This window comes from Pyrus communis, chromosome 1 (genome assembly GCF_041283825.1).
Source record: "Pyrus communis isolate YQ-2024b chromosome 1, ASM4128382v1, whole genome shotgun sequence".
Lineage (NCBI taxonomy): Eukaryota > Viridiplantae > Streptophyta > Magnoliopsida > Rosales > Rosaceae > Pyrus > Pyrus communis.
Window position 1 is genome coordinate 4,215,786 of NC_142565.1, and position 229,483 is coordinate 4,445,268.

Below are 229,483 nucleotides of genomic sequence, written 5' to 3' on the forward strand. Positions count from 1 at the left end.
AAAAACATGTATAAAAAAATAGTGTTACGAGTCTGTCTCCTAAACAAAATTGGTAAATGCTTCAGTTCTATATAGAAAAATATTAAACTCTTTATATATATAAGTCGTTCTTTCTTCTTTTTTTGTCGAATATATAAGTCGTTCTTCATTGCACACAAACTAGAATTGCCATGTTTTTTTTTTTTTTTTTTTTTTTTTTGCTTCAATAAAATATTTATAATGTGATTTACAATTAAGAAAGAAATAAATACATCTTTACTTGTATGGAGCTAAGCAACTGTGGTAATAATTTTTTGTTAGACAATTAGCATATTTTATAATATTCAAAATAAATATAAGTATATTTACTTCAATAATTCAAAATGACAAACGTTTGATAAGAACATTTCTGCTGGTTCATAGCCTATATATATCATCACTCTAGCTAGCTACAACTGAAACTGAGAGAGAGAGAGAGAGAGATGGAGGTGTCTCTTCTGTTGAGAATAATTTCTTCCATGGCTGTCGTGGGACTGGTTGGCTTCTTCCTCCACCTCTACAGCACTGTCTGGCTAAAATCCGAGAGGGTCAGAAGGAAGCTCCGACTGCAAGGCATCAAAGGCCCTGCACCTTCTTTTCTGTATGGGAATCTTCCCGAGATGCAGAAAATCCAACAACTGCAAGAGTTGAAGCCTCCAAACCTGCTGGCTGCTGAGTTTGTAGCCCATGACTACACCTCCACTCTCTTCCCATACTTCGAACACTGGAGAAAACAATACGGTATTCATTAATCCTTCTCTGCTTGTTATAATTAGTCCCATCAAATCCCATCCGATCCAATGTTTGTTCTTTAAGCATTTATCTGTGGCCTGCTATATATGTTATATATATGAATTTTTTTACGTAACACAAAGGCTATGACTCCTACATATTTCTGTAAATTTATTTTTTATTAAACATGAAAACAGATAATTTAATTATTAGGGAAATAAATCCAAACAAATGAATGGATATAATAAAGCTAGAAGAAAATAGAGTTCATAAGAATTTGATTTTTGCTGGGATATGTCGAATATTTTGGACATTGGAGAGGGGAGTCAAGGGTCCCGCTCAATCAAACGGGATTTGGCGGAATCTGGCCTATGCAAACCATTTTTAAGATGCTTGGATTCCATACACACCTGTCATGTTTGACTAGTGCATGTCAAAGCTAAACCATGTTAGAGTTGTGGATATGTTTTTTCTAGAAATATTAGAGAAATCAAAATTTTAAATCAAATTTTATGAATATATTGTTGTCTGTGATTATTCTCTGTTTTCGAAAAGATGAACTGTCATGGCAGAAGCTACTATTTAGTTCCCTTAAAAAAATAATGTGGTTGTTGATACTTATTTAATATTGGTGATACATCATTTAATTTGTAAATTTAATTCAAATTTTGATCTACCTTACATTTACCCTTTAGCCAATTAGTATGAACAATGTGTCTTTTCAATTCATGTTTTAATCTTATATAAGTTAAAATAGATAAAAATATCGTGCGTTTTTTTTCCGACAAGAAGCGATAGAGAGATTTGTTAATACATAACAAGTACACGATGCCGAATGAGTACAGCTTTTTCAATGGTCAATTTCTGGATTTGAAGTGAATAACACACACTTAACAATGAAGGTAAAAAGAAAATATCATAGTCTGCAAATGCTTAAGCGAATGTTTATACAATGTATTCATTCTTCTGTATTTATGTTCAAATTTCATTTCTTTTGCTAATAAATAAACATCATGTCAATTTCTCGGGCCCTAGAACTAATGAATAAAATCCAAGGTGTACAAATAGAGAAATATTAAATCTTGTTACTTTCAAATTATATTCTCTTTATTTTAAGATACAATTAAATATGGGATGTCAACTTCTTAAACTAAGTAAAATAATAATATTTTTTTTATATTTTTAATGCATATGATATTATCTACACAAATGAGCGGGAGAGTTAGTTAAGTCTCACAATGGACTAGCCATAATGATCTAGTTGAATTTTTCTTTAGTGAGAATCAGTTTAAGACCTCTCACTTACAAATATAGATAAATATCTTTATATCGTAGTTTTAAGTGACCACTTTGTTTAAAATTTTAACGCAATATTCTAGAATTTTACTGTTTTATTTAGGATGATTGGAACATGGGAGGGCCACGTCTAATATATAGTATTAGATTATAAAAATACTTATTCTCAAAATTATCAACCAAAATTGTTGATGTGGCATGATTGATAATATAACAAAAAATAAAAGTTACTTAATAAAAGTTTGAAGATTTAGATGAAGGTTTATGAGTATTAAGTAATGATTAAAATGGTTGTACCATGAGAGGCCCATATCTGAAGTACTCGAATGATCAAAATTGGCTTCATTTCTGTTCTTTATTACCTTTTTCAATTCCTTTGGTAAGTGGGCATATCCTCCAAATCATGTATTAATATGCTCATGATCAATTCATAACTATTTTTTCAAATGACTAAAAACGCTTGAACATAACTATAAACGCTCTAACATGATTTGGTTAGAAAAAGTTAAAATTCAAAAATGTTTTGTCAGGAATGATGGGAAGAAATTTCAGATTTTTAATGAATTTTCCGATGTGCCTCTAATAATAGTGTGTTCAGTAATAACACTTAAAAGCAAAACTGTTTCCTTCATAAATATTCTCAAAGAAGCTCTTATCTTACTGTGCTTCTCTTTCGAACGTTGAAAGATGTTCCAAGTTATAATCTCTCTTTTATCTGTTGGTAAGAAAAGTAGTGACATGAAGTATGAAATGCTTGCAGGTCCAGTGTACACATATTCCACAGGAATGAGGCAACATTTGTATGTGAACAACCCAGAGATAGTGAAGGAGATGAACCAGTGTATGAATTTGGATTTAGGCAAGCCTTCTTATGTAAGCAAGAGACTTGCACCCATGCTTGGCAATGGCATTTTGAGGTCCAATGGTATTGTTTGGTCACAGCAAAGGAAGATTGTTGCCCCCGAGTTCTTCTCAGACAAAGTCAAGGTAATTAAACGCAGTTTCGAATCAAAATTTCGAAAGATGAAAAATTGTTTTATTCCATGACTAATATGTAAACTAAGACTTATCATTGAGATAATGTGGCAGGGCATGGTGTGGCTGATGATGGAGTCTGGACAGACATTGCTTAGAAAATGGGAGGACTCCATTGAAGCACAAGGCGGTGTGAGAGCGGAGATTCAGGTGGATGAGGATTTGAGAGATTTCTCTGCAGATGTTATATCAAGAGCTTGTTTTGGAAGCTCTTACGTAAAGGGCAAAGAGATTTTCAAAAAACTTAGAAGTCTTCAAGAAGTGATATCCAAGCAAAACTTCCTCTTTAGTAATTTGGGGTACGTAAACTTTCCATTATTTAACAATGTACACTAAACTGCAGATCTGAGCGTAGCCAAATTGGCAGTTTAGATTACATTAGATTGTCACTACACGAAAAAATAATTCATAAATGTTGAACAATGCAGTGGATTGAAGAAGACAAACGAGATAGGCTGTTTGGAGAGGGAGATTGAGTCTTTGATCTGGGAGGCAGTGGAAGAAAGAGAAGGCTCATGTGACCAAAAAGATTTGTTGCAGACAATACTAGAGGGAGCCATCAATGACCAAACCCTAGGGAAATGTTCATCCAAGCGCTTCATAGTTGACAACTGCAAGAACATATATTTTGCAGGCCATGAATCCACAGCTGTTGCTGCCTCTTGGTGTTTGATGCTTCTCGCTTTACATCCCGAGTGGCAAGCCCGAATCAGGACGGAGTTGGTTCAAGCTTGCCCGGATGGCCTGCCGGACGCAAACTCCCTCCCTCAGTTGAAAACGGTACGGGTGTTTACATTGCTCGTTATGTTACTTAATTATGTTCAATGTTGAGTAATGTTTTGATACCATACTATGTTGTCACTATACATTCAAACAAAGTCTTACTAAGTTGACGATCCAGATTGACAGTGTGACAATACAACTACGTATTGTCTCCACATTGAAACAATAGTCCACCTGAAAACATAACATGTTAGATTGTTTGACCATGCAGATGGCCATGGTGATTCAAGAAGTCATGCGTCTATATCCGCCAGCCGCATTTGTGTCGAGAGAGGCACTCGAAGACACTCAAGTGGGAAACATGACCGTTCCAAAAGGCGTATGCTTATGGACATTGATCCCAACATTGCACAGAGACACAGAAATTTGGGGACCAGATGCAAATGAGTTCAAACCAGAGAGGTTCACTGATGGAGTCTCAAAGGCATGCAAGTTTCCCCAAGCTTATATCCCATTCGGGTTGGGGCCTAGGACATGTTTGGGCAAAAACTTAGCCATGGTTGAACTGAAGGTTGTGCTCTCACTGGTTATCTCCAAGTTTTCTTTCTCTCTATCTCCAAAATACAAGCATTCCCCTGCCTACAAAATGATTGTGGGGCCAGGAAATGGTGTACATATTATTCTCCAGAAAATCTGTTGACAGATTGAAAAATAAGCCAAAATGATTCAAGCAGATGGAAGAGGATCTTCTCCGGATTGATTTTGTAGGGATTTTAGGGATCTCCACATCTTAGCCGTTCATCATACATCATGCGGTCAGTTTTCATCAAGTAGTATTTGTGTTTAATTTTAAATAAAAAGGTCAAATAATTTCTGACCACACAATGTACGATGAATAACTAAGATGTGAAAATCCCTAGGATCTTCACAATTTGGTCACAATTTGGATCCGGATGGGATCCAAATCCCAAGCAGATAGCTAGGTGTTTGTTGATCGGAATTATATAGATAAGATATGTCATGTTTGCAAAATGTGGGATGGTGGAATGTAGATGAACGTTTTCTTATATAATTTATTGTTCTTTTTAAAATTTCGTTGCTCGATTACTATCTAGTATTTATATACATATGTCAAGTTTTGATTTACTTGTAATAAAAACTGACTCGTTATTTATTAGGAGTTGAAATTTCTTCATTTCATCTCACTTGAAGGTGTTAACAACATTTACTCATGAAATCAATAGTAATTGTTTCATAACCAAATAAACAATACAAAAAGCAAATTCAGACATAACTTAGTGAATTTACATCGTCATTCCAATAGCCCGATAATATGCATTCGAATGAAATTCGCAAATTTACATCGTCATTATAATCGACCGATCTATGGATCTAAAAGAAATATGTACATTACATTCGGATAAGAGGAATGCACTCAAACAAAGTCATCATGAACTTCTCTCTAATAAACCAAATAAGAGAAAAATAAGTGCATGATAAGGTGTCACGGAGTTAATAACAATCTTCTTATAAAATCATGGAATCACATACAACATAAAAGAATGCACAACAATTTTTGGTAATGCTATCTACACATCTTTTTTCACGTCTCATAACATTCTTTATTAATTTTTTTTTATTCTCATTAATGTATTCGATCTAATGATTAAAAATTGATAGAAGTATGTGAAATATAAAAAAGAATGTGTGAATAATCCAACCCTAATTTAAAATTTCTTTTTTGTATTGTCGACAAAAATTCCTTGGTGTAACCCTAGAAAATTGATGTAATGTAAGAATATGTGCGTGATTAATGTAATTTCACGAAAAATAAAAAAATTGTAGGAAAGGAAAACTTGAAGAAGTCGTAGTGTCGTACCAAATTTATGAGAAACATGATTGAATTGGCGCCTATGTTGTTTCTGTTGCAATTTTGTAACTTGCATTGAAACCATCACGAGATTTTTTAGACGCTTTGCAAATTGCAATTCCATACAAGCGTATCGAACTCCTCCTCCTCCACCGTGTTTCCTGAAATTCACAGAGACCAAAGAAGCAGCATCGATTCAGCACCGCCTTCTTTTACTTCAATGGCGATAATGGTGTCAGATTCCGACCCAGAAGAAGGAGGTCAGTGCAACCCATCAAAGTTATGGACTTTTGGGCTCTCAATCCTCCCTTCATATGAAGAACCACTGAAATTACCCCAAAAGATCACAACTTTGAGTGCTCCAGCTGCTTGGAAAATCTTCAGACTCTCAGAGTGTGCAAGAACACCTGATCATTCATCTGGGTCCAACAATTCTGGGGCTTTCATCATTGCTTACAAATTTGAGAGTGAGTATTTGTAAGAAAACCCATAATTTTTATTCTACTCTGTCTTTCTCTCTTAGGGTTTTGTTAATTTTCAGCATAGGCAGTTTATGCAATTATTGAATTGATTTTGCAGTGAGAGTAGATATTGCAAGAATCTTCTTTAGTACTTGGGATTGGTTCAAACCACCATAAGTCGGTTTCCAATGCTTGCCGAGATGGATACTGGTATGCCCGCCTCTGCATTTTCCTGTTTATTTAAGTGCCGTTTTTAACAAAAATTTAACATAATTGACTTGATTTTTAGCTTCATGAATGGTTACTTACTTTTTTCGTTGTAGTATGTACCATATGAACAAGCCTTATCACATAATTGATTCGTGTTCGAAAGCATTGAGCTCAAGGCATTGATCAATAAATAGATGTAGAAACTAATGTGGTTTAATCAAGAGCTTCTAAAAGTCCAATAGTGTATTAGCTCTAGTCTTTAACGAATGAAGTATATTTGGGAAACACACAAGGAGTTTGTAGGCATTATCAGGTGCTTCATTTACTGATTTAGTTCAAAAGTTCTATAACGGATGATGCATTTTTCAGAAATCATATCTAAGCTAGATATATGTTTTTCTTTTTTGTTCATTCATCAAGAGAGTTACTTAGAAATTGCCATAATAGTGAAGATTTGGTTTGTAAAGGCTTCTGAGGAATGAATTCAAAATCACACATGGAAATGAAACAAAGTAATAATTTGTAACTCCTCATTTTATTTTCATTTACATGACTTTTGAAAAAAATAAAGCTCTTGTTCATTTTAATCGCTTTTATCACCGCAGTTTAGAGGAGTACATCTGAGTTTAACTGCTAAGTTTTGTTTTTGAACCATGCATTATTCTCACTATCAGTGTTTTGCCAGATGTGACAAATGCCACTGCGCTTGTTCAGCAGAACGCATTTGTCAGGTAAAGTGCTTCATGCACCGGGTGTCCCGTGCTAGTCATTATTCGTTCATATCCAATAAAATCCACCTAGCTTACCTTAAATGGGGGTGGTATTTATTGAGGCACTTTATAAAATGGCCTTCTTAGGGTTTGTTTGAGCAATGAGGATTGACGTTATCGCGGTGCAGGTCTTGTAAATTCTTTCTCTGGTCGGTTTCTTGAAGAGGAGCAATTGGTAACTATCGCTTTTCTTTTTTGAATGAAAGTCTTGCATTTTGTCTTCAGTTGTGTTTTGATGGCCGTAGGAGAGTCTACGAAGAACAATTGCAGATCCTGATTGCTCTTTGATAATCTTTCTATGTTTTTGTATTTTCACTAATCATTTTTGCTGCCATGATCAGGATATAAAGGGATTGAAGGTTTAGGTGAATTGTTTTGAGTAGATCAGTTGCACGGATATCAGATTTACAATAATCAAGGTAATCTGCCGGTAGGTGAGTCCTGCTAGAAAGGAAGAGTATTTCTGATAATCATAAATATAAGAGTGAATTTTTTTTTTTTTAGCCCTTCCCAAAGGGCTTTGTACCTTGTTGATTCTTTAACTGTTTTTGTATCAAGTGGTGTTTTGGGCTTAATTGGATTCAATCCTATCATTTATGTTGTGGTTGTCATCAATTTATGATATTGATGTGTTAAGATTTTGCCTCTTAGAGAAGCTCTGATGCCGAAAATGTTGTGATTGGTAAGAATTGATGGATTTGGAGTAGTCCTGGAACTTCATTGATGTAAAAATTGTTGCGGCTGGTACAAAAAATGATAGATTTGGAGTAGGCTTGGAACCAGTTGCTTTGGCATCAGATCTTCAAGCACACTAGCTTGATATAAAGCTAAACCCAGAGTCATATTATTTTTGGCATCTGAGCTTAGTTCCAACTTCCGACACCTGATTGCTTATCAGATTGTTAAACAGTTCATACCCAAGGGGGAGAAGTCAAATGGATGGAGGAAAAGAAAACTTTGTATACTCTAGTTTGGTTATAAATTAGAATGTCAAAGGATCATAGGGTTCTGCCATGTCCCTAATTCGAATCCAAGTCCAGAATGCAGGTTGAGGGATTTCTAGGTGCAAAAGACAGAAAATTTCCTCATAGAAAAAACAGGGCCATCAAATTAGCAATATAATGAAGAAACAAATAAATAAGGAAAAAGCACATTTGCTTTGTTCATTATGTAGCCTGTCATTCAGTATGTATTTTTTTTTTTTCATGCGTCTTCTTTTGTGGAAAATGCCAAAATATGGTGGTGGTAGTACTCATTGATGCAGAAACAGGCTGCCTGTTGTTCTTTTGGAATACGTATTCTACTAGAATTGGACTAGAAAATTCCCTGAAGTGTCCTTTTAGGAGATTGAACTGCGAATAAGAAATTTAGCTTAAGAAAGTTAACATAATTACTCATTTTTCACTGTGAATAAGAAATTTAGCTTATGAAAGTTAACATAATTACTCATATTTCATTCTTCAGAATAAAAGACGATTGTGGATTTGCTTTTTTTGGTTTGCATTTATTGTAAAACTTGCAATGTTTCAGTTGAGTAATACCTGAATTTGTGTTCCATCACTAAATCTAAGATCAGGTGGGATCAGTTCATTCAATTTTTTCCGATTTTTCTTTTATAATGCAAATCAGTTTTTTAAATGAGATGAAAAGGGGGTCCAATCTAAAAAAAGCCTGAAAGAAATGATGGTTTCCTATCTAAGAGGATGTGAGAGAATATGAAAGTTCAGTGAGTTTTCTAACTATGCTCTTAAGTGAGTTTTGTAGTAAGAAGAGCACCTATCAACTTGGTTTTGTGAAGTCTGAGAACCTCCCCACAAATTAGTTTAGGAACAAATATATCCGATGTAACCCTTACCCTTCTACTAAAACTAAACTTTTTGTGGAATCACAAGGAATTTCAGTGCCTTCAATTTTTCTGATACTTATACTTTTCCAAAATTGAATATATAACATGAATATCTAATAGTCTTCTTGAAATTACCATGCTTCATCCCTAATATTTATCACTTGATTTATGGATCAGGAGACTGGAAAATAACAAATAGCAGTAGCAATGATGTCGAATGGGGAAAGAAGAAGAAGTGCGAGATTGGTGGAACTTGAATCAAGGGCGGAAAGTAAGGGCACAGTAATATGTTATGCAGAAGAGGATGTGTCTTCTGAAGAAGATGATTCCTGCCAGAAACGGAGAAGAAAAAGGGTTAAGAGTAGACCTGTCCAAGATCTGGCTGCAAGTAGAAATGAGCATCCATTGATAACAGAGGTGTGTCTTAGTAATGCTATGAAAACTGGAACAGTTATTGAACAAGAGGTGGAAATGTTGAAGTGTGTTAACGTAATATGTATTTATGTATGCATACCTGATATAAAATAAATATATCAGACTATATGACGATTAATTTATTGTTTTGAGTTTTTTTAATCAAGCATAATTTCTTAGTAATAAAATCTGATAGGCACTCTGCATTATTTTCTAAATACTTGTATTTATTTACGTTATTTTATTTTGAATGGAAGGACAAGTTTATTTATTGTGGATTTTGCACAGGTGTCATTGTTTTTTATTCTTTTTTCTTTTGTTCATAAATTGTAGTTTGGTAATTCGAGCAACAACAATAGTACAAATGCCGGTGGTGGTACGTACTTCTTCTTCTTTTAAGATTTAAATTGCAACTTGATATATATATATATGCTATGATGGAAAAGACTCACTAATTCATTTTTCTTGTATTTAATCAAATAGCTGTGCCATCGGAGACGCCTCTACCAGAATCAGGGAAGCTTGAACTGCTTCTTAGTGTTCTGCAAAAGTAAACACTGGGTTATGACATCTTTTCTTAATGAGTATTTATAGTTAGCCATGCTATAATATTTATGATGTGAATTTTTTTTTCTTTTGCTCGTATAAGTGATTAGCCCCTTCTTCAGTGAATTCCTCATCAAGAAAGTTAATGCCTTTATCTTGCTTCAACTTTAACTACAGGAAAGACTTGTACAATATGTTTGCAAAACCAGTAAACCCACAAGAGGTTTGCCTTCTTTATTTATGGTCTTTCCAAGTGTACATACTTGTGTAGTTGCTAATATATGGTTCTTGATGTGAAAGGTTAAGGGGTACAATGATATCATTAAAGAGCCAATGGATTTCGGCACGATTTCAGAAAAACTCAGTGGAGGAACCTACAGAACACTGGAAGAATTTCAGGTGTGATTCTATACTCCTTAGTTCTCTACTTGTTTTTCCTTTCAGTAAGGCTCGGAAGAGAGAACTGGTTTTTGAGTTTCTGTATTTAATCTGCTCTCCCTTTCTGTATTTGCTGAAAAATTTGAGTCAGCATGTGTGTACACATTTGTTTCGGCGTAAACAGGTCGGCTGGGTTTGGTTCATAAGTTTCCTTATCAAATTTAGTTTTTGTTCTACTTTATGGTGGTAGGATTAAAACAAACTGTGTTCCATCACATTTGTGATTGTAACCTTAATAGTGAATTATTTGTTAATACTGATACACAAATCTGGTGCTTTAGTTTTGATGTTCATTTGGTTGATGTACAGCATGATGTGTTTCTGGTATTCAGTAATGCAATGTCATACAACGCTCCCTCTTCCATTTTTAATCGAAAGGTCAGTCCAGTGAGCACTGTTGTTATCGTCAAGGTTGACCAACATTTTATGCTCTTGAAATCTCCATTTTCTCCTTAACTATATTCAATTTATGGTTGTCCAGGCTTGTGATATGAAAAATCTAGCGGTGGAGTTGTTTGAAGCCCTAGAGAAAGATTATAAAAGTTTTGAAAGTGCATGTTCCTCGAAAATATCTCGAGCTGGTAAGAGGAGCAAGAACATCATGAACAGTTCTGCTGATAGGTCAACTAATGGGATGCCTTTAAGGGGTCAGTGTAAGTACAAACTACGCATGCCCTAAGTTCAACTTTGAAATTTTCATTTTGGCTACAGTAATTATAAAGTACTTGACTACTCTTATTTCATATGAGATATTGATCAAAGACTTAATTCAGTATTCTGCATTTTCTTGTAACAGCGCAAGGGGTTGCCGAGCAGAAGTTACAAAAAGCCGGAGTTCTTAATCCTTGTAGTTCAACTTCAAACTTTCAGTTTAGTGATCTAGATCTTAATGTGGCATTATTTCAGAATGGCATCATAAATACTCAACCTTCAAATATCCTTCGGAGTTCCACCCCACCTCTATACTCCGGTGCTCAAACAAACATTGAGCACCATAATGGTCAGTTTATTGGGACTGCACCCTCAATCAATGCCTTGTTTAACAACAGCATTGGGAATGATGTTGGTAGGGGTAGGAATCCTTTTATAGCTGATCTGCCTGCTTCAGATCTAAAGGGGGACTGTGAAAAGGTTTATGGCCAGTCACTGTCTTCTTCCATATGGTGGCGTTGCCCTCCAATTATTTCTAATTCAAGTCGGAGCCCAGCCTTTGGCTCCACACATGGGCTGAACTCAAATTGTTTTGGAGGTGGACAGCATCAATTTCAACCTATGGGTGGTAGTGGAAGCACACCGTATGGAAGTAATAGTTTCGAGCAGGCGAGCCAAGGTCTGAACGGGTTGAGGCAAGCGGAGATTGGACCACAAATATCTGACTTTAAACCATTCCAGCAGCAAGGGCAAGGCTCGGGCACACCAGCCTCTGGAATCAGCATGAGGCCTATAAATTTGTCAGACATAGATCAATGGTTTGGGCATGGTCGGAGTGGAGGGGGATCAAACACTGGAGCTCCTCCTGGAAGCTCACAAGGGCTAGGTGCCGCGGAAACAAACATGTTTCCTTGTGACTTTCAGCACTCAGGGGGATCAAATGCTGGAGCTCTTCCTGCAAGCTCTGAGGGATGTGATTGGAACCCGTGGAACTTTCGGCCATGAAGGTTTGATGAATATGTTGCATGACTAAACATGTCAGTGTGCCCTCAGTTCTATTTTATCGTACCTTTTCCATTTCGTGAGAACATAAGAGTTTGAAGTTATGCTTTGTTGTTTTTATGAAAATGCTGAGATGAACTCAACTTTTGGTTTTGGTTTTTCCTAGACAATTACAATCCATCTCCTGCTTGTTGCTTTCAATTGCCAACTTTTTTATTAATAACATTAGCTTGACTAAGATCGGAGCATCGTTGATAACCATCCACATTGGTTCAAAGGCTTGTAGTTAAAAAGGTTAACATTTGCTTCTGTCTCGAAGGTTGTAAGTTCAAATTTCCTCTCTCATTATCACTTGTATATATATAGTTGTACACGGGTTGGATTTACTAAGCTCGCCGCCTTAGCCGGCCTGTGGACAACTGAAGGAAGGCACGACATTTGAAAATTTGATGAAACCAAGTATGTCCCCGGCTGCAAAAAGGGGCAATTTTCGAACAAGAAAACAGAGCTATCTTGGGATCAAAGTCAAATCGTGATACATAATATGTTTATTTAGTATAAATAATAAAAGACTAGTTCTTTGAAATTACGATGACAAAAAATTTGAATTTTGATCGACCTTGGACTGGAAGCATGCACTTCCACTTTCAGACTCCGGTTGTGTGCTGGTCAATCACTGAACCATTCAAAGTTTGAAGGTCTAAATATTCCAACCTAACCTTATTATTTTCCAGTTATTTATCATGTTTTTATTTCTTTATTTTTATGTATCTAATATCAAGCATTACCTAAAAACTGCTTCTACTCCATATTAAATATTATATGATTACAATTCACAAGTGCTTTTGTTTCATCATTCAAACAGAAAAACTCCTCTCTCTCCTCTCATGTGTTAATATTTTTCTATTCACATTACCACTTTTCACTACTACAGCACAATTTTGTAACGATAAAATTATGATACGTTATTATTTGAAATCATCCTCATTATGATATGAGTGTAAACCATGCTATACTAAAATTTTGCTAGTTATTTTTTGGGTTGCCGCCACTAGAAGAATTTCTAGCTCCGTCCTTTATGAAATGGGGTGAACTGACTCGTGAAGAATAAGGACAGGGCTTTGTTTTGGTGGTAAAAGTCAAAATACTCGTACGTTTTCTTACTGCCTCAGGGTGAAAAAGACCATCTCTATTTAGTCTTATTCATGAATTGACCCCAAATATAACACACACATGTATGTATTGTATAAATACACATAAGTTTGTATACTAATTCAATAATTTGAGTGTTCCAGGATTCTGTCATATTTTTCACCACAAGTTTTGTAAACACATACTTTCTTTCTGACAATATGTATATTTTGTTTGCAATGTAACATATGTATAAACACTATTCTTTAACACATATTTTCAATACTTTCTACACCTTAGACAATATTTTTAATCTCACAATTGGATATTGATAGTCTAGTTCACTGTTCATGCTTGAACGTGAAACGTTGAAATTTCAAATCTTGAAATATTTCAACCTTATTTCCTAGTTTCTATGATTTATTATTATTGACTAGATTTTTAATTTATGCGCATAAACTAAATATCTTGTCAATAATAATAAATCATAGAAACTAGGAAATAAGGTTGAAATATTTCAACCTTTGACGTTCAAGATATGAAATCTAGTTAATAAAGATTATATAACTTCTTTTAAGAAATTTATTGTGGAAATTGTTTATCTAGAAATATGTGTGTGTGTGTGTGTGTGTACCCTCATTGCTCATACTTGATTCATATAACTCAACTTTATGGAGAGCCCCATGAGAGCTGGTTTACCTTTGATGATCAGGTTTCTAACTATTGCAACCATTATTCCATTTTTCAGTGTCGGTTTACGCAGTGGAAGTCCGGGTGTGCCTTGCAAAGAAGGTCAGAAGCGAGCGCTTCTGATGTTCAAGAATGATCTTAAGGATCCTTCAAATCGGCTCTCGTCATGGACTAGTGATGGACACTGCTGCAATTGGACTGGAGTTGTCTGTGATCACTTAACTGTTCATGTTCGCGAGATCCGCCTCACTAATCCCAATTCCCATCAGGACATCCATGAGTCTTTTGGAGATAACTACTACAGTAATACTTAGTTGGGTGGCAAGGTAAATCCTTCCTTGCTCCATTTGAAGCATCTTAAGTACTTGGACTCGAGTTACAACAAGTTTCAAGGATTTCAGAGTGCTAGCTTCTTTGGTTCTCTTAAAACCTTAAGATATCTTAACATCTCAGAAGCTGGTTTCCAAGGATGAATTCCTCCTCAACTGGGAAACCTCACAAATCTACGATATCTTGGCCTCCGTGATGACACACTGAAGGCTGAGAATCTCGAATGGATTTCTGGTCATCCCCACTTGAAACACCTAGATATGAGTTTTGTTAATCTTAGCAAAGCATCTAATTGTTGGAATATGTGGCCAAGTGGCCAACTCACATCCATTTTCGGCTAATAAAATAATAAGGTGGACAAAATCATTGTTGCTTTCCTTGTTTTGAGGAGAAAAGGAAAAGACTAGCAAGTAGCCTTATTATTTTTTTGTATTTGGTTGTTTTTAAAGGGAATGAAGGGTGCAGCGAGAGATGAGAAAAAAGAAGGAAGGGCACCATTTGTTTTTGAGCATTCCTTTTGTGAGAGCATCCAAAGAGATGGTGAGAGCATTTGGCTCTACCATGGGCACGGGTGAGAGAAATCAAGAGAGTTAGAGTGAAAGATCTCTTGTGAAAGAACTCTTGGGGTAGAGTGAGGCTCTTGGGAAAATTCTGTGAGTGGGTGTACAAGGGATATGGGATTGGGTTATGTCGATTTAACTCATGTGTAACTTGTACTGTTTTTCTCATAGTGAAGAGCAATATCTCTCCGAGGACGTAGGCAGTTTTTTGCCGAACCTCGTAAATTTCTCGGTGTCTTTATTTCTTGTATTTTAAACTATTCAACTGTGGGTTTGTATGTTGGTGAAGATAATCAGCCAAGGCACAACAATTGGTATCAGAGCATCGTTGGGGGCTTTGGTTCGTTGGAGGTCCAGATTTGTTGTTCACCATGGAATTTTCAGTTGAGCAGTTTAAAGGGAGAGGCGGTTGCTCTTGGTAAAGGAAAGTAATGGAAGCCTGAAGAAATGGAAGCCGTGTTTAGGGATGCTTGGATCAACTGCGAAAGTTGATGTTGAGGAAGAAGACAAAGGCCTCTTTCTTCTTACCTCACTTTCAGATTTGTACGAGAACCTTGTGAAACTTTACTGCAAGGAAAGAAACAGTAAGTTTGGAGCAGGTGCAAGCTTCTTTGGTGTGGAATGATACACACAAGAGACCATGGATGATGGTGGGCACAAGACTGCTTAAGCTATTCAAGGTTGAAATCGTGGAAGAAAATTGGAAAGAGAATCTGAGAGAGACAGCAGGTTCGGATCCGGTTCCGAAGGCAAGGGTCCACAGTGCTACGGGGTGCAAGGCCGGGTTAGCAAGTTTGTGGTGGAAGACTTTGAGTATGCCCTCTAGGTACTCGAAGCAACACTTCTCCTGGTGATGTTTAGTCTCAAGTGTTGCAGGGGTTTTGCAGCAGGTGGAGCTATGGGATTCACAGGTGATGAGAAGGTCCTGAGGTAGGAGGAAGTGTGGGAATTTTGTCTGGCTCGACGGGTGTTGCTGGAAATGGGTGCACTGACAAGTTTCCAAGTTGCAGACAATGAAGAGGAGGAAAACCTGCTGGAGGAGACGAGGATGTGTCGAGATCCTGTCTAAAGCTAAATGTTTTTTTTGCTTGCAGCAGCTGCACATGCATTGGCAGTGACTGAATCGGAACAGGACCAACGAGGTTGATTCAGAGTGTGCATGCTGGTATGTAAGGCCAATGGATTTTGGAACTTGGCCAAGGTGGAGATTGTTGGAATATGTGGCCAAGTGGCCAACTCACATCCATTTTCGGCTAATAAAATAATAAGGTGGACAAAATCATTGTTGCTTTCCTTGTTTTGAGGAGAAAAGGAAAAGGCTAGCAAGTAGCCTTATTATTTTTTTGTATTTGGTTGTTTTTAAAGGGAATGAAGGGTGCAGCGAGAGATGAGAAAAAAGAAGGAAGGGCACCATTTGTTTTTGAGCATTCCTTTTGTGAGAGCATCCAAAGAGATGGTGAGAGCATTTGGCTCTACTATGGGCACAGGTGAGAGAAATCAAGAGAGCTAGAGTGAAAGATCTCTTGTGAAAGAACTCTTGGGGTAGAGTGAGGCTCTTGGGAAAATTCTGTGAGTGGGTGTACAAGGGATATGGGATTGGGTTATGTCGATTTAACTCATGTGTAACTTGTACTGTTTTTCTCATAGTGAAGAGCAATATCTCTCCGAGGACGTAGGCAGTTTTTTGCCGAACCTCGTAAATTTCTCGGTGTCTTTATTTCTTGTATTTTAAACTATTCAACTGTGGGTTTGTATGTTGGTGAAGATAATCAGCCAAGGCACAACACTAATTGGTTGAGACCAGTAAACATGCTCCCCTCTTTGGTAGTGTTACGTATGGTCATTTGTCAACTCGATCACATTCCACTTATTCTACCTGCCATAAATTTTACTTTGCTGTCCATCCTTGATCTTTCCGAGAACAGATTTAATTCTTTGATGCCTAGGTGGGCTTTCAGTCTTACAAATCTTGTCTCTCTTTCTCTCAAAGGTTGTGATTTCCAAGGTTCTGTTTCGACCCATCCCTCCACAAATACCACTACTTCTCTCAAGGGAACTTTGCGGAGCTCCACTGGACAAGAATTGCAGTGCAGATAGGATGGTGCCGCCAACAGTTGAGCAAGACAGAGGAGGAGGATACCGTTTACTTGAAGATAAGTGGTTCTACCTGAGCTTGGGACTAGGATTCTTCTTCGGTTGTTGGAGCGTGCTTGGTTCTTTGCTGGTAAACATGCCATGGAGCATTCTTCTTTCTGGATTCCTGAATAGCATTGTATTTAAACTTCACGATGTAGTTTTTCAATACATGGAGCTACTTTTATAGATTGCAAGACTTGGTTTTTACCCGTTGAATATAAAAGTTTGTATTTCGACTACATTTCTCATGTGATTGTTCTATATAACTTGTATTCACGAGTGAGCTGCCACTTGTAAACTTTTTTATTAATACTAGTATTGGCTGATTGTTTGACACCACCGACCACTCAATTTGGTCAGAGAGCACCACTTCGAGATTTCCTGTGTTCCGATGGAACGCTGATCCGTCACTTTTCAAGAAAACGAAGGCTGGTGACTTTGCCTTCCATTAATTTCGGGGGAAGATGAAAGTCCAAAAAAAGAAAAAGAAAAATCAAAGCTTTGATTATTTCTGTATGAATTTTCAACCTTTCAACATTGTCAAAGGTTCAACAAGTCTGACTGTCTGCCATTGTGTATGTATATATATATACGGGCGCGCACATCACCTACTTCATAAACTAAAACTTTATGGACATAACCATGAGAGTTGTTTTTCTTCTAATCAGGGCTCTAGCTATTGCAACCATTTCAATTAGTTTTGGTTCCTGCAATGAAAATCTGGGCTGGACTTCGCTTTGCAAAGAAAGCGAAAAGCAAGCCCTTTTGATGTTCAAGCAAGATCTCAAGGACCCTGCAAATCGGCTTTCTTCGTGGGTTGATGAAGAAGATTCCAACTGTTGTACTTGGACCGGAGTTATCTGCGATGACTTAACTGGTCACATCCACAAGCTTCATCTGGGTAATTCCAACCCTTCATTGAATTTCAACTCTTCCTTGGGTGGCAAGGTAAGTCATTCTTTGCTCAATTTAAAGCATCTCAACTACTTGGACTTAAGCAACAATGATTTTCAAGAAGCACAGGTTCCAAAGTTCTTTGGTTCTCTTAGAAGTTTAAGATATCTTAACCTCTCAAAAGCAGGATTCGCTGGAATGATTCCTCATCAGTTGGGAAATCTCTCGAGTCTACGCTAGGTGCCGCGGAAACAAACATGTTTCCTTGTGACTTTCAGCACTCAGGGGGATCAAATGCTGGAGCTCTTCCTGCAAGCTCTGAGGGATGTGATTGGAACCCGTGGAACTTTCGGCCATGAAGGTTGGATGAATATGTTGCGTGACTAAACATGTCAGTGTGCCCGCAGTTCTATCTTATCGTACCTTTTCCATTTCGTGAGAACATAAGAGTTTGAAGTTATGCTTTGTTGTTTTTATGAAAATGCTGAGATGAACTCAACTTTTGGTTTTGGTTTTTCCTAGACAATTACAATCCATCTCCTGCTTGTTGCTTTCAATTGCCAACTTTTTGATTGATAACATTAGCTTGACTAAGATCGAAGCATCGTTGATAATCATCCACATTGGTTCAAAGGCTTGTAGTTAAAAAGGTTAACATTTGCTTCTGTCTCGAAGGTTGTAAGTTCAAATTTCCTCTCTCATTATCGCTTGTATATATATAGTTGTACACGGGTTGGATTTACTAAGCTCGCCACCTTAACCGGCCTGTGGACGACCGAAGGAAGGTACGACATTTGAAAATTTGATGAAACCAAGTATGTCCCCGGCTGCAAAAATGGGCAATTTTCGAACAAGAAAACAGAGCTATCTTGGGATCAAAGTCAAATCGTGATACATAATATGTTTATTTAAGCTAGTATAAATAAATAAAAGACTAATTCTTTGAAATTACGATGACAAAAAATTTGAATTTCGATCGACCTGGGACTGGAAGCATGCACTGTTGTCAATTCCACTTTCAGACTCCGGTCGTGTGCTGGTCAATCACTGAACCATTCAAAGTTTGAAGGTCTAAATATTCCAACCTAACCTTATTATTTTCCAGTTATTTATCATGTTTTTATTTCTTTATTTTTATGTATCTAATATCAAGCATTACCTAAAAACTGCTTCTACTCCATATTAAATATTATATGATTACAATTCACAAGTGCTTTTGTTTCATCATTCAAACAGAAAAACTCCTCTCTCTCCTCTCATGTGTTAATATTTTTCTATTCACATTACCACTTTTCACTACTACAGCGCAATTTTGTAACGATAAAATTATGACACGTTATTATTTGAAATCATCCTCATTATGATATGAGTGTAAACCATGCTATACTAAAATTTTGCTAGTTATTTTTTGGGTTGCCGCCACTAGACGAATTTCTAGCTCCGTCCTTTATGAAATGGGGTGAACTGACTCGTGAAGAATCAGGACAGGGCTTTGTTTTGGTGGTAAAAGTCAAAATACTCGTACGTTTTCTTACTGCCTCAGGGTGAAAAAGACCATCTCTATTTAGTCTTATTCATGAATTGACCCCAAATATAACACACACATGTATGTATTGTATAAATACACATAAGTTTGTATACTAATTCAATAATTTGAGTGTTCCAGGATTCTGTCATATTTTTCACCACAAATTTTGTAAACACATACTTTCTTTCTGACAATATGTATATTTTGTTTGCAATGTAACATATGTATAAACACTATTCTTTAACACATATTTTCAATACTTTCTACACCTTAGACAATATTTTTAATCTCACAATTGGATATTGATAGTCTAGTTCACTGTTCATGCTTGAACGTGAAACGTTGAAATTTCAAATCTTGAAATATTTCAACCTTATTTCCTAGTTTCTATGATTTATTATTATTGACTAGATTTTTAGTTTATGCGCATAAACTAAATATCTTGTCAATAATAATAAATCATAGAAACTAGGAAATAAGGTTGAAATATTTCAACCTTTGACGTTCAAGATTTGAAATCTAGTCAATAATGTGGACTAAAAATAAGTTTATATTCCTTTAATAAAGATTATATAACTTCTTTTAAGAAATTTATTGTGGAAATTATTTATCTAGAAATATGTGTGTGTGTGTGTACCCTCATTGCTCATACTTGATTCATATAACTCAACTTTACGGAGAGCCCCATGAGCGCTGGTTTGCCTTTGATGATCAGGTTTCTAACTATTGCAACCATTATTCCATTCTTCAGTGTCGGTTTACGCAGTGGAAGTCCGGGTGTGCCTTGCAAAGAAGGTCAGAAGCGAGCGCTTCTGATGTTCAAGAGTGATCTTAAGGATCCTTCAAATCGGCTCTCGTCATGGACTAGTGATGGAGACTGCTGCAATTGGACTGGAGTTGTCTGTGATCACTTAACTGGTCATGTTCGCGAGATCCGCCTCACTAATCCCAATTCCCATCAGGACATCCATGAGTCTTTTGGAGATAACTACTACAGTAATACTTGGTTGGGTGGCAAGGTAAATCCTTCCTTGCTCCATTTGAAGCATCTTAAGTACTTGGACTCGGGTTACAACAAGTTTCAAGGATTGCAGATTCCTAGCTTCTTTGGTTCTCTTGAAACTTTAAGATATCTTAACATCTCAGAAGCTGGTTTCCAAGGATTAATTCCTCCTCAACTGGGAAACCTCACAAATCTACGATATCTTGGCCTCCGTGATGACACACTGAAGGCTGAGAATCTCGAATGGATTTCTGGTCATCCCCACTTGAAACACCTAGATATGAGTTTTGTTCATCTTAGCAAAGCATCTAATTGGTTGAGACCGGTAAACATGCTCCCCTCTTTGGTAGTGTTACGTATGGTCATTTGTCAACTCGATCACATTCCACTTATTCTACCTGCCATAAATTTCACTTTGCTTTCCATCCTTGATCTTTCCGAGAACAGATTTAATTCTTTGATGCCCAGGTGGGCTTTCAGTCTTACAAATCTTGTCTCTCTTTCTCTCAAAGGTTGTGATTTCCAAGGTTCTGTTTCGACCCATCCCTCCACAAATACCACTACTTCTCTCAAGGGAACTTTGCGGAGCTCCACTGGACAAGAATTGCAGTGCAGATAGGATGGTGCCTCCAACAGTTGAGCAAGACAGAGGAGGAGGATACCGTTTACTTGAAGATAAGTGGTTCTACCTGAGCTTGGGACTAGGATTCTTCTTCGGTTTTTGGAGCGTGCTTGGTTCTTTGCTGGTAAACATGCCATGGAGCATTCTTCTTTCTGGATTCCTGAATAGCATTGTATTTAAACTTCACGATGTAGTTTTTCAATACATGGAGCTACTTTTATAGATTGCAAGACTTGGTTTTTACCCGTTGAATATAAAAGTTTGTATTTCGACTACATTTCTCATGTGATTGTTCTATAAAACTTGTATTCACGAGTGAGCTGCCACTTGTGAACTTTTTTATTAATACTAGTATTGGCTGATTGTTCGACACCACCGACCACTCAATTTGGTCAGAGAGCACCACTTCGAGATTTCCTGTGTTCCGATGGGACGCTGATCCGTCACTTTTCAAGAAAACGAAGGCTGGTGACTTTGCCTTCCATTAATTTCGGGGGAAGATGAAAGTCCAAAAAAAGAAAAAGAAAAATCAAAGCTTTGATTATTTCTGTATGAATTTTCAACCTTTCAACATTGTCAAAGGTTCAACAAGTCTGACTGTCTGCCATTGTGTATGTATATATATATACGGGCGCGCACATCACCTACTTCATAAACTAAAACTTTATGGACATAACCATGAGAGTTGTTTTTCTTCTAATCAGGGCTCTAGCTATTGCAACCATTTCAATTAGTTTTGGTTCCTGCAATGAAAATCTGGGCTGGACTTCGCTTTGCAAAGAAAGCGAAAAGCAAGCCCTTTTGATGTTCAAGCAAGATCTCAAGGACCCTGCAAATCGGCTTTCTTCGTGGGTTGATGAAGAAGATTCCAACTGTTGTACTTGGACCGGAGTTATCTGCGATGACTTAACTGGTCACATCCACAAGCTTCATCTGGGTAATTCCAACCCTTCATTGAATTTCAACTCTTCCTTGGGTGGCAAGGTAAGTCATTCTTTGCTCAATTTAAAGCATCTCAACTACTTGGACTTAAGCAACAATGATTTTCAAGAAGCACAGGTTCCAAAGTTCTTTGGTTCTCTTAGAAGTTTAAGATATCTTAACCTCTCAAAAGCAGGATTCGCTGGAATGATTCCTCATCAGTTGGGAAATCTCTCGAGTCTACGCTGCCTCTCTCTCAGTGATTACAAGCTTAAGGCTGAGAACCTTCAATGGATTTCTGGTCTCTCTAATTTGGAACACCTGGACATGAACTCTGTTGATCTTAGCAAAGCGTCCGACTGGTTGCAAGTCACAAACATGCTCTACTCCTTGAAAGAGTTGCATATGTTCGACTGCAGACTTGATCGCATTCCACCTCTGCCTTCAATCAATTTTACTTCACTTGCCATTCTCGATCTTTCTGCAAACATGTTTGCTTCTTCGATTCCCAAATGGGTTTTCAGTCTTGAAAATCTAGTTTCTCTTTCCCTCGGTAACTGTGGTTTCCAGGGTCCAATCCCAAACTATCCACAAAACATCAGCTCTCTCAGGGAAATTGATTTCTCGTTGAACAATCTCAGTCTTCCGATACCCAAATGGCTGTTCAACCATAAAGACCTTGCTTCTTTGAATCTAGGATACAATTCTCTTGAAGGACCAATTCCACATGGTATTCTAAACATGACTGGTCTTAAAGTTCTTAATCTCGAGTCGAACCTCTTCAATTGTACTATACCTGAATGGCTGTACAGTTTTAGCAATCTCGAGTCCTTGTTTCTTTCTAGCAATCACTTGCAGGGTGAAATTTCAAGCTCTGTTGGAAAATTGACATCCATTGTTGGTCTTCGGTTGGATAATAATCAGCTGGAAGGGAAAATCCCAAGGTCATTGGAAAAGCTTTGTAAGTTGATGGATCTTGATCTGTCAATGAACAACTTCACAGTTGGAAAGGTATCAGAAATCATCGACAGTTTGTCCGGTGCGTGTGCTTCAGCTAAAATGAAGTCTTTGTCGTTGAGTTATTGCAATCTTTCTGGTCATTTGACAGAGAAGATAGGAGATTTTAAAAATTTAAGCAACCTTGATCTTTCTGGTAATTCAATATCAGGTCCCATTCCAGCGTCACTAAGGAACTTGTCATTCTTATTAAACCTAGACATCTCTGACAATCAATTCAATGGGACTCTTCCAGAAATTATTGGTCAGCTCGAATTTCTTACGAATTTGGACGTGTCATATAATTCATTAGAAGGCGTGGTGTCTGAAGTCCATTTTACTAGGCTCACAAGACTGCTGGAGTTCAATGCAAAAGGAAACTCATTAATTCTGAATACTAGTAAAAACTGGCTTCCTCCTTTTCAACTTCACCAGTTATACTTAGATTCTTGGCATTTGGGGCCTGAATTGCCTAACTGGCTTCGATCACAAACTCAAGTTTGGTCTCTAAGCTTGTCGAATACAGGGCTTTCGGGCGCAATTCCAACTTGGTTTTGGAACTTATCTTCCCAATTACTTTATTTGAATATCTCTCACAATCAATTGTGTGGAGAGGTTCAAGATATGGTGGTTGGCCCTTCGCTAGTGATCGACATGGGTTCTAACCGGTTCAATGGTTCATTACCTTTGGTTCCCTCCACAGTTTATATGCTAGATCTTTCCAATTCATCCTTTTCTGGATCTGTCTCCCGCTTCTTTTGTGATAGTGTGGACGAACCAAAAGAACTCTATCTTCTCAATCTTGGAAAAAATCTTCTCACCGGAAAAATTCCTGATTGTTGGATGAATTGGCAAAACTTGGCGGTCTTAAATTTGGAAAGCAACAATTTAACCGGATACATTCCAAGCTCCATTGGATACTTGTTCAACCTCAAATCATTGCAGTTGCTCAATAATCAGCTATCCGGAGAAGTACCTCTGTCCCTACAGAACTGTACCGAGTTGTCTGTTGTTGACCTTGGTGGGAATAAGTTTATCGGAAGCTTACCAATGTGGATAGGGAAAAGCCTCTCAAATTTGATGCTTCTGAACTTCCGTTCGAACAAGCTTCATGGAGACATTCCTCATGAACTCTGTAATCTCATAAATCTCCAAATCTTGGACCTCGCGGATAACGATCTTTCAGGGACAATACCAAGATGCTTCCACAATTTTAGTGCCATGGCCACCTTGTCAAATTCGAACAGTCCGAATATTTTGTTGTTTGACATTTTTTCTTATGGGAGGTACCTAGTGGAAGCAATCTTGGTGACCAAGGGTAGAAAAGTGGAATATCGCGAAATTCTTGGATTGGTAACTAGCATGGACCTTTCGAACAACATTATATCCGGAGAGATCCCTGAGGAACTGACCAGCTTACTCCATTTACGTACACTGAACTTATCAAAAAATCTTTTGACTGGAGGAATCCCTTCAAAGATTGGAAACATGAGACGAATTGAATCTCTTGACTTTTCGATGAACCAGCTTGATGGAGAAATTCCTCAAAGCATGAGGAGTTTGACATTCTTGAGTCACTTAAACTTGTCCGACAACAATTTGACGGGACAGATTCCAGAAAGCACTCAGCTCCAGAGCCTTGATCCATCCAGCTTTATCGGCAATGAACTCTGTGGTGCTCCACTCGACGATTGCAGTGCAACAGGGGTGATACCGGCAGCAGTTGAGCAAGACAGAGAATACAATTTGCTTGAAGACAAGTGGTTCTATGTTAGCTTGGGATTGGGATTCGTGTTCGGTTTTTGGAGTTTACTTGGTTTGTTGCTGGTAGACACGCCATTGAGCAATGTTATCTTAAGGTTCCTAAATAGTATAGTAGGAAAAATTTATGGTGTAATTGTTGAATAATTTTGACACAATGCTGTTCTTTTGCTTGGTTGTAATTTTGTCGCAAATGTTACAATGAGAATTACAATAACACAATCTTTTCACTTTGATATGACCTGAAAGTATTGTTTTCAAATTTTCGTTGCACCAAGTTTCCGTTTGAACATCGATATAGAGATGTCTCATGATTCATCCCCATCACGTACTTTATTCATTTAAAGTTATATAACACAACTTCATGGCGATGCTGATTAGAGCTGTTACACACACACACACACTACTGATGATCAGGTTTCTAACTTTGCAACCATTCCTGAATTTTGAGTGTTGGTTTATGCAATGGAAATCTGCGCGTGCGTTGGTGAAAAACAAGCACTTATGATGTTCAAACAAGCACTTCTATTGTTATTTGCCAGTTCCCAGCCAGAACGCAGAAGATTAATTTGGTGATTATCCACTTTTATGATGATAAAAGTAAAATTTGATTAAGCTGAAAGCCTTGTTTTCACCTCTAATGGTGTTCAATTAGTGAACCATTCAAATCTTCATTGCTGACCACAGCTTGATTGGTTCAGGGAGAAATTCCACAAAGCATGAGGAGTTTGACATTTCTGAGTCCTACAACATTTTGACTGGAGAAATTCTAATAAGCACTCGGTTTCAAAGTCTTGATTTGTCTGGCTTTATCGGAAATGAACTTTGAGGACCACCATTGAACAAGAATTTTAGTGCAAATAGGATGGTACTGCGAATAGTTGAGCAAGATGGAGGAGGATACCATTTACTTGACTTTGAAAGCTAGTCGAGATTGGATTCCTCCTTTTCAACTTCGGCGTTTATTGGCATCCAGGGCCTGAATTTCCTATGTGGAATCAAACAAACGCAATTGGTGGTTCTAATCCTACTTGGTTTTGGAACATATCTTTGCAGTTGCATACTGTAAACCTCTCTCACAATGAATTTCCTATGTGGATTAGAAAATCGCTCGAATAAGAAAAAAGCTTTCCATTACTTGTTGCAGAATACTCACAAGTAGAGACATCTATGACATAGCAGCCCTTTGCTCCGAAGATGAGAGGTAACAAATTATACCAATCTCGTTTGAATGCCGAAAAGCTTTCCATTACTTGTTTCAGGTCATTCTTCTTCTAAGGGTGTGGCTTTGGGGATGTCATTTTGGCATCCATTGCAATGATGTATATATGTAGTGTTCCAACTAATCCTGAAGGCAATCAACAGATGAATAAACGTGCCGGTCGAAAGCTATTGCAAGCTCCACCCCTTTTAAATACCTTAGAATGCAAGAAGACTAAGAAATCATCAACCCCAGCCTCGATATACCCTTGGCTGAAGCATCGACATTCGAGACCCAAAATGGACTCTTTTCTTGAAGGAGGGAGGGAGTAAGCTAGTCTAGCTGTAAGCTTAATAGTCTCATTGTTACAGATAGCCTTCAAAGTCATATTTGTTGGATTTTTTAGGATATGGGCTAGAGTGGGGCAATCCGTCAGGTGTGGAATTTTATCACAAAATACCTCGATATTAGTTAGAGTGAGGCAATCATATTTAAACCCATTATTTTCCTTTGCACCCACCGATGTGGGATTCCAACACTCCCCTCACGTGTAACCCCATTTAGTGGTTCACACGTGAAGATCCACACAGGTCGGCTCTATGTTAAGAGTCTAGACTTGTTTTCAATGAAACTCAAAGGCCGATTCTCTGTTAAGAGTCATAACTCGTTTCCCTCTTGGTGACAAGCTCATTGGCTTGCACAGGCTCGAACTTGGCTCTGATACCATGTTGGATATTTGGATCAGCAGGTCTGTTGGGTCCTACTCTAACAACACCAATATTGTCTCTAACTTTACTACATGTCTAATCCGTTAAATTCTGCGTTTTTTTTTTTTTTGAGTTAAGCGATATTGTGCGTTTTGGATTGTTAATTGATAATTACCGATTCCTGCCCATCTGTGAAGCACTTTTGGCTGGGAAAAGAAGTTTGACAAAAGGGGTTACCGTTACCCCACAATGTCGGTACGGTATAAATGTTATCTCCCCTCCAAAGTCAAGTAGCAGTTTAGATAATGCTAAACAGCTTCCCTTCTTTTTCTTCAAGAAAGTTGTCTCTCAGCTCCTCGCTTTCCTTCAACTAGCCTCGCATGGGGAAACTCTGGGTTGAAGTGTGCCTGATATCCGCCCGAGGGCTTAAGCGTTCGTCTTCGTTGTGGAAGCTCCAGTGGTATGCTGTTGGGTGGACTAATCCGAATAACAAGTACTGCACCAAGATCGATGCGTCTGGAAATGAGAATCCGGTGTGGAGAACCAAGTTTGCTACCTTGATTGAGGGCTCGGAGGCGGACTTGCAGGATCTGGCGCTGCAGGTTGAGGTGTACAGCAGAGAGCCTATCTTCCTCCGGGAAAAGCTTCAGGGGACGGCAACTATTGTCCTGAGAGAGTTTCTGGCTAAGCATAACAAGAACTCTGAGGCTCCGAGGCATGGAGCTGAAGAAGTTGGGAGCTACCAGTTGCGGAAAAAGAATTCCAACAAACCTCAAGGGTTCGTCGATGTCTCAATACGTATTTCTGAGGATATGGAAGCTCGAAGCTCGTACACAGGTATTCATAATTCATTGAAAAACTTCCAAAGATCTTGTATAAATTGAGTTTCGAATGTGATGTGATTATCGACTGCAATTCTGTTTTTAGGCAGTGAAGGAGGACCTATGGATAACAGCATTACTATCACCTTTGCTACCGGAGACGGATCTGCACCAGCGATACGACCTGTAGCTCGACAACCAAGGCCGGAAGATCAATTCCGTATCAACTCCCTAAATGCACAACCAATGCCTTTCCTTCCAAACTATTCCAATCCATCTGCAGTCGGACCAAGCCACCCACCAGCCAGCGCAACAAGTTACCCGCCGGCAGGCGGACCAAACTACCTGCCAGCAAACAGACCAAGCTACCCCCCAGCAGGGGGGCCAAGCTACCCACCAGCAGGCGGGCCGATCTATCAGCCGCCTAGAACTCCATCACCGCCTCCCCCACCTTCTAATGTTGGCTACATACCTACTTTTATCCCGAGAACAGATCGAATGCAGGAGACGTATATCAATATGCCATCATCTGGAGCACCGCCTGGTCGTAGAGGAGCAGCTGGTGTTGGAATGGGAATCGGTGCTGGAGCGCTGGCGGCAGGTGCTGTGATCTTTGGTGATGACTTCATGTCAGGATTCGATGTTCCTTCTGGCTTACAGGATGCTAGTCTTACCATATCAACTGATCCTCCTTTCTGACCATGTTTGTAATTAGCATCAGATTATGAAATGAAAATCTGTTGGTTGCTTTTTAATTACAACTATTAAACATCCAAACAGAGATTTGTAATGGAAAGGGTTTTACAGATATTGTAATAATTCTTTAATATACAAGTATTTCCCATACGACCATTGTACTGGACTAATAGACTTTTCAAGCCAGAACTTGGAACATTTGGACAAAATGCACGATCAAGATTGTTCGAGAAACCAGATTGTTTCGGTTTCAATGTTTTGCACCGTTTCTGAAGCTGAATCCTAGCAATTTACGGGACAGGTTTTGCTTCTGGCAATGTAGCTATAAAGATTGCTTTATTTTACGAGATGCTGTGAAAAGCAACATAACACTTCCAAATATTTACATCCAACAGAGATTCCGTATCAATATTTTACACAGGATGAAAGAATGTATAGTTGCATGAATCATTCGAAAGTCTATCTTGGCCTGCTTTCGGTTTTTAGAAAGCGTACATATTCCTGCTGCACCATATCACCTCCATTCACTGGATCAAAACTGCATTTGTAGAAACTGATAAACCAGAAGAAGAAAAAAAAATCAGCGAAGCAGGGGTGGGAGACAAATGAATGGGTAAAAAAGAAGGGGGCAACTTAAGGGGGATCGATTTTAAGTAAACTTCATTACGAAACAAAACTACTTATAATTTCAATCATGGACCTAGATGAACTGTTGAGGAATAACTTGTAATTTCAATCATGGACCTAGATGAACCGTTGAGGAATAATTACTCGAATATTTCAACTATTTTAGGCTAGCGGAAAATGCAAGGACAAATAGAAACACATACAAAGAGGGAGCATACCTCCCATCCATGCCAACAATGATGACACTGTTTTGAGAACCAAATGCGGTAATGAATTGAGTGTCTTCTGGCAAGTGGAACTGAGCAAATGACCATTCGGAGCTAAAATATTTTGGTAAAACCCCTGCAATTGTCCAAGAGATTATTTTTAGAAGAAAACACTTAAAACCATTCAAGGGCAAGAAGTTACGGAGAAATCCAAACCAAAGTCCCTTGAACACTTTAACAAATAGACACGAAGTATCCAAGCAGATGACACATAGTAGTCTTGAAAAGAAATTTTGAGCACAATTTTATTACCTCTCATGAAAGACAATGACGAACTAGAATTGGCACCGGTGTCTGGAGAAATAAGAGGATCCAGGGAATTTGAAGAGTTCTGCTGAAACATTGCTGGCCCTTGAGCAGAATTATGAGCAGATAAATCCTCCCCAAGTACTCTAACTCTGAGGCTGAATATATGCACAGTACCTTTGTCACTCGATGCTGCCAACCACTGGACATTTGGAGAGAGAGCAATACTGTAAATTTCGGCTCTATCCACTCCTCTGCGTACCTACAGAAAGGCAATAGATTAATATATAAATACAAATGAACTTTGTTCTTCTATTCAGTAATTCACAGCATGCTAGTTTAAAAAATTCATTTTGTCATACGGAATCTGAAGCCATTCATCATAAACTTGAAGAACAACCATAACATATTACTAAAAGTTCACATGCAATATGCTACCTCTTGTAAATGAGTCCCATCCATTGTGTTGAATATTCTTATCAAAGTACCCTTATTACTAGCAGTTGCAAGAAGCAGCCCGTCCATTGTCAGGGTGAAGCATGCAATATGAGAATCATGAGCATTGATTAACTTTGTCACGTTCAGCCCAAAATGTTCAATTCGAACTTGTCCTCGTTGAAGGCCTGGGCAAGCCAGCACAGATGTATTTGGATGGTGTGAAAGGCAGCACAATCCCCTAGGATTTGCTACAGTCTCAATCTGATGCAGCAGCTTCAGATCCATAAAGTTATAAGCATATATCTTGTGCTCAAGAACAACTACTATGCGATCGCGCTTTAACTTTACTGCACGAACCTCAGACCTGAATGAAAATTCACCAATACATCGGCTCTGATGATCATCCCAAATCATAACCTTGTGAGGCGGATATTGCGAATTGTCCCAGCTACCAACAAGTACAAGAATGTTGCATCGGAATAGCATCTCCACAATTTTGAATCCCCCACTTTTCAAATCACGTCTAAAAGTTTCTTTGAAAGGCTCGCAGTTGTAGATGCGAAATCCATTGCTTGTGCCTGCAGAGAAGCAACCGTTGTCTTGATTCCAAAACACAGAGAGCAACTCCGTTTCACTGTCATTAATGTCTGGTTCAAGCAGGCTAAAAGAACCAGAAGCCCCAGAATCCGGTGATTCATGCCTGGCAAGCCTTGCGGGTGAATGTATTCCTCGAGATGTTGACACTGTTGAACTCATGTCAGAATCAGGCTCACTTACAAGTTACAACCCATTTCCACAATCAATAATCATGTGACACGAGAGATAACCCGGAATCAAAGATGGATAACCACAAGATCAACTCTGCCATTCCAATAAAAAAAAAACAAAAAATCAATGCTAAATTCTTCAAATACAAGAAAAGCAGTTTATATCAGTTACTAAAGCTGAGAGGAGATGACCAATTACTCATCAGGAGCAACAATGTCAAACAGAAAGTATAAAAACTGAATAACAATATCAAATCAACCTTGTGAAGAATGCTAAATCCAACTAATTCGAAACAAAAAGTAACCCGAAAGAGATAAAACTTAAAAATTCTATATAAATTATCATCCTTTAGAGAAAATCTCCAATACCCATTATCAAATTAAACTAATTGGATTTAAAACCTAGCAAATCACCATTAAATTAAGCACATTTCGCAATAAATTATCCATCTTTTCACAGTACAAGCAATGAGAAGATCATGATCAAGTAAATCTGGACAGCTTGATTTTCAGATACGATCATATTCCAGCAATCAATAACCATAATTACGAATTTTCACAAACTTACAGTTGCTACATCGCCAGTGATCAGCAAAAAATTGAATCTTTCTTGGAGCCGCAGATGTTCTATCAGAAAAAAAAAAATGATTAATCGAATTAATTAATTATATTCATGGGAGAAAGAGAGAGGAGGGGAGTGGAGGAGAACAGCAGGAAGGAGACGAAATTAGATTCAGAGTTTGAGAGTCGATTGCTGAATTTCGATCTGAAACTGGCCATCAGCACCAGACGAGGCGAGAGGAGACGACAAGGAGACGTCTGTTTTTCCCTTTTTTATTTTATTTTCGATTTTCTCTTTTTATTTCCTTTCCCCTCTCTATTTAGTTTTAATTTTTTAAGGTTTGTTTTAACCGAAATATTCTTGAGATTGTTATAACTCTTTACTTAGGTCATTGAGATTTAAAATCAATAAATATGATCATGAGATTGTTTATCGTCAATTATTTTGGTTCTTTTGTGAAAAATCTTAGTTAAATTGAAAAAATCATCAGTTCAAGTGAAAATGTTGATTTGACAAAAATACCCTCAATTGAATAGAGATTTTTCACAGAATGAGTAAAATAGTTGACGGTTGGCAATCTCAAGAACCAAAGTGAAGAGTTATGACAATCTCATGAACCATTTTAAATTAAAAAAAAAAAACTTTTTTTTTATTGAAAATTAGCCCAATTAGGCGTTTTGGTCTTTAAACTGATATTTATAAGGTTCCTTCTCGTCTCAATTAGTCACAATATTTATATGTATTTTGTATCCAAATGGCAGGAGTAGGATTTTCTCTTTTTTTTTATTATATTCTTTTTTCTTATTTGAACAGTTACGATTAAATTATATTAATATCTTATATCAATTTTTTATAAATAAATCAAGATAAAATGAAAAATGTAAGAGGAGGAGAAGAAATGCGAAGGGAATAAGAAGAGAAGAAATCTTACTCCCAATCGGCGATTCGGTAGCCAACCCAGGGGTAATTATCAAGATTGAACAAGGATGGATGAGAGGCTAAAATGAGTATTTATTCTTTCCCTTTCCTTTTTGTTAAAAGCTGTATTGGAGGAGTGAAAACTGATCATCTAATGCAAACGATGTATAAAAATGATAGCAACCTTGTACTAACCTTTTCAAATTGCAAGTCTATTTTTTATTTATTTATTTAAACAAATGATATTGTCCTCACTAAGACCATCTTCAATGGTTGGGCTAAAAGCCAAATTTTTTAGTCCGAAAAATTTAGCTTTTAACCCAGAAATAGCTTTTCTGCTCCAACCGTTCTAGCCTAAAATTTTAGTCTGAGATTATTAAAGAATGAATTTAGGCTCTTTTTTTTGTTAAATTAATTTTTTTTTAAATAAATATGTAGACTATCGTAAATTAATTTTATGAACATTTTAATCTAAAAAAATTTAAATTCTGATAAATATTGAGTAGAGTCCACTTTGATTTCTGGGCTAAATTTTGAGGAGAATTTGACATTGGTTTAGCATTTAGCATTTAGTCCAAAATTTCCCCTTGGATTGGAGTGGGTTTGGAGGAAAATTTTGGGGGATAATTTGGCTTTTAACCCACCATTGGAGTTAGTCTAAGAGGGAGGAGATGTAGTTAGCCTCTAAATAAATAGACAAGCAATACTGTTGTTAAAATTATATTTTCTATTTTCATCATTTAATATTCTTTCTAAACACCAAAACCTAAAAATTCTATGTTCTTAACAACTGCTTTATAATTGAATTACCACCAGCAAATATTGGTCATTTATCATTACTCAAAAAAAAAAAAAAAAAAACACACACACACACACACACAAAAAGAATGGTGTAAACGGTGAAAATAATAAGAGTTTTGATTATTTTTCAAACCAAATTTGTAAACCATATTATAAGTCACAAATATAAAATAAGCATGTTAATCAAAACTTAAGTAATAATTCAATCATCAACAACCACATCATATGATTTGCAAAATGACTATTGTTAAGGAGACTCTAAATTGACGCTCTACCAACTCATATTTTGAGCACAATATTTTATAATGTTACCACGAAATTAATATTATATTATAAGATTACGAAGAGTCCATGAAGTATTTCACTATTGAAAAAAATCTCCTTAACATTTCTTACAAAACTTAAATTATAGTCAATAATAAAACAATAAATTTGAACTTGATCCTAATGAAGTACGGTACTGGAGCTGCATCAACCACATTGGAACTTGAAACTCCTGAAAAGAAAAATAAATAATAAAGGGATCACAATGATAAAACAACCTAGTTCAGTCTGCAGCACATTCTACAGATACTAGTGGACGCACTCCAAGCTTGTCTCTGCAATTTTCCTTAAAACGAATGCTGATTTCCAAAAGAGGACTTAAGGAATGAACTCCATTCGTTCCAAATATGGAAATATACAGTCATCACATCGCCACATAATCAAACTTTAAACACCACTCACCGTCCAGTTCCAGAAATAACTAAAAAAAACAGACCCAACTCCAAGAAAGCTTTGATTCGAATATATAAAATGCCGGCTTTAATTTCCTTACTTGTTCCACAAATATGGCAATTATTTTTAAAGTATCTGGTTAAGTACGGATTAAGCATCTGATATTACTAGATAAATCGCTGTAATTAAAAAGTAATAATAAATCATCAAAAGACAAGACAGCATAGAAGACCGGACAGCTCAACTCCAGATGAAGTTAAAAATGTGACAAAAGGTACGCCTTTCGATGAACACATGCAATGCAAGAATGAGAACCGAGGCCTTCTGCCTCAAATATACATATATATATATAAAATACGTATATACCTACACACAGAGAGACACAAATAAGCAGAGCAATGCTTGGCCAATATTGCAGAAAACGCAGTTTCTTGTAACCTTAGAAAAAGAGCACAGTTTCATGGAAAATTTTCAGTGAAATGTTATGAATGGTGAGTGCAAGCATGGTACTTGATGCTGCTGCATGTTACTGGCACGGCATGCACATGATTTGAACTTTGAAGTACATGAGGAAAAGGGAAAAGTTACTGACTGAAAACATTATCTAGAAAAATGGGAAGGTAAAAAGAGATGAAAGCACCTGACCAAGATTTTCTTGTCGGGTGAAAAAAGTAGAGGAAATGAAGGGGACTGGGTAAACTGATTACAGGAGGACAATGGGAAAGCTGTGATCAACTCAATGGACAAGAGAAGGCACTCGACGTAGGTCCCTTCTTCGTATGCATGGTCATTAGTCCTAGCTAGAGTACACCTACTAGAAAGTAGAACCCATGAAGTTCAGTAACTGGGATCGTCTCCGGATCTTACCCTCCAAAGCAAACTAAGCAAAACATCTCATTCTTTCATTTTTGATACTATGGCCAAAAATAAATTTAAATATTTAAAAATTCTCACGCAAAACAAAGCAAGATAAAAATGAAAGGATAGGATGCTTTGCTTAGTTTGCTCTAAAAGCTGGGATTAGGTGATCCCAGTCCAAAATTCAGGACGGGCTTTTTACTATTGAAACAAAACAAGTGCATGTATACATGGAGGCAGATTCTCTACCTTCTCATTTTTCATGTGCTCCTATTTTGTGTGGTTACGGTTAAACTATGTCAACATTTTATATTATTTTTTTATAGAGATAATAAGATAAAAATAAATAGTAATATAAAATGTTGACGTGGTTTAACCGTGACCACACAAATAGAAAGCACAGGAGGGCACGGAAAGTAAGAAGGCAGAGAATCTGCCTCCTGCATACATCCAACAATTTACTTGCCAAAGTATAAATTTGAACTACAACACTTTTCAACAAGAGACCACCTAATCTACGGGTCAGATTGACAGTTGCTAACAGTGTTTCTTGCGAGAGAATATCAAATGGTTAATCATCACTTAACTTAAGCACGTAAGATATGGGAAAGAATGACGATGATAATGATCAACTCTTTTAACTGATATATAAGCATATGAAACTAAATAAAATTTTGGCAGCTAAACCTTAACTAAAGTATGGAGAAAAGTGGAGAGAATGGAAAGGAGGAGCTCCCTTCAGTCCAAGCGCAGAGAAAGAGGGATGTAAAATATCTCCCGCATCATTCACACAACCACAGTAGCAAATTGTCTGATGATTTCGGAAAGGCACAAGTCCCACATCCGATGACGGTCCATCTGCAGTCGCTTCTAGTCCGGTCCGGAAGTGCCACATCTGAGAGCAACATATGTATGTGCAGCAGGAATGAAGGAAAGTAATAAGACAAGCCGGATACTCCTTTAATCTCTACTGAGTGCTTGAGTGAATGAGTCGGCAGCTACTTCGACAACCCTATCAAATCCTATCCATGTGTGGACTGAGGAAAGCTCTCTCTCACCATTTCTTCATTATTCACCATGTAACTTTAGACCTAATTGATGTATTGCATAGTAATTTTGTATCAATTAATAAAGCAAAACCCACCATGCAACATTTTAATTTCTACTGGCCTACACATTCACTCCTTCAATCCGTCGTACGGTAAGTTGCTTTCTGACATTCATAGAAACCAATAAATTAAGCTCATGGAAATTAAACCCACCATGTAACTGCAACTAGTGCTACTGTGCACCACTTTCACTACGAAGCACTCAAATCAATGAAACCAACATCAGCATCTGCAAATTAAAAACAAACACATATTGAATTCTTAGTCCAAAAAAGAGATTTGAGTTCGTTTAGTCAAATTTTCATATGGAAGATGGCTAGCTTGCTATTTCATTATATCGAGAGCTGTTTCCATTAAAAAAATGCCCAAGGCTTAGCTTAATTAAGAGCAACCCTAATCCTTTCCATGGATTCTTAGGGGGAAAAGGGAAGATCTAAATAGGTAAAGATATATAGACTTAGAAAGTGCGAATTCTTTTCTCATTCCCAAATATGGCTATTTATCACTACCCACAAAATTTTCTAATTCATTGAGTAGGTCAAACACGCACAATTTAAAGTTATGTTTGTCTCAGATTCTCATGAATCCCAGACGGCTAAAATAAATTAAGACTGTCTATTTCAGAAATCTAGAGTAGTTTACTGATAAGAACCCAAGTTTCATCACGAGCATATAAATTTACAGTTACAAAATAACTCGTTAAGTGAATTTAAATAAAAGATGGCATATTTTTTTACAGTTGAAAAAAAAATTGGTTCTTTGAGGAGGCTAAGCTAACAAGTGAATCTTTAGCAAACTGAAATACAAAGAGGCCTAATCATACGAGAACACTATATCGCTTAAAAGAAGAGGCTAATAGTAATATAAACAGACTTAAATCTTACAAATAAAACCCATTTTCTGCTTCAGACTAAATCAATTTAAACAAAATTCAAATGACCAAATACAAAATCAGACCAAAGTACTGCAGCTAGAAGAGAGAGTAAAACCCCCCCAATCCCAATAAAAACTACATAAGTACCAATATATAGAGAGAGAGGAAAGAAACCATTGACTTGTGATGAAACTTCCAAGCAGCTAGTAGTATTCCATATATGCAGAATATAGGATCCACAAACAGTGCACAAAATAGTGGAAGAGACTACTACGAAACCCTAGAATCTAAGTAATTAGAGGCGTTGTTCAAAACCCTAATCCATATTTATTTTCCTGGCAGGTGAAGAAGAAAAGGGATTTGCAGAGAAGAGAGAGAGAGAGAGTTTTAATATGTCCAAGGCAAAAGCAAATGATGGGTCATTGTCGCCATGGCCATATGAGAGTCAGACACAGGAAAGCGACTCAAGATCTAAGCAAATCTAACGCAGGCGAGAGAGGAGAGAGGGTGGTCACCTTTCTTCTTTCAGGAGATTTTTCACCATAAGATAATCACGAAGATAACCAAGAAAGGATTTGTGAGAGATAATACTAAGCAGTCTCTCCTCTCTCTCATTCTCTCTCTCTCTCTCTCAAACGCACACACGGTCACACTCACCCACCCCAACACGCACATGTAAACAACACTTTGGCTGACGCAAACAAAGGAGAATAATACACACACACACACACACACACACATATATACATGGATTAGATATGAGTTTGGGGTTGGTACTGTAGCATTTTGTCATCATGGTACATAACATACATCAATCCTAATTTGACCCAAAAAATCAACACAAATGTGATTTCCACTACATATACATAGAAGGAGATCATCTTCGGATCTTTCCTTCCAAAATTCAGCGATCAAGTGATCTGGATCTTTATCAAACGGTTAAAAACAGAGAAGTTAGCAAAAACTTTTAAAAGCTATAATAATTTTTGGCAGTGGAATCAAATTTTAAAGATCCAGATCACTTGATCCTTGAGCTTTGGAGGGAAAAATCCGGAAATGATCTTTTTCCCATATACATTTACTTTCCACCACTGCAGTAAAGCTTCATCTTATACAAAGCAATTTATTTGAGGAAAGACAATAAAATATGGTAAAAATAGGGTTAACTATATGTTACACATTTGGATGTCGTTTGCAAAATGAAACACGTGGTTTTAATTTTTACATTATATCACACTACGTGGTTTCTGAATTGCACTAATTTAACATCTCCGTCAATTTCACAAACTAATCAGACGTTAAATGCTAGTATGACATAGACTTAGCTCACATTTAAAGCACACGTTAACTATCAATTTCATAAAATGATTAAAAGAGTAAAGTACTAAACACTAAAATTGATGGTCAACACCTGCTTAAAATGTGCATTAAGTCTATGCTACATTAACACTTAAAGTTTAATTAGACGGTAAAATTGACAAAAAGGTTAAATTAAATTATGCAAAAATTGAAAACCCGTAGCGGATTTTACAAATGACTCCCAAACTTCTTGTGTAAAATACAATTAACCCAAAAAAATGTTATGGAATGTGGACAACCGACAACCCACGTCTCTCTCTGAGAGCCTACTGCGTGCACACTATCACAGTCCCACTCCCACTGTAGCTACCACTTGGGGTTTTCTTTTCAAAGCCTCTGCGAGCAATCAATGAAGGATGTAAATTGTTCTGTTTCTAAACAGTAAACACCACAGTGGCAGTAGTAGCCAGTAGGGGGGCATCCTTTCAGTTTTAGGGTTGGTATGTACGCACAAAAGACACAAACAAATTCATAAGTCACGTCCATGTCCTTTATATCGTTTTCTACCGAGACAGGTTTACTATCATCCTGTTTCACGTGATGTACGAGAAACGCTATCATTGTTAACAATTTTTTCACCATTGTTAACAATTTTTTCACCATAGGTACTGTTTCTTTGGGATGAAATTTTTTGAAAAAAATGGACAAATTTACATGACAGCCATAGCCCTTGCCTAGCACAGCTATTCCGTCATCGAGTTCGGACCTAGCTATAGCTACAGTTCCAGATTCTGATTGTATTGGGTGTTAAGGAGGGAATGCACAAATTCAGTCGGTTCTCTGATTGTGGAAACCAGACGGGCATCTGTGCATTTTTTTAGCCAGTCTTGTTTGCCATCATCATATTGTATACAATGTCTGAGCCTCTGAGAGACTGCAATATTCCGATTTTTCACCATGGCATAAAATCTACACACACTCGTTGCTCAATGGGGAAGTGCGCAAGAATCAAATCAATTGCTGAACGACTGTCAGTCCTGCGTTATCGTAGCCACCACCAAAAGACCAGATGGTCTCAATTTTCAGTCTGGTTTTAGTGTCATGGCCAACTAGAAATCAAATTACAACGAGAATGTTTGCGGGTGCTGATGTTTTAGGGTTTTGTTAGAATCGGTTTTATTAGAAACATATTGAAACTTTTGTAAGAAACACTGTGTTTCACATAAAAGCATTGTACTTTTCTATATCAAACGCTATTATATATAAAAGTGTTTTTGATATCCAAAAAGCACTTTTGATTTTTTAGAAGCACAAGAGTCTATGACTATTTTATGTAGAAAGCACTTTTGTTCAAAAACGTTTATGCTAAAAGTGTTTAAAATTTGAACATGTTTAAGTCTAGCTAGTGTTTTTCTAGAAAACGCTTCTACAAACTATAGCTCTTTAAGTTTTATGTTAGATGTAATCAGAAGTGTTTTTAATTAGTTGTAAAAGAAAAAACTTTTAATCCTTTCAGAAGCAATTTCAAACACATCATTAACCATTCTAAAAAAACTCTCAAGTAGGCCTATCAAGTTACATGTACAATAAGGAAATAGATGCTTATTAGTAAAGATGTTGGGGAAACCCTAGCCTGCTGGTCCAAAGATTCTTCGAAGGCTCTATTGCTGGTAAACATGAAGGGGAAATATTGTAATAAACTGATAGCAGTCAGAAACTTCCAATGCCCAAGAAGCCAAAAAAATAACCAATTGATGCAAATTATAGGAGTCAACTCCTCAGCCAAAGATCCATTATGCAAAAACAAATAAAGGGTTTTGCCAAATTGTGGTCCCAAAAGACTGAAACTATTTGAGTAGCATAAGGAAAGTGAACAAGTAAAATATTGGATTATTGACCAAATGTGTGAATGCATGAGCCGTTTTTGTATTACTTTTTTCAGCACTTAAAAATGACATGAAGATTGGACCGATGACGACGATGGTACTACTTTGATTCCACAATTCTGGAGCCATATAGTGTGGGGAGCAGCAACAGCAAGCCAGGTTATGTCATTGGACCACCAACAATTCTGGATCCTGCATTATCCTTGTTAGATTCATGTCACTCATAAAATAAAAAAATAAAAAATAAAAAAAACCACCTTAAAAAGTTTATTTACTTTGAATGTAAAAGCTAATGGATCACTTAGGCTTCTTATATATTGCATTTCGTGGCATGCAGCTACGTCATGAAGTGTAATGGCATGTTTGGATCAGGAATTTTCAAATAGCAAGGCAATTGGACAATAGTTAGAAATGAGCCTTACAGATAATTAAATGGAGGGTTTTGAAAGGATTATGCAATATCATGTTCACTTACGTGAAATGATATCGGTCGTTCTGATTCTTGATTTTTCCTCATTTACTAAAACATGAGTATTATAATTATTTCACGTTCTAATTATCTTAAATTTACTAACATATGGAATATATAAAAAGGGTGTGGATTTCTGCTACAAATCCACTTCAAATCCATATTCCAATGCAATATAAATAAAAGATCATATTAACTGGGAGGCTTCTTGATCTTATTCTCATTTCTTCTTTTGCGGATTCATAACTTCACCCATTCAAAGTATGTAAACATATGAAGGGATTAGTAACTCTTTTATTTATGCCCTTGTAAAGGTTATGTAAGGAGTGCATTTCATACTCCAATAATTTTTGTTTTCCCTTTTTTGTCAAGCAACATTCTTTTAGATTATTTCTAACTCATTTAACCTTGATCTTTTGTTACTTGCTAATCTCACATCGGAAATAGGGCAAGTGCCTCGGCTGTTCATCACTTCACCTTTGTATAAAACCCCTAATCAGTTTCTCGTAACAGGAAGAATTCTTTAGTCCGCAGTTACGGGAAACAGGAGTCGAGTGCGACCAAAATACAAGGTAGGTGAGGTATTTTGTGTTCGCGATTAGACAGTCGAGTTGTTTTTGCACCCAAAATCCTCTCCACTTAGAGAAGAGAGATGCATGAGAATGACTTGTAATTATTAGTGAAGAGAGAGGAGAGTTGTATCTGTACAAAGGAGATAACACATGAAAAGAGGTCCCCTGGTTATCAGAGGTCACGGTTTTGCATCTACTGTTTTTCATCATCCATTCGGATCATGGATGACCTCATGATTGCAACATATTGACATAATATCGATCCGCATCTCGTCTCCTCTAGTTATACCTTCCATCTGATTACCTGGAGGCAACCTAATGATGATAAAATGCTATCAGACATACTTTCATTTTTGCCTATATAACAAAACCAAAGCGAGACCGTCTCAAGAATGCTGCTCATATATCTACGCTCCACACGTAGAACACTCGGAGTTCAGAAAAACTGGAAAAATAAACTCGTTGATCCGTCCCCAAATGTTCGCAAATCTGCAGGTTTTACTACTGACCTGCATAGCGGGCAAGTTCTTTCTCTCTCAAACCTGAAGAAAGGTAAGTAGTTGTTAGTTAGTTGAAAGGGTTAAAAGGTGAACATAAGCGAAGCACTACGACATTGTAAAACAGTTGAAACATAAAAAATATCAAGCCGCAGCCAGTAGTGACCTAGTAGGATTCTAGTTTAATTACAAAGCAACAACATCCACAAAAAGTGTCATGCAGTTGACCCAACTAGCAAATAGATGGGTCCCTACTACTTGGCGCGAAGCAAAACTTGCCGCAGGCAGAATTTTGTTCCAAGGCCATGACCATTTTAAAGAGAGTTATTTGGCTCATCATTAATACTTATAAACAACAGGCACGAATCATTACAAGACAAACCATAAGAAACTCACATTCCAATATTTCTGATATACTATCGCGATCATTGATTTTAAAACTTGATGAGAAACATAAGGAAAATAAGCTAACCATTCAGAGACACAATCCTCGCAGAAAATATGTTTACAGCGCAACAGAATCGGAGCATGCATCTTCTCCTGGCAAATGGCGCAAAGGTCTCCCGCTGTATTTACCTGATTCAATACACGTGTGAGCTAGAATGCGTAAGTAACAGCCTAGGCAGAAAAACAATAACAGTATTCACTACGTAACACTAAACATGCTTTAATGCATGCAGAAGCAAGGGAGGAACCAGACTTGAAACTACGGACCTAGGGAGAAAACAACTCCCAAGTTCTAACCAAAGTGTCTCCTAGGGGACGAGAACAATTACCCACCTTTCTAGGTGACAAATGTTAAGCTATAACTGGCCATTCCATAGACATGCTTGCATGCATAAAAACATATGTGCACATACATGGAAAATCATCATCATTGCTTGTTAGATGAACTCTTAGCATGAAAAGAGATATCAATGTTTTGATTTGAGCTAGGAAAGAAGCCTCAAAGTTGTTCCAGTAAACAAGTTAACCAAGAAACTTAAGGATAAGGCACACCACTCCCAAAAGGCAGGAAGATGTTACTTATAAATAAAAGATTAGAACTTATAAAAACTTCAAAATTTATGTTACTAACAAGATTCTACTTTGGTATCAGGACAATACAAACCAAGAGTAGTATGTCAAAGATTAACATTAAACAAGGATACATAAAGGATGGGTAGAGCTTGTTTTTCCTTGGGTAATGAAGGATAATAACTTGAGGCTAAACTCGTCAAGGAAAAAAAAAAGTGATCTCAACCCTTTCCAGAATCCAAAGTAAATCAAATAATTCAGTTCGATGTCATACCTCTTCTAATGTTGCATGAGACCCATAATGGATATCCTTTCGTGACAATGCTCTTATGGAAGCAAAAAAGGATTGGACCTAAAAGGCAATATAACAAAATATAACTAATAGATTGAATTCAAGTGCCACAGAGTATATAATTATCTTCCAGTACAACAGCTTACTATTTATAGGCTTACCTTCTCAACAACAGATGTTAGCTTAAAAGTTAAATATAATCCCGTCGTAAGTGAGGAGAAGAGGCTCCCATTGTCTTTGTTGAGGAAAAATCTGTACCAAACAGGTGTTGGTAACAAGGCCCGGTACAGCAACAGTGAATACTCAACTACAGTTAACATTTGACCCTTCAAAATGAGATAGCAACGTTCAGAGAGTAATTCCAAATTATGAGATACTTGAAGATGATATGATTATGGAAATTCATAGTCTCAGCATCATATCACCTGCCGACGATAATTATGGCCTCTGCCATTCTTGTAGTATATAAGCAACAAACACTTGAAGGCCATCCCTGCCTGCCTCACCATGGTATCTGAAAGTAATAGAATTTAGAGAAACTCTCCCACAAATTCAAAGAATGGCAAGCATTGCACTACAATAGCAGTGGGCCAGTGGCATAGCGCAAATAAACAGCAACATTAAAGGGGCAAACAGAGGACAGAAGCATGAATTCTATATAGAACCAGAAAAAGCAACTGCTCAACCCCACATTAACAGATAGGTTCTAAGTTAACAAGTTGATGATTTCAATACAAAACTTAAAACATATTGTCATTCTATCCCAACATCCACTACATCCTCTTCTTACGGTTGCAACAGATCAGCCGTCTTCTCTACATCTAATATATCAGTAAAACAATTGTATTCACAAAATAATTATAGCAAAAAAGACCGTTTCCTTACCATTTACCAAAATGGTGAATATGGCATGCCAGAAAGGTGGTATGGCTTTTGGAGGAAGCATTGCCAATGGGTACAGAAGATCATCACTTCGATACCACCAGTAAACACCAACTACATGAAGCATAAAAGCACCAGCAATACTTATAAGAACTGAGATTTTTCTATCTCCCTGCAGAAACCAATGATTGTTTAAGATATTTGATCTGGCATTTGAGCATATCTTAGAGCCGAAGAATCTACAAAAAATCTCATAGAATTAAAGATGTATTAAATCACCTTTAGAGCAGTCTGCTTCTTAACAACATCATTTGACCTATACATGACAGCTGACACCCATATAGTGACAAAGAAACCTGCAAGTTCACAACCCAATAAACAAATGAATACAGCACTGCAGTAATAAAAAAAAAGTGTAGTGCTATTCAGTATCCACACACCCATTTTAACTTCTCACACACTCTTCTCAGTTTCGGTCATCGGATCAAATGAATTGAAGAAGATCGATAGCCAAAAATTAACAAGGGTGTGAGAGAAGTAACAATGGGTGTGTGAATAATTTTAGCCTAAAAAACATGCAAGAGAAATGCATTAAAACCATTTAGGTGAAAAAGTGATCGCCATTCATTTGCATAGATAATGCCATTGACAGCTTAATCACACTATTATGAGAAAGGATATTTTTTAGCACCCGACAAGCTTAATATTCAGACTTAGTTATTCTTAGGACTGAAAACTATTAAGCGAAAAAAAAACTTGCTATCAAGATTTCAAGTGTTCGTGTACGATGGTACAGTCTCTCACATTGGCATCTCTATGATAGTTGATAATAAGAACAAAGCACTGAGCTCCCTAAAGCTAGTATTTCTATTTTATGTCACCGACTATTAGAAACAGTTTCTTATCTTTAACATCAACTGTTAACGTTACCAAAGAACATGGATGTGACTCAACTCCAAATGGGCCAAGAAAATCCTAGCTCCATCCAAACTGCAAAACAAAGATACACTAGAGAATGCAAAGCATAGGCCCTCTAAAGTAACATAAACAGAACCGAAAACACTACAGCTGCACACTTACAGAGCAAAGGCCGAGTTTTTCGTTACACATTAAGTTGATTCAGACGTAAAGCTAAAGCCAAAATCCTAGCAAATTATAGCTGATTGCAAATTAAGAACAACTAGAATAACCCACAATAGGCACTTAAAATTTGAAGTTAGTAAGCAAGTGGTGAAAGTCTGTACCTTGCAAATGCTGACGAATGAAGACGACGAGCAAGAGCAACGAAAAGGGAAGAATCTGCTCAATCCACCTAGCTATCTGCTGAATATCATATCTCTGGTAAGCAGAATCCCTAGAACTATCCTCCGCGCCATTCCCAGTATCCCCAGCGTGTTCCGGAGACGACGGAGCCACCAAGGGGACTCTCTCGTCCGACCCGACTCCATTGACCGTACCCGCCTGATTATCCAACGAATGAAGCCTACCCAGCGACCCACCATTCTCCTCCCCTTGAACCGGCACCGTCGCACCCCCGTTCCCACGGTCCACCTGCTCGCCGGCGCCGATAATCCGAATTGAAACCTCCCTGGTGTTGCTCGACCCGGAGGTGCAGGCCGTAGGGGAGTGTGGCCGAGAATCGGCAGCGACTCCAGCGTTGACCACGGGAGCATCGGAATCGCGGCGGGAAGAGCTGGGAGAGAGTATTCCGGAGTAATCCAATACGAATGAGAGCGGCGACTGGAAGAACCGGAGGGCGGGGAATTGCCTAGACCCAAACGACGACGTATTGCTGTTACTGTTGCCGTTATTCCCAGTGGCTCCCCCACTGGCGGGACTACTACTTCCGGAAGAAACCTCCATGAAAACCGAAAACCCTAAAAATAATCTCTTTGGGGTTTCAGAAGAACCAACCTTTCGGTTTTGTACCGACGAAACGGCGACGGATTCAGAGACGACCGACCGTTGAAGAAGAAACGGTCAAAAATCGACAGATCAGACTGAATAGAACGGGGCCGCCCTATTTACTGAGAGAGCTGCGACTGGAAATTCCAAAGCTTGAACCAAAATTTGGGGATCAAAGCTTTCGTTTTCTTGCTCGAGTAAGATGAACGGTAAGCTACGCATCGTCGGCTTCCTCGTTGGTCCCTCCTCTCCCCTCTTTTTTCTGTCTTGCTTTTTGTTTATTTATTTTATTTTATTTATTTGTTTATTTATTTATTCATCGTCATTGCATTGGCCATTGTTTTGGCCGTTAGCAGTAACGTGTTGACTTTGCTCCACCTTCGGCGTGGTACCAATCCGGTCGAACTAACCGAACCGGTCAGTTCAAACGGATTGACCGGTCTATCAGGTTGGCTAATTTGATTTGGTTTTGATAAAATGTCTAAAGAGTATTTAACCGAATCAAATCAATTAGCCTCAGTTAAACTAAATTACTCGGTCACGTATTAATCTTTAAATTATTCTGGTTTGCACGTGCAGTATATTCATTGGTTTGTGATTAGATAACAACTAGTTATTTATACCCGCGCGTTGCTGCGGGTTTTAAAGCAGAATGAAATGCTATATTAAAGACTTGAAAAATGAATTTGCAAATCAATGATAACATTAATAACAAAGAAAATGGAAAAGTTAGAGAAAAGCTTGAATTGTGAGAAGGTAGGGATAAACATGAAAGTTTATGATTAGATCACAACACTTATAAGTGTTTTTGGATTAGGATGATCATACTTACAAACAAAATATTAGCAGATACTTTCATACAGGGATACAAAAAATATTAGAGCTATATATTCTACTTTAGCTGTTCTTTGTGCTCTAAAAACTAAACCAGCTTCTGTACACAAAAAATTAAGAAATGCTGGTATACGGAGATGCAAAAAATATTGTCGAGTTTTGTGCAAAAAGTGGTATTTACAAACCACCAAAGATATAGGACAATGTTTAATACAGAGTAGCAAAAGATGCAAAATATATTGTAGCAGAGGAGGAAACGTCTTATAGCAGGACCATTATCAATGTTGACATTGAGAAACCAACCTGTATAGAGAAAAATAATGCAAGGCATTTAGATAGTGATTAAGTTCGCAGCTGAGCAGTTTTGAAGCAAAGAATTTAGCAAAATGGAACCATACTGACCCAGTTAATTTTTGGAGGTACTATCTGTTTTTGCAGAAGCTGGAGGTGGATTTTTTTTCAGCAATTTGATAGGTATTTCATCAAATTCTTTTGGGTCAACTTCTGAAATTTCTTCTGCTTCACTGTTTTAAATGACCATGAGTGATGAGCACATTTTATTGGATAAAACATAGAAAATGTTGTCTAACTATAATTCGTGTCTCTTTACTCAAATTGTGTCTTTAAAAAAAAAAAAAAAAAAATGGATTCTTGACAGGTATATATTAAGCAAAGCAAGATAGCCAGAACATATGAATATTTGAACACAGGGAAGTAAAATAAAAGTATCAGATTTTATGATACTATGGAGTTTGAATCTATACCTCTGTTCACTGTCAGTAAAAAGAGCTTTCCTCACATACTCCCTCTTTTGTTTATGTGATTCTCCGCTTGTTTCAGGTGGTGAGGTCAAGGATAATACAGTAATGGAAGATATTGTGACTCCTCTTGGTAAGATTTGTGGAGTTATTGGTTCTATAGCTGTATCATTAGACACATTGTAAACCAACACGTCACTTGAGTTGAAACTATTTTTTCTATTTCCGAATTGCAAGTGGAAAATCTTCTTTTGTCCAATCAGTCGCAAAAACTCATTTGGCAGTTGTTGTTGGTCAATAGATCTCTGATTCATGACCAAATCTTTGCAGGGCATACCAAAGAGTTTTTCTCCACCTTTGCCAATTATCAAAGCACTAATTTCATTAGTGTTGTCTTCAAGAATCAAATTAACTTTGTACCTATATTTAAAAATTGAATTCCATGAGTTTTTTTTTATGGTTTATAACTCATTGTTAACAATCAGAGCAAAGAAGTTTAAAGAACAGAGGTTACAGATTTGAAGTCATTTTTTAGTTGGAAAGAAACAGCATGGAATTGAAAATCGTAGAAAAAGTAAAAAAAGACAAAATAACAAACTTGCATATTGAATGTTACCATGGTATTGGAATTTGGTTGGGGTGTTTCTGACAGATGAGTTGTCCAGTCGACGGGTCCTTATGCATTTGTTTGGCACAGCTAGGGCAAGCATTGTACCACCAATCATAACGTGTGTCAAAACGTTTGATAGATGCTTTACATAGGAATGTATCATTCTGTCACATGTTTTATGACACGTGTGTCATAAAAGAGCAACAACAAAATTAGTTTCTGTTCAATATGTAAAAATGAAGGTAAATGTTTAAAAAAAAAAAAAAAAAAAAAGATAGAAAAGCATAAATCATTTGTATACCTTATACAAATCAGGATCCAAAAAGGCCAGCTCATCTATTGTTACTCTTCTTGCTGTACGCAGAATTTCAGCTTCATTTGCCTGCCTTGAAGAAGGAGGCAATATTTTTACAGGGACTTTACAAGTTGAGAACCTGCAAGTTTAAAAAGAAAATAAGAAATTTTGAAAAATTAGCATGTTTAGAGGTTTGAACAGGAATGACGATTTTAGAAGTGCACTGACATTGATTTATATGAGTTAACCTCCGGGATGTCTGGGTCGATGAAAAAAAGGGAGGAGCCAGTACTATTCAAGACGATGTTCTCTGTCGATGGTAAAAAATAATAACATAATTGTAAAACAAATATTAGCAAATATGATAGATGAGTAAATGTTTTTAATTGGATGATAGATGTTTAAATGTGAGGAAAATATTGTAATGGATGCATATAAAAATGTGGTAAAATAATTTGAACATGTAATGCTAGAAACAAAATACAAACTGTAACAAACAGGTTCTAACAGTTTATAAATAAGAAAGAAACAAAATAAGACATCAAAATTCTGTCCTAAAGAGTAACAATCAAATACACTAAAATTCCATAATGATAAAATAGTGGAACAGTTTACAGCAAGAAATGTAAGAACATATCTAAATAAAGACAGAAAAAATGGGTATTAGTTAGATGAGCTTACCTAGGTAAATCTTGACTTTTAAACTTGTAAATACAACAATAATCGGCAAAGACAACTTGTGGATTGATAAAGAACAAAAAGCTTCTGCAATATCTGCCCACAATGTAACAGATAATTCTTCATTTCTGTGCACAAAACAAATGAGAAACAAACACTAAATTTTCTTCCCAGCCTAACAGAGAAAATGATATTAACAAATTGGAATTGCAACAGTTAAAGAAAAGAACAACCTGATATTCTCAATGTGTATATCACACTTCTGCACTATTCTTTGATTAATCTGTTTTGATTCCAATTGCTGGACCGCAGTTATATGGCCAATCACATCTTACAATTTAAAAAGTTAATACAAAAATAATGTCAAAACTCATTTCAGTGAAAAAATAACAGAAATGTTTTTAATTGATGAACATGTAGATACACACACACACACACACACACACACACACACACACACATATATATATAGACAAATACACACGTATTGATGTTACCTGTAAGAATATCATCTATGTTCAGACGCGGATAGAGCATGTTGAAATCTAGTAGGAAAAACCTATGTCGAGGGATGGGTGGAAAGACGGTAGACAGTTTTTTAAACAATGTTGTACCAGTGAATTTAACCTGGGTTTCATGCGGCACCACTTTATACTATCCTTTGATGTTGATCGTGCGAAAATTCATGATTTCGTAACAACTACCAGCATCAATCTTTGAGGCTACCAGTTCACAATCAATGTCTGACGCAGATGTTTCAACCGCATTGTTCTTTGTAATTGATCACATGCCATATTAAGAAAAAAAACAAAAAAACAAAAGAATAATAACATAATTAAAAGACTTATGAGTAAGTAAATAGTGAAAAACATTATATTTTGGTACAGAGAGATTGAATGAGCACAGTGGGTAAATAAACTAACTGAAAATATGTCAACTATCATAACCAAGATTTACAAAACACTTTAGACATGTTAAAAAATGAAACTGTTAAAAAAAAAAAATATATATATATATATATATATAAACATAAATATAAATTAACAAACTAACAATGAAAAATAAAAAAAAAAACTTACTACATAACTATAACTGTTAAAGTACTTAATTTGAATTATGAGAATGATGGCTTACTGTTTCATCAACCAAGATACATTGTAGTGTAACGTATTTGCGAACAGTTGCAGAAATGCTAGATTTCCATATCCTACAGACACGAATCTTTATTTTCTCCGCTTTAGTGTAAGGACGCAATTTTACAATAGGGGTGACATCAATTGTTTCCATTGAATCTGTTAAAAGAGAGATAAATTTTATAAAGATAAGAATCAGTATAACACAAATCTGTAAACAAATATGAAAGAAAGGATTGATTTCTTTCATTCCTAATTAAATAAATAGTTAAAATAATTTTAACATAACTATTACAAAACCGATAACCACTACATAAACTCGAAATTCCAAAAATAAAAAGGACTCAGAAAAGAAACAAGCCAACCAAAAGTAATTAAAGAACTAAATTTGACAACAAAAAAAAAACATTTCATATTAGGATAGTAAAACAAATGATCAGAAATTAACATATGACAAAAAATAACTATTATAAAATACCTAACACATTATGAAAGCAGTAAAACAATAGTTGGAAAAAGCTAACTAAAGAGGAAACCAAATAATCAATTCACAAAAGTACAACAAAATTTGAAGCACTTGTCCCAAAAGGGAAAAGCAGGGTTAAGCAGATATAATCAATTACTTTCCCACACTGCAAATGCATAAACCAAAAAGAAAAACACTTACTAAGTTAGTTTTAATAAGTTAAGAAATAAATAAAAAACAACTATGTCTGTCAGGTGGCATGGATGTAAACTGTTGTTTTTTTTTCCTTCCATAAATATAACTTTACATTAATGTGAAGCGGAAATAAACACAAATTTGAAACAATCAGGTATCCATGGTACTCATCTAAATTTCAAAGCATTGACAACAAATTTAATATTCTATAGTCCCAAATGATCACCAGACATTTAACCAACTAATTAATAAAGCATTTGAGGATCACATGATTGAAAACCTAAATCTCAAACTTTATATATCGATGTGCACGGAAGACAACTAACTTGGCAACAAACAATATTAATGCAAATCTATAGATAAAGAAAGAAATCCAAAACGTTTGAACACAATTGTAGAACAAAACACATTGCATTGTGATATTGAATTGAACCCCCACTAACAATCTAATACTGTGAACTTATTTAAGTTCAAAAATAATATAAGATGTTAAACCTGAATTAACATTATTATCAAATAGGGAACGTTTGATAAAAGCAGCAAAGCAATGATTCAAAGGGGAAGACTCAAAAAGAAACCACATATTACAAAGAACAAACATCACTTACCAAAAGCGGAACAAAACGTCAAACACGTGTGCAGGCAGTAAACTGTAGAGTTAAGGAGATAATAAGAATTTTCCCACACTGCAAACAGACAAATTAAAAATATAAACACTTAGCAAATCATGTTTAATAAGCTGAAAAGGAGAAAAAAAGACTAATTTTCTTAGATGTCATAGTTAGAAACTACATTTTTAATGCAGAAACCAAACCCATCCATTAGGAATGGACAGCTAGCCTGGGCTAATTAAAAAGCTCAACAAAAAACAAAACCAAAGAGTTACCCATCAATGCAGAAGTAAAGGATTGACATAAAGAATAAAACAGTGAATCATAAAAAGCAAGACCGCAAGTCACAATTCTAGAAGAGGAAAACAGAATGCTCACAACTCAAGCAACAGTATCAATATTGTTCTACTAAATTATATGTTATATGATGAGCATTATTTTGATTGAGATATCTCACATGTCAAAAAGTGAAGAAGTTCCAACGAAGGTGACAACCGCATTATATAAAGAAGAAACCTAGACCTAGTTGAACATGTATAATTTGTGAAAAATCAGAGGTTGTATAAGGAAGATTTTGAAATATGCATTTGAAAATAGATACCATCTAATTATGTTGCTTCACAAACAATGCTACCGATGAACTTATCTTTCTCCCTTATGCTGGATTCGAATGATATAAACTAAGAAAACCCCATATTAAAAATCAATAGCCAAATACTAAACATACCATCTAATTCACCAATTGCATCCTCTGCATCTGTACCGTGATCCAAGTGAACAAAAGCATAACCCAGTGGTCTCCGAGCAACCCACACGTTGCGAAATTAACAATACAAAAAGATTAATAACCATCCTCCATAAAAATAACACCACTTTATGAATATGTGGGTAAATGACTACAAACATTACAAAAGTTGTTGTTCTCTTTGCCGATAAACTGCGGGATTCATCAACATCCGTCAAACTCCCACTTTAATTTTACAAAAGCAACACAGAAAAAATAAAAAAACAAAAAACAAAGTTTGACAAAGGGGCACAGAGACAGCAAAGTTGCAACAAATCGAGGAAAAATGTTGAATGAAACCATTGGATAACATCTTCTCACGCACCCAAAAAAAACCCACAAACTCAAAACCACAAAAATCCAGTCTAAAACATCGAATCATATACTCAGATGCACAAAAGATAAACTAACAAATTCAAAATGAAATAAAAATAATTAACAATAAGCAAGCACACTATCCTTCAAATTAAAAGCACATAATTTCAAAACTCGTCACCTTAAACACAGATGTCTTCGTAGGGTGTAAATAAAAACCTTATATTGATTTCGTATTTTCCGAGCAACCACAGGCAGTAAAATCTCACAAAACACCGACTGAAAGCAACAACACGAAAATTTGAGGGAAACAAAACGGGTGAAAGCGATAGTGAAGCAAAGTTGAAAATGAGAGGAAACAAAACGGAACAAAACAAAACCCAAACAAAGTACCATGCGATGACCAACACGTGGGCCTGACAAAACTGTGTTGCAGCTGTAGCAAATACAAACACAACCACAAAAAAAAAAAAGTGAAATGCAGTCCAATTCCGTCAAAGACAACCAACAAAGAGCACTGGTGTAATTTTATTGTGCAAAAAGCTAACAACAACATCAAAGCACCACGCGATGATCAACACGTGGGCTTGACAAAACTGTGCTGCAACTGCAGCAAAAACAAACATAGCCCATTAAAAAAAAAAATGAAATAAAGTCCAAACAAAGCATAAGCAGCAGATAGGACCAAATGAGGGCAAAGCTGTAAATTCACTGTTCTAAGCAGGGAAAAAAGCCTCAGACTGAGCAGCAACGAAGGGCAATTACGTCAAAACACTGTTATAGAACAGTACCACCCGGTTTGGGTTTTAGTATATATAAATTTTGAAGTGCAATAAATTAGAAAGGGATCCTCTCTGGATCCCTTCCACCAAGTCCACCCATCAAGGTTATTGAAATTTAATCAAACGGCTATAAATAGGAAGCTCCTTTAAATGTTATTATAATTTAGCCGTTGAATCAAATTTCAATGATTCGGATATGTGGACTTGGTGGAAGGGATCTGGAAGAGAGGATCCCTTTCCTAAGAAATTGTTAAATGTTGAAGTTTGAAGTTTGCTCACTGGTTAAATTTTAGGACGATTTACTAAACAAATGAAAATTGTAGAACACTACTAAAAAAAGTTTAAAAATGCAAAAGAAAAAAATTATTAGGTTGAAGGCAAACATCGCCTAAATCTAACTGTCTAACATATCTTCAGTTTGGTTCGATTTCTTCATTTTTTTTGTTAAACCTAAATCAAACGATTCTATTGTAATTGATACATCCTCAATTTTAGGGTGAAAATGATTCAACTGTACAACATTTCTTCAGTTTGGTTCTATTTCTTCAATTATTTGTTAAAACTAAACCAAACGATTCTATCGTAGTTGACATGTTCTCAATTTTAGGATGAAACCGATTCAATCCCGATCCGGAGTTTGGACAATGCAATCGACCAACAACTCCACTAATTATTCCTCTTTTTTTAATTGCATTTCCTAGGTGCCATATGCTTTTATTTAATTTCTTTAATGAGGGTCATTTTCTATAAAAGAAAATTCATAATTTGGATTTGAATTACGAGATTACTTGTAGGTAGGGATGGGTAAATACTCATTGGTTATAGGTAACCGTGGTTATCCGCTTATTTAAATTTGACGGTTACGGTTATGGGTAATCATTTAGATAAATAAACAGTTATTGACACACCCCGACCGAGATCAGGGCATGCTGGCCGTCACGCGAAGGTGACGTAGCCATGTGCGCGTGCGGAAGCTAAAGGTATAGTAATATAAAAGTACGAATCATTAAAAAACCTAATAGCATACAAAGTACTAGTGTATGTGAGACACAATTCAGAGCAAGTCTACAGCAGTCGAAAAAGGAAAGATACGACATATGTACACCCGAAGGTGACCCTACAATGGTGAGTGTCTGTCAGAAATGCCGGGACGCCCTCTGGGATAGACCACCGAACTTGCTAGACCACTAGAACCTGGAGGGGCGCAAAAACAAAAGCGTGAGTGGGCAAAAACAAAGTTCTTTGAAAACTCTTTAGCAAAACACATTCTAACCCCTCGCCGTAAAACCTGTATACTTCCCGAAAATGAACATATATACGTATGTATAGATATGTCAATCATGCTCCACATATGCCATTCATGCTCACAATATGCCATTCATGCTTTGCAATATGCCATTCATGCTTGAGAATATGCCATTACAGAATATCATAATCAATTATAGATGCTCAAGCGTAATTCACATCGAATATATATAATCTGGCAGCCGGGAGTCACCTAACGTGACCTGTACGGCTGCATATAGAGCTTCAATCTCAACTCAATATCTGAATCTGCACACGAGTCGGAACCACCTAACGTGGTCTGTACGACAAGACTGGGTGTAATATATACGCTCTAGTGCTACGATCACGTGAAGACTGTGCGAATAATCGCGGGTCACCTACGAGTCGGAACCACCTAATGTGGTCTGTACGACAAGGCTTGCACCTAACTTGGATCCAAGGCGAGCGTGTGGTGCTGGTGAACATCACGTGAAGGACTGTGCCCTGGCCCTGGGCGGGAGCACTAACACCGGGGGTGCAGATTATGAGCTCTCTAAGCATTTCAAACTACTATTGCATAATAAACAGGAATGCATAACCACATGAATACCGCTTACCTGGCACTTACCTGTGCGTCCACAGCACCAAATACACCTTTATATATGTATGCCAACTACCAACGCACGTGATGATGCGTAAACAATATTCAAATGATGCATGGCATAAAACATATAACCTTTTCTATTTAATTTCTGGGAATTAATATGTATATAGGTATATACGGAAAACAAAAGCCCACTCACTGATAATTAGAAGGGTCGTAGCCCCCCTGCCTCGAGTGCGTACGCTCGTCCTCGGAAAACGAATCACCTATACGCGACAAAGTTACGAAAACATTAATTTAAAAGCACCTAAGCAACTTCTCGTAATAACTTCTCATACATTGCTCAAATTGGACAAATGAATATACCAACGTGACCTACACAACCTCAGGATCACGCCCATATTTTTAGAAAAATTTTTGGACCACGCACGCGCCCCCACGCGCCTGAACACGCACGGACCTACGCGCCCCCACGCGCGGCCCACGTGCACTGCACACTGACGGCGTCAGTTGACGCCGTCAGGAATATTCCGTTAACTGACGGAATATTCCGTCAAATCTAACCGGATTCTGTCACTGCCGTTAGGAATATTCCGTTAGACTTAACGGAATATTCTCCTTTCTTCTCCGGCGAGACGCCGGCGCCGGCGACGGCGCCGGAAAACTGGGTAAATTTCAAACTAAGTTTTCTCCTTCGTTTTTTCAACCATTTTTCACGTTCTTTATACCAAAATGAAGCTTAGGACTAGTAGAATCACGTTAGACTAGTTTTAAGGCCTAAAAATTGCTAGATCATACCTGTCTTCAACTTCAAGAATCGGCCAACTTCGTACAGGACGATCCCGACGTCCAAATTCACCCAACGAACTACTCCGAGGCTCCTTGGGACCTCACAAGCACAACTACAAGCTTAGAAATTCCAAAAACAAGCTAGTTTAGGTTTGCATGAACAGTGTTCAAATCGGACCTCGTGATATCGACGTGAAAATGGTGTTTGCCTTACCTGAAAATGGCACCTTTGAACTCCTCTCAGCTCCACGAACACGATGGTGGTCTTGGTTTCTTGTTTGGTGAAGATTTGATTAGGTTTGTATGTGTGTCCGTGTGTAGAGGAAGAAGAAGAAGAAGAAGGTGAACTCGGGGAGGAAGAGAGAGAGAGAGAGAGAGAGACTGAGAGAAGAGACAGAGTGAGGGAATGAGGGAGGGAATCCCGGGAAGAAAAAGAAAATGTATGATTGTGTGTGGTCCTACCACACCACACAACACAAAAATACACGTAAAATAACAGCTAGGGGGTAAAATTGTAAATTCACACGTACGTTTCGTTAGTTTCGGGACGGGATGTTACAACCTACCCACCTTAATAGAATTTCGTCCCGAAATTCAAACTAACTAATTACACCCCTAACGGTCAAAGAATAATCTTGGATACAAATCCCTCATCCTATTTTCTGTCTCCCATGTCGCTTCTTCAACCGAGTGATTCCTCCACAAGACTTTCACCAAATTCACCGTTTTGTTCCTCAGAACCTTCTCTTTCCAATCTAAGATCGTTAACGGTTCCTCGTCGTACGTCAAATCTGGATTTATCTCTAACGGTTGAGGAGGGATCACATGCAATGGATCAGCAACGTAATGTCGGAGCATAGACACGTGAAAAACGTTATGCACTTTAGCCAACTCCGGAGGCAACTCCAACCTATAAGCTACCTCACCAACTTTTTCTGTGACTATGTACGGTCCGATATACCTGGGACTCAACTTCCCTTTCTTTCCAAACCGCACAACACCTCTCCACGGTGAAAGCTTCAGAAATACCCAATCTCCGACCTCATACGTTCTGTCCGTAGCATGTCGATCTGCTAAACTTTTCTGCCTGTCCTGAGCTGCTTTCAGGTTAGACCTAATTACCTGAACATTTTGAGTAGTCTCCTCAACAATCTCCGGACCTACTAAAACTCTTTCGCCAACCTCCGACCAACATAACGGAGTGCGACAAGATCTACCATACAAAGCCTCAAATGGCGCCATGCCAATGCTCGAATGGAAACTGTTGTTGTAAGCAAATTCCATCAAATCTAACCGCTGGTGCCAAGCATCACTGAACTGTAACACTGATGCTCGCAGCATATCTTCCAAGGTCTGAATAGTTCTCTCAGACTGTCTGTCCGTTTGTGGATGATATGCCGTACTGTAAAGTAGTCTCGTACCCAAAGCTTCCTGAAAGGCTACCCAAAACTTTGATGTGAATCGTGGATCACGATCCGAGACAATACTTACAGGGACACCATGGTACTTCACAACCTTTGAAATAAACAGCTCTGCTAACCGGCTCAAAGAGTACTTCTCTCTTACTGGAATGAAATGTGCCGACTTAGTGAGCCGATCAACGATCACCCAAATGCCATCAAAGCCATTATGTGTACGCGGCAACTTGTACACAAAATCCATAGTGATATTTTCCCACTTCCACTCTGGAACGGGAAGCGGCTGTAACAATCCAAACGGCTTCTTTCTTTCTGCTTTAACCTGCTGACAAACAGTACAACTGCTCACATACTCAGCTATCTCCCTTTTCATACCCGGCCAATAGTAAAATGGTCGAATGGTATGATACATTTTGGTTGCCCCTGGGTGCATGGCATAAGCCGAGATATGTGCTTCATCAAGAATTTCCTTCTTCAAGTCCACATTACTAGGCACGAACATTCTACCCTCTAACATCAACATGCCATCAGAATCACGAACTCTGAGATCTCGCCTCCTTCCTTGATCTCGAGCTCGAATTAGTTCTTGAATCTGTTCATCAGCTACCTGAGCTTCAAGCACCCGATCAACTAAGATTGGCCTAACTTGAAAATTAGCAAGTAATGCCACTTCTCGATCTTCTGCTTCTAACCTTACTCCCGTAGCACGCAAGTCCACCAAAAGAGGAATACGACTAGCGTACAACGCATTGATACGGCCATGTGACTTCCTGCTAAGTGCGTCGGCTACTACGTTCGCACGACCAGGGTGATAATCAATCGTGCAATCGTAATCGCTGAGCAACTCCAACCACCTCCGTTGACGAAGATTAAGTTCCTTCTGGGTAAAGAGATACTGAAGACTCTTGTGATCTGTGAAGATCCTACACTTTTCTCCATAAAGATAGTGTCTCCACAACTTCAACGCAAAGATGATAGCAGCCAATTCCAAATCATGTGTAGGGTAATTCATCTCATGGGTTTTCAACTGCCGCGAAGCATAAGCAATCACCCTACCATGCTGCATCAATACACATCCCAGACCATTCAAGGAAGCATCGCTATAAACCTCGAAATCACCACTATCGTCTGGAAGTGCCAAAACAGGTGCATTAGTAAGACAATGCTTCAACTGCTGGAAACTTTGCTCACACTTATCATTCCACTCAAACTTAACATCTTTCCTTGTTAACCTCGTCAGTGGCAAAGCAATTACCGAAAAATCCTTAACGAATCTCCGATAATATCCCGCCAAACCAATGAAACTTCTCACCTCAGTGACGGTTCGTGGTTGCTCCCAACTCTCCACAGCTGCAACCTTCTGAGGATCAACCAGAATACCTTGAGCAGAAATGATGTGCCCCAAAAACGCGACTTGATCTAACCAGAACTGGCACTTACTAAACTTAGCATACAATTGGTGTTCTCTCAACCTTTTCAACACCAAAGTAAGATGTCGGACATGTTCCGCTTTGGACTTAGAATACACCAGAATATCGTCAATGAAGACAATGACAAATCTATCCAGGTAAGGCTGAAATACCCGGTTCATTAAATCCATAAAAGCTGCTGGTGCATTCGTCAACCCAAATGGCATAACTAGAAACTCGTAATGACCGTAACGAGTCCTGAACGCCGTCTTAGGAACATCATCCCTACTAATCTTCAGCTGATAGTACCCAGACCTCAAGTCTATCTTAGAAAATACACAAGCACCTCTCAGCTGATCAAACAAATCGTCGATACGAGGCAATGGATAACGGTTTTTAATCGTCACCCGATTCAATTGTCTGTAGTCGATACACAGCCTCAAAGTCCCATCTTTCTTTCTCACAAACAACACTGGAGCGCCCCAAGGTGAAATACTAGGCTGAATGAATCCCTTATCCACTAATTCCTGTAATTGCACTTTCAATTCCCTTAACTCAGCAGGAGCCATTCGATAAGGAGTTAATGAAATAGGATTAGTACCTGGAAGCAACTCAATAGTGAAATCCACATCTCGATCTGGGGGTAAACCAGGTAAATCTTCAGGAAAAACATCAGGGAAGTGTCTAACCACTCTCACATCCTCAATTCTGCTAGGAACGGCCTCCTCTAGCACCACATGAGCTAGATACCCCTGACAACCTTTAGACAACAACTTCTTCGCTCGCAAAGTCGAAATAACACCATGTCTTACCCCACTCTGCTCACCCACAAAAGTAACCTCAGGTAATCCAGGACGGTGAAAAGTAACTACTTTCCCGTAACAATCAATGTTGGCACGATAGAAGTGCAACCAATCATTGCCCAAAATCACATCAAAATCGACAATATCTAACGGAATAAGATCCGCGGGCATAACTACACCCTCTACTATCACTGGACATCCTGGGTACACACAATCTACAACACATCTCTCTCCTCTAGGCATAGCGAACTCTAAATCGTACCCTAGAGGTGTGGGGCGAGGTTGCGTTACTTGAGCAAATGTATGAGAAATAACGGAATGTGTAGCTCCACAATCAATTAAGACTCTAGCAAAATAACCAAGAATGTTTAACGTACCCATTATCAAGTCCGGGTTGTTCTGAGCATCCTGCAGGGAAATATTGTGAATACGCCCCTGGCCCTGCTGTCGTCCTCCACGACCTCTGCTCGCTTGAACACCGCGACCTTGAGCTCCACGCCCCTGACTGGGCTGACCCATCTGCCTCGAAGACCCTGCACTACTAGTGGCATTCTCACCCTGCTGATACTGTCCTCCTTGGTACCACTGAGAACCACTTGTTGGAGCTGGAGGATACGGCATGTAGTTGCTGGGATACGGGGGATAACCACCTTGTGAATACGGGTCCTGGGGGTACTGATACGGTCCCGGGGCATAGGGAACAGCATCACCCTGATAGTGATAGGCACCACCTCTACCTGTTTGACCATAATTACTCGGACCTTGGATTTGCCGAATCGGTGCAGGTGGCGGCATAAAGGTCTGCTGCGGCTTCTGTTGCTGACCCTGGGGACAATTCACCGCTCTATGTCCCATCTGCCCACACGTGAAACAAGCACCGTTGCCACGCCTACACTCGCCGAAATGTCGATTATTACATCTACGGCAAAATGGGAGTCGGTTTCGGCCACCATCATCTTGTCTCTGGCCTCGAGCACCTCCATAAAACCTACCTCCACGTCCTTGTCCAGAGGCACTGAAACCACCACTAGACGAACTTGAACTTGCACCACCCCTTTTAAAGTTCTGAGTTTGGCGAGGCCCCAACGATGTTTGACCTTTTCCTTTGTCGTCTTTCTTCTGATTGCCGTTTTTCTCTTCGTCACTATCACTTGACATATTCTCAGAGTCCTCTACCCTCAACAATATCTCATAGAACTCCTGATATGACTCACAGTGAGTAGTAGTTACCATAGAACGCCATTTCTTCTTAGTGCCCAAGCGAAAACGACGAAGCATCTCCGCCTGATTACCAGCGACATCGGGATAGTAACGAGACAAATCAGTGAACTTACGATAGTACTCGTTAGCCGTCATCTTTCGCTGTTTCAATTCAGTGAATTCCTGTTTCTTACGGTCGATATACTCAGGGGGTACAAATCTCCTTTGAAACACGTCTTTGAAAACATTCCAATCGGTCCTCTGAGCTGGAGTCAACCTACGAAGTTCTTGCTCCCACCAAGCTGCAGACTCCATCTCCAGAAACCAAGAGGTTGTCTCAACCCACCTTTCCATAGGAAGGTTCCCCTGGTTATGCAACACACGGAAAGTCTTCTCTATGTGTTCCAACCAACGTTCTGCGCCTTCGTGACCCTCGTTACCTTTAAACTTATCCAACTTCAAGTTATACATAGTCTCCAGAGGAGTCCTCTGGGGAGGGCGCATCACTGTTTGAAGGGCTGTAGCAATCACTTCCCCCAACTGAGTAAGATCAGGAAAACTAAACTCATCTGAGCGACGTGGTTCCCGACGAGGCGGCATGATTCTGACATAAGACACCAACTATTAGAATACTCACAAAGACACAGGACTGCCAAACCTAGGCTCTGATACCAAGCTGACACACCCCGACCGAGATCAGGGCATGCTGGCCGTCACGCGAAGGTGACGTAGCCATGTGCGCGTGCGGAAGCTAAAGGTATAGTAATATAAAAGTACGAATCATTAAAAAACCTAATAGCATACAAAGTACTAGTGTATGTGAGACACAATTCAGAGCAAGTCTACAGCAGTCGAAAAAGGAAAGATACGACATATGTACACCCGAAGGTGACCCTACAATGGTGAGTGTCTGTCAGAAATGCCGGGACGCCCTCTGGGATAGACCACCGAACTTGCTAGACCACTAGAACCTGGAGGGGCGCAAAAACAAAAGCGTGAGTGGGCAAAAACAAAGTTCTTTGAAAACTCTTTAGCAAAACACATTCTAACCCCTCGCCGTAAAACCTGTATACTTCCCAGAAAATGAACATATATACGTATGTATAGATATGTCAATCATGCTCCACATATGCCATTCATGCTCACAATATGCCATTCATGCTTTGCAATATGCCATTCATGCTTGAGAATATGCCATTACAGAATATCATAATCAATTATAGATGCTCAAGCGTAATTCACATCGAATATATATAATTTGGCAGCCGGGAGTCACCTAACGTGACCTGTACGGCTGCATATAGAGCTTCAATCTCAACTCAATATCTGAATCTGCACACGAGTCGGAACCACCTAACGTGGTCTGTACGACAAGACTGGGTGTAATATATACGCTCTAGTGCTACGATCACGTGAAGACTGTGCGAATAATCGCGGGTCACCTACGAGTCGGAACCACCTAATGTGGTCTGTACGACAAGGCTTGCACCTAACTTGGATCCAAGGCGAGCGTGTGGTGCTGGTGAACATCACGTGAAGGACTGTGCCCTGGCCCTGGGCGGGAGCACTAACACCGGGGGTGCAGATTATGAGCTCTCTAAGCATTTCAAACTACTATTGCATAATAAACAGGAATGCATAACCACATGAATACCGCTTACCTGGCACTTACCTGTGCGTCCACAGCACCAAATACACCTTTATATATGTATGCCAACTACCAACGCACGTGATGATGCGTAAACAATATTCAAATGATGCATGGCATAAAACATATAACCTTTTCTATTTAATTTCTGGGAATTAATATGTATATAGGTATATACGGAAAACAAAAGCCCACTCACTGATAATTAGAAGGGTCGTAGCCCCCCTGCCTCGAGTGCGTACGCTCGTCCTCGGAAAACGAATCACCTATACGCGACAAAGTTACGAAAACATTAATTTAAAAGCACCTAAGCAACTTCTCGTAATAACTTCTCATACATTGCTCAAATTGGACAAATGAATATACCAACGTGACCTACACAACCTCAGGATCACGCCCATATTTTTAGAAAAATTTTTGGACCACGCACGCGCCCCCACGCGCCTGAACACGCACGGACCTACGCGCCCCCACGCGCGGCCCACGTGCACTGCACACTGACGGCGTCAGTTGACGCCGTCAGGAATATTCCGTTAACTGACGGAATATTCCGTCAAATCTAACCGGATTCTGTCACTGCCGTTAGGAATATTCCGTTAGACTTAACGGAATATTCTCCTTTCTTCTCCGGCGAGACGCCGGCGCCGGCGACGGCGCCGGAAAACTGGGTAAATTTCAAACTAAGTTTTCTCCTTCGTTTTTTTTCAACCATTTTTCACGTTCTTTATACCAAAATGAAGCTTAGGACTAGTAGAATCACGTTAGACTAGTTTTAAGGCCTAAAAATTGCTAGATCATACCTGTCTTCAACTTCAAGAATCGGCCAACTTCGTACAGGACGATCCCGACGTCCAAATTCACCCAACGAACTACTCCGAGGCTCCTTGGGACCTCACAAGCACAACTACAAGCTTAGAAATTCCAAAAACAAGCTAGTTTAGGTTTGCATGAACAGTGTTCAAATCGGACCTCGTGATATCGACGTGAAAATGGTGTTTGCCTTACCTGAAAATGGCACCTTTGAACTCCTCTCAGCTCCACGAACACGATGGTGGTCTTGGTTTCTTGTTTGGTGAAGATTTGATTAGGTTTGTATGTGTGTCCGTGTGTAGAGGAAGAAGAAGAAGAAGAAGGTGAACTCGGGGAGGAAGAGAGAGAGAGAGAGAGAGAGACTGAGAGAAGAGACAGAGTGAGGGAATGAGGGAGGGAATCCCGGGAAGAAAAAGAAAATGTATGATTGTGTGTGGTCCTACCACACCACACAACACAAAAATACACGTAAAATAACAGCTAGGGGGGTAAAATTGTAAATTCACACGTACGTTTCGTTAGTTTCGGGACGGGATGTTACAGTTATGCGTATAACCATTTACCTGTGAAATTTAAATGGACGGTTATGGGTATTACCTGCGGTTATAAACGGGTACCCATTTAACCGTTTATTTTAATATTTGTAAAACTAAAATTAAAAAAATAATAAAAAAATTAGTTTCTAACTAGGTTTAGTATCCTAAGATATAATTGGTTATAAAAGGCCATATAGTATGTATGTGTGTGTGTGTATATATATGCCTCACTTGAGAGAAAAATATAGTTGATAGAACGGGCTAATATTTAATATATATGATTGAATATGCCAAAGCATTAGAGTGTTCGACAGTTTTGTTTTGGAGTCTTTTGAAGCTTTAACGAATTCAACATAATGATTACCTTCAGCATTTAGAAACATGTTATTATCAGATGATGCGTACCTATATATATTATCATAGTTGTTAGAGATTGAAGTGAAATGAGAGCTATGTATTATTCTGTTTATTTTCTTCACTAGTATCAGATAAGAGAAATGAATGTAAAGAGTGACAAATGAGGAAAACATGATTATTACTTTCTGCTTTTCATCTTTTTGTATTACCCATACGATACAAGCATACGTCTCTTTTAATGCATGTAAAAGGCTTACACACCAAAACAATAAAAACCAAACTTCTACTATTTAAGCAATATTATTTTGACTTATATTCTTCCACTTTCCACCTTTAGCCATATGTGGGCATTCAAACCAATTTCACAACAAAAATCATTACTTGAGTATTTATAGTCTCAACAACTACTAATGTTAGTGAGAAACAATTCAATAATTAATTACAAAAAAACAAAAAGGCATAACTTTGTATTACTTGTAAGGCAAGTAACCCCATTATTTTTCTTAAAAAATGCACAAGGTAAGGAGAAATATCATCACAATAATTACCAAGCCTATATTTTCTCTTTATGCAACTGCACCCCTCTCTCTCTCCTTCAGTTAAATTTAGGCCACAACACATTGTTAAACACGCTCTTGACACTTAGGTAAGGAACTAAATGCTTGTTTACTACAAAGTTGTTCACAATATTCATCAAGCAATCCAAGTAATCTATAAAACATGGTTTCAATTTCAATATTTTTTTCAGCAATGATTGCATAAAACATTTATCATGAAGCATGAACTCTAATTTTACGTTTTTTTTTTTTCTTTTCAAATTATAGATTCAGCTTAATTTCGAGTCACCAAGTCATTCCTGCTCCAAAACTCTAAGGTCCAAAACAAAACCATTTTGCATCACCTTTCTTACAAACCTAGGTTGCCTGCAGTCGACTCGCAACTCAATTGGGCATATGCACCAAACCGTCCCACTTGTTTTTTTTTTTTTGGGCCTTATTTTATTTTTTGCTTGCATGAAATAACAAGCCCATGGGTTGGGCCTTGTTTTCCACTTTTCCTTCTTCGCCCAATAGTTGGATATATAATCTGTTAATCCATTTACTTCTCATTTGTTGACTAGCCACCCAACAACCACTCTTTTGGGCCTATAAGCCACGACAGCCCCATAATTTGGGTCATCACTCATTCTTTTCACACATAGGTCCCGAAGTTATTCATGTTCACTACATATGTATATTGTATTTGTTTGTAGATATCATGAACATAAAGTTCGTACTTAAACTCGAGCTTGAAATTTTGAAAATAAGTGTCATAGAAATTCGAAGTTTCATAAAACAATACACCCGTAAAAATCTGGAGTTCTTGTAGGTGATTTGTTAGGATTACATGTAGATGATGCTTTTAAAAACAACTGTAAAATTTAGTTTGTGCAAATTACTTTATTGTCCATAATTTTATTTTGTGATACAAGATAAAAATGTTTTTTCACCCTCTTATAGTTGACAAAAAGAGTTTCATTAATATGTGGTTTAAATTAACTTATTGCTTACAAATATGTTATGTGTAAATAAACTAACTTGCAATAGGTCCAATTTAATGGAAAGAGATCCCCTTCGGATTCCTTCCATCAAATCCACCCAATCAATCAATACATGCCCTTGAAATTTGATCCAACGGCTACAAACAGGGGGGCCCTTTAAAAGTTGTAATAACTTTAACTGTTGGACTAAATATCAAGGATCCGAATTAGGTGATTGGGTATTTAGTAGAAGAGATCCGGAAATGATCCATTTCCCAATTTTATGCCCTAACAATTAGATTAGTCCAATTTTTAGTTATTTTTTCATTTAGGTCCATGACTAGGACTCCATGTGTTAGCACTTTTTGTTGTTAATTTGATACTTTGTATTGTGATTACTATTTTACTCTACTATAGCTATTCAATGGAAAAAAAAAAAAAAAAAAAAAAGAAGAAATGAAACGATCGGTACTTTTATAGCGACTATTATTGAGGATAATCGGTATAAAGCTAGTGACTGATTCCAGCAAAAGTCGCTATCTTCATACCGATCCATCCTTTTTCAATTTTTTTTTCCCGTGTGTTTGTTTGTTTTTGTTTTTTAATATTTTGTTCATGTTTCCTTTATTTCTCTTACCATAACAACAAACTATCATCTTCGTGTTTTTCAAAATATATTTTTTATGTGCAAAATATATTATAATTCATTTTTAAACACTTGTAATCAATGATTTAAAACCCAAATTTAAGGATATTTTTCTATTTTCTCACTTTAAGAATCAATAAAAAATAGTTTTAAGACCTAATAATCGGTAGAATCACATCCAAAGGTTTTACAATATTTTCCTTAACTCCAACGCAAAATATTTCTTAAAGCTAAAAATTTCAAATTTTTTTGTTTCACAAAATAACTGTGTGCTATAACTTAAAGTTAGAGTCATTCGATTCGCATCACATATTTTCTAAAATTAATTTAGGACATTTCCAAAATTGTGAACACCTATAAATCTCTTTTTTTTTGGGGGGGAGGGGGGGGGAGCTCGCCATTAGTTATATTACCTTTCTTTTTTTTTTTAACTCAGGTACCCTATTAGTCGGCATAAATCCAGATTTCAGCTGATCTTTTACAATCTAAACTACCTATCATATAAGTACTTTTACAGTCTAAGTACATGTCATATAAGTACTTGTACAAGTTAAAGTACCTATCATATTATAATATTAGTCGGCATAAACTTAGATTTCAACTGATCGTTTATAATCTAAACTACTTATTATATAAGTACTTTTACAGTCTGAATTACCTGCCATATAAGTACTTGTACAAGCTAAACTACCTATCATGGTGGAATATGTAATTTTACATGATTCTAACAGTAAGGTGTAGTCCTCCATCTTGGTAATGTTAAAAGCCCCCGAAGCTAACACAATCAATGTCAAAAGCCTCTTGAGCAATTACTTACATAAGACAATCAATGTATAATGTTCACGAATCATGTAGACTAGAATCCTGTAACAAATACTACAAAAAATGAAGCTTACTGTAAAATTTAGTTTGTGCAAATTACTTTATTGTCCATAATTTTATTTTGTGATACAAGACAAAAATGTTTTTTCCCCCTCTTATAGTTGACAAAAAGAATTTCATTAATATGTGGTTTAAATTAACTTATTCCTTACAAATATGTTTTGTGTAAATAAACTAACTTTAAATAGGTCCAATTTTATGGAAAGAGATCCCCTTCGGATTCCTTCCATCAAATCCACCCAATCAATCAATCAATCCAGACCCTTGAAATTTGATCCAACGGCTACAAACAGGGGGCCCCTTTAAAAGTTGTAATAACTTTAACTGTTGGACTAAATTTCAAGGATCCGAATTAGGTGATTGGGTATTTAGTAGAAGGGATCCGGAAATGATCCATTTCCCAATTTTATGCCCTAACAATTAGATTAGTCCAATTTTTAGTTATTTTTTTATTTAGGTCCATGACTAGGACTCCATGTGTTTGCACTTTTTGTTGTTAATTTGATACTTTGTATTGTGATTACCATTTTACTCTACTATAGCTATTCAATGGGAAAAACAAAAAATGAAACTAAACGATCGGTACTATGTTAGCTACTATGTTTGAGGATAATCGCTAAAAAGCTAGTGACTAATGCAGTTCAAAGTCGCTATCTTCATACCGATCCATCCTTTTTCAATTTTGTTTCCAGTGTGTTTGTTTGTTTTTGTTTTTGTTTTTTTTTTTTTTTAATATTTTGTTAATGTTTCTTTTATTTCTCTTACCATAACAATAAACTATTATCTTCGGGTTTTTCAAAATATATTTTTTATCTGCAAAATATATTATAATTCATTTTTAAACACTTGTAATCAATGATTTAAAACCCAAATTTAAGGATATTTTTCTATTTTCTCACTTTAAGAATCAATAAAAAATAGTTTTAGGACCTAATAATCGGTAGAATCACATCTAAAGGTTTTACAATATTTTCCTTCACTCCAACGCAAAATATTTCTTAAAGCTAAAAATTTCAAATTTTTTTGTTTCACAAAAAAACTGTGTGCTATAACTTAAAGTTAGAGTCATCTGATTCGCACCACATATTTTCTAAAATTAATTTAGGACATTTCCAAAATTGTGAACACCTATAAATCTCTTTTTTTTGGGGGGAGGGGGGGACAGCTCGCTATTAGTTATATTATTTTTCTATTTTTTTTTTAACTTAGGTAGCCTATTAGTCGGCATAAACTCAGATTTCAGCTGATCTTTTACAATCTAAACTACCTATCATATAAGTACTTTTACAGTCTAAAGTACATGTCATAAAAGTACTTGTACAAGTTAAAGTACCTATCATATTATAATATTAGTCGACATAAACTTAGATTTCAACTGATCGTTTATAATCTAAACTACCTATTATATAAGTACTTTTACAGTTTGAACTACCTGCCATATAAGTATTTGTACAAGCTAAACTACCTATCTTATTGTAACTACCTATCATGGTGCAATATGTAATTTTACATGATTCTAACAGTAAGGTGTAGTCCTCCATCTTGGTAATGTTAAAAGCCCTCGAAGCTAACACAATCAATGTCAAAAGCCTCTTGAGCAATTACTTACACAAGACAATCAATGTATAATGCTCGCGAATCATGTAGACTAGAATCCTGTAACAAATACTATAAAAAATGAAGCTTACTGTAAAATTTAGTTTGTGCAAATTACTTTATTGTCCATAATTTTATTTTGTGATACAAGACAAAAATGTTTTTTCACCTCTTATAGTTGACAAAAAGAGTTTCATTAATATGTGGTTTAAATTAACTTATTCCTTACAAATATGTTATGTGTAAATAAACTAACTTTAAATAGGTCCAATTTTATGGAAAGAGATCCCCTTCGGATTCCTTCCATCAAATCCACCCAATCAATCAATCCAGACCCTTGAAATTTGATCCAACGGCTACAAACAGGGGGCCCCTTTAAAAGTTGTAATAACTTTAACTGTTGGACTAAATATCAAGGATCCGAATTAGGTGATTGGGTATTTAGTAGAAGAGATCCGGAAATGATCCATTTCCCAATTTTATGCCCTAACAATTAGATTAGTCCAATTTTTAGTTATTTTTTTATTTAGGTCCATGACTAGGACTCCATGTGTTAGCACTTTTTGTTGTTAATTTGATACTTTGTATTGTGATTACTATTTTACTCTACTATAGCTATTCAATGGAAAAAAAATAAAAATGAAATGAAACGATCGGTACTTTGCTAGCTACTATCTTTGAGGATAATCGCTATTCCAATAAAAGTCGCTATCTTCATACCGATCCATCCTTTTTCAATTTTTTTTTCCAGTGTGTTTGTTTGTTTTTGTTTTTGTTTTTGTTTTTTTTTTTAATATTTTGTTAATGTTTCTGACACACCCCGACCGAGATCAGGGCATGCTGGCCGTCACGCGAAGGTGACGTAGCCATGTGCGCGTGCGGAAGCTAAAGGTATAGTAATATAAAAGTACGAATCATTAAAAACCTAATAGCATACAAAGTACTAGTGTATGAGAGACACAATTCAGAGCAAGTCTACAGCAGTCGAAAAAGGAAAGATACGACATATGTACACCCGAAGGTGACCCTACAATGGTGAGTGTCTGTCAGAAATGCCGGGACGCCCTCTGGGATAGACCACCGAACTTGCTAGACCACTAGAACCTGGAGGGGCGCAAAAACAAAAGCGTGAGTGGGCAAAAACAAAGTTCTTTGAAAACTCTTTAGCAAAACACATTCTAACCCCTCGCCGTAAAACCTGTATACTTCCCGAAAATGAACATATATACGTATGTATAGATATGTCAATCATGCTCCACATATGCCATTCATGCTCACAATATGCCATTCATGCTTTGCAATATGCCATTCATGCTTGAGAATATGCCATTACAGAATATCATAATCAATTATAAATGCTCAAGTGTAATTCACATCGAATATATATAATCTGGCAGCCGGGAGTCACCTAACGTGACCTGTACGGCTGCATATAGAGCTTCAATCTCAACTCAATATCTGAATCTGCACACGAGTCGGAACCACCTAACGTGGTCTGTACGACAAGACTGGGTGTAATATATACGCTCTAGTGCTACGATCACGTGAAGACTGTGCGAATAATCGCGGGTCACCTACGAGTCGGAACCACCTAATGTGGTCTGTACGACAAGGCTTGCACCTAACTTGGATCCAAGGCGAGCGTGTGGTGCTGGTGAACATCACGTGAAGGACTGTGCCCTGGCCCTGGGCGGGAGCACTAACACCGGGGGTGCAGATTATGAGCTCTCTAAGCATTTCAAACTACTATTGCATAATAAACAGGAATGCATAACCACATGAATACCGCTTACCTGGCACTTACCTGTGCGTCCACAGCACCAAATACACATTTATATATGTATGCCAACTACCAACGCACGTGATGATGCGTAAACAATATTCAAATGATGCATGGCATAAAACATATAACCTTTTCTATTTAATTTCTGGGAATTAATATGTATATAGGTATATACGGAAAACAAAAGCCCACTCACTGATAATTAGAAGGGTCGTAGCCCCCCTGCCTCGAGTGCGTACGCTCGTCCTCGGAAAACGAATCACCTATACGCGACAAAGTTACGAAAACATTAATTTAAAAGCACCTAAGCAACTTCTCGTAATAACTTCTCATACATTGCTCAAATTGGACAAATGAATATACCAACGTGACCTACACAACCTCAGGATCACGCCCATATTTTTAGAAAAAATTTTGGACCACGCACGCGCCCCCACGCGCCTGAACACGCACGGACCTACGCGCCCCCACGCGCGGCCCACGTGCACTGCACACTGACGGCGTCAGTTGACGCCGTCAGGAATATTCCGTTAACTGACGGAATATTCCGTCAAATCTAACCGGATTCTGTCACTGCCGTTAGGAATATTCCGTTAGACTTAACGGAATATTCTCCTTTCTTCTCCGGCGAGACGCCGGCGCCGGCGACGGCGCCGGAAAACTGGGTAATTTTCAAACTAAGTTTTCTCCTTCGTTTTTCAACCATTTTTCACGTTCTTTATACCAAAATGAAGCTTAGGACTAGTAGAATCACGTTAGACTAGTTTTAAGGCCTAAAAATTGCTAGATCATACCTGTCTTCAACTTCAAGAATCGGCCAACTTCGTACAGGACGATCCCGACGTCCAAATTCACCCAACGAACTACTCCGAGGCTCCTTGGGACCTCACAAGCACAACTACAAGCTTAGAAATTCCAAAAACAAGCTAGTTTAGGTTTGCATGAACAGTGTTCAAATCGGACCTCGTGATATCGACGTGAAAATGGTGTTTTCCTTACCTGAAAATGGCACCTTTGAACTCCTCTCAGCTCCACGAACACGATGGTGGTCTTGGTTTCTTGTTTGGTGAAGATTTGATTAGGTTTGTATGTGTGTCCGTGTGTAGAGGAAGAAGAAGAAGAAGAAGGTGAACTCGGGGAGGAAGAGAGAGAGAGAGAGAGACTGAGAGAAGAGACAGAGTGAGGGAATGAGGGAGGGAATCCCGGGAAGAAAAAGAAAATGTATGATTGTGTGTGGTCCTACCACACCACACAACACAAAAATACACGTAAAATAACAGCTAGGGGGGTAAAATTGTAAATTCACACGTACGTTTCGTTAGTTTCGGGACGGGATGTTACAACCTACCCACCTTAATAGAATTTCGTCCCGAAATTCAAACTAACTAATTACACCCCTAACGGTCAAAGAATAATCTTGGATACAAATCCCTCATCCTATTTTCTGTCTCCCATGTCGCTTCTTCAACCGAGTGATTCCTCCACAAGACTTTCACCAAATTCACCGTTTTGTTCCTCAGAACCTTCTCTTTCCAATCTAAGATCGTTAACGGTTCCTCGTCGTACGTCAAATCTGGATTTATCTCTAACGGTTGAGGAGGTATCACATGCAATGGATCAGCAACGTAATGTCGGAGCATAGACACGTGAAAAACGTTATGCACTTTAGCCAACTCCGGAGGCAACTCCAACCTATAAGCTACCTCACCAACTTTTTCTGTGACTATGTACGGTCCGATATACCTGGGACTCAACTTCCCTTTCTTTCCAAACCGCACAACACCTCTCCACGGTGAAAGCTTCAGAAATACCCAATCTCCGACCTCATACGTTCTGTCCGTAGCACGTCGATCTGCTAAACTTTTCTGTCTGTCCTGAGCTGCTTTCAGGTTAGACCTAATTACCTGAACATTTTGAGTAGTCTCCTCGACAATCTCCGGACCTACCAAGACTCTTTCGCCAACCTCCGACCAACATAACGGAGTGCGACAAGATCTACCATACAAAGCTTCAAATGGCGCCATGCCAATGCTCGAATGGAAACTGTTGTTGTAAGCAAATTCCATCAAATCTAACCGCTGGTGCCAAGCATCATTGAACTGTAACACTGATGCTCGCAGCATATCTTCCAAGGTCTGAATAGTTCTCTCAGACTGTCCGTCCGTTTGTGGATGATATGCCGTACTGTAAAGTAGTCTCGTACCCAAAGCTTCCTGAAAGGCTACCCAAAACTTTGATGTGAATCGTGGATCACGATCCGAGACAATACTTACAGGGACACCATGGTACTTCACAACCTTTGAAATAAACAGCTCTGCTAACCGGCTCAAAGAGTACTTCTCTCTTACTGGAATGAAATGTGCCGACTTAGTGAGCCGATCAACGATCACCCAAATGCCATCAAAGCCATTATGTGTACGCGGCAACTTGTACACAAAATCCATAGTGATATTTTCCCACTTCCACTCTGGAACGGGAAGCGGCTGTAACAATCCAAACGGCTTCTTTCTTTCTGCTTTAACCTGCTGACAAACAGCACAACTGCTCACATACTCAGCTATCTCCCTTTTCATACCCGGCCAATAGTAAAATGGTCGAATGGTATGATACATTTTGGTTGCCCCTGGGTGCATGGCATAAGCCGAGATATGTGCTTCATCAAGAATTTCCTTCTTCAAGTCCACATTACTAGGCACGAACATTCTACCCTCTAACATCAACATGCCATCAGAATCACGAACTCTGAGATCTCGCCTCCTTCCTTGATCTCGAGCTTGAATTAGTTCTTGAATCTGTTCATCAGCTACCTGAGCTTCAAGCACCCGATCAACTAAGATTGGCCTAACTTGAAAATTAGCAAGTAATGCCACTTCTCGATCTTCTGCTTCTAACCTTACTCCCGTAGCACGCAAGTCCACCAAAAGAGGAATACGACTAGCGTACAACGCATTGATACGGCCATGTGACTTCCTGCTAAGTGCATCGGCTACTACGTTCGCACGACCAGGGTGATAATCAATCGTGCAATCGTAATCGCTGAGCAACTCCAACCACCTCCGTTGACGAAGATTAAGTTCCTTCTGGGTAAAGAGATACTGAAGACTCTTGTGATCTGTGAAGATCCTACACTTTTCTCCATAAAGATAGTGTCTCCACAACTTCAATGCAAAGATAATAGCAGCCAACTCCAAATCATGTGTAGGGTAATTCATCTCATGGGTTTTCAACTGCCGCGAAGCATAAGCAATCACCCTACCATGCTGCATCAATACACATCCCAGACCATTCAAGGAAGCATCGCTATAAACCTCGAAATCACCACTATCGTCTGGAAGTGCCAAAACAGGTGCATTAGTAAGACAATGCTTCAACTGCTGGAAACTTTGCTCACACTTATCATTCCACTCAAACTTAACATCTTTCCTTGTTAACCTCGTCAGTGGCAAAGCAATTACCGAAAAATCCTTAACGAATCTCCGATAATATCCCGCCAAACCAATGAAACTTCTCACCTCAGTGACGGTTCGTGGTTGCTCCCAACTCTCCACAGCTGCAACCTTCTGAGTATCAACCAGAATACCTTGAGCAGAAATGATGTGCCCCAAAAACGCGACTTGATCTAACCAGAACTGGCACTTACTAAACTTAGCATACAATTGGTGTTCTCTCAACCTTTTCAACACCAAAGTAAGATGTCGGACATGTTCCGCTTTGGACTTAGAATACACCAGAATATCGTCAATGAAGACAATGACAAATCTATCCAGGTAAGGCTGAAATACCCGGTTCATTAAATCCATAAAAGCTGCTGGTGCAATCGTCAACCCAAATGGCATAACCAGAAACTCGTAATGACCGTAACGAGTCCTGAACGCCGTCTTAGGAACATCATCCCTACTAATCTTCAGCTGATAGTACCCAGACCTCAAGTCTATCTTAGAAAATACACAAGCACCTCTCAGCTGATCAAACAAATCGTCGATACGAGGCAATGGATAACGGTTTTTAATCGTCACCCGATTCAATTGTCTGTAGTCGATACACAGCCTCAAAGTCCCATCTTTCTTTTTCACAAACAACACTGGAGCGCCCCAAGGTGAAATACTAGGCTGAATGAATCCCTTATCCACTAATTCCTGTAATTGCACTTTCAATTCCCTTAACTCAGCGGGAGCCATACGATAAGGAGTTAATGAAATAGGATTGGTACCTGGAAGCAACTCAACAGTGAAATCCACATCTCGATCTGGGGGTAAACCAGGTAAATCTTCAGGAAAAACATCAGGGAAGTGTCTAACTACTCTCACATCCTCAATTCTGCTTGGAACGGCCTCCTCTAGCACCACATGAGCTAGATACCCCTGACAACCTTTAGACAACAACTTCTTTGCTCGCAAAGCTGAAATAACGCCGTGTCTTACTCCACTCTGCTTACCCACAAAAGTAACCTCAGGTAATCCAGGACGGTGAAACGTAACTACTTTCCCGTAACAATCAATGTTGGCACGATAGAAGTGCAACCAATCATTGCCCAAAATCACATCAAAATCGACAATATCTAACGGAATAAGATCCGCGGGCATAACTACACCCTCTACTATCACTGGACATCCTGGGTACACACAATCTACAACACATCTCTCTCCTCTAGGCATAGCGAACTCTAAATCGTACCCTAGAGGTGTGGGGCGAGGTTGCGTTACTTGAGCAAATGTATGAGAAATAACGGAATGTGTAGCTCCACAATCAATTAAGACTCTAGCAAAATAACCAAGAATGTTTAACGTACCCATTATTAAGTCCGGGTTGTTCTGAGCATCCTGCAGGGAAATATTGTGAATACGCCCCTGGCCCTGCTGTCGTCCTCCACGACCTCTGCTCGCTTGAACACCGCGACCTTGAGCTCCACGCCCCTGACTGGGCTGACCCATCTGCCTCGAAGACCCTGCACTACTAGTGGCATTCTCACCCTGCTGATACTGTCCTCCTTGGTACCACTGAGAACCACTTGTTGGAGCTGGAGGATACGGCATGTAGTTGCTGGGATACGGGGGATAACCACCTTGTGAATACGGGTCCTGGGGGTACTGATACGGTCCCGGGGCATAGGGAACAGCATCACCCTGATAGTGATAGGCACCACCTCTACCTGTTTGACCATAATTACTCGGACCTTGGATTTGCCGAATCGGTGCAGGTGGCGGCATAAAGGTCTGCTGCGGCTTCTGTTGCTGACCCTGGGGACAATTCACTGCTCTATGTCCCATCTGCCCACACGTGAAACAAGCACTGTTGCCACGCCTACACTCGCCGAAATGTCGATTATTACATCTACGGCAAAATGGGAGTCGGTTTCGGCCACCATCATCTTGTCTCTGGCCTCGAGCACCTCCATAAAACCTACCTCCACGTCCTTGTCCAGAGGCACTGAAACCACCACTAGACGAACTTGAACTTGCACCACCCCTTTTAAAGTTCTGAGTTTGGCGAGGCCCCAACGATGTTTGACCTTTTCCTTTGTCGTCTTTCTTCTGATTGCCGTTTTTCTCTTCGTCACTATCACTTGACATATTCTCAGAGTCCTCTACCCTCAACAATATCTCATAGAACTCCTGATATGACTCACAGTGAGTAGTAGTTACCATAGAACGCCATTTCTTCTTAGTGCCCAAGCGAAAACGACGAAGCATCTCCGCCTGATTACCAGCGACATCGGGATAGTAACGAGACAAATCAGTGAACTTACGATAGTACTCGTTAGCCGTCATCTTTCGCTGTTTCAATTCAGTGAATTCCTGTTTCTTACGGTCGATATACTCAGGGGGTACAAATCTCCTTTGAAACACGTCTTTGAAAACATTCCAATCGGTCCTCTGAGCTGGAGTCAACCTACGAAGTTCTTGCTCCCACCAAGCTGCAGACTCCATCTCCAGAAACCAAGAGGTTGTCTCAACCCACCTTTCCATAGGAAGGTTCCCCTGGTTATGCAACACACGGAAAGTCTTCTCTATGTGTTCCAACCAACGTTCTGCGCCTTCGTGACCCTCGTTACCTTTAAACTTATCCAACTTCAAGTTATACATAGTCTCCAGAGGAGTCCTCTGGGGAGGGCGCATCACTGTTTGAAGGGCTGTAGCAATCACTTCCCCCAACTGAGTAAGATCAGGAAAACTAGACTCATCTGAGCGACGTGGTTCCCGACGAGGCGGCATGATTCTGACATAAGACACCAACTATTAGAATACTCACAAAGACACAGGACTGCCAAACCTAGGCTCTGATACCAAGCTGACACACCCCGACCGAGATCAGGGCATGCTGGCCGTCACGCGAAGGTGACGTAGCCATGTGCGCGTGCGGAAGCTAAAGGTATAGTAATATAAAAGTACGAATCATTAAAAACCTAATAGCATACAAAGTACTAGTGTATGAGAGACACAATTCAGAGCAAGTCTACAGCAGTCGAAAAAGGAAAGATACGATATATGTACACCCGAAGGTGACCCTACAATGGTGAGTGTCTGTCAGAAATGCCGGGACGCCCTCTGGGATAGACCACCGAACTTGCTAGACCACTAGAACCTGGAGGGGCGCAAAAACAAAAGCGTGAGTGGGCAAAAACAAAGTTCTTTGAAAACTCTTTAGCAAAACACATTCTAACCCCTCGCCGTAAAACCTGTATACTTCCCAGAAAATGAACATATATACGTATGTATAGATATGTCAATCATGCTCCACATATGCCATTCATGCTCACAATATGCCATTCATGCTTTGCAATATGCCATTCATGCTTGAGAATATGCCATTACAGAATATCATAATCAATTATAAATGCTCAAGTGTAATTCACATCGAATATATATAATCTGGCAGCCGGGAGTCACCTAACGTGACCTGTACGGCTGCATATAGAGCTTCAATCTCAACTCAATATCTGAATCTGCACACGAGTCGGAACCACCTAACGTGGTCTGTACGACAAGACTGGGTGTAATATATACGCTCTAGTGCTACGATCACGTGAAGACTGTGCGAATAATCGCGGGTCACCTACGAGTCGGAACCACCTAATGTGGTCTGTACGACAAGGCTTGCACCTAACTTGGATCCAAGGCGAGCGTGTGGTGCTGGTGAACATCACGTGAAGGACTGTGCCCTGGCCCTGGGCGGGAGCACTAACACCGGGGGTGCAGATTATGAGCTCTCTAAGCATTTCAAACTACTATTGCATAATAAACAGGAATGCATAACCACATGAATACCGCTTACCTGGCACTTACCTGTGCGTCCACAGCACCAAATACACATTTATATATGTATGCCAACTACCAACGCACGTGATGATGCGTAAACAATATTCAAATGATGCATGGCATAAAACATATAACCTTTTCTATTTAATTTCTGGGAATTAATATGTATATAGGTATATACGGAAAACAAAAGCCCACTCACTGATAATTAGAAGGGTCGTAGCCCCCCTGCCTCGAGTGCGTACGCTCGTCCTCGGAAAACGAATCACCTATACGCGACAAAGTTACGAAAACATTAATTTAAAAGCACCTAAGCAACTTCTCGTAATAACTTCTCATACATTGCTCAAATTGGACAAATGAATATACCAACGTGACCTACACAACCTCAGGATCACGCCCATATTTTTAGAAAAAATTTTGGACCACGCACGCGCCCCCACGCGCCTGAACACGCACGGACCTACGCGCCCCCACGCGCGGCCCACGTGCACTGCACACTGACGGCGTCAGTTGACGCCGTCAGGAATATTCCGTTAACTGACGGAATATTCCGTCAAATCTAACCGGATTCTGTCACTGCCGTTAGGAATATTCCGTTAGACTTAACGGAATATTCTCCTTTCTTCTCCGGCGAGACGCCGGCGCCGGCGACGGCGCCGGAAAACTGGGTAATTTTCAAACTAAGTTTTCTCCTTCGTTTTTCAACCATTTTTCACGTTCTTTATACCAAAATGAAGCTTAGGACTAGTAGAATCACGTTAGACTAGTTTTAAGGCCTAAAAATTGCTAGATCATACCTGTCTTCAACTTCAAGAATCGGCCAACTTCGTACAGGACGATCCCGACGTCCAAATTCACCCAACGAACTACTCCGAGGCTCCTTGGGACCTCACAAGCACAACTACAAGCTTAGAAATTCCAAAAACAAGCTAGTTTAGGTTTGCATGAACAGTGTTCAAATCGGACCTCGTGATATCGACGTGAAAATGGTGTTTTCCTTACCTGAAAATGGCACCTTTGAACTCCTCTCAGCTCCACGAACACGATGGTGGTCTTGGTTTCTTGTTTGGTGAAGATTTGATTAGGTTTGTATGTGTGTCCGTGTGTAGAGGAAGAAGAAGAAGAAGAAGGTGAACTCGGGGAGGAAGAGAGAGAGAGAGAGAGACTGAGAGAAGAGACAGAGTGAGGGAATGAGGGAGGGAATCCCGGGAAGAAAAAGAAAATGTATGATTGTGTGTGGTCCTACCACACCACACAACACAAAAATACACGTAAAATAACAGCTAGGGGGGTAAAATTGTAAATTCACACGTACGTTTCGTTAGTTTCGGGACGGGATGTTACAGTTTCTTTTATTTCTCTTACCATAACAACAAACTATCATCTTCGTATTTTTCAAAATATATTTTTTATCTGCAAAATATATTATAATTCATTTTTAAACACTTGTAATCAATGATTTAAAACCAAAATTTAAGGATATTTTTCTATTTTCTCACTTTAAGAATCAATAACAAATAGTTTTAGGACATAATAATCAGTAGAATCACATCCAAAGGTTTTACAATATTTTCCTTCACTCCAACGCAAAATATTTCTTAAAGCTAAAAATTTCAAATTTTTTTGTTTCACAAAAAAACTGTGTGCTATAACTTAAAGTTAGAGTCATCCGATTCGCACCACATATTTTCTAAAATTAATTTAGGACATTTCCAAAATTGTGAACACCTATAAATCTCTTCTTTTTTTTTGGGGAGGGGGGGGGCAGCTCGCTATTAGTTATATTATTTTTCTATTTTTTTTTTAACTCAGGTACCCTATTAGTCGGCATAAACCCAGATTTCAACTGATCTTTTATAATCTAAACTACCTATCATATAAGTACTTTTACAGTCTAAAGTACATGTCATATAAGTACTTGTACAAGTTAAAGTACCTATCATATTATAATATTAGTCGGCATAAACTTAGATTTCAACTGATCGTTTATAATCTAAACTACCTATTATATAAGTACTTTTACAGTCTGAACTACCTGCCATAGAAGTACTTGTACAAGCTAAACTACCTATCGTATTGTAACTACCTATCATGGTGGAATAAGTAATTTTACATGATTCTAACAGTAAGGTGTAGTCCTCCATCCTGGTAATGTTAAAAGCCCCCGAAGCTAACACAATCAATGTCAAAAGCTTCTTGAGCAATTACTTACAGAAGACAATCAATGTATAATGCTCGCGAATCATGTAGACTACAATCCTGTAACAAATACTATAAAAAATGAAGCTTACTATAAAATTTAGTTTGTGCAAATTACTTTATTATCCATAATTTTATTTTGTGATACAAGATAAAAATGTTTTTTCCCCCTCTTATTGTTGACAAAAAGAGTTTCATTAATATGTGGTTTAAATTAACTTATTCCTTACAAATATGTTATGTGTAAATAAACTAACTTTAAATAGGTCCAATTTTATGGAAAGAGATCCCCTCTGGATTCCTCCCATCAAATCCACCCAATCAATCAATACAGGCCCTTGAAATTTGATCTAATGACTACAAACAGGGGGCCCCTTTAAAAGTTGTAATAACTTTAACTGTTGGACTAAATTTCAAGGATCCGAATTAGGTGATTGGGTATTTAGTAGAAGAGATCCGGAAATGATCCATTTCCCAATTTTATGCCCTAACAATTAGATTAGTCCAATTTTTAGTTATTTTTTTATTTAGGTCCATGACTAGGACTCCATGTGTTAGCACTTTTTGTTGTTAATTTGATACTTTGTATTGTGATTACTATTTTACTCTACTATAGCTATTCAATGGAAAAAAAAAAAAATTGAAATGAAACGATCGGTACTATGCTAGCTACTATGTTTGAAGATAATCGCTAGAACGCTAGTGACTAATTCCGAAAAGAGTCGCTATGTATATACCGATCCATCCTTTTTCAAATTTTTTTTCCTGTGTGTTTGTTTGTTTTTGTTTATTTATTTATTTTTTTAATATTTTGTTAATGTTTCTTTTATTTCTCTTACCATAACAACAAACTATCATCTTCGTGTTTTTCAAAATATATTTTTTATCTGCAAAATATATTATAATTCATTTTTAAACACTTGTAATCAATGATTTAAAACCCAAATTTAAGGATATTTTTCTATTTTCTCACTTTAAGAATCAATAAAAAATAGTTTTAGGACCTAATAATCAGTAGAATCACATCCAAAGGTTTTACAATATTTTCCTTAACTCCAATGCAAAATGTTTCTTAAAGCTAAAAATTTCAAATTTTTTTGTTTCACAAAAAAACTGTGTGCTATAACTTAAAGTTAGAGTCATCCGATTCGCACCACATATTTTCTAAAATTAATTTAGGACATTTCCAAAATTGTGAACACCTATAAATCTCTTTTTTTTTGGGGGAGGGGGGGGCAGCTCGCTATTAGTTTTATTATTTTTTTATCTTTTTTTTTAACTCAGGTAGCCTATTAGTCGGCATAAACTCAAATTTCAGCTAATCTTTTACAATCTAAATTACCTATCATATAAGTACTTTTACAGTCTAAAGTACATGTCATATAAGTACTTGTACAAGTTAAAGTACCTATCATATTATAATATTAGTCGGCATAAACTTAGATTTCAACTGATCGTTTATAATCTAAACTACCTATTATATAAGTACTTTTACAGTCTGAACTACCTGCCATAGAAGTACTTGTACAAGCTAAACTACCTATCGCATTGTAACTACCTATCATGGTGGAATAAGTAATTTTACATGATTCTAACAGTAAGGTGTAGTCCTCCATCTTGGTAATGTTAAAAGCCCCCGAAGCTAACACAATCAATGTCAAAAGCCTCTTGAGCAATTACTTACATAAGACAATCAATGTATAATGCTCGCGAATCATGTAGACTAGAATCCTGTAACAAATACTATAAAAAATGAAGCTTACTGTAAAATTTAGTTTGTACAAATTACTTTATTGTCCATAATTTTATTTTGTGATACAAGATAAAAATATTTTTTCCCCTTCTTATAGTTGACAAAAAAGAGTTTCATTAATATGTGGTTTAAATTAACTTATTCCTTACAAATATGTTATGTGTAAATAAACTAACTTTAAATAGGTCCAATTTTATGGAAAGAGATCCCCTCCGGATTCCTTCCATCAAATCCACCCAATCAATCAATCAAGACCCTTGAAATTTGATCCAACGACTACAAACAGGGGGCCCCTTTAAAAGTTGTAATAACTTTAACTGTTGGACTAAATTTCAAGGATCCGAATTAGGTGATTGAGTATTTAGTAGAAGAGATCCGGAAATGATCCATTTCCCAATTTTATGCCCTAACAATTAGATTAGTCCAATTTTTAGTTATTTTTTTATTTAGGTCCATGACTAGGACTCCATGTGTTAGCACTTTTTGTTGTTAATTTGATACTTTGTATTGTGATTACTATTTTACTCTACTATAGCTATTCAATGGGAAAAAAAAAAAAAAAAAAAAAGAAATGAAACGATCGGTACTTTGCTAGCGACTAACGGTGAGGATAATCGCTAGAAAGTTAGTGACTAATTCAATTAAAAGTCGCTATTTTCATACCGATCTATCCTTTTTCAATTTTTTTTTCCAGTGTGTTTGTTTGTTTTTGTTTTGTTTTGTTTTTTTTTTTTTTTTTTTTTTAATATTTTGTTAATGTTTCTTTTATTTCTCTTACCATAACAACAAACTATCATCTTCGTGTTTTTCAAAATATATTTTTTATCTGCAAAATATATTATAATTCATTTTTAAACACTTGTAATCAATGATTTAAAACTGAAATTTAAGGATATTTTTCTATTTTCTCACTTTAAGAATCAATAAAAATAGTTTTAGGACCTAATAATCGGTAGAATCACATCCAAAGGTTTTACAATATTTTCCTTAACTCCAACGCAAAATATTTCTTAAAGCTAAAAATTTCAAATTTTTTTGTTTCACAAAAAAACTGTGTGCTATAACTTAAAGTTAGAGTCATTCGATTCGCACCACATATTTTCTAAAATTAATTTAGGACATTTCCAAAATTGTGAACACCTATAAATCTCTTTTTTTTTTGGGGGAGCGGGGGCGTCTCGCTATTAGTTATATTATTTTTCTATTTTTTTTTAACTCATGTACCCTATTAGTCGGCATAAACCCAGATTTCAGCTGATCTTTTACAATCTAAACTACCTATCATATAAATACTTTTACAGTCTAAAGTACATGTCATATAAGTACTTGTACAAGTTAAAGTACCTATCACATTATAATATTAGTCGGCATAAACTTAGATTTCAACTGATCTTTTATAATCTAAACTACCTATTATATAAGTACTTTTATAGTCTGAACTACCTGCCATATAAGTACTTGTACAAGCTAAACTACCTATCGTATTGTAACTACCTATCATGGTGGAATAAGTAATTTTACATGATTTTAACAGTAAGGTGTAGTCCTCCATCTTGGTAATGTTAAAAGCCCCCGAAGCTAACACAATCAATGTCGAAAGCCTCTTGAGCAATTACTTACATAAGACAATCAATGTATAATGCTCGCGAATCATGTAGACTAGAATCCTGTAACAAATACTATAAAAAATGAAGCTGATTGTTGTAAACGACTCAACGAAAACATGTAAAATTACATGTAGTCCTCATAGCTTCATGCGAATTCAAATTCAAATTTGGATACTAATATGCATGAATCGCGAGGAAAATTCAAAACAAGAGCCGGATAGAGTTTTTGATGAAACGACGAGATTTGATGAGTAACTTTTATTTTTATTTTTAATACAACGATATATTTTACACTAAAAAAGATGAGAATTTTTTATGAAATGATGAGATTTGATGTGTAACTTAAAGTTCCATGTTAATTCTGGAAGAGTCATGATAAAACATTCAACGACAATCGGTGCAATTTTGTTTTCAAACTTTAATTGCTTTACTTATTAGACCCTACCTATGACTGTGCAATAAATTAGATCCATATCAAAACATGCGGATCAGGATCCTCTTCTAAGCAAAGGGTGAGGATCCTCTTGACCAAGCCCATCGGACGGTTGAAATTTTATCCAATGGCTACAAACAGGGGGCTCCTCTAAAAGTTATAATAATTGTAGCCGTTGAATAAAATTTCAACGGCCCGATGGGCTTGGTCAGGAGATCCTCACTAGGGATGGGTAACCGCAGTTATCCGCCCATTTAAATTTGACGGTTATGGTTATGGGTAACTGTTTAGATAAATAAATGATAAATAAATGGTTATGGGTATAACCATTTACCCGTGAAATTTAAATGAGGGATTATGGGTATTACCTGCGGTTATAAACGGGTACCTATTTAACCGTTTATTTTTAATATATGTAAAACTAAAAATAAAAAAAAATTAGTTTCTAACTAGGTTTAGTATCCCGAGACATATTTGGTTATAAAGGGCCATATAATATACATATATATATTTATTTATTTATGCTTCATTTAAGAGAAAAATATAGTTGATAATGTTTAATATATGTGATTGAATGTGCTTAAGTATTAGTGTTCGACAGTTTTGTTTTGGAGTCTTTTGGAGTTTTGACTAATTCAAGATAATGATTATCTTGAACATTTAAAAATATGTTATTATTAGATGATGTGTACCTCTCTCTCTCTCTCTCTCTCTCTCTCTCTCTCTCTCTCTCTCTCTCTCTCTCTCTCTCTCTCTCTCTCTCTCTCTCTCTCTATTTAATTGGCCTCGAGTTTTCAATAAATATTTGACCCCAAAATTAGAAATCGATTAAATGGCGTGGATCGATGAACATATGTTTCTAGATAAAAATCCAAATATTTATCAAATTAGCCTTTTAGCAGACTGATGCGTATTTACATACATATATACATATATATATATATATGTATACAAAAATATTAATTAATCTATAACTATGCATGATTCTTGTAATAAATTGACGGTCAAATAATTGGGAGACATTGTATAAATTCATAAATAATATTGCCGTTAATATAAAAATACATGTTAACTGTACTTATAATGGTGTTTAATAGTTAGAAAAAAGTAAATTATGACAAATTTGTTTTTAATTTTCAAGTTGTTAAAAAAATAGGTAGACATGTAAAAATAAAAAAGTAAACGGGTACGCAGTTATAGGTAAATGGGTATGCAGTTATAGATATGGTTAACCGTTTATAAACAGTTATAGATATAGGTATACCCGTTTATGTAAATACCCAACCGGTAAACGATTATGTGGGTAAAAGCTTAAACGGTTATAGGTAAATAACTGCAGTTACCTGCCCACCATAACCGTTGCCCATCCCTACTTGTCGGAGAAGAAAAGGCCCCACCAAGCTTTTCGAACAAATAATATTATCTACATCTCATAATGAACCGGTAATAATGTGTTTCAAACTCATTTTTAACGAGAAACAAACTGACCGTATTATTAAGTGGCGCCACTAAGTTATATTTTAATAAAAAAAATTCAGAGAGACCAGAAATCAAACAATAATCAACTTACCTGCCCACTCTCATGGGGTAGGTTGGCCGAAACCAACAATAATAAAGCCACTAATTATACATCAAAAGGAAAGGAACCGTTTTAGGTGTCGACTGTCGACATATGTTTTACAGACATTCATGGTCCAACCAACAAGTAACAATAACAAAAGACATTGTCTTTACATATATAAGGTCCGATTTCTGTTGAAACGAAAAACCGAAAGAAAGATGACATGTACGGAGTGTCAATTAGCCCCTCCAATTGTCCTTCCGCTGCCTTATCTCCCGAAGAGCTTCAACGGCAGTTTTGCAACCGACCCTTTCCTGTAAAACAAGTAAATATTTCTTCATAAGGAAGCATTGTATGGCACAACTTGGCGATAAAATGCGTGCTGTTGGACAACACTTCGGGTTCAGTTACAAACTGTGATATCAGTTTCCATAAGATTTCATCTGTTATTTTATTCCAATTGCGAACCATGAAATGGTAGGAGAATAAGCAAACCTGAAGCTCTGGTAGATCGGCACGGATAAAAGGGTTTGTCTCCATCTCTTCCTCGATGGTTGAAGGAACTGTGGGAAGGCCTGCTTCACGCTGCTGCTGTGCCCATGATAGCTTCTGCTTTATCTTCGCATTGTCCGGTTCAACCGTTTGAGCAAATTGCAAGTTCTTCACAGTGTACTGGAAAAATACAAAACATATCATTAAGTTTCTGATCCGAATACAACTTCTAATAGTATTGACTATGTCACTATAACCAGAGTCTTCTTTTACCTCGTGGCCACAGTAAACTCGGGTTGGCTTTGGCAATGAAGCCAAAGTTACGCATAGTGACTGATGCATCTGCTCTGCGGTTCCTTCGAAAAATTTCCCGCAACCAGCAATGAACTACACACAGGACAGTCAGAACATGTCTAATGGTAAAGGCAAGGGCTAAAGATAAAATCTAGCCGCCCGCCCCCCACACAAAACTGACACCATTCATGAAATCTAGCTTTTAAAACTATTTGGAAATCCATGACAGATGAGATATTGACTTCATTATGCAAGGCAATAACTCATATATTTTGCACAGTGCATTCAGATAATAACTTAGACTAAGGAACTCAAGTATGCAAACTTACCAGTGTGTCTCCAGTAAAAACAGCTGGGTCCTCTCCCTCTTTGCCAGTCACATAATAACTTATGTGACCTTTAGTGTGGCTGGTGAAAGCAAGACCGAAATTATAAACATCGAAAAGGTTTTGGCACATACATTGAAAAGGTTAAATCATCCACTAAATAAACCATCAAGCTTAATGGGCAAATGTAGAATTACAATTTGCTAAGATAGCATGGAAGCAACAAATCAATTGATCAGCTGGTTCTACGACTCAAATATATTTTTAGATTGCTTCTTATTCTCTATCACAACTATATGCACCCATGCTTCGATCCCAAACAAATGCAGAACTTGAAAAAAATCGTGTACCCGTAAGGCACTGATACGCTGTTGCTACTTTCAAAGCACAGAGTCCAAAAATAGGAAAGGAATTAGTGCAGAGACTAATACATTGTCATCACATGGCAGATTTATGAAAATTAGATACTGATGAACGAAATATCTATATCTATAGGAAGGCGTATACCAAGGTGTGTGAAGACACAATATATGAACATCAGCCCCGAGCGAAATCTTATCACCATTTTCCACCTTATTGGTGCAGCCCTTCACATTATCAATAGAACCGCCATACACCTTAATCACCGGCACCAACAGCTTTATCTTTTCATTCCCACCAGCGTGGTCCCTATCACATACGTTCAGTATCAGCACAACAGCAAACACAATTAAACCATATCATTTACCCGGCTGCATTTTTGCTCACCACCATCAAGTTGTGGTAACGTTCACCACCATATTTATCACCGTTAGATGAGTTTAAATTTTGAGATTCATGTCTATCAATTGCACATATCTCAAAAATTAAACTCATCTAACAGTGATAAACATGATGTTGAGCTTCACCATCACTTGGAGAACTTTTTTAGTGTGCTGGTAACACGGCCCAATACAACAAGTGTCATAACACTAGTAGTTGAATTTTTTTTCCAGGCATCATGACGTGTACCCGGCCGTGTTTCCACACACTAAAAATTCTCTCCACTTGAGGGGTGGTGAGCAAAAATATTCAATCATCCACCCAACTAAGATATATATCCCCAAAATCCATTTCTGGAAAGTATTAAATACCCAAAACAAATATGGTATGAATATGAGGGATTGAATGGTAAATTGGATGATGAAGTCTAAACAAACCAGTGGTGGTGAGTGGTAAGGACGAGCTTGATATCGACGCCGTGTTCTTGGGCTGCTTTCAGAACCTTCTCAGGCTCAACTGGATCCACAACCGCCGCTTCTTTTGTACTCTCGTCAATAATTCTAATCACAAAGAACAATTGATTTTAGAACCGAGCAATAATTAAGCATAATTAATCGATAAAACCCTAATTAGGAAAATCAGAAATTGAGATGAAAAGGGGGGAATCGGGCTTACAGGTATGAGTAGTTGTCCTCCAAGCAAGCTACGTGATGGATTTTCATCGTCCCTTTTTTGGAGATTTTCTGGAATCCTCCGGGTCTGTGGTCAACGGTTCAGGCAGGAGCTAGCAGCTAAAGAAATGAAAAAAAAAAAGAAATACACAAGAAGTCAGCAGGGAGGGCCACGTCGGTACTAACTTACACGTGTCGCTAGGCTATGTAAGTCATGCGGCGAGAAGTGTAAGCTAATACCAACTACTAGGGCCGGATCCTTTTTCTAGGGATCATGTGATCTCATCTGATCATCGTATATTTTACGGTTAGTTTTTGTTAGGTATTATTCATATTTAATTTCTGACCGCACGGTGTGCGATGAATGAGTGAGATCACTGGATCCCTAAAATCCCTCGGATCCTTTTCCAACTACTAGTAGGTCTGGCAAACGGATGTGTTTGTCATGTTCATTTCTTTTTTGTATCATATCCGTATCTTAACGAATCGAGTCGTGTTAAATTGGTTATCGTAATAGGTTCTTTATAGTTGATTTTATAACGACAATATTCCTTAAAGGTCGTATCATTTTGTATCGAATTAGCAGATAAGAAATTGTCATTTCTATTGTCTACCTTTGATAAACGATGTGTTATCGAGTTCTTAACAGTGATCAGATAACGATTCAACATGTTTATAGATTTTTAACAAGTTATCCGAACAAATTGATCTAAAATCCTTTATTTTGTATCGAGTTAACGGATCATATAAGAAATTATCGGGCAGACAGGCGGACCAACCAGGGGGCTGAAGAATGAAATACATAACAGGCAGCAAGCAGGCAATCCGACGCACAACAGTTCAGAGCCCGGTTGACCCGAATTAAAAATATTTTGGGCCTCTAATTGGGCCTTTGTGATGAAAACACTTGGGCCGGAGTAGGGTTTTCGCGGGGAGCGGAGTATAAAATGCCCGCGATAAGGTTTGTGAGGTGAGTTCCTCCCTGAAGCGTAAACAGGAGGAGGAGAATCGAAGAGCTCGCCATGGGGAGGAGTGAGTCCTTCTTTCTTGCTTTTATCTTATTTTTCCTATTATTATTTCTTCCTTCTTCGCACATCGATGTATTATACATGTATCTATCGAATTTTGTATGTTAAGATCCAATCGAGTTTACCATTTTGTTAGTGCTGGATGGATTTTGATGTCGATCTAACCTTATGTGCTTGTAATCGAACCGATTTTGGTAATTTTTCTCTGAATTTTGTGTTCTTAATCTGGAAGTTTATGTTTCTAAACGATTTTTACGTGGATTTCAGTTTTTTAACACAGAAATGGGATTATTTTGTACGTGATTAATTTGTTAATACTGAGATTATCTGTTATTAAGATGCTGTGATTTCGGTTTAGTATGATTAATTTCTGTGTAAACTTTGCAATTTCTTTGTTGCGTGAGAAGATCGTATGTTTGTTTAATTGGATTTGTATAAATGCGATTCGTTTAGATTGGATATTTGTAAAGTCTTTTGTGCGGTAATCATGTTTTGGTGATAATGTGGTTCTGGTTGGTAATGTTGTAGGGCCTGCGAGGTGCTATAGGCAGATTAAGAACAAGCCATACCCGAAATCGCGTTTCTGTCGCGGTGTCCCTGATCCCAAGATCAGAATTTATGATGTTGGAATGAAGAAGAGGGGTGTTGATGAGTTCCCCTTCTGTGTCCATCTTGTGAGTTGGGAGAAGGAGAATGTCTCGAGTGAGGCGCTTGAGGCAGCTCGCATCGCTTGCAACAAGTACATGACAAAGTATGCTGGGAAAGATACTTTCCATTTGAGAGTGAGGGTGCATCCGTTCCATGTTCTGCGCATCAACAAGATGCTTTCATGCGCTGGAGCTGATAGGCTCCAGACTGGAATGAGAGGTGCGTTTGGCAAGCCACTGGGAACATGTGCTCGAGTTGCTATCGGGCAAGTCCTCTTGTCTGTTCGCTGCAGGGATAGCAACAGTCAACATGCACAGGAGGCCCTCCGCCGCGCAAAGTTCAAGTTTCCTGGTCGCCAGAAGATTATTGTCAGCAGGAAGTGGTATGCTTTTGTTATTTTGCCTTTTTATGTTTCTGCCTTGCATGGTCAAGCCTTGATGCAATTTGATTTTTTCGAGATGGTATGCTTCTTACGGAATTTGGTATCAATGTGCCATAGGCTTTAAATTTTATTGGAAATAAGTAGATTTCTAGGTGGAACCTTAAAGTAATTATCTACCAGAACTCAGAGTTGCAATTAGTTGTTAGGGACATTGTTCACGAAAGAATCTTTCAGTTTTTATTGCTGATGCTTCTTGATATCCTTTCTCTCAGGGGTTTCACTAAGTTTAGCCGTGCTGATTATGTGAATTACAAGAAGGAAGGCCGAATCCAGCCAGATGGTGTTAACGCTAAGGTAACACACGATTTTTCATTCTATTGTACATTCTATTATTTGTTATGCAAGTTATCAAGAATGGAAAGGTTGGATGCCGATTTCTGTGTTGTCATCTTACTTTAGTGTCCGAAAGGTTTACATGTATGAGCAGCCCTTCGTACCTAATGATTCTTAATATTTGATTGTGCAGCTTCTCGGATGCCATGGTCCTCTGGCCAATCGTCAACCCGGAAAAGCATTCCTCACTCAACCTTCCTCATCGACTGCTTGAAATATGATATTGTTTTTGTCGTAGCATCTATGTAGAACTCATGCTGAGTATTTCTTTTGGGGTTCGTCTGGATCGAATCAAACGAATATGGTATTTGGTATTTGCGATTTGTGAACGCCGGTTAGACTTATCTAAAGATGCAGTATCATTTCACTGAATGTTTGGTTTATCATTTTGTTGTGCATTCTTTGGAGGTATTTTGCCACTCGTTGCATCCTGACCACTGTCGGTCTACTATTCTGTGAACGATTTCGACTCCCGACCACCGTCGGACTGGCAACACGGTTGCTCGAGTTAACCTTGTATCAAGGGCTTGATTTTTTGGTACAAATAGTGTGCAATTTATCATGACTTGGGATCCAAGATTCATCTCCTCGTGCATTGATTCTCCTAAACAGTTCTAGTTACTTATGCCTTATTTTTTAAAGGAAGTTTTAACGAAATACTTATGGTATTGTTTATTTTTAACGAAAAATCATATTTTTATCTTTTTTTTGGTACTATTTACTACACTTTTATTTGTTTTTTTTACATTAAAAATAAATTTTTTTTGAACTTTTCGTTAGATTTAATTTTTGTAAAAGGAAGAATCATAATTTGATCCCGATTTGATTGAGCACGTAGATTGATTAGTATATAATTAGCAAGTAGTGAAGTCACATATACACTTAATTTCTGACCTTTTTGATTCATTGTTGACGAGCATGTCTGTTGTATGGAAATTGACAATAGTACAATTATCTAGCTCAAAATAGTTAGAAAAATTACAGTACCACGATGTATTTAATAAAGCATATAAATAAACGAATCGAAATCCTCTTCAAATCTTGTAGTTTGAAATTAAGAAACCGAATGAGTCGGACGACTCATCTCAAATTTTACGATTATTGCTAATCCATCTCAATGATCCACCTTACAAAAATCAAGAGTCAGAATTTCTCTCCTCTCTCGATTACGCAGTCTGTCGGCTTTGGACGAGATTCGTAGGGGATCAGAATTCAAAATAAACGGGGTGAGAATTGTAGCCAAGTCCCGTATGTCGCAGCTTCTCACACTAATGCTAAGACTTTGACCAAACTCCCAATTGAGCTAAGGTCCATTTGCAGGGTTTTTCATTTTCCATTGGAAACAACGGTTACCTACCAGAATCCATGGCGGCTTCCCAAAAATGACCGCGCGCTTACGAGTCTTCACGCAAGAGTGCAAAGAAAATTACCAATTTTTAACGGTGGGAAATGCGGGCAGGGGAAAAAAGCCGTTGAATTTGGTAAATCGAAATCCGACTGGAGTCTCTGCATTTTGGTGAGGCTGAATCCGAATCCCTAATCGAATCCCCAAATCACACGCACGCCCAAAATTCAAATGTCAAAACCCTCGTCTGGGATCATCCAAGGCCTGCTTAGATTCCACCGCAATCAAATCTCAAAACCCTCGTCTCCGTCTCCGCCTCCGTTCTCCACCGCCAGGAGGAGCTACCACTCCACCAATGGGCCTCCTCCCCAATTCCCCTCTCACCCAAAACCAGTTCCCGGCGGCGGTGGCGGAAGCTACTCCGGGCCGGGACTCGGTTACGGCCTGGGCATGAGGTTCTTCTCCGTCAAGCCATCGAATTTCAGCAAAATCGATGCAAAGAAGGTGTTTGATAAGCCGCTCTCCGCGGTGTCATCGGCTTTCTCGCGGTATCAGGGGGCCATTGGGTTGCAGATTGAGGCGTTCTGGAAGAGGAACAATCTGGTGCTGTTGGGAATTGGCGCAGTGTTGGTGTGTGCTCTGCTGTGGCGGCTCATGTTTGGGATTGCTAGCACCTTCATTGGACTCTCTGAAGGCATGGCCAAGTATGGCTTCCTCGCCCTTTCTACCGCCATTGTCGCATTCGCTGTAAGTTCCTCTGAATCCCTAGCTGATCTTGTAATGACATAGAAGTAGCTGAGAATGCACAAATTGCTAGTCAATTTAATGATTTATAAGTAGCTAAGAATGCACAAATTGCTACTCAAGTTAATGATTTAGAACTATAGTTTACAAGCTCTAGTGGTGGATTTGTAATGAAGTTATTCAGATTCTTTTCCAATGGGTTTAGTTTTACTGTTTTTCGGAGTCTATGTATGATCAAAAGTTGAAGCCTTTACATATAGGATAGCATGAACTGAAATCGTGATATTTTCTTATTCAGTGTATTTGTTTTCCTGGTAGAGGACAATCTTGCTTTTCGTTATAGATTACTACTTGAGAGTTATGTGCTCTTTTTTACTACTCTTAGGGCCTTCACATCCGCTCGAGATTCACAATCAATCCTGATAAAGTTTATAGAATTGCCATGAGGAAGCTTAATACATCTGCTGGGATTCTCGAGGTTATGGGTGCTCCTCTCTCTGGATCAGATCTAAGAGCCTATGTAATGTCTGGAGGTGGGGTTACACTGAAGAAGTTCAAGCCAACTTTTAGGAGCAAGCGGTGTTTCCTCATTTTCCCTGTGCGAGGTTCTGAGAGGAAGGGTCTGGTTAGTGTAGAAGTAAAGAAGAAAAAAGGCCAGGTTTGTATTTGTGCTATGCTGGATACTCCCAAATTTCTCTTCATAAACATGCGTTTTTATTTCAATTTTCTTCCTTGATCTCCTTGTGTGCTTGCAAGTAGAAGTTGAAACTAAACTAATTTCATGCACTGGTTGATGGTGTGTAAATGTACATTGCGAGAATGTATCTTGGTAAAATTATACTGCAGTGTGTGCTGTGATTCTTCTGGTAAAAAGTTTCCTCGTTGAACAACAGATTGAGTGCCTGTCAAACAGAGCAGATTGAGTGCATGCTCTGGGACATGACTAATCAAATGATGCTTTGCATTAGTTAGTTAGTTAGTAGATGGGGGTGTTGAAAAGCCGTATATTTTGATCTTATGACTTGAAGGGTACTTGGATGGCCAAGTTTTTCTCATTGAAGGGTGTCATCTTCTTATGCAGTATGATATGAAGCTACTGGCAGTTGACATTCCCATGGCATCAGGACCTGACCAGCGTTTGTTCCTGATTGGCGATGAAGAAGAGTACAAAGTTGGCGGTGGACTTATAGCTGAGCTTAGAGATCCGGTTGTGAAAGCAATGGCTGCAATAAAGGAATTCGATAATCTTGACCAGATTGAAGAAGAGGAGGATGCTGAAAAAGCGCTTCAGGAGGCCGAAAGAAAGCACCATGAAGAAATTGAAAAGCTTGAAAAGACCCCGTCACCGTGATTGTTTTTCTAGATTTTGTTCATGCCCCTTCCAAATACAGGAGTTTGTAAATAATGCGCAAGTCTTCGGCCATCATATCAGATTGTTGGTGTCGGCTACCCTTGCATTGTTTTGCAGAGTTGAGTTTTTCTGGTTGAAGTTACCTTGTACCACAAACAGCCAGCTTTGGAAATTTCGAAGTTAAGATGGCCCCAAAGAGGCAAATAAAAATGACAGACTAACAGCTGAAGCAAAAAGAATGGCTTTGATTCTTTGTTTCTCTGATTTGTAATATTCATCCTCTTTCGAAACTTTGTGATCTTACTTCCGATTGTTTTGACTGTTTTTTATGTGGATGAAGGGTGAAGGGTCTTGTAATTTTCCAGCACTTTCGATTCAAGCTCTTGCTTGGTCTTCAAACATAGTTAATTCGATTCTTCTTTTCAAGTGAGTGTCCCTTCCATTTGGGAAGGGCTTACATACACTGCTGTAGCGTCCGCTCCATGTAGATTGCTCACCCATTTGGGACTGCAGAAAACACCTAAAGCTGTTGGGAGAAGCCATGAAGCACTTTTAATTTTACGTTATAAGATGTAATATTTAAGCCATATTCTTAGGAGGTATGCGAGCATTTGTGATTGAAACTTTCAATTTCTCCATGAAATTAACAAACAAGTTCTTGAACCGGCCCATGATCTTATAAAGTTCGCTCTTAAATCTGCTTCAGTTCTCAAAGCTCCTATTGAACCATAATCCATGAAACTGCAAAGACTAATATGCGAAGTCGGAGAAAAACTTCAGTATGGGCTTCCAAACCACATAGCCCATGTGCCGGAACACACAAACCAGTAGGGGTGGACACGGTTTGGTTTGGTGCGGTTTTGAGTGAAACCGAAATCGAAACCGAATTTTTTTGCGGTTCAGTTCGGTGCGGTTTCAAATGGTTTTGGGTTGGTTTTTAAGAAAAAATGTACAATTTGCAATTTAACATATTAATAAGCATTTCCCAATAGCAATGGGAAAAAGACATAAGCATTTCCCAATAGCAATAAGAAAAAGACATTTGTTATGTAAACAATTAGCATGTTGCATGCAGTTGTGATGTTAAAACATGTTTGTGCAACAAAAGGATGTCCCTAACAATGTTTATCATAAAACAAGTTGAATAAATTTGAATTCATTAAATGTGAGCGAAACTTTCATATTAGAATATGTGATATCATGCTTCAAATGAGTGGACTTCATTAGATCATTGTTCGACTGTTGATAACAATATTAGTCCACCCTTATACATATATGTGTGTGTGATGGTATAAAATAACAAAGGTCCTTCGTTAATGAACGAAAGAAAGTGATGAATGATGATATTCTAGTGTGGTTAAGTCCGTACTAAGTGTATAGATTCTAACAAACAACCAATTAAAACATGAAATCTAATATGGACATTTAATTAAATATTTATTAATATTTGCGGTGCGGTTCGGTTTCGGTGTGGTTTTCAAAAGCCAAAACCGAAATCAAACCGTTTTCTATGTTGCGGTTAGGTTTCAAAACTGCAAAATCAAACTGTTCGATGCGGTTCGATTTGGTTCGTGTTTCGGTTCTAAGTGCCCACCCCTACAAACCAGCCCTCTTCTTCTTGAGAGCAATTTACATATAACAGGTTCATCGTCATGTAATGTCTAATCCAATAATATAAGTGTTAAAAACTATTACACCGAATTCCGTATTATTAGAATGAAAACCCTAATTCTATCTCACTCACTGTTGTCCGTAGTGCGCAACCCTACAAAATAGTCCCTTGCAACTGCAAGTGAAAGAACTGTCACACGACGTGAGTTTGTCCGTCCATCACACTGCAGTGGTTGTCTAAATAGCATCAGCTTGATAACATCACCAGAGAAAGGATATCAAATACAGACGGATCCCTTTCCACCAAATCTACCTAATCAATAATCTGAACTCTTGAAATTTGATCTAATGGCTAAAGTTATTATAACTTTTAAAGGGGCCTCCTATTTTTAGCCTTTGGATAGGGCTCATATTTATTGATTTGGTGGAAGAGATCTGGAGATGATCCCTTTCCATCAAATACAAGAATAGCAACAACAAACTACTCATACAATAAGGTTAGTCTTAGTCACTGACATCAATTTCAGATCAAATCTCTTTGCTCGTCTTTAGTTCATATACTATATTTTCTTGTCACTCAATGTGGCTCAATTAAATGTCAAATTCAATACTTGATTATGGATGACGCATTTGATATAATTCATATGATGTCTTCTCTTCATTGATGAGTGAAATGTATACAATTTAACTTATTTAACTGACGAGTTTAATACTTAATTATGAATGACAAATTTAATATTATTCTTTTGCTTTTTTTGTTTTTCACTTGATAAATTAAACGTATAAAGCTGAAAGCACTTTTAATAAAAAGTTAATACTTGATTATGAATCACGAGTTCGGTATTCCAGTTTTCCTGGCAGTACTAGTACTGAAGTTGTTGGGAATTACCAACTCTCGGAAGAGACAAATTACCGTGATATGGTTCTGTTGAGGGACCATGTTTTCCATCAGAAAAGTTTCAGAAATTAGACCCTTTTACTTTATAGAGGACCCTACCATGTGAGAGTTGACGACTTCTTTTTATTTAATTAGGGTTCTGAACTTCGAGGCAGATTCTCTGCTCTCTTACTTTTCATATTCTTTTATTTTGTGTGGTTAAGTCACGTTAACATTTTATATTAGTTTCTTTTATATAGATAATAAGATAAAAACAAATAGTAATATAAAATGTTAACGTGACTTTATCGTGACCACACAAATCGAAAAGCACGAAAAGTGGGAGGACACAGAATCCGCCTCCTTTGAACTCTGATGGTGTAAAGTGCTGGGTTTGAAGCCAAATCAAGGATAATTATAATGGAAATGTATCCTCTACATATCATTTTCATCAAATCCACCTTATCAATTAATTTGATTTCTTAAAATTTAATTAAACGATTAAAGTTATTATAACTTTGATTTAAGATGGTAACTAAAGGTGTGTAACTCTTAAAAAAAGTAACAAAGGTTTTTGTTTCTGGACAAGCCCTTATACTAGAGAAAGAATTGGTCTCATAGCATCATATATATAACACGTCTCAAAATCGTATACAAGGCATCTCCCAAAAAGCATGAGAAATCATGTATTCTGGTCACATTTAAGTTAACCCTCCCACCAATCCACTTGGGATGGCCCAAATTTCAAATCTGGTTTCAATACTACAAAGAAAGGAGGGTAGAATTGGAATTTTGAAAAATTCATTTTAAATGTTATTGTTCACCCGTGTCATGAGATGAAAAAATTGATTTAAGATATTTACCAAACAATTAAAAGGCATCAACTTTTTTTAAAAATTTCAGCAATACCAAATTAATACTTAATGTGAAAATTACTCTAATCCACAGTCCTACCAAAATTTATCTCTTCATACAGTATGCGAGTTTTGTGGCAAGAATTGTGCAATAATGATTTGTCCCAACTCCTAACCAATACCAAATAAAATGACAAGTAAGATGCAGGATAATGACATGGGAGCAGTTTGCTCTCCAGTTCTTGTTCCAACTCTCTAGAGGTAGATTGTTTGCCCTCCTGTTTGTGTAATCACGATTAAGCCACATTAACATTTTATATTCTTATTATTTTTCATTTTATTGTTTTTATAAAAATTTAATATAAAATATTAACATAACTTAACTGAGCACACATCACATCAACAATCCACCTCCCGCCTCATTCATTACTTTGACTGAAGCATGCCTTCATGGATTCTGTTCCCTATCGCACTATATTTATTCATTTTATATTAAAGCAGCTTTTAGCTTTTCTGGCTGAGAAATGTTCTGTTGCAATTCCTGTATACATAAGAGAGATTATATTCACATTCCAAATTACTTTTTCCACTTTTTTTTAATTTTTTAATATTTTTCTATCAAATGTTAATGGTGTGTAGAAAATATTAAAAAATTAAAAAAATGTGGAAGAAGTAATTTGAGGTTTATGAATATAATCTCTTTATGTATAATTGCCGACGTTACTCTTGAAGAATAAGTTGAGCGCTCTATTTAATTATATCAATTATACTCCATAACTGACATTTTTACCTCATAACTCCTCAAATCCAATCATCAATACGTTAACCACGACCCTAGAATGATTCAGTGGTTGAAACGAATTTTAGGTCCGTGTTTCACACGTCTCGTTCTAAGTTCTATTTCTAACGATAGTGAATCATAAGATGATGATTAGGAACTGAAAAGCCATTGCGAATCATCCCGACTCTCAAAAAAAAAAGATTGTCTTAGCTTCATCATCAGCTAATCCTCTTTTTATAACGAAAAGACAACCACCAATTCATCAAATAATTTTGTTTCTCTATCAGTTATGGTATATTTATTTTATTTTCGTACGAGAAAATAAAAATTATATTCCCGTTTTATTCAAATAATTAGTTCATTTTCCTTTGGTTTTAGGCCTAGTTGGTATAAAAAAAAGCTAGGAGCTGTTTTTGTATTTGGTAAACATTCAGCTTCAACTTTTTTTTCACAGTTTTGAGTGAAAAAAAGCCAAAAACAAGAAGCTACAAAACCTAGCTTTGAAAAACTGACTTTTTTCACATTTGTTTTACATATAAGTTTACCAAACACTATAATATTGCTTCTTTTTTTTTCAAAAGCATTTTTACAAAAAAGTTTACCAAACACTCTGCTGCTTTATTTCACAATTGCTTATTCTCACAGCACAGCAGAAGCAACTTTTTTTCAAAATAGAGCAATACCAAACCAGCCCTTAGTCCTCAGAAAAGTAGGTGCAAGAAGCTGGTCTCACCGTCTTCAGCCTTTTATACTATGCTTATTTTCACACACCTTGATTTCCAAGTAGCACAGAAATCTGTGACAAATTGATCAGATTTTCAGGTAGATTCTTTCTGAGCCTCATGGGATTAAATTTTAGATATAAGTTCTTATTTTCCACAGTTGTATAGCGCATCAGTGTATTTGTATATTTCTGAGTTCATATTTCTGGCACTGTTACTTTTATTTTGTAAGATCTGCAGCAACACTTTGGCTCAAAATGCATGAATGATCATCGCAAGTCAAATTACGTCGTGGAAATTACTTGGCTCCTTACATGTAAGAATTCGGGATTGTTCAATTTACAGTTTCGCAGCAGTAACTTTTCTTTTCGTGCTTCTTCAATTATGTATATGTATCAGCAAGTGATTGACAATTTAAAATGAATGACTCGTTACAGGTAAAGAGTGAAGTAACCTTCTTTTTTTTTTTAGCAAACCTGCAACAAAAGGCAAACAAATCATGTGAAATTCTGCACAATACCAAGGGAAACCTGTAGCACACAACAAACCTTCCATCTTTCACAGAATATTGAGCTTTTCCCTTTTTCTTTAGGAAGATTATCTTCTTGGATTCCATCTTAGTCACCACTTTGCTTTGTACATTTGATTGCTTTTCCCACTTGTTTTAAACTTTGAAGTGCATAATTTTTTTCTTTTAGGGGAAAAGGTTCACTGTAGCTTATATTTTGGTGATGATCAAGCTCTCTTTTCTTTTGTTCTTTTTCTTTTGGCTAAAGATGGTGCACTTTGCTTTTTCCGAATTTACAAAAGTTGGTAGAGAGATGCCATTCCTTTTTCCTCTATATGTTTGAACCATGAAATTTTGCAGTTAATTTAAACCCATGATTAATCCGTCTAAATATGAGATTACTCATCACTAATCCATGTTTTTGTTTTTAATCTTCTGTGCTTTCCTAGTAGGTAAAAATCGATGCAACGCGTCAACAACCACTGTAATTTTTTGAAAGAAATTCAATAAATTTCTTATGTTAATCATAAGAATTAAGACAGGTTAGCTAGCATGTTTATTTTTCGGAGAATTTTTTTTTTTTTTTTTTTTGGAGAAAGTAGCTAGCTTGTTTATTTGTCCCTAATGGAATCTGTCTCAAGTTATGTGACCTTTGATGCTGAGTTGAGTGGGTTTTCTTTTATCACCTTTTTGTTTGGGTTGTGTTTGATTTGATCCGAAGTTTGAAATCACTAAGGCATAAAGCGAGGCGTTTTATCTAGCACAACGCTTTTCAAACACAGTTGTGATCAATCCTCTGGGATTTTCCCAAGTCATTGAGTGGTTCTTTGCCACTCTTTGCCATCCTAACCCCGAAATGTAGACGAATTTTCGCTGCTATCTGTATCCCTTTTGCATGATTCGTTAACTTTGTTTTCGAAGTTTTCTAATTGTATCATTTTCTTTCTGAGCAGAAAATCATGAAGCTTCAGGTCTCCTTTTGCACGCTTATCTTCCTTTTCCTTATTCCGCCTTTCCCTTCCTCGGTTTTTTCTGACCTGAACTCCGACAGACAAGCCCTCCTCAACTTTGCTGCCACCGTTGTCCACATCAAAAAGCTCAACTGGAATGCTTCCACACCAGTTTGCACGTCTTGGGTTGGAATCACTTGCAGTCTAAACAAAACGAGTGTGACTGCCATCCATCTTCCGGCGATTGGACTTTTCGGTTCCATCCCTTCCAACAGTATAGGGAAGCTTCATGCCCTTCAAGTCCTCAGCCTCCGCTCCAACTTCCTGTATGGAAGTCTGCCTTCTGATATCCTATCCATTCCTTCCTTGGAGTACCTTTACCTCCAACACAATAATTTCTCCGGCGTGCTTCCTGCCTCTTTGCCTCCTAACCTCGTTGTCTTGGACTTCTCCTTCAACTCCTTTTCCGGAAGCATTCCAACCAAAATCCAGAATCTTACACGCCTCACTACGTTGTACCTCCAAAACAATTTCATCTCTGGAGCCATCCCCAATCTGAAACTCCCCGCACTTAAGCTTTTGAATTTGAGCTACAATAACTTGAATGGCTCGGTTCCATATTCCCTCGAAAAATATTCGAACTCTTCATTTGTTGGGAATCCTCAGTTATGTGGAGAACCTCTCAACAATTGTTCTAAAACCACCTCCTCTACCCCATCTGCATACCCTGCTTTCTTGCCACCCTCGCCAACCATTCTGAAAAATCACCATGCTACACTCATAAAAAAACTCAGTCCGGGATCCATTATTGCCATGGCATTTGGGTGCTCTGCAGTGTTTATTCTTCTAGTCCTGGTGGTTGGCATATGCTGCTGGAAACGGACTAACAAAGTAGGTGGCGGGATGTTGAAGGGGAAAGCAGCGGGTGATGGAAAGGGTGAGATGCCTAAGGATTTCGGGAGTGGAGTGCAAGAAGCTGAGAAGAACAAGCTGTTCTTCTTTGAAGGTTGCTATTACAATTTTGATCTTGAGGATCTACTGAGAGCGTCAGCTGAAGTTCTGGGCAAAGGAAGTTTCGGAACAACTTACAAAGCTGTGTTGGATGAGGAAACAACGGTTGTGGTGAAGCGGTTGAGGGAAGTTGTGGTGGGGAAGAGGGAGTTTGAGCAGCATATGGAGCTGGTGGAGAAGGTCGGGAAGCACCCGAATGTCCTGCCTCCTCACGCTTATTATTTTTCCAAAGATGAGAAGCTTTTGGTGTACAACTACATTCCAACAGGAAGCTTGTTTGCACACTTGCATGGTATGATGCCTAATCCAAATCCTAATGTCTAATTATAGTTACTTTAATTTATTTCGTTGTTTCAATGGATAAGGCTTTGTTGTTGTTGTTGTCGTTGTTGTTGTTCCAATGGATTTGTAGGAAGCAGTGATGCGGGGAGGTCTCCACTAGACTGGGATTCAAGAGTAAAGATTTCGCTCGGGATTGCCAAGGGACTTGCCCACATTCATTCCGAGGGTGCAAAATCTAGCCATGGCAATATAAAGTCCACAAACGTCCTCCTCACCCAAGAACTCGAGGCTTGCATCTCGGACGTAGGGTTGAGTCCTCTAATGAACTTCCCTCCAGCCATGTCCCGGGCCATGGGATATCGCGCTCCAGAGGCAATTGACATGCGGAAAATCACTCACAAATCTGATGTCTATAGCTTTGGTGTGCTCCTCTTAGAAATGCTGACAGGCAAAACCACGCTTCAATATCCGAGTTATGATTGCGTGGTTGACCTCCCGCGTTGGGTTAAGTCTGTTGTGCGTGAGGAGTGGACAGCTGAGGTTTTTGATTTGGAACTTCTAAAACAGCAACACAGTGAAGAAGAGATGGTGCAGATGCTGCAGATTGCTCTGGCATGCGTAACAAAAGTGCCCGAAACACGCCCCAACATGGAGGAAGTAGTCAGAATGATAGAGGAACTCCGGCAATCCGACACGAAAACTAGGCAATCCTCCGAGTCGGAATTTAATGTGCAAACCCCATGAAAAAACTCTAGTACTCTTTCTTTTCTTTTTTTTTTTTCTTTTCTTTTTCTGTTTAAGCATTGTCATCTTGTTTTTGGAATGCAATTGGAAATTTGGAAATAATGTTCAATGCTATTGTGTTTTCAGCATCACAATCTCCAATATTACTTCTATAAAACTAATCACGCTTGTAATACCGTTTGAAGAAGGGGCTCTTTAAAGCACTTAAATTTTTATGAAAAATTTGACGTGTTTCTAATAAAAGATAAGCACTTGTGCTTCTTAAAAAAACATTTGAAATGGTAACTAAAGGTGTGTGAATCTTAAAATTTTTTAAAGGTTTTATCTTGGACAAGCCCTTCTACTAGAGAAAAAAATTGGTCTGCACGTCATATGTAGGATGCCTCTCAAAATCATATATAAGGGACCTCCCAAAAATAAATAAGAATTAATGTATTTTGGTCACACTTGACCCTCTCACTAATCCACTTAGGATGCTCCAAATTTCTGATCTGGTTCGAGATTGATAGCGTATAGAGAAAGGAGGGCAGAATTGTAATCTTGAAAAATTCATTTCAAATGTTACTGTTCATCCGTTTATGAGATGAAAATGACTGTTTTCTAAAACTGTCTTTACAGTTTCAGCTTTTTGGTTTTTTTTTTTTTTTACCTAAATTTGTGAAGAAAAAAAACGATTTAAAATGTTTACAAAACACATAAACGCATGCTAGTTTTGTTTAAAATTTCAACAATACAAAGCTGGTACTTAATGTGAGAACTACCCCAATCCTACAGTCCTAACAAAATTTATCTATTCGCACATTATGCGAGTTTTGTGGCAAGAATTGTGCAACAATGATTTGTCCCAACTCCTAACCAATACCAAATAAAATGACGAGTAAGAGGCAGGACAATGACATGGGAGCAGTTTGCTCTCCAGTCCCTATTCCAACTCTCCTCGGTCCTTACTCTGAGTAAAGCATGCTTCCATGGATTCTGTTCCCCATTGCACTATATTTATTTATTTATTTTATATTAAAGCTGCATTTAGCTTTTCTGTTTGTTATTCCTATATATAATTGCCGACGTTACTGTTGAAGAATAAATTGATCCCTCTATTTAATAATATTTTAATTATTTCCTTTATACTCCATACCTCACATTCTTACCCTCCAATCACCAATTCATTAATTACTACGTAGTGATTCAGTGGTTGGAGCGAATTCTATGCCTGATTTTATACAACTTGTTCTGAGTTCGATTTTTTACGCTAATAATCTACAAGATGGTGGTCAAGAGAGGTTAAAATGTTTTGTGAGCCTTCACAACTCCTAAAATAATAGATTGTTATAACTTCGGCACCTGCTTATCCCCTTTTTTAAATGAAAAAAAAAATCACCAATTTATCAAAAAATTTCGTTTCTCTATCAATTATGATATATTTATTATTATTATTTTCATTAAACTAAGGGGGAAAAAAATTATATTCCCGTTTTATTTAAATAATAAGTTCATTTTCCATTGGTTTTCGTCCTGAGAAAAGCAAGTGCAAGAACCTGGTGTCTCACTCACTCTCAGCCTCTTCAAATATTTTCACACCCCTTGACTTTCAAGTAGCACAGAAATCTGTGACAGATTGATGAGATTTTCAGGTAGAATTTTTTTCTGAGCCTCATATGATTAAATTTTAGATATAAGTTCTTCTTTTCCACGGTTGTATAAAGCATCAGTATATTTGTATATTTCTGAGTTGATATTTCTGGCATTGTTCTTTACTGAGTTTACTTTTGTTTTGTAAGATCTGCAGGAACACTTTGGCTTAAAATGCATGAATGATCATCCCAAGTCAAATTACGTCATGGAAATTACTTGGCTTCTTACCTGTAAGAATTCGGGATTGTTCGATTTACAGTTTAGCAGCAGTAACTTTTCTTTTCGTGCTTCTCCAATTGTGTGTATGTAACAGCAAATGATTGACAGTTTAAAATGAATGACTCATTATAGGTAAAGAGCCAAGTAATGTTCTTTTTTTAGCAAACCTGCAACAAAAGGCAACTAAATCATGTGAAATTCGGGAGTTTTAACGAAACACTTATGGTACTGTTCACGTTTAATGAAAATGACATTTTTACTCTAAAAGTCACTCATGATATTATTTACTTACAACATCTTTTTGTCCTTTTGATTTTTTGTCCTTTTGATTAAAATTCAAAGTTTCCAAATATTTTTCATTAGTTTTTCTTTTCCTTTTTTTTAGGAAGATTGTCTTCTTGGATTCCATCTTTGTCACCACTTTGCTTTGTATATTTGATTGCCTTTCCCACTTGTTTTAAACTTTGAAGTGCATAATTTTTTTCTTTTAGGGGAAAAGGTGCACTGTAGCTTATATTTTGGTGATGATCAAGCTCTCTTTTCTTTTCTTTTCTTTTTTTCTTTTTCTTTTGGCTAAAGATGGTGCACTTTGCTTTTTCCCAATTTACAAAAGTCGGTAGAGATGCCATTCCTTTTTCCTCTATATGTTTGAACCTTGAAATTTTCCAGTTAATTAAAACCCATGATTAATGAGGAGGAACACCGTTAGTGTTCTACCTGTAAAGTTTTGTATCTTGTTGAGAATTTTATTTATTGGTCAAGAAAGATGTCAACTGCCGAAGACGAAAGCGCTGCAGCACAAGTCCTAAAGGAAATGATGGAGAAGCTGGACGCAGTCAAGCAAGGCCAGGTTTCGTATCCTCAGATAACTCTAGCGCCTGATGTATCAAGTCCTTTATTCAACTGGCAAGATCAAGACCCGGTTCCTCCTAATACAACAGCCCCTGGCAGTGCTCCGCCCCTGCCACCAACCACTCCTCCGGTGGTAACCACTCCTCAGATTGGGCAGCCCACTTCAAGCTCTGCAACTGCGGATCGCCCTGTCTCGTCAACCAGCCAGTTTCCAGCCAACATGTATGGGATACCTGTCAACAATCCTATAGAGGGTCAAGTCACACTGACACCTCCTGCGGCCTTTCCATACCAGTCAGACTTACCTCCTACCGACCCAAAGGGAATTGCTTTTGACATCTTTGGACAACCGCGAGATCCAGATCCCACCTACAACTACAAGAAGACCCCATCAAAGTGGAATAAAGGAGAATTTGAGACAATGGTTCTCAACATGTCCACTGAGAAAGGAGTCATGCTGGACCATCTGCATATCCAGAACATGTGGACTCTCAACTGTGCAAGTCCTACAGATTGGGGTCAATCCGAGGTATCGATATACCTGTCAGCTGTCCTTCTCGCAAACCAATTGTCTGCTGCAAACAAACTTGAGGGAATTGTTAACACCCTCACCCAGACAGTCAAGCGCCTTAATGTTCAAATTACATCAGAGCGAGAAATCTCAAAACAACTGCTGGACAGATTCAACAATCTCAGCGTGCTAGTTCCTAGAGAGATAGCAGCACTAAGATCTTTGATCTCCAAGGAGTCCGCAGAGACACGCAAATCTATCAATGCGCATGTAGAGAGTCTTGGGAAAGCCTTAATGGTAGCACCGATCCACCATGGGGCAAGCACATCTCAATCTGCCCCACAGAAGGCTCCAGAGCAAGAAGCTCCCAATCCTCAAGGAAGCGATGGGATCAGAAGGATGAGCTTGCGGTGCAACTGGCACACAAGTATGCTAATATTCCAATGGCGGACTACAATGCAGCTTGCTCGGTGACAAGCAAAGATGGGCTGAAGTTGGTGTTGGCAGAATGGAAGAAGAAATTTGGTTGAAATCATGTTTGTGGTTTGTGGAGGTTTGATATCATGGTTTTTTTTTTCTTTTTTTTTCTTTCTTAAATCTAATTATTACACACATAATTAAGCTAATGACATTATAGAGGACACACCAATATGAACTTTATTTGTTCATTAATTAATACCAAAGCCATTAATACTTATAAAGTCAATACACTAGAATTTTCTTTGAAAGAAAATTCTAGTGTAATGACTTTATAAGTATTAATGAACAAATAAAGTTGATATTGGTGTGTAATAATTAGATTTGAGAAAAAAAAAAAGAAAAAAAAATCCATGATTAATCCGTCTAAATATAGAGATTACTTTTCACTAGTCCATGTTTTTGTTTTTAATCTTCTGTGCTTTCCTAGTAGGTAAAAATTGATGCAACGCGTTGAATTTGTATTTGAACAGCCAATTGAAAGAAATTCAATCAATTTCTTATGTTAATCATAAGAATTAAGACAGGCTAGCTAGCATATTTATTTGTCCCTAATGTAATCTGTCTCAAGTTATGTGACCTTTGATGCTGAGTGGAGTGGGTTTTCTTTTATCACCTTTTTGTTTGAGTTGTGTTTGATCCGAAGTTTGAAATCGCTGAGGCATAAGGCGAGGCGTTTTATCTAGCACAACACTTTTCAAACACAGTTGTGATCAATCCTCTGGGATTTTCCCAAGTCATTGAGTGGTTCTTTGCCACTCTTTGCCATCCTAAACCGGAAATGTAGACGAATTTTCGCTGCTATCTGTATCCCTTCTGCATGATTCGTTAACTTTGTTTTCGGAGTTTTCTAATTGTATCATTTTCTTTTCGAGCAGAAAATCATGAAGCTTCAGGTCTCCGTTTGCACGCTTATCTTCCTTATCCTTATTCCGCCTTTCCCTTCATCGCTTTTTTCTTACCTGAACTCGGATAGACAAGCCCTCCTCAACTTTGCTGCCACCGTTGTCCACATCCGAAAACTCAACTGGAATGCTTCCACACCAGTTTGCACGTCTTGGGTTGGAATCACTTGCAATCTGAACAAAACGAGCGTGACTGCCATCCATCTTCCGGGGATTGGACTTTTCGGTTCCATCCCTTCCAACAGTATAGGGAAGCTTCACGCTCTTCGAGTCCTCAGCCTCCGCTCCAACTTCCTCTATGGAAGTCTGCCTTCTGATATCCCATCCATTCCTTCCTTGGAGTACCTTTACATCGAACACAATAATTTCTCTGGCGTGCTTCCTACCTCCCTGCCTCCCAACCTCGTTGTCTTGGACTTCTCCTTCAACTCCTTTTCCGGAAGCATTCCAACAGAAGTCCAGAACCTTACACGCCTCACTACGCTGCACCTCCAAACAATTTCATCACTGGAGACATCCCCAATCTGAACCTCCCCGCACTTAAGCTTTTGAATTTGAGCTACAACAACTTGAATGGCTCGGTTCCATATTCCCTCGAAAAATATTCGAACTCTTCATTTGTTGAGAATCCTCAGTTATGATGGAGTGCAAGGGTGAGATGCCTAAGGATTTCGGGGGTGGAGTGCAAGAGGCTGAGAAGAACAAGCTGTTCTTCTTTGAAGGTTGCTATTACAATTTTGATCTTGAGGATCTGCTGAGAGCGTCAGCTTAAGTTCTCGGCAAAGGAAGTTTCGGAACAACTTACAAAGCTGTATTGGATGAGGAAACAACGGTTGTGGTGAAGCGGTTGAGGGAAGTTGTGGTGGGGAAGAGGTAGTTTGAGCAGCATATGGAGGTGGTGGAGAGGGTAGGGAAGCACCCGAATGTCCTGCCTCCTCGCGCTTATTATTTCTCCAAAGATGAGAAGCTTTTGGTGTACAACTACGTGCCAACAGGAAGCTTGTTTGCACCCTTGCATGGTATGATGCCTAATCTAAATCCTAATGTATAATTATAGTTACTTTAATTTATTTTTGTTGTTTCAATGGACAAGGCTTTGATGTTGTTGTTTTTCCGATGGATTTGTAGGAAGCAGTGATGCTGGGAGGTCTCCACTAGACTGGGATTCAAAAGTAAAGATTTCGCTCGGGATTGCCAAGGGACTTGCCCACATTCATTCCGAGGGTGCAAAATCTAGCCATAACAATATAAAGTCCACAAACGTCCTCCTCACCCAAGAACTCGAGGCTTGCATCTCGGACGTAGGGTTGAGTCCTCTAATGAACTTCCCTCCAACCATGTCCCGGGCCATGGGATATCGCGCTCCAGAGGCAATTGACATGCGGAAAATCACTCACAAATCTGATGTCTATAGCTTTGGTGTGCTCCTCTTAGAAATGCTGACAGGCAAAACCACGCTTCAATATCCGAGTTATGATTGCGTGGTTGACCTCCCGCGTTGGGTTAAGTCTGTTGTGCGTGAGGAGTGGACAGCTGAGGTTTTTGATTTGGAACTTCTAAAACAGCAACACAGTGAAGAAGAGATGGTGCAGATTGCTTTGGCATGCGTAACAAAATTGCCCGAAACACGCCCCAACATGCTTTGGCATGCGTAACAAAATTGCCCGAAACACGCCCCAACATGGATGCAGTAGTCAGAATGATAGAGGAATTCCGGCAATCCGACATGAAAACTAGGCAAGTCTGAATTTGATGTGCAAACCCCATAAAAAAAACTCTAGTACTCTTTTTTTTTTTTTTTTAAGCATTGTCATCTTGTTTTTGGAATGCAATTGGAAATTTGGAAATAATGTTCAATGCTATTGTGCTTTCAGCATCACAATCTCCAACATTATTTTAGAACTTGCATTGAGCAAGAATATCAGTTACAACTCCGTAAGTCTGTAATAGGTTTTTCTCGCAACAAGCGATATTAAGGATGAGAGTACCGAATACAGAATTTCGGTGCAAGGTCTAACTCAATCCCCAAAAAATGGTATAGTCATAGTTAGGTATGTAAAGTCAAACGATTCAATTTGAAATTACTTCTAAATAATATGACAACTAATTTTCCGTAACAAACATTAACAATTTATTTTTGCAAACAATTGGACGTACTAGGTTTTTTCCACCATTTATCAATCAAAGACAAAATCAAAACATTTTCCCTCATTATATTTCAGTTCGGATTTTTACAACTCATAACTTCTGTTTAGAAACTTGAAGGCGTTAATAAAAATGCAAGTAATTATGGAAAAACACTTAAAAGTATTTTTTATAAGGCTACAAGAAGGGCATAACTAGTGTTTCTTGCAAGAAGCATTTCGAGTGCCTTTGTAACTCATTAACTTTTCTCTAAACACGCTTTCAGTCATTTAGAAACATCTTTCAAACGAACCCTTAATATTACTTCATATTGTCATATTATTTGTGTTTAGTCCAAATAAAAACTCCAAATATCTGATTATTTGTGTTAATTACACCTTATATGGCAAGCCAGCTCTGCTGTCGTTTGAGCAATATATAATTTTCCCATTTTTCTTGAATCGACGTCCACAAATTCAACCTTCCTATCATAATCCCTTTCTTCCACCTTCTTAATCCCAATTTCTGGGGTTTTTTTTCCTTTATCCTTGGTTGCGGATTAAGCTTTAATCACCATGAAGATTAAAGCTTGTCAAAGGTAAATCTTCTAATTAATCCAAACTCATCTCTTTGTTTACATAATGCCGTTGTTTTGATCAAACATTTCCCTTCATCCTCCATAATTTGGATATTTTTTCATGTAATTAATAAAATTTCACATGAGCATTCCACCATTGAAATTATTGTTTCATGAAATTAACATCAATTAGCCTTGTATTGTCTATCTTTTTTACTTGGCATTGAAATTCGAAAGCTCAAATTAATACGAAAAATGAGGGTGTTCAGGTTTGTTTGCTCTTCATTTCAAATGTAACACTGCCTGTAAATTTCCACGGAGAAAAGTTGGAGGAATGAAGAACGGGACCCTTTTTCGGAGGGTTTTTTCTTCATTTTATGCTAAGCGAATGTCTCTAGACCAAATTGACACGATAAGTCACAATAGCATGTATTGGTTGCCTGACAAGGTTTTCATTTTTACTTTGATAGATGTTTCTGGTAAATATATTCCTAGTTCATCTGTGCACACTCAATGGGAATTTGCTGCTCTATGGTAAGTTTCTTTGTATGCAAATAGAAGCCTCTCAGGTAAATGACATTTTTCTGCATATCTTCTGACAAAATGCTTCAATTCTTGCAGTGTTCCGGACACAATATCGATGAGGTTCATCAAGAGGGTCATCATCTTGCCGGCAGAAATGTGCACCTTATAAAGACCATGGAAAGTTGGGAGGAAAAGTTATCAGAAGCAATCAAGGATGGAAAAATTGTAAGTTTGCAGCGCTCTTAACTTCCTGATTTCGTGAATTCGCATAATGTACCATTTCTTAACTTCCTGATAATGTACCATTTCTTATTGTGAGTTTGCGTAATGTAATGACCTGTTCACATCACGATAAACAAGCAAACCTTCGTGCACCAAATGTAACCAAAATCGGGCTCATAAGAGATGATGTGTAACCCTAAAGCCGAATTTTCTCTCTCACAAGATCTTCTCTATTGAAAACTGTCCAACAGGTTGTTGCAAATTTCAGTGCATCTTGGTGTAGGCCCTGTATTATGATTGCACCAGCCTACTGTGAGCTTGCAGATAAATATCCTTCTCTCTTATTTCTAACCTTGGATGTTGATGTTCTCGCTGTAAGTGCGAATGATTTCTTATTTTATTGCATGATTTGAGTAGACCAGATTTATAGAATTGCAGCTGCCAATGAAATGTTCCTTCCATTTAATCTGGGGTTGCAGGAGTTGAGTACTTCATGGGATATAAAGGCCACTCCAACATTCGTTTTTCTCAAAGATGGAAGACAAGTGGACAAACTCGTTGGAGGAAACAAGCCTGAGCTCCAGAAGAAGACAGCAGCCGTCGTGGCTCAATTAGCAACCCAGTCTCCAAGATACCTCTTGTGATGAATTTTTTCGTTTTTCATTTCTTCTGGATATTCTCATGAAAATCAATCCGGCCTCAGCGTGTAGAATGATGTCCATATGAACTAGTTACATAATCAAATCAGAGATTTTTTAGATCTTCTCTTCCATAAATATATCTTTGTTGCTTGCAGCACAAGGTTTCTGGAGCTGAAGGAAACTGAATGCTATTTTAGTAACCCTACATAGACAAGGTAACTGCAGTGCAAGGTTCTGTTAAAGCCCTACATAGACAAACTCTTGACACCGATACTCCCACACTCACAAACAGCTCATATAAAAGTTGATATTAAATTCAATTTGCATCCTAATGAAAAATGATAAGAAGACCACATTTGGACAAAATTCAGAATTATTTGAGAGGAAATCTCTATGAAAATGAAGAAAAAAACCAATTTTACATACATCCGAATACGTTTCTTGTATGTCAAGCTTTCTCAAACTATGTACTGGTTCAGCATTGGCAATTTGTATACCAGACAAGAAGGGACAGAGAGAGACAGACATAGATATAGAAAATTGTCCCAGACATTAGTGTCCTTTTGGTACTAACGGCTTTTCAAACAAATTAATCGTTAATCACAGTGCAAATTTCTCGAAATATAGTAGAGGAAAATCAAAATCTGTCAAAGTTCCAAAATCAAAAACAAAACAGAGGAATCTCCGCCCCATTGATCTTCTTAAATCATCACTTATATCTTTAGCAAACCCTTTCCGGATCCGTCACTCAGTCGCCAAAAATACAACTTTCTGCCATGGCAGGTGGAAAAAAAAAACCATATTTTCGTCTCTCAACAATGCCAAGACTCAACTCTACCATTACAAGGCGATTGTCATTGCCGGCATGGGATTTTTCACCGATGCTTATGACCTCTTCTGCATCACTGCCGTCACAAAACTCATTGGCCGCCTTTACCACTACGACCCTTCAAAGAACAAGCCCCGCGCTCTGCCTAACCACATCAACAATGCCATAACAGGGGTTGCTTTGTTCGGGACTAGCTGGGAAACTCTTCTTTGGCTGGCTTGGAGACAAACTCGGTAGAAAAAAAGTTTATGGAATCACATTAGTCACAATAGTGTGATGTGCTCTGGCCTCCGGCCTTTCCTTTGGCCACAGTACTCAAGGCGTAGTCACAACTCTCTGTTTCTTCCGATTTTGGCTCGGATTTGGAATTAGAGGGGACTACCCCCTCTCGGCTGTGATCTTGTCCGAATACACCAACCCAAAAACCCAAGGTGGGTTCGTTGCAGCTGTGTCTGCAATGCAAGGAATCGGCATTTTGGTTGCAGGAGCCGTGGCCATGTTCTTGTCCAAACTATACTTGCTAGCCTATCGGGCTGATGATTTTTGGACTAATCCTGTCCTCTCGACTCGGCCAGAAGACGATTTTGTGTGGCGAATCGATGCAGTCCCCGCAGTTCTGACCTTCTATTGGAGACTAAAAATGCCCGAGACTGAAAGGTACACTGCCTTGGTTGCGGGAGATCATGACAAGGCCAATGCAGACATGGCCAAAGTCCTCGAAAGGGACATACCGGTCGGAGAATCTGGTACCAAACCCCTAGTTGATCCAAATTCCACATATGAATTGTTTACTGGGGAGTTTCTTATGCGGCACGGCAACCACCTGGTTCTTGCTAGACATTGCATTTTACAGCCTCCAGCTCACTCAGAAAGATATTTACCCTTCAAGTGGACTTTTACCTAGGCCTTCGACAATGAATGCAACTGAAGAAGTCTACAAGCTCTCCAGAGCAATGCTGCTAGTAGCACTTTTTGCCACGGTTCCCGGTTACTGGTTTACTGTGTTCACGATTGAGAAGCTTGGAAGAAAACCGATCCAGCTCGGTGGGTTTGTACTGATGTCGATTTTCATGGGAGTTCTAGGGTTTCAGAACGGAAATCTTAGGGGAGAGGAGTGTGAGGATAAAAACTCCACCTTTGAGTTCTGCAAGGGTCACACCAAATTGTTCACTTTGTTATATGGGCTGACATTTTTTTTCGCAAACTTTGGACCCAACAGCACGACTTTCATCGTGCCGGGCGAGCTTTTCCCGGCTAAATTTCAGTCCACATGCCACGAGGTGTCAGCGGCCGCAGGCAAAGCGGGGGCTATACTTGCTGCATTTGTGCTGCGGAGTTAAACTCATAAGGTTGAAGGGGTGCAAAAGGCATCCAGGCGCTTGGTGTGATTAATTTGATCGGATTCTTCTTAATTTCTTGGTGCCAGAGACGAAGGGCCGGTCGCTTGAGGAGGTTTCGGGGGAGGACAATGATTTTGGAGGCAATGGTGTGACGGCCGTTAGTGCAGATGAGAAGGCAGTTGAAACTAGTGCTGCCATTGTTAGCAAAGATAAAGTTCCAGAAGCTGAAATAGTACTAGTTCAGAGATATATTTCGTGCGATTTGTGTATCCTAAAAAGGTCTCCTTTTCAATAAGGTTTATAGTTTGCATGTTAGATCACATTTTTCTCACTGTCTTTCTGATTTATCGAAAAAGGAGATGTCAAAGTGACGTTATTTCAAATTATTTCCTTAAAATTTTAGATGAACAATTTTGATTGTGGATGATTTTTAATAGAGATAAATCTTCAAGAATTTCCCAAATTATATACAATTTTTATTGTTTAACTGCATCATAGGATGCGTGCATTTTTTTTAGTACAACCTAAAGCCACCAAAAACTAAAACAACTAATCAAATTTTGATCTAGTACCCCATAAATCTCCCTGAACCAAACCACCAACACCATCGGGAGGAGCCTCAAAAATATGACAACCATACTCCAAAGAAGGATCAATTCCTGCTAATTAATTTATCCTCAACATAGTTCCTTTCCCAAGTGTGTTGAATCCTACCACCATGAATTAAAGATTTACAAGAAGCCACCAAGTTAAAGAGAGGATGCAAAGGATCACAAGCACCAAACATATCTCCTGTAATTTTAAAATCATACTTAATAAAAAGAGGAAATCAATTATGTAGAGAAGCCACTCTTAATCCATGTAAAATCGTTCCTAACTCAGCTTGCAACATAAAACCACGATCAAGATAGAAAAACTCGATGATATTAATTAGCAGATAGTTTACTCATACTCATTTCTCAACTTTAAATGACCAACAAAAACAAAAGCAATTATATGGAAATGTCTCACACTCCAAAGATGTAACCAAACAATTCATATACTAATTGTACCCAAAATAAAAAACATAAATTCATGTTTACCATGCACAATCATTTTATTACAACTATGTTCCCACACATCCAATTGGTGAAATTTAAATGTTCTTATTCCCCAATGTTATTTAAAAAAAAAAAAAAAAAGGAAAAAAAAAGCCAATTAAATATGAAAAATCCAGGCTCCTAGTCCTAGCTACTATTTAAGTCCACCAAAAGAAGCCGCTGCTCTTACAAGGAAGCCAAACAGCAAAAATGGGGTGGAGAACATGGGGCTGTGATCACTATCCAAAACATAGACCTCCGACGGTGGCCACCTCTTTACCATCGCTTCTTGTTGCCCTGGTTTTACGACATGGTCATGCAGCGTTCTAAAGTAAACTCGCGGCACTTTGTCAACGACGCTGTCCTCTGCGAAACGGGCTGACGTTATTGCCAAGAGCGGTCCTGGCCTCAAAAGCATAGCAGCTAGCGTCGAATCCTGTGTGAAAATCGGGATGATATTATTATTAACATGCGTGCATGAGCTGCATATGCTACCGACAGTCCATGCTTTGACGGTTAATCGTAGTAGGACTCTCGTTTTATCAACAACAAGAAATCAACACGAGTGCATGGACGATTGATAGGAAAATCCTAACATGTTTGTGTTATACTAATTAAGATGAACTAAAACTTGAATGCAAGTACATCAATCATGTGAAGGGCGGTTTTGTGCATGACGTATTATCTCTTAGGAATGTGGAATAAACTAAAAACTAACCTAGCTAAACCCAAAAGAATTAACCATACTAGAAACCTAAAGTAATCTAAGCTCTTCATGATGATTCTACATGTTAAGAATTTACCATGTCAATAAATTAGACAAAATTAACAACAACAAAAGATCGAATAAAAGAAATTTTCTCAACACGTCAGTCTATAAAAAAAATAATTAAAAAAAAAAAGTAATTCATGCACATATTGGAATTCATCATGTGAAGGATGCTGATGCACAAGTTCAAGACCATCCAATTTGCTTCAAAAGCAAAGCAAAGGACTAACACAAATTGCCAAGAGCCCACCACTAAAAGAAGAAAGAAGAAAGAAAAGGCTGGCACAACCTATTATTCAATCCACTTGTGATAGAATTATTGGTTTATATTATTTATACCTCTTGAGGACTCAATTGGTATGAGATTTTGCGTTGGAATTCTTTCTTGACAATGGCGCTTGTTGGAGGTTTATCAGATCCCAATCCAAACCCTAACTCATACACATCACCAAACTCAGATAAATCTGGCACCCCCTGTTTCACACAAACATTATAATCAATAAATAAATTAATTAATTATAAAGACTTGGAACTTAGTTAACTAATTAAGAGTATTCATCGTTGAAATTGAACTTCAGAATTCGATTTTTCTACCTCTGCTATTGCTTGTAAAAATAAAATAAAATAAAATAAAGAGAGAGGTAATTGGCCCCATCTCATTCATTTGGGCTCGATTGGAAACATGATGCCTTAATTTGAATATATGATTGCTATGCATTGTGATAGAATAAAAAATTTTGAAAAGCTACTAATGACTTTGTAATCAAAATTTAATCAGTTTCCACAATACCAACTTTGGGTTTGTTTCTTCACCAAATGTGCTTCAAAGACTAATGGTGTAATTAATTATTTAATTATTTCTTAGGAGATAATTAAGGCCGAACAACCATTTTGTTTTTTATTGCAGTTGGCAGCCATTACCAACATTGGGATCTTACAAACTACAGCAGACCTGACTAATTAGTAATTTCCAATCAAAATTGTATTCAACCTGTCATGCATGACTGCCTACTCACAGTTTAATTCCCATGTTAAATTCAAATTAAATCATAATAAAAATATAGTTTAATTAAAAAAGGAATTAAGTAGGAATTAAAAAAATATATTACATCTTTAAAATCTTGATCACTGGAGAACCCAAGTTTGAGCATTGTGGCTGCAACATAGACTGCTAAGAGAATTTTCTTTGGGAACTTGAGAGTGGCCTGAGTTACATTCAGCCCTCCAGCACTGTGTCCCACCAGAATTACCTGCACAGAAAATATTAATCAAGTAGACAAAACAATCCCCCAATCATGTTTCCAATAATTAAACATGGAAAAAAAAATCATGATTAGTGAACCAAATAAAAGACCTTTTCATTCTCAGGGAGAGCAGACAACAAGTCCAGGAGTGGCTTGTTGTAATCATCAAAAGATAGGACTGAATTTGCATCGGATTGATCGACGCCGGCGCTCTTCAGATCGACACACGAAACTTTGTAGCCGGAACTCTCCATGAGACACCGGATTTTGTACCAACACCATGCCCCGTGACTTATGCCATGGACCAGCACAAAGTGAGTGGTAGCCCCCAAGGGTTCTTCTGATAGTTCCTTGTCCTCATCTACCACGGTTTCTTCCGTAGCCTTCTCCTCTACCATGCTTTCTGCTTCCCAAAAGCCACTGCTCTCCAAAGCTCTTTTATTTTCCTCTTTCCCGGAGCCCGTCTCTCTATATATACATGCAGTTGAAATAGTTTAATTTTCTGCACTTGTCATGAGTTTTGCTTTTATTCTAATCATGCGCATAGTCAAATATTAATTAAGGTAAAGGATATACAGCTTGATGATGTAGAATGTGAATCATTTATTACCAGGGATAATGAGTTACCTAAGATAATAAGATAACGATTTACATAAAACGAAAACACCAAGATAACAATGCCCCAAACTAATCATACGATGCCAAATGAAACATAGTGTCCCTTATCTCCATTCTCAACTCTTACTTTATGCAGGTCAACTACATTGCCAAGCAACAAGCATCACCAATGAATCAAATTGGATCAAAGTCGTATGCCACTTGGCACCATGTGGAGTCACTTCAACGCAGCTTTTCGTATGCTGCACTCATATGCTAGACATGTTAGAAATAAACAATATGGCAGTCCTAACAAAACGATATCTTTGAAATGGAGGCTCTGTCATCGCATACAGCCTCCTTCTACGGTTTATAAAAATAAAAATAAAATAGTCGGTTATTAAATATCATTTCCTTGTTGTATTATCCATATATTGCAGGCCAACAATATGCTGGGACTTTTCTATTTGTCAATGATTATCTGACTCAAATTAATAAGCCAGTTGTTTGCCCTTAATTATTATTCTTTTTCCTTCTTTCCGAATTGACTTGGATACACTTGGCAAAAAAAAATTTCTCAACCGTGTAATGAGGAAAATTAAAGTACGTGGAATTTGAATCCTCTTTGGATGTTTATTTTTAAAGCCGGACAATAAAGAAATTTAACCTTTAGTTTATATATGAAAGAGAGATTAGGGCTCTTAATTTGTGTCAAGTGAGCTACTGTAATAAATTAACGGTGATCATCAAATTCAATTGAGTAATTCAGATTGCTTGTCTTTAGAGTCTGGATGGTAAAATTCGGAGAGAATCTTGATCCGAAATTTACTGTTTACCTCATTTATCTATATATTCTTGCATCCTCGATTGCACTCAAAATTTTACCGAATTTTACCAAAAGCATAATTGGTGTGAAAAAACTATACCCAAGGGAAATAATCATAGTGAATAGTGAATGACCCAGTTGACTGTTTGAGCCTCCAGAAAGTTAGGAATTTTTAGGGAAAGAAAAAGATTGGCTAAAAAAAGTCTAAAAGATGGATCATGATTGGGCAATTACAATAGTGTCTTTCCAGTTTTCATCCTTCTTTTTTTTTCTGAAAAGTTGAGACGGTGAGCAGAGCATCTACCTCTCTCTTTCTTCTGATCTTTTATCTTTGGAAAAGGGAGCCTTGGTGATGGGAGCATATAACTGCCAGCCGAGCGATGTCAACTACAAGTTGATCAGAAAAATTGAGTCCCATTTGAGCTATTTAAGTAGTAAAAAGACAGTCTCTTTACAATGCAATGCATAGAAAATAATGCTAAATACAAGTGGAAGGGACATGAAAAAAAGTCATGGAAGCAAGGGAGAGATATTTTAATTAAGTGTAGCTGTCAGATATACATATTGTACACAAAAGACTTTTATTGTGACAATTTAGGGTTTAAGTCGTTCAACTCTTTTCCAATTGCACTAATATCGATCTCCAACTTTACCGTTCATGTCTATATGTGACTAGCTCCATGCACGGACGCATTAGGTCAAAAGGTACTGGTGCAATTGGACACTACTAGAATCAATTTTTTGAATGAGTCATTTCACTTTGATATTAATTTATGGACAATCTCATCTCTAACGTGCGACAATTATATCTGATTCACAATACCTAAGTAACAATTGCTTCTTAATGATAGTCTTTGAATATCAGAATTGGTGGCGGTTTAAGTTGATATGGGACTGGCAATATAGGTGTACTTGGAAGACATTAATCATATCACAGGACCAACAGGATCCTCTTCGGATCCTTTTGGTGAGGATCCTGAAGATCCATGAATCGTGTCGACCCGTTCATCGTACATCGTGCAATAAGTTTTTGTTAAGTACTGTTTGTGTTTAATTTTAAATAAAAATATTTAAAATAATTTGTGATCACACGATGTACGATAAACGAATAAGATTGACGGATCTTTGGAATCCTCGCAAAGAGGATCCGGATTCATCACAAGAAGTGAAGTTTTGTTGGGCAGTTTTTATCTTTGATTTGATATGCCTCCTAATTGTCCCTTCTAAATTAGAAACTGACAAGAAGTATCAGCTAAAGTCCATTGGCATTTTTATTATTTCCACTTACTTGTTTGTTGAGAAGACCACTTCCACTTTGAAGAATATTGAGACAATGAAAACGTCTAAATTAGTGCCATTATTTTATCTTTGATTTTAATTTAAGTACTGGAAACACGGTTTCTGTATTATATATCACAGACAACATTGTTTTTGCTTCTCCATTTTCTGAAGCAAACATTTACATCGTTTGTATTGGCCTCTTGCAAATCCAGGTTGTGATTATTTGTTGAAGCAAGAGTTTTGCGTTTTTGTGACAGCCCGTTCCGGGAATATTGAAACGTACGCGTGAAAAGACTATTTTACCCCCAGTTTGTTTCCTTTACATTTTGTGTTACGTTTTTGTGTTTTGTTGGCATGTTTGGAGCCACACACACCTTCCCACACTCCACCACCTTTCCTCCTGTTTCCTGCACCTGTCCCGAGTCCCCATTCCCTTCCCATTTCCTTTGAAACGTACGGACACACCCACACACCCATCAAACCTTCACAGATCGTGGAATCCAAGCACATATTCGAGCTCGTGAGGCTTGTAGGAGTCCAACCATACCTTTTTCAGGTAAGAACATCTTCGTTTTCACGTCGAATCCACGATGCCCGATTTCGAGTACTGTTCATGCACACGTGATTTCTCACGTTTTAGGAATTTTCAAGCTTGTAGGAAGCTTGGTGAGGTCCCTAGGAGGCTCGGGGTGGTTCGTTTGAAGGTTTTGGACGTCGGGATCACGAGTTTCGAGGTTGGGCGGAGTTGGGGTGATTTTCCAGGTGAGATTTCGTGGTTTTTAGCACTTGAAAGTGGTATGATTGTGTTCCTCTCGTTGTAAGCTTCATTTTGGTACCAATTTTGTGAAATTTGGATGAAAAACGAAGAAGATATTGAAGTTTGAATTTTTCCCGATTTTCCGGCGTCGACGACGGCGCCGGAGAAGACGACGGAATATTCCGTCAAGTCTGACGGAATAATCCTGACGCCGTTGATAGAAACCGTTAGGGATAACAGAATATTCCCTTACGGCGTCAGTTGACGCCGTCAGCGTGCCAGGCACGTGCCTGCGCGTGGCCAGCGCGTGTGGCCGTGCCTTGGCCGGCACGTGAGGGCGCGTGCGGTGGTGAAAAATTATTTTAAAAATATGGGGATATTCCTGAGGTTGAGTAGATCACGTTGGTGTATTCATACACCCCATTTGAGCATTGTATGAGAAGTTATTTCAAAAGGTTGGTTATGTGCTTTAAAATTAACGTTTTTGTAGTTGTTTCGCATATAGGTGATACCTATCCCGAGGACGAGCGTGGTCACTCGAGGCAGGGGGGCTACAACCCTTCCACATACCAGTGAGTGGGCTTTTCGTTTTCCGTATATACCTATATACTTATATTTTCCCAGAAATTGATTTGAATTGTCATTTGCCATATGCCATGCATTATATTATCGTTGTTTGTGCATCATTAGTCGCATTATTAGTTGCATATATATACATATGCATATTGGGTGCTGTGGACGCACAAGTAAGTGCCAGGTAAGTGTTATTCATGTTTACATTCAGTAGCGATTCGAGATGCTTAGAGAGCTCATAACCTGCACCCCCGGTGTTTGTGCTCCCGCCCAGAGTAGGGCACAGTCCTTCACGTGATGTTCACCTCCCGCACCACACGCTCAGCTTGGATCCAAGTTAGGTGCACAGTCCTGTCGTACAGACCACTTTAGGTGGTTCCGACTCGTAGGTGACCCGCGATTATTCGCCCAGCCTTCACGTGATCGTAGCACTCGAGCATATATACATGTTACACCCAGGCCTGTCGTACATACCACTTTAGGTGGTTCCGACTCGTGGACAGGTTTAGTTATTGAGATTGAGATTTGAGCTCTAGATTCAGCTGTACAGGTCACGTTAGGTGACTCCGGCTGCCAGATTATATGTTATTGATATGATTTATACCTGAGCACTTGCATTTCATTCTGAGGTTCCGACATGGCATATTCTTGAGCATGATTGGTATATCTATATATATGTACATATGTTTATTTTCTGGGAAGTATACAGGTTTTACGACGAGGGGTTAGAACTTATTTGTTAAATGGTTTTCGAAAAAGCTTTGTTTTTGCCCACTCACGCTTTTGTTTTGCGCCCCTCCAGGTTCTAGTTGTCTAGCAGGTTCGGTGGTTTCCCAGAGGGCTTTCCCGGCATTTCTGACAGACGATCACCAGCATAGGGCCACCTTCGGGTGTACTGTTGTTGCGTCATTTTCGTTTGGACTGCTTTAGACGTTATGCTCTGAACTTGTGTCACACTTACGTTTGCACCTATTATCATTTCATGTAAACCAGTTTTTATTTATTCGTATTACTATTTCCATTATTGTTTTATTAGCTTCCGCACTGTGCACATGGTTACGTCACCTCCGCGTGACGGCCAGCACGCCCTGATCTAGGTCGGGGTGTGTCAGTTTTCATAGTAAAACAGTTTTTTGAGTAGGAAATGATTTCCGCATTTATTTTTCTTCTTCTAGCCTGCACTCTTTTCTTTTATTCTAAACTATTGGATTGAACAAATTAGAGAAGAACCAATGAACAAAATGAAAGAATAAATAAATGGAAGTGCAAAAAACATCTCCTATTATCATCTTTAATTTGAAATTTCACCATTTAAAATTAGAGAAATGTTCAGGAGACTCTCTTAAAAGTGGAATTCTCTATAAACTTTGTACCACGTCATGTTTTTGGCATACTATTTTATAGGGTAAATTACACTTTACCACCTTAGGTTTGGGGTTGATTTCAATTCCTTACAACATCTTTAAAACATTTCAATTTCATACCTCAACTACTATTTTATTTCAATATAATACATCTGTTACATTTTCCATCCATTAATCCGTTAAGAACTGACGTGGCTGCCACATTTATGCCATGTGGCAAATTTTTTTTTTAATTTAAAAAAAAAACTGAATCTTCTAAAAAAAGAAAAAAAAAACCAAGAAACCCAGAATCCCATCCCTTCCCCGCAAACACCTCCCCCCCCCCCCCCGACGCATCTCCTCCACTCTCTTCACCTCCCCCGACCCCAAAACCCAACCCATTTGAGCTACTCCACATCATCTCTTCCCTTCTCTCTCTGGCTTTTCAATTCCAGAAAATCCATTCCAGAAATCAAAGGGCAATGGAATCAAAAACAAAAACCCACAAAAGTGCAAGAAACCTAGAAGAAAGAATGGTCCTTGCAGGACTTCGAGATCGGAAAACCCATCTCCTCCACTCTCTTCTTCTTCCGCTTCTTCTTCCCTCTCAACCCACCTAGCGATGCTGCGAAGAGGCCCGTCTTGAATATGACTTTCCACGACAAAGTCGACAGCGAGGAAGAAGGTTTTGTCGATGGGGATCTAGGTCGAAGATCCGAGACCAAAATGTGGCGGCGGCAAGGCGGTGGGTTTGTGGGGATGGAGACGTCAGTGGGCGAGGATGGAAAAGTAAAGGGTTGGTGGGTTGGAGAAGAAGGAGAGAGATGGGGGAGGTGGGGGTTGGGTTCTGCGTTTTTCGTTTGTTTTTTTTTTTAAAAGAAGATTTAGGTTTTTTTTTAAAAAAAATTAAAAAATTATTTTTTCGCCACATGGCACAGCCGCGTAAGCTCTTAACGGATCAATTGATGGAAAATGTAACGGATGTATTATATTGAAATAAAATAGTACTTGAGGTATGAAATTAAAATGTTTTAAAGATATTGTAAGAAATTGAAATCGATCCTAAACATGATGGTAAAGTGTAATTTACCTTATTTTATAATATTGGCACAATATTAACAATAAATTATGAAATGACAAAAAATCTGTGAAAAGTCATCTTTTTAATAATCTTCTTGGCATTTCTCTTAAATTATCCAAAGTCACATTATTTTATATATTTTATAAGATTCGATATGCGCAACTTTGATCTTCCACAACACCATGTGTTTGAAACCAATGATTTGTATATTGCCATTACCAAAGCTAATTATTAGCAGAAGCTGAAGAGGACGACGAAGTAAAGGCTAATACTCTATTACTAATAGGATTCTTCCTTGACTACATCCACTACTACAAGTCAAGAACTGCAATTTGCAAAAAGTGGGTTATTCAGTCAAGAACTGCAATTTGCAAAAAGTGGATTAATAATTTAATCTGCTTCTTTTGCTACAGTCAGTGGTACGTGACGTTGTGACAGCTTCCACAGTTAGTGATCTTATTCAAAAGACATGTAGTCCCACACTGGAGAAGTAAATTGACTCATCAAATTCCAAGATCACAAAAGCCATTTCGAAAAAGAAAGGATGTGTATCTGTTAATTATTAAGGAACAGAAAAGAATGAGATAAAAAATTGCAACATGACAAATACAAAAAATTGCAGAGAACTGCAGCCTGACAGCTGAATTTTGTAATAATTAAACCAAGACTCGGGTAATTTTTAGGAAAATAGTTGTTTGGTTCATGGATGGGTTATATACGTACATGCATGTATTGAAGCAGCTGCATCCTGCATGGATGCATATACAAAAAGCCTGTCGTTCTTTTGGGCACGCAAAGTTCTCGATTAAAAAGTAAATAGTGCTGCAGAGTCCCCGGTACGTCCAATGTGGTTCTGGTGCTGTACTGGTCGCTATGGATGGATGAGAATATGCATCTATATATATGTTATATATATAGGGTTAAGTCCACGTTTGGTTGTCTCTCCACCACGAATTGAGATTGTCTTCGGATCTCTGTATTCGGAGTAGACGAATCCAGAGATTCGGATTACTCATTTTAAATCCTATGCCCTATTAGTCTATTCACTAACTCATTTTACACAAACTAAGAGTTTTGATCTCTCTCCCTCCCTTAAATGATTCGAATTTCTGAATCCACTAACTACAAACTTCGAGATTTGAAGAGGATATCGATTCCTTCACCACACGTTTGGTAGTCTCCACCAAACAATACACACACACACACACAAGTTTCTTCCAAATAAGATATCGAAGTGGTAAGTCCACGTTTGGTTGTCTCCCCCACGAGTGCCGGACTGCATTTTCCATCTCTTCCATTTGCGTTGAGGGAAATGACATATGCAAATTCTTGTTTTATTCTACTAAATCACAATTACATTAGACTGTGTTTGGTGTGCTTAATTGTTATCAATACTTATTACGGATCCAAAATAAAGAAAAACTCAGGTTACCCAAACATAACATAAACCTAAACCTAACCCTAAATTTTGCAAGGTCTCGTAAAACTGAGTAAAAGCAGCAGGAATGAAAATCGGAAAAGTCAATACTGTCCTTATTGTTTCTGTAACCTATCAGGGTAAAATAGATTATATATTTCCTAGATTCACTAATTAACCCTAGAGTTCTTTGTCGTACTTGGCTGTATTTATACAATGATTAGTGATTTTTACTTTTTTTTTTTTTTTTTCCTGCACTCGTCACCTTGCAAGTGATGAAATGTCCTAACGGTTGGAAATTTATTTTATTTTATTTTTTTTTCAATCTTTGCATCTTGAGTTCGAACTCTACTTATCACTTATAAATTATAACAAAAAAAAAACTAGATAGAAAGCGTTTGACAAAAAAAAATAAAATAAATAAATGCTAAATAAAAAGGAAGAAACTAGTCCGAAAGCAAAGGATGACAAGGTTGCTAGGGCGGTAAGGCCCTTGAAGAAAGCAAAGCATGGCTCCATCCCACTTCATTTTTTTATTCTGTTTTTGGGTCAAGAACTAAAAGCCCATATCTTCAACAAGTTTAATGAGTTAAAACTATTGACATGAAAAAATAAATGAAATCAAATTTGGGTGCGTAAAAGGGAGCACATTTGTTCTATACGATGTTCCTACGATCAATGTAGATTAAAAATTGAAAACTCTAAGTAATACGAGCTTCAAATATGAGTGTATATTGAGAAAAAAAATAAGGTTGGTTAAAGATGAAAACTTAAAATAACAAATAATTAGCACAAGTAACATGCATTTTGAACGTCAATCGAAACTAAATTATAGAGATAGACAACAAGTCTAACAAGAAAAAGACTAAAATTATAAAGTTAGAATATGCAGTTAGATAAAATATGGGGTCGTATGTTCTGAATAAAGAATGTGATAAAATTCTAAAAGAAATAACTTTGTTTAGCCTATGTGTTGTGGGTTCCCACCTTGATGAAAATAATGGAAAACAAAAGGAGATAATCTTATAAATTTGAAATATCAAAATTAGATAAAATTGCCAAAATTATTTAAATAATCTACCACAAATTCAACTCTAGTTATTTTGTTGAATAAAAGTTGCTTAGACTTGTGACATTCTTATGTAATTTTTATTTTTTCGAGTTTTGTGTTTGAAAAAAATATGAGATTTCACTATAAAATTAATTAGCAATATAGAAGAGGTGATGTGGAGTGTGTGTGCCTGTTAGACTTCACACGTGACACAATTTGACTTTGATACCATGACGCGAGATTCATTTTCAACAATGTTAACAAAAAAAAATTATTTACTCACATCCCCTAGTAAGAGTAGATAAGATATGTTTTGCAAATAGAAATAAAATAAAATCAGATTTTTTATTCAAGTTTGGAATGTTTTCCCGCCATAAATCTTTGGCTGTTCCGCTGGCAGTGACGGGACGCCGCTGGTCCATCATGCGTTACGGCCCTACTTCTGAGGGTTTAATTATTGGCGTAGTTGGTTAAGTTACGAAAATACCCATCGACACAAATTACGACACTGAAAAGAAATGGTGGGTGGGAGGGCATTTTGGGCACATAGAAATCCGTGACAGAATGCGCGGGCAACAAATTTTTCTCGTTGTCCCCAACCGAATGTATCCATTTTGAATTTTGAAAAAAGCCGCTTTTAGCTCAAAACGCAAAAGCACCGATTAATCGCTTCGGTTATCCTTCTGATTCGGGCAGGTATTGGATCTGGAGCTCTATCTCTCGCTGAGTCCCTTCACCTCTGTTGCAGCAAAAAGTGAGTGACATTTTGCTCACTCTTCTAGTTGATCTGTCAATTCACCTTTTCGGCTTTTGAGTTTATAGAATCGATTGCGTACAGATTATGCTTTTTTCAGAATCGCTTTTTGTTTTAATTCTTGCATGTGGTTTGGTGACTTGTCAGCTGCAATGGCTTATTCGATGTTTTCGTTTAAATTACTAATTAGAAATGTATAGGAATTCTTATCTCGGATCTGATTCGAGATTTGATTTGATTTGATTTTGCATCTTTCTCATGTTAATATGTGTTTAAAAGAGTACTTAATTGCCTAATAGAGAATTAAACTAGCAACTCTTGGTCGCTCTGAGTGATTAAGAGCGTTTATCCTTTCACATGAGGTTTTGTGTTTGAATCCCTTCCCAAATATCGCTCGTATATAAATAAGGAGAATGCTAGCTACCTTTCCCGATCACCTCTTCCACAGAACTTCCTGTTGTCATCCGAATCGGAGTCAAAATTTAGATATCTACTAATTTTTCCTGTTTTTTCTGAGGATTTATGTGGTGTGTTTTTCATCATTTGACGCCAATAGATGGTTGATATGGAGAGAACAGAACTGAAGGAGTCAGATTCAATAGAACTGGACAATGGTATCACCCCAGATCGTTCTACTTCTATGTGGCTGGTAGAAAATCTTGAAGGTAAGTGGCTATTTTCGAGCCCGTCTGGTTTGTTGTTCTCTGTCTTGCTGATTATATATTGTTCCTTACCGTAATGTTTCTGTGCTGATTTGTCCCATTAAGTGTTTAAAATGTTGGTTCTTACAGAGGTGGGCCAAAGGATTAAGCAAATGTTGAAGCTGATCAAAGAAGATGGCGTTTCTTTGCCAATGAATGACGAAACGTTTTCTCAGAAGAAGTCTGAATTGGTTGAGGAATTTCACAGAATGTATCGATCGCTGGCTGGATGCTATGAACACTTGACCAAAGAAGCGCATAAGGGGTTTGGGGATCCTGAATATGGTTTCGACCAACGCTCTCCTCTGCTGACTCCGGATGCTAAACATGGTCTGCAGAAATCCGGCCATCAAGTTGTTGGGTTAGATATATCACCAAGCTCAGATGGTTCTAGTCCAGCTCTTTCTTTAAAGAATGGCAGTGAATCATCTTCCTCATCATCATCGGGATCCGAGTCAGAATCTCTTAACTCCTTCGTCAGCAATTACTTGGTTCCACCTCCGAACGATGATTTTAACAGCCAGGGATGGCAGCAGAAGATTACTGAGCTTGAAACCGAACTTTCTAGCTTGAGAGAGAAGCTCCAAATGAGGGAGGCTGATCTTAAAATGGACAAAATGCGGGTGTTTGAGCTGCAAAATCAGATAGTTGAGTTGAAGAGTCTGGCATCAGACAGAGAAAATGAGATTGGGAGATTGGTGGGAGACTTGGAAGTGACTAAGGAAAGGCTTAAGGGGTTGGACGATGAGATTGTAAAGTTGAAGGATGAACATGCCCATAGAATTTCCGAAGGCACTTATCAAATGCAAGGTCTGGAAGCCCAACTTGACTTGGAGAGAAAGCATGTTTCGGAGCTGGAGGAGAGGATAGTGAGGTACAATGCTGATATACACAGCCGTGATCTTGAGGTGATGCAGCTGAAGAGTGCATTGCACGATGCACAGGAACAATTTTCTCTTGAGAAAGCAAACCTGCAGGCTGACATTTCAAGTTCTTCAGAGAAACAAATCCTTTTGCATACAAGAGTCGAAGAATTGAGCTTCAGAAGCAAGAGTTTAGAAGACGAAATAAGGCAATGTGAAACGGATAAGATGGAAATGGAAAGGCTGCATGTTGTCCGCGAGATGGCATTGCAAGATGAAATAAGCCGCTTGAAAGTAGAAGTTGCTGACAGAAATGGACATGTGGAAGCTGTAAATAAAGACTTCGACAGGTTTAAACTGAAATATGATATGCTGATGGCAGAGAAAGATGAGCTCAATGCTAGGACTCAAACGCTTATGGCGAATGTGAGTTCCCGCGACAATCAGATTCAGGAAATGGCGGGACAACTTAGTCTGTTACGAACAGAACACGAGGGTGTGATTGTTGGATCCGAATGTGCACATAGACTGGTAGATGAGTTGAAATCGAGAGTGGAGGAGTTGCAGCAAGAGGTGAAAAGGCAGAGTGTTGTGATCTCGGATGGGGCTGAGGAGAAAAGAGAGGTGATCCGGCAGCTTTGCTTCTCGCTGGAGCACTACAGGAGCGGATACCAAGAGCTTCGTCAAGCATTTACCGGGCACAGGCGGCGGGCGGTTGCAGCTGCGTAAACTCGGTTTCTTCTATGGAATGCTCTAGTATGTTTCCGAGGCTCACTTGATGTCTCTTGCATGATGTGTTGTGTTTTTGTTTAGGGTCAAAAGGTCAATTCAGGTGGGATGTTATATCAATGTTTAGTTAATTATGATAATAAATGCTCTAGATTTTGAATGTTAAAGAACAAAAATGGCATGAAAAAGCTTTGCTAATTGTTGATTAAGGTGTTAAACTCAGTCTTCTCATTTGTTTAGGGGATAAAATGGTCAAAACATTACAATTGAAAGAGGTTTAATAACCTATTGTCTCTGCCAGTGAACAAACAAGGCAAAAATAATACTAATAATAATGTACTCGATTACGCATTAAGGGTGTCTTTGATGTGGTCAGGCTGCCAAAGGGGAGATTTTGTCATGCCAGCATTGCTCAATTTTGTGAGCTCCTACAAAACTTATTTCACCTCACATGGCCTCCATATGCACAAGTGACTTCAAAGTTCAATCTGAAAACAGATTTTTCAGTGTGTTCGGAATACGGAAGGATACAAGTGGAGGAAACTTTTTTTTTTAAATGTTTTTTCAGTTGTATAAAGACATAGAGTATTCTTCCGTGTTCTGAGCATATTGAAAAATCTATTCTAAAAAAGGAGGTAAAAGTTAGAGAGATCTCATAGGCCAATCCATTATCCAATAGGTCTTAATTGGATTCATTACACAATTTGATCTCATGATAAAAGCCGTTCATTCTTGAAGTACTTACTATAAATCTTCCTTACCCATTGAACAATTGATCAAATATTTTATTAATAACATTGTTTGTCTATTTGTGGTCATAATTAGATTGTTAATATTTTTTAATTTGAGGTCTCCAATATGTTTTGTTCAAATCATAATAATTATTTTGGACGTGCTTATGTTAGTAAAAAAATATTACATTAACTTACTAACTAGTTAGCATTTTTGCTACTAATGACATATCTATGATATCGGCTATATATTCAATAATATGTAACCTAGATTTCGCTACTAATGACATATCTATGATATCGGCTATATATTCAATAATATGTAACCTAGATTTTGCTTACTATTGTAATTGTAATTACCTTAATAATTTTTTTTTCTTTTTTTTTTTTAGAAAAAAAAAGGACCAGCTAGTGATCGAGTCACGATAATCTATACTTTTTGGGTTGTAAAGATTTACAGAAGTATCTTAGTCACTATGGTGTGATTCGACAGTGTTATGAATCAAATCTTGAACAAGTCATGTGAAATACAAATTTGAAATTTGTCTCAACCATGATGCCAACCCCTTGGTGGTTAATTAACCTAATAATTTAATTTGACTTGTTTTAGTCAAAATTTGGACCCACACAGAAAACATACCCACTCTCCTCTGTCCTCTCCCAAAGGGGAGATAATCCTCTCCGCATCCACTTTGTAAAAATTTTAGAAATTCTCACATTTCAGTTTATCATACATCGTACGATCAGTTTTCATCATATACTGTTTATGTTTAATTTTAAATAAAAAAATAAAATAAATTTTTTATCGCACGATAAATATTAAATAATTAAGATGCGAGAATCTTTGGATTTCCACACTTTGAAATCCAAATCCCTCCTAAAGTGCCAGACCTACGAATGCCACGTATGAGAGACAGCTCGTACACTTCTAGAAGTTTGACTTTGCAAGCCAATGAGGATTTTTTTAAGAGAGTTTTAATGAAAAACTTACGGTACTGTTTACTTCAACAAAAAATCATATTTTTACACTAAAAAGTCAATTATAGTACTATTTACTTTACCCTTTATTTTTTCCTTATTATTAAAACTCAAAGTTTTCAAATCATTTTCATTAGTTTTTCTTTTTTTAAGAGTGAAAACTGTTCTGGGATTTCCCCGCAAAAACCCAGAAACAGGGTTGGGAGGAGGCTGAGTGGCTGAGGCAGTTGACTTTCACTTGGAGACTTGGAGTTTAGTAAAATACCAAAAATACCCTACTTCTATAACGGTCATGCCAACAAGGTAAAGAGTGGTTCGTTATTATCTCTACTAATTAATGAAATCTTTTTTTGTCAATTAAAAGATGGTGAAAAGACAAATTAATCTTTTATCACATAAAAAAAAATTTGATGGGCAATAATGTAATTTCACATGTTCAAATTTTACTGTTTTTTATTGAAACCTCACCTACAAGTGAGGTTAAAATACCTCCAATATTAAAAAAAAAAAAAATAAATAAAACAAAAAACAAAAAACAAAAACCTCTCACTCCCCCACCAAAAGGGAAAGGACCCAAATTAAAAGGCTAGAGTGGAGGGGAGTTGGTATGGAAGGGTCTAGCACCACTCTATAACGTTACCATAACATCTTAAATTAATAACATAAATTATTTCTCTCACAAAAACGCTTCATGATTAATTCGATGTATCATCACTTTATGTCGATCTAAAAACAATGTTATCCATGCTTCCACTCACAACCAAACACATGGCTTTGTGTTTCGTTGCTGAAAGTAAGATGGTGGTAGACCCTATTACACATGAGATGTTCTCAGGTAATCAAAGACACCATAAATGAACAATATTAAATAGTTGCTTTACTTTTGAAAATATATGACAAATATTTATCGGTCAGATGACACTACTTGGACTATGTTTTAGTTGCAAGAAATAGTCTTTGGTAAATTATAGGGGTTTCACTATTTTTTTGTGTGGGCATAAGGATAACATAGTTTTCCGTCTGAACACAAGAATTTCTCGTAAGCTAATCACGAAGTTATTTCTCTCTCTTCTCTGTAAGTCTTTGAGCTTGGGCGTGTCTCTGACGGTCAGCAGTGGTCCGACCCGATAGAAGCTTCTTCACCACGGAAAATAAGGCCAATTCCAAATCCTCTATCATCAATTCCTCTGTTTGGAAATCAAAGACTTACCCCTTTCCACACTCCCAAAGACTTTGAGGAGCTTTTCCATTATTTTATTTTTATTTTTATTTTTATTTTTCAACATTTTTGCCAACAGCTTCCTTTGCCTTCTTCACCCATTTCATGAAAACCAAACACACCAACAAATCCATTGCCTTTTTCTGTCTGTCTCTCTCTCTCTCTCGGATCTCTCTGAGGTTTCACTTCTGTTTTGTTCAGGTACCGCTTCCTTAATTTCTTCAAATTCTGGCTCAGAATTTCCTGTTTTTATATCTTTTTGTTGTTCTTGTTGTTATTTCATGGATGTAATATTTTTTTTTTTTGGGAGAATCAGCTTTTGTTCTGATGCCATAAACATGTTGTGATTGCATTGCAGATGGTGTTTGGAGTTCAATAAGTTCAAAGTTTGAGACTTTTTTGTTGGAACTGGAAACCTGTTGTTTGTGTTGGACAAAGATGTCTTCTGAATTGACAACAAAAGCTCGACTGGTTCGATGTCCGAAATGCCGGCTGCTTCTTGCGGAGTTGCCCGAAATTCCGGTCTACAAGTGTGGCGGATGTGGCGTCACTCTCCAAGGTATTCAAAATCAAATCATCCCACTAATTTAATCTGCTATCCACTTTCTCGTCTAATTCATTTCTCACTGTAAACAATGGCATATACTATTGAGGTTTTCTACGGTATTTTTATTGATAACGCGATATTCTGTTCCAAACTACTACAATTTATGAGGCCAGAGATTCAAACTCGGGTGCAGGGGACCTGGCCAACTGGCCTAACCGCCCCACCCCCCCCCCCCCCCCCCCCCGCGCGTCAGCGACAGCGAGATTTTCCGCAAGATTAAGATAAAAAGAATTCTTAAGTGCTAATAGATTAAACGACTAAATTATCTTCTCGGATTGCTTAATCTGTTTAATATACGAAATTGCATGTTGGACCGATTTCATTTCTGTCTATTGATTCAACGTTCTGAGAAATTGAGCTCCGTCTTTTTTCATCTGCGCCGTTTTATGGATGATAACTTCCGCATGTTGCTACTCAGTTTTTTAGTTTATGGTTCGGATTAGTTTCCTAAACCATCTTTCTGAATGCAGCGAAAAGTCGAATAAATGGACTGAGAAGCAAGAGCGCTAGCGTAAACGACACTGAGGCAGCTCAGAGTATTGGTTTGGATCGCGCTTCTGAAGATGGAAAATCCAGAAGCTCAGGTCGTATTGCAGCTCTTTCCGAATCCGGAGAATGCTTTTCAGACCAAGACAATGAGCGGGATCAGATTATGTCTTCCGAAGTCAATGAGTCTGGAAATTGGTTTTATGATGCGTTGTGTTTTTATGTTAGAAGTTTTTGTTTAGGGTCATATGGTCAAATCAGTACTTATTAGAGAGTGCCAGTTAACAACGGAAAATAATAGACACTTAGTATTATGGTCTGGTGATATTTTTCTTCATTTCGAAGTGAGAGGTCTTAAGTTCGAATTTTGTGGATGACGAATTCGATACCAAATTAGGTTGCATTGTGTGGTTTAGCCGAACTTTCTTTCCCTTAGAGTAAAAATATCAATTTACTAAAAAAAAAAAAAAGGAAAATAATAACAATAATGTACTCAATTAGGCATAAAGGGTGTCTTTGTAAATGTATACAATTTATTTTATATTATACATGCCTTTGTAGGATTAAGTAGCACAAGTCATAAATTCTCACATGAGTGATTGTATGCAGTTGATGAGTTGTGATTATAAACACCCTGACTCGCTATAGTAACATCATGAACAACTATGATGACATTGCTCGATTTTGTGAATTCTACCCATCAATGATCTACAATATAGATGACCATGCTAGCATGAGAAAATCAAAAGATTTTTTAATGTGATTGAAACACGGAGTGATACATCATGTATCATCATATCAATGGTGGAATATGTGTGTTAAAAAGTTAATAACTTAAAAAATACAATTTCTCACCACTTATAAAAAAAACACTCGATGTATCATCCATATTCCTATTACAATAAAAAATTTCTCAAAAAAATTCCAAATAGGACAGCCTGATCATGTCTTCGGTGAGATAACTCACACAAACAAACAAGACTGCTTGCATTCTTCCACCAAACCCCACAATTTCCCCACCCCAGCCAACACCTACACCCGCTTCGTACACTTAATGGAGCTACAATGCATATGACGTGGTCACAAATTAGAGTTTTTCATGCTAGCATTGCTCAATTTAGTGAGCCCCTATAAAACTTAGGAAAACTTATTTTCACCTCACATGGCCTCCAATTGCACAGGAGACTTCAATCTGTTTGTTTGGTGGATGTAGAAACTAAAAAAAGGTAAAAACATGCGGACATTTCAATAATTATGTCGAGTGTTGAGATGCTATAAAAAGAGGTAAAAGCTAATGAGTTCTCATAGGCCAATCCATTATCCCATACGTTTTGTTTATTGGCATTCGAGTGTAAATTTATGAGTGTGTCGGAAAAACGGTCTAATACATCAAATGTACTAATACAATTAGTTAGAACTTGAAAAATAAAAAAATTCCAACCAATTGTACCAAAAGAAATATTAAGAAGATTCTCTAATCTGTGTGACTTTGTATAGACTATGGACTATCTATCACATCATGTTTTGTGTACAATGTTTTATAATATTAGTACAAAAATTGACGTTAAATAGTAAGGTAGCAGAGAGTTCATAGAGAGTCTCACTTTAAGAAAGTCTTCTTAGCATTTATCTTATACTAATTACATTTAGTGTACCTGATCGTGTTCCTGTACATTAAAATATCTTTCCAAATTGTTTTTTGGGTTACCGAGAAGGACGACAAGGCATGCAAATGCAAAGCAAACTACTTGGGAACACAAACAAGAATAAAACAGGAATAAAGAGAACAACGGAGAAATGTTTGATAAAAAAAATGACTTATGTAGGGGTTGAAATGTCAGTCAAGTCCCCGCATGGAAACATTCATGCGCGTCAGGACGTCGAAATCAAGTCGTCACATGGAGAAACGCTGAAACCTTCTTTCCCTTGTGAATGCAAAGCCATGTTTCGAAGCACGAGCAGCCGCGTCTTTTTCCAAGAGACACCCTTGCTTAGAGGAAATCTTTCGTTTTATACTTGAGATTTATCAACTCACTTATAATTGCGCTCAAACGCTAACTAATTAATAAGTTAATACGATATTAACTACTTAATTGGATTCGTTTCACAATTTAATATCAAGATCAAAATCATTCATCCTTTAGGTATTCACTAGAAAAATCTTTCTTGCAAAATTTCACTCAAATAAAACATCGTTAAGTCATTGAAAATTTGACAAACATTTCATTGATTATTTAGTACTTTGTGTTTGTCTATTTGTGGTCATAATTAGATTGTTAAACACTTTTTAATTTAAGGTCACCAATATGATTGGTTTAAATCGTCATATATATTGTGAAATGTGCTTATACCTGTAAAAAAAAATATTGCATTAACTTACTAACTAGTCAGCATTTTTCCTACTAATCACATAGCTATTATATCGTTTATACATTCAACAATATATAATCCAACTTCCACTTACTATTGTAATTGTAATTAACCTAATAATTTTTATTTTTTTCATTTTGCATAAAAATGGATTAGCTGGTGGCATAGTTCGAGGCATTTCAATCACCCCATAGCACTATCATGTGATTCACTAACGCTAAAAATCATACTCAGAACAAACCGTGTAAAATACAAGCCTAAAATTCGCAGCAATCATTGAATCACCTCGTAGTGGTTAATTAACCTAATATTTTGATTTGACTTGTTTTATGTGTTGATCCCCTATTGTCAAAATTTGGACCCAACCAAAAATCATACCCACTCTCCTCTCCTATAGTGCCAGACTTACGAATGCATGTATGAGAGACAGCTCATACACTTCCCGAAGTTTTGACTTTGCAACCCTTTCTCTGTTTTTTCCGGGATTCTTAGTAGCCAATGCGGATTTTAGAAAACTGAAAACTCCCCTGGCATTTCCCATCAAAAACCCAGAAACAGGATTTGGAGGAGGCTGAGTGGCCGAGGAAGTTGACTTTGACCTAGAGACATTGGAGTTTAGGAAAATAACAAAAATACCTACTTATAACGGTCGTGCCAGCAAGGGAAAGAGTAGTTGGCTATTATGGCCAAATGGTAACCACCAAAAGCGAAGGACTCAAATTAAAAGGCTATAGAACCACGACAAGTGGTCTAGTTGAAAATTGCGGACATCAATTTTCTAAAGAAAATAATAAAAGGTCTTAGGTTTGATATTTTGTAAGTTGCGAATCTGCTTCATTGTGATCACATGTAATGAGCAATTCTCAACTAATCATCTGAATCCGAAATAGGTGAATAATTATGATTGGTTGTTAGTTGTTCTCCTTTAAAAAATAAAAAATTAAAAGGCTATAATATTTTGCTTTACATTGATTGATTTGAATTATGAGGGGGAAGGGAGTTAGTATAAAAGGGCCTACCTACGCTCTATAACGTTGCCCTAACATTTTTGAATTGATAACATAAATTATTTGTCTCACAAAATCGCTCTATGATTAGTTGAGATATCGTCACTTTAGAAACTTATCCATGCTCCCACTCACAGCCAAACCGATTGTTTTGTGCTTGGTTGGTTAAAGTGGGATGGTGATGGATAGACTCATGTAATCAAGGACGCCGAGTATCAACAATGTTAAATAGTTGTTGTACTTTTTGAACACGTGAGAAACATTTATTGGTCAAGTAACTCCACTTAAACTGTATTTTAATTTCAAAAGAGAATCTTTGATAAATTACAGGGTTCTCACTAGTTTTGTCTACGAGTATAACAATAACTTAGTTTTATGCCTGAACACAAGAATTTCTCATAACTTTGACGATTCCGATTCCCTATTTTAATCTCAGAGTTAGCAATAGGATGACACGTCAACAGTGACGCTTTAAATATGGTCGGCGGAGATATAATTCATCTCTCTCTCTCTCTCTCTCTCTTCTTTGTAAGTCTTTGAGCTTGGCCGTGTTTCTGACGGTAAGCCTTGGTCTGAACAGATAGAAGCTTCTTCGCCACGGAAAAAAAGACCAATTCCAAATCCTCCATAATCAAATTCCTCTGTTTGGAAATCAAAGACTTACACTTTTCCACACTCCCAAAGACTTTGAGGAGCTTTGCCATTATTTTTTCAACATTTTTGCCAATTAACTCCCTTTGCCTTTGCCTTTGCCTTCTTCACCCATTTCTCGAAAACCAAACACACCAACAAATCCATTGCCTCTCTCTCTCTCTCTCTCTCTCTCTCGGATCTCTCTGAAGTTTCACTTCTGTTTCGTTCAGGTACCGCTTCCTTAATTTCTTCAAATTCTAGTTCAGAATTTCATGGATCTAATTTTGTTTTTTTGGAGAGTTAGTTTTTGTTCTGATGCCAGAAACATGTTTTGATTGCATTCAGATGGTGTTTGGAGTTCAATAAGTTCAAAGTTCGAGACTTTTTTGTTGGAACTGTAAGCCCTTTTGTTTGTGCTGGACAAAGATGTCTCCTGAATTGACAACAAAAGTTCGACTGGTTCGATGTCCGAAATGCCGGCTGCTTCTTGCGGAGTTGCCCGAAATTCTGGTCTACAAGTGTGGCGGATGTGGCGTCACTCTCCAGGGTATTAAATCAAATCATCCCACTAATTTAATTTGCTATCCACTTTCTTGTCTAATTCATTTCTCACTGTAAACAATGCCATACTACTGAGGTTTTCTGCGATATTTTAATTGATAACGCGATAATCTGTTCTAAACTACTACAGTTTATGGGCCGGGGGATTCAAACTCGGGTGCAAGGCCTGGCTAACTGGCCTGACCCCGTAAGCGAGATTTTCTGCAGGATTAAGATAAAAAAAAATTCTGAATTGCTAATAGATTAAAAGACTTAGTTGTGTTCTTGGATTGCTTAATTTGTTTAGTATATGAAATTGCATGTTCTGTCTGTTGATTCTCGTTGTGAGTAATTGAGTTCCTCCTTTTTTCATATGTGCCGTTTTATAGATTTGGATTTTTGGTTTATGATTCGGATTAGTTTCCTAAACTATCCTTCTGAATGCAGCGAAAAGTCGAATAAATGGATTGAAAAGCAAGAGCGCTAGCGTAAATGACACTGAGGCAGCTCAGAGGATTCGTTTGGATCATGGTTCGGAAGATAAATCCAGAAGCTCAGGTTGCAATGCAACTCTTCCTGAATCTGGAGAATGCTCTTCAGACCAAGACAATGAGAGGGATCAGAGTAAGTCTTCCGAAGGCAACGAGTCTAGCACCTCAAGTACTCCTAAGGCTGCTTATCCTGAATCAGGAAATTGCTTTTCGAAACAAAACAACGAGAAGAATGAAGACAAGCCTTCCGAAGAACAGAAATCTAGCATCTCAAGTCAGAATGCAGCTTTTCCATACCAAAACAATGAGAGGCACGAGAGTAAATCTTCAGAAGGCAACGAATCTATCAGCTCAAGTACTCGTACAGTTACTTTTGTTGACTCAGAAAAAAGCTTTTCGGACCAAAACAACGAGAAGAGAAAAGATGCGGCTTTCGAGGACAAAGAGTCTAGCATCTCAACTCATAATGCAAGTCTCTCGAACCCAGGAGAGTCCCTTTCAGACCAAAACAATGAGAAGAGTGAAGATAAGTCTTCCGAAGACAAAGAATCGAGCTCTTCAAGTAATAATGCAAGTCTTTTGATGTCAGGAGAATCCTCTTCAGACCAAAACAATGAGAGGGGCCAGAGTAAATCTTCGGAAGGTTATGAATCTAGCAGCCTAAGTCCTAAGGCTACTTTTCCAGGAGAATGTTTATCGGACGACCAAAACAATGAGAAGGATCAGATTAAGTCTTCAGAAGGCAACAGATTTAGCAGTTCAAGTCCAAAAGCTACTTATCCTGACTCGGGAGAATGTCTACCGGACCAAAACAACGAGAGCAATATGATTGAGTCTTCAGCAGGCAACGAGTTTAGCAGCTCAAGTCCTGAGGCAACTTTTCCTGACTCGGGAAAATGCTTCTCAGAACAAGACAATAACAAGAGTGAAATCAAGTCCTCTGAATACCAAGAATTTGGCAGCTCAAGTCATGGGGCTACTCTTCAAGATTCAGGAGAGTGCACATCAGATCAAACCAGTATGAAGGATCCTGATAAGTCTTCTGAAAATTCTGATCGTGAACAAGTTGGAGATATAAATTTACCAAATGAAGACCAATATAATCAGAGTGATCGAAATGATTCTCGTGATTTTGATAGTGAGCAACTTGAAGTTTCCAATGAATTTTGTTCATCGACAGAGTTTGCACGTGATGAAGTTAAGGAGACATTACCAAAAACACGAAAAGGTGCAGAAGTTTTAACAAATGATGGGAGCTCACCTTTAGGAGAAACAAATGTGGAGGCAGACATCAACAAGGAGATTGATTCTGATTTCCAGAACTCAAATACTGTAAATCCAGGAGATGCGAGGGGAAGTAGTTCAATTGTTACTGCTCATACAGCCGTACGGGAAAGCATTTCATCGGATTCCTTTGAATCTTCTCCTAATGGACGACAGGAGGAACCTCAGAATAGTGTTCCCAATGGCTTTGATCATGTAAGGTCTTCTGATGCATTTGAAAAGAGAGTTACTGTTCATATGCCGGCAAGGGAAAGCGTTTCATTGGATTCCCTGACATCTTCTCCTGATGGACAACTGGAGGAACCTCAGAATAGTGCTTTTTCCAATGGCTTTGATCATGTAAGGTCTCCTGATGTATTTGAAAATACGGAGTTCTTCCCCAGCATTGAGCGTAGCGGTGCACCAAGAGATCTGTCAAAGTCCCCAGCAAATATAAGTCATCATGCTTATGATGCCAGTGTTTCTTCTTATGATGGCATGGATGATCAGTACCTCAACCGAACTGCACGTTCAAATATTTTTCATTCTGAAGAACGAACCAGACGGGATAAATTCATGGCAAGTAGCATGATGAATAAAGATTCAGGATTGCAACATCAACCAAGGGATCCCTGGTCAAATTTGCCCATGAAGAATGATCGTGCCATGAGATACAGAAAGCGGGATCAAGATGCATCACTGACGCCTAGAAGACAAGGTCATCCAAGCAGAGATTGGAACAGATTGCAAAGTGATGAATCTATGTATAGGATGGCTTTCCCTCGAAGAGTTTCCCAAGGTGGATACGAAAATGGAGGCCCTACAAGTCAACTCCATAATGAGTACCAGCACAATTCAGGCTACCAATCATCTGAAATGTCTGTGGAGGCTGAACAGGACAAGATGACACTATTGAGAATGGTTTATGAACTGCAGGATCAAGTTAACAGTTTGAATGGAAAGGCGAGTGGAAGGGTTGCCGGAGGAGCCACTTGGAAGGAGAAGAGCATGCCCCAGTACCGTAGCTATGAGGCATTCGAGAAGGAACTCTATCATGATCCAAACTATCAGAGGTATCTGAGAAGACACAGGCCAGGCAGCCTCTATCCCCCCCAGCACCACCGCAAAAACATGCGCATACCTTTCTCAAGTGAGGCAACAACCAGCAGGCACCAAACTGATTCTTCATATTTGCATTATGGCCCCCAAGACTGGCAGTGCTCAGCACCATTATCTCAACCCGTTCGTTGCAGCAACAACAGGTTATGTAGGGTTCACCCTGGTCACAGTTGCTGGACATCCTATGACAAGTCTCGTCCTTCAACTCCCGAACGGTATATGGGAACTCCCGAACGGTATATGGGATCTGATTCTCCTCTGTGGGGCCATGAAACAATGTCTGATGATCTGAGGCACCAAAGGCATGATGCGAAGAAGCTTTACAGAGAGAAACAACGTTTGGCTAAACGGCATTTCCGCCCCATAGCAGGTGGAGCCCCAATCATAACTTGTTACAACTGCTCAGAACTGCTGCAGATACCTGCAGATTTTCTCCTTTTCAAAAGGAGATACCATAGACTTCGATGTGGGGCTTGTTCGGAGGTGCTCAAGTTTTCGCTCCAAAAGAGAGCTCATGTTGTCCCCTACGAACAGAATGCTATAGCCCCTCTGAGTGAAGTTGGCGACTATAATGCTGCCGCTAATGGCAGTAACTTGGCTCACCATGCGGATCCTGTTTCATGCTCTGATGATTATGGTTATGGACCCTCTTACTACCATAGTTACTCTTCTGACGGTGATCCTAGAGCTTTTGCACCCTCCAACTCTCCCCAAGGTGATTCAGAGGACCAAAATATGTCACATAATTCATTGGATCCAATGAGAGAGAGGAAGAAGCTTGCTTTGAGAGAGCCTCAGAACAAAGATAAGAATCCAATTGTAACATTTGTGTCAGCAAGACCGTCGTTATCCTCAGAAATCGAAGAGCTGCCAGCAAAGTCGAGTTCACCACTTCATCAACTCATGGGCTACGCTTCGCCAAGCCTAGTGATTAGAGGGTCTGCAACATCTCGGACAGGGAGAAGCTCATACCCATTGCACAGATAACTTTGAAACCAAGTAACTAACAGATTCCTCAGAGTATGATTATATGAAGCTCCCGAGGGTTTTCCTCAAACGGAAGAGCTTCTTCGTCTCACTCACCGGACCCTGAAGCATTGCAATGTTGGATAAAGTGGATAGAGCCCTGACGGAAGCAAAGGTTTCCCGGAAGTGATTCGACGACAGACACTGCTTTGTTTTTGCCATATCTACATGTTAGGACTTGGAATTTTTTCACGAACGGACTTCCCTTTCGTTGTTTCTGATATAGTATCCCACAAGTGAGTATATGTTATATGTTGAAATCAAGCTTTCGATTGTTGTGTGTACATGTTTACCAGACTACTATTTGATTTATTTGTTCATATGCAACATATCCTTTGCAATTTGACAAAAAAAATAACACATCTTGTGCAATTATATGGTTCCTTGTTTGCTTCTAGTAGCAGTTATCAAAGAGGAGAAGGATCCGATAAGATCAATTCCTACGTAAAACCATACATGCTTTGCTTTCGTAAAGTATTAGATTACAATCTGTTTCTTGTTCTCGACGTTGTTTCTATTGAATGTAACCCCAAATGCAGGAGTACTTTTTATTTATATTTACACAACTTACCAGAAGCTGCATCTGCACTTACTAGGTTCATCTGAAACCGTTCCTGTAGTTGGTTCTCCGATTAGAAGCGATGGAAATCCTTTGGTCTTGGAGCATATTCAAGTCCGGGGCCAACAAACGGGTGTACCGGTCAAAATACAAAAGCTGCTTCAGGAGAAGTGCAAACTCTCGAGGAAATTTCAATCCATATGATTCACTAACCCGAATCTGAAATAAAAGCATGCAAGCAGCTCATGACATCGGAACAATTAGTTAAAAAAATGATGGCATATGCTGCGGTGGTACTGATATATAATGCTGGCATGTAAACCTAAAAGGGAGTCAACGGCTTACCACATCGAGAAAAAGTGCATTCATTTGTCTCTCATCAACAACTAGATTTGCTGAGACAGCAGTTGCATTTGTAGATGGCTCCCTGGCAGTTGCTATGACTACTTCTGTATCCAAATCCTGCACATGAGGAATTGTTAGAAGCAATGTGATTGCTATCAATAAGCTTGTTTCAGATTCAAACAAACAGCTATGCCACTTCCTTTCTATATTCTAAGTTCGGTAATTTCTAGCTATGGCACAGCACAGCTCTTTTAAGCAGCATTCTTTTCTGCAATGGAATATTTACGGGCAAGGAAAAAAAAAAAAGTTATCTTTTGGCTGCACCGTTCTGCGAAACATTATTTCCCCTCAGCTCCGAAATTGTCCCAGGAGAAGTGCACCAAAAAGATAACCCTATTTGGAAGGTAAAACACAATTACCAAACTCATGAGTTTAATGCTTGCCTTTATTGACGAGAACATCTTTTCCAAGTCACTTGCAAAGGCCTTAACATCAACATTTGTGCCTGTAGCACCCATTTCAATCAGTGCAGATGCCATTGATTCATATTCTTCAGTTGCAACTGATGCCAGAAAGATTTCCATGGCACCCCATGTTTTTGGAGATATACGGCCAACGATTCCTGTAAATTTAAGTCAAACGCAAGAATGATTTCACATAACTGAAAGGTAACAAACCAAAAAAATAACGTCAATAACATTTGAACGGTGGACAAATACAGAGAACTTCTAATACTATCAAGCAAATGGTAGGTACTGCATATTGGGACTATGCACGGTTGTTAAAGAACAGACAATTAGCACGTCCACAAAGATATACATTATACACTGACAAAAAAAATATCAATATCTTTACTCGATCCTTTTTTCTGCACAGTAGATAAAGTATAAACCTTAAGTCATATTTGCGGAGATTGTATAAACAACTGAAACATTGAAAGAAACCGACGACAATCACAACTATAAGTACAGCAATGAGTACAATTATACCAAAATCAAGAAACCCAATGCGGCCATCACGCAACAACCACAGATTGCCTGCATGCACATCTGCATGGAAGCTTTCACAGGCAAGCAAACTGCCAAACCTACAGAGACATTTCATAACAAACGACAAGGTAGAAATTTGACAAATAAATGAACACAAAAACTACAAGCACATGAATGGTGGATAAAATATTCTAGTCCTACCACACATTAAGGGCAGTTATGAGACTGGTCTCCGGATTAGAGACAAAGGAACTTATACTGTTCAAGTCAGTAAGAGGAACTCCATACAGCCTCTCCATTGTTAAAATTCGTTTGCTGCTGCATTGGTGATACACTTTTGGAGCCGTAGCCTGCCTTGTGAGTCCCATAGCTTCTAAATATCTCCTAAAGGACTCAACGTTTGCAGCCTCCTTGTAGAAATCAACTTCTTCAAGCATGGACTCCCGTATATCTTGCACAATACCAACCTACTGAAACGATGAACAGATTACAACGGAAACTTCTATCTTCCATCATTTTCCAACATATGAACCAAAGATGCTGACATCATCCCAAAGATGTTATGCTTTCGGAGAATATAACTTGTAAGTTGGTAACTGAAGAAACTAGCAGTGTAAATTATTTCTAAGAGTAAGAAAATAATTACTATGCTTATACCTGTCATCCAATATAAGTGTTAAAGTCATTTGTTGCATATGCAGAAATTTATGTCCACATACCAATGAAGCGCGGTTTATGTCAGGATTCAAGAATTCCAAAATGCGGACAACAACGTAGATAAAATTGAGATCTGCAACCAACATATCTTCTATTCCAGGTTTCAAGATCTTTATTACTACATCTTCTTCGGAGCCTCTTAGCCTTGCACCATGAACCTAAACAAAATACATCACAATTCTTATTCCTAAGCTTAGCGAATGGTTTGAGGAACATGAGAAATTTGATAGGAAGAGAAAAGAACTTGTGCTATTGAGGCTGAAGCGAGTGGGGTTGGGTCAACATAGTCATAAACGCTTTCAATTGATCTCCCCAATTCCTGATGCAAGATTGCTTGAATCTCTGCAAAGGGTACTGCAGGAGTTCTGTCAAAGCAGTTCTGAAATTCTTCGACATATTCTGATGGGAACAATGTTGGAGCAGATGCAATGAACTACCATTTGTAAGTAGCATAGCATTAGTGATTGTGTACGTTGAATGAACAAAGATAGACAAGTAAAATAATAATCTTTTGCTAATTTACATTGGATATAATGAATAAAGTTATGGAGTGGCGATCAAAAAACAAGAATACAACAAGAGTTACCTGACCCAACTTAATGTAGGTTGCCCCCATGCGCTCAAACAATTTCCTCAAATAAAGTGGGGACAGCAATCCAAGCTGCAGTTGGGTTGGTACTCCAGCAGATGAGTTTGCTGACTACAAACAAAAGGAAGGGTCATTTACAAGTATGCTCTTCAAAAGCTTGCTTATTCAGATAAAAGGGTCAGTATTAAAGAATGCCTAGGTGTTAACAGAACACTCAACCGAGTGAAGTCTTAATCCCAAGTTATTGGAATTGGCCATATAAACGCATTTTGTCATTGAGCTGTTTCAAGAACTATACCAATTGACAATTGAACAAGGTGAAAGCCAAGCAAACAAGGTTCCTGTTACCTTTGATACATCGGCAAGCCACTCCCCACCAACCCCAATAAACGCCTGAATACCTTGGACCATCCTAAGGGCGCCACGTGGACCTGTGCTTACTGATGTTTGGAGAATGTCCTCCACCAGTTTAGGCGAGTCTTCAAACCTATCTGGTAACAGCATGAAATTCCAGCTTCAGCTTAAAACGTCAAACGAATAGAGTGATCAAGAAAGAAAAGAATTCAAGCCTAAAGAACACAGATGCTCATGACGAGGTCTAAACAAAGGCGTGAATGAAAGTTTCCTTCCCATTCTGAGAGGTGATGCAATTAATTGTTAACTGTCTGCCAAACAGAAGAGTTGTACTTCTACTTCAACAGTTTTTACACTAAGTTTCACTTCTGTATGTCCATGAAAAGGCAACAGCCAATCACCCACTAAAAGAAGTGAAAAAATGAACATTTTTCGAGGTACCCATCAAGCGAAACACCAAGAAGTTCGCAACTTCATGATTCAAAATATCAATGTGACCAGAGTATAACCATTAGCAGACGTATAATCTACTATTCATGTTCTAATAGGTAACAAATAAATTATTAGGAAAAAAAAAACCCATAAATCAAATAAAGATTTAAGCTTGAGATAAACCCAGAATCCAAAATGCAAACCCAAAATCCAAAAGCTACCGGGAGAGAGAAATTAAGCACCTTGAAGGCGGGAGGAGTAAAGATCCTGAGTTTGTGAGTAACGGGCAAAGAGAGTGAAATCCCTTGAGTTTGAGCTGCAAATGAGCTGCTTCAATGATTTTAACGAACCCCAAGCTTAGAATCATCTGACGGCGGTGATGATGGTGCAGTGACGGCAAACGACCGCCTCTCATGGCTGAGACCATCGCCACAGCCATCTCTTCACTTCCACAGCAACGAAAATATTAAAATTTCAGGAAGTGAAATCGGAGCTTGGCATTTGGAAACCTTCACGACGTGGTTCTGACAATTGCTCTTCGTCTCTGGCAGCTTGCGAGTGTCTGCTAACTACTATCTCCGTCTCAGTCCCTCCGTCATCGCTGAGAGAGAAAAAAAGAACAAGAAAAATCCCTTGCATTTCTGTGTAACGTTAAACGAGTTGTAAGTGAAAGGGAGGACGCCACGTGGCTAGGCTGTTCCCTGTTGGCGCCATTCTGAGACTTCTCCTCTAACCCGCCGTTAGATTTCTCTCCAGTCCGGAACTGCTTCAATTTTTGTTAAAGTGCAATTTGTCTCCGAGACAGTGGTTAAAAACAAAGAAATTTTAATGAAATACTTCCGATGCTGTTTATTTTTAACGAAAATCATATTTTTATCTTTATATGATAATATTCACTATACCTCTATTTATCATTTTTCATTAAAACTAAATTTTTTTTGAACTTTTCATTATTTTTCTTTAAAAACAAAGGTCGTATACAATTACACGGGCAAAAAAATTGATATGGGCATTTTACCATTTTTCTTAGCTAGAACGTTCTCCAATGGCTAAATGTAAATTATTCATCTTTTGTCGATAGTTGTAAACAAAAATGTATATATTTACATGATTACGTCTCTGGTAGATGTGAAAGTGTTTGAGATGCTCATATCAAAACCGATATATGTAACTAAATTACTTAGGACTCATTGTTTTGAAAAATACAAAAAAATGCGAAATTGGATACTCAAAGGATACGACACCGAGGCCTAAAGTCCAGTTCCAAAATTTCAATCATAAACGTTTGGACATTCTGTGTATTGTATTGGAATACAAGATTACATACATAGTCAACCCAACAAAAATTCTGGACTAAAATTTGAACTGTTATCCTCACTTCAGGTGATTCATCTACATCCACTGCAGAACTACTCAAAAATCAGTTTCTGAACTCAAAGTCCTAATCTGACTTATGTTGAATCGGAATCCGATTCTGTATCCGATTTCCAGTCAGCTGGTTTATTCCTGTTTGTATTGGCCTCTAGTGGAGGAAGTCCATCATCATCGCTTGAGTCGTCGAGCTCATTGTCTTCTTTTTGGGAGGTGTCTCCCTGCAAACTTCCATCGCATCCGTCTGAAACTTCGGATTTGAAGAGTTCTGGCCTGAAATTGGGCGGCAAAAGCAAATATAAGGAACAAAAGATCACTAAAAAGAACACTGAGAATCTTATGATCACATAAACACCTTAAGGGGTTAAACAAGAAGTGCCACAAAGGCTACAGATTTTACCCACACTTCCACGAGCAACCTTTTCCATTCCTCAATACAATTATGTGCAATGCGCAAAACTATGGTGGCTTGTGGATTACTATTTTATAAGAACAAAACTTTTTGACATTTTCAGCTTTCTCAAGTTGTGATACAATGCAGAATCAGTATACACTTAACCATAAAAAGAGAAAGTCAGAGCAGACATTGAGTTTGTTCGCGGGACATTTCAAAGTTCAATATGAAGTAGCCGAAACATAAAAAGGTCATCGCACTATTAAATGTGTAAGCAACACAAGCTGCCCTTTTTGTTGAGATAGTGACAAATCATCTTAGGATGGGAAGAGAATACACACCAGTCTGGCGATTTCTTCAGCACTCGTACTTGTTCGTAAAATAGAACTTGCGAAACAATGCATGCCACCTTGCTGCCAGATTCAAGAACCTTCTCCTTCCCACTCGCATCAACCACAACATAACTCCCTGCCAATCGAAAATCGACTCAAAATTCCGCCTTTTGGCTACATTTGATAGAATGCGTTGAAATGAGATACGTATATAGGAAACCAACCTCGTTTAATCCACATGCTCTTTGAAAACTTGGCCGGAAACAGCGCCAAAGATTTCTCTCCCTTTGCATCCATTACCTTAAACAATTACAGCAGAATCAGAAGCAAGTTCAGCAATTCTAAACACATTATGCAATCCAAGCTCACATTTTTCTTTTGTTACAGCATCTGAATCTAAAAACTAGCCCAAACCCACATCATTTTTTTACAAATTGATCGATACCCACTACTGCATTTTCACAAAGAGAACGATTTGGGATTTAGGGTTTTAAAAGGGTTTTTATTTCCGGGCCAAAAACCCTAAAAATTTGAATTGGAATAGAAGCGCCCACCTCGATGAGATTCGAGCCGCGGAGAGAAAGCACCTGCATTACAGAGTGACCATCTTCGAGCGTAAAGCTCTGTTGCTCCACCGCCCTCTTCAGATTCTTCCTTCCTCCTTTCATTTGGGGACTCAAATTAAAAACCCTAGTAATTGATCAAGACTCGGCCTTTAAACCCTATTTCCTAAAATTGTACCGAAACGGCGCCGTTCGGGGTAAAAGATATGACGTAACTAACTGTAATGCATTTACGGCGCGAAATTGGATTACCTTTTGTAACTATCCTAACCGACCTTATCTGGATTCAATAAATGGCTGTAACCCAAGAAAATATAACGGGCCAATCAAAATGCTAGAAACTGTAGAAAAACGGAGAGGCCGTTGACTTGGCCGTGAAGTTACGTGAGTTTTAAAAAAAAACTAATAAAAAACATTTAAAAACTTTAATTTTAATAAAATAAATAAATAAAAGTATAAGAAAATAGTACTAGAAAAGATAAAAGTATAATTTTTTTTGTTAAAAATAAACAGTAGTATTTGATTAAAACTCTTCTTTTTTTTTTTTTTAACAGGGGCACAAGATAATACGCAAAAAGTCGAATACAAAGTGTGCGCCTTGCCGAGTCGCAATTCGCGCGTGAGCTCAGTGTACCCAGGAGGAGGGAGAGAGAGACTCCACGCCTCTCTTGAATCCACTGCTCACACAAACAAGAAGTTATCAGGTTCGAAATTCTCCATAAATTCTTGTGTTTTTGTTCGATTTTTAATTTCCTTTGAATTAATTCGTCGTTTCCGTTTTTGTACTTTCACTTAATTACATTGTTCCAGTGATGAACATATCCGGATAATCAAAGCTCGTTAATTTAATCATATGGGGTTAAAATTCTGTGGCTTTTTGAATTTCCTGAATTTCCCAATTGTAATTTGTCAATGCTTCTCGAATTTCAAGGCAAAAGCTTTCTTTTTTGTTGGTTAAATTGTGTATTTAATTAGTTTTTAGTTTTTTTTTTTGGGTGTTTTGTTGTTTAATTTTTGAATGACGAATTGATAATCATGAATCTGGGTAGTGATTACTTTCCACGTTTAGGGCGCATGCCTTATTGAGATTTATGGTTAATGATAATTAAAGTGTGTGCTTTTGAATTCAGAGTGTGTGAATTAGGTTTTTTTTGCTTAGAGTGATGGGTAGAAGGAAACAAAGGCGGCCGCACCGATCCGGTGGGGTTGTATTGGAGAGTCAAAGCAATGCCGATCAGGCAGAATTGGATGGAATCAAGATTTCAAATGGGGAATCAGGAAAGAATGAACTGGATAAAGTTGATGAGCCGTATTTTGTGGAAGTTGATCGGTCTTGTTGGGTTTCGGACGAGCACCTTGATATTGCTGAAGTTGTTTTGACAAATTTGAATTTCGGAGAAGGGTTTTCTGGTGATGGATTGAATGGGGATTTTAATCAGGATGATTACTCATTAAGGTTTCGAGTGTGCAACGTGAATGAGTTTATTGGCCGTATGAAGTTAGGCCATTGGCCTGTATTATCCTCTGCTGATATATCTTTGGAATTCATTAAGAAGTGTCCAACAGAGGATACGGGCGAGTGCTCAGTGATTTTATCGGGGAGTTTTGATGGACCGGATGAAGGTATCTCTGGTCTTGTTCACTTGGCAAGTTTGAGGTTTATGACCCTAAGACCAGTTCGGTGGGTTGTGTCGATTGATATGTCCACCGTCACGGTTAGGGTGGAGATACTTAAGCGTGCATTTGATGCTTGTCAGTCACTTCTGGACATTACTAGGCAAGTCTGGAAAAAAAGTATGAGGAATGTCATGGGTTGGCTTCATCCAGAAGTAATGACATCAGAGGCTAGGTACAGAGTCAGTAAATCAACAGAAATGGAAATTGATTTGCGTACTGAAAATGGATATGCTAATTCAGACCCTAGTAAACTAGCAAGGTTTGATGTCTCTGGGTTCTATGAAGCCATTAAGCGATCAAAGTGAGGATCACCACTTTTCAATTTTATAGTCTATTTCCAACTTCTGAGGCTATTATGTCTGTCAATCTTTGAGTTTAATTTCTATTATATCTTGTGTACAGAGCAGATGCAATGCTTCAAGCTGACATGCCCGATTTGCTTCCTGAGTTGAAGCCCTATCAGCGCCGTGCAGCTTACTGGATGGTACATAGAGAGAAAGGGTATGCAGAAAGTCCGGTCGAAAAGGGGAACAGTCAGTTCATATCACCTTTATGTTTGCCCTTGGAATTTCTTGACACATGTTCAAAAATGTTCTACAACCCATTCAGGTAGTGGGTTTCTCAAATATGTTGGTTTACCTTTTAAGCAAGTTCTTGCGTTCTACATCCTTCTCCTCTTCCATCTCCTCCCTATCTAACGATTACTGCGAATTTGATAATGTATTCCAGTGGAAATGTTTCGTTGCACCCAGAGAATGATTCAGCTTATGTCTGTGGTGGTATTCTTGCTGGTAAATCCACTACTCTACATTTTCTTGCATGTGTTTAGATTTTTTTTCAGATTTTACAGATGTCAAATTTCGCTTTTGTCCAGAAATCTAGTTTTGCACACTATTGGCTGTATTACTGTTAAACAATTGAAGTTAATTCTAAAAACATGAGGGATCAGTGGTATTTAATGATGATATAAATAGAGTAATGCCTTATCAAACAATCAGAATCTGTCACTTCTACATGACAATCTATTGTCATGTGAGCGCCTAGTTTTCTTAAATAGCTTAGTCATAAAGCCCTACCTGAACGAAAAAGCTAGGAATGAAACAAATATCACAGGAAGTTGTTGGAAAATTTCCATTTACCAGCTCCTAAAGTTTCTTCTACCACATATTTAGTGAAGTTCTCTATCAACTAGTCTTTGGCCTTTTCAAAATATCTATGGCTGTTTTTGGTAATAGAGGAAATATGCTTAATAATGTTTTATCTTCTTAAGCATTTTATATCTCATTCTGAAGGGAAGACTGGTGTTCCCCGAATTGCTTTCTGTGTGACGTTTTTCTTTTGTGACGATCACAGATGAGATGGGCATGGGGAAAACTGTTGAACTTCTTGCTTGTATATTTGCGCATCCGAAGTCGGCAGATGAAGACAACATATTTGCTGATTCTGAATCTCAAGCTACCGAAGATCAGAAAATCAATCTTAAAAGATTAAAAAGGGAGCGAGTTGAATGTGTATGTGGAGCTGTGAGTGAAAATATGTCATACACAGGATTATGGGTACAGTGTGACATATGCGATGCATGGCAACATGCAGACTGTGTGGGTTATTCAGCTGATGGAAAATCTATCAAATCCAATGAGGCCTCTCAAAAGCACCTGAAGAGGAAAAATACAACCACTGTAGTTGAAAGAGATGGAAAATATATTTGCCAGCTGTGCTCAGAACTGATACAGGCTACTAACTCTCCTGTGGCTACTGCTGCCACTCTTATAATTTGTCCAGCTTCTATTTTGCTCCAATGGCATTCTGAAATTATACGGTATATTTTATGCCTAGACTATAATTATACGGTATATTTTATGTTAATTTTGTTTTGTTAAACTGTATTATATCCCGAAAGATAGGGTTGTTAAACTGTATAAATATTTCGTATGCTATCCTTCAATCTTCTTAGATGACTCATTTTGTGATAAATTGATTCAATTTTGATCGTGTTTATTGCTTAACATGGTGTTTGAGATGTTTCTAAATTATTTATCACCAGATCGTGGATGTTGTAGCTATTACTCACTACATCAAAAAAATTCCATTAATGAAAGATGTAAATCCTACTAACTTATCTTATCACCCCAGTCATACCCGTGCAGGTTCTTTGAAAACATGTATCTATGAAGGTGTGAGGGAGACTTCTTTTTCAAACGCGTCGGAAATTGATATCAGTGAACTTGTTAGCGCTGACATTGTATTGACAACATATGATGTGCTTAAAGAGGACCTGTCACACGACTCTGATAGGCATGAAGGTGATCGGCGCTTGATGAGATTCCATAAAAGGTTCCTTCAAAACTTGTGATGCTCTTGCTTTTGTTTTTTTTTCTTTGCTCAAAAATTGGCTACACTAGTTTGAACTGATTTTTCAAACAATTGGATAAGATCTTTGCCTGATTGCTTGCAAGGATGTTGCATAATTTTGATGTTTTCCCTTACATTAGGATGATTTGTTTGGAATGATACATATTTGGTTTAAAAATAATTTCCCAGTTGCCAGCCACTTATTTTATTAATTGCTGCCCCTCATCATGAACTCTTGAAGCAAATGTACTTAAATGTCATCATGTTCTTGTAAACGATCAGTGTTCAAGTTGTAAAGAATTCGCTTTATTTTCTTGTTTTCTTTCTCCTTTCTTATTAGGGTTTAAGTTTACATATTTCAGTGCTTTACCTTGGTTGATTTAGAAGCGAATTTCTCTTGGACCTGTATTTTTCGAGATGATGACCTGCCATTTTGTTTTAGGTACCCTGTTGTTCCTACCGTTCTGACCAGAATATTCTGGTGGAGAGTTTGTTTGGATGAGGCTCAAATGGTGGAGAATAATGCTGCTGCGGCCACAGAAATGGCTATGCGGTTGTATACTAAGCACCGTTGGTGCATTACAGGGACTCCTATACAACGTAAACTTGATGACTTATATGGACTTCTACGATTTCTCAAAGCATGCCCATTTGATGGTTCTAGGTGGTGGGTTGAAGTTATACGAGATCCATATGAGGTATGAAGTTCAGTGCATCCTTTCGTGTTTCAATTCCAAATCTTTTCAAAAGTTCTAAGATGCCAGATAACTGGAACCATTAGGATAAAATCTAAAGTTTAATGTATAATTTTTAGCCAAGTTGACACTTTGATTCAAGAAAATACGCCCATTTATCATGAGCGCATCCTTCTATTACTTTATCGACATTTAGGGCTCTAAGTGTTTTCTCATGATTTTCCCAAAGACTTCATTCTTGCTTTCTCCTGCTAGTTTTAGTCACTTCCTTAATTTTTTTAAATTTGCCTTTTCAGAGGAAAGATGTGGCAGCTATGGAATTTGCACATAAATTTTTCAAGAAAATTATGTGGCGATCTTTAAAAGTGCATGTTGCAGATGAGTTGGAGCTTCCTCCTCAGGAGGAGTGCCTCTCTTGGCTCACTTTATCTCCAATAGAAGAACACTTTTACCAAAGGCAACATGAAACTTGTGTGAGTTATGCCCGAGAAGTCATTGACAGTCTGAAAGATGATATTCGGAAAAGAGAAGTCACAGGTTGTTAATGATTATTTTGCAACTTCATTTAAGAGTCATTCTATAAGTAACCCTAAAGTTTGCATGTGAAGATGCAACTTTAAGGTCTGACATTTTTCATGCTTGCTGTCCAGGATGCTTAGCATCTAATGATTCATCAGATCCACTCATCACACACGCAGAGGCAGGAAAGCTTCTGAATACACTGTTGAAGCTTCGCCAAGCCTGCTGCCACCCTCAAGTAGGAAGCTTTGGGCTTCGTTCTCTGCAACAGTCGCCCATGACTATGGAGGAAATACTAATGGTGTGTTTCTGTACTTTATTACTAAAATTTTTGTGATTGATTCTTTTTGTTTTATGGGATCTTGTTCTATAGGTTCTTGTAGGTAAAACAAAGGTAGAAGGAGAGGAAGCGCTTAGGAGGTCAGTCGTCGCTCTCAATGGGCTTGCCGGGATAGCTATACTCGAACAAAACTTCACCCAAGCTCTATCCTTGTACAAGGAAGCGCTGGATTTAGCTGAAGAGCACAATGAGGATTTCCGCCTGGACCCTTTGTTGAGTATCCACATTTATCATAATCTTGCTGAAATCCTCCCTTTGGCAACAAACTGCTGCCCTTCAAAAGAACAGCTTCCTGGGAGCTCTAGGGAAATGGCCTCCAAGATACAGGGCATTGAAACTTGTGATCAACATGTAGCGAAGAGGCAAAAACTTTGTGGGAAAGAAGAAATTGCCAATGATGCTGGTAACTCACTGGAAGGTACATCTGAATTATCAGATAACGTTCCTGCTGCTCACCAAGAATGCGATAATGGGCCCCAGCCACCATGTAGTTCTTTCAGTGATGCATCTTTGAGAATAGCCTGTGACAATATTAAACAGAAGTACTTGTCTGTATTCAGTTCAAAGCTATCCATGGCTCAACAAGAGTTTAACAAGTCTTACACACAGGTATTTTTCGTAACTGCTTCCGTGTAGCACTTTATGATCCTCTATATAGGATTGTCTAGACAATCACACTTTGTATGCTAAATAATCGATGGTAGTTCATTTTAGTTCTCTTTCTTTTTTATGGTTTTGAGCAGGCTAAAAAAGTTCATGTATATTTTTTCCATATGTTGTTCTTTTCCGATCATCGCTTTGTTCTCTTTGTATGTTAACATTTATATAAACTCTTTTGAAGGTTTGCAATGCAATCAGCGACAGAAAAGATCTAAGTACTGTTTGGTGGTTGGAAGCCCTTCTTCATGCTGAAAAGAACATAGACCTCTCTAGGGATTTGATGAGAAAGATTGAAGAGGCCCTTGTAGGAACTCTAAACAATGGGAAGTCATCAAGAATTGCCTCTCGGTAAGTAAACATTTGGTCCTCTGCATCACATCTACTGCAGGGTCATATATTTGACTTTTTGCACTGTTTGTCTCTTCACCGGTAACTCAAGAATGTTGCTTGTGGCTTTCAATTTCAAGTAAACCGAATCTAGCTGTCTATATTGTGTGGATTCTGATTAGTTGTGTCCCTTTGATATAGTTTCCGAAGCATAAGTGGCCTGAAGTATCATGTGCAGACTGGTTTGGACCAATTAGCAGCATCTAGGAAGGCGTTGCTTGATCGACTTTTAGAAATTGATCAGACGATGGAGAAGCCAAAGGAGGAGGATATTCACCGTGTGAGAAACTGTCGAAATTGCAAGGGTTGTGATGATGGTCCTTTGTGTGTTCTCTGTGAACTAGATGAATTGTTTCGGGTTTGTTACTCTTCTTCTTCTTCTTTTTTTAATCCCTGTCGATTTGCAGTATGGCTTAACATGTAGCATAGTTTTTACAATTTATGATTTCTTTACTAGGACTATGAAGCAAGGCTCTTTCGTAGTGAAAAAGTAGGCGGAGGGACAGCTACATGTGCTGAAGAGGCTGTGGCTTTGCAGAAGAAGAACTCTGAACTTAATCGTTTTTATCAGAATTTGTCACAGCCAAATAAAGATTCAACATCATCCAATTCTAATAAAGAGTCAAAGAAGAGAGATGCAGGAAAAGTTGTGGTCAGTCCCTTCATCTCACTATTAGTTTCATCCTTAAAAGGTGCTAAAATGCGGCCATCTTTCATTTATACTTTAAATGTGACTGAAACTAAGGTAGATGGAGCTTCTATAACTTGTCCTGTTTATCATATTCGGATGATAGGTTTCAAAAGCTCCATCTGAATTAGAGGTTGTTCTTGGAGTTATAAGAAATCATTGCAAGGCCCAATTAGGGAGGGACAGTACATCAGAAGCCACAAAGCACCTCCACGTTCTTGAGGTATGTCCTGTATTGTAGTATTCTTTCAGCAGCAACTATTTGACTACAGCTCTGAAACTAAGAACTCCTGTAGTTAATGGATCATAGAACGGAGCCTACTCGTGCTAAACTTTTGTTTTCTTTCTTTGGGATACTAATTGTCCCGCTAATAGTATTCCCGTTGGGCATTCGCAAAATATGATCCTTTTTCTTTCTTACCTGGTTTAGGGCATGCGCAAGGAGTATCCCCATGCAAGATCCTTGGCAATAGCCCAAGCTCAAATTCTACAAGCTTATGATGAGCTTAACATGGCAACCTCAAGATTGCGCCTGGCAGAAGATGAGGATGATAAAGCTCTTGATGCTTTAAGTGAAGAAGAATTACCTTCAGCTAGCGTCCTATATACTAGTGACAAGTTCACATCCTTGAATTCGTTGTCTGTTATAAAAGGGAAACTTCGTTATTTAAAGGTAGAAGCAAAAGTCCATTTTAATCATTCAGATTTAGATTTTCTTTTCTTGGGCGCAGAATTGTGTGCCCTTGGAATGCTTTGCTCACTGACCTTTCTACTTATTCTGTGTTGAAACTTAAACTACGAAAAACAGAATGTCTTTGTTGTTGCTACTGTCAGGAGTCGATACTAACTCTCTTTTATTGTTCCCAGGGTCTGGTACAAGCTAAACAAAAGGTGCCGTTGCAAAGTCCAAATCCTTCCTCGGTAGCTGAAGGGCCAGCCACTATTCCAACATCCACAGAACAGAAAAATGTATGCATACCTACAGGCGATAAAGAAACATGCCCGGTTTGTCAAGATCCATTAACCATTCGGAAGATGGTTTTTCCGTGTGGGCATCTTACATGCTGTAAATGTAAGTATTCACCGTACCATCTCCATGATAAAACCATTGCCTCAAGAAATAGGAGACATACTTCTATTATTTTGTTACCAAAAGAAATGAAATATGGACTATGGCCACGAAAGACCTAGAATGCTAGTCTGTATCTCTCAAAATCTTCAGTCTTCTGCTAAATCTACGAGAGCCTTCCTTGGTTCACCAAAAATGTGATTCAGCAGACTAGAACTGTAGCTATTGGGAAACCTTACGTGAGTCATCAGTGGCAACCTTCTATCTATGTCTCCATCTTGCTAATTGCCTTTTGTCCTACTTTTGCTATTATTATAATTATTATTATTATTATTATTATTATTATTATTATTATTATCATCATCATTATTTTTCTTGGTGCGTCTCTTCCTTGATAATTCGTTATGTTCTCTTAAATAACTGTCATTTAATTTGAGTTCACAACCGTTCCTGCTAGGTTTATTTGCAATTACTGAACGGAATAACAAGGTTCAAGATAAGTGGGTAAAATGCCCAACATGTCGACAACATACTGATGTTGGAAACATTGCTTATGCCGACGATGGACAGAGTGAAACTAGTACATCTTCTGTGCTTCATACAACTGAAAGTCGTGAAATGTCTGAAGCATCTGTTATGGTGCAAGGTTCATATGGAACAAAGGTACGTGTTCTACTGTCCTCGATTTTGTAGGTGTGGTTCCCTGACCAAACAAATAAGAACTCTAGCATACCAATTCCTCATTTTCCGCTGACCCTTACCATTTTATTAGTTTAGTTTGTGTCAGCAAGTTTAGATTAATGTTCATTTTTGGGGGTGTATTTGTGCAGATTGAAGCGGTGACAAGAAGAATCCTGTGGATAAAGTCTACGGATCCAGAGGCTAAAGTTCTTGTTTTCTCAAGCTGGCATGATGTGCTCGACGTATTGGAGCATGCCTTCACTGCTAATGACATTACGCATGTTCGGATGAAAGGAGGAAGGTAAGTTGCCATTATCGAATTCAGAGCAGATAAAATATACTGAAGTTCGAATTGCTTCTCCATTTTTCTTAATATGCCTGCTGTGTAAGTGCAGGAAATCACAAGTTGCCATTAGCGAATTTAAAGGCGAAAAGATAAGTGCAAAAGGAAATCACAAGATACGTGGACAGAAAGAGCAAAGATCTTTCCAAGTGTTACTGCTCTTGATTCAACATGGAGCTAACGGCCTCAATCTTCTGGAAGCGAAGCATGTTATTCTTGTGGAGCCGCTTCTCAATCCAGCAGTAGAAGCACAGGCAATCAGCCGGGTCCACCGAATTGGACAGAAAAGCAAAACCATAGCTCATCGTTTCATAGTACGTGCATCTCCCTTTCCGATACTTCTGTGTTTCGTAGAATAACATGTTTTCAAGATTCACGAACACAATCATCTCTGCATTTTTCGATATTTAATCACGCTTATCCATCTTGTGGAGTTAGGTTAAAGACACGGTCGAAGAGAGTATATATAAACTCAACAAAAGCCGGAACAGCACTGCGTTCATCGGGAACACGAAGAATCAAGATCAGCCTTTCTTCACATTAAAAGACATTGAATCCTTATTCGCAACAGTGCCACCCCCAGCACCAGAAACTCAGGAAAAGGCAACTGAAGTTCCCGACGAGAACCCAACGGAAAGTCTACGGCATTTGCCACCTTCTGTGGCTGCTGCCATAGCAGCTGAGAAGAGACATAAGGAGCAGCATGCATCTTCTTTGTGACCATAACTTAGCAGCTCAAGTTAGCAGCAATTTCGTAGAAACACATGGCAACTCAAGAGAAAATATATTTTGTTAGGCTTTTAATCATGTTTTTTTTTTTTTTTTTTTTTTTTTTAATTAGGATTTTAGTTTCGAAACTATTATTTTTCTTGTATATATTGAATCCTTCATTATTTATTGGTTTTTTTTTTATGTCTGATGTTAACGGCACACATGCTAGTCACTAAATAATAAAATCTCTCTCTCTCTCTCTCTCTCTCTAGTATTCTTTTGGTCTAAGAGTTGATTTGCGGCTGGTACTAGTTCCATGGAAATATCAGAAAAATATGAAAATTGAAGGTGAAGTCTAAACTTCACAAAATATTGGAAAAATTCTTAAATTTCTGCTAAAATCGATAGATTTGTTGATATTTTTGACATACCGGTTAAATATCGACAAATTGTCATTTGATATTCTTCAAAATTGTATTTTAAATGTCCACGTGTTTTAGCAAATTTTCATTATTTTCATCGAAAACAACCGATATTGATCTCGATATATCCATCAATATTTTTACAAACTTGGACATTGATGTTTCTATCAGTACCTATACTTTAGACACTGACTAGGTTTATTGCCACCAAAGTCTTAGTTCGGCCCTCATATAACGAGCTCAAAACTAAATTATTATTGTTCCATACGACTTAGTCCAAACTTTTAACGAGCTCAAAACTAAATTATTGTCAATCCATACAACTTAGTCCAAACTTTTATCCCGAAAAAATAAATTGATTTGTCAAGACGGAAGAAGTCGTATTGGGTAGGTTTTATCAGCATCTCCATATTCTTCATGGGAACTGTAACAGGGTATGGAAGATATCGGAAGATACAAAACGGTATGTTTGACCCGTCTCTTTGTATGGTTTGCAGTAATTTGGCTCCTACCTATTCACACCACAAGGCTAATTTCCAAACAAAACGTAAAGAAAACAGGCTTCTGTTCAAATTTGAAGTGTCAAAGCAAAGAGTTCAAAACTTGGAAGTTGGACAAAGAAATAGCAGGAAAAAGAGGGGCGATATTTTATCTGATTAGGGTTTCGTTGATGGGTCCCTTTCTTTTATGGTAGGAGAGACTTAAAAGCATCAGTTTCTTTCTTTTTGAGTATTCAGTTTCTTTCGTTAGCTAAAATATCAACACAAGAATCATTTTACTTTCGATCCTTATTCTGTTGAGTCCATATAGAATTCATAAGTGTTCGAAAACCGTAATAAAATAGCTAAAATAAGAAATCATATTAAATTAGGTTGCTCATTGTGTGGCCTAACCGAACTCTCCTTCCTCCTTTAGTGTAAAAATATCGATTTATTAAAACAATAAGGGATCATACCAATTAAGGGGCTAGTTGATTCAAGTTCGTTTATTTATCTTCAGTTTCTTATTCAAGTGGTTTTTGAGATTGAGATAACTCCTCATTTTGTTCCATGAGATTTGAAATCATTATAAGTGGTTTTTGACTTTATCCAACAGCAATCATTTTGGCCTTCCATGAAAAATTCTGTTAAATAATAACTAAAATGACAAAAATACGCTCAATTTAATAAATAATTATTCAAATAATTTGATAAAAATTGAGGGTGTTTTTGTCATCTTATTTTTACTTAATGGAGATTTTTACAGAATGATCAAAATAATTGATGGTGGGCAAACTCAGAACCACCTCTATCAATTCTAAATCTTAAGAATCAAAATGAAGAGTTATGTAAATATGAATCATCATTTTGAATAAATTACACAATAAATATTATAAATCATTGTCATGACAATTTGAAAATTCTTAATTATTAGTCATTGAGTCGTCGTTACTTGTATAATTTGATTTCTATAACGATTCTCGATAAAACATTAAACAGTCGTTCCCTTGAATTGAATGAGGATTCTCTTCAAATCCTCTTATTCTAGTAATTCTCTAATCACGTTCGTTCATCGTATATCGTGCTATTATAAATTATTGTAAATTTTTTTGTTTAAAATTGAATATTAACAATACAACAACAACAAAGCATTTTCCCACTAGATGAGGAAAATTGAATATTAACAGTATCTGACAAAAATTAATAATACAATATACGATGAATGAATATGATTGAATAATCTTCAAAATCCACACAAAGAGGATCCGAAGAAGATCATCCTTCCCCTGAATTAGTCATAAACAACACACCCGCAAGGATTCGGAGTGCTGACGTGGCCCATGAAACTTTGACAAGTATGCCTCTTTGTATCAACAACGAAGAAAAACATCCCACACCCTCTGCAAACATCATCTCGGTTCTCGAAACCTTTATCTAACACGTGCCTCCTCGCCATGTCACGTGTCCAAGACAGGTGGAGCAACAAGAACACCGCCACCGACCCTCTCACACCCTCCATCCCCTATATATATATCTATCCCAACCTAACGAACCCCATTGACTTAAAAATCAGGGTTCGACAATGGAGATCCCTCTCTGTCGCACAAAAACGCTCAACTTTCGCCCAACCATCCTCCCCACACGCACAGCCAGGGCCCCTACAACTCCCAACAGTTTAGGTTTGAGGCCTAGGACCTGGCAGAATCGTGGGGCGATCTTCAGGCAGCAAAGCTTGGACCGCAAGAAACCGGCGGTGGCGGTGAGGTGCGGGGACGTGGAATGCTCATCCGAGGTGGAAAACGAATTGGAGGCGGAGCTGCGGCCGGAAGAAGAAGAGGAGTGGATGAGGGAAGGGAGGTGGAGCGAGAAGTGCGGAGACAGAGGAGTGGTGGAGCTTTTGGAATGTTTGGAGCGTGAAGCGATCATGGGGGAAGATGAAGGCAAAGAACCTAACGACTACCATAGAAGGGCTCAAATATTTTACAAGAGCTCTAGGGTTTTTCAGGCTCTCAAGAAACGTTCCCAATCTTGATTTTCCATTTTTAATTTGGTTTTAGCTTTTAAATGCTGTGTTTAATTTGTAATCAATAATCCAACCGTCTAATGTTTGAGGCTTACCCCCCCCCCCCTCCTCCCACCCCTCTCCTCCCATCTTGTTTTGTGTTTTAATTTCAAGAAGTATTGTTCATACAAAGTTGTAAAAGCAAGGAAGGGTTAGAAGAGCGAAAAGCACTTCCAGAACAAATGCATTGTAAAACTATTCCGAAATAACCCAGTCTTATTCGGTATTTATCCACTAAAAGTTCATTAAAGTTCGGCAGAATTATTATGGATATCTTGATACAAATTTGAGGGTGGCTAGAAAGCTCCCAATTGTTTTTGTGTTTTCTAGATTATAAAAGCACTTCTTATTCGCCACTTAGTACAACAGTTTAGGAATATTCTTTTTCAGTTAATTGTGAGGCTTACCCGTTTCTTATTCTTCTTGTGTAAATAATATTGGTTGTTAAAAAAAAAAAAAATTGGAAAAGAAAAAAAAAAACACTTATGGTTCAGATTGTCCCAAGTTATGTACTGCCAAGTTCTTGAGGAAGAATAACGCACTTTTGGTGCTAGGTATACTAATTTATGTCCTACCAACTTCTGCAGGATGAATCGACTTAGATTCCTAATAAAAATCTGTAAAGCATTTAATGTTTAAGCCCGAATTTTAATAACAAAATTAGTTGCGGTCCTAACAATGTTTTACAAGAAGTACTTCTCGTAAAAGCATGCCCAAGGCGTACTCAGAAACACTTGCTTCAACATCGTCAAAAGCACGTGATTCCACTGTCAAAAGCAAACCAACACAAGCTTACTTGCTTCAACATTGTCAAAAGCACTTGCTTCCACTGTCAAAAGCAAACCAACAACTAAAGCTTGCGTGCAGAATAAAAATGATTTTCGCACTCCTTTTTTCTTCATTTTTCAGTTTTCTAATTTTTAAATTGATTAAACTAAAAAGAATCACGGGACAGAAAAAAGAAAAGTGCAGAAGGAGAAAACGAGAGTTGAACTCTGACGATTGAAACTAACCTCCTCCGGTAACTCACAACAAAAACAACACAAGACAACCTGAGACACCATCCCTAGCCTGGAATAACATTCACACTAACACAGCGATATGAAATTATTAATCATCGGTGAAACGAAATAAAAGAGTCGATTCAATAAAAAGCAAACAAATTAAGCCTACCAACCCTAGAAGAAGAAAACATGATCAACGAAAGAATTATATATGCTACAATATTCTGAAACGGATCCATCCGTCCGACTAGTTCCCATTCGTCCAACTGCCCTAATCGCACAACCACGGTACAAACTGCTCGTTTTATGACTCTTATGACGTCGAAACGGCAATAAAATGTCCATGGCTCCTACAGAATCCCTAACAGAACTTCCAACGATTATTGCAGTTTACACATGTTACATACGTTGTCATAGGTTCATCCGCACTCCGGGTCTGCATTTGGTAGTAAGTGGTCTTGCGCTGTCCGCATCGACCGCATTTGAATTGATCGGTTGTGGCTTTTGGTGCACCTCCACGCTCGCACTCAAACAATGCTTTTTGTTCAAGCTTTTGGTTCTCCTCTTGCCTCTGATCACTTGCCATTTCCGCTGTTGACAGGTCCACGAGCCTCTCTGCCTTGATATGTCCAAGCAGAACTTTTCTGCGGAAATCTGGATTCTTTTGGTCCTTCAGGTTGAAAATCAAAGATCGATACTTGGCCTTCTGGGAACCGGTGGAACCACCCCAGTTCTCAAACAGCACAGATTCCACGGTGACAGCAACTCGAATAGGATCAGCTGCATTCACCTCATCCACAAACCTTTCATCACCCTCCTCAGAAACCTTGGACAAAGCCTCATGCAGCAGTACCCTCACTTTGTCCCGAGCTGTATCATTACACTTAATCATCGAGGTTAACTTTGGGGGATCAGAAGAGTTCAGTGCTGGTTTCTTCACGTCCTTCACTACCCTTTCAACCTTCACACTCTCCACTGAAGCAGCTTTCTCAGTCTTGACAGGATTAACATTTTGAACCTTTCTTTCTGTTTTGATAGTTCCGGAACTATAAGCTTTCTCAGAGCTTGGTTTGGCATCACGATCAACCTTCTTAACCTCAACAGGTTCAGCCTTGGAAACCTTCTCAACCTTCACAGCAGATGTCTTCTGAACCTTCTCAGGCCTGGGGCTGTCGGCACGTGGAGAATCACGTTTTAGAGAGTCTATTCTTTCCAAGTTTCCATTTTTCACATTTTTCCCTACCTCGCTCATAACAATCTCTTTCCATTTCTCCAACAGGCCTGAAGCAACCGACTGTATTTTCTTTCTAGGATGTTTTGTGAGATGTCGAAGACGCTTTCCAACCTGAAAAATTACACATCAAAGGTCAGAAGAACAAGCTTCAAATCCAATTTCATGCCTTTCCAACCATGCACCATAGCAAAAGATATAGACAATGCAGCATTTTTGGGTCCTAAACGGACAAGTGCCTGGGGCGGGACATCTAGATACAGAACTTCAATTTAATCCTAAATGCAGCTATAATCTACGTCTCTAAGAACTGAAACCGCATACCATCGTTTCGGAAACAGTTGAATCCATATAAGATAAAATATCAATGTGATATCTCAAATTAGGGCAAATAATTTTCGATCTATGAATGATAAGTTCAAATTGTTATAGTCTACCAAATTTATTCGTAAAAAAAATAAAAAATAAAAATAAAAATAAGACTTTCAGATCAAAAATTGATTCATGTTATCTAGATGTGAGTAATTGAATTAACAGTGGAGAATAAAATCAAATCAACATTTTGACCCAAAAAATGAAACCTAAATTCAAATTAAATTGAAATCTAAAGTCAAAATTAAATTGGGGGAAAAAGGAAAAAGGAACATACTTGGGTTGAGACGAGGATTTGATGAGTGACGGGAAAATTATTGAGCTGCTCGAAGGCCTCAAGGCATTCGCTTTCCTCGGCTCCTCCGTCGCAAGATGTGGCGGCGTCCGCCGATTTCTTCACGGCGTCGAACAACTCCAGAAGATCCTTCTCCATCGCCCCCAATTCGCAATTTTTCCTCTAAATTGAATTCCAAAATCCACCCTTTGATAAGTGAATCGAAGGGGAAAAAACCCACAAAACCTAGAAATCGAATCGACGGGGAGGAGTGAGAAACTTAGATAGAGAGAGAGAGGTCGTTGGGACTGTCGAAAGTCCTCTCCTTTATTTCGCTTCCGATAAAATTTCCTCTTCTGTTTCGAGAGGCGACGTAAACGTTTAGACTAAATCCTACTGTGATCGGGAGATCAACGGCCCATGTTGTGGCACGTGCGCTTTAGGGTTCGGTTTTCCTGTTTGTTACCATTGCTCTTACTTTTGTTATGGAGTTTGGCGCGTCTGCTTACGCGCCTTCTTGAGTGTACCACCAACTACCAAAACCTAAAACTAGAAAAAGAACAGGAATCCACAGATTGAGTTCGTTACTTTCGCACGCTTTTGCCTTTCCCTTTTTATTTTGAAATTTTTTTTTGTTTTACAATAAATTTTATTAAATTAGATGTTAGATTAACTCTTAACGGAATTCAGATCATCACCGTCATATAAAGATTCAACACATTTCCACAACTATGGTAAAATGTTACTTGCATGACGATATTAACTTTAGTAGAGAATGAATTATTCCTTATCCTCATAATGAACCTGTAATTCAAATTCATTTTTTGTAATAATCAAATACTTTTAAATTAAATAAAAAAATTGGTCTATCCAAACAAGGTCAGGTACCCAAATACAAAAATATTGCACGAGAGTCCCTTTAACTTTCCTGCTGCACTTCTCTTTTTATTTATGTCTCTTGATTTTTCTTTATTCAATCCAAAAGATAGACAAAAGAGACGAGGTGCAAGACAAAAAAAAAAAATTAAAGAGAAGTGTGAGAATCACTTCTTATTGCATGAGTGCCGTTCTATATACAAATTAGATTTTAGAAACTCCCAAATTTCGACAGGAAAAACCATTAAGAAGTGATTTCTCTTCAACTTCAAATCACTATGGGACACAAAAAATAAGCGATTTTCCTTAAAATGCAAATCATTTTTAACTCGATTAAAATCAGAAAAAGAAAAAATTTTGGACAAACGTCAGACTGTAATTTGCATGTAGAAGGAATGGCTAAGGAACGGCTTGTCCATTTACATAACGTGTGAATTTCATATGCTTATTTATTTTCAACAGGGTTAGGAGATCACATTCACATGCCAAACAAAACACAGCTAAAAAGAAAGTAAATAGCAAGAATGCACAAACAAAGACGCCATAATTAGTCAAATAATGCAAAGAAGGGCCTTCGCATTGTAATTAACGATGATCAACACGTAATTAACGACGATCAACATGTAATTAACGACGATCAAGTGTACGAAAGTACAAGATTATTTGCATAAACTCTTCAACTGTAGTCTCATCAAAACATGATGTCCCATGGTTATATCAGTCCACAAAACAGAAACCCAAAAGTTTTACCAGAATGTTCAATTCCCTTCCTCACTTAGCTTCCGGCTCCGGCTTCTCAATAAACGTCTTCCTAATCCAATCAAACGGCTGCAAATAGAATCACAAACTATTAGACTTAATTGTTAGATCACTAAGGTATCGTTTGGTATGCAGACGGGGCGGAACGGAATGGGACGGAACGGGACATGACGGAACTGAACGGGAGCAAATATACCCTCGGATGGAAACAAGGAGGAAGAAGAAGGAGACGGAGAGGTTATAATTTTGTGTTCCACGGATGTGGAACGAGTCGTTCCAGGGGTGAGGTGGAACGAAAATTCATCCAAAACTCGTCCCTTGGAACAGCTCGTTCCACCCGTTTTAGGCACACCAAACGTGGGACGGCACGCCTTGTCCCACTCTGTTCCATCCCGTCCCACGTACCAAACGGTAACTAACTTACAAGGGCAAAGTAACAACGATGTAAACATGGGTTCTGGGAAACTGCAGACACACAACCAGAGCTCGGAGAAGTTAACGAAACTACCGACGGGTCGAAATTAAAGAAAATTAACAATGACAACAAGATAAATTGCATCTTGTGCACCAAATTGTAGATGGATTTCATCCAAGCATAACTCTCGTAAGCATCCACCAACACAAGTCCAACGAAATGCTGCTACGAGAGCTGATGATTTTAGTTCTTTACTTTCACACGATTATAATCATCCGCTAATGATTTCAATTCCCTTCACTTTTCATCCAAAACTTTTTTTTTTTTTTTTTTTAATTCTCACACATAGCAAATGAAAACAAATCTCCAGTTGTGGCACTCGGTATCTTTTCAGATGAAAACAGTTTTCGCGTGATTTCGAAATTATAAACCGATCAAAGTTTCAGCAACAAGCAGACTACTCAATCAGAAAACACATTCATCGGATTTTTTTTTTTTTTTTTTTTATCAGGCACATACATCAGAATGCGAACCCATGGAAATCAGCTGTAGTTATCAGCAATTATAAGCAACAACACAGAAATACGGTAAAATATACAGTCCAAACCTTAGTTTTCATGCAAATGGAGTCATCATCCAAAAGGCGCTAGTCGGCCGGCTAGCAGTTTTTTTTCAATTTTAATTAAATTTCTTATATACATAAATTGTACAATTGAATATCATTATAAAGTATTAGAACATTTTTTTTTGTCACACTATAGATTTTGTTAGATTAACCATCGACATAATTTGAACTCATACAACCATGCAATAGCTTAACACTTTGACCACTGTAGTAAAATACCACTTACGTGTTGAAAACATTGATTCAAGTATCGAACAACACACTTTATTGAAAATAAAATGCATATAAAGGTTATTTATTTTTTGTTTAAAACGAGACTTGCGATCTAGGATTTAGGTGGGTTAGGCAGACATCGATTTAGGTTTTTTCTTAATTTTTAAATCATTAGGAATTAATCCGACAATGACTAAACATCTAGTGCCTAAACAGAGCCAAGACGACGCTAACCGGAAATTTTTAGATCAATGATCATCCGCAATCTTAATGCTACAATTCCTTAAAATAAAACATGGATTTCTGATAATCTTTGATCAAATTTGCACACGTGAAATGATTGATTTGATTTAAAAAAGAAGACAAAGGGCGCGATCAAACAGAGTGCATGGAAAATCGAAGTGACAGGGATGGGGATTTACAGACCTGCACGAGCCAAAGCGCACCGGTAAAGGCGGCAACGCCCCACCCGACGGCGGATTGGAGATCGGTAGTATGGGGACGAAGCCTTGGCTTCACGAACTTGAACATACTCGATTCACCTGCCATTTTCTCCGACTTTCTGTATTCTCAGCCCTAACCCTCTCACAGTCACACAAATTAAATGAGCGAAATCTTTGTTTCTCATGTCACTGCCAGAATGTTCCCTGCATAATAAAGCTAGATCCTTCCGGTTCGGTCGGTCACTGGGATACTGTATCACTTGATCATTAATCTTCTACCGTTAGATTGTTCTGATGGTTTGTGGGACCCAGAAATAATCTCACTTAATCAACGTGTATATTTTTTTTTTTTCATTTTTATCAGATTATTTTTAAGAATCCAAATCCCTTCCAGATCTAATGATTATGAACCTAAGGATCAAATGATCCGGATAATTGAAATTTGATCTAACGGCTACAAACAGAAGAATCCTCTAAAAGTTATAATAATTATAATCGTTTGATTAAATTTCAACGATCCAGATCATTTAATTCTTAAACTCAGGATGAGGGTTCATTTTTTAATCATTTTTGCTTTTTCCAATTTTTAAGGAATTGAATTGACCGTGTAAAATTCTGTTTCGAATGCGACTCTCATGGGCCAAAACAACGGAGAGAGACATGGAGTTGGGCCTAACACCTCAAATTGATCACATGACACCATGAAAACATGAGCATAACCGCGTCATAGGAGTTCAGCTAAGTTCACTAGAGCAGTGTATCTCGTATGCACTTGTGTCTCTCTCATCTGCACTTAAGTTCGTGTCTCATAAGTGAAAGGTCGCAAGTTTGCCTCTCATTACAAGCTGCACCCCTTTCCGAGAATTTATGCTCGAAACCGCATTCGAAAGGAATAATCAAGAAAACCAGCTACATGAGTTTGCAACATTTCAGATGCAAGATTCTTAACAGAAAAACATCTCACGCCTGATTTATCATTCAACATGTCCATGTCGATTTTCGAAACATTCTTTTCTTCTTCTCTAAGTCTCTATTTAAACTGAATTTGAAAGTTGAGTAGCGTTCTACTTGATACTATCCGGTTTGCGGCCCTTGTCCGGACCACCGATGATCCCCCATGTCTCAAACTGCCTTTGTCGAGCTCGTGCCCTCTCCTTCTCTTCATCAGATTTTGACGAGAAACAGTACGGACAAGTAACTCCATATTCCCACTGAGGAGACTCCATATCTGCATCACTGACCGGTTGCTTACACCCATAGCATAACTTGTGAGTTCCCTGTGCTAAGCCATGCTCAACTGAGACCCTCTTGTCAAAGACGAAGCACTCTCCCTCCCACAGGCTCTCTGTCGGCGGAACTTCCTCAAGATACTTCAGAATTCCACCTTCTAGATGATAGACCTGAGAAACACAGATGTTCCAAATCAAACTATCAGCCAAGTTCGTTTTAACCTTCCCAAACTAATCCATTCCTACAGATAAGATTTGTGGCATAAAATAAATACAACTTGAAAGATGTTCACCTCTTCGAAGCCTTTGCTGAGGAGAAAACTTGAAGCTTTCTCACATCTAATGCCCCCAGTACAGTACATGGCAACTTTCAGAGATGTTTTTGGTTTTGACGTATCCAGCTGATTGTTGGGGCTTCCATTTGGACTCTTGACTTGCACCTCCGGATCACCATTCTCAGGTTCGGAAGGTTGAAACTGATCGTCTACCCAAGATGGGAACTCCCGGAATGCTTTAGTACTTGGATCAACTGCTCCTTTGAACTTTCCTATTCTAGTTTCATAATTATTCCGTACATCAATAACTACCTGGATATATGCATGTGTTAGGACTGCAATGAAATGCCAGCATTCATCAAAACTTCATAAAAACACAGTAAATTCTATATACACAGTATCAAGCTGTTAAAAACATGATTTTTCCAGAATTAAAAGCGAGTCATGAAGGTCAACTTTTCTAATGCACTAGGTAGCGTTGGAAATTATACTGCTTAGTTTGCATTACACTACTCATAAATCAAATAACTGAACTCAAAAACAAAAGGACGTAACACATTCTGCATATTGATTACAGCTCAGTGACAAAAGTATAAAGAAACCAATGTACGAAAGAAAGTACTCACCGTATCTGGATCGCTAATTAATGTATTCCAATCCCGTGGACTCACATACTTTCCGACCTTTTCAATTGGCGATACATCAGGCATTCCAAGACTAACAATCTGATTAAACATGTGCAATGAGAAAATCAGAACCAACCACATCATAACTGATAACAACAAAATATACACCCAAGTTAGCGATCAAGTTATGTTATAACCCGTACCTCCTTCTTCAATTTGACCCTCACATGATCCCATCTGAAAGGCGCGTCTTCCCCTGCCGCCAGAGGAGAACTACTAGTGTGTCCATGATGGATGGCTTCATCCTCAGGACTCACAGGTGACTCCAATCTTCTTAATCCCTCGAGGCGGTTATCACTCTGGATGAACTCAAGAACTTTCTCCACCGATTCTCTTGTCCCACAAATGCTCCCGTTTATCCCTTCCGGTGCAAGTATGATACCGCCTGAAACACGCTGGAGATGATCAGCTTAGTAAGGTACGAACTACACAGTACATAAGCTCAGGGAGAGTAAAACAGACTCTAATCTGTAAAAGTGAAGGCTTTTGCGAATTACTATGCACAAATTAAGAATTTAAACAATAAACTGATACAATAAAAAACGAACTTTATCGAACTATCATATGCTAATTAGCCAACAAAATTAAGATCGACATTTTCTAATCCAACAAAGCTTTAATCCCCAGTAGTCCAACGATGCATTAAGATTTGAAATTTACTTCCTTTACAGAAATTACCACAATTTAATTTAAATTTCCTGCAAATTAACCATTAACAAACTAAAAATTAAAGAAATACGGAAATGCTGATGAAATGCGGGTACCAGTTCTTCGCAGAGCTGCTTCAATGGTTGCCGCAGACGAGCATGGTCAGGAAAATCAGCGAACTTGTAGAAGGAGACCACCACGAGAATCTGCGAATCCGAGTTATCCGACCCGGGTGAGCTGGGAATCGGGACCGGACTGGTGGGCCCGGAGAAGCACCTGGAAAGCGTCATGCTTAGAGGGACGCCGCGAGAATCGGAGACCGGAATCCTAGTGGGGTTGAAGAACGGCTGAGGAGGTCGATTGGAGGGCGGCGAAATTGAAGAAGCGTGGTGGAATCTAGGGTTAGGGCTCACGGAGTGCAGTGGAGGTGACGATAGCATCCTCAGCGACAGTGATGGAGGTGACCTCCACCTTGGCATAAAGTGGGCTGGTGGAGGTAGGGTTCACGTACGGCGCTGCGCTCGTTGGGTTTCTGCATTGCTCTCGATGTGTGAATTTACAATCGTGTCCGCTGTATGGAGGGGCCACGTGGTGGGTGTATAGTGGGTTAGATGCGTGGCTCTATCCTGCGAATTCTTCAAAAAAAATTGTCTTCCACTATTTCGAATAAGTGTTGAGTGCTATTGCCAGTTGTTCTGATTGGTAGTTAGTCGAGATTGGCATCGTCTGGATCTTCTTTGAGCTAAGAGTCTATACTATCCAATCAATGCGTCGTATATTCTCTCAATCAGTGTTTTAAAAATTGACTTAAACGGTAAATGCCCCTAGTGATTTGAAGCAAATTGTTTTGAAAAATCAATCTGGAGCTAGACGGTTCTAAGCGACGGGCTAAGTGGCACCTAGGCGGTCATAGGTGGATTTGGTTTTTTATTTTTTTAAAATTGTGTGCTTTTTTATGTTTTGGTTTCATGATGGTATACTTATGAAAATGATGTACCTAATTTGCAAATGATGAATTGACTACAAGTTTATCCAATTGTGAAATGAATTGGAGAACTTTTGAGGGAATACATACAAAAAATAAAAAAATAAAAAATAAACTAGATACAACAACATTAAATAGTTTAGTCTATGTCCAATCCAATGCAAGGATCATAAATAAGAATAATTTAGCCTATCATCCAATAATACTCCTCATTATGATTATATGCTTACTGTTTTTAAATATTGAACTTGTTGGATGGATGTACTTTGTGAATTTTTCTACTTCTATTTTTGCATTTTGTCATTGTTTATTATCTATACAAGTATAGTTTTTTTGTTTAAGTGTAAATAGGCACTTATTTACAAGATATATAATAAATTTACATAAATCCGCCTAGGCGCTAAATCCTTACCTGCCGCCCAACTAACATTTAATATTTTGCAGGACCTTGGTCTCAATTAGTAGGCTGTTTATCCCAAGCCATCCTTTTTTTATAATATTTTAGCTCTCATGACTTCTACAAATACATTGTACTTTGTCACACGTAAATATATATAACAAGACACAAGTACAAATAACGGTTTACTGCAATGATAAAAATAGTTATATTTATATTTGGTCCAAATTCGATCTTCATTCATTCTTTTCCCTTCTAATAACTAACTATTTAACCCTAATGCCATCACTCTACTGAAAAACTCATTTCAATAAAAATCGGAATGTCCCATTCCAAAAGATGGATTAAATTATTATGTTTTTTTTAGCCAAAATGGTATTAGAGATTGACATAACACCTCATTTTTATCCCTAAGATTAAGATTTGAAATCAAATAAATGGTCTCTTAGTTTGTCCACTATCAATCATTTTGGTCATTTCATGAAAAATCTTTGTCAAATAAGGATCAAAATGAAAAAAATACTCTCATTTTAATGAACAATTGGCCAAATTGATTTGACAAAGTTTGAGGCAATTTTTTTTTATCTTTATTTAACAGAGATTTTTCACAGAATGATCAAAATGATTGACGGTGGATAAATTCAAGGACCAATTCCATCTTCTTTTTTTTTTTTTAACTTTTTTTTTTCTACCCTACCCCGTCTCGAACCTAGGACCTTAAACTACCCCATCCCTTTACCCACAATGATCATAGACCAGTTCTATCGATTTTAAATTTTATATATCAAAGTAAAAAGTTATACTAATATCAAATGCCTTAAAAATTATTAATTGATGTATTGGGAAAGATTTGAATTCTCACAAGTATAAAATCAAGTTAGTTGGTCAATAAAGTAAATGTCTTTTTATTTTTTAAGATTGTCGTACAATGATCAATGGACCAGCAAACCAAGTGGCCTCTAGAATCTAGATGAAAGGGTGGAAGTTGGTTTGTCAATAAAGTAATTGTTTTTGTATTTTTTAAGATTGTCGTACAATGATCAATGGACCAACAAGGTAAGTGGCCTCTAGAATATAAGATGAAAGGGTGGTGGAGTTACATTATAATACATAGTTTTCCAAAAGGAAGGGTTACATTGAGAAGCGGTGAGCCCAAGGAGTATGGTGGCAATAATTTGTATTGGGAAACTTTCGCTACCATGTTAGCAACTAGGGTTCCATTGCAACTACGTATATTTTTGTAACATTTTAATCTGCCACCTACACTTTGATATTAACTTCAAAAAGTCCAAACACGTTGCCCAATTAAAATATCCCACTTTTAGAAATTAGAAAGCTCTGTTTTTTGTGAGTTTCACGTTGTGAAAGTGTGACCACATAAATTCTATTGAGTCGAATTCTCTCCCTTCCGAATTTCCTTCCGTTCTTTCCATTTCTCTCTTACTTTCTTCTTTGTCTTTATTTCCTTATAAAAAAAATAACAAATCATGTTAACGTGGTTTAATCATGACCATTCAAGCACGAGGAAGTTGAAAAGGAGGGAATTTGGAGGGGAGAGAATCTTATTTTATAACAAGTTGTTGTATGTATATGCTTTTGGTTTTGAATGATTTTTTTGCTTTTTAATTAGTATTTTGATTTTGTAGGAGAAAGACTTATTTTAATCGTTTTAGTATGGTGCCGCATAATTGATTTGCAATGCCATATTAGAGCATGTTCAGTCATGTATAAGTTTAAGGTAGTGAATTATATGACAAAAGTACATTATTGTTGCGGAAACATGTGGACATTTTTTGTCCACAAGGCATTTGTAATATGAACGTGGCTTCTCTGCCCTTCCAGTTCTCATACACTTTCATCTCCTCCTATTTGTGCGGTCACGGTTAAGCCACATTAACATTTTATATCACTATTGCTTTTTGTCTTATTATCTCTATAAAAAAAATCAATATAAAATATTGACGTGACTTAACCGTGACCGCACAAAATAGAAAAAGATGAAAATGTATGAAAATTGGACCGGCATATAAGCTGGGTCCTTGTGTCATTACCACAAAAAGCTACAGTTTAGGGTTCAGGTGTATGAATGTCATGCAAGTTGTCATAATTTAAAGGGTAATAAATGCTTTAGTTAGGTCAGAAATGTTTTAATTGGGTTTTAATTTAATTGCGACATTTACTCTCAACATCAAAATGCGTCGCCGATAATAGACATGCGATGGGTCAATTAGCAAAGGACGTTGGTGGATGGCTACTTACCAGAGGAAGGAGTCGGTGGCGAAAGCTGGGATTTTGGGTGAGTTTCGTGCAAGAGAAAAAGGGGGCTGGAGCAGCTAGGGTTGCGAGATGAGTAAACTAGTTTTGTGATGCTAGGAGTTACTGAGAGACCATTCTTCCTCTTCAAAATCAAAAGCTCTTAAACAATTTCCAATTTGATAAGCAAGACAGGATGTGTGATTGAGGATAATTTTCAAATTTTTCTCTAAATTTTAATTAGGAACTCATTCAGATAGTCCATTAAAATGAACTTTGCATTGATGTTCTATATAAATTATTTTTTAATGTAAGCAGGATAAACTGCTTTTTAAGACGAGGTTTTGAACTCACGTCATCTTACAAATGGTCATTTACTACCGTAGTGGAAATGTGTTAAACCCTTGCATGACGACGTGAATTCAAAACATCATTTATTGCTAATTTAACAAAATTCAGCGGTTGACAAAAAAAAAAAAAAAAACTAGTCATCAATAATTCTTTATAAAATATCTCCTAACTACCATTTAAGTTCAATCTTTATTTTTCTACAAAACAGAACACATTCTCCCAAAAACATATAAAGCATGAGCCTTTAACTTTAAGAATTATTCAAAAGCTTCCAACGTCTAAGATTAAAGTTGATTAGTGAAAAAAAAAATATAAAGATAACTTAATATAATCAAAGTATAGCGAGGTAGAATCTGACAAGCAGATATGCATTGAATGATTACTCGACTTTACTACACCAAATAATATTTAAAGATAAACGCTAAGGAGAATTTTCATGAACTTTTTAAAAACTTAAAAGTGAAAGTATACATGTGTTCTTTACTTTTTCATAATTTAACGATAATTCTTATATTAACATTATAAAATATTATATAAAAGATATAAAATCACAAACAATTTATAAACAATTTTACTTTAAAAAATCTTGTCAGTAATCTCATATTCAAGAGAAAGCACATAATTTGCACAACCTACCAGGTGGGAAAAATAAGTTTGGCATCAATGATATAAGCTTTGCATCACTCGATGACATCACCTCAGCCTTGTAAGCATTTTTGGAACTTTCTCTCTTATAAAATTATGGGAAAGGGGGGCTTCACCTCCTTCCTTACATCTTCGAGTGAATTGCTTCCCACCTTCCTCCTCTCACATCATAAAACCATATCCCCTTCTCTCACCTCATCCAAACAAACCCCAATTCAACCAAAAATATTCCTTACAAAACAGAGCAAAAAAAAAGATCAGCCTAAAAGCCATCATCTTTCATGATTCACTTCCCACTCTCCAAAAGTTTGTTTGAATTTGTGTATGTAAGGAACGCTTCTGATAAGAATCGTCAAAGATAATCCGAAACGCTTTCAGTCATTTCAGAAGCAATTCGAACAGTAGTCTATCTCATACCATAAAAAGCCATGTACCCTTGATCTCTCGCTCCATCTAAGCAAAACCCATTTCAGATTTTCCCTCATAAACACAGAGAGAGAGAGAGAGAGAGAGAGAGAGAGAGAGAGAGAGAGGAGTTAAAGCTAGAAACAGAGGAAAAGCAGAGCATCCTAGAACCAATGGGAACCAACCACAAGAGACTGATCGAAGAGCTACATGAAGGCCAGAAGACGGCGGCGGAGCTTCAGATTCTGCTCCAGAATCAGTACGGAGATCGTGTCTTGGCGGAGGAGCTTTTGATGAAGATCATGACGGTATTCGCAGACAGTCTTTCTGCTCTGACTGCTTCTGATGGCCATAACGATCACCAGTCTGCTGCTTCCGGTGAGGTTTATCAGGTCAAGCCGGAACCTTCCCAAGTGGAGCACTCGCATTGCTGTGACCGGAGCTCTGAAGATTCCGGTGAGAGTCGAAAGACTCAGGCTTTCAAGGATCGGAGAGGTTGCTACAAGAGGAGGTAATGAAGTGAAATATCTCAACCACAGATTCATATCTAAATAATTGTATGCCAATTTTCTTTTATTTGTTTAATTTCCTAGCCAGTATGATACACAGATCAGCGTTGTAATGTCAGTTACTAAAGGATTTGCAAATACCTTAGTTTTTTTTGTTTTTTGGGGAAACTTGCAAATACCTTAGTTTTGATTTAAAACTCGTTTTGAAAGTTCTTTTAAACTGTATTTCAAAAAAAAAAAAAAAAAATTTGGAGTGTTTTTTTTTAGATTTTTTTGTATTTTTACTAAGAATTAATTTCAAAAATATTTTCACCAAAAATGTTTTTAATCATTTTAAGAACATCACCAATGAACCCTTAGCCTTTAACACATAGGTTAGTTGGCTATAAAAGTGTATCTCTCTCTTTAAAGCGCGTCTGAATTGTCTTTTTGTACCTCAGATTAGTATGAAATATCGTCTTGTAGCAAATATCAATTTTTTTAACAGAGTTATTTAGAATTTTTTATATAGATTTAGGCCGGTTTAAATTTTCTAATTAGATATCAATTTTATTACTAAGGATTTGCGCATATTCTCCCAAAAAAATAAAAAAGGATTTGCACATAAATAAATTAGTTGGCTAGAAAAGTGTATATCTCGCTTGAAAGCGCGTTTGTATTTATTGCTCAGGCTTGTATAAAATATCGTCTTGTAGCAAATATCAATTTTTAATGGAGTTAATTAGAATTGTTTGATATTCAATAAGAATTTTTTTTATACTTTTAAAGAAAAATGACCGGTGTAATTAAATTACTTAATATTTATTGGTTTTAAAAACTAATACAGAAAAATACGAAATTGTTTTTTAAACTGTTTTACTTCTTTTATATGACATGGAGACTAAAAGTTTGTTTCATGTTCATGGTTGCAGAAAGACATGTCAATCATGGACAATAACTTCGCCCAAAATTGAAGATGGACAGGCTTGGAGAAAATATGGCCAAAAGATAATCCTCAATGCTCCATATCCAAGGTTTGTTTTTATTTTTAAGAATTTATGATCAATTTTTTGGGAAAATGATTTATTCAAACTATTTACTCATTTGTTTTGTTTTATTTAAATAGTACAATTTAAATTAAAGACGACATGGCAATATAGGGTATAATTGGTGTTTAAATTTGTTTGCATTGCATAACTCGTTGGATTCAGCGTATGCTAGAGTTAAAAATAAAAAAATAAAAAATATTTTTAAATAATACTGATCCCTTTCAATACGCACAAATAATTGAATTAGAAAGCATAAAAGGAGTAAGGAAACCCCAAGCAGCAAAGTTAGGTGGTCACTTCGTTTTGTGGTTCCAACAAAAGCTGGGTTCACATTTCCACTTTTGATGCGATGGACGACGCACACGTATAAAGTTAAAAACACCAGGCCCCAACAATTATTGCAGCAGTGCTAATTGAAGTGCATTCGACAAACAAACAGGAGAAATGGTTTTACCAATACATGTGCATATAGTTTAACGTAGGACCGGTAAAAATGTTGTTTTTGTTGTGTTCGTATTATTTTTTTGTTATAATATGTTTTCCTAATATGTTGTGTCGTGTTAGTCTATTATTTTAACGGTTTTTAATAGGTGACTAGATAACGACCTGATTCGTTAGCGAGTCAAGTTGTTTCATGTCGTGTTAACAGGTGATGCAAGTTATTGTCGTGCCAAATATATAGATCTGACAAATGATATCTTATATGGTTTTTAATAGGTGATTCGGTAACTCATTAATAGATTATTAACAATTGATCCGATAATAATATGACTCATTAACGGATTAATTAGAAACCTGTTATTTTATTGCTAGATTAACATGTCACTTAATTTGTATCTAACCATTGAGTATGGATTTACGCATTCTCAAATTATAAAAATATTAATTTATTTTCTCGTTTTCGTACTACGGAAACATTTTACGGTAAAAAGTATAAAAAACGGTACCAGATGGACGCTAACGGTGTCATGATCTCAATCGCAGGGCTTACTTCAGATGCACAAGAAAATTTGACCAAGGTTGCAAGGCAACCAAACAAGTCCAACAAATCCAAGACAACCCACTGTCGTACCATACCACCTACATCGGCGAGCACACGTGCAGAGCCATGATCAAACCTTCACCAATGATCATCGGCTCTAATCCCTGGGAATCTCAGACTGTTAGTTCAGAATCTGGGACCCCACATCACCAAAACCCTAGTTTCTTTGGCACATCCGCACCGTCAATTCCCATCGCGAAACAAGAAGATTACAAAGTGGGGACACCAAGTGATCTAACGGACAACAGTATGTGGCATGATTTGAAGGATCACTTGGATTTATCAGAGCCTGTAGGGATCTGCGTGTCTTCCAACGAGGATGTGGTTTCAAACATGCACTGGGAAGAGGACATGGATTATGTGAAGTGTATTAATTTTGAGGATGTTTTTAATTTTGAGAGTTTCCAATGAACTCCTTGCAGTGATAGATTTGATGCTACTTCTTGTTAGCTTCTTGTAATAGCTAGGGTTGATGTGTCACTCAAGGCATTTTCCTAATAATGTTGTTCATAATCCATTTGATTTGGAAAAAGTTTAATGTTGATTGAAGTCGAAATATTATGTGTCATATCTTTACGCATGAAACGAACTCAGTGCAATGCTACTTAGCTACACAAATATTAACCGATTAGTTCTTGATCTAGTGATATTGTTGACAAGAAAAAGGAAATCTTAAGTTGTGGTGGTAGACAAAAATTTCTTAACGATCACATTAGTCGTAAAGTGATATTGTTGACTGAGAAAAAGAAAACCCTAATTTACGGTGACAGACAAACATTCTTTAACGGTTGCATTAGTCATAAAGTGGTATTATTGACGAGAAAAAGAAAACCCTAATTTATGGCGGTAGACAAAAAATTATCTGACGATCGCATCAATCATAAAGTAATAAAGAATTAAGTTAAGTTTACATTATGGTTCCAAACTTGGCCCTAAAAAGAATTAGGCTTACAAAATAACATGAATTATCACATTGCACACTTTTAAAAGTTTAAACTAGACGCATGTGAATTCAATTAATTGACTAGAATAATATATCTGTTTCATCTCACATTTCAGTTTAAATTATTGCTCTCGTAAAATAAAGTATCTTAATTTCAAACTTGTCATGGAAAGTAGTAGGCATGCACATAAGTGAATATAGTATACACTTAAAAAATAAAAAAAAATACAACCAATACGTTAGGGCAATGTGCTCATTCTCTTGCTTTTGAACCTAAATCACCATCCTTGAAGGTTAAAACACTTTAAAATATCATTTTTCGAAATACATAAATAAAGTTTGCAAACAACTATTGACCATAAAAAAAAAAGTTTACAGACGCCTGTGTGAAATTACTTTCACTAACCTTCTTAGAAGATTAGGATGACTGACTCAGATTAATTTTGTTAATTAGCTCCTATGATCTTTTCATTTGCTAGACAACAATATAAAGAAAATTGACCTGCCGGCCCAAGTACTAGCATTTCCTGCCTAGTGATCTAAATTTTTCTTGTCATCTGACTGCCATCTATGTTCAGCAGAATTGAAAATAAAATCCATACTGCTGCTGCTGCTGCCTGAATTAAACATAGTATCGGCCAAATCCATCACAGGAAAGTCAACTTCTTTACCATAACGTGTGCCGGTGGATGTACCAACGCCATCACCGCTGCCACGACCACTGCCACGACCGCCACCGATCATACCACTGCTGCTGCCTCCTTGTCTAATAGGGTTAAAGTCCATGGAAAGCCATAGAGATGTTGGAGGCTCAGTGGTTGCTGACATATGATCTTGTGGAATATGATGGTCTGCTGTTGGTGGTGGTAGAGTTGAAGGTGCAGTGGCTGACATGTGGCATGTGTGTTCACCTCTGTACATTACCTCAAATGTTAAGGGGTCATTGTCCAGCCTCTGGACTTGCTTCTTGGCTGGGCAATTGTACAGCTTTTGATGGGTGCATCTATAGTAACTCCTGAGAAAGAAACATGATATAATTAGTCAGTAAAAACACATAAAGTATCGTTTCAAAGATAAAGACAAAGAAAGTCCCATCTTCCATTCCAACAAACAAAATAAGATAAAAGACAAAGAACTTATGGCACAGACATTAACAGTTAGCGGGCAATTGTACAACTTTTGATGGGTGCATCTATAGTAACACCTAATTGTTGTGCCACAGACATTAACAGTTGGCAGGTGATAGAGTTTTTTTTTTTTTTTTTTAATTTTAACGAAAAGTTTTCGGTATTTTTTACTTTAACGAAAAATCATATTTTTACACTAAAAAATTAATTATGGGACTATTCACCTTACCCTTTATTTTGTCCTTATCATTAAAACTCAAAGTTTTATAAACATTTTCATTAGTTTTCATTTTTTTTTATGTAAACACTTCAGACGTCAAATTATAAGAACAAAAAACTTATTACCCGTCACATGCTAATCTCGTTGTCATAACGTTTATCATAGGCTACCCTAATAAAGTAATTATAAGTAAACTCTGACCCGATTTTAGAGAATAGGACTAATTGAACATTCTCAAGTCAAGGCTCCACTCTGGGCAGGGGTCTTCCCATTTACTAAGCAGCAATTGGTTATAAGAAAAAATTAAGGACCGTTCGCCAAATTCGAATTAAAACTGATTGATTGCTGACCAAGTCAAGTCTGGTCAACGCCATGAATATTTCAATATTTCCATGACAAAATGACACTAAATAATTATACCAACTTGACCAAAAGGGCTCCAATATCTAGCATATATGGCATGCCTGACCGTGGCCAACCCACTACGATGAAGTAGAAGTGGAAGAACGTTGCAAATATTTGAATTGAAAGTGTCAAACAAGATATAATTAACCTTAATCTATATGGTTATGGTCAAATTAATTACCTTGGGAATCTGTTGTTCATGATCTCCTTTTGGCCGTATTTTCTCCAGGTGAAGCCATCTTCTGGCGGGATTTCAGTGTTTCCAATCCTAGGTGCTGGCACTGTTATTTTGTTAATCACCCCTTGATCTTTCCTATTTAAGTAATCAAAATGAACATAAAATAATATGATTAGAAAACAAATGCATGCTGCCAAAATAGTTTGGAAAGAACTTTGATTGACACAGTGAAAGTTTATATGCTTTATCGGGGTCATTTTCTAAGAAGCAGCTTGGTAATGCTCTTCTGCTTTCAACGCATTTTCCTTCTTTCTTCTTAGCGAAGTTACTGTATTTGTACTTTCATACTCTAATTGTGGAACATACGTCTGTTTTTATTGATAATGTGTTGATATCATCGTCGTCAACAAAATGTATGTATAAGCTATCAGTAGATTCTCGACAATATTAAATACATTACTGACTATACGTGTATTGTTCAACCGCTATGCACACACAAAACAATAATCTTTTACGATGTTGTATTGTTGCGTGACAATAATTCTAGACAATGTTTTTACGTATACATGCACAAATTAATTAAGATCATGTTACAAAATAATCACATAATCTAAGCTCTCAACTAAATTCGTAAATACACATACCTTCGTCGCGGTCTTTGTGTGCTTGATGACGCAATGTTCACGTTAGAAGCTGACACATCTGCTGCCTGAAAACCCCCAATTGCCGCCTCCGAAACCCGGACATCAACGCCGCCACTGACCTTTGCTTCGTTTCGATCAGCTGCTAGTTGGGTTTGGATTATATCCATTGCCTGCGTATTAGACCTCAGCCATTGTTCAACACTCGTTCCAATCTGCTGGTGCTCAAGTGTTAATAGGTTGTGAAGATATGAAGTACTACTTGAGCCTTGACTATGTAAAACCCTTTCTTTTGCTGAACCAAAAATCTTTGTGATTTCTTCCAAAGAATTGGAGAGTAAGTCAGGTTGGGTGGCCAAGTTGGGTAAGGTTTCTTTAAGCTTTCCGGCCAACATGCATCCATGGAGGATTAAAGAAATGATTTCTTCCATGGATTCTGGTTCTGGCAGCTTTTGCTTTTTTTGGGTTGGTTTCGATTCGAACATGCTATATGGTGGTGGTGGGGAAATTTAAAGTGTTGTGAATATAAGCTGCTTTTGTGAGGCTTCTTCTGAGTTGGTGTTTCATGAAAAAGATAGAGAAATTGTTCAAAGGTATTTATGTTTATTTTACACGGTACAAAATTTGGAAAATATGCAAATTTGACTAAGTCTTGGTCAGATTGGAACAAGTGTGGTCTACTTAATTCGGATTTCAATTTCAACCCTTCTCTTTTCCATCGAGTCTAGAAGACGACTTGCTTCATTGAAACCAATTTTGTTGGATCCCTTAGGGAACTTCTCAGAGGTTTAAAGTTATTAACTTAGCCACAATTTTTTTACGTAACATATTTTAAACTAGCTATTTTAATTTACGGAGCGAAATTCAAACTTGTGTGTGAGGGACGAGCATATTATCTTGATTAACTGATCTAATCAAAATATGCTACAACATATATATGTTTGAAATAACTCATTTTAATGAGTCTTTTACTTATCTATAATGTGAAAAAAAATCCACATATGTTGTAGTGAATAAAGTAACCGAGTGTAACATATATATATATAAGATCATTTTGGTATAGAAAATGGTTAAGGAGTTTGAATTGTAGAAATTTTATACATTTATACGTTTGAATGAGTTTTTTACTTATCTATAACGTGAAAGTTAATTATCCACATATATTAACGCGAACAAAATTACCTAGCGTAACATACAAGATCATTTTAGTATAGAAAATGGTCAAAGAGTAGAATCGTGGAAATTTTAGTTATTCCTTAAAAAAAATGATGACTCAACCATTGCTTATACTAGACCATTGAGGAAAATGTTATTTACCAAGTTAACAATGTTAAATTAGTGTTAGAAACCCTTGCCCCTACGTCAAGTTTGTGTTGAAGGAAAATTGGTCCTCCACTGAAATCCTATACAAACCAATCACAGAGAGGTAGTCAAGATTCCATGAGTCCCCGACCCCATTACTCTCTTTCCATGAAATAGTGTAGGACAAGGGCAAACTTTACATATGGGTGGCTGGGAATAAGGATCCGCCCTGATCTTCTTTATGAGAATTCCAAGAATTCGTGTATCGTGTCTGTTCATCGTACATCGTACGGTCAGAAACTATTTTAAATTTTATTATTTAAAATTGAACACAAACAGTATCTGACGAAAACTAACCACATGATGTACTATGAACGGACACGATTTACGGATCTTTGAGATCCTAACAAATAGGATCCAGAGAGGATCCTGATTCGGCCACTGGTATTACACCTCAAAAGTATAATTTAAATAAACAACCAAAGGTTGTTAAGAACTACCATGCTTTTCAATTTTGTTATTGATCATTTCTGTTCATTTAAATTTCTTAAAAAATTTAAAATTTATGAGTTGTTTTTTCTACCCAAAAGCAATGGGAAAGGAGGTGGAGGAGGAGATAAAGGAAAAAGGAAATTAAACTTCTTTTTTGTAAAGACTAAACATGGGTAAGAGAAAAACGTACCTAGCAATTGAGGTCATCTGAACCCAATAACCCCACCTTGGACAGTCCAAGCTGGATATTTTAAGAGCTGGTGTGCCAAAAAAGTCGAGAGAATTTCTCTTGCTATTGGTTGTATATTTGTACATGACAAAAGAGATAAACACAAAAGAATATACAACATGAGATAGTTGAGATAATCTCTCGCCCTTACAACTGTAAATGATTGTATATTCTGTCATCATACTGCGAAGTATTGTTGGCCACATCACGGAGGTAGTACCTCGAAATCATGTCCGATTCTTGCTTGCAAGTTGAGACAGGTACACATGATCGTTAATGCTTCCAATTTAGTTTGGTTGTCTTCTTGTAATTTTGGTTTCTGCAGGAACCACAGCTCACAGCAAGTAAAAACTTTAAGCTGAAGAAGATATTCTCCCTGTGATTTTCGTCATCTGTTTTCGTTCTCCTGTTTTGTATACGAAAAAATGCAAGTCCACAGCACCATAAAATCACAGGCTTAATTAACAAGGAAAATGCATATTTATCACTTACATTACAATATTATGCTAAAATCATCTCATTATTCATGTCAAGAAGAAAACAGGAACTGAAGAAAAAAAACTAGAAAAATCCGTAAAATAATATATCATCTGGAAGCCATTCTTGAATCTGCATCTTGTGTTATCCTCGTGATTGTTTTGCAGTACCACGAGCGGCTTTCCCATCAGCTGCCTGCATTGCCTCTTGTACCTTGCATTGTCCTTCTTCGCCATCTGCTTGTATAACTGCAAAATACATTCTCATTATATCTCTTAATCTTCCCTTCTATCAAACTAAACTAATCGAAGAAAACTGAATTGTTCGTGATAATCCGAGAGAACGAGAGATTGCAGACCCTTTTTTTCTCTCTGAGGGAGTTGGCACATTCGACCGAGTTGCTAACTTGTTTCGCCAAAAGAAGAAGATTTGGCCATACCCCAAGCGCAATAACAAAAAAAGGATAAGAAGTGATATTCGGGGAAAATATCATCACTCTTTCAAACAGATCACTCTTTACTCCATTTTTCTTCCCACAAGACCTAATCCTAGCTAGTCGATGACAATGGTATTCGAGGAAAATGTCACCCCACTTCTCAGCCTTGTCACTTTAATGTTACTCTCTCCATTCTTTCTTGTCTCACAAGACTTGGTGACTAAATTGCCATGATCTTCCGCTTCATTTGGGGTCATGTATGAAGAAAAACTCAAATTTTCGCAGGAAGGGTTTTCGGGGAGGAGTAGGATTCTCTCCTCTCCAAATTACTCCCCCTTCTGGTTCCCTTCTATTTGAATGACCACAATTAAGCTGCGTCAACATCTCATTTTTTACTTTTTTAGAGAAAGAGAGAAAAAGAAGAAAGTGAAAGAGGAGAAGACTGGAAGAGAGAAAATTTAGAAAGAAGAGAATCCTATTCATTTCACAGAAATAGGCATTTGCATTTAGAGAGAGTGGGGAGGCTGTGATTCTCATATCTAGAATTTCAAGTTCCCATTGCCTTTGAATTGGCGGGTGTCTATTCCATTATTTTTGTTTTCTTTTTTGCCGATAATTACTATTTATATCTACTTATTATAACAGAGGGAGCAATTGACATGTTTTAAAAAAGATTAGGAGGTTCGAAGCAAAATTGAAAATTCAGGGGCAAGTTGAGGGCTAATGCCAACATTTTTCTTAAATAAAATTATAATCAATATTCTGATTTATTTTTCATACAAGCGATCGTTAGAGTGAGCACACGACGTTTGGAATTTTCATAAAAAACTCATGATCTCTTAACCTACAAACTCATTGGGTAATTCTCATTTAATTTTGATAAATTGATGCAAAGTCTCATGACTTGTTGAGGGATTTTTAAATGTGCTAAAATTTGGTGCAGAACGATACGTCATATATTATTATACAAGTAGTGATAAGTTTTTTTTTTGTTTTTTATTTATTCAAATGTCTCTTTACTTGTATAATGACATACGACATAAGTCTGGCACACCGAAAAATATCTGGCGACTTGTTAGAGTGAAAAAAAAAAAAAAAAAAATTCTTTCTAAAATTAGAAAGTATAGAGGGTAAACTGAATTACTGGAATGTCTAACAGTCTGGTAACCTGGTTAAGCCAAATCTCGAAGTGTGCTAAACATCCTAAGATCCCATGATTCTATATCATTCCTTGTGATTGATTAACAATGTTGTCAGAGGAAGTGACACACAGAGACAAAGGCAAAATGGGTCACAGAGATCTGCCTCCTCCAAATTCATATGGATATTTTATACTGTTGGTGCTGATGCACTTCATTATTTTAGCATCTGCTTCGATCCATGACTACCAGGACGAGTCCTTCATCCGTCGTTCCAATTCCTTCTTCTTCCATGGCGGAAGTGAGGGCCTTTACGCTTCCAAGCTCGACTCTGGCAATGACAAGTCTAGCTCTGAGGATAAGCCCCTCAATGGCAAGTCATTCATCAGGTAAATGGATTAAGTTTCCACCTTTTTTTTCTTGATCTGTTTTTTGGGGGAAATAATTTATGGGTTCTTTGTTATTTGTTTTGTTTGATAAGGCGATATTCTAAAGTAATCTAATTTACGGGGCGATGGGTTAGAACTTTGGGTGCAAGGGACCGGACATACTGTCATAGATGGCCAAATAATGTGCATTTGCTGATTGGTGATTGTTTTGATTGGGAAAAGTTGAATTTTTGAGTGAATTGAATTGGGTTTGTGTTGGTGTATGTTGAAAGTTGTGGTTTATGGATTAAATGTGCAATGCATTGTGCAGTGATTGATTTGTTTCAAAGAGGGTTGGCTGTTGAAATGGCAGTGCTTCATGCTATGAAGTTGAAATCTAGAGATGAAGGAATGAATATAATGAGGGGACACCGCTTGTATCACTAATGTAGGGTGCGTTTGACAACTATTTTGATTTTAGTTTTCATGTTTTCTGCTAGAGATAGAGAGAAAGTATGTAGGAGAAATGAGGAACGGAGAAGGATGCAGGGACTGGTGGGAGGTAGGAAATGAAAGAGATTATACGAGAACAAAAACTTGAAGGGAAACAATATATGAGAAATTTCAAAGGTAGGTTTTTGTAGGTTAACCATTTTCAGTCAGAAGTATTTGTAGGTTTTTGTGTATAAACGAAACATTTCAAAGGGGTTTATCCATCCTTTCCATATGTGAATGCAGGTTCGAATCGATCATCTTTCAAAGAACCCGGGAATCTGCTGAAAAGAAGAATGAGATGCAGCAGAGGACTGGCTTGGTAGAGGCTATTGTACTCGAGGTTAGGGACAGGGAGAAAATTGGAGGTTCTTATTTGAACTCCGTAGCAATATGCTGCACCCCAGAGCTGTCCAAGGATGGTTCCTGCAAGGTGGGAGAGGTTATCATCCAACAAAACCCAGACAACCCTGATGGGCCCAAAAGGATTCAGACCTTCTTCGAGGGTAAAAATGAAGAGGCTAATATGGATATCCAAACTATTGAGATCAACAGCACCGGAATGTACTATCTTTATTTTATGTTCTGTGATCCAGAACTTGTTGGCACATTAATCAGCGGAAGAACTGTTTGGAGGAACCCTGACGGTTATTTACCCGGAAAGATGTCCCCATTGATGACATTTTTTGGCCTAATGTCTTTAGCATATCTTGTCCTCGGTCTTTTCTGGTTTCTCCGCTTTTTACAGTATTGGAAAGACATAATACAGTTGCACTACCACATCAGTGCTGTAATTGGACTTGGAATGTGTGAAATGGCCCTTTGGTATTTTGAATATGCAAATTTTAATTCCACTGGGAGCAGACCAATGGGAATTACCATATGGGCGGTAACCTTCAGCGCCGTTAAGAAAACTGTCTCTCGGCTTCTTCTTCTGGTGGTTTCAATGGGCTATGGTGTTGTGCGGCCAACTCTTGGTGGTATAACCTCGAAAGTACTTCTCCTTGGGGTAATATATTTTGTAGCATCAGAAGCACTTGAGCTTGTTGAACATTTGGGGAATATCAATGACTTTTCTGGAAAAGCCAGGCTTTTTCTGGTGCTACCGGTTGCTCTTTTGGATGCCTGTTTTATTCTTTGGATCTTTTCCTCGTTATCTAAGACTTTGGAGAAGCTTCAGGTAACCTTATTTTTCATGTTCATCCTTTCCTACCTTGTATCACTACATGAACTTACTTTTTGGCTTGACCTTGATCAGCACATTTGGTAACTAAGGCATCTGGATTTCCTGTCTTGGAAGTGTGTATGCATCATAGATACCTGGCCGATATATTTCCAATGGAAGTTGCATAGTTAGAATCCATCTGTGTTTTACAACATGACTATCTCTGAAGAAATTGTTTTACCTAGGTGTTATTTTAGTGCTTAGAAGCACGGTAGCATATATATATATATATATATATATATATATATATATGAGAATGTCTTACGTCTGTTACATACATGAAGATTCATTAGCTTGCTTTTGAATGCAACACTTCGTATTCAGCTTGAGGAAACTAAGTGAATATGTCTCTGTCTACCGTGCGCACAGATTCGAAGAAGCATGGCCAAACTTGAGCTGTACCGGAAGTTTACCAATTTCCTTGCAGTAACAGTGCTGCTCTCTGTCGCTTGGATTGGTTATGAGGTCTGTTTTGTTTTGTTTTGTTTTATGTTCTGTTCTACTTGTGTATGTGTTCCACTCTTCTCTTCCTTTTCTTTTCTTTTACGGTATTACTATCTGTATAACTAACAGTTAAACTTCTGATCCTTGTCTGTTCAGTTGTATTTCAACGCGACTGATCCGTTGAGTGAACTGTGGCGAAGAGCCTGGATCATCCCAGCTTTCTGGACCTTGCTTACTTATTTGCTGTTGGTGGTGATATGTGTTCTTTGGGCTCCATCCAATAACCCAACCGGGTACGCTCTAAGCCTCCTTTTCATTGCATCATCCAACTTTCTGAGTTTGCTTCCTTCGGCTTTTGCTTATCAAACACTTGTAAAACTGCTCACATTACACCAATTCAATTTCTTCAAAGAGTTTTGTAATCATGCGTCAAATGCTCTCTGAGCGATGTTTACAAGACGTTCTCTAGATATTCAATTTCTTCAGTTTTCTCAACGAGCTTCTGACACACCTAGTGAGGATACTTTGAATTATGACTTAATGCGGGTTTCTGCAGATATGCATACTCGGAGGAGACTGCTGATGACTTCGACGACGAGGCTATCTCACTCACGGGAAGTGGAGTTAAGGTGGCGGGCGGAGACTTGGCAACCAAGTTAGAGAGAAAGGAAAGGAAGGCCCCGAGCGCAGCAGATCATCACGTGTTTGGGCTTGGGGAAGATCTAGAGGAGGACAAGAGAGAATAACGACCGGCTTTTCTTCCGATATTTCCATTTGACTCCCTCTGGATATTAGCATTCGTTTGCAGGAATGCACACCTTCACCATATTGTCAATGACTGGTAGAGAGCCCTTGGGGAAAGAAAAGGAGAAGAGGAGGAGTACGTGGGAGGGTTGTACGAGAGAAAGCTTAGTAACTTAGAGTATATGCAGAGGAGATGTTAAATTTTAAGTAGAATGTCACGCAATTAAATTTGAAGGTAGAAAGAAGCTTTAACGAATGTGTCAATTCTAGGTGAGTCGACATAAAAGTTTTGTGCTGGCAATTTTGACATATGAGAAAAGGGGCTGTCAAATAATTTTTTTTAAATTGTTTTGTTGTGTGGATCCTATGCATTAATTATAAATCAATAAAATATATCTTAATTGATTTTTTTTAAGTAGATCTTATACATATTATTATAACAAAACAATATGGGTTGGAGAAAGTAAAATTTTAACATTGTTACCTGATTATATCAGTCATCAAGTTAATATTTAACGTTTATTTTTTGACATTTCTATTAAAGATGTTCTTCAACCCTAAAATTAGACTAAGTTAAACACTCGTGTAAAATTTTGTAGGAGTGGAAAAAAAATACCGAATATTCCAAAAAAAACTTAAAAAATACAGAAATTTCCGAAACTTTTGGTATTCAATACCGAACCGATTTGGAAATTTCGGTATAGGAATCGGTCTCATATTTTCATTCGTTCGGTAATCTTGAACCGAAGCGAAATAAAAAAAAAATATATTATTTAATTTTAAATATATATTTGAAATTGTAACCGTCATCGGATTTGGTTGAGATTTAATCTCAAACCGTTGAATACAAATCAAACCCTCACAGACTCAGTCACTCAGAACTCGGTCTCTCTCTCTCTCTCTCTCCGTCTCTCTACTCGACGTCTCGACCTCACCTCAGACCTCAGTACGTCGCCACCCTCCACGCGATTTCTCTCTCCGTCTTCGAATCCGGCCACACTCACATCACACAACCTCGACCGATATGGAGGTTGATGATGAAATCAGGTAAATTTTGGAATTAATTTAGGGTTTGAAATTTAATTTAGGGTTCGAATTCTAGATTAGGGTTTGTGAAATTTAGCGCTTGGAAGATACTGATACGGAGGTTGATGATGAACGGTAGTTCAATTTATTCTCCTAAATTGGTGAATTAGGATTTTCTGTTTGTGCAAATACCCAATTGGTGAATTGGGATTTTCCTGTCAAATTTGATTCCTTTGGAGGTAAAATCAAAATCCCAATCCAGGGACTGAGCTAAAACCCTGCCCATTTTCTCTTCTGTCACAATTGAAGCATAAATCTGAGAAAATCTTAAAGGGGGTTCTGCAACTTTCCTTTTCCCAGTTTCTAGGCTTCTAGGTCATTTGATTCAAAACTTGCAAGAGCTAGTTCTTATTTCCTTATAGGTAAATTGGCAGCCATTTTTATTAATTATTGTTATAAATTATAATATTCAATTGCTTGAAGCTTGGAGTGATTCTCCTTCTCCCTAATTTTTTGGTCATAGTTTGGAGAGATTCAAAACCCCCTTTTCCGTCTGGTTCCTTCAACAGATTGGTGTTTGATTGAGCTGAGGATTGAAATTTAGTTCTCTCCAAAGAGAAAAAGGGAATCTGCTTTCTTTTTGTTAGTCTGGTGAGCTGTTGATTATCTAATGTCTTATGATTCCATTGACGGACGCACGTCAATTTGAGCCACTTTTGTTGAACTCAATACATGTTATACATTTGTTATAGTTGCTTAGCCAAATGTACAAATGAAAAGGGAATAATTTCGTATAATTTCTTATTGGACGTTGGACGCTTGTCCTGCAGAATGCTTAATTTGTTTGTGTCATTTTGTTCTTGCATGTCCATGTGTTGTTATGTCGACCTTTTCAGCGTAATAGTGCTAATTACCATCTCTAATCGTGACATTCTTTTCTTGTCCGGCGGCATTTATGTGAATATTGTTCATCTGTTTTCAGGTTGCAGAGTCCCTTGGACACACTATTCTGGGGTGGCGATCTGTTCCAACAGATAACTCAGACTTGGGGAATTCTGCTTTACAGACCGAACCTGTTATTAAGCAAGTGTTCCTTACTGTGACCCCAACGTCAAAAGTTGACGAACGACAGGTTTTTTTTATCCATTCCCTGCGCTAGAAGCTTGATCCTATGGTTTTTGAGGTCTTTAGGGTGGTGATTCGTTTGCTGCTAGTGATTAGATCAATTCTGTAATTGTGATGTAAAAGTAAAAGTACAGTTAGTAAACATTTCTCATGTGCATAGGTGTGACAGAATTGAGTTTTGCAGAAGTTCAATTAGCATGAGAAATGGTTTGGGATCCCCGATTTGTCCCGAAATCCCAAAACTATTTTGGGATTCCCAAATATTTGGTTTGGGATCGGTCTTGAAATTGGGATTTCCGAAATCGGGATATGGTTTTCGGTTATGCATTCCATACCGAAGCAGCCCTAAAATTTTGTGTACAGCTTAAGGCATAATCTTGGGTGCCCCTGATAATGTATCCCTTGCCGACTTGATGAGAAAGGTAGAGAGAGATGAATATGCAACTAGTTGCACCGACATAATTCTTTGTGGCTAGTGGGGAAGTCACCCAAAAGGCTAAAGTGGGGTTGTTGTGGCCCAGGAAACTTTTTGGTAAATTCATCCTTAATGGCTAATGTTAATATATGTAGCCTGTATAACCCACCCAATTTCAATACAAATTATTATTTAAGATATATAATGCAAGATAGGTAATAAAAAAGGGAAAAGGATCCTCGTCAGGGATCTTATGATCTTATCCGTTCATCGTATATCGTGCGGTCAGTTTTCGTTAGATGCTATTCATATTTAATTTTAAATTTTGAAATGATTTCTGACCGCACGATATACAATGAACGACTTAGGAAAACAATCCGGCGAGGATACTTTTCCATCACGTACTTTTGATGCTAAAAATAATACATAGTTCCCTCTCGTCTTCCGCACCCTTTGATCCTATTTGTAAAGAAAAAGACATTTCACCCTATCCAATTTAGCCTATGTGCTTCATACTCGAGAAAAGAAAACGAATTTTTTCTTTTAATCCACCACTTGGTACGTTCTTAATTTCTTTATTCACTTATTCTTAATTTAATCAGTACGTTAAGTTATTTATATGCATCGAATTTGTCTATTAAAGTTACGATTTTAAGAATAATTTAAAATGAAGAACGTGATATTCGTTTTCCTTTCCTCATGCACCATGAGATTGGATGTACCGTAAGAACAATGCTTTATCCCATTGTTTTACGTTGCTTATTATACAATTTAATATCAACAAAAAATTAAACATATAATTTATAGTACTAAATTCAACATCCCAACCAAAATCCTGCCGCCCTTGTTTGTGGCTGAGAGCTTTCAACCTGTATATCTTGTAAGGGGTCGGGGTTTACATATTGGACTGGCCTAAAGCGATGAGCCACTCATTTTATTCCTTATTTATTTTCTGTCGTGATACTCGGCAGATCGTCAAACGTCTTGCTTTTTCTTTTTTTTCTTTTTTTTGTTCGGGGTAGGGCAATAAAGATGGTAATAGGAAAAGAGAGAATTCTATTTTTATCGGCAGATCGTAAAACGTTTTGCTTTTTCTTTCTTCTTGTTCGGGGCAGGCCAATAAAAGTGGTAATAGGAAAAGAGATAATCTTATTTTTTTGGGCAAATCGTCAAACGTTTTGCTTTTTCTTTCTTCTTGTTCGGGGCAGGGCAATAACGATTGTAATAAGAAGGGAGAGAATCTTTCTTTTTTTGGGCATATCGTCAAACATTTTGCTTTTTCTTTCTTCTTGTTCGGGGCAGGGCAATAAAGATGATAATAGGATGGGAGATAATCTTTCTTTTTTTTTTGGGTAGATCGTCAAATGTTTTGCTTTTTCTTTCTTCTTGTTCGGGGCAGGATAATGAAGATGGTAATAAAAGGGTAGAGAATTCTACTTCTTTCAGCAGATCGTCAAACGTCTTGTTTTTTCTTTCTTCTGTTTCGGGGCAAGAGGGAAAAATACAAGTGGAGCAGTTAAAAAGTAAGAAAGAGAGAAAAGTGGAAGCTTTTAAAGGCATCAACCTAATAAACACGGAGGCCTCCAACCAACGCAGTGATGATTCGACTTCACATCACGATGGCTAACCAAACAACCAACAACCAAACCTCACCGGATCCTTTTTCTAGTATTCCAGAGATTTTGTGATAGTTGATTGTGAAATCAGAAATTATTTTAAATTTTAAAATCAAATATAAATAATAAATATTGTGATCGTTCATTGTATATCGTGCGGTCGAAAATCATTTTAAATTTTAAAATTAAATATAAATAATATCTAACGAAAACTGATCTTACAATGTACGATGAATGATCAAGATCACGAGATCTCTAAAAAAAATCTGATGAGGGTCCTTTTCCCAACCAACCCACTGATTAACCATAAAGTGATTTTTATTATATATTGAGAAATGTTAAAGGAACACTCTTAAAATGAGACTCACTCTCTATTACTTTACAATTCAACGTCAATTTTTATATCAATATTATAAAATATTATATCAAAAACATAAAATGATAGAGAGCTCATAAAAAATTACTTTTGAAAGAATCGCGTTAACGTTTCTCTTATATATTATATACAAGTAATATTAAAAAAATAAAGAATCCAACTTGAGATTTTAAATAAATGCTCATACTCTTAATTACATGATGGAAATCGAACACAAAATGCAAAATCAATAGCCTTGCTCTTATCATGTGGCAAAAATTGAACACAAAAAAAACTACAAAATAGATAAACATTCTTAACCACGGAAAGATAGAATCAATACTTCAAATTCAAGTTGCTCAACTACGTGTGATCTACGGAATGAGTGCTCTCGCTTTCTAAGAGTGCATGATTGCTAACATTTGAATTTAGTGTCAAAAGTAAAAATAATAGAGATCCATTTTAAACGCTTTATTTTTTTAGTATAATTTTGTTCATCGTCATTTAATGTGATATATGTTTATTATCATATTTATTATTATTAAATGAATTTAAATTTAAAAATTTGTAATTATCTACGATTTTGAAATTCAAATACATCTAATGATGATAAATAGAATGATGTGCATACATCACATTAAATAATGATGATAAAAAATGCTCCCTTATCTTTTAACTCCCAATACCAAATCTGACAACGACAAAGAAGACGCGTGGGGAGAGAGAGAGAGAAAGAGTAACAACTGACAAAGCAGAAGACAACACAAACAAGCAGCATGAAACGCGGCATCACTCTGCTTTACACTCATCACATGGGCGCTCGTTGTCTCGGGACACATGGAAAGCTTTCCACGGCGCCGCGCCGACACCTCACCCCCAAGCCAGGAATACAAGATAGCCTTTGAGATTGTTTAGTCACGGAAGCCAACGCAAAGATGGGCACCTCGCCGCCACTCCACCCAACCCAACAAGAAAAACACCCAACCCCAACCACCGCCAAACACCAGCCGCCGCCGCCGCTAAACCCAAACCCAATGGAGCTTCCGGAAGAACTCATCGTCGACATCCTCAAACGGCTTCCCCCCAAATCCCTCGTCCGATTCAGGTGCGTCTGCAAACCATGGTGCTCTCTGATTAAAAGCCCGAGTTTCGTCCAAGCCCTTCTGAAGAAAAACCGAGCCATGTTCCAATCCGAGCTGGGAACCAGCACCCGTGTGATTTTGTCGCGTTACTGCGACACCCTTTTGTCGATGGAGTCCGAAAACAACAGTGTTGTCGGGACTGTCGAGCTTGACTTCGCTCTGGTTCGGAACTTGCCGTATTACGTAAAGGGACACTCCGATGGGCTGCTCTGTGTGGTTATCAATGATGGGATCGAGGGTGTGGCTGTAATTTACAACCCGACGATCCAGGAGTACCGGAAGCTCCCTTCTCCTCAGAATTTCAGAAGTACGAGGGAGGTGCTGGGTTTGGGTTACGATGCATCAATCGATGATTACAAGGTTGTTCGAGTCCCCTCGAACTATTGCCGGCTGAAAGTTGCGGGTTACAAGCCGCAAGTCGAGGTATTGGAACTAAAAACCAATTTCTGGAGGAAGATTCCAGACGAGGATACGCCGCCGTTTTTCATTGAGCATATTTTCCAATCAACGGAAGTGAATGGCGGGTTGTATTGGATGGCAGAGGACCACAATTCGGGAAGGTGTCTGATCCTTCGATTCGATTTGGCCGAGGAGAAGTTTAAGGTGGTGCCGCCACCGCCAGATGAGAGTGGTCGGAGTATAGCGTGGATTGGATCTTTGAAAGACCACCTTTGTGTTGTGCACACTCGGAGGCTGAGTGATGTTCATGTTTGGGGAACAAAAGATGACAAGAACTGGAGTAAGATCATCACCACTTCGAAGTTTCCGAGGATTCCGGCCAAAGACCCGTTCCTTGATTCGTTTCGGTACATGCCGCTGTCTTTTACCAAGAAGGGAGCTGTGCTAATGAGCGTTGGAGGGGAGAGGTTCGTGACATTAGATACAAAAGACAATACATTCGAACACGTCGACATCAAAGGTGCGAATCATTGGCTGCAGGAGACGGTGTATTGCGAGACTCTTGTTTCGCCCGGTGGTGGTGTGAATCCGACAGAGTCGGCGGCGGGGTTGGGGTCGGATGTTGGTGCGTCGGAGGAAGAGGAAGAGGACCAATCAGACGGGGAAAGCGCGAGTAATAGCCTCAGGCAATTGCTGCTTGGTTTGAAGAGGGAAGTTCATAACTTGTTGGCTTGTACCGTTAGCCACAGGAATATCAGAGATGCGGATTGAGAGGACTTCATACTTGACTACACAAAACAATTTGATTAGTTTTGAATACCATCGCAGTTGCAGTCGCATCCGCTGCAGGAAAGTTCCTCTCCAGCATGTTTGCTGGTATTAGTGTTGTGAGTTTGTTGCTTATAACCCACAAGATCTTCTCTTTTCTTTTGTAATAGACAGAGGCAATAAATTGTATGTGTTAAGTCAACGAGTTGTATGTGTAAGTCAACTTTTATATATAATATGCTATGTTATGTTGCATTTATCTAATTGGTCAGCGTCAATTATTTGATCAGATCAACAAGAAATCGTCCTCCCGTTTGAATTTAGGCGGAGATATGAACACAAAGGGGATGAATCTCAGTGTATGATGAATTCTGCTGTATGTAAAACCTCTGCAAAAAAATGTAATCTGAATTCTGCAAAACTCTCACTTGTGGTCAACAGGTTCAGACTTCTCCAACCTGCAGTAGGAAATGTAAAACCCTAATGAATTAACAACCAAAAGCCACAACTTATATTCTTGTTATCTAATGCAATGGGGAGAGGGAACAGAGGAGGACCTGAGGGAGGCTCATCAGCTGGAGAACGGCTTTCGGGGTCGGTTCGTTTAGTTCGTCGTCGATAATCCGCGCAACTACGGTCAAAACCGGCATCTTCACGTTGTACTTCTGTGCGAGTGCAATCACAGCTCTTGCTGTTGATACACCCTCTTCCACCTGATTCATGGAGCTTAGTTATCGTCAAGCTGCTCCCCCCATACAAGACATGTAAGCACGTAAGCATAATGTCTCCAAATTCCTGATAGGCCACTGATTGTTCAATGCTTGGGGGATGATCTGAGACATGGTCCTCAACGTATTGAGCTCTAGGCCCTTGCTAACTGATTTGAAGGGCAAGCCTGGACGTACATTTTCTGCAATTCCATCAAGAAGCGACGAGCGAAACTGCGATATCAGAGACGAGGATTCGGGTACTAGCCTCGGAGTACAGCATTTTCGAAGTTGTCGATTAAACAGTACACCAATCTTCCATTGTCTGATAGGAAAGAGCTTAATCTAAACCTATCATGCAGCAGTGCTTTTCAGATATCGATTGAGAAAAGCTCTAAGGTCCCGTTTGGGACTACTTCTGTAGGAAGGTTAGAAGAGCTTATATTAGAGAAGATTTGAGATTTTCTTCGAGAAGCACACTTGGAAGTGCATTTCTACAAACGATAATCAAGTTTAGGTTTCTCTGCCAAATGTAGTAAGAAGAGCCTCTAGTTGTCGAGAAAATTTTATTTTTTAAGTTAGTAACTTTTAGCACACATATCCCATCATTGGTATAGTGACACGTGATGTACCACCCCGTGTACTGGTCACACTAAAAAATTTCTCCTGGCAGTCAAAAAGCGCTTTTAACCTCTAGAAGCAGTGTGAAACACACCCTAAGTTATTAATGTAATACCAGGATAGGAATGGGAATGAAAGACCTGCACAGGGACCGCATGAAAGCGATAATCGGCACCCGGCAAAGCAGCTTTGGCATCAGTTGTTGCAACTATATTTTCTGGTAGCCTGTGTTCTGGGACGAAATTATAGCCTTCGGGTTATGCATAAAAGTTAATACTTCGCAAGTCTTACCGATTGTAATGGTTGCTATTGATAGACTGGCAATTGGATGTATTGCATTTGGACCAAACAAACGACGTCAACCGGTGGAAATTGTGGGAGGCAATTAGATAAAAAGGCCCCTTCAACAATTGCAAGCGCTTGCGCTCGAGTGAAAGCCCAGCAGACAACCCCCCGGCGGGGGGAAGCCCAGCTGACTTTTTTATGCCGCAGCTCACTACACAGCTCTTTGTGATCTTTGATTTCGAAAAATTGCCCAATCTAATAATTAGGATTAGTCTAACTCTAAAAAATCATAGAATTACCAAATAAAATAAAATAAAATAACTTCCAAAATTCATACTTTAAAAATCTTGCAAAGTTCAACACATTTGCAAACTAAACATTCTACATTATCCAAAAATCTACAGCGATAAAAATATGTGAGAATAAGACGAAGCAAAGATTAAAAATATATTTGTGAATAATAATCGCCATTGTCTTATTCCTTCGAAACGAGTGAACTTACACATAGACAATTACTGTTTAGAGTAAATAGTTAGTAAATAGTAAAAGCAATTTCATTGCCCTTGCCCTCCATCAACGGATGGAGATGCTCTAAGAGCAACTCCAGTGTTGGAGCCCTCCCCCCAGGCTATTCACTATTCAATCCACCTTATGAATAGTAACTGCTTTTAATGAACAGTAATAGCCCTGGTAATAGCCCTTGCATCTCCACCGTTACACTTCAATAGCCCTGGCAATAGGCAATAAAATATTAGTATTTTATTTATTTATAAAATAATACAAAATAATTTTAATTGTAATTTCGGATAAGATTTTTAATCGTTCTCATTGCGTCATGTGTCATTATCTGAAGTATTATTAAATAATACAAAATAATTTTATTTGTAATTTCGGATAAGATTTTTAATCATTGTCGTTGTGCCACTTGTCATAAAATCCGAAAAGACAATTATTGGGGATGGATTTCCGATAAATTTTTTAATCGTACTCGTTATGCCACGTGTTATTATCCTAAAATACAATTATTGGTGATGGATTTCTGATAAAATTATTAACTAATCTTCTCAAGATAATTGGTATGAATAAGACTCCACATTTCTGATAAGATTATTAACCAATTTTCTCAAGATAATTGGTATGAATAAGACTTCACATTTCTCGCAACTGCATCTCATTACTCGTAAGCGAACTATGAGTAACTTCAACCCAGCTAGTACACAATGCAACATCTTCAAGAAGCGACCAATTCATACCTACATCAGTAGTCATTTTGTTGAAAAAAAAAATGGATTGAAACTTTGAAAGAAAGAAAGGAATGTGATTGAAAGTAGTTGAGAAAATATGAAATTGTGGTGTAAGGTAGATGATAATGAAAAGGTAGTTATAGAAAAGTAAAAACAATTTTTTTTTTTTTTTAAATTTCAGATTTTTTTTTTGAATTTTTTACAATTTTTTTTAAACTTTTATTCAACTAATTAATCTTTGCCGTTGGATATAAAAAAATTTGAATTCCAACACTCCAGATTGTGCCACGTGTCACAACGGTAACTTTTCTTAATTTTAAAACTATTTTTTCTTTTATTTATTTATTTATAAAGTAGATTAATATCCACCGTTGATCTCAGATCGAACGATGGATATTAAATAAGACTGTTTTTTTTTTTTTTTACCATTGAGATCGAACGTACCGTGGGAAGCCACGTGGCTTCCCAATGGTAACTGAAAAAGCACTATTTTTTTTTATTTTGTGTCGGCGACACGCCCCCACGCGCGAGTGGGGTGCATGCGCTTGATTGAAAAAAAATTAAAAATGGCCTAACGTCAGCGCTGGCGTCACATCCACTCGGGCTCTCGGGCTGGCAATTCTCCACGGGCCCGGAGCTCGGGCCTCCACCTCTACTCGGGCTCTCCAACGCTGGAGCCTGTCCACAGGGCCTCGGGCCCCTTTTCTCTGGCCTGTCCCCCGAGCACCCAGCAACGCTGGACTTGCTCTAAGAGGAAGAGTGGATATGGAGGGGAAGTCGAGGCTGATTGAGGGTGAGGAGGAGAGGAGTGGGGTTTGTGATGGTCGGGGAGGGGTGTGATGTGTTATTAGTAACAAATTTTGGAGGAACGTGAAAAAATCATTGCCCTCCTAAAATATGCGAGAAATGAGACATAATTGACATAAATGACTTAATGTGCAATAAGTGACCAAATTTGAGGAGCACATAATCACAAATAAACTGCGGGAACGAAGCTCGGGCATTAATTTAAGAACCAATATTACAACTAACCCTAATTATAGACCCCAAAGTGAATTTCTTTGTCATAAACAACTTCATAGATCATGTTTAATGTCTAATTTAATCTTTCCTTTTGCACCTAATGACACCTAATGTGTTAAGACCTTAACAATCTCTCTCCATACCAATGTAAAAAGTAGAAACCTAGCTACTAATTTATTACTTGCCGGGTCGAAGCGTAGACGAGCGAGTAGAGCTCAATAAATTGGAGGATCATAGACTGAGGGACCGCCGAAAGTCGCGATCCATAATGTGGGAATAAACTTCTATATAACCCATTCTCTGCTCCTAGGGGTCTTGTTACCATCATCGATCTGTTCGGACGGGCATGGTGCACATATTACAAATGTAGTTTCTTAATTTAGACTTTTAATACATTCTAGTCCAATAAGGATGTGTGACTCGACAGAACATTTACCCTTCCACAGTTAATTTTTACGCACACAAAAAAAAAAAAACTAAAATCGCAAAAGAGTAGGAATGCCATTGCCAACCACACAAGCAACGCGCAAGAAAAAGATGCACCTTGCTTGTACAAATAACAAGGAACCTTGATCGCTATTTATCAAAAAAAGCATGTTCTTTTGGCTTCTAGTTAATCACATCCATCCATAATTAAACAAGTTTAATCAGTTGATTAATTTTTAAACTCTATCTTTTAACTTTAAGCAGCTTCCATTTCAACCTTCTAAATCAAATTGCATTGCTAAACAAGTTGTGATTCAATCTCTCTCTCTCTCTCTCTTGTCAAAACCAAGAGAGAAAATTGAAGCTCCCCATCGCCAACACCAAGAGTTTCTCAAGGTATGTTAAGCAAAAATTGAAAAAAGCTATGAACATTGATTTTTTTTTTTTTTTTTTTTTTATCCTTTCTGTTTTAAGCAATTGGGTCGTCAGTTTTTTGATATGCATACATGGATTTTGGATTTTTTTAGGTGACTGCTAGTAGGTAATGGGAAAGCGTCAGCGTTGCGGTTCTCGCTGTGTTGGCCATGATCACTCCATCAACGGAATAAAGAAGAGCCTACGAAATCCAAAGAGGACGTGCCATTGTTTTTCAGTGTCCTCGATATCTAGAGGGATAGGGAGATGCGTGTTCGTGACATTGTTTCCTGTCATGCAGTGCTTTGGATTGGATAAGTGCCGCCACCACCACCACCTCCATCACCACCAGAGACATTTCCATGAGTTTTCATGACCTCAATTGTGCGTTGGTGGAAATGTTTGAGGTTTTGCTGCATCTTTTTTTATTTGGTACGTCCTGGATCCTTGTGTAAATAAATATACATGTCAAGGAAAGATCAAGGGTTGGACAAAAGCATACATGGGTGATTGCGCGTATTTGAGGTTTATTTTCGAGGGCTTGTCTCTGATGAGGAAGTGAATCACGATATTTTCCTTGTTATCCTGCAGAAGATGAAGGTTTGGGGTCCTTGGGGAGAAGAACACATTTAGATATATAGAAAGTTAGGGATTTGGCATATGTCAAAAGTCTACAAGAATCCAAATTCCATCAATTAAGAAATTGTTGCAGTTAGGAATTTTGATTTGAATATGATTGATTTTGATTGTACATCTCATGATTCTTTAGCTTTTTCTCTGCAAATTGCAAAGCAAATTATCCAAGAATCATATAGGTCATTGAATTTAGACTCTAATTTTCCTGTCCATTTTCTTTTCCTTTTTAATCATTATATACAACTTCTGTACATATATAATAATTTCAAGAAATTGCATGACATGATGAGTGATTTCTCCTTCTGCACTCTTCAAAATCTGGCCACTGAATTTCCTTTGATTTGTTCAAACTAATGACTAAAACAAAGATGATAAATACTAATTGGAAGTAATTGGAAGCAATAGAATAGCATTCCTTCATTTTTCTAAAAAGTCAATTTGATAATTTTTGTTCCTAAACAAGATGAATACTAATTGAAGTATTTGTGCCTCAAACAATAATTTAAAAAGGTGGAGATAACAAGTCCTGAACAAAACAAAACCCAAAATAAAAAATTAGCATATTGAAGGAAGTTCCTATGTCATAGGGAAAATATAAAAAAATTAATAGACTAAATCTCCAGTGCATACCATGCTATGTTCCAGAGAAAAACTTAGTAGTTGAACTAGCTCTTAGGCTATTTCCAACTCTTTCTCCAGAAAAAAAAAAAAAAAAAGACACGTTTTTCTAGCTATTGCAGTTCATCAAATGATATCTCAATTTCTTTATATCTGACTGTTTCAGTGGCTTTAGCATGAACATTTGAGCTCCTTCCTTTAAGCACCTGTTGTTAATTAGAAATTAAAACCATAAATAAAACAAAACGTTAAAAAACAAAGGAAAGAACAAATAATCAGTTCATATTTACTTGTCAATCCGATTCGGTACGTTTTCAGATGACATAATCACCACTGGAACCTCCTTCATGATTGATGATTCCTGCTTGCAAAAGTGTAATTAAGAAAATAAAGCATGATTATATATTAAACCATATTAATTACATGCTAAAAATTTAACAAAAAATCTGCAATACCTTGATTTTCTTGAGAAGTTCATAGCCTGTCATTCCCGGCATGCAATAGTCAGTAATTACCAGATTTACCTTTGATTTTGAAACCTGCAAGTAAGAACAAGACCCTTCTCCCTTCTCAGTGTAAAGCTTAAATATTGAATTAATACGATGGATTAATGGTAATTAGCTACTCACATTACTCTTCAAGCTATTTTGTTGTTGATCTCCCAAGCCCAGAAACTCCAACGCCCTTGCCCCATTTTCTGCAGTTGTCACTGCACCAAATAGAAGAAAATCATTAGCTTTTTTATTTTACCAAGCAAAAATACACTCTGTTTTTAATATACTTTATTTCCATTAAACAGCTTAATATTAATTTAATTAACCATTATAAAGTCCTCTTAATCTTTCTATTAAGCAATAAATAAACCATTAAAATGTACAATATAGCGTTTCTTCTGGGAGGTGATTCCTACACTTAAACTTTCTCCTCGTGCACGGAGAAAACAAGAGTGTAAAAATCACTACCATTTATTTTCAAGTAAATTAGCATGAGAATATAGAGCAAACTATAAAAAAGAAAGAAGAAAATGGAGGGTTGTGCAGGATTCAAGCAGAGAGATTGTTACCTTTGCAAGACAAATTTGTGAGCAGCTTTTCGATCAGTTTTCGGTCGATGAGACTGTCATCGACGGCTAAAACATGGGGTTGCTCCACATTTGCTATGAAACCCTTTGAGGAGGAGGAAGAAGAAGAAGAAGAAGAAGCCTCCATATTTCTTAAACCCTAGAAATAATAACTCCTCTCACTCTCTCACCCACCAACTTACAAAAATAATAGCCAAAAGAAAGCAAAGACGTAACTGCAGAATGAGAGAGAGAGAGACTTATAACAAACGCAGTTGCTGTAGCCTGTAACCGTGTAACAGGCACGATTTAATTACATAAGACCAAAAACGAAACGACTTGTCTGAATCTGACAGTAACAATTAAGCATATGGGGATTCAAATTCGTGCATTAAAACTTAAACAAACAAACTCATGGGAAATGTTTGAACAACACGTAATGTGGATTCTGGAAGGTGGGATTTTTGTATTTATAGAGATTTGAGAGAGAGAACTGAATCGAATCAAATCAAAGGTAGAAACCCAAAGAAGATCACGAAATATCTGTGACTTGGTATATTTTATTATCTTCTCTATCTCTATGATTTTCTCTCTCTGTGTGCAGAGAAAATTAGTCGGTATCAGAATTCAGCAATCTGCATGGATACAGCTGCTAAATTATGCCATTTGATTCATTTTATAGCAGGTTTTTACTGCTGCTGGCTGCTGATACAACAATAACCATGACCTCATTATTACCCCTTTTGGACCTTGTGGCATAAATTCAAACCCCCAACAATTTTAAAATCCATAGTTTTCGAGTGTTCTTCTAATGTTAGGTAGAACTCAATGTTTTTTACTGTTATATTTAATATGTACTACTAATATATTTTCTACTTCTAATTTCAGCCGCTCATTTTATATATCACTCAATTATATTCTACATTATAAAAAAGTGCATCCCATCTTTTGTATTTGTAAATCTTGATTTTCATGTTTTTTTTTTCAGGATAATTTTCTAAATGCTAGTTCTATTTAGGAAGAAACATCAACTAGTGCTCTATGAAAACTTCGATTAATGGTTAAGGACAAGAGTGCCAAAGTGAATTTTGATTTTAATATTTCTTAAGTATATATCAACAAACATTTGACACAACACATATTTAATCGTTGAATTTGATTTAATAACTTGATTTAAGTAACAGAAGATTGCTCGATTAAATAGTGATAACGTTTAGTCTTTAGTGCATATAGGTACTCAAGAAGAATTGAGCAAACTTACGTTAATGTAGTCCCCTTTGGACTCAAATTTGAATTTCCTTTCATAGTTTTGAAAAAGGTGGATTGGATTGAAAAACAGCAAAATTGGTGGTTGCTTGAGTAAATCTGGTCAAAAGGATGGAGGGGGTGGAGTTACTACACCATATCACCATACGTCAAAAAGATCCGAATCCCATCTGTCTTGGTGCAGAATCCATGCATATCCGACACATACATATTACAGATTACATACGTAAATACACACGACCTTTGTCATGTCCTTCTTTCTACTCAATACTCAAAACAACAACAGACAATTTGCACGGACCAAATAGTGAGTCTTTCAGTAATAACTATACTCTGGTGGTTTTATTATTCGCTTAGAAGTGAAAGGTCTTAGATTCAAATCTCGTGGATGACGAATTTAATACCAAATTAGGTTGCTCATCGTGTGGCTTAACCGATCTCCCTCTTATTACTAGTTGGTGCCTGCGGACTAGGGTGAAGAGCTGAACCTTCAAATTTCAATGCGTGCTTTGTTCAGTAAATTGCAATTTAGAAAGCATACAGTACAATTTCAACAACAGATAACAGAAAGACTGGTAAATCCATCTCGGATAACAACTTCTTGGTAACTGACGTCGACTTGTCCTTGCCATTTGGTCTACTTGTTATGGCTTTGACTAGCTTTAAGGGAAAATGTGAGTTATATCAATCTCGTTGTGAGTAGTGGGAGAGTTTTCGTTGTACTGAAATAGAAAATGATGCATCGCATGTCATAATATAAAATATACTTTAAAATGAGACATACAATGCGTTGCAGTACACATTAAATTTCTCGTGATTGGTTCCCTCTTATCCTAATGAGGGTAAAACTTGACTCTGCTCATTTGTACTTTTGTTTCACAAAACGGGTCTCTCGCACATACAAGTATGTGCAAGCGACCTAAAAACGGGTTTAGACAGGTTTTTCTCGTAATCCTCCTAGCCTAATTTGAAATGGCACATCGGCACTTCATCTCCGGGTTCAAATTGATTGTGTGAAACCATTTGATATAACAGTATAAGCGACGTGAAAGCAATTTTCTTTACCGAAAACGAAACATGAACCTGTAATTCCATAACATCTTCACATCAAATAAGTAGAACTACATGGTGAGCGAGAACTTCCTTGAATAATGAGAGTTACAATGGCTGTAAGGGCAAGTTATGATCATTTGATGGTTGCCTTGGGGATGGATGATGTACAAGGCCCAGCCGAGGTCATAAACGGAATACCCTTGAAGGTAGCCACGCCCTTATCGTCAGTGAAAAGATGCTGCAACGATGAAACACGCATGAGATTCATACGCCCAATTTTAACTTTGAAGCATCATAAATGCAATGTGTAGAGATACTTAATGCAAAATTGATGCGAGGGGAGATTATGACTATTCTGACCAAATTGCCACAACCGTAATACCTGTCAATGCCTCCGTAAAATTATATCATAATTTCCAACACATAAAAGAAATGCAGCAACGGATTCACAATCAATAGAAACACAGGCCTATCAACAAATTGATTCCTATACGGATTGGGACACCCCCGGTACCCCAGAGTTTTCAAGTGAACTTTTGAATGGTTAGCCGGGCAGTAATTTGTGGACTACAAGTTCCTTTTTAAGTTGCGAACTGTCTAGTTAAATAAGGCAGCACATCTATGGTTGTCCCCTAATCACACTAAGAAAATCCACAAACCAAGAGCAATGAAAGCATACTGGTGTGATCTTGTCCAGCTGTTTCTTTTTTGGGTTCAGAACATCTTCTGGCTTTCCATCAATCCTGAATAGAAAGAAGTGCACGTCAAGAGAAGTTACCAATGAAAGAAAATGTCTGTTTAAGCTCCAAGTAGTTTCAACTAACTAACCCACAAAATGACACACGTTCCCCCGGTTTAGCCCCTTGTGGAGGGAGCAAAGGCTCTACAAGGGTGTGATCTTCGTTAGAAGCACATAGCACCTGAATACATGCACACAAATGAAATCCACACCTTTATATGTGTTTTGTAGAAGCTAAGTTTAGAAACATTCAGTTTTCCCTAATAAAGGACTCTTCATAAGCCAATTCGGAATCTTATACTAGAGAATAGTAGGTGGGATTATAAATATTGCCTATGACCGATTGGAGTGAAAACTTGAATACTTTGAGTATAGATTTGATAATGAAGACATGATTTTGATTACTAGTTAAGCAGTGCAGGAGTAAACAACATCCCGTTTCCAACTCATAAAACTACCTCCGCAGCAAAAAATATAAGTTAAATGAGAAGAGACACGTACCAGTCCTTGTGACATCACATCCCGTAACTTCCCAGGTTTCACATTCGTAATCAGCACAACATGACGGTTCTGCATAGTGCATGCACCGAGTGGATACATCAGAAATTAAGTGTGACATTCATCTGTCTAACAACTATGAAAATAAAATGAACAGAAAATATGCAAAAGATTATGTAAAAAACTGTCTAGTTCCAAAAGATCAAGTAGTAACCATACTGTCAACTCCTCTGGACTGATATATTTTGCCAAGCCGCTAACCACTTGCCGTAATTTAGCTTCTCCGACATCTATCTCCTCAACCAGTAAACTGTATCAAGTTTTAAAACATGGGTTATGACTGATTTTGCATCCTCCAGATATGCAATAGCATTCAGAGTCCAAACTTCAAGGTAAGACAGCCAGCAGTTTAATTAGATTTTTAATGAATTAATGGGGCACCTAGACAAAAAGAAAGAGAAAAAATGTAGCCCACACACCTATCAGCAGACGGATGCTTCCAAGCTTTGCGCACGAGGCCAACCTGTATATTCAATAAACTGACACTTACTTCTTTGTCTTTCTCAACTGCCTCTGTTTCTGGCGATTTTTTCTTCTCTTCAGTAGCTTTCTTATCTGCTTTTTTATCTGCTTTCTTATCCGAAATAATTTTCTCATCTCCTGCTGCCTTTACCTAAAAATTCCAATAAAAAGGTCATCAAAGAACAGTATACCAAGGAAATCTGAAAGTAGAAGCATTGGTTCGGACTGTAATAGTTTACCATGTTTTTGTAACACATTTTCATACCACCTTAGGTGGCATTTGATGTGGACAGCCACTTCATATGAATTAATCGGATTTTTAAATTTAGTTCATTATTTAATAAAATAATAATTAAGAAAAACTAGTTAATTAAATGATGATTGTGGTATACGAGGAGTCTTTCTCCTTACTTTCCTTGGGTTTTGCAAATTTTTCAAATGATGTGGCTGTCCACATCAGATGCCACCTAAGGTGGTATAGAAATGTGGTATAAAAACATGGTATGAATAGCATTACTCCAGAAACCCAACCATCTATATTTGAAATAGAGAGATCAGATATAATGTTGGTCAACTAACTGATGAAGGGCAATATGGTTCTTCCCAGTTATATTTGAAAGGAACAGTATGGAAATTTCTATCTAGAAAGTTTAATTATACAACTAAGGTAGTTTTGTACAGATATCTCACATGGTAGTATGGGTATTGTTTGTAATAAAAGTTAAAGAACTTAGGTGGTGGATACCCATAATTATACATCTAGCTACTTGGTCTTCGGATAAGGAACAATGGTGCATGAGCCTACTCTACTACACTGTTTGGTACCGTTAATTATTTCACATATGTGGGTAAGATTATTTGATTGTACACGATAAAGAACAGGTGAAAATTTAAAAGGATGTACCCCAGCATCACTTTTCTTTGTGTTCAGGTCTGCCTCTGGCTTGTCTGCACTTTTTGCGCTTTGAACAGTCTTCTTTGCATTTGAATCAATTTCCACCTTACCCGCACCTTTTGTTCCCAGCAATTCATCCAACTTCTGCATGCATAACGATCAAAGGATACGGAGTAACATAAGTCAACTTTGTGATTTACAAGAAAACATTTTTTTACTATCTTTTCAACATTTAATATTTCCCTTGTATTGCAATATCAGGTTCACAGAAGCAAAACTGAAATAGGGATTCAAGTTAAATAGTAGATTTTACTTACTCGAAAATCAAATTTATCCTTCTCTATCACTATCTTCTCAAGTATGTCCCCGAAATCCACCTTGTTCTGGAGGAGAAAAAAGTTGTGAGCACTAGTTGACTATGACATTTCTGAAAGCTACACGTGGAAACAATAACAAGAAACTCATGTTTCTGCATCTAATGACAGAAGTTGTAACCACATGGTACTTTATTCCACCCGAAATTACTGGCACGGTTTGATAAGTGTTGCTCATAAACTTAAGGGAGAGCCCTGGACAGTGGACAGTGAGATTGAACCTTCACTGAGTCTGAATTAAAGATAACAGCACTACTCACGACATGGGGACGTACCTGGATGTAATCCACCCATCGCAACAAATGCGGCAACTTTTGCCTATCTGAATTTGAAAGTCCAATCTGCATATAAACCACTCAACAAAATCACCATGATTTCAAGCGCCATTGCTGCCACATTGGGACAAAATGTGCGTGCGCGAATTCAAAAAGAATTCCAGAAAATACTAACAACTAAAAAGTCTTGCATTTCTTAAGCAAAAACATCAACAGAGTTACAAATCGCAAAAGTATCGAAAAATGCGAAACAAGATCAAACGCATGCATGCAGAAGAACAATCCATTATCCATACCACAGAAGAATGCACTGCAGCAAACACAACAGCATCAGCTTCAGAGGGGGTGAACCCATTGCCCAAAAGCACTGACACATCAGCCAAGGTTTCATTCAACCCCTTGAGAGCTCCAGAGCATGCCTGGGAATCTGTAGGAAAACCCTCTGCATATCTTATCCAATTCACCACCTACAAACCCCAAAACACAAAACTTTTACTTGCAGATCACATAAAAGTTACCAGAAATCCAATTCAACTAAGCTTTTGAGGCAGTGAAAAAACATTACCCCATGTTTTAGTTCCCCTGCGGCGCCGTTTTTGGCTGATTTAAGTACGGTTGAGTACAAGCTCGTGACTTCATCGCCAGCGATGTTTTCCGGCAACGATTTCTGCAGATATCGAGCTCAAAACTTGAGCAATCAAAGTGGCAGAAAAGTTAAAAACTTGAAGCTGATCGAGAGATATGAAGTTGCTTACAGGATCGAGAGAGAAGTATTTGCAGAGAGCTGATAGTATCAGCTGCTTTCTGCTTACGCTGGTGCTTCCATTAACTGCCATCTCTTCCCTGCACAAATCAGAGCTCTACAATTTCTCAGTTCAAAGTTGACTCAGTTGAGTGCGCAAATTCAATTGGGAGATTTAGGGTTTTTGCATGATTTGGGCTTCCTTGGGCTCACCATAAATAAAGACACTATTGAAAAGCCCAAATAGCCCATGAGAAATAAATAAAGTGAATGGGAGTAAATAGGTCATTTTCCAGTCACCGTCACACTGAAAAATTATCAACAACATGTTATGTTAAGTATGTCGCTCACTTATATTGTACCATGTAGTTTCATAATATTGGGCGATTGCTAGTGGTAGATTTAGGATTCGAACCTTGGGAGGTCATAGGGTTGATCTAGAAACAGAGCGCAAAGTGCGCAAAAAAAATTCATTGTTTCACTAAGGCATTTTGCCTAACAACTTGGTGGGCTTGTTTTCGTTAGTCAAACCATGTTGCGTGCATGTCATCAAATATAGACATATGTCGAAGCAATCTGATGATTGATATTGAGAGAATTTGTCAAGTATTGTTGACGCAAGCTGTCAAGGTATGCCCATCAGACATCATATCAAACACTTGGTAAAGACAAAAGGAACTGGTACCAAATATTGGAGAATAATCGGAAGACCTTCATATGTAAATTTTTCAAACTCCGTGTAATCTTGCGATCACCTTGATCCCAGTATACATCCACCCCTAACTAGCGCGCATGATTATTGATTCAGTGGCACTAGGTAGTCACTTTGTTGAAAGAGGTAATAGAAAAGAAAACTATTAAGCTATTGCTCTTGTAGTTGTTAGGTTATTATAATGTGGAGTGCTTGATTGAAAATTGAAGAACCTATCCTAAGTCTCATAAGTGGGATGAACGTGCATGACTTCGCATGAAAAATTTTCTTTGATAATGACATAAATTGACTCAACATTATTTGGTTCAGTTTAACTTACGTTTTTTCAGAGCAAAGCAAATTAAATAGTATTGTACCCACCCCTACTTGTTACAGAGAATTCAAAGGCTAACATTTACCAACTATATGGATTATGGAGAGTCCCTCCACTAAAAAAGTTAAAAAAAATTGGTCCCATTCATGCATCGTCTTGTTCTTGTTAGTTTTTTCCTCCTCCTTCCAAGGCTGCCGGTATTCTTTTGGTCGAGAATTTGTCAACGAGGGCACACCACGGAAAAAGCAAGTTAAAAACACAAAGACAAAGGCAAATAAATTGCCGAAAAAGCAAGTTATAAACACAAAGGCAAAGGTAAATACATTGCAGAAGGTGCATCAATTGGACCATGTCGTTTTACTGTCAATTGTCTATATTGAGTATATTCCATACTTTTTATTTTACTTGGGATAAGAGAAAAAAAGTGAAAAAGTAAAAATAAAAATATCAAATAATAAAGTTAGGAGAAATGGTAAAGAGACTATTTCAAAAATGAAATTTTTTATGTAATCTCTATCAGCTCTTGGCAGAATGTTTTATAATATTAGTACAAAAATTGATATTAAACTGTGAGGTGACAAAGAGTATGTGGAGAGTCTCACTTAGTGAGAGACCCCTTAACATTTATTATAAAGCCAGATAAGAGAAATGCTAAGGGACTCTTTTAAAACTAAGACTCTCCATGAACTCTCTGTCATCTCATATTTTTTACTCAAGCTTATAATGTTGGCATATAAGTTAACAATAAAATGTCATGTGACACATAATCCATCGAAAATTCCTCTTTGAAAGAGTTTTCTTAACATTTCTCGTTCAGATAAAGCAGTTGGCGCAGAGAGAGAATTCTTCTTCCCGACCGCCACTTACAAAACTGGTGGAAAAAAAAAAAATGCCCTGATGAGGTTGGGTTAGGGTTTTTTGGGCAATAGTGCTTGACATTTAGTCACCGCATGTTCATTTTTCACCGTACTCTTTTTTTCTAAAAAAATTAGAACCGTAAAAGTGGTCGTTTAACTGTCGTTACATACATGGATTTACCTAAACAAGTATTGGGATTAATTTTGTATTAATTAATTAATCATTGTATTATCAAAAAAGTAGGGTTTGCTGAGGGCGGGAGGGAGGAAGGAAGATGAATTAACATTTTGATCTGGTGTTGCAGAGGGTGGAGACAGCGGCAGCAGTTGGGGAAAATGCTTGACAGCCTGAACTTTGTAGTGCACAATGAACTCATTCTTTTGGTAGTTGAGTAACCTCCAAATTCTCACCATAAAAGGGTGAGCACTAAACCTCAACGCATAAAGACAACACAAAATGCTACTCCAATTCCAAAGCTTCACAACCCTATCAATCCATCCCTTTCAAAACTTCGCTGATCATGTTGCATCTTTGAAGATCAGTAAAGCTCGAGAAGTGAGTAAGCGATTTATAAATCAAGTAGTTGAGAGTATATTATATCATATTTGTAGTTGAAATCCCGATTGCATTTAAAAGTGGATACGACATTCTTTCACAAAAATATTTATTTTTGAAAATTGAGCATGAAATATGTTTTATGAGATGAAATTGACATAATTTGAAGTCTCAACCTGTAAATTAATAAATAAAATCATTGACATAGAAGTTCTCTTCTTATTTGTGTTGCTTGGTAGAGGGAATTGGTACATTTTTCCCTCATGGTCATGGCATGCCTTAACATGCAAGCATATTGAAAAAGAGTGACAAATCCAATTGGACCCAATGTGGTGATTTCCCAAAATTATGAAACCTTCACATCATAAAATTAATCAAGGGAATGCCCAGTTTGATTTACGTACACGAGTACATTATTATAACGGTATTTCAAATTATCAAATATAATACTCTATATTTTAACACATAATTACCACTACAATGATATATTTGTTATAAACATCTCTCTTCTAAAACACGAGAAAGACTTCTTTACACCTCCTCATACGCTATGTTAGGATATCAAGTGTTGGTAAATTCATAAGTTCATTCTCTATAAGGCTTTTTAGCCGAAATGATCTTTGAGATTGTCATAACTCTTCACCTTGGTCTTTAAGATTTTAAGTTGATAGAACTGATCCCTAAATTTATCAATCATCAATCATTTTGGTCATTTCATGTAAAATCTTTGTTAAATAAGAATAAAATGATAAAAATACCCTCAATTTTTGTCATATCATTTTGGCCCATTCTCTATTAAATTGAAGATATGTTTGTCATTTTGGTCCTTACTTAACGAAATTTTTTCAAGCAATGATAAAAATGATCAATAGTGGACAAACTCAGGGACCGTTTCTATCGACTTCAAATCTCAAAGACCAAAGTGATAAGTTACATCAATCTCAGAGACCATTTTGAATAATAATAAAAAAAAAATCCTTCTCTAAAATTAAAAAGCAACATGCATAAAATGAGTTCAACTCTGAATTTTCACAAAACATCTCAATCTAATAATTCAATGTAATTTAAGAAAAATGAAGGGCAAAGAAAGTTGAGTCCTTGTCACAACCCAGCAATCTGCACCACACCACTTCTGTCACATTTTCTTTATTTATTACACCACCCACCTTTCACCAACTATTTAATTGCCTTTATAGCTTTTTTGCCTCCACTTTTTCTGTTTATCCACTATCCACACCCAACTCTCACCTCACTTTTTCACTCAGCTCAGCTGTGCCTTCTGTTATGGCAGCAAGCAACTTTGCAAATTAAACCCTACGCACCAGAAAATTACAATTACCCCCGCATGTCAACAATGCCCGGCAATGTTTTGCACGACCAATAACCCGACACGAAAATAAAAAGTTTCAGTCAACCTGTTAACCCGACACGAAGCTACACAATAATAATAGGTTCAGGTCAACCCATTAATGAGTTGGGTCATTATCGGGTCACCTGTTTAGAATCCGTTAACGATTTGGGTTATGATTGGGTCAACGTTAAAAATCCATTAAGATAACAGGTATGATATGTAACGACATGAACACAACTTGTTGGTCCAATCTAGACCTTAGGCATGACAATTTCTTGCATGATCAATTAATTCGACACAAAAAGACACGGCCTATTAACGAGTTGAGTCGTTATCAGTTCACCTATTGAGAACCCATTAAGATAACAAGTTTGACTCGACACAATCCATTAAGATAACGGATATGACATAAAAACGACACATATTTTCAATTGATTTATCCCTTCGATTGGTTGGTATTTTTGTTTATCCTCGTATCTTTCAAAAATTGAAACTTAGGGAAATGCTTTAGAAACATATGTATAAAAAGAACATATTTCATTTATCTCTTTCATGCCAAACATTACAAATAAAAATGGTATTAAAATGGCAAATAAACATAAATGTTGATGTACAAGGCAAGTTTTTATTTATTTATTAATTTAGTTTATGATTATGTTATCAACTGCCAGTCTAAAAGAGGGTGAATCATTGATTTAGGTAATCCGCATTATTGCTTATTTAATTAAGTTTGAACAAGTGCAAACAATGCAAAAAAAAAAAAGAAAAAAGAGATCAAGATACCAAAATCCTAATCGAATTGCTAGGGATCAAGTTTTATCCAGCTCCGCATGATTTTTATAATCTTGTTTATTTCGAAAATTTTGATTTTAATTTATGCAATGAATCGGAAAATTTGAATATAAAAATTAAATAATTTAAATACACCATTTTTGCTCTTTATGCAAGCGCTTATTTATTTTTGATGTTTTAATCGAGTCAAGCGAAGAATTAAAAGACAATTTATAACATATGCCTGCGTTGCAGAAACAATTTTACCTGAAAAATGTTAGCAGCAACTTGTCATAACCGTAATTTCACACATTTTTCAGTCACATTCTGCTCCGTCGACAGTTACCGCCATGTGCCTTCCCGGTCATAAAGCGCCACCCGTAACGACGACTGGGCGTGTTCCACGTCGGCCACCGTACACCCTTCAGGATCCCGACACGTGTCCAGCACGTAATAAATAGGCCAGGATGATCTTGAAGATCCTTAAATGGTACCCGTTGATTGTATATCATCCGGTCAATTTTTGTCAAGCACTATTTATATTTAATTTAAAATAATTTCTGAACACATAATGTACGATGAACAAACATAATTTGAAAATTCCCGCAATCCTCACAAAAAAAATCCAAAGAAAATCCTTATTCATAAATAGGTCCCCATCTACCAGGCCGGTCCCGCCCTGCTCTGCCGTTAATAAGAAACTTTAATTTAATTTTCTCTTTTCAGAAACTCATTAGACTTTATACACTACGTATAGTCACAGACACACACAGAAGAGAGAGATAGAGAGAGGGGGGAGAGAGAGAGAGAGAGAGAGAGTGAAGCTCTCAAGAAAGTTCCCTGAATACTCAAAGCTTTGTCAAAACCCTAATTCTCCTCCTCCGTCGCCGGAGCTATTCCCGCTGCAAATTCCGGCGTGTTTCTCCACCATTGCAGCATTCCCGGGCTGATATTTGAAAACTCCAGCCTCGGCATTTGACGGTTCTCATATCGAACAAGCTCGGAGCTTCTTCTTTGACTTTTGTTGACCGTTCGAGCTCTGTAGCTCTACTGTTCTTCACTCGGGAGCGGTTAATTTCTGGGGTTTTTGGCTGTGAATTTTTCCCATTTCACGCCCTCTTTCGGTTTATTGGGCTTCTTACCGGCAAACAGTGCCGTTTTCCGGAGCACTTTCACCCATAAATCTAGCCGTTGGAGAAAGTTGTCTTCCTTCTTTTGGCTTTGAGCTCTCTGGTTTTTATGTCCTAGTGGGGCCCTTGAGTACCGAACAATGCGACCCTTTTCAGGCATGAAAACGCTGCTCCTCCTATTCGCCGTCGTTGTTTTGTGTCCGGTTCTTGCGAGATCTCTGAACCCGTCTCTGAACGACGACGTGTTGGGGCTGATAGTGTTCAAGGCGAATATCCAAGATCCGAAGGGAAAGTTAGCGTCTTGGAGCGAAGACGACGACAGTGCTTGCAGTTGGGTCGGGGTAAAATGCCACCCGAGATCCAACCGGGTCATCGAGCTCAACCTCGACAACTTCTCGCTTTCGGGTCACATCGGGCGCGGCCTTCTGCAACTGCAAGCGCTCCGGAAGCTCTCGCTTTCGAAGAACAATCTCATCGGAAGCTTAACGCCTAACATTGCTCACATTGACAACCTCCGAGTTCTCGATTTGAGTGAGAACAGTTTCTCCGGTGATGTTCCAGAAGAGTTTTTCCGGCAATGTGGGTCACTGAGAGTGATTTCTCTGGCGAAAAACAAGTTTTCCGGGAAAATTCCGGAGAGTTTGGGCTCGTGTCCGAGTCTAGCTTCTGTTAACTTGTCGTTGAACCAGTTTTCGGGTTCGGTTCCGGCTGGGGTTTGGTCCTTGAGTGGGATTAGATCACTGGATTTGTCTGACAACTTGTTGGAGGGTGGAATTCCAAAGGGGGTTGAAGGATTGAATAATTTGCGAGGAATTAATTTGGCCAGGAATCGATTTACTGGGCAAGTTCCAGATGGAATTGGAAACTGGTTGCTCTTGAGGTCCATTGATCTGAGCGAGAATTCGTTCTCGGGTAACCTCCCTCAGACAATGCAGAAACTTGGCCTGTGCAGCTATCTGAATTTGCACCAGAACACATTTTCCGGTGAGGTTCCGGAGTGGATTGGAGAGATGAAGAGCCTGGAGACTTTGGACCTTTCTAGCAATCGATTTTCGGGTGAAGTTCCAAGCTCAATAGGCAATCTTGAGTCTTTGAAAGTACTGAATTTTTCTGCAAATGGGTTCACTGGTAGCTTGCCAAAGTCTCTGTCTTATTGCACAAACCTTCTGGCTTTAGATTTTAGCAAGAATTCGATGGCGGGTGAGCTTCCTGTGTGGATACTCGCGGCAGGTACAGAGGAAGTTTCACTTTCAGAGAAAAAACTAAGTGGAAGCAAGGACATCCCTCTATCTTCATCGGCTGGAAATGCACTAAAGAATCTCCAAGTCTTGGATTTATCCCTTAATCATTTTTCGGGTGAAATTACGTCTGACATTGGGGCCTTAAGCAGCTTGCACGTTTTGAACCTCTCTGGTAACTCCCTTGCTGGTCCTATTCCTGTGGCCATTGGAGACTTGAAGGTCCTGGACAATCTCGACTTGAGCGAGAATCGGCTCAATGGAACCATTCCAACTTCAATCGAGAACTGTTCTTCTCTAACCACTTTGTAAGTTCCCTTTACTCTCTTACATTTCATTTTCGTGTCCAAATTTTTCTTAATCTTTAAGGGTAGTAACTTGTTAATATTAGAAATCCTCTGCACTTACTTAATCAAGATATGAGAATAATTTTACGCACGAATCGTGTTTACCTTAATCCTAGTATGTTTTTCTGTTGTTTGAGATTCTTTGACAATTTATTTGTTGGTTTTTGATGTATTGGTTTTGGTTGAATTCTCCAGAATTGTATCACAGAACAGATTGACTGGTCCAATACCTGCAGCAATGTCCAAACTTACCAACTTACAAAATGTGGACTTGTCTTTCAATAGCCTCACGGGAGGACTGCCGAAGCAGTTAGCCAATCTTCCCAACCTTCTTTCCTTCAAAATTTCCCACAACAACCTCCAGGGTGAACTACCTGCGGGTGCCTTTTTCAACACCATCCCCCCTTCCTCCGTCTCTGGAAATCCATCTCTCTGTGGTTCTGCAGTTAATAAGTCTTGCCCGGGAGTCCTTCCCAAACCCATTGTCCTCAATCCCAATTCCTCTTCTGACTCCAGCACAGGAGAAATCTCATCAAATCTTGGTCATCGAAGAATCTTACTCAGTATTTCTTCGCTTATTGCCATTGCTGCAGCCGCTGTCATTGTCATTGGTGTAATTGCCATTACTGTGCTTAATCTCCGTGTCCGGTCTTCCTCTTCCACAACTCAACCGGCGGCAGCCCTCGCATTTTCAGGTGGGGATGACTTCAGCCATTCCCCTACAACAGATGGAAACTCTGGCAAGCTTGTCATGTTCTCAGGTGAGCCTGACTTCAGCACCAGCGCACATGCACTGCTCAACAAGGACTGTGAGCTTGGGCGAGGTGGGTTTGGAGCAGTCTACCGGACTGTTCTTCGAGATGGACGACCAGTTGCAATCAAGAAGCTCACTGTTTCTAGTCTTGTCAAATCTCAAGGAGAATTTGAAAGGGAAGTGAAGAAATTGGGGAAAGTGAGGCACGATAATCTTGTGGAGATCGAAGGCTATTACTGGACTCCATCATTACAGCTCATCATATACGAATATGTTGCCGGTGGTAGTTTATACAAGCATCTTCATGATGGAGCAGGTGGAAACTTCCTGTCGTGGAATGACCGGTTCAACATAATTCTTGGAACTGCGAAAAGTTTGGCGCATTTGCACCAGATGAACATAATTCACTACAATATAAAGTCCAGCAATGTCCTGATTGGCAGCTCAGGCGAACCCAAAGTGGGAGACTTTGGCCTGGCTAGGTTGTTGCCAATGCTTGACCGATATGTTCTGAGCAGCAAGATTCAGAGCGCCCTTGGCTACATGGCACCAGAGTTTGCTTGCAAAACGGTAAAGATAACCGAGAAATGTGATGTGTACGGGTTTGGGATTTTGGTTCTAGAGATTGTCACCGGGAAAAGACCTGTCGAGTACATGGAAGATGATGTTGTGGTGCTTTGTGACATGGTGAGAGAAGCACTGGAAGAAGGCAGGGTAGAAGAATGCGTTGATGCTCGGCTCCAAGGAATTTTCCCAGCAGAAGAGGCTATACCTGTGATGAAACTAGGCTTGATATGCACGTCACAAGTGCCATCAAATAGACCAGACATGGGGGAGGTCGTCAACATTTTGGAGCTGATCCGATGTCCTTCCGAAGGCCAAGAGGAGTTGTGATGGATTAAACTAATCTTAACAGATATTCAGTGAAGGGATTCGCAACAAGTTATCCGGCACAGAAGAATCCAGTTTGTTCGTTCCATCGAGGGAGAAGGAAATTTTAATTGTTGGTTTTTCTTTTTCTGCATTGTTGTATTTGTTATCCTTCTGTTGTGGATTTCTTGTGTTACATTTCTGTAGTTTCTCCTCCATGCTACAAGTAGCTTGGTCACCAGATTCTCCTTTGCCGGATTCCGATTCGAGTCCCGGTCAGAAATTGTCATGACTAATCTTATGAACTCTTCCAATTTCTCTTTGTTCATGTTTCTTACCAGAGCTGATTGTATTTGTTAACTTCTAAATGCTTGGAAAGTTTTGCAACATTTCACCGATCCTACATTTTAGTTTGTCTGATTGTTGTCTGATTGCTATCGACGTGAATGTCATTTTAACGGTATTTCAAGCTTTAAGCGAATTACGTTGTAGACAAAGTTAAAACAAATTACGTTGTAAAAAAAAAGTTAAAATGCTCGACAAAATACTGTTTTATTGAAATACCGGCACAGTGGCACCCGTCTAGGGCAGAATTGACTTCCCAAGACACGTATGGGAAGGGGGGTTTGCTGTTATTCTCGCCCCATGTGTGTCCCAATGATGGGATATAAAATACAATTTCAAGAAGTCAAAAGTGAGTCGAGAGGCCTGAGACCAGAGAATCTTAGTGCTCACTTTAAAGGCAAATAAATTTAAAGAGCTCGGTAGAATACTGCAAAAGGGAGAAAAAACCAAAGTGGTAGGGCATATACAATTGTACGTTTATATTATATATATATATATATATGTATATATGTATATATATATATTATATATATAGATTAGGGAGCTCCCTGTCGGAATAGAAGCTATGTTTTGATATTTTACCACCCATTTATCTATATTATATTTATCTGCAGTAGCTATTTGTTTATTCCTCTTTAACTCCCGAATGTTTTTCTTTCCAATGAATCGATGGTAACTTGCATAGATTTCCCATCCTCTTGGGTAAAATTTCAATTAGACCGTTTAACCAACTGAATGGTTAGACTAATTAATAAAACGAGAATTCGTTATTAATTATCTATCATGTAAACTTTCATTAATAAGTATATCGACGATTTGATAATAGAGAAAAGATCATCTTCGAATCTCTTTCACCAAAACCACCAGATCAAGTAATCTGGACCTTTGAAGCCCACCTGTTTTAACCCTTTAAAAGCTAAAATAATTTTTTGCTGATGAATGAAATTTCAAAAGCTAAGATCACTTGATCTGGTGGCCTTGGTAAAAGAAATCCGGAGATGATCTCTTCTCTTGATAACATATCAATATGCTTGTTGTTATCAAATAATCAGAAAAACGGTCTAACTCATTTTTCTCTCTCCTCTAGTCAAAGGCACAATAAATTTTTTTAATGTGTTGAGAACACAGCTGAGTACACCATAAGTCATTATACAAGCAGTTATAAATTTTTTCTTTTAAACATCCAATCATTTATTTTATATTCGTTTGTATACGAAACTATATGTAAGAAAATTTCTCCAAAAGCACAATAAAAAATGCGGCACTCCTAACAACTACAACGTCCGTATTTGGTAAAGGTAGTCAAAGAATATAATAAATTTGCATAGCCATGTGCATAGACTTTTAGCAAATGCCAATGCCAATGAGTTGTCCCCAGCCATTAGCTAATGCTTTCAGCCAAATAAATATATGGTTTTGGGCCCAAGAGATTAATTAAATTAAATTATAAATACATTGGCATTTGAATTGCTCATGGCTCCTTCATAAATTATATGATTTTCCTTGGATTTGGATGATTACTGCAGGTCAAAGAAACAAGGATTAAATGCCCTAATTTTTTATTTATTTTTAATTATATAAATATTATTGGTATGTGTTCAAGAAGCAATCTGTATTATAACTGGTTGGTTATTTCATTTTGTCTATTTCTCTCATTATTAGAATGGAGAATGAGATGCAAAATCGGAAAGAGATTCTTCTATTCGGAAGTGTTTCTTGAAAAATTAATCTACTTTCTAACCGTTTGTACATCCTCTTTTATCGATTTTTTGCTTGTTAATTATCACAATGTTTATTTCCATGTAACGTTGTTGAAAGTGAAGAAACCCACTACCTTTGATAGGACCAAAACATGAGCATTAAGCCCAAGAAGTGCTTTGGCATGGGCAGTCGGTCAAGGTCAAGACTTTGCTTTCACAATTCAAGTACTTATAAATGCTTGGGAGGACTATTCAAATTACATAACTCATGGAAAAGCACTTAAACGAAAAGCTGTAAAAAGCTGCTTCTTGCTGCTTTCATTGTTTGGAGATAATAAAGAAATCTGCTTTTTTGTTTGGTAGTTTTCTTTGTTCATGCTTTTGCTTTGGTGAGGGGCAACAACATGATGTCCTCGTAAAACTAAAAGTCTCTAGCTTTTGGTCTCACAGCAGTTGAAACTGGAGCCTGTTGCTGTTGGGTTGCCTTGCCTTGATGGTAGGGGCACCACCTTCTATCAGCTACCAACACATGCCCTTTAACTATACCTGTGTAAGTTTATCTTACATTGTCGATTCCAAGCTCAAATAAAGAAGGAAGGGAAGGACGTTAGGTAGTAGACAGTCGGCACTCCTATTCTACGTCGAATCCTTATGATAATGATGTTTGATTTCATTTTTCATATCGTCCAAGTGGTACATTATTTGTTTTATCGTATGAGGTGGTGCATTGCATTTTCGGAATTGTGCATTACACTCAACACAATATTACCAATCGAAGTATCAACACTACTGCTTTAAACACCAACATTATTATTTTTCTCGCAATGTGTTTGTGTTTAGTGCAAACACATACTGAAGAAAAATTAGTGTACCCCAGCAAAGTAGGACGCAATTCTTTTGCAGAAATAAGAGCTTCAAAGAAATAAAACAAGGGTTTAGGAGGTGAGAAGTATATCAAACCAAATGCTTCAACTGCGATTAATTTGACCTCGGAAGCTCGAATTCTCGAAAGTGTGCTCAAGGTGCTTACTAAAACCATGAAAGGTAAGGTTATCTCCAACCGAAGGAGGGCCAAGGGCTCCTTTAGCCCTATAGTCCTGCAAGAAATTATATTTTAATGAACAGTGCTTGCCCATATTTTATATCATTTCCAATCAAGGGGGTCAAAGGACCATAGGCCAAACATAATTTATTATTTTAATTAAATTAAACTACCATATTAAAATAAGGTTTTCAGACATATTTTAAGTGTCACTTGTCGCCAAATGTATAAGCCTTCGGATTTCTTATCTTTATATAATCTAAATAATTTTTTGAATAGGATTTCGAGTAACACGTGTCTCTCACGTGAGCAACTCTCTAGATTTCTTATCTTTATGAAATCTCAACAATTTTTCGGATAGAATTTCAAGTGACACGTGTCGCTAAAGCGAGTAACTCTCCAGATTTCTTATCCTTATGTAATCTTAATAATTTTTCGGATAGGATTTTGAGTGCCACGTGTTGAGATGTAATTGGTTGTGCAAATTTTAGATATGATTCTTATCTACGTGGTATTTCTTATCTTCAACTTTCAATGTTGTAGGAATGGTGTAGGTATTTATACGGAAAACAATAGATTTTTTTTTAAATTCGTCCAAAAAAAAAAAATCAAATTCCAACGGTAACCTGACGGCAACATGACATTAGCTAGTCGTTGTTAGCTGGCGTCATGCTGATGTCAGATAGTCGTTGACATTCAAATGAGCTGAGTTGGAGGGTTGGCAAAATGTCAAGCTTGACATTTTGGAGCTGGAGGGTTGACAAAATGTCAAGCTAGACATTCTTGGGAGGGCTGGTTGGCTGGCTATCTGGAAATGGCTAGCCCATTAGCCTGAGGGTTTAGGCCTGGTGGGGCCCACAAGTCTTTTGCTCTAGCCCTCGGTTGGACACGACTTTCATGTCATTTAAAACTATTTTTAACCCTATGACCCTTTGACCAAGTCGGTTGGAGATCGCCTAAGAATTCAAGCCATATTTTCACCAAGATCATGAAGGTTATCAGTTAAAGAGAGTGATCAGTTTACAAGAACATGTACCAAACTAATCTGATCCTGAATGTGTCTTGTTAGGAAAACTAAATCCGAAAAGAACATCATGATTACTCTACACACAAACCATTCATAAACATTCAAATGATCGCTTTCGCGATGGAGTTTAGAGGCAACACAACAATTTGAGAATAAACATTGGAAATGTAGTTGAAGCAAACTTTCACTTACAGGATTGCCTCCAGCTGATCTTTGATTCTCGAACGATTTTCATCATTTTTTTTTTTTTTTTTTTTTTTGTAATTTGGCTAATCAGCTGGTTTGGTTTGATCTAGTAACTTGTAAACGAGCATGCATTGCGCTCATCTTTCACACACGATAAAAATCCGATCATTCCCGATAAATGAAGAGAAACCAATGTGAGGATGTGAAGAACTGTCTCATCCCACGTCGAAGAATAAAGAGATTGTGGAGTCACTGATGGGGAAAATTGACACATATTTGACCATTGAAACTAAGGTTAAATTGCAGCAAACAGAACCACAGTAAAACCACAAATTAACTCCAAAAGCGGTTGCATTTCTTTTCACCTTTACCAGAACTGGTTCTAAAAACTTAAACCCCTTACCTCAAACTTGCAAAATACTCATAACTTACCACATTCGAAGGAAATAAAAAATGAAAATCATAAAACGCTCATTCGTTAAATTCACGTAATGAAAGAGATAGAGAGAGTGAAATATAACCCCGTAACATCTAAGAACTTTCCAGCTCATTCATTTCAGTGTCAACGTCAATGTCAATGTGGATTTTATGTACTTGTTTTGGTTTGTATGTGTGTCGGTTTCCTTGTCTTCTCCATCTTCCTCAATCCTCGTCAATGTCTTTAGTCCCTCCAAAGCTCTGTCCTTTGTTGTCTCATAACACAAACACCATTGCCACCTCATTCATTCGACATTGTTCCAAGATGACATGGCCAGCTGCTCCAAATGCTTAACCATCTCCAAGAAGGAGAGTTCTAATTCTGAAGAAAATTCATATGATTTTGTAATTTCCCAATTTTACTGTGTTCCTAATTACAATTAAAATTTTGAGCTTTAAGTCCTTCATCTTTCCTAATTTCCACCTGAGCTCCCCAAATCTTAGAACCTTTCCACTTTTTCACTTTCCCCCTAAATTCCATGTAAGTGAGCAAAGTAAACACTCTCTGGAGTGTCTTTTTCCCACCCAAATCACTCTCCTAAAACCCTAATTCACTTTCCCCAAACCCTCCAAAAGCAGCTGAATTTCCCCTAATTTCAGTCCCCAAATCATGCCCAATTCCCCAAATTAGGGTTTCCAGTTCCCCAATTCCCCAATTCCCCCCAACCCCAAGGATGTCCTCCGAAGAATTGGGCCTGGTTTCGACCCAGAACGGGCTCAACTCTCCAATCGTGTTCCAAGACGAGAACTTGCGATTCAATTGCGGAGCTCCACCGCAGCGCCGGGTCGGGGACACGGGTCCCAAGACCCGCGAGCTCACCGGGTTCATCGACGACCGGTTCTTCGCGCCACAGAGCTCGGACTTCCGGCGGAGCATGTATAGCGAGAACTTGGATCGGCGGGACCCGCCCGAGCCGCGAAACTGGAACTCGAACGGAGCTGATACGACGCCGAGTGGCGAGGGATCGGACGAGGACGACGATGACGAGGACGAGGACGACGATGATGTGGACGACGAAGATGAAGGTGATGGCGGGCTTGTCGGAGTGGAGAGCAGAAACAAGGGCATTGCCGGTAATAATGGGAGTAATGGGGAGGACAAAATGGGAAATGGGAAGGTTAAGCATCATCAGCAGCAGCACCTTTCTTCTTTTGGTAAGAGATTTTTGTGTAAAGTTTTGATCGTTTCATAAATTAGTTTCTAATTTTGGAAACCTTTGTCGAATGTTTGATTTTTGGAATGTTGTTTTTTGTTTTTTCTGTTAATTTTAAGGTGGGACTGTGATAGTAGGATCAAGTAGAGAAGTGTTGGTGAAAGAACATAGTGCTGGACAGCAAACAGTGAATAACAACACAAGGGCTAGTCCCAGTAGTAATGCGCAGCAAGGAAGACTGGGGAATTACCACAATGCCGTCACGGTTGCTGAACCGGATGGCGACATGTATTATTCGCAGTATTTGCAGGGCTCTGACGGGTCTGGTTCTGCTCCGAAGGATTTGGTTGTGGAAAATGGTTGTGGTCTTAGTGGAAGAAAGGATGTTATGTACTCGAGCGATTCTGGAGAATCTTTGAGGGCCATTCTCTCTGATCCTGTGACGTGAGTTTTGTTTTTTCATATACTGGTTTTGCATTTGATTCATTGAGTTTTAGAATTTGTGACTGAGTCTTTGAGGTGTGTTGAATTTCAGGGGAGTTCTGATGGACGACGCAATGATATTGCCTTGTGGACATTCCTTTGGAGGTGGTGGAATTCAGCATGTTATTAGAATGGTGAGTTCCTCAGAGTAGGACACACATTTTTCTCTCGTATATAGATGTGATCGTTTCTGTTTGCTTTGACAATATTTGGACGATCCTACACAAAAAAACATATATATTTCTCAAACATCATTGCTTTCTTCCTAGGAATTTTAACTTTCCTCACAACCTCTAAAGCTAGACCACAAGCTAACATGTGTTCTCTGCTGTATTTTGGCTGTGTATGTGCATATGGTTCTACATCAAATCTAATAACATGCATAATTACAATCTCGGGTTAAACTTTGAAACAAAGATAGTCACGGCCCACAGTATTGTCGTTGCTTTGATTGTTTCCCTTTCTTCAGGGTGTCAACTTGTTATCATATATGCATGTCATTAACTGTTTTCCGTGGAGGATGCATGATCATAATCATACAGTGATTAAATGGTGTGGCTTCATAATCATACAGTGGAGGATGCATTGAGGGGCAGGGGGAGTCAGCTGACCCCCCGAACTTCGATGAGCATCCATGGATACCTTGGGTGCTGACCCTCCGAACTTCGGTGAATGTCCATGGATACCTTGGGTGCTGCCCTTTTGAATATTAGAGTTGGCTTCATACATGCCCTCCAACTGTTTGATAAAATGTTTGAAAGAAGAGTGAATGAAATGGTGATCTCAGTGAATAACAAAGCATCCACAAACATATTAGTGGGATGAAATGATATCAAACATTGTTAGTGTGTTCAAGATAAGTGTGTTTCTTTGTTAATCATTCATATGGAAGCAGTCTTGGAACATGTTAGTTACCCTCGCAAATGAGCGTTAACAGGTTTCCAATATGCCTTTCCAAATGACTTGCCTACCAAGACTCGATAAAATGGCAATATGCATGCTATTTCTGGTAAAAAAAAATTTGCGCGTTGCGCGCACTATTCTAACATTATTTCCTAGATCCGCCACTGTAATCATATGTTTTTGCATTCACTATTTTGAACCTTTTGCTTGCAAAGTATATCTGGTAAATGCATGTGGGATTCTATGAACCAATAAAAAGTTTTGCCCTATCACTTGCAAAATTTTGTTTTGTTTTGATTGTCAAATTGAAGTTTTATTTTCTTTCATAATTTCCAGAAAGCTTGCTACACCTGTTCTCAGTCAATTTCAGAAGACTTAATTGCTCCAAATCTTTGTAAGTAAAAGTTTCTCATTGATGGTTTATAATCCCTTACCATGTCAAAATATATCTCTTTCTGACGAACTGTAACTGAAATTATACTGCTTGCACATCGTCAATGTAATGGAATGGGCAGCACATCATTTTCCGATTTCCTGGTTTTGTTTGTTACATGCTGAACTTCTCCATGCCAAAGTAGCATCAGTAGCCTGAAAAAAAGGAATTAATGTTAATGCGCTTGGAATCCATGGTGTCATATTCTCTGACGTAAACATCATTTAGTAAAACTCCAGTGTAGGAAAAATGTGGAAAAATTGAAATCTCAAAGAGAGAGATGGAATCAGAAACGTTGGAGTAAAATACCTAGGGATCATCAAGTGTCTTAGAATAACTGTCAGATGACAAACTATACAACATTTATTTGTTTTAGAAATCATTCTAGTATAACAGTTTTGTCTCACACGTGCAGCTCTTCGAGCTGCTGTGCAGGCATTCCGTCGGGAAGAAGAGTTACAGTTTTATCGCTCATCCAAAAGAAGAAGAGAAAGGTTTGACCAGGTTTGTCTTTTTTCATGATTCAGAAACGGTTGCATCATTAGGTTTTAAAAAAAACTGAGGAAAAGATTATCAAAACCTCGAAACCAAGTCCTTTATTTTCTCATGTAGGAAAAGGGTGGTGGTGGTGATTTAGTTTTCATGGATTCTCCAAGGGGTAGAGGTGTTCAGTTTCCGTTTGCTGTGACTGACAGAGTTATTATAAAGGTTAGCAGACTAAAGTCCCAATCTTGGCTCTCGTTCTTGTTCCATTGTTTGTTCGAACCAATAATTGGAGTGATATTGTCACAGGGGAACAAGAGGACACCACAACGCTTCGTCGGACGCGAGGCTGTTGTGACAACCCAATGCTTAAACGGATGGTTAGTCATATTTCTAGTTTTATTCCACCTTAATGATATATATTGCTTGCCTTACATGCCTTTGTCAAATGAGATGCCGGCTTAGATTTGTTTTAATGTATACAAATTGCTTCAACAGGTATGTGGTAAAGACGTTGGATAACGCAGAGAGCGTGAAATTGCAGTATCGCTCCCTTGCCAAGGTAGCCGACGACCCAACGTCCAAGCCAATGTCAAGCAAGATGGCACCTAACTGGCTGTAGGCCATACTACTTCGTCGGCAATATGCCACGCTATAACTAACTTGGTTGTTTAAGAAGTTTCTGCCTCTGTTTAAGTTGTATTTTATCACGAGCAAACATGGTGACATTCCGCGTTGTAAATTATAGAAGCCATGTCACAACTTCTTCGACGAAAGCCCCTACAAATTTGAATTTAGATTGTACAAAATTATGTATCTATATGTCTTTATGTTGAGCAATGTTGTATTTGAATCCTGTGTAAACCTTTGAAGGTTGATATTCCATTCTTTGCTTATATGCCCCTTGCATCTTGCCGAAAGTCACACTTCGCTTTTCATTTTGTGTTTAATGTGATCTCATTTCGTCAAATTGGTCAGGAAAATCGTTAATTTGGCTAATTTGGAATTTGACGTTTTGTTCAAAACAAGGCATTTCTTTTTTTTTTTGCTCGTTCCACAGTAACCAAGTTTAACTCTTTTCTTGATCAATTAACATGTCTGCGAAGCCACTCCCTCCAATTGAGAACTTACATAGCACGGGAACATAGTCAAGTGGTGTCCCGTGCCAATAAAACAAGAACATGTAGACAAAAACTTACTTGTCGTCACTTCATTGTTATCTAATAAAACCACCAAATGTTCCAAACGGATTTAGCATTCAAATGTTCAAAAGATGCTGAGAATCGACAACTCATTGTTAGCCAAAATCAAAGTGATAAATCTCAAGAAAAAAGCCAGCAGATTACATGTTAATGTTACAGACTCAAACAATTAATGAACATAGCCTCAAGAACCTAATCTACTTAATTAGACAAAGATTGAAGGAAGGACTGCAGTCCTGAACAAGATCAGAAACACGGCATGTTTGTCGACAACAGGAAGTTGCACGTCGAGTAAATTGAAGCTGCAGCAGCCCTAACAGTTAATGCCTTTTCTGAGTTATCCAACATCAGTGGTCTGCAAGACAAACAAAAAGAAATATGATAAGATTACAGCATTTGCTTTAGTTGAAAAAATTGAATTACAATCTGACTCTAAGCAATTTTTGAGAAGAATTCTGCTTAGATTTATGAAAGCAAAAGTTTACCTGGCATCATTTTCTGATGTTCCGAAATGTTGAATGCCGGAAGCAGCATTCCATTGGACTAGTTGCAAGCCCTGGTCACAGTGAAGCTGCATTTCTTTTACTTGGTTCGACCAACTTTCCTGAAATTTATTACCAGTATGTTCTGTAAGGAAATGCATGCAATAAACAAGCTATGAAATGAATTCAGGGTTTCTTTTCGAGCACTCACAAGTTGTTCCTCTTCCTCAGAAAGTGCTTTGTCCATTTGCTCAAACAGCGGAATCCACCTCGCTCTATGCATATCTGCAATAGCACATCTAGAAAATCCATGGGCGGAAGTTTTCATTATCTGAGAATTATTCTCCTGATCTGGTGAAAATTCTTTTGCCAGCAAAGATGGCAAATCTGTAGTTATTACATCTCGAACTCTCTTCCTACTGCGCCGCAATGCTGCAGTTACATAATAAAGAACAGATAAGAATATGCTCCATCAACGAGATCCCCTAGTGATATAAGAGATAGAGCATTACCTTCAAGACGTCCTTTGACGTCCAGAAGAATAAGTTCCAACCATTGAGAAGCAATGGTAGCAGCTGCAAAAGAATGAAAACTTATATCAGATATCACATTCAACCTTTTTCAACAGTGTATTCATGTATGATCTTCCCTAACCATCACTTAACCACTAACTTATACCACTTTCATGCATTAATAAAGTACACCTAAATTACTGAACATTTAAGATTAAAAAAATGAAGAAATAAAATGACCTTTGATAGAGAGATAGGATGATGTTTCCTCACTAGACAAAGGGCTGTCATCCTCAGGCGCCTGTATTGATGATGACAACTTCAATGCTAGCGAATCCTCCTCTCTTTCAGGGATGGAGTGGGATTCAAGACTTTTACCACTAAACCTCTTTGCTGTGGTCCGTTCAACATCTCCACCTTTGTCTACTGGAATCAAAGAAGATTTGTTCATCAATATAGACAGCCCTCTTGTCTGCCAGTCATGACAGACAGTATTTGGAGGCCGATTTTCATGATAGAGATGAATTGCTGAGTCATTCATATTTCCAATGTCCTGCCTGTTCCCAATTTCAAAAGTTCCACTCTTCGGATGGGTTGTTTGCTTGTTTCCCAGGCGGTCATTTTCAAGTCTTTCTAATTTTACAAGGGACTCTATTATTGAACGGACCTGTTTTCTGTTCCTGACATGGTTGATAATCCCAGGGTTCAGTTCATTGAGCAGTCCACTTGGAGCAGCAACCTTCGCGAACCTGTCCACTTGTTCCCTCTTTGCGCGTTCCATCTTTTTTTTGACCTCGTCATTTTTAGTCTTCTTGGGATGTGGTTTTGGCACCGGTATGCCTCCATGAGTGGATGATAGGAAACCATTTTGCTTCATCTCCTTCCATACTTTCATTGGATCTTTCTCTTCCAGTGGGCCAGTGCAACTCCCACAATCAGAGGCAGCTCTTGGCTTCAAGGAATTGGTGCTTTTATAAGGATAAAATGGATCTTGTTTTTCTGAAGTAGAAACATCTGCTGCATTGAGATCCAATCCAATGCCTTTCGCCTTTTCACATTTACTCTGATCCCTAAGCAAGGTGATCTCAAAACTCTCGGTGCATTGCTGACTGTTGTTTAGAACCGTAGTTTTGCCAATGCACGCACCAGTAGTCAGATCTAGTCTAGAAGCATGATTGACTGGTACTGACAATGTATTTCTCCAAGACTTTCCAGCTTGGGAAGCATCTACACCCAAAGTTATAGGCACCTCAGTAACTTGAGACATCTCATCATCACCAGATTGAAATTGATCACTTGATTCCTTGTTTTTCAACGATGTTGGATTATCGGTCTGAATTCCTGTGGCATAAAGAGTAGGAGTTAAGCAGTGAACCCCAAACCACTCCAAATTGCAAACCCAAAACAACCTCGTTAATGATTTTCAAACACAAGTCAATTGCAAATCCCATGAAGCTACTTACTACTTAAAATCTTGGACGTCAAAATCTCAGATAAATCATAACTTTTCAGGGGGTTCCAAATGCATTAAACTCTGACCTGTAAACTGAGTGCAATTTGCACAAGTACTTGTAATTGAACAATTTCTATAGCACGATAAAAGTACATGAAACATTAAAATTTAATAGGTTTAAAAATCAACACTTTAAGCGCCAAATAATTGAAAAATCATTCCTGAAAAGGGAGACAACATTCCACACCAATAGAATCAATACAGCAACAAGAAATTTCTAAAATTTAAGATAAATTACCTTCGGACCGGCACACCGTCTTAAGATCTCGCATTTTCGCCCGTTTGCGAGGTCCCAGCTCACGTTCTCGTCCCGTCTCAGTACTGATTCGCTTCTCCCCAGCAATCTAAAACCCAATAAAATGAATCAAAACCCAGAACACAAATGCCATAAATTTGAACCAAGCGCAGGAAAAAAAAAAAACGCACCTTTGAATCGAATCTATGTATCGGGACTGCCCCGTCGGAAACTCTCCCCGAATCGCATCGATTCTCCATAACCTTCGAACCCAATTCAAAAAACGAAACTTTCAGAGTGACCCTTCTGCAAAAACCACTAAACGTATCTAATTGGCGCGAAAATTTGAAAACTTTCCACCCGGAAACGAAAATGGTTTGTCACAAAACGACGAGTCTTCGTTCTTCCGAGGAGAAATCAAGAAATGGGAAACGTGAGGTCGGAGATTTCGATTGGGAGGGAAGTGGGTTTGCTGGGGTTACGGTTTTTGATTGGGGGCCCGCAGGAGGGCAGATCTCCGTCGGACATTTTTATTATTATTTCGATTTCGAGATTATAAAATTTGAATTTTTGCAGGAGAAAAGAGAAGAACGCGCACTCTCTCGCTACTGAGTTACAAACGTTGTTCGTTTGAAATTGTGATTTGGGAGAAATCTTTTAAGATTAAACAACGGCAAACAACGTGGGGAGTTTTCAAATTCAAACCAGGTTTTGGGATGGAGGGGTTTTTGATTGGCTTGGGCCCAAAGGGGGAAACGTCATGCTTTTCCTTTTCCCACGCGTTCCTTATTAGGGGATTGTTTGGTTGCATGGATAGGTTATAAGTGGTCAAAATTATCGAGAGAGGATCCTCGTCGGGTTCTCTTTGTGAGGATTTCGGAGATCTTCAAATCATATTTATTTATTGTGCATCGTACGATCAGTTTTCGTCAAGTACTGTTTATATTCAATTTTAAATAAAAAAATTTACAATGATTTCTGATCATACGATGAATGATAAATAAATATAATTTGAGTATCTCTAGAATTCTCACAAAGAGAATCTGACGACAATCCTCACTCAAAATTATTACCCATCTAATTTTGTGCTGGGATCATGGGTTTGTAATAATTAGGACTTTATCTCACATCACACTAAAATCTCAGGGAGTGCTATTTACACACTCATTTTTACTCTCTTACACATAATTTTCATTTTCCACCATCAAATCG

At 37.9% G+C, this 229,483-nt stretch overlaps 31 protein-coding genes, 7 long non-coding RNA genes and 2 pseudogenes across 73 annotated transcripts; 22 read left to right on the top strand and 18 right to left on the bottom strand.

Moving 5' to 3' along the window:
• Positions 1-369: 369 nt before the first annotated feature.
• LOC137719578 (cytochrome P450 714A1) lies at positions 370-4,895 on the top strand. The gene is made up of 5 exons (XM_068458618.2): positions 370-759; positions 2,807-3,033; positions 3,136-3,380; positions 3,510-3,861; positions 4,076-4,895. The coding sequence occupies exons 1-5, from the start codon at positions 462-464 to the stop codon at positions 4,502-4,504; spliced, it is 1,551 nt and encodes a 516-aa protein (XP_068314719.1). The 5' UTR covers positions 370-461; the 3' UTR covers positions 4,505-4,895.
• Positions 4,896-5,692: 797 nt separating this feature from the next.
• Positions 5,693-18,310, top strand: LOC137719577 (uncharacterized). 13 transcript variants are annotated; one of them, XM_088693368.1, is made up of 14 exons: positions 5,693-6,141; positions 6,254-6,345; positions 7,031-7,076; positions 7,244-7,290; positions 7,457-7,549; positions 9,139-9,378; positions 9,709-9,751; positions 9,859-9,925; positions 10,099-10,144; positions 10,222-10,320; positions 10,669-10,737; positions 10,841-11,012; positions 11,156-11,896; positions 17,994-18,310. In XM_088693368.1, the coding sequence occupies exons 6-14, from the start codon at positions 9,169-9,171 to the stop codon at positions 18,110-18,112; spliced, it is 1,566 nt and encodes a 521-aa protein (XP_088549494.1). In that variant the 5' UTR covers positions 5,693-6,141; positions 6,254-6,345; positions 7,031-7,076; positions 7,244-7,290; positions 7,457-7,549; positions 9,139-9,168; the 3' UTR covers positions 18,113-18,310. The 13 variants fall into 13 exon arrangements, with proteins under 13 accessions (XP_088549494.1, XP_088549499.1, XP_088549478.1 ...); XM_088693373.1 differs by having other exon boundaries at positions 7,457-7,534; XM_088693352.1 differs by lacking the exon at positions 17,994-18,310 and having other exon boundaries at positions 7,203-7,290; positions 11,156-12,213.
• Positions 18,311-19,899: 1,589 nt separating this feature from the next.
• On the top strand, positions 19,900-24,731 carry LOC137719575 (receptor-like protein EIX2). Its single transcript, XM_088689038.1, has 2 exons — positions 19,900-20,893; positions 21,572-24,731. Exons 1-2 carry the CDS (start codon positions 19,968-19,970, stop codon positions 24,729-24,731), a joined length of 4,086 nt encoding a protein of 1,361 aa, XP_088545164.1. The 5' UTR covers positions 19,900-19,967.
• Positions 24,732-26,786: 2,055 nt separating this feature from the next.
• Positions 26,787-28,068, top strand: LOC137720991 (uncharacterized). Its single transcript, XM_068460122.2, has 2 exons — positions 26,787-27,329; positions 27,420-28,068. The coding sequence occupies exons 1-2, from the start codon at positions 26,873-26,875 to the stop codon at positions 28,010-28,012; spliced, it is 1,050 nt and encodes a 349-aa protein (XP_068316223.1). The 5' UTR covers positions 26,787-26,872; the 3' UTR covers positions 28,013-28,068.
• Positions 28,069-28,328: 260 nt separating this feature from the next.
• LOC137720990 (autophagy-related protein 18c) lies at positions 28,329-31,348 on the bottom strand. 2 transcript variants are annotated; one of them, XM_068460121.2, is made up of 6 exons: positions 30,922-31,209; positions 29,587-30,447; positions 29,155-29,410; positions 28,855-28,978; positions 28,710-28,753; positions 28,329-28,562 (listed from the first exon to the last, which is right to left on the bottom strand). In XM_068460121.2, the coding sequence occupies exons 2-6, from the start codon at positions 30,340-30,342 to the stop codon at positions 28,534-28,536; spliced, it is 1,209 nt and encodes a 402-aa protein (XP_068316222.2). In that variant the 5' UTR covers positions 30,343-30,447; positions 30,922-31,209; the 3' UTR covers positions 28,329-28,533. The 2 variants fall into 2 exon arrangements, with proteins under 2 accessions (XP_068316222.2, XP_068316221.2); XM_068460120.2 differs by lacking the exon at positions 28,710-28,753 and having other exon boundaries at positions 30,922-31,348.
• Positions 31,349-32,897: 1,549 nt separating this feature from the next.
• On the bottom strand, positions 32,898-36,917 carry LOC137720992 (uncharacterized). 2 transcript variants are annotated; one of them, XR_015962143.1, is made up of 2 exons: positions 36,367-36,917; positions 32,898-35,547 (listed from the first exon to the last, which is right to left on the bottom strand). It is a non-coding gene; the product is annotated as an uncharacterized LOC137720992 (long non-coding RNA). The 2 variants fall into 2 exon arrangements; XR_015962145.1 differs by having other exon boundaries at positions 36,340-36,900.
• A 3,582-nt stretch (positions 36,918-40,499) lies between these two features.
• On the bottom strand, positions 40,500-45,306 carry LOC137720989 (uncharacterized). The gene is made up of 8 exons (XM_068460119.2): positions 44,351-45,306; positions 43,386-43,462; positions 43,110-43,278; positions 42,650-42,738; positions 42,386-42,550; positions 42,207-42,284; positions 41,388-41,491; positions 40,500-40,960 (listed from the first exon to the last, which is right to left on the bottom strand). Exons 1-8 carry the CDS (start codon positions 44,967-44,969, stop codon positions 40,855-40,857), a joined length of 1,407 nt encoding a protein of 468 aa, XP_068316220.1. The 5' UTR covers positions 44,970-45,306; the 3' UTR covers positions 40,500-40,854.
• A 480-nt stretch (positions 45,307-45,786) lies between these two features.
• Positions 45,787-48,977, bottom strand: LOC148699001 (uncharacterized). Of its 2 annotated transcripts, XM_088678408.1 has the most exons (8): positions 48,684-48,977; positions 48,190-48,516; positions 47,737-47,818; positions 47,515-47,647; positions 47,220-47,377; positions 46,610-47,023; positions 46,248-46,369; positions 45,787-46,148 (listed from the first exon to the last, which is right to left on the bottom strand). In XM_088678408.1, coding segments are annotated over exons 3-7 (825 nt in total). In that variant the 5' UTR covers positions 47,739-47,818; positions 48,190-48,516; positions 48,684-48,977; the 3' UTR covers positions 45,787-46,148; positions 46,248-46,251. The 2 variants fall into 2 exon arrangements, with proteins under 2 accessions (XP_088534534.1, XP_088534559.1); XM_088678433.1 differs by lacking the exons at positions 48,190-48,516; positions 48,684-48,977 and having other exon boundaries at positions 47,737-48,011.
• Positions 48,978-53,458: 4,481 nt separating this feature from the next.
• LOC148699002 (uncharacterized) lies at positions 53,459-60,038 on the bottom strand. 3 transcript variants are annotated; one of them, XR_015952626.1, is made up of 4 exons: positions 55,346-55,483; positions 55,141-55,251; positions 54,542-54,608; positions 53,459-53,666 (listed from the first exon to the last, which is right to left on the bottom strand). XR_015952626.1 is itself a non-coding variant. In XM_088678478.1 (3 exons), the coding sequence occupies exons 1-3, from the start codon at positions 59,992-59,994 to the stop codon at positions 53,660-53,662; spliced, it is 930 nt and encodes a 309-aa protein (XP_088534604.1). In that variant the 5' UTR covers positions 59,995-60,038; the 3' UTR covers positions 53,459-53,659. The 3 variants fall into 3 exon arrangements, 1 of the variants encoding a protein (XP_088534604.1); XM_088678478.1 differs by lacking the exons at positions 55,141-55,251; positions 55,346-55,483 and adding an exon at positions 59,139-60,038; XR_015952623.1 differs by lacking the exon at positions 53,459-53,666 and having other exon boundaries at positions 54,460-54,608.
• A 686-nt stretch (positions 60,039-60,724) lies between these two features.
• On the bottom strand, positions 60,725-62,752 carry LOC148699003 (uncharacterized). Its single transcript, XR_015952629.1, has 4 exons — positions 62,615-62,752; positions 62,410-62,520; positions 61,809-61,875; positions 60,725-60,932 (listed from the first exon to the last, which is right to left on the bottom strand). It is a non-coding gene; the product is annotated as an uncharacterized LOC148699003 (long non-coding RNA).
• Positions 62,753-68,869: 6,117 nt separating this feature from the next.
• On the bottom strand, positions 68,870-70,970 carry LOC148699004 (uncharacterized). 2 transcript variants are annotated; one of them, XR_015952638.1, is made up of 3 exons: positions 70,533-70,720; positions 69,935-70,001; positions 68,870-69,059 (listed from the first exon to the last, which is right to left on the bottom strand). It is a non-coding gene; the product is annotated as an uncharacterized LOC148699004 (long non-coding RNA). The 2 variants fall into 2 exon arrangements; XR_015952636.1 differs by lacking the exon at positions 68,870-69,059 and adding an exon at positions 70,738-70,970 and having other exon boundaries at positions 69,363-70,001; positions 70,533-70,643.
• Positions 70,971-75,488: 4,518 nt separating this feature from the next.
• LOC148699005 (uncharacterized) lies at positions 75,489-78,239 on the bottom strand. 2 transcript variants are annotated; one of them, XR_015952659.1, is made up of 5 exons: positions 78,000-78,239; positions 77,795-77,905; positions 77,197-77,263; positions 76,248-76,320; positions 75,489-75,954 (listed from the first exon to the last, which is right to left on the bottom strand). It is a non-coding gene; the product is annotated as an uncharacterized LOC148699005 (long non-coding RNA). The 2 variants fall into 2 exon arrangements; XR_015952656.1 differs by lacking the exon at positions 78,000-78,239 and having other exon boundaries at positions 77,795-77,982.
• A 6,300-nt stretch (positions 78,240-84,539) lies between these two features.
• Positions 84,540-87,254, bottom strand: GLY2 (Metallo-hydrolase/oxidoreductase superfamily protein). Its single transcript, XM_068459384.2, has 7 exons — positions 87,079-87,254; positions 86,841-86,963; positions 86,170-86,331; positions 85,666-85,744; positions 85,316-85,429; positions 85,046-85,222; positions 84,540-84,864 (listed from the first exon to the last, which is right to left on the bottom strand). Exons 1-7 carry the CDS (start codon positions 87,123-87,125, stop codon positions 84,790-84,792), a joined length of 777 nt encoding a protein of 258 aa, XP_068315485.2. The 5' UTR covers positions 87,126-87,254; the 3' UTR covers positions 84,540-84,789.
• Positions 87,255-87,990: 736 nt separating this feature from the next.
• Positions 87,991-89,897, top strand: LOC137720589 (large ribosomal subunit protein uL16). Its single transcript, XM_068459680.2, has 4 exons — positions 87,991-88,106; positions 88,631-89,132; positions 89,405-89,486; positions 89,659-89,897. The coding sequence occupies exons 1-4, from the start codon at positions 88,097-88,099 to the stop codon at positions 89,737-89,739; spliced, it is 675 nt and encodes a 224-aa protein (XP_068315781.1). The 5' UTR covers positions 87,991-88,096; the 3' UTR covers positions 89,740-89,897.
• Positions 89,898-90,568: 671 nt separating this feature from the next.
• LOC137720588 (uncharacterized) lies at positions 90,569-93,332 on the top strand. Its single transcript, XM_068459679.2, has 3 exons — positions 90,569-91,617; positions 92,000-92,272; positions 92,696-93,332. Exons 1-3 carry the CDS (start codon positions 91,102-91,104, stop codon positions 92,963-92,965), a joined length of 1,059 nt encoding a protein of 352 aa, XP_068315780.2. The 5' UTR covers positions 90,569-91,101; the 3' UTR covers positions 92,966-93,332.
• A 3,755-nt stretch (positions 93,333-97,087) lies between these two features.
• On the top strand, positions 97,088-101,433 carry LOC137720345 (putative inactive receptor kinase At5g58300). Of its 10 annotated transcripts, none has more exons than XM_088693411.1 (5): positions 97,088-97,362; positions 97,787-97,910; positions 98,051-98,126; positions 99,272-100,571; positions 100,692-101,433. In XM_088693411.1, the coding sequence occupies exons 3-5, from the start codon at positions 98,076-98,078 to the stop codon at positions 101,303-101,305; spliced, it is 1,965 nt and encodes a 654-aa protein (XP_088549537.1). In that variant the 5' UTR covers positions 97,088-97,362; positions 97,787-97,910; positions 98,051-98,075; the 3' UTR covers positions 101,306-101,433. The 10 variants fall into 10 exon arrangements, with proteins under 10 accessions (XP_088549537.1, XP_088549528.1, XP_088549533.1 ...); XM_088693402.1 differs by having other exon boundaries at positions 97,239-97,362; positions 98,043-98,126; XM_088693407.1 differs by having other exon boundaries at positions 97,242-97,466.
• Positions 101,434-105,755: 4,322 nt separating this feature from the next.
• On the top strand, positions 105,756-107,763 carry LOC137721072 (putative inactive receptor kinase At5g58300 pseudogene; annotated as a pseudogene). Its single transcript, XR_015962155.1, has 3 exons — positions 105,756-106,920; positions 107,030-107,493; positions 107,529-107,763. The product of XR_015962155.1 is annotated as a putative inactive receptor kinase At5g58300 pseudogene (transcript).
• A 709-nt stretch (positions 107,764-108,472) lies between these two features.
• On the top strand, positions 108,473-110,107 carry LOC137719511 (thioredoxin H-type-like). Its single transcript, XM_068458556.2, has 5 exons — positions 108,473-108,623; positions 109,073-109,136; positions 109,224-109,352; positions 109,601-109,723; positions 109,829-110,107. Exons 2-5 carry the CDS (start codon positions 109,116-109,118, stop codon positions 109,991-109,993), a joined length of 438 nt encoding a protein of 145 aa, XP_068314657.2. The 5' UTR covers positions 108,473-108,623; positions 109,073-109,115; the 3' UTR covers positions 109,994-110,107.
• A 629-nt stretch (positions 110,108-110,736) lies between these two features.
• Positions 110,737-112,454, top strand: LOC137719594 (low affinity inorganic phosphate transporter 8 pseudogene; annotated as a pseudogene).
• A 728-nt stretch (positions 112,455-113,182) lies between these two features.
• LOC137721450 (methylesterase 17) lies at positions 113,183-115,776 on the bottom strand. Its single transcript, XM_068460547.2, has 4 exons — positions 115,362-115,776; positions 115,117-115,257; positions 114,347-114,481; positions 113,183-113,674 (listed from the first exon to the last, which is right to left on the bottom strand). Exons 1-4 carry the CDS (start codon positions 115,647-115,649, stop codon positions 113,393-113,395), a joined length of 846 nt encoding a protein of 281 aa, XP_068316648.2. The 5' UTR covers positions 115,650-115,776; the 3' UTR covers positions 113,183-113,392.
• A 2,360-nt stretch (positions 115,777-118,136) lies between these two features.
• LOC148699006 (uncharacterized) lies at positions 118,137-119,278 on the top strand. 2 transcript variants are annotated; one of them, XR_015952676.1, is made up of 3 exons: positions 118,137-118,511; positions 118,607-118,717; positions 119,218-119,278. It is a non-coding gene; the product is annotated as an uncharacterized LOC148699006 (long non-coding RNA). The 2 variants fall into 2 exon arrangements; XR_015952685.1 differs by having other exon boundaries at positions 118,614-118,717.
• Positions 119,279-124,768: 5,490 nt separating this feature from the next.
• LOC137721401 (protein NETWORKED 4A) lies at positions 124,769-127,422 on the top strand. The gene is made up of 3 exons (XM_068460495.2): positions 124,769-124,931; positions 125,488-125,596; positions 125,723-127,422. The coding sequence occupies exons 2-3, from the start codon at positions 125,488-125,490 to the stop codon at positions 127,222-127,224; spliced, it is 1,611 nt and encodes a 536-aa protein (XP_068316596.2). The 5' UTR covers positions 124,769-124,931; the 3' UTR covers positions 127,225-127,422.
• Positions 127,423-130,223: 2,801 nt separating this feature from the next.
• On the top strand, positions 130,224-140,023 carry LOC137719434 (uncharacterized). Of its 2 annotated transcripts, none has more exons than XM_088693431.1 (3): positions 130,224-130,353; positions 130,511-130,711; positions 136,243-140,023. In XM_088693431.1, exons 2-3 carry the CDS (start codon positions 130,591-130,593, stop codon positions 139,653-139,655), a joined length of 3,534 nt encoding a protein of 1,177 aa, XP_088549557.1. In that variant the 5' UTR covers positions 130,224-130,353; positions 130,511-130,590; the 3' UTR covers positions 139,656-140,023. The 2 variants fall into 2 exon arrangements, with proteins under 2 accessions (XP_088549557.1, XP_068314573.2); XM_068458472.2 differs by lacking the exons at positions 130,224-130,353; positions 130,511-130,711 and adding exons at positions 135,023-135,485; positions 135,601-135,802.
• A 12-nt stretch (positions 140,024-140,035) lies between these two features.
• LOC137721317 (putative aarF domain-containing protein kinase At5g05200, chloroplastic) lies at positions 140,036-144,322 on the bottom strand. The gene is made up of 10 exons (XM_088693436.1): positions 143,922-144,322; positions 143,242-143,384; positions 142,891-143,004; positions 142,549-142,737; positions 142,307-142,462; positions 141,789-142,054; positions 141,588-141,685; positions 141,042-141,220; positions 140,599-140,715; positions 140,036-140,472 (listed from the first exon to the last, which is right to left on the bottom strand). Exons 2-10 carry the CDS (start codon positions 143,302-143,304, stop codon positions 140,293-140,295), a joined length of 1,362 nt encoding a protein of 453 aa, XP_088549562.1. The 5' UTR covers positions 143,305-143,384; positions 143,922-144,322; the 3' UTR covers positions 140,036-140,292.
• Positions 144,323-144,915: 593 nt separating this feature from the next.
• Positions 144,916-146,487, bottom strand: LOC137721280 (Nucleic acid-binding, OB-fold-like protein). The gene is made up of 4 exons (XM_068460386.2): positions 146,331-146,487; positions 146,001-146,076; positions 145,786-145,912; positions 144,916-145,323 (listed from the first exon to the last, which is right to left on the bottom strand). Exons 1-4 carry the CDS (start codon positions 146,442-146,444, stop codon positions 145,131-145,133), a joined length of 510 nt encoding a protein of 169 aa, XP_068316487.1. The 5' UTR covers positions 146,445-146,487; the 3' UTR covers positions 144,916-145,130.
• A 422-nt stretch (positions 146,488-146,909) lies between these two features.
• LOC137720693 (RING-finger, DEAD-like helicase, PHD and SNF2 domain-containing protein) lies at positions 146,910-156,722 on the top strand. Of its 4 annotated transcripts, none has more exons than XM_068459791.2 (20): positions 146,910-147,043; positions 147,470-148,317; positions 148,419-148,625; positions 148,746-148,807; positions 149,370-149,835; positions 150,150-150,350; positions 150,811-151,066; positions 151,360-151,600; positions 151,714-151,883; positions 151,956-152,531; positions 152,764-152,930; positions 153,111-153,327; positions 153,427-153,621; positions 153,764-153,880; positions 154,088-154,330; positions 154,525-154,729; positions 155,184-155,389; positions 155,557-155,708; positions 155,803-156,064; positions 156,189-156,722. In XM_068459791.2, the coding sequence occupies exons 2-20, from the start codon at positions 147,503-147,505 to the stop codon at positions 156,468-156,470; spliced, it is 5,040 nt and encodes a 1,679-aa protein (XP_068315892.2). In that variant the 5' UTR covers positions 146,910-147,043; positions 147,470-147,502; the 3' UTR covers positions 156,471-156,722. The 4 variants fall into 4 exon arrangements, with proteins under 4 accessions (XP_068315892.2, XP_088549576.1, XP_068315893.2 ...); XM_088693450.1 differs by having other exon boundaries at positions 146,920-147,043; positions 147,499-148,317; XM_068459792.2 differs by having other exon boundaries at positions 146,955-147,043; positions 148,424-148,625.
• Positions 156,723-158,900: 2,178 nt separating this feature from the next.
• On the top strand, positions 158,901-159,674 carry LOC148699007 (uncharacterized). The gene has a single exon (XM_088693460.1). The coding sequence runs from the start codon at positions 158,945-158,947 to the stop codon at positions 159,392-159,394; it is 450 nt and encodes a 149-aa protein (XP_088549586.1). The 5' UTR covers positions 158,901-158,944; the 3' UTR covers positions 159,395-159,674.
• Positions 159,675-160,506: 832 nt separating this feature from the next.
• On the bottom strand, positions 160,507-162,673 carry LOC137720033 (transcription elongation factor TFIIS). The gene is made up of 2 exons (XM_068459032.2): positions 162,309-162,673; positions 160,507-161,773 (listed from the first exon to the last, which is right to left on the bottom strand). The coding sequence occupies exons 1-2, from the start codon at positions 162,462-162,464 to the stop codon at positions 160,790-160,792; spliced, it is 1,140 nt and encodes a 379-aa protein (XP_068315133.2). The 5' UTR covers positions 162,465-162,673; the 3' UTR covers positions 160,507-160,789.
• A 3,827-nt stretch (positions 162,674-166,500) lies between these two features.
• LOC137720941 (rhodanese-like domain-containing protein 7) lies at positions 166,501-169,186 on the bottom strand. Its single transcript, XM_068460065.2, has 5 exons — positions 168,591-169,186; positions 167,970-168,221; positions 167,767-167,865; positions 167,159-167,452; positions 166,501-167,036 (listed from the first exon to the last, which is right to left on the bottom strand). The coding sequence occupies exons 1-5, from the start codon at positions 168,951-168,953 to the stop codon at positions 166,701-166,703; spliced, it is 1,344 nt and encodes a 447-aa protein (XP_068316166.2). The 5' UTR covers positions 168,954-169,186; the 3' UTR covers positions 166,501-166,700.
• Positions 169,187-173,224: 4,038 nt separating this feature from the next.
• On the top strand, positions 173,225-176,645 carry LOC137720759 (WRKY DNA-binding transcription factor 70). Its single transcript, XM_068459875.2, has 3 exons — positions 173,225-174,021; positions 174,931-175,032; positions 176,032-176,645. The coding sequence occupies exons 1-3, from the start codon at positions 173,684-173,686 to the stop codon at positions 176,498-176,500; spliced, it is 909 nt and encodes a 302-aa protein (XP_068315976.2). The 5' UTR covers positions 173,225-173,683; the 3' UTR covers positions 176,501-176,645.
• A 652-nt stretch (positions 176,646-177,297) lies between these two features.
• Positions 177,298-180,153, bottom strand: LOC137721576 (WRKY transcription factor 55). The gene is made up of 3 exons (XM_068460669.2): positions 179,607-180,153; positions 178,966-179,097; positions 177,298-178,047 (listed from the first exon to the last, which is right to left on the bottom strand). Exons 1-3 carry the CDS (start codon positions 180,086-180,088, stop codon positions 177,564-177,566), a joined length of 1,098 nt encoding a protein of 365 aa, XP_068316770.1. The 5' UTR covers positions 180,089-180,153; the 3' UTR covers positions 177,298-177,563.
• A 3,536-nt stretch (positions 180,154-183,689) lies between these two features.
• Positions 183,690-187,366, top strand: LOC137721416 (uncharacterized). The gene is made up of 5 exons (XM_068460508.2): positions 183,690-184,067; positions 184,785-185,718; positions 186,133-186,228; positions 186,364-186,500; positions 186,764-187,366. The coding sequence occupies exons 1-5, from the start codon at positions 183,787-183,789 to the stop codon at positions 186,951-186,953; spliced, it is 1,638 nt and encodes a 545-aa protein (XP_068316609.1). The 5' UTR covers positions 183,690-183,786; the 3' UTR covers positions 186,954-187,366.
• A 424-nt stretch (positions 187,367-187,790) lies between these two features.
• On the top strand, positions 187,791-189,523 carry LOC137721321 (uncharacterized). The gene is made up of 2 exons (XR_011066630.2): positions 187,791-187,998; positions 188,960-189,523. It is a non-coding gene; the product is annotated as an uncharacterized LOC137721321 (long non-coding RNA).
• Positions 189,524-192,098: 2,575 nt separating this feature from the next.
• Positions 192,099-194,056, top strand: LOC137720969 (putative F-box protein At3g16210). Its single transcript, XM_068460095.2, has one exon. The coding sequence runs from the start codon at positions 192,424-192,426 to the stop codon at positions 193,798-193,800; it is 1,377 nt and encodes a 458-aa protein (XP_068316196.1). The 5' UTR covers positions 192,099-192,423; the 3' UTR covers positions 193,801-194,056.
• A 4,301-nt stretch (positions 194,057-198,357) lies between these two features.
• On the top strand, positions 198,358-199,341 carry LOC148699008 (uncharacterized). The gene is made up of 2 exons (XR_015962167.1): positions 198,358-198,499; positions 198,631-199,341. It is a non-coding gene; the product is annotated as an uncharacterized LOC148699008 (long non-coding RNA).
• LOC137720970 (two-component response regulator ARR17-like) lies at positions 199,213-201,457 on the bottom strand. The gene is made up of 5 exons (XM_068460097.2): positions 200,835-201,457; positions 200,401-200,480; positions 200,227-200,310; positions 200,062-200,132; positions 199,213-199,977 (listed from the first exon to the last, which is right to left on the bottom strand). The coding sequence occupies exons 1-5, from the start codon at positions 200,977-200,979 to the stop codon at positions 199,881-199,883; spliced, it is 477 nt and encodes a 158-aa protein (XP_068316198.1). The 5' UTR covers positions 200,980-201,457; the 3' UTR covers positions 199,213-199,880.
• Positions 201,458-203,106: 1,649 nt separating this feature from the next.
• LOC137720427 (tRNA-aminoacylation cofactor arc1) lies at positions 203,107-207,380 on the bottom strand. Its single transcript, XM_068459495.2, has 12 exons — positions 207,209-207,380; positions 207,019-207,120; positions 206,750-206,920; positions 206,454-206,519; positions 206,122-206,187; positions 205,814-205,948; positions 204,867-205,060; positions 204,607-204,697; positions 204,391-204,459; positions 203,979-204,070; positions 203,830-203,893; positions 203,107-203,388 (listed from the first exon to the last, which is right to left on the bottom strand). Exons 1-12 carry the CDS (start codon positions 207,287-207,289, stop codon positions 203,284-203,286), a joined length of 1,236 nt encoding a protein of 411 aa, XP_068315596.2. The 5' UTR covers positions 207,290-207,380; the 3' UTR covers positions 203,107-203,283.
• A 5,051-nt stretch (positions 207,381-212,431) lies between these two features.
• Positions 212,432-216,434, top strand: LOC137720971 (putative LRR receptor-like serine/threonine-protein kinase IRK). Its single transcript, XM_068460098.2, has 2 exons — positions 212,432-214,431; positions 214,666-216,434. Exons 1-2 carry the CDS (start codon positions 213,026-213,028, stop codon positions 216,116-216,118), a joined length of 2,859 nt encoding a protein of 952 aa, XP_068316199.2. The 5' UTR covers positions 212,432-213,025; the 3' UTR covers positions 216,119-216,434.
• Positions 216,435-220,901: 4,467 nt separating this feature from the next.
• On the top strand, positions 220,902-225,225 carry LOC137720447 (U-box domain-containing protein 62). Of its 2 annotated transcripts, none has more exons than XM_068459517.2 (8): positions 220,902-222,026; positions 222,145-222,469; positions 222,561-222,642; positions 223,748-223,805; positions 224,260-224,348; positions 224,457-224,552; positions 224,637-224,707; positions 224,826-225,225. In XM_068459517.2, the coding sequence occupies exons 1-8, from the start codon at positions 221,546-221,548 to the stop codon at positions 224,947-224,949; spliced, it is 1,326 nt and encodes a 441-aa protein (XP_068315618.2). In that variant the 5' UTR covers positions 220,902-221,545; the 3' UTR covers positions 224,950-225,225. The 2 variants fall into 2 exon arrangements, with proteins under 2 accessions (XP_068315618.2, XP_068315619.2); XM_068459518.2 differs by having other exon boundaries at positions 221,169-222,026; positions 222,163-222,469.
• A 286-nt stretch (positions 225,226-225,511) lies between these two features.
• Positions 225,512-229,010, bottom strand: LOC137721543 (uncharacterized). The gene is made up of 7 exons (XM_068460640.2): positions 228,463-229,010; positions 228,275-228,380; positions 226,764-227,864; positions 226,524-226,586; positions 226,223-226,443; positions 226,015-226,133; positions 225,512-225,884 (listed from the first exon to the last, which is right to left on the bottom strand). Exons 1-7 carry the CDS (start codon positions 228,529-228,531, stop codon positions 225,776-225,778), a joined length of 1,788 nt encoding a protein of 595 aa, XP_068316741.2. The 5' UTR covers positions 228,532-229,010; the 3' UTR covers positions 225,512-225,775.
• Between the last annotated feature and the right edge of the window lie 473 nt (positions 229,011-229,483).

Bases quoted from the DNA above. Each gene is read 5' to 3' on its own strand.
- LOC137719434 (XM_088693431.1), top strand. From the start codon at position 130,591: ATGTCTTCTGAATTGACAACAAAAGCTCGACTGGTTCGATGTCCGAAA. The intron at 130,712-136,242 runs GTATTCAAAATC...TTCTGAATGCAG, and splicing joins ATGTGGCGTCACTCTCCAAG to CGAAAAGTCGAATAAATGGA.
- LOC137720971 (XM_068460098.2), top strand. From the start codon at position 213,026: ATGCGACCCTTTTCAGGCATGAAAACGCTGCTCCTCCTATTCGCCGTC. The intron at 214,432-214,665 runs GTAAGTTCCCTT...TGAATTCTCCAG, and splicing joins TGTTCTTCTCTAACCACTTT to AATTGTATCACAGAACAGAT.
- LOC137720970 (XM_068460097.2), bottom strand. From the start codon at position 200,979: ATGGAGGCTTCTTCTTCTTCTTCTTCTTCCTCCTCCTCAAAGGGTTTC. The intron at 200,311-200,400 runs GTGAGTAGCTAA...TCTTACTTGCAG, and splicing joins AAAATAGCTTGAAGAGTAAT to GTTTCAAAATCAAAGGTAAA. The intron at 200,133-200,226 runs GTATTGCAGATT...TTTTGCAAGCAG, and splicing joins AACTTCTCAAGAAAATCAAG to GAATCATCAATCATGAAGGA.
- LOC137720759 (XM_068459875.2), top strand. From the start codon at position 173,684: ATGGGAACCAACCACAAGAGACTGATCGAAGAGCTACATGAAGGCCAG. The intron at 174,022-174,930 runs GTAATGAAGTGA...TCATGGTTGCAG, and splicing joins AGAGGTTGCTACAAGAGGAG to AAAGACATGTCAATCATGGA. The intron at 175,033-176,031 runs GTTTGTTTTTAT...TCTCAATCGCAG, and splicing joins CTCAATGCTCCATATCCAAG to GGCTTACTTCAGATGCACAA.
- LOC137720427 (XM_068459495.2), bottom strand. From the start codon at position 207,289: ATGGCAGTTAATGGAAGCACCAGCGTAAGCAGAAAGCAGCTGATACTA. The intron at 204,698-204,866 runs GTGTGTGGGCTA...AACTTGATACAG, and splicing joins AAGCATCCGTCTGCTGATAG to TTTACTGGTTGAGGAGATAG. The intron at 204,460-204,606 runs GTATGGTTACTA...TGCACTATGCAG, and splicing joins TCAGTCCAGAGGAGTTGACA to AACCGTCATGTTGTGCTGAT.
- LOC137720693 (XM_068459791.2), top strand. From the start codon at position 147,503: ATGGGTAGAAGGAAACAAAGGCGGCCGCACCGATCCGGTGGGGTTGTA. The intron at 148,626-148,745 runs GTAGTGGGTTTC...AATGTATTCCAG, and splicing joins ATGTTCTACAACCCATTCAG to TGGAAATGTTTCGTTGCACC. The intron at 148,808-149,369 runs GTAAATCCACTA...TGACGATCACAG, and splicing joins CTGTGGTGGTATTCTTGCTG to ATGAGATGGGCATGGGGAAA.
- LOC137720589 (XM_068459680.2), top strand. The intron at 89,133-89,404 runs GTATGCTTTTGT...CCTTTCTCTCAG, and splicing joins ATTATTGTCAGCAGGAAGTG to GGGTTTCACTAAGTTTAGCC. The intron at 89,487-89,658 runs GTAACACACGAT...TTGATTGTGCAG, and splicing joins CAGATGGTGTTAACGCTAAG to CTTCTCGGATGCCATGGTCC.
- LOC148699007 (XM_088693460.1), top strand. From the start codon at position 158,945: ATGGAGATCCCTCTCTGTCGCACAAAAACGCTCAACTTTCGCCCAACC.
- LOC137720588 (XM_068459679.2), top strand. From the start codon at position 91,102: ATGTCAAAACCCTCGTCTGGGATCATCCAAGGCCTGCTTAGATTCCAC. The intron at 91,618-91,999 runs GTAAGTTCCTCT...TACTACTCTTAG, and splicing joins CCGCCATTGTCGCATTCGCT to GGCCTTCACATCCGCTCGAG. The intron at 92,273-92,695 runs GTTTGTATTTGT...CTTCTTATGCAG, and splicing joins TAAAGAAGAAAAAAGGCCAG to TATGATATGAAGCTACTGGC.
- LOC137721450 (XM_068460547.2), bottom strand. From the start codon at position 115,649: ATGGTAGAGGAGAAGGCTACGGAAGAAACCGTGGTAGATGAGGACAAG. The intron at 114,482-115,116 runs GTAATATATTTT...TGTGTGAAACAG, and splicing joins GTGATCAAGATTTTAAAGAT to GGGGTGCCAGATTTATCTGA. The intron at 113,675-114,346 runs GTATAAATAATA...ATTTTCACACAG, and splicing joins ACCAATTGAGTCCTCAAGAG to GATTCGACGCTAGCTGCTAT.
- LOC137720447 (XM_068459517.2), top strand. From the start codon at position 221,546: ATGTCCTCCGAAGAATTGGGCCTGGTTTCGACCCAGAACGGGCTCAAC. The intron at 224,553-224,636 runs GTTAGCAGACTA...ATATTGTCACAG, and splicing joins CTGACAGAGTTATTATAAAG to GGGAACAAGAGGACACCACA. The intron at 224,708-224,825 runs GTTAGTCATATT...TTGCTTCAACAG, and splicing joins ACCCAATGCTTAAACGGATG to GTATGTGGTAAAGACGTTGG.
- LOC137719575 (XM_088689038.1), top strand. From the start codon at position 19,968: ATGAGCGCTGGTTTGCCTTTGATGATCAGGTTTCTAACTATTGCAACC. The intron at 20,894-21,571 runs GTGCAGATAGGA...AAACTAAAACTT, and splicing joins TCCACTGGACAAGAATTGCA to TATGGACATAACCATGAGAG.
- LOC137720989 (XM_068460119.2), bottom strand. From the start codon at position 44,969: ATGGAGGTTTCTTCCGGAAGTAGTAGTCCCGCCAGTGGGGGAGCCACT. The intron at 43,463-44,350 runs GTACAGACTTTC...GTGAACTTGCAG, and splicing joins CATTCGTCAGCATTTGCAAG to GTTTCTTTGTCACTATATGG. The intron at 41,492-42,206 runs GTATGACATCGA...GTATTGAATCAG, and splicing joins CTCATGCAACATTAGAAGAG to GTAAATACAGCGGGAGACCT.
- LOC137721401 (XM_068460495.2), top strand. From the start codon at position 125,488: ATGGTTGATATGGAGAGAACAGAACTGAAGGAGTCAGATTCAATAGAA. The intron at 125,597-125,722 runs GTAAGTGGCTAT...TGGTTCTTACAG, and splicing joins GCTGGTAGAAAATCTTGAAG to AGGTGGGCCAAAGGATTAAG.
- LOC137720969 (XM_068460095.2), top strand. From the start codon at position 192,424: ATGGGCACCTCGCCGCCACTCCACCCAACCCAACAAGAAAAACACCCA.
- LOC137721416 (XM_068460508.2), top strand. From the start codon at position 183,787: ATGTTGTCAGAGGAAGTGACACACAGAGACAAAGGCAAAATGGGTCAC. The intron at 185,719-186,132 runs GTAACCTTATTT...CCGTGCGCACAG, and splicing joins AGACTTTGGAGAAGCTTCAG to ATTCGAAGAAGCATGGCCAA. The intron at 186,501-186,763 runs GTACGCTCTAAG...GGGTTTCTGCAG, and splicing joins CCATCCAATAACCCAACCGG to ATATGCATACTCGGAGGAGA.
- LOC137720033 (XM_068459032.2), bottom strand. From the start codon at position 162,464: ATGGAGAAGGATCTTCTGGAGTTGTTCGACGCCGTGAAGAAATCGGCG. The intron at 161,774-162,308 runs GTATGTTCCTTT...GTAATTTTTCAG, and splicing joins AAATCCTCGTCTCAACCCAA to GTTGGAAAGCGTCTTCGACA.
- GLY2 (XM_068459384.2), bottom strand. From the start codon at position 87,125: ATGAAAATCCATCACGTAGCTTGCTTGGAGGACAACTACTCATACCT. The intron at 86,332-86,840 runs GTTTGTTTAGAC...CGTATGTGATAG, and splicing joins CTTACCACTCACCACCACTG to GGACCACGCTGGTGGGAATG. The intron at 85,745-86,169 runs GTATACGCCTTC...TGCTTTCACCAG, and splicing joins TTGTGTCTTCACACACCTTG to CCACACTAAAGGTCACATAA.
- LOC137719577 (XM_088693368.1), top strand. From the start codon at position 9,169: ATGATGTCGAATGGGGAAAGAAGAAGAAGTGCGAGATTGGTGGAACTT. The intron at 10,738-10,840 runs GTCAGTCCAGTG...ATGGTTGTCCAG, and splicing joins CTTCCATTTTTAATCGAAAG to GCTTGTGATATGAAAAATCT. The intron at 11,897-17,993 runs GTGCCGCGGAAA...AGTCTACGCTAG, and splicing joins TGGAAGCTCACAAGGGCTAG to GTGCCGCGGAAACAAACATG.
- LOC137719578 (XM_068458618.2), top strand. From the start codon at position 462: ATGGAGGTGTCTCTTCTGTTGAGAATAATTTCTTCCATGGCTGTCGTG. The intron at 760-2,806 runs GTATTCATTAAT...AAATGCTTGCAG, and splicing joins ACACTGGAGAAAACAATACG to GTCCAGTGTACACATATTCC. The intron at 3,862-4,075 runs GTACGGGTGTTT...TTGACCATGCAG, and splicing joins CCCTCCCTCAGTTGAAAACG to ATGGCCATGGTGATTCAAGA.
- LOC137720991 (XM_068460122.2), top strand. From the start codon at position 26,873: ATGGGGAAACTCTGGGTTGAAGTGTGCCTGATATCCGCCCGAGGGCTT. The intron at 27,330-27,419 runs GTATTCATAATT...TTCTGTTTTTAG, and splicing joins AGCTCGAAGCTCGTACACAG to GCAGTGAAGGAGGACCTATG.
- LOC148699001 (XM_088678408.1), bottom strand. The intron at 47,378-47,514 runs GTATACAAATGA...AACATGTGACAG, and splicing joins TGGATCCTGATTTGTATAAG to AATGATACATTCCTATGTAA. The intron at 46,370-46,609 runs GTATAGATTCAA...CATTTAAAACAG, and splicing joins TTTACTGACAGTGAACAGAG to TGAAGCAGAAGAAATTTCAG.
- LOC137719511 (XM_068458556.2), top strand. From the start codon at position 109,116: ATGGGAATTTGCTGCTCTATG. The intron at 109,353-109,600 runs GTAAGTTTGCAG...ACTGTCCAACAG, and splicing joins CAATCAAGGATGGAAAAATT to GTTGTTGCAAATTTCAGTGC. The intron at 109,724-109,828 runs GTAAGTGCGAAT...CTGGGGTTGCAG, and splicing joins TGGATGTTGATGTTCTCGCT to GAGTTGAGTACTTCATGGGA.
- LOC148699002 (XM_088678478.1), bottom strand. From the start codon at position 59,994: ATGGTAACTACTACTCACTGTGAGTCATATCAGGAGTTCTATGAGATA. The intron at 54,609-59,138 runs GTACGTTAAACA...TGTCGCGTATAG, and splicing joins CAACCCGGACTTGATAATGG to GTGATTCGTTTTCCGAGGAC.
- LOC137720941 (XM_068460065.2), bottom strand. From the start codon at position 168,953: ATGCCAAGGTGGAGGTCACCTCCATCACTGTCGCTGAGGATGCTATCG. The intron at 167,453-167,766 runs GTGAGTACTTTC...GCATATATCCAG, and splicing joins TAATTAGCGATCCAGATACG to GTAGTTATTGATGTACGGAA. The intron at 167,037-167,158 runs GTGAACATCTTT...TGTGTTTCTCAG, and splicing joins TCAGCAAAGGCTTCGAAGAG to GTCTATCATCTAGAAGGTGG.
- LOC137720990 (XM_068460120.2), bottom strand. From the start codon at position 30,342: ATGAGTTCAACAGTGTCAACATCTCGAGGAATACATTCACCCGCAAGG. The intron at 29,411-29,586 runs GTAGCATATTGC...GCCTTTCTGTAG, and splicing joins ATGGGACTCATTTACAAGAG to GTACGCAGAGGAGTGGATAG. The intron at 28,979-29,154 runs GTAATAAAATTG...GGACAATTGCAG, and splicing joins GTCATTGTCTTTCATGAGAG to GGGTTTTACCAAAATATTTT.
- LOC137721543 (XM_068460640.2), bottom strand. From the start codon at position 228,531: ATGGAGAATCGATGCGATTCGGGGAGAGTTTCCGACGGGGCAGTCCCG. The intron at 226,444-226,523 runs GTAATGCTCTAT...ATGTAACTGCAG, and splicing joins CGTCAAAGGACGTCTTGAAG to CATTGCGGCGCAGTAGGAAG. The intron at 226,134-226,222 runs GTGAGTGCTCGA...AATAAATTTCAG, and splicing joins CTGAGGAAGAGGAACAACTT to GAAAGTTGGTCGAACCAAGT.
- LOC137721317 (XM_088693436.1), bottom strand. From the start codon at position 143,304: ATGGTCCAAGGTATTCAGGCGTTTATTGGGGTTGGTGGGGAGTGGCTT. The intron at 141,221-141,587 runs GTATAATTGTAC...TTAAATTTACAG, and splicing joins CATTGGGTTTCTTGATTTTG to GAATCGTTGGCCGTATATCT. The intron at 140,473-140,598 runs GTAAGCCGTTGA...CTTTTATTTCAG, and splicing joins ATGCACTTTTTCTCGATGTG to ATTCGGGTTAGTGAATCATA.
- LOC137721576 (XM_068460669.2), bottom strand. From the start codon at position 180,088: ATGTTCGAATCGAAACCAACCCAAAAAAAGCAAAAGCTGCCAGAACCA. The intron at 179,098-179,606 runs GTATGTGTATTT...TTACTTAAATAG, and splicing joins ACACAAAGACCGCGACGAAG to GAAAGATCAAGGGGTGATTA. The intron at 178,048-178,965 runs GTAATTAATTTG...TTTCTTTCTCAG, and splicing joins ATGAACAACAGATTCCCAAG to GAGTTACTATAGATGCACCC.
- LOC137720345 (XM_088693411.1), top strand. From the start codon at position 98,076: ATGATCATCGCAAGTCAAATTACGTCGTGGAAATTACTTGGCTCCTTA. The intron at 98,127-99,271 runs GTAAGAATTCGG...CTTTCTGAGCAG, and splicing joins AATTACTTGGCTCCTTACAT to AAAATCATGAAGCTTCAGGT. The intron at 100,572-100,691 runs GTATGATGCCTA...ATGGATTTGTAG, and splicing joins CTTGTTTGCACACTTGCATG to GAAGCAGTGATGCGGGGAGG.
- LOC137721280 (XM_068460386.2), bottom strand. From the start codon at position 146,444: ATGAAAGGAGGAAGGAAGAATCTGAAGAGGGCGGTGGAGCAACAGAGC. The intron at 146,077-146,330 runs GTGGGCGCTTCT...TAATTGTTTAAG, and splicing joins GCGGCTCGAATCTCATCGAG to GTAATGGATGCAAAGGGAGA. The intron at 145,913-146,000 runs GTTGGTTTCCTA...TTCGATTGGCAG, and splicing joins GAGCATGTGGATTAAACGAG to GGAGTTATGTTGTGGTTGAT.